Below are 231320 nucleotides of genomic sequence, written 5' to 3'. Positions count from 1 at the left end.
CTTGGTGTGGTCTTTAGTATATGTGTAATGTTGAGACAGGCTGAAGACAGGAACAGATGATGACAATGAAGAGTGATCCCAAGTGCAGAATGTATTAACAACGAGAAATCCAAAATAAGACAAAACAAACATAAACGACTTGACTTGACTTGACAATGCTACACCAAAACAATACTTGACAAAGGCAAACATAAAGACTATAAATACTCTGACATGGGTAACAAGTTAACAAGAGCACCAATGAAAATACAAGACTGATAACAATATAACAAGACAATGAAACATGAACCAATAACAAGACAAGACTAATAAACAAAGGAAATATTGAGAACAAAACACATGAAACATGGCGGGAACAGGATAATCACATGACTAACAAGGAAGTGAACAAATTTCAAAATAAAAGACCTGAAGACATTAACAAACACATTTAAATGTGACATACAGAAAATCATGCATTAACAGAAAATGAAACTGTAATATCTATAATGTCTTAGAGTCATCATTGTGTAGTTTGATCAAATACGATTGTGAATTGTGTTTAAAAATAAGTAATTAAATAATAATTGTATTTATAACCCCAGTGAGCAAGCCGAAGGCGACGGTGGTAAGGAACACAAAACTCCATAAGATATTGATTAATGGAGAAAAATAACCTTGGGAGAAACAAGGCTCACTGTGGGGGCCAGTTCCCCTCTGGCTAACATCATGAATATAATGCCAATATTACTTATGTATAGTGCAAGTCATGGTTTAAAATTATTAAACTATGTAAGTGTTAAGTGTCAGTGTTTAAACAAATATTTTGTATGAACTGTAAGATTAATGACAAATGTCTTTTGAAGTTCATCCTGGATTAACTGCAGAAGTTCATATAGATGCATTGTCCTTTATTAGTTAGCTGATGAAGGGTTTTATTGGCAATTAATTGATAGTGTATGTATTCCATTTTAAGAGTGTAGTCCATCATAAGACCAAAGTGATGTAGGCAGAGATCAGTTAGGTGCATCGCAGTTCAACCTGGCCGGTAATTTCGGTGAGGTCTATCCTAAGTCCAAGGTTCAGGCAAAGGCATATGAAGTATCCCATTTCTTATGGTTGGCATTGGCATCAGTTCATCCTCTGGAGTCCATTGTAATAGACTGAAGTGAAGTTTGGCTGGCACCGGCTGCTATTAGTCATCGTCACTCAGCGACACACAGCAGTGGAGTGCAACACGAAGCAGGAATGGAGCTGGATCCAGCCGGTTCTGGTGACCTCAGGATAGGAGTCCCGAGGTTGAGACAGGGAAACAAATAGAATAATATTAGCATAGATGCTATTCAATTTATTGCAGATTTATAGATCACGATCAATGTTTCTGGCTTCTGGTTCCGGCAGACCTAACTAAAGCAGCCTAATTGTGAGTTGAAGGATAAATTAGGTGTATGCCTGGCTAAATAGATGAGTCTTTAGTCTAGACTTAAACTGAGTGAGTGTGTCTGCATCTCGAACAGTGTTAGGGAGACTATTCCATAGTTTAGGAGCCAAATATAGAAAGGATCTACCTCATTTTGTGGATTTTGATATTCTAGGAACTATTAACAGGCCAGAATTTTGCGATCATAATGAACGTGATGGAATATAGCGTGGTAGAAGGTCACTTAAGTACTGCGGAGCTAGACCATTCAAAGCTTTGTGTGTAGTTAACAGAATTTTAAAATTAATTTGAAATTTAACAGGTAGCCAATGTAATGACGTTAAAATGGGGCTAATATAATCATATTTCTTGGTTCTAGTCAGCACTCTGGCTGCTGCATTTAGAACCAACTGAAGTTTAATTATTGATCTTGCTGGCCATCCTCCCAGTAATGCATTACAATAATCTAGTCTTGAGGTCATGAACGCATGAATTAGTTTTTTGACATCAGCGACAGAGAGCATGTGTCGTAATTTAGCAATATTTCTTAGGTGGAAGAATGCTGTTCTACAAACATTGGTAATTTGATTTTCAAAGGACAGATTGGTATCAAATATAACACCTAAGCTCTTCGCTGTTGAAGACGATGTAACAGTACATTCATCGAGAGTCAAATTATATTTTAGCGGCTTGTTTTTAGAGGTTTTTGGTCCAATAATTAGTACCTCTGTTTTGTCAGAATTGAGTAGAAGGAAATTTCTGGCCATCCATTTTTTTTCAAACTCTGCTAATTTGGAGAATTGTGAAATCTCAACAGGTTTTGAAGAAATATAAAGTTTTGTATCGTTGGCATAAAAGTGGAACTTATTCCACGATTCCTGATAATATCTCCCAGGGGAAGCATATACAAGGAGAAAAGCAGAGGCCCTAAAACTGATCCCTGTGGCACTCCGTACTTTACTTTTGTTTGGTTTGACAATTTCTCATTTACATAGACAAAGTGGTAGCGGTCTGTTAAATAGGACCTAAACCATGCTAATGCAACTCCACAAATGACAACATAATTTTCTAGCCTATTCAAGAGAGCACTAAGATCTAAAAGCACTAGAAGTGAAATACAGCCGCGATCAGATGATAAGAGCAAGTCATTTGTGACTCTGATAAGTGCAGTCTCTGTACTGTGATGAGGCCTAAATCCTGACTGAAATTGTTCATATATACTATTTCTCTGTAGAAATGAACATATGTGGGAGGATACTACCTTTTCTAGTATTTTCGACATAAATGGGAGATTTTAAATTGGTCTATAATTAGCCAGTTCTCCAGGATCAAGTTGTGGCTTCTTAATAAACGGTTTGATAACTGCCATTTTAAAGTTTCTTGGGACATGTCCTAAGGATAGCGAGGAGTTAACAATATTAAGAAGAGGTTCTGAGATTACAGGAAATACCTCTTTTAAGAGCTTGGTTAGTATTGGATCTAACATACATGTTGTGGCTTTTGATGTTTTGTTAGCTCTTCATGACCTATGACAGCGAAGGATTGAAGTTGCACGTGAGGAAAATTATGAGACACTGTTTTCTGAGGTACTGTGACAGATGATTGCATAATTCCAATTTTATTTCTGATTATTTCAATTTTATCAGTAAAGAAATTCATGAAGTCATTATTCTTGTGCTGCGACGGAATATCTGGTTCTGTTGAGGCTTTATTTTTAACCAATTTAGCCACAGTACTGAATAAACACCTAGGATTGTTGTGGTTATTTTCTATGAGTTTGCTAAAATATGCTGACCTTACATGCACCGCGAAATACCTCTTCCACTTGTGCTACATTTTCCGAGCTGCTTTCTTGAGAGCATGAGTGTGATCGTTTCTTTAATTAATTTTCTTTAATCGAAGGGGGCAACACTATCAAGAGTGCTAGAGATGACTGTATTTATATTTTCTGTTATTTCATCAAGTTCTTCTAGACTTTGGGGTTTAGTGAGTGTATGAGATAGATCAGGAAGATCATTATTGAAGCTATCTTTAGTGGTCGAAATAATAGTTCTACCTGAATGATCATGATAAAAATAGAAAGCAGATGCACGCAGAAAATGCATGCAGTTGAGTCACGATAAGAGAAAAATGTGGGGGTAACCCAATGCGTGCTGAAAAATGGCAGATGTTAAGGATTAAAAGCTGAAAACAGATAGATAAGCAATGCTAAAAAAGCTAGCAGGCTACAAACACAGACTCGAGCTAGGCGCCAGCAGCAACAGGTAAAATGACAAAGGATAAAACGACGAACATATGAGATTGAGAATAAGCAATGCTAAGCAGCCTAGCAGGCTACAAACACTCGTGCAGCATGTCGTCAGCAAACAGGAACAGGAAGTCCAGTGACGTTCACCTCTAGAAAGCACACAGCACAACCCGTGGCAATGCTGGCTCTGGGACGGACGAGGCTTGCAACGCTGGCTCGTTGGCTGTGGCAGGCATAGGCACTGGCTCGTTGGCTGTGGCAGGCATGGACGTTGGTTCGTTGGCCGTGGCAGGCGTGGGCGTTGACATGGGACCCTGGCTCGGCGACCATGATGGTGGACGGCTCTGGCTTGGCGGCCACGATGGGGGACCCTGGCTTGGTGGCCACTGTAGGAGTGCATAGTTCCTCATCAGCCTCTCCTACAGTGAAAGATGAACCACTCATCCGCAGAGCAAAGTCGATGTATTGAGCCAGACTGAAGGTACTCTGACCGCCAGGCATCAAAGAGAGCACCGGCTCATTCAAGCCTGCACGGAAGAAGTGTTTGAGGGTGATCTCATTAAACCCAACCTGGTTGGCCAAAGTGCAGAAGTCTTCTACATATTCCTCCAGGGGACGATTCCCCTGACGTAGGTCCCAGTCCAGGCCTTCTAGCTGGCCTTGAGTGACACAATCACGCTTTAAGTGATGTACGTAATTTGAAAGCGAAGAGCGCGAGATCTTGCTGACGAGTCGGCTGTCACTGCCTTTATCGCCATTGATCCTTATGGATTTAAAAATCTGAGATGTTCTGCATGATCATGCGATTTAAGAAAAGGAGGGCTGATTTTCACTTCAAGCAAATTGGTAAGTGCTTTTTGCATTGTAAATTAGGCTGCTTGAGCATTCAGTGTCGGATCAAGCTTTGAAAAGTAAACGTGTACCCTGACTAAACAAAATTTATTGCAAGCAAAATTTAAATCGCAAATATTATTAGAGAGCCTTTTCTTGGTATTAGACCTCCTTGGTTCTGGCTTTCATGCATGGACAGGCTTTTAAAATCTCAATTGGTATTATTGACTTATTCAATGTGAAGCTGTGTTTTCTTAATGGCATGAATCCCACTGAAGGCCTAGACTTAAAATGCATGGCCCGCGGCTGGTGGCATCACTGCAAAAACTGAAACTTCAGAACACCTCAAATAAACTTTGACAAAAATAGTGATTTTTCAATGTCTTTAATAATGTCTAAATATGTATCCAAATGCAGAACTTGTGATAAGATCTAAAAAAATAAATCTGTTTGCTACAACCAGGCAAATGAGAGGACCTCTGCAGCAATCTACTGGTTATAACTGTATAATTTCGTGTCAGGGTCCTGCAATTTTTGTCTTGTTTTCTTCCTGTGTGGCATGATTCTGACACTTTAGCATTTTTGTTGTGTTTTCTCTTGTTTGTCTGCAGATGGCTTTGTGTTTGTTAGCCATATGCTTCCCTATCTCCGCCCCCTCGTTCCCCCACCCCTCCTCCTCATTTAGTCCTTGTTCTGTTCTTGTTATGTCATTTGCTCTCACCTGTTTCCCTCATTACCCTCCTCATTTCCTTCCATTTATATTCTCCTGGTGTTGGTCTAGTCTTCGTCAGTTCATTATCATTTCTCCTGTGTCATGTTGATCAGCTTAGCACTATTTTCTGGTTATTCCCCCAGATTTGGTTCCAGTGCTTTCTGTTTGATTTTACCCCTTAGTTTATTCAGTTGTTTTTGATAGTGTTTTCCCTTTCATGGGTTTTTGTTTTCCCAGCCAGGTTGGGTTTAGTCTGGGTTACTGTTGTTTTTGTACCCAGCTTTTGTATTTTTGTTAATATAAGTCATTTTGTTCTATTTCTGGTCTGCGACTGGGTTCATCTGTCCATGAACATGAGAGAATGAACCGACCATATTGAACCCAGCAGACCATCAACGTTTCCACTATGGGAATTCTATTCCACACAGCTCCTACCCACCATAGATCTAATCCCCAAGACCCAAATACCTTTGTGGTCCTGAACTGTTGTCAGGAGGGTCGGCCTATTGGTATCTATGCTGAGGCCCTCTGGAAGGCTTCCCAGAGATGGTGTCTAGCAGAAGTGGTCTCGATGAGCCACGGAGGGGTCCCACGTCGCTGCAGTTCCCCTGCCGCTGCCAGTGCTCCCGGCCACGGGAGCCTTTCCCCTGCTGCTGCCAGTGCTCCCAGCCATGGAGGTAATTCCTCTGCCGCTGCCAGCACTCCCAGCCACGGAGGCTGTTCCCCTGCCACTGCCAGTGTTCCTGACCACGGAGCCATTTCCCTGTCATCTACAGTCCTGGTTAAGGAGGTCATTGACCCCTGGCCAGTGGCCATTGACCAGTCCCCAGTAGTCGCCACTCAGTCTGTCCAGTCCCCAGCGGCCGCCATCCAGTTTGTCCAGTTCCTAGCAGCTACCTCTGACCTCACACACTGTCCAGCATCCGCCACTGACCTCACCTTATGCCCCACAGATGCTTGTCTGTCTGCCCATTCCCTGCAGTTGCCACTCAGTCTGTCCCTTCACCAGCGGCCAATGTGTCTGCCCAGTTCTCAACGGCTGCCTACACTTCTGTCCTGTCTCCAGTGACCACCCCTCTGTCTGTCCAGTCTGCTGTGATCATTTTCCTGTTCACCCAGTCCCCTGCTGCCATATACCAGCCTGTCCAGTCCCCTGCGGCCATCAACCAGTCTGTCCAGTCCCCTGCAGCCTCTGCGTAGTCTGTCCAGTTTCCAGTGGCTGCTGCCCTGCCTGACCCCTGTCCAATTGCCACTGCATAATCTGATCCCACACCAGCGGCTGCCACTGCCCAATCTGACCGCTGCCCAGCGGCAGACCCTGACCTCTCCTCTGAGGTGGAGCTACCTGATCTCATTCCCTTTCTAAAGCCTCCTCCCTGGCCTCCAGACCCTGCTCCCTTCCTTGAGCCACCGGTTCTACCCTGGTCTGTTTTCTCCTTGTGTTGGTCTAGTCTTAGCACTATTTTCTGGTTATTCCCCCAGATTTGGTTCCAGTGCTTTCTGTTTGATTTTTTTCTCCTGTTAGTTAGTTTGTTCAGTTGTTTTTGTTAGTGTTTTTCCTCTTTTTTTTTTCAAACAGGTTGGCTTTAGGCTGGGTTTCTGTTTTTGTACCCAGCTTTTGTGTTTTTGTTAAAAGTCATTTTGTTCTATTCCTGGTCTGCGACTGGACTCTATCCATGAACGTGACATTTCAGGTCATTTTAATTTAAAAGTTTTTTTTCTTTTTTTTTCCAGCAGATGGAAGCAATCTGCCCCTAATGCATGACACCTTTTTTCATATTTTCTCTTCATATTTTTCATATTTTAATTCCCCTGAATTAAACTGATAAATGTAGATCTTCACTTCACTGAAGTGAATGTTACATAAAATGTTCTTATTTAATATGAAAATTAATGGTGTAGTTTAGTAATTTAGAGGTAAATAAGATTTAAAAAAAAATACCACAACCCCCCCCCCCCCCCCCCCCCTTAGAGTTTTTTTAGAGCACAACTTTAGAGTTTTTAAATTTAGTGAAGTTAGTGTTATTACACTTGTTTTTAAAAAAAAAAAACATTATTATGTTACAAAATTACACAGTTATTGAAATTTGAGCCTAGCGGCTGGAGTATGTTTTGTGGAATAACACTCCTTCAAGAAACTTTTGCATCGACGAAGGGTTGCTTTTACACTGACGTTCCCGGCCAAATTGAGAATAGATACTAAGGATGGCCGCAAAATATTTACATGCCCACAACAAGCGATGTCTTTCATAAAACCAATGGACTGAGGAAGTCATGGTGTGTTTCTCACGTGCTTCCAAGTGAACTGACTCACTGAACATACATTTGACCGTCCGAGGAAGCTGGGCGCCTTTTTTGTTTCTTTTTGCGCTGGTTCCACCTAGCGGCTGGAGTTTGTTTTGTGGAATAACACTCCTTCGGACAGTGGTGGATGAATCTGCTCGTTCTTTGTGTTTATGCCTCCTATTGGATGGAGTTTGTTTCGTGGAGTATTTTTTTCAGGACATTGGAATGATTAGGTCATCTCCTGCACTCATGAAACAGATTCATCTTTATAATTTTAGTTTTGACACACAATATATTTTTTTTAATATGTCAAAATGTCAAATGTTAATATGAGTGGATTGTCTCTCTCCATGTGGAATATGAATGGGTTGGGGCACCCCATAAAAAGAAGGAAGGTTATTTCTTTTCTTAAACGTAAGAAATATGATATAGTGTTTCTTCAAGAAACACATCTTTCCCGCAGGAAGCTGAAAAATTTGGGAAGATATGGGGTGGACATATTTTCTTTTATTGCTGGCTCAAGTAAGAGCAGGGGAGTCATTACATTAGTAAGTATCAGGAAGAGTCATTATTGTTTTAGCAGAAATTCAGGGGCAACGGTTGATTTTGACTAATATTTACGCACCTAACGCTGATGATCAGGGCTTTTTTACAGATCTTGAAGGGATGTTGCAAGCTGCTGGCACCCCTCATGATATAATATTGGGAGGAGACTTTAATCTTTTGATGGACTAGTCCTCGGTCATAGTGAAGCAAAAGTGTGCACGCCCCCCTAGAGCAACATTGATGCTTCACAGGATGTGTAAATATCTTGGTCTTACAGATATTTGGAGACTTTTGAACCCACCTGGAAGGGACTATACATTTTTTTCATCAGTCCATAAGATTTATTCTAGAATAGTTTTTTTTTTATATCCAAGTCCCTCATTTCATCTGTTGTTGATTGTTCAACTGGAAACATCTTAGTCTTAGATCACGCCCTGGTGAGTTTAGAGATGTTGTCACATATGGAGAAAAATAAATCATATTTGGCATTTTAATGTATCCCTTTTGCAAAATCCTGATTTTCAACAAATGATAAAGGCTGAAATCAGTGTTTATATGGAGACCAACTGGTCCTCAGTATTCTTTGTGGATGTGGCTTGGGAGGCACTTAAGGTGGTTCTTAGGGGTCGGATCATACAGTATGCCTCATTCATCAAAAAATCCAAAGCATGAGAACTTGTGGAGTTGGAAAGGAATATTAAAAGTGGCGAGACAGAGCTGAAGCACCGAATGTTGTCTGATGGCCTCAGAGAATTGACCCGACTGAAATACAGATATAATACTATTTTGTTGAGGAGTTTTGGCTATTCAGGGCAAGACAGTCATGCTTTGAGTCGGGGGACAAAGCAGGTACGTTTTTGGCTAGATATATAAAGCAGAGACAGTCTTTTTCTACCATTCCCTCAGTGAAATCTGCTGGTGGTGAAATTTTTACCTCAGCCATTGATATTAATAATGCTTTTAAAGAATTCTATCTTGATCTTTACAATTCCACGTCTACGTATACTGATGAAGATATTATAAATTTTGTAGAACCATCAACTCCCTAAACTGACGACTGAGCAAAAAAAATCTCTAGATTCTGAGATAACCTTGGAGGAGCTCGGCAAGGTAATTAAGGCCTTGCCTACAGGCAAGGCTTTGGGGCCAGATGGTTTTGCCGCTGAATTATTTAGATCTTATGCTACAGAACTGGCTCCACTTTTGTTAGAAGTTTATACTGAAACATTAAAGAATGGAAAGCTTCCGCCAACCATGACACAAGCCCGGATCAGTCTGATTCTTAGAAAGGACAAAGATCCAAGCGACTTTGGTCGCTGCCATCTCACTTGACACTGAAAAGGCGTTTGATATGGAAGAATGGGATTATCTTTTTAAGATTTTGGAAATATACTGGTTCGAAAATACTTTTATTGGATGGATCATGTTACTATATAGACACCTGGTAGCAGCGGTACAAACAAATGGATTAATTTCAGATTATTTTACTCTGGATAGGGGCACCCAGCAGGGTTGCTTTCTTTCCCCATTATTGTTCTGTCTTGCCCTGGAACCATTAGCAGCCGAAAGGAGGATGATTTTCCAGGGGTGGTGGTGGGTGGTGTGGCTCATAAGCTTTTGCTTTACACAGATGATATTTTATTATTTGTCTCTGACCCTAGATGTGCCTTACCTCCACAGAATTATTAATTCCTTTTCTAAGTTCTTGGGATACATAGTCAATTGGTCTAAATCCCAAACAGGGCATTAAGTATTTGGGCATTTTATTCCCTGCAAATTTGTCTGATTTATTTAAGAGTTCATTTTGACCCCTTAATAAAAAGGTTTTCGAGCGATGTGGGCAGGTGGGCTTCATTACATTTATCTATTATTGGGAAGGTTAATGTTATTAAAATGAATTGTATTCCAAAATGTAACAACCTGTTACAATCTCTCCCTGTAGATGTCCTCCTCTCTTACCTCAAGCAATTTGATAGCATAGCAAAGTCCTTCATTTGGAATGGTATGCGTCCTAGATTACATTTTAATAAGTTACATAGACTGATTGACAAAGGTGGGCTAGGCCTACCCAGAATTTTGTTTTATTATTATACATTCAGTCTCAGACATTTTGCTCACTTGTCGCTTCCACCTGAGAGACCCCCTCCCTGGTTTTGTATTGAACAGGAAGTTCTTGCCCCTATTTTGCCATTGCGAAACTAGTCGGAAAAGTTATTTTTCGCATTTGCACTCGGTATGGACAAAAGTGTCCAGAGTGTTTAATTCGGACATTTATTTAAATGTAGCCTCAAGCATATGGCAGAACCCTAAATTATGTATTAATAAGTCCTCTTTCTGCTGGTCAGAGTGGATTGGGAGGGGGGTTAATATACTCGTGACCTATATGAGAGTGGAGTGCTGAGATCTTTTGAAAATTTGGTTAATCATTTTGAGATTCCCAGATATCAGTTCTATAGGTATTTACAGCTGCGAAAGCTGCTCTGTACTGTTTTTGGGAGTGGCACACACCCCCCTAAAGTGGCAGATACTCTGGGAGAGGTGATTACGGCCTTCGGAAAAGGTCATGAGTCATCAGTGTATTGCTCCCTGCTAATTCAGAGTCTGGGGGACGGAGCTTCAAATTCTCTCAAGAGATTATGGGAGAAAGATTTAAACTTGGTATTGGAGGAGGGAGAGTGGGTTAGGATTCTAAAAAATGTCAAGTCTGCATCTAGAGATGCAGGGTGCGCCTTATGCAATTTAAGATTTGACATAGATTCAGTTGGACCCCTCTAGATTGTATAGGCTTGGTCTTAAAGGCACACCCACCTGCTGGCAATGCCAGTCAGAAGACGGAGACACAGACCATGCTTTTTGGGGGTGTGTTAAGATTCAGGAATTTTGGTTGAAAGTTCTGAGTTTTTTGTGTGACGTTTTGGGCACTCAAATTTCACTCTGCCCCAGACTTTGTATTTTGGGCAATGGGGCGGTCATACATTTTGGGGATAAACACATAAAAAACTGGGTTCTGACCAGCATTATGGTGGGCAGGCAAATTATTTTAAGGGATTTTAAGTCAGATAGTGCACCCTCATTTCCGGAGTGGTGTGTGGAGATGGGGAGAGTGGCTGCTTACGAAGGAATGTCAAGCAGAAGGCTGGGGGTTCAGAATTTATTCAACAGGAAGTGGGGTATTTACTTGGTGTTTTTGGGGAACTCTCGGGGAGGGGCTGGGGAGAGAGATGTTTTTTTTTTTAATTATATATGGTTATTATGGTTTTTTTTTATTTTTTTTTTATTTTTTTGTGTGTATCTATTTGTGACCACAGGGGTGTTCTGGGGGTTAGGGTGGGTTGGGTGATTGGGGAGGGGGAGGGGTTTTGGGGGGGTTAAATGTTGATTCAGTGTATATATGTTATGTTTTTTTTTTTTTTATATATATATTTATGAATCAATAAAAATGTTCATTGAGAAGGGATAAATTTGCCACCAGAAGTGAGCTTATTATGAAAAAACCTCCCATGGCTTTGGGGACCAGTCACTTTGTGTTTGTTGGACTTATAGGCCTGAATGTTTCCAAACCCCTCACACAGCTGTCAGCGACACTGATGGATCTGATTTGTCTTGAGTGTCAGCAGTCTGTCTCTCTTTATTTCTCTCTTTTCCCTCTGTTCTTAGTTTGATCTGCAGAAATTAAAAGAACAAGCAATCAATTATGATGAAAAAAAAACTTTTTTGTCAACACGTTTTTATCAGATTTTTTTTAATGTCCATTACAATGGACGCCACGACTGAACAAATGTAAAATGTCAAGAAGTCTTCAGGAGGAATCCTTATGCGTTTATTGCAGTATTCAAAAATGTGAATTCATCTTAAAGATTTTGAAGAGGATATAGTGATGAACAGTAACTATAGAATGTAAAAAAGTTCATAAAACTTGTTGTATGATGAGATAAAGTCTCAAAAATGTTAAAGATTTTTTTTTTTTTTAATTGCTCTGTATGTGTGTACATGTTTATATCTGTGTGTATGACTTAGTGTATATGTCTCTGCACACTTGTGAATATACTGTGTATGACTGTGTTCTGTGTGCTCTGTGTGTGTGTGTGTGTGTGTGTGTGTGCACATGTGCAGGTGTGTTTATGTGTACTTGCTGGTTGATTTTTGTTGGAGCTTCAAAGTATCACTGTGTGCATTGTACAGTATATGTTTTTCATTTTCATTTTCAATGAGCTTCCTTGAAGCAATTTCGGTGTGGTTCAAAGCACAGATGAATGTTGCACTTGTCACAGAAGATGTGTGTTTTTCCTATGCAGTGTAGCCTCTTGCACCTGGTGGCCTCTTTCTTTTCATCATAGTTCAGCATGTGGTCCACCGAACTTCAGGTAAGGGCCTTGCATCCTGAACTTGTTGTCTGTAGCCATGGACTGGCTCATGAGACATGCTGGGACTTCTGTGTTTTGCAATCTCACCAGACATTGGGCCACATTCATTTTGAAATGGAGGACATCCAAGACATCTTTTCTTGGGATCTTCGCCATCTCAGCATCCATCTTTTACTTAAACCAGCTTTTGATTACAGCGAGGTAAAGGCATGTGATGTCATTCTCAGGGTCCACTTTTTGGATTGATTTTCAGTCCTGTACAGACTGATAAGTTGATCCAGTAGGTCGACACCCCCCATTGCTTTATTGTAGAGCTTTACCACCTCTGGCCAAGTGACATTCACATACATGCTGTGCTTTTTGTCCCAGTACTGCACCTCATCCGTACGGCCAGCACCGACAAAGTTCGAAACCATGAGGACTGATCTATTGTCGAACCATTTGACCAGCACCACCCTCCCATCATGGTTCACAACTTCATCATAGTTTCCTCCGAACCTGAGTGGTGGGGTTGCAAAACGGCAGGCTCTTGCTGTCCCAGCAGCATGGTTTTGCTTCTCTGCTAGTACCTCCAACACATTGTATGTGGTGAAACAATTATGAATTATACACTGATCAGCCACAACATTAAAACCACTGACAGGTGAAGTGAATAACATTTATTATCTCATTACAATGGCACCTGTCAAGGGGTGGGATATATTAGGCAGCATGTGAGCAGTTAGTTCTTGAATTTCATGTGTTGGAAGCAGGAAAAATGGGCAAGCGTAAGGATCTGAGCGACTTTGACAAGGGCCAAATTATCTAGACGACTGGGTCAGAGCATCTCCAAAACGATAGGTCTTGTGGGGTGTTCCCGGTATGCAGTGGTTAGTACCTACCAAAAGTGTTCCAAGGAAGGACAACCGGTGAACCGGCGACAGGGTCATGGGCGCCCAAGGCTCACTGATGCACGTGGGGAGCAAAAGCTAGTCCATCAGGTCCATTCCAACAGAAGAGCTACTGTAGCACAAATTGCTGAAAAACTTGCCATGCTAATGCTGGCCATGATAGAAAGGTGTCAGAACACACAGTGCATTGCAGCTTGCTGAGTATGGGGCTGCATTGCCGCAGACTGGTCAGAGTGCCCATGCTGACTCCTGTCCACCGCCGAAAGTGCATACAATGGGCACGTGAGCGTCAGAACTGGAAGAAGGTGGCCTGGTCTGATGAATCACGTTTTCTTTTAGATCATGTGGATGGCCGGGTGTGTGTGCCTCATTTACCAGGGGAAGACATGGCAGCAGGATGCACTATGGGAAGAAGGCCTGCCGGCGGAGGCAGTGTGATGCTCTGGGCAATGTTCTGCTGGGAAACCTTGGGTCCTGGCATTCATGTGGATGTTACTTTGACACGAACCACCTATCTAAAGATTGTTGCAGACCACGTACACCCCTTCATGGCAATGGTATTCCCTGATGTCAGTGACCTCTTTCAGCAGGATAATGCCTTACCACACTGCAAAAAATTTCAGGAATGGTTTGAGGAACATGACAAAGAGTTCAAGGTGTTGACTTGGCATCCAAATTCTCCAGATCTCAATCTGATTGAGCATCTATGGGATGTGCTGGACCAAAAAGTCTGATCCATGGAGACCCTACCTCACAACTTACAGGACTTAAAGGATCTGCTGCTAACTTCTTGGTGCCAGATACCACAGGACACCTTCAGAGGTCTTGTGGAGTCCATGCCTCGATGGATCAGAACTGTTTTGGCGGCATGAAGGGGACATACATGATATTAGGCAGGTGGTTTTAATGTTGTGGCTGATTGGTGTATATTATATATAAATTATCAGTGGATAGGACTCTTCAACTGGAGGCATATCAAAAGATGTGTCGATGATGGTGGTAAATGGCCTATGATGCCATTTAATCTCCTCCTTCTTGGTAAGTGTGACATCTATCAGTTCCTCCTACTCCTGTGTCTCCTCAGTCTCTACATTGGTTTCTACCTCAACCTCATCTGCTACCTCAAGATCTTCTGTTGTGCAAGGAACTTCTCCACTGTCTCTGTCCCTCTCTAAACCAATGAAAAATAAGTACACCTTACTCACTTTTAAACTATTCTCAATTTTAATATTTAACATTAGATATTTACTGCATTGTTGAGTGTATAGCATAAAGATATCAGACAATATATTCTGCTAACTTCTAAGCTTACCATCTATCTCACTCCTTGTCTCAACATTTGCCTCATCTTCTGAATCCAAGCAGTCATTATCAAATAGTTCACAATTTACCAGAAGTTCAATGAAGTCTACCACTGTATACTCTAAAAGTACATTAATAATAATATTATCAATTTTAAACAGATGACAATAAACATATTGTATCACATTTTGGCTAAGAAATATGTCCACAAATGTCCCAACCTTGGCATACTGATACAAAATAATGAGGTGAATGAGTGTATTAAAGCAGAATTACGCGTATAGCTTGTAAAAGTAAAAACACAACATGTGTAGTCACGCATCCCATTACAGTGACCGGAGGGGAGCAGCGCGCGCGACCTTCCGTGAGATCTTTCATTCTTAACCCATAAAATTACGTGAAAGTGGAGCTAATGCTTAGCGCGTCAGAAACAGACATTCATTAATGCTCATTAGGTGATGCATAAAACACTTTTTGGCATCCCAACATTAAACGGGCAATAAAGTCTTAGTTTAGACGTGTCTGACAGCGGGATAACGTCAGCGTGGAAACTCTTTGAAAAGAATGTTTCACATCAAACCCCTTTTGTTTATGAACAGCATAAACCACAGCCAACAGCATGCAGAATAACAGAACAGTAAATTAATTACTTTTCCCTGCACAGATCTAAAAAAAAAAAACTCTTGTGAGCCTGCTCAGATAGCAAAATAGTTTTGGGCGGAATTTAGCAACATTTCGGCAGTGAGTTTGGCCCACATACCACGTGGATGCTGTCATGCCACGTCCCCAGGGCTGTTTTTAGGGTAGGCGAACTAGGGGGTCTGCACTGTCAGTGTGCGGCCCAGATTTTCTCGACATGTGGACGGTTATCATTTGTGCTCATCATCTGTGCATGCGCCTACCATTGACTGCACTAAAAATAGTCGTAGTGTGCATGTGTCGAACGCGTTTGTATTCGGTCGTGATCAACAGAGTATACTTTGAAAGGCTGTGCGCTCGAGTGTGCAAGAGGACCCTGAATGTGGAAAAAAGAAGTATATCTGAACTTTAACCTAACTTATGCAATTTTTCTTCTTTGGTAATTAAAAAAAAAGATTGTTTTAAGGATGTTTTTATGTAACATTTTTTTTCTGGAAACAAAACAAAGAAATACAAGATAACTAAAAATAGACCGTTCATAGTAGTAATAACAGACAAAGAACAGTACACGCAAAGAACAAAGAACAGTACCAGTGAGAACAGTTCATGATACCACAGACCCCCTTCTTGTTACATACACTAGTTTTTGTGTTAGCATGTAAAGGCCAAAGTATTCTTCGAGTGTGCACATTGCGGAATGCTCCGCGCACAGTATGTCTGATGCAAATTGCTTGGCTTGACCGCATGCCGCCAAGACTTTCTTGACTCATGCACACGGTCCTCGGCTGTGCGTGTTGTCTGCACATGCGCTGGCCATTGACTTGTACTTAGTAATTGATTGCTTGTTGCAAAAATAAGAGTGTCTCAAAGCAGTTGTAGTGCCCATGCGTCGAACGCGTTCCTATTCGTTTGTGGTCAGAAAAGTATACTCACACAGGCGACGTGGTCGACCAGGTGCGAGATGATCCGGAACAGCCCAAGTATACCTGGGCCTTAAGTGTTAGCATCATGAAGCAATTCATGACGAAATTCATTATTGCTTCACCTTAACTTTCATACAGTTATTTACCACTTTAGCAGCTTCAGTCTCATATTCCTCAGCAGTTTTCTACAACTGCAAAGTCGAGAGACATGTCACAATCCTTCGCATAGTGTAAAGCAGGGTATTTCAAACTGGGGTCCGGTGACCCCGAGGGGGTGATAAGGGGTACACCAAAAATTGTATTTAGAAAGGGAGTAATGAAAGTGAATGGCAACTGAGGCTAACATTCTGCCTTACATCTCCTTGTTCCACGCAGGGGCGGACTGGGAACAAAAATCGATAATGAAGAAATTAATGTCAAGTTGTCGACCAGGGGGTGGGGGGTTGGGTGTAAGTGCTAAAGCTAAGCAGGGTTGATCCTGGCTAGTACCTGGAGGGAAGATCTCTTGGGGAAAACTAAAGTTGTTGCTGGAGGAAGAGGTGTTAGGGAGGCCAGCAGGGGGTGCTCACCCAGTATAGCAGGGGTCAGCAACCTTTTTGACATGGAGTGCCATTTTTTATTTTCCTGGTTAATGGCTGTGCCGACTAACTTGCGCGATTAACTGAAAGTGAAGCACGAATGGCTTGCACGAGTCTATTGGATATACTGCAGTCTCGCCACATTTTAACTTTTTGTTTAGCCTCCCATTCAGCTGATGAAAACACGCTGCGTGATCACGAGGAAGGATTTCATCAAGATGCAAACTGGAATGCAGGTGCGGAATTTCTTTCCTCTCTCTCCCCTCCATGTGCCAAAGCTGGCACGTGTGCCATAGGTTGCAGACACCTGCAGTATAGAGTTGGGGACTGTAAAAAGGCACTGACCTTTGGAAGAGACGTTAAACCGAGCTCTGTGGTCATTAAAAATTCCTGGGCACATCCCCTTAAATGTAGGGGTGTATCTCTGGTGTCTTGGCCAAATTTACCTATTGGCCACAATCCAACATGGCTTCCTAATAATCCCCTATAGATATGAATTGGTTATATCACTGTACTCTTCTCTCCACCAATAGCTGCTGTGTGGTGGGTGTTCTTCACTGTGGCTGCTGTCACATCATCCTTATGGATGCTGCATACTGGTGGTGGTTTAGGAGATTCACCCAATACTATGTGAAGCGCTTTAAGTGCCTAGAAATGTGCTATAAAAATGTAAGAAATTATTCAAAAATCCAGCAGAAAAATTATATCAGCCAGCCCTTCTTTAGCTTGCTATTGTATGTACTATGATTTGGGACAAACTAATTCTGATCTCTCATAGTATTATAGTGTGGGAATTGGGACGGCGGGTCAAGCTTCATGTGGATGCATTAGACAGACAACACAAATTGTAATGTCTCACAGTTTAAGCTGCCATTAGTTTTGAAAACAGCATTATTTCCACTTTGAAACTAATCATCAGATATTTATTAAAAACATTCTTAAATATCAAAGTCATCTATGATCCTTTTTCCATATTTCTTCTTATACAGTAGGCCTTTATCACAATTCACAACCATGCATTCAGGATTTTTTGCACAATTTTAAGTAGGCTCTATTAAACAAGTATGTCCTGTCCAGCTAGCAACACCAGAAAAACAAATTGGCTGCTGAGTTTAAAACATGTAGTATATGCAAAATATTCATATTTTGACTATGTTGCCATCAGCTGTCAACCATTTGAGAATTAATGTCTGACTGTCAATAGATAGAGCTAAAAATCAGTTTGAGCAACATGACCATCCTGTAGTCTCAATTCATTCATTCATTACTGTGAATGCTAAATTTGTCAATATTTATAATAAATGTTTGACATGCCATTACAAATTTTATGAGGAAAGAGTAGAAGCAGGAGGTTGTGAATGTAAATGGATAACTCTGAACATGTTTACCAGATTAAGCCAAAATAATTCCTTGATACGTAACATTTTCATTTTGGTTTTTTTTTGTTTGTTTTTTTACTTCTGGAGCCTCTCCATATCACAGCAGACTGTCCGATAATACTTCTATCACAGATTTTCTATAGTTTCTTATTATAAACATCTGTGCACTCAACAGATGGTTTACATTCTCTGTGCCAGTATTTTTAGGGCTGTGTTAAAGAATAGCGAGTGCACTATAGTTTTGTGTGATGGGTTGGGTTAAAAATACTGCTTGTTTTACACATTCTCAGAATAAAATTACATCATTCATTTTGGAAAAATGCACAAAACAAATATCAGCTTTACAATACTGGGTGTCACATCAGCCTGATATCATAGGATACAATGAATGTGTGTGTGTGGTGTAATGTTGGTGCTGATTTACACCTTTGGTATGGTTCTAATGAAGGAATTGTGGATCTTTTAACTTAAACATCCCCATATTCTTTGCTTTTACACAGATCACCAGTAACAAAGTGACTTTATAAGTGAAAATGAAATCAAAATGAACTCTATCTATTTTCTTTAAAAAAGTGTCCCTTCATGTTTTCATGCTCAAATCAAATAAAATGGAAAGCAGGCCTAAAATGGAAATAAAATTAATTGTGAATGCCCTCTTATACTGGCTATGTTCAAAATGGAACACTAGCTTGCAACATACTCAGGGTTGTGAGGGTTACTTTTGAAATGTATTCCACTACAGATTACAGAATACATGCTGTAAAATGTAATTTGTAACGTATTCCGTTAGATTACTCAAGGTCAGTAATGTATTCTAAATACTTTGGATTACTTCTTCAGCACTGGTAGATTTTTCACTTGTTTTGACTATAAAAACTCTGCCAGTACAGTAAGACAAAATACACGTTAAAAATACATTCACTGAAAAACATAAATATCTTATGCAGTGTTGTTTCTAAAACAAGATTAATCTAATTGATCTTGTTTTAAGGATTTTTAGATATTTTTACAGGAAAACAATACAAAACTTATTATCAAGAATATGATTTTTGCCCTAATATCAAAGGTCTTACTAGAAAAAAAAGAAATTATAATCCAATGTGAATTTTCTTGATAAAAAAATATGATCGTGTCTGGTAACATGTGCATGTAAAATGGCTAGAAATAGAATTTTAGCTTAGCGTAAAGATGACAGTTTACACAAGGTTTATTTCTGTTTCTTCTGCTCCAAATTTGCTGCTCGTATGAATGTAACACATCATAAGAAAGTGTTTCACCGCTGTTCAAATGCACTTTGGATCGCATCATTTATATGTATAAATGTTTTCCATCTGAAAGGACTAAATATTAAATGAAACAAATGACAATAAAATGCAAAGTAATCTCTTCAGTAATCAAAATACTTTTTGAATGTAACTGTATTATAATACAGTTACTTATATTTTGTATTTTAAATACGTAATCCTGTTACATGTAATCAGTTACTCCCCAACCCTGAACATACTAACAGTAAACATTATGCACCAATAAACATTTCAAACAGTAATATTCTACTGTGCATTGTTGTCACGTGACCTCACCACATTGCATGTTTAATTCAGCAAGTGGCATTCAGTTATCTTGAAAAGAAAAACGCTTCATTTGTATTTATATGACAATTTTGTGTAAAATGTCTTAACTGTCCGTCTGATTCAAGATTGCTTCCGCTCCATTCCTCATTCAGGAAATGGAAGCTCAAATCCAGTGCATAGGTCTGAGTAAAGTGTACTCTGTTGAACAGTATACTGCACATTTTGGTCAGTGTAGTAGCTCTCTGGTATTTCATGTATACAGAAAATCTGCATACTGCACACAATATGCATACTACAGAGGCTCCGTTACTTTGCTCACTGGACCATCAAAATAACTACACACTGAACATGAGCTTTGTGTGAAATGTTCTCATTTATCTTGTCTGGTCTGAGGCGCCCCCTAATGACGAAATAAAAATAACGCGTTTCTATCATGAGCCTCTGCGGCCCCCGTCACAGATGAGTATCAGCAGAGAGTATTTGGCAGAGATGGGACACTTCTATTAAAAGGAACGCTCAACCACGGAGCTCTATTGCTCAACGGTCAACGGATGTAGAAAGGAAGTCCCGCCTTACAGTTAAAAGAGCCAATCACCTTTTAGATACAGACATTGCCTGGCAATCAACTAAACAATGCCCATGCGCATTAGCTATAAAAGCCTGGAAAGTGGCATTTTGTAACGTAATATGAGGTAAAGACTCACAATTTATGAAACCAGTATTGTAATATTTCATTGCTGATTTGAAATATGTCCTTTGATCGTAATCTTGACCAACCGTTTTTGAGATTTTAGTCCTTCTCCATTCAAGTAAATAGGAGCTGCACTGTCATGACTGGAAACAGCCTCCTGAGAGCGTTCCAAAGATGGCCGACAGTGGACTGACTTTTTAGAAAGACTTTGGTGTCAGTCAGTAGGTGAGTGAGTGACGGACATCAGAACCAGAGCAGCACCAGATCATGCACGCGTTCACGGCGTCCTGACAGCTGCACGCGGCTCGGTTCCGGTGTCAGCGGGCGACATGGACGGCGGCGAGAGGAAGGTAAGGCGATGTCACGACACACAGACGCGAGAAACACCCGCTCGCGTCATATTAGCATTAGCATTAGCTGCGCGTGCTCAATTAAAGTCCAAAAAACACAAAACGAATGATGATTATTGTCTTAAAACACTCAAATATAGGTGTTGTGTGGCTCATTGATGTGTCATGTGTGTGTTATGTGTTTGATCCAGAACTGAGGCGATACTGATGTCGACGCGTCAAAACAAGGACCCGTTATAATCATATAACTATAAACATGGCGCTATATGCAACAAAACTACAGCAGTTTTAATGATTAATCGATTATGAGTAATTTAGTCGGTTATACTTGCGCCGTGTCGTATCGGTGTAAGATTAATCTACTTACATAAATCACTATGGTAATAATATCACGGTTTCTGGACACACCATGGCAGTATCATGGTATTCCTTGAAGTACCATGTTATATGAACATGGTTATTATTCAATACCATGTTATACAAATTACCATGGTATTACGATCTGATTATACCACGGTGCAGTACTCTTGTGTATGGATATCACCATTATAAACACAGTAACATCAAATGAAACACATTTAACAGACAAAGAAAGAGCTGCTTTATGACGCTTATTGATCAGTGGATTATTGACGCATATAGAAATAATACCAGACAGACATTTTACTGCTAAACATTAATGATTGATCAGAATGGCAATCATGACGTCAGAGATGAACATTGATTTAGATAATGGTTTACTGTGTTATTACATGTTAGATGAGTTGAATTGATTGGGTTATTGCCGGTCAGTTGGTTTAGTGTGCGTATGTGTGTGTGATGCTGGTTTCTGAAAGGCAAGATCACGTCTGATCAGTCCAGTTTTTCTGCATTGATAACATTCCTCACGAGTCTCTGTGTGTTTGTGTCTGTCAGACTCGGTTCTGTCTCCGTTTCCTGCTTAAGGTGTTCATGTTTGATTCTGTCACATGAAGCGTTCTGATGTAAGTGTCATTTCCTCTGAATTGTGTTTTGTGTGTTGTTGTGTTCTCCAAATTGGTATTGTGTACAATTTTAATTTCAGCATCCAATTCTCAAATATGGTCTTCTTATATTCTTGTATGATTACTTCCTCACTCACTGTCTATCACTCGGTCTCTCTCTCTCTCTCTCTCTCTCTCTCTCTCTCTCTCTCTCTCTCTCTCTCTGTCTGTTTCTCTCTTCTGTCTTGTCTTTTTTTCAGCACAACAAACCCTTTGTTTTACAGATCGGTCTTGAAAATGCTGAAAAGACAAAAGTGCCCCTCCTCTCACTCATTAGCGTGTGTGTATCAGCCCACATTGAGCAGAACACAGTATTCTCTGTCCCTCGTTCTTACCGTCAGCCCTTATATTCAGATCCACATGGAATCTCTGCTGTAGAACACAATTGGAATGTCTGTCATTCAGAAAGTTCTACCACTATAAGTTCATTTCAACACACTCTCAACGCGAAATCGTAAGGATTCATTCGACTTTTCTAAATTTGGCTAATTCATATAAAATCGTGCGACTGCACTCGTTTGAATCCCTACGACTTTCACTACAGCCAATGACGTCACTGGACATCGTTTCCATCTAATACACGACAATTACTTGCTTCTGTCACACACAATAGTTACCTAACATGTTTACTCACTCTACTTATTGTTTAAGTTTAGATAAGGGGTTTCAGTAAGGGCATAATATTAAGTATGTCCTTAACACCTCGTGTGCAGATCTCATGCTTCCGCGTTGGACATCCGGGAATTTGCGCGTGATGAAGTCGTACGAGTTTATGTGAACAACATCGTGCGAGGCCATACGAAATAGCCAACTCGTAAATCATGTACGAATATTCATGAGATCGGGTTGGTTCATTTATTAAAGGAATATTCAAGTTATTCTGAATATTCAAGTTAATCTCAATCAACAGCATCTGTGGTGTTACAGAAACTTACTATGACTTGTCCCTCTTTTTCTTAAAAAAAAAAAAGAGAGAAAAAAATAAAGAGCAAAAATCTGGGTTGCAATGAGGCACTTACAATGGAAGTAAATGGATACAATATGTAAACGTTAAAATAATCTGTTTCAAATGTATAGACACAGGACATAAACAACGTGTGTCAACATGATTTTAGTGTGATAAAATCACTTACTAACCTTTTCTGTTTTTGGTATACATGAACAATTAGGCATATGACGGTAGAAAGTTTTACGTCACGATAATTGCTGAAGCTTTTATCACGGTATATGGTATTATTACGGTATTCAGTTACATTACAAAACGGGTTGAAAGATAAGCAAACTTTATTGTTCTTTTAATAACAAGTTTATTTACTTTTTCAATACCAAACTGGCTTTTAAATGAACAGAAAATGAAGAACTTTGAAAAGAACCCTGAACATTAAAAAAAAAAAAACTACCATCAGGGGGAACGGGTAGCTCAGCAAGTTTGAATCCAGGGCGTCCTGAGTGACTCCAGTCAGGCTTCCATAGCAACCAATTGGCCAGGTTGCTAGGGTGGGTAGAGTCACGTTGGGTTAACCTCCTTGTGGTCACTATAGTGTGGTTCGCTCTCGGTGGGGCGCGTGGTGAGTTGTGCGTGGATGCCACTGAGAATAGCGTGGGCCTCTACACGTGTTAGGTCTCCATGTTAATGCACTCAAGTCACGTGATAAGATGTGCGGATTGACTGTCTCAGATGCGGAGGCAACTGGGATTCGTCCTCCGCCACCCGGATTGAGGCAAGTCACTACGCCACCACGAGGACTTGGAGCGCATTGGGAATTGGGCATGCTGAAAAGGGGGGAAAATCCAAATAAATAAACTACCATCGACACCGTAGATGCATAGCGAAATATGACATTTAGTTGATGTCTTAATATTTAAATGGTCATTATGCCACAGGGCCACTGATCATTACAGATCAGTACAGACCTAGTTTTGTTGAGGCTAATATTAAAGGAAGGCAAGACTAATTTTATCAAGCCAGCTACTAGGCTACAACAATTATGCATGTTTATTTTTCTGGATAGCAAGAGGCTCGCTAGGCGCTAGCTACAAATTTTATATTAGAGGGCGGATAAAGGCTCGGCTGCGTTCCTCCTTAAGCCATGCTTCTAGTCCACACTGGTTTATTTACATCAGAGTGCACGCGTGTCATTTGTACCACATACACACAGTGTTGTAAATCTCAATTAGTTGATGGAATCACGAATTGTGCGATCAGAAATATCTAAACAATTAGGATAAAAGGTTATCTAGAATTATGTATGGTATTTTGCCTATGATAACAATATAGTGCATGTTATTTACAATGATATACAGTATAACCGAATAATGTCATTTGCCTGTAAATAATATGTGTTAACATATTTTAATTGAGATGAAATCACTTACTTTTTCTGTATAAAGTTCTATCCAATTTACAACTTGTTGCCATGATGAAGTAATGCTGTAAACCCTAAAACGACTGTTAAAACAACATTATAAACAACTTCACTGCTCAAATAATACAAGTTTTAACAGAAGAATTAATGTAGGCCTAAGTGCTTTTATAAATTATAAGCCTTTTTTGACCCTCCAAAAATTGACACCATTCACTTCTATTGTAAGTGCCTCACTGTAACATTGATCTTTTTTCCTTTCTTTTTATAAGAAAAGGAGTAACAAGTCAAATATTTTTTGTGGTAATCAACATTATGCCACAAATGCTGTCAATTGAGCTTAACATGTATTGGACACAGAATTAATTGTACAAAAGTTTCAAATGGTGTTCCCGCCTACCTTCACCACTTGTTTTTCTGAATAATAACATGTGAAATGATAAAGTGTACTTTAATTCAGTAAGTAAGAGTTTCTATGTAAGCTACGTGTGAGTACATATGTTTTAGCTGTAACTTTATTTTTTTTTAGTAATGCATATTGTTCATTACATTTTTTCCAAAAAGAAAAGCATAGTTTGTTGAAATGTGCTTATTTTGAAACCATTTTTGATAATGTTTGTGTATAAAACAAAATGTAAATTTCACGTTGAGTACCTCATACTTGTTATTTTTAACTTACATTTTAATTTAAGAGTAATCGATTTCTTGTTTTTTGTGGGTTGAAGAATTTAACATTACCTGAAAATGCCCATCCCTACAAGAATCCTCCTCAGTTAAGAGAACTTCTTGATTTTCTTTCTTCTGCAGAACACAAAGATTTTAAGAAGAGTATTTCAGCTCTGTATGTCCATACAATGCAAGTGAATGGTGACCAAAACTATGAAACTCCAAAAGCACATAAAGGCAGCATAAAAGTAATCCTTACAACTCCAGTGGTTTAATCCGTCTCAAAATTTTGGGACCTATTCATTTGCATTGAATGGACCAACAGAGCTGACTTTTTTTTTTTTTTTTCCTAAAAATCTTATTTCTGTTCTGCAGAAGAAAGAAAGTCATACATATCTTGAGGTCATGAGGTTGAGAAAATGATGAGAGAATTTTCATTTTGGGGTAAACTATTTCTTTTAAGGGCCTCCGTGCAACTGGGTCCTGTGCCCAGCTGCATAAAGCACCTTAAGTGAAATTTTCCCTTAAAATCGCACTAAAGTTTCCCTTAAATTTAATGGTGTTTCAGAAAACAACCCTTCAATTTTAAATATTAATGTTTTACTTAAGTATTCCCTTAAGTTTTGCATAAAGCCCCTTAACTGCCATTTTCCTAAGTAAACCTTAAGGGTAGTAAAACTTCACCTTAAGTGTTGGCTAAGAGTTACAAGGTTTCTAAAAAAGGAGAAATGGCGAAGTTTATAGAACCAGTTGAAGAGTATTGCATACCAATGCAACATTTTTGTGATGGGGCTCTTAAGACCATCTTAGCGATAATAAACAAGTGCAGGATTACTATGGGGAATCGCTAACATGATGAAAGGCAATCTAATATCACATCTAACACCTCATTCACCTCACTACTCACCATCAAAGGTGTTTTCCTGAATTGGACACACACTGGCCATAAAAGCAGAATCCTCCATTAATTGCTTCGTATGATAAAGTTTTTTTTAATTCGCACAGAAAAAAAAAAAATTCACAAAAAAAGTTTAAATCTATTAATTTTGAGGATTGTACCTGAGAAACAAATGAAAATCTGCCCGTGTAACCTCCAGAAAATGACTTTGAAAAATGTTTATGCAGTAATCTGCAGTAATCACAAACGACTGTAATTGGTGCATCCAGAACAGCGCTGAGAAAAGTAACAGGTGCCACGTGACAATGCCGTTTATGCGCCAATTCGGAAGAGGTCGGACAATAATTTACACATCAGTAATGATACTACTGAGAAACTTTATTAGTCGCTAAAATGAAAATAAAAAAACAGTAAAAAGTTAGTGTTCTTTGTGTTAAAATTGCTCAAATGTCTGTGGCTGTGTCTCGTTTGGAAGGATGCGTCCTCTGGAGATCGCATTTGTCGGCCGCATACGTCGTTTCGTTTCAGAAAATCAAGTAGGACACTTCGAATGCAGCCTTCAAATGCGGGATGCATGAGGTGTATCCTTCGTGGGCACTTACAACCCACAATTCTTTCCTTCAGCGGAAATTTCTAAAATAAATGACGCCAATTTGCCCGTAAATATGATGTTCAAACGCAAGGAATGTTAATTTCCAAGTTGAAGTACCTCAGTAGATGGGCGCAGAGTATATAATATGTATAATTATATTAATATATAATTAAAATAAAGTATTAGACTAAAAGTACACCTGTAAAATCTATTTTCTTTTCTCTTTACATCATTATAACTCTCCTTAAAATGTACCTCATGCATTCCCTTCTAAAGGGACTTTGTTACATTCTCACTCAACGCGCTCGCACTTGTTAAAGAGTGGCGTGCTGTCATAGCAACCATGTTCCATTTCTGTTTGTCCTTTAAAGGAGGACGCTCGGTACACTGCAGCCTTCAAAGGACGCATTCTACCTAGCACGCAGCCTTCCAAACGAGACACAGCTTGTATTATAGATCAGTGGTAGGGACATGACGAACGTGTCCATGGTAACAGTAGAAATATATTACGGTAAAACCTTGCTCACTGTAGTAAAACCCTTAACCCTTACCTAAGAGAAGTTTCTAAGGGATCACATGCAACTCCTTCAAGTCACTCCCTTAGGTAACTTCTGACCACATTTAAATCCATATTGTAAAGACAGTCATGGCAAAAGGGCGTTGTTTTGCATGACACAGCGAAGTAACTCCACTGAGTGCCTTATTGCTTATTTATACCTTATACCTTACTTATTTATACAACTAGAGCGCTGACCAATCAGCATCCAGAACCGCAACTGTCTGTTTTATAAATAATATTATTATAAAGTGCAAGTGAGCATTACAGTGTAAGTCATCATGGCACGTCTTTAACATTTTTGTCCATGCTGTTGAGTTGTCTTAAGTCCTAGAGTGTGTATGTGCTGTGAGGGTCATGTGGTGTATTTTAAGTGGACACTAATCTGTCCATACTTGCTGCTTATGTAATTAACTTAATGACTGTGATTGTCCTCACTTTAATCTTTCATTGGCGGCTCTATATTAACACAGCGCTTCGAGTGATTCACTATGTGAGTTTATATAGTGGTTTGTTGAGGCAATTCCTGGAGTGTGTGCTGTTGGTGATAAACATACAGGTTTTCTTGTGTTGTAACATTGGCACCCACTTTATCTGTCACATGATCTGTGGCATGTTATACAGTATAATGTAACAGTGTTTGTTAATTATGTTCTTAATGAAGTTATAAAGTGTAACTTTGGAATCTTATGATCGTGGATTCAGTTCCCAGAGAACACAAATACTGGCAAAATGTATACCTTCAATGCACTGTAATTCACTTAGGATAAAGGAGTCTGGACAGTTGACGCTTAACATGTCTATGAGCATTTTTTATAGATAAACATCAAGATTTTAGGTTATAAGTTTTATGAATGTATGAGTAAATTGTGTATTAGGTCACCATTTCTGTTTTTCAGCCATTTTAATCACCTTATTGTTTAGATCTTTGATCTGAATAATTCTTAAACTGTCTTCATACAGTTTATTTAACACACACATTTAGTGTGTTGTGAAGTGTGTGAATTCTTGTGTGTTTATGAATCTGTGTTTTAAATGAGTGTGACTGGTGAAGATATGAATTATGTTCAGAATGTCATCGCTGGATGGACAGACAATATTTTCAGTTATCTGATTGGACGAGAGGGCAGATGGTGCAGATCTGTTCAGCTGGGAGTGATATCATAATCGGAAGAGATTACAGAACGCCCACCGCATACTGCCTAACAATTGCAGCTATAGATTATAACACACACTCCATTTTCTCTCTCTCTCGCTCTCCCTCTCTCTCTCTCTCTCTCTCTCACACACACACACACATACACGCACTCAAACTTTGTTCTGGGTCTCAGCATCAGATCTGGCTTTGTTTCGAATCAGTTTTTATTTTGTGTATTTAATTGAACCTATTTACTAATTAGATATAATCATGTTGTGTTTTATTGTTAATATTATTGTTACATTTTCTTCAAAAGCTCTGGGTCATCTTTGGTCAGGGTGGTTTATATCTAGTTTAATTGACAAACTTTTATTCAGTTTTACCCACTGATACCACACCAGCATCTCTCTCTCTCTCTCACACATTGTGGTTGGTTACAGTTGCAATGCTTTTACAATGAAAGTCTATGGGTTAAGGCATTCCAGAGTGTCATTTGCTTGTATCGCACAAAAGTTACTGGCTTTACCAGCTTTGAATGGTCAAGCCACTGAAGTTGAAAGATCAGAATGCACTTTACACAGACATGGTTAGTAAGTGATTCTAACTGAATTTTAACATTTATCTTAGTGCAGTGCCTTGACCCATAGACTTTCATTAGTGCATAATTGTAAATATTATTTTTTGCTTGTTTGTACTGTACACGCTGAGGGACAAGTCAAAATTATTTTCTGTGGTAATAAACGGCACATCTCGTATGCTGTTGGTAGCTTGTTTGAACCCAGAATATTCCTTTAAATTTGTTTCTTTGCTCTAGTTACTAGGGGTGAACAGGGATACAGTAGTATTTCAGTATTCGGGTCAGGAAACAATAATGTGATTCTTTAGTGTGTTGTGATTTCAGATCTGTGATATTGCAATAGCTTACTCATTTCTCATCAGCGTCTCGTATCGTCATTGTACTTTTTTTGACAAGTAGAGCTGAACTTCCTGCTCTACTTCATTGTAGAGCCATAGAAGTAGCAAAGAGCATTGTGATGGCAGTGTAAAAAAAAAACAAAATGCGTGTAGAATGTCTAAAAACCAGAAATGTTACATATTTGCCATGTAATTTTTTTGTTGTTGTTTGGAATGCTTGTGAGCTATTCCATCAAGTCCTTTTCCCTCTCCCAATCTTTGCAGTACTTTCTCTCATTTTACCTATTCTTATTATTGTTGTTTATAACTGCTGTTTCTCAACAGATCTACATGATCTGCCACTTTTCAATGTGTACATTACCCTCCTAATGCTTATCTGGAGCCGTCCGTCTACACACTGTAGCTGCATAAATACCACAGAAACAAATACTTTGGGCTGGACCGCATAACGGAGTGAATGTTTCGTTTGCGTTGTTGTGATGTTTTTTTTTTATTGATCCTGTTGCAAAAGTTTTAGAGTAAAATAACCCAATTCAGTAATACGGCCAGCATGGGACATGGGTTTGTAACTCACAGATTTGGTGTCTCTGTGTTTTCCGATTATAAATTACGAATAAATTTAGAACTTATGATACTGTATTGTGTATTTATTCTAATTGTTTCATTGTTCTTCTATTATCATTTCTTATCTCCTTTTTCTTGCTTTTTTTGAATGGGACTTCACTTTGTTTCAGCTGCTGTTGTTTTTTTTAAATTTGCTATATATATATATATATATATATATATATATATATATATATATATATATATATATATATATATATATAAATAGATTTCACTTTGTTCCAGCATATTTATCATTGCATGTAAAGCCTTGCCGTCTGCTGTGCTAAATGGGCAGAGATCACTACAAATAAAAAAGTTATATACTTGCGTTCTGACCTCGTTCAGGGTTTGCACTTTTTATTGAAATATTCTCGAGTGTGCATTGACCTAACGGCACAGCACATTTCACCTTCTCATAGACAATCTCTGAGTGGTGGTCAATATAATTTGTTCCAAAAATGTTAATGTGAAGGTTTTAATTAAAAGTACAGAATCTTGGTGAGAACATCAATGCAGTATTGTGAAGTATATTGCAGGCATTCCACTGTCAATCAGTTGGTTGCAGATGGTTGTTGTGATGTTTGTAAACATTGCGATGGAGAAGGTGTTTCTGACCTGGCGCATGATGTTGGTGTGTGAGTTGTGTGCATTTCGTTTGTACTGCTGGATGTGTACATGCCCGGGTGTCCTGCTGCTGTTTAATCATTAACTCTTCCTGTTATTATGTAATGTGCTGATAAAACAGCAGGACTTGTTTCCACTGGTTTCACCTGAGATACTCCGGAATCTGAGTAATGCGATGACATCATGATCACATGACCAGCATTCAAGCACTCATTCAGTTATAAACTCAAAAGAGTTTTTGGTCATGTTCTCAGTTATAATCAAGTTCATTACTTATTCGTTTGTCCAAATTACAGTACACTGCCAAATAAACATGATGTTGCCATAGAATGAGATAATGAATAGCCCAAAAATGAAAATTCTGTCATAATTTACTCACCCTCATATGGTGACCTCATCTTTACAACTCGAGTGACTCTTATCGTCAGTGCAGGACAAATTAGAATGACCAGTGTTGAAGCTGTCTTCTAGTGGTTTTTAAATGTGCTCTTGACACATTAAGCTGTGGTGCTCCAGTGGCTTATGCAAGTTTGAGTCTGGCTTGCATTATTTTCTGATTCCATTCCCCTTATTTTTACTGTCCCTGTCAGTAAAAGTGGCAAAAAGGCTGTGGGTTGGGTATTTTGAGTGGAAAATGCATATGTTTTATGATATAACAAACACCACCATCTGATCTGTGTCTTAAAATCAATGAAACAATGTTCACAACCCATTTTACTTCTATAATGTAATATTAGGGGTGGGTAAAAATTAGGGCTGAAACGATCAGTCGACGCTATCGACAACGTCAACAATAAAAAATTGTTCAAAACATTTGTTGTCAAATAGTTGTTTGATCTTATTTAATGTAACATGAGATCACATTAAACTCTAATGATAGCACGCTTGAAGAGCACCGCAGCTTGATTGAGGAGAGGAAGAACACACTGCTCACAGTCTAGATGCACTCCAAACTTTCCAAACAGCTTAAGGTGATATAGATCGCAAAGTATGAGGAATTAAAATGTGCATGTCAGATCATCTTTAAAGGAAACGCCTCGGTATTATATCTTTAGTACATCCTTTATTAAAGTCCAAATAATAAGGAAGCAGGTCTTGTAATTAATTACAAACTCCGAAACTGGCTTGTCTCTGTGCGGTCAGTGCCTCTTCTGTGAGTCGTGTGAAGTGACCCGATCTAAGGGGGAGAGATTGAAACTCCACCTGGCTGATACACATTCTGGTGCGGGGACACTTGTCCCTTGCACACACTGCTCATGATGTATTGAATCATGATATATATGTGTTGCGGTGTGTATCTTCTGAAGAAAATCAGTGATACGCAGCTATATTAAGAAGAGAGAGTTTGTTTTTTGTGAGTTAAAGATGGATCAAAGTGGCGTGCTGAGTCACTCCAGTCAGGCTTTCTAAGCAACCAGTTGGCCCGGTTGCTAGGGTGGGTAGAGTCACATTGGGTTAACCTCCTTGTGGTCGTTATAATGTGGTCCACACTTGGTGGGGCGCATGGTGAGTTGTGCGTTGATGCCGCGGAGAATAGCATGAGCCTCCACACGCTACGTCTCAGCAGTAATGCGCTCAACAAGCCACATGATAAGATGGATTGATGGTCTCGACGCGAAGGCAACTGAGATTCATCCTCCGCCACTCGGATTGAGGCAAGTCACTACGCCATTACAAGGACTTAGAGGGCATTGGGAATTGGGCATTCCAAATTGGGGAGAAAAGGGAAGGGAAAAAAAATGGATCAAAGTGAACAAAAGAGAGGTCTTCGCCCATAATACAGTGCAACAAAATAATACAATTTATTTGTTGTTTTGGCTTGTTTTCCAATATAAATGTATAAAACTCCTTTAAAACAACATACATTTACTTTAGGAGCTATACTGCAGAAGAACATTTTGTTATCTGAGAATGTTGAATATAATATTACATTATAATATAAAAAACCTAGTCCTATGTAACATATTTGTGAATGAAGCTTTATTTTATCCATCAAGAATTGATTGGATGGTGTAAAGTGGTCTCTATATGATATGTGATTGAAAAATAAAAAGGCTTCATGACATCATCCAGAAAGGAATATAATTTCAGAAGCAGAGTGAGTTGTTACATTATGATGAAAGATTCAGAGGACGAAAATTTTTTTCATTGAAATAACGTTGAAATGAGCACTGATTAAATTTTTACAATAAGACAAGGAACGTGTGTATGTTTAAATACATGAATGTGTGTGTTTGTGTGTGTTGTCAGGATGTGAAGCTCTCAGCTGAAGTGGAGCCATTTATTCCTCAGAAGAAAGGTGTTGATGCATCTTTACCCATGAGTCTGTGTAGTGAGGGTGGAGCTGAGCCCACACAAATCCCCTCCTACCTGATCACATGCTACCCATTTGTACAGGAGAACCAGAACAACAGGTACACACACAGGGTTCCCACCCGTCCTGGAAAACCTGGAATTTTGCAATGCAGTTTTCCAGTCATGGAAAATGAGAAAAATACCTAAATGTCCTGGAAAATAATTATTTTGTCCTGGAAAATATTTTAGCGTAGCATAGTGATGCAGCCTTTACACATTCAATAATTCAACGATTGGTGTCCACTTATCCTGCCATTACCACCTGAAGTGCTCTATGATTTGGAAATATGGATAGTATCACTGATTCCAGTTATAAAAATGTCAGTAGGTATAAAGTGCGGAATGTCATGGAATATAACATATTTGGGATGAAAATTAATGTTTGAATGCACAATTAATTACATTCAAATCACGATATGTCCTAGTGTGATTATTAAACCGCAAAAGGCTGTGATTTAATTAAATATATAATCTTCATGTTCTGCGCACTTCAAAGTGAATGTGTGAAGCCGGCCGTTCATACATTGAAAACCCCTTATCATGAGCGCTGTGTGTGTGTGTGTGTGTGTGTGTGTGTGTGTGTGTGTGTGTGTGTGTGGCTTTTTAGGGTTTAATAATTACATTTGGCCATGTAGCAAACTGCTAATCCAGAGGTGAGATACTACTGTCAAAAACACACAGAAATTCCAAAATAAAAGCTTGATTTAAATGGGCACATGAAACGGGGAAAAGCCAACATTATATTTCTTCTGTATAGTAATGCAATATTTACTGTGATTATTATCTCGAGTGTTTTGGATTGTACTGAGGAATTTGTAAAAAAAAAAAAACAAAAAAAAAAAAACACTTAATTTGATAAATTTGTAGTTTTAATGAATGATTTCTTTTCATTAGACATCATTTTGATAATAAAATTCTCGATTACGGAATTCAGAAAAATAACCATTCAATAACCACAATATACATCGTGATGCTAAATATTACACCCGTTGGGCACATAAAATGTCCTGGAAAATTGTGTCTTGAAAAGAGTGGGAACCCTGACACACTCTGTACCCTCTGGATTCTGCCTCTTTTCCTTCCTTTTCACAGTGAATTGGAGGAAGTGCATAAATTGGGCTACTCTGTGTTTATGTGAGTTATAGAGAGGAAGGGATATTGATATGCAAATATGCTTTTTTTTAATGTATTAATGTATATTACTAAAAATATATACTATACCAACCTTTGGTACTTTAGTATTGATACATGTAGTAAGATTAAAAACAGCACAACAGTAATTATTAATTATTGTGTCACGTGTTTAGTCGGCAGCTTCCCATGTATAACGGAGACCATCGCTGGCAGCAGTTAAACCCGGGTCCCGGTGGGCCATACCTGGCGTACCCTATCCTCTCCTCACCTCAGCCCCCGGTCACCAGCGATTATGCCACATACTATCACGCCATCATGCCAACGCCCTGCCCACCTGTGATGGGTTTCTACCAGCCGTTCCCTGGGCCGTACACAGGGCCGCTGCAGGCTGGCGTGTTGAACCCCGTGTCAGACTGCGGTGAGAGAGCTCCCCCACAGGGGCAAACACAGAGAGGGAGGGGCATATCACGAGCCTCTGTCATACATAAGGTATGAGTCCACATCTGAACCCATTGAAGACCTGAGTGATCTACTACATATGTCAACATGTGCAGTATTTAACAGAGCACACTTTGTGGAATACAGTATCACACAATGCAATGCACTTGACTCAACTTTCCATTTGCAGTGTGATGGATGAACCAGTTTTGAAGACATGTTTACACAAGTGGATTTAAAATGCAAGCTAACTGTATTTCCAAGATGATATCTAGATGCCCCTCACTGAATCAGACATGCAGCACAAAGTAATTTGACAACATGGCAAAGTACTGTTTGTAACTTTTGTTGCATACTGTTTCATGCTATTTTTAAAAAGGTAGACAGATTGCAGTACTGTATATAGTATGCAATTAGCAGTATGTTATTATTCTTTTCTGAACACAGAAAGAGATTTCCAAACACAAGAACTCGAAGATACAGGCATCCGTTCAGCAGCATTTTCTAGGAAACAAGAAAACTAATTCAAATATTCTAAACAAATGCTGCTGTGTCATTTGCCTTTTGTTTACAGCAGCCTATGTCTCAACCAATGAGAGTGAAGCGCCCTGTGATGCAGAGTGTGGCGGTACAGAAAGAGGTGGGCATGGCCGGACCTGATGGGAGATCCAAGACAGTACTACTGGTGGACGCAGCACAGCAGACTGGTACAAAACTAACCCTTGACCTTTAACTCTGAACTGACCCTTGACCTTTAACCCATGCAGAGCGCCTGAAAAATAAAGAACTAAACACTCATGCTGGAATGTTGACAGTGCTTCAGGACATTGCTTTTGGTGGTGGTTGAGGGGAGTCCCCTGTTCACTGTGTAAAGCGCTTTGAGTGTAGTGTCAGAAAAGCGCTATATAAATGTAATGATCATTCATTCATTAAACCTAATCTTTACAACTCTCTTTCATTAAACATGGAAATACCACTAGATGGCCACAACTCTAGATGAACCTGAGAAAATGAACTTCATTAAACAAAACAATATCACTTAAAAGGGATGGTTCACCCAAAAATTCAAATTCTCTCATCATTTACTCACCCTTATGCCATCCTAGATGTGTATGACTTTCTTTAATCTGCTGAACTCAAATGAAGAATTTCTCAGCTCTTTTGGTCCATACAATGCAAGTGAATGGGTGCCAAAATTTTGAAGCTCCAAAGATCATATAAGTCAGCATAAAAGTAATCCATAAGACTCCAGTGGTTAAATTAACATCTTCAGAAGTGATATGATAGGTGTTGGTGAGAAACAGATCACTTTCACATTCTTCTTGTGTTTTTGGTGATTCTGATGCATACCGCCCCCTACTGGGCAGGGAGAAGAATTAAGCGAAAAATATTGATCTGTTAAATAGTGATTAGTTTCTCACCCACACCTATCATATCACTTTTGAGGATATGGATTAAAACACTGGAGTTATATGGATTACTTTTATGATGCCTTTTATTTTTATTTTTTTGGATTTTCTCCCCAATTTGGCATGCCTAATTTCCAATGCGCTCTAGGTCCTCGTGGTGGCATAGTGACTCGCCTCAATCTGGGTGGCAGAGGACAAATCTGTTGCCTCCACATCTGAGACAGTCAATCTGCGCATCTTATCACATGGCGTGTCTCCGCGTTAACGTGCTCAACCTAGCGCATGTGGAGGCTTCACGCTGTTCTCCGCGGCATCCATGCACAACTCGCCATGTGCCTCACCGAGAGCGAGAACCACATTATAGTGACCACGAGGAGGTTAACCCAACGTGACTCTATCCACCCTAGCAACCAGGCCAATTGGTTGCTTAGGAAGCCTGACTGGAGTCACTCAGCACAACCAGGATTCCAACTTGTGACTCCAGGTGTGGTAGTCAGTGTCTTTACTTGCTGAGCTACACAGGCCCCGCTTTTATGATGCCTTTATATGCTTTTTGGAGCGTCAAAATGTTGGCACCCATTCACTTGCATTGTATAGACCTACAGAGCTGAATTATTCTCCTAAAAATTATAATTTGTGTTCTGCAGAAGAAAAAAAGTCATACACATCTGGAATGGCCTGAGGGTGAATAAATGATGAGAGAATTTTCATTTTTGGATGAACTATACCTTTAACTACAAACCTCACCTTAGCAGCCCTAAAATACTAATACTAAAATAAAAATGAAATATGCTGAGAAACAAAACTAAAACAGTTTATATAAAAAATATATTATAAGGATGAATTAAAAATAAAATGGAAATAAAACTGAATTATAAACCCAAGACTGTTATAGCCCTGGTGTGTGTGTGTGTTTGTTCAGACTTCTCGGGAGAGGCGTGCAGCAGCAGATGTTCATCTGATCAGATGAGTGTTCTGCAGTGGAAGAATAAAGCTCGTCGCAGACGCACGTCACAGCAGGAGTTGTCCAGTGAGCAAGGAGCCAGCGAGGCCGACATTGACAGTGACAGCGGCTACTGCAGCCCCAAACACAACCAGACAGCCGCAAACACTTCAACCAATCAACAAACAGCAGCAACGGTACGCACAGCTCCAGTACAGCTCTGGCCAGATACACATGTCTGTTTCAGATTTGATTTACTGCAGTGTATGTAGTGTTGCTGATCTCTTGTGTGTTCTTTTGTATGTCTTCAGGCTGTGGACGCAGGCGTCATGACGGGTAAGAGATTTCACACCTGAACTCTCATGTGTGACTGTGGCATAATCATGATATATTGGCCAGAATATGCTGAAATTTGTCCATTTTGAGATCATTGGCATCAACTGATAAATGTGCTTATTACGCGGCTGTCTGTAATACTTTATTCTGATTGGTCAATGGCACCATCTAGCGGTCTGATATTTCTGAGTAACAACCGCACATCCACAGATCAAACCGGTCATCTGGGTAGTGCAAGCCATCTTTACTACCTGGATCACTGTGTGATATCTACTACTAAGCTAATCAAATAATTTCTCTCAAATCAATGTTTCTTGTGCATTTATTTATTTATTTGGCAAGTAGTCTTTTAATGAGCTGGATAATGAGTAAGTCATTAATTAAAAAACAAACACCAACAGAACTCTGACGCAAACCAGAGGTGGATTTCAGCTGTTCAGCAATTTCTTTCTCCTCAAATTACATAATTTCAACTCAATATTATATGTCCATGTATTTAATTATTTGGTTAGTAGCCGTGTAATAAGTGGGATAATGTAAAGTCAGCCAATTGTTCTTGCAAAATAAACTCCTTCAGGCTGACCTGTCCTGATGACCCTGTCAGGTTTATTTTGCGATTAAAAACCGGCTGACTGTACATTATCCTTTACTTAATTTGCAGATTATCAGAAGTGCTCAAAACTAGTGTCAGTTCCAAAATCTACAGACGGCCTTGTTATAGTGCACATATCCTGTTTTCTAATATTTTTAGTGAATTTTGAGTAAACATTGTGTAAAAAAGGTATTCATGTAAATTAACAAATTTTGTGAACATTTTCAGTAAATAAATTGTATCATATACCGGTTAACCACAATTTGAAATGTATGTGTGCAGCTGTTAGCTGGGGGAATGTTGGATCACATGTCACTCAGAAAGCGTGGACAGACAGATCTGTTGCGTACCACAGAGGTAGTAAAACACCTGAGCTGAGGAACTACTCACAGGTAACACACTTGCCATATTAAACATGTGTGACATCACTGCATTCATGTAATAAATGTGTAATTTTCTATGACATTAAATGTGTATTATATTGTTCTATATCATCTCCTGCCGTAGGAGTTCCAGATGAATTTTGGAGGACGTGGAGGAGGACCGAGGAGGTCACAGCCTGTGTCATCACAGACACCCAACACACATCTCACCCCTGAACCACTTTACTTTCAGGTACACGAACACTTATAACCTATCTATCTGTCCGTCCGTCCGTCTGTCTGTCTGTCATGTCTGTTTATCTAATAAAGAGTTTCCTGCTATGTAGGATGAGGAAGAGTTTCCTGATCTGGCCACAGGTGGCGCTGCTCAGCGAATTAAACCAGACCCAGCAGCACAGGCCAGACTGCCCAAAAACCTGGTGAGTGTTTCACAGAACAAGAGAGAAAATTAAATCAGTTCCACATACAAAGACCCCACTCTAATTCTGTGTGGTGTTAATTTCATGTGTGCGTGTGTAGCTGGATAATCTTTCAGAGAATTCTCCAATTAGTATCGTACAGACACCAATCCCCATAACCAGCTCTGTGCCAAAAAGAGCCAAGAGTCAAAGGAAGAAAGCTCTCGCTGCTGCCCTCGCCACAGCACAGGAGTATTCAGAGATCAGTATGGAGCAGAAGAAACTACAGGTACACGCACACAGAAACAAACATGCTTGTAAGATTTACAGACTCAGAGAGGTTTGTGTAAAGGTTAGATTTAGGGGATAGAAAACGTCTCCGGTTACACGTAATCTCGGTTTCCTGAGATAAAGTGAACAAGACATTTCAGTAAACGCTTTTGGAGAATTCTGTCTCCAACGACTTAGTTGAAGCCCTTGTACAATAATGCCAGTCCTGAGATTGGCAGTGGTGTTTGAGCCCCGCCCCTTTAGGCGCGCAGTTGGCATATATAAGTGGGTGCGCGAACACCGTTTCTTCAGAATTTTCTGACTGAGGGACAAGAGCGCATCGCTCAAACCTCAAACTCTGAAGTAGTAGTGCAGCTAGATTTCGCAATGTCTTGTTCCCTTCATCTCAGGGAACCAAGTTTACATGTGTAACCGGAGACGTTCCCTTTTTGATTCAGTTCACTCGACATTGCGGTAAAATCTTTTGGGGAACGGAGTCCTATCACACCGCACTACATGACATTATACCCCCTGAGGTATAAACACCTGAAAAAGAATAAGAAGTCTCAGGCCTACAGGACAGTGACTTATTAAAGTCATATCTTCAAATGTATGAATTAATGAATAACCCCACATGGTGAAAACAAGATGGAAGTTAATCTCAGCCTGGGAATCTATATGAACCATATAAATACACGCAATCTAAATTTAACCCCTTCACAACCAAAGGTTGGGAAAGGAAATGTATTCCTTTTTGGAATTGCTTGTGACTTCTAAGGGATGTAATTTCAACAACAGCCTATATACAGGTGACTGTTCCAAAAATACATACAGTTGAAGTCAAAAGTTTACATACACTTAGGTTGAAGTCATTAAAACAAATTTTTTAACCACTCCACAGATTTCATATTGGCATATAGTTTTGGCAAGTCGTTTAGGACATCTGCTTTGTGCATGACACGAGTAACTTTTCCAACAATTGTTTACAGACAGATTGTTTCACTTTTAATTGACTATATCACAATTCCAGTGGGTCAGAAGTTTACATATACTAAGGTAACTGTGCTTTTAAGCAGCTTGGAAAATTCCAGAAAATGATGTCAAGCCTTTAGACAATTAGCCAATTAGCTTCTGATAGGCTAATTGGGGTCAATTGGAGGTGTACCTGTGGATGTATTTTAAGGCCTACCTTCAAACTCAGTGCCTCTTTGCTTGACATCATGGGAAAATCAAAAGAAATCAGCCAAGACCTCAGAAAGAAAATAATTGTGGACCTCCATAAGTCTGGTTCATCTTTGAGCAATTTTCAAATGCCTGAAGGAACCACATTCATCTGTACAAACAGTAGTATGCAAGTATAAACACCATGGGACCATGCAGCCATCATGCTGCTCAGGAAGGAGATGCATTCTGTCTCCTAGAGATGAACGCAGTTTGGTGTGAAAAGTGCAAATCAATCCCAGAACAACAGCAAAGGACCTTGTGAAGATACTGAAGGAAACAGGTAGACAAGTATCTATATCCACAGTAAAAGGAGTCCTATATTGACAACCTGAAAGGCTGCTCATCAAGGAAGATGCCACTGCTCCAAAACCACCATAAAAAAGCCAGACTACAGTTTGCAAGTGTACATGGGGACAAAGATCTTACTTTTTGGAAAAATGTCCTCTGGTCTGATGAAACAAAATTGAACTGTTTGGCCATGATGACCATCATTATGTTTGGAGGAAAAAGGGTGAGGCTTACAAGCCGAAGAACACTATATTCCAACCGTGAAGCATGGGGGTGGCAGCATCATGTTATGGGGTGCTTTGCTGCAGGAGGGACTGGTGCACTTCACAAAATAGATGGCATCATGAGGAAGGAAAATATGTGGCTATACTGAAGCAACATCTCAAGACATAAGCCAGGAAGTTAAAGCTTGGTCGCAAAAGGGTCTTCCAAATGGACAATTACCCCAAGCATACGTCCAAAGTTGTGGCAAAATGGCTTAAGGACAACAAAGTCAAAGTATTGGAGTGGCTGTCACAAAGCCCTGACCTCAATCCGATAGAAAATTTGTGGGCAGAACTGAAAAAGCGTGTGCGAGCAAGGAGGCCTAAAAACCTGACTCGGTTACACCAGTTCTGTCTGGAGGAATGGGCCAAAATTCCAGCAACTTATTGTGAGTATCTTGTGGAATGCTACCCAAAATATTTGACCAAAGTTAAACAGTTTAAAGGCAATGTTACCAAATACTAACAAAGTGTATGTAAACTTCTGACCCACTGGGAATGTGATGAAAGAAATAAAAGCTGAAATAAATAATTCTCTCTACTAGTATTCTGACATTTCACATTCTTAAAATAAAGTAGTGATCCTAACTGACCTAAGACAGGGAATGTTTTCTACAAATAAATGTCAGGAATTGTGAAAAGTGAGTTTAAATGTATTTGGCTAGGGTGTATGTAAACTTCTGATTTCAACTGAATTTCCAGACGACTGAAGTGCTAGGTGCTGAAGGCTGGGCACCCGCCGCACAGTGCGCCTCAGCCTGCGCTGAACCCATCTGTGATTACCACGTTTTGCCAGAAGACCTGACCCAGCATGATGCTGTTAAAAGGTTGGAGCTGTCCAAGGTGCTAGAGCAGCCAGACAGTGGCAAGTTATGCCAATGCGTGTGCGCCCCTGGTGCTAGGCGTGCCGCCAGTGTTGGAGAGGTCTCATGTAAAAGACCTAACAGTGAGATGGCGGATGCTTTTCGCCCAGTTTGACATTGCCATTTGTACATCCTGGGCCTCAGAATAGTAAATTCCCATGCCCGCACAATAGAGCCTCTGATCAGGCTAATAATAGCCCATCATAGAGGTAGTTCAAAATGCGCAAGCCACTTAGCTTCAACGGAGCGAGGGCTGCATCGATACACTTGGAGAGTGTGGAAAGCCAAGGAAAGGACTCTGAATTAATAAGCTGTTCCCTCGAATGCAAATCTTAAAACAGACAAGGTGCAACTCGTACATGAAAGTACGCGTGCATCCTATAGATCTGTTGACGCAAATCAGCCCGAGGGCGGATGCGCGGTAAGATCTGTTTTTAAAATACTTTTTGAATGGGCACTTTGCGAGTGCACGATTCAAGCGTCTCAGATCTAAAATGGGCTGAAGCCCGCTGTCTTACTCCGGAACGGAAGACATTGGCTGCAGAACCTTTGTGTATGTTTGGAACAATATCTATCACGTTCTCTGTGAGGAGATTGTGAGTTCCTGTGCGCAACATAGGCGCATCCCGAGCCAGAACCATAGATGACCGAACGCTGTAAGCAAGATAACGGGTGCGTTGGTAAAAGTGTGAAGGGCTTCCTCGACTGTGTGCGCCTCGTGCCGTTCTCTTATGAGAACATCCTTCCATCCACATTTAAACACAACACACAGAAGCAACATTCTGTGTAATATCCCAGTCCCAAGGAACACCGGCGGGGAAGAGGAGAATGTTTGTGTGTCTCAAGGCATCACGAGCGCTTTTCACTTTTTGTAAGAATCATTCTTTATGTAGCACCTCACACGAAAACAACATTTCGTATAACATCCCGGCTAACTCTGGTGGGGAGTGAACAGCATGTGATGTCTTATGTGAGAACATTCTTATGTGAACACCACACACAGAAACATATTTGTGTATCATCTCAATGACCTGCGGCGGGGAATGTGCAGCGAATGAAAGTGTGCCTCTCAATATTTGCGACTAGCACATTTCTGATTTCTGAAAAGAAACAGCCTGCGTGAAGCCTCCCGGCGAACACCAGCAGGGAGGGGAAGAGAACAGCGTGTAAATGTGCATGTGTGTCGAGCATGTGCAGCGTGAGTAGACTAAGGGTGTAACGGTTCTTGGTAAAAAAAAAAAAAACGAACTGTACGGTTCGCCACCCACGGTTCGGGAAGCATTGGCACCGCGGTCGGTTCACCTCACGTTTAATGACTCATCTGGAGCACAAGTTTTGGTCAAGAAAACAAAGCGTCAAACAGACAGGCACAGTTACAACCTCCGCTAATGCACCTGAATGGATCTGTAAATGGATACACTCCACCTGTGTTTCACGTGGGTCAACTTGATGACATCACTGTTCTGCAAGCATTGTGTGTAGTTGAAAATGGCAAGTGGAGAAAATGAAACGCTGATAGAGAAGCCCCCTGTGTTTATCTTTTGTGGGAACATTTTCTTTTTGCAGTCAGTTACAACAGCGATAGTCAAAAGACATTTACAAAACAGGCACTGTTTGCAGACATCACTCGACACAAGTGCTGTATACTGGTAATATATGTCAATAATGCACGTGAGGGTTCGTTTAAAATGTGCACACAAGTTCTTCCCGTTTCCTCGTAGGGCTGTAATCTATCACGAGTGTCAATAATGCGCTTTGACTAATGCCATTAAGATGCCGTTATAGTAATACATTGATACATGATTAATCATTTACGCCGACATCACCCAGAGAAAGAGCCGCAAGTGAGCCGAAACTGCACACACTCCCTTCCATTTTTAAGCAGGCACTCGGTGCTAATTCGGACAGACATGAAACGATAACTAAAGTGTTTGGGGTGTTCATGTGGGATTTCAACGAATGATTAAAATACTCAAGCAGCATTATCACAACATCCCTTCTCATATGCATTCTAATAGCAAGGTTATTCCTTCTATAGTGATATACAGCTTCCGAATATTGAGAAGAGTTTGAGGTGCACTTTACGTTGATACATGTAGCGTATTAGTGCAGGTATTAAGTTAAAATTTTGATTTACTAATTAGAGGAATTTTATTTATTTATTTTTTAAGGACCCTGATGAAAATTAAACATGGTTTTACTATTGTAATATTGTAGTAACCATGACTGCTGGTTTTGATTTTGATTTTACTATATATTCTAACCATGACAGTAACCATGTTTATATTGTTGTTACTATGATTTTACTACAAATGCCATGGTTAAACTATGGTTACTGTTGTAAAACAATGATTGATATTTAAGGGCAAACCTGTTGAAGTGTTTACCAAATAGATTATTCTTTGGATTTGGCAGTAATTTGTTGTTGTTGTTGTTGTTGAACAAAGCAAATACTGAACCGTACTGAAACCGTGACCCTTAAACCGTGATACAAACCGAACCGTTACACCCCTAGAGCAGACGCAACAAGCACTTTCTCTGTGTGAGAAGATTTATGTGAAAATCATCACACAGAAATAACACGCATGCAATCTTCCAGCTAACTCTGGTGAGGAGGGGTATTGAACGGTGTGTAAATGTGCACGTGTGTCGAACATGTGCAGCGCGAGCAGACACAACGAGCGCTCTCTCTGTTGTGTTAGAAAATCACCACACAGAACAACACACATGTAATCTCCCAGCAATATCCGGCGAGGAGGGGAAGTGAACAGCATGTAAATGCCTGCTTGTCGACCATGTGCAGCATGAGCACACGCAACCAGTGCTTTGGCTATTGTGTAGAAAATCGGCACACAAAAACAACACACATGCAATCTCCCAGCAAACTCCGTCGAGGAGGGGAATTGAACAGCATGTAAATGTGTGTGCATGTCAAGCATGTGCAGCACGAGCAGATGCAACCAGCGCTTTCTTTATTGAGGTACAACATTGTTTAAGAACAAAACACACAAACACATTTGTCTGTCATCCCGGCATACCTGGCGAGGATGAGCAGCGTACGAATGTGGCGTCTCACAACGAGCCCATTTCTGTTTCTTGTGAGCACATTCTCTATTTGAACACAACACAAACTATTTGATGGCTTGGCTGACTTTGGCGGAGCCGGAACAGTGGGGGCAGGTTCTCCGCCGGGCGCTGATCTGAAATAGAGGGGTGAGTCATCGGACTGAGTCACCGGTGACTTTTTGTGACCTGCAGCACCATCTTGAGGCAACCACGAAATTTCATGTCACATCCATGACTCCATGTCACGTATCGGCTTGAGTCGACGGCTGGTTTTGAACGCGGTCCTCTGACTCTAAGGCAAACATTTAATGAGGCAAGTTAACACGCAAGCCGGATCTCCAGGAAGTGGAGTCTTTTGACGGCGGGACCACTGCAGGACCTCTCATCCAGGTGAGATATTTCCGACTCAGCTGGAGGGGGACACTGTAAACCTCAACCACCCGCGAGGGGATGCGAATCACCTCTTATCAGTGGCATGCGCACGCTCCTCACCCTCACTCGGGGAAGGGATGGCGACATCCTCCGTGGACTACTCCCTCAAATTTGATGCTGCGAGGGACATGACATCATCCCCATTGTCAGAACCACCAATGTGATAAGGCCGTGCACTCCAATAGAGGGCCGGAGTTCATCACGTGTATACTGTACTGGCGCAGATGCATCGGAAGATCGAAAGGATCCTGGGGCTTGCGCCGGCGCAGGATCTTCCTCGACTTCATCAAACTCAACCTCACGGCCCCGCAGTGCCTACCTGTGTGAACCCTCGGGATCTAACACAGAGGAGCTGGGTGGGAGGGCGCGGGAGGCAGGATCGTCCCTCAGAAAGAGGACTATCCTTGAGGGGAGCATCTGGAGACTCATGCCCTTGCAGTGAGGGCAGTCTGTCTCTATGAGAGCCACTTCGACGTGGGTGTGGCCCAGGCAGTGAACGCAGCTCTCATGTTCATCTGATGGTGGGATATGCCGCTCGCTTGCGGAACACTTGTGGAACGACATCTTGAAAAAGACATGACGCACGCAAGCGGCTCTTTATGTGATACATCAACATATTAATACGTATATATGAAAAGGATATAATATCTCCTGCCGGAACACTGCGGGAAGCAGGGGTGTCTCGCTAAAGTGCTGCATTGTTCAACGGCGAGTGTCTGAAGTGAAGAACACGTTCACAGAGAAGCATCTTCGATGTCAAGGCGGAGAGAATCTTTGCTGGAACACTGCAGGGGAGGGGTGAGTCTTCTCACTGCATGCACTGAATGGTACAGGCGATGAGTCGTTCTGTCCGCGTCTGCAGGGAAGTCCCGTCCGCTGGAGGGTGTCTGTCGACGGCGAAGAGAGGGATGTTCAAGACGAGATGATTGTCGTAGTCAAGACGAGACTATGTCGGTCTTGAAGAAAGAAATGGTGTTCGTGCACCCGCTTATATAGGCAAACTGCGCGCCTAAAGGGGCGGGGCTCAAACACCATTGCCAATCTCAGGATTGGCGTTATTGTACAAAAGCTCTTACTGCAATGTCGAGTGAACTGATTTGAAAGGTAACACAGCCCAGTATAAAAACTATAGATATCAATGGAAAGTCCCAACCATGATAGAAAAACAAATGTCTGTGTACAGTATGTGTGCTGGTTTGGCTATACTTGTGAGGGTCTAATTTTTGTCCTCATATTTGAATCATGTTGCAAAAACTGACTTGAGTGTATTTTGAAGTGCTCCTCAGTATTTGAAAAACTCATGAATCGACCAAATCATGTTTGGTTTTAAATTTAAAAATGTCAACTGGTTTGTGTGAAGATAAGGGGTAGATTTAGGATTTGAGGTTTAGCAAATATCATCACTTCATTATATAAACCATTGCTTCTATGAGATGTCCCCACTAATATATTGAAACCAACATGTGTCTGTGTGAAGGAGGCTCTCTCTAAAGCAGCAGGTAAGAAAAGCCGGATTCCAGTACAGTTGGATCTGGGTGACATGTTGGCGGCACTAGAGAAACAGCAGCAGGCCATGAGAGCTCGACAACTCAACAACACCAAACCACTGACTTATACAGGTACACATACATGCACACAAATTAAACCATTGTCTTAAGGCTAGGGATGTGCACGGTAACCGTTTTTAATATCTGTTAACCGCGATGGTTCGTGAACGGTTATTCGGTTTTTTGTCAGGTCTCTGGAATAAAGAACGTTAATTGAAATGGATATGCATCAAAATAACAGGGAATAAAGTCCACTGTGAGCCATGAGCTTAAATGGCACAATACATACATGTTAAAATGATAAAATCACTCAATAACGTCAAACAAAAATAATTAAATTGTCACTTCCTGCAACATAGTATTCTTCACAAAAGGAAATTTTGTCATTTAAGTGCAAAACCTGATGCTTTGCCCGGGCAGGTTCACATTTCCGTAAGGCAGCGAACACTAGTATTGTCAGTGGCGAAACCTCAGGGCCAGCAAAGCCTTCTCTGCTGGCCTAACATGCCTAATAAATAAATATTTTTTCATCCTTTCATTCTCATTCACCTTTTTGCCTACATATTTTCAATCACTTTCCACCCCTAATTCGTCTTCAAACGAATAGCAAAAAACGAAAAGTTTATCCAATCAGAATTTATTTCTTGATGCTTACAAGCCAAGCGTGATGGCTGTTTCACAAGTCGCATGCCTGAAGCTGAGCTCGTTAGCAGAAGCAGCGCGTGAGTCTGAGCTCCACCCCATTTGGTCTTCATAATTTCTTCATAATCCCTCAACAGTTCAGTGAATAGGCTTCTAATGTCAGCTTGTCAGATTCATCAGCCAATCAGATTGATTTATTTGTTCTTGGTGGGTGTGGTCTTTAGGATATGTCCCAGTCAAGCCCTTCTAGCTGGTTATGTGATGTATGTAATGTAATTTGAAAGCAAAGAGCATGAGATCCAGCTGACGAGTCGGCTGTCATCACTGCTACTATCGCCATTGAGAAAGAGATCCTTATGGATTTAAAAACCTAAGATGTAAACAGGAATGGATGGCTGATTTTCACTTTAAGCAAATTGGTAAGTGCTTTTTGCATTGTTATAGCAACATCAGGAGTTTTTAATTTACAAGTGTAGGCTGGCTGGAGCATTCAGTGTCTGTTCAAGTTTTAAAGTAACCATGTACACTTATGCAACAAAATATATTGTGAGCAACATTTAAATCACAAATATTATTAGATGGCTTTTTCCTGGATTAGACTTTTCTTGGTTTTGGCTTTCGTGCGTGGATGTGTTTTTAAAATGTCAATTGGTATTATTAGTTGACTGAGACATTATGTTTGATGTCCATAGGCATAGGGTGTCTTATTCATTGTGAAATGGTGTTTTCTAAATGGCATAAATTGCACAGAAGGCCTAGACTTAAAATGCACGGACCGTGCGTGGAGTCACTTTGTCCTCTTTGGGATGCTTTCATTTTTAAATGGTTAAACCAGTGTTCCCCAAAGTGTGAGGGGCACTGCAGGGGAGGTGCAGGGAGATGGTGGGATTGGAGAAGTCCATAGAAATAAATAAAAAATAGCTATATAATAATTATAATAATAATAATAATTATTATTATTAATAATAATAATAATAATAATAAGCGTAAACTTTGAAACATACTTCCAGAGTGATATATTTCAGCTGGACTGTTGAGTCTGTAGAGGACAGAGACTCTCAGTGAAGAGAGATGGCTGCCATGCCAGTTTGTTTTCTTGTTGTACATTTTTAAAGTGTTATTTAAAGCCACTGTTAGATCCTCTGCTTTTGTGAGAACAGGGTTTTTCCTGCATTGAACATTTTTCAGTGACTGACAAAGTGAAATTTCGGCCGCCGAAGCGAACTAAATGATATTCAAATTAATCTTGCTTTTGCCATTTTCATAAGCACTAAATATGCTTCTCATCAGGAACGTGATGAGCACGGGGTGCTTAAAGACTGGTTTCCCTGAGTGTTGTGTGATCCACCTAGAATCACACGTGAGACACGCTCTGCTCTATCCTACTGTATCTCTGGAGCGTGCAGGTGTACGCGCAATGTGCGTCAACCAGGCTTCCCTCGATACGTGAGCTCCGGTGACAGGATAGCGCAGAGCGGATCACATGACTGTCTCATTAAACTGGGCTTCTCTCAATATCGTGGCGCAGATGACAAAACTAATGCGACCCATTTGAACTCTTCATGAAAATTTTCTATTTTAAAAAGCTATGGAGCTATTCAACCATTTAAAATAACAGCTCTGACAAGGGAAAACACCTGGTCTTCACCAGCATCAATTACAAGACTTTTCACATCTACACATCAACATCACCCTTACTAACATTTATCACAGAAAACTAACAGAATGTTTCATTACAGCTGTGGAAGTTGTATTAAAAAAGTGGTTTGTATTTAAGCTATTATTTTTAAACAAATAAAAAGTTTATTTTTAAGAGACTAACTACCTAACTAACCACTGTAATGAAGAGCCATCCATGGTCTTTCTTGTGATTTATGGCATTACAAATGCAACTGTTAAACAATGAAAGAACTATGGTAAACAAAAGGGCATGTACAACATAGAATAAAAGTCTGTGCCTTTTATTACCAAACTCAAAACTTTAAAAACTTTTAATACATTTCCTGTTCTGATGATGTTTGAGATTAGGAAACAGACTGGTCTGGTATGGTGTCAGATATTTCTATAATCGAAATGATTCCCAAATCATTAAGTGTCTGGTAAAAGGAAAACAATATCTGTTTTGGAGTAGGAAACAAACATTTCTTCTATAGGAGCACAGTTCCCAAATTAGTAAAGTGGTTTACTCATGAATATTATAACTAGGCCTATAGAAATAAGGTGTTAAGTTCATTTGACTTCCCACAGCACTTTGCAGTACAAAAACTCTAAATTCAGAGGTTTCTAGATGCTTAGATGATCAAATAAATTATATTCATTACGAACATGAAATGCAACTACATATCTTAAATATTAATTGCAATTACGTAAAACAAACAAAAAAAACAAGTAAACTGCACGCACCACGACCGAAGACCATTTTTAACCCAGGAAAAACCCTGGAGAAGCATTTTTAATGTGCAGCACATTAACTATTTCGAAATTTAGTTATTAGTAATTAGTTACAATTACATTTGAACAAAATTACATCAACTTTAGTTTTATCTTTTGTATTCTTGTTTACAGAGACAATAAATAGATTTTTGTATGACTATGCAAAAATTACAACTCATTTTACTATGAAATGTGCATTTTACTATGACGTTTTTCGACTAGTAAAGGGGGGGGGGCTTGACTGAAAAAGTTTGGGAATGACTGGGCTAAACCTTTAACTTGTTAAATTATTGTCTGCACTCCAGAGCAAAAGGGAAAACATTGGCTTACTGTTTATTGAGCACTGAAACTTTGCCATGCGAATCATGTGTAAGAGTGTGCCAGTCACACAAAGTCATGCACCGCAACGAATTTAACACAACACAGGTGTCTTTTATAAGGAGGTGTGTTTATAAATATTGAATGTTCTTTTTAACTTGACATGGTGTCTAAAAAAACGCAATGGTAAAGGATGTCCGTCCAGCGCATTTAGATAGGAAAAACAATTGAGACGCACGCAAAGACACGTGTGAACAGCCCCTAACTTGGCCTACACTTGAAAAACTGACCTGAACCTGGCCCAACACCCGACGGTTTCTAAGATCCCTTTGGGATCGGGTCTGGTAGTAGACCTCTGTTGCATGTGTAGAATAACTGAATAGTAATTTTGGTATTCGAATATAGGCGCGATGAACGGTTAACCGATTAAGGACTATCTGTGCACATCTCTACTTAAGACCTATTCACACAAAGGCCCAAATCATCCCCTACGCAAGTAGGTTAATGCAAGCACTTCTAGATATGAAAGCTTGATTTCATGTGTCACAGTTTTCTAAAATGTGTCAGAATTAATTACGCGTAACGCAAGAACACTTTGTATTCTCACTGTTGCCACAAGGGTGCGCTAAAGCAGGCATTAGCGTCTTTTGAGGTCAGTTTTCTCTTTGAGTTAAAGTACATGGTGGAGAAACAGTTTGAAGAGAATCTTGAGCAAGTTAGTTGAAGTTAAACATGTCATGTTTATTACTTTCTACCTTAATAAGAACATCTGGTTTAATGACACAGACATTTGAAGGAAACACTATCGCCCCCTTGAGTAATGAGGTTTGTTACAGCCACTGTAACAAGAATGCATGTTAAGTATGCACAACAAGACTGCACGCTTGCAATGTGTTGGCCAAACATTCATGTCTGCGTAACATAGAGGTTGTTTCTGGCCTTAAAATGACACGACAAAGCAATTCAAAAAGTATTTTTCCGCACCAATATAATTTATATTCAATTAAAATTTGTCTTGTTGCAGTGAAAATTTGTGCTCGATGTGAATAGAGCTTAGAGGTACACACAGTAAAATGTATATACTGTATGTAATGAGATTTTCATGATGTGTGTGTGTGTGTGTGTGTGTGTGTGTGTGTGTGTTGGTCAGTTGGAACAATGGGCGCTCTACACAGTAAAGACAGTACTAGCAGCAGCAGTCGAGTGTCATACACCCCCCCACACAACATCCTGGACTCCAGCGCTCCCCGCATCAAGAGAGGAAAAGAACGAGAGATTCCCAGAGTCAAGAAGACCACCGCTATGAAGAAGGTACTCAAGAACACAAGACCATGACAGGATATGACATCACACAACACAACACTGAGCATGACAGGATATGATATCGCACAACATTAACATGCTTTTTGTTTGTAGATCATTCTGCAGGAGCGTGAGGTGAAGAAAGGCAAGGGTTCTGCTGATGTCACTGCATCTGGAGCTGATGAGCAGAGAGACAGTCTGAACTTCACCGACACACTCACACAAGAGCAAGATGGTACACTCACAAACACATACACACAAATCTATAAAAGACAGTTCCAGCTGCAAAAGTGAAGAGAGCGGCAGCTCTTATCTCTTCTGTGTTTGTGTTGTAGAGAACGGTCTTAGCGTTCCCAGTGATGCGTCTCTCTCTCCAGCGAGTCAGAATTCTCCATACAGCATCACGCCCATCTCTCAGGGGTCTCCGGCGAGCTCAGGAATCGGGAGTCCCATGGCTGCATCTGCCATCACCAAAATACACAGCCGCAGATTCAGAGAGTGAGTACACACACTTGGTTTCACTAAATTAGTGAGAGCATCAATTTAATTCAGCTGAGCCTAGTAGAAAGAAAAAGTTCTGCTTGGCAAAAATGAACAAAATTGAGGAAAAATTTCTTGTAGGGGTCAGAGATCATGGAGTTCACAGCTATAAAGAAAAAACTCCTGCTCACATTCTGTTTGTCACATCTGAGATGAGTCTTTGTGTCGCTCTTTCTAGAGTCTCTGGGTAGGTTTGACCTACCGTTCTACCATGTCCAGTAGGTTTGAAACAGTACAAAGCTCTGTTCTCATCAATGGAGTGTTTGCATGCTGTGACAACATGCTATAGGGGAATTTATATTGTACATCCTATTATGCATTTGTTTTTACGCAAAGCAGTTTTATGTTCAGTGAAGTGCCTGTATCCTGAAGTCCTGTCTCTGTCAGGTACTGTAATCAGGTGTTGAGTAAGGAGATCGATGAAAGCGTGACGCTGCTCCTGCAGGAGTTGGTGCGCTTCCAAGAGCGAGTGTATCAGAAGGAGCCGAGCAAAGCCAAAGCCAAACGCAGACTGGTGATGGGCCTCAGAGAGGTCACCAAACACATGAAACTACACAACATCAAGTGCGTCATCATCTCACCCAACTGTGAGAAGATCCAGGCCAAAGGTCAGGGAGAAACATACTGTACAAACTCAGTCCTTATACAACAACAATTAAGATGTGTAATTCTCTTCTACACGCAAAGTAACTCTGTTAAATCATACACTGTAGGCCAAAGGTTTGTGGACACCTGAACAGCAACATTCATATGTGCTTGTTGAACATTTAATTTAAAACCCACAGGGATTAATCTCACTCTGTGCTGCTGTAACTTCCACTCTTCTGGAAAGTCTTTCCATTTGATTTTAGAAATGGGAAATGGGATTTGCTCCCATTTAGAGACAAGAGGATCAGTGAGATTGATGTTGGGTGATGGACCCTGGCTAGCAGTCACGTCCAATTCATCCCAAAAGTGTTTAGTGGGGTTCAGGTCTGGGCTTTGTGCTGGCCAGTCAAGTCTTTCCACACCATACTCAGTACTAGTGCTGTCAACATGGCTGAGAAACTAAATTCTATTTTTTTTCACTGAAATATTTCCAATATTCCAATTATATTCAAATTTTAATGATATTATTTCAGGTAGTGGTAAAAATCTACAAGACATCTGATTTGATGTCCACAAGAAGGCACAACAAATCAAAGTTAACCACTCAGCACAGTTTTAGAGTGAATTATTTAATTTTTTTTATGCAAAGAACATATCTGGCTGTTAACAGATGTGTGTAAAATGATAGTCAAAGGATTTAGGCAGTTTATTTTGTCAAATATTAAGTAAAAAAATAAAAAGGGGAAAGAAGCCCTTCAAAATACGGTTCTATGTTAACTTAGTGTTACATATAAACCTATGTCGGTGCTCTAGTACTACCACGGACTCGAGCTTCATAATACCGGCGGTGCCACAGTGTTTTTCATTAAATATAGTTGTATGTACCTATTGCTTATGCAGCAAGATGCTGATAAGAAATCAAGGCATAGTCGAGACCGCCAAAGACCTCCAACTCTCGGGGCCCTTCACACCGAATTCGTCGGTCTATTTTATATGTAAGCATGCGCTAGATGGACATCTTTGACCCTTGTGCCATGTGTCACACTTTTTTCAGTGTCTCATGCAGTAATGATGCATTTATTTTCCAGACACTGTCAATTTAAAAGGAAATTCAACCTATAAAACACATCTTGAGATACCAGCTTTCTGTTTTATTCGTTGCACTGCGCCTGTTTAACCCCAATAATTTAAAGGAATATTCCGGGTTCAGTACAAGTTAAGCTCAATCGACAGCATTTGTGGCATAATGTTTATTATCACAAAAGTTATTTTTGACTCGTCTGTCCTTTTTAATTAAAAAGAAGCAAAAATCGAGCTGACAGTGAGGCACTTACAATGGAAGTCAATGGGGTTATTTTTTGGAGGGATTAAAGGCTGAAATGTGAAGCTTAAAATGTTATAAAAGCATTTACATTCATTCTTCTGTTAAAACTAATGTATTATTTGAGCTGTAAAGTTGTTTTAATTGTAATTTTTGTAGTTTTCTTAGGGTTTAAGGGTTTGTTAACATTTAGATCGTCAGCCAATGAAGTTTTAAAAACTTTACAAAGAAAAGGTTAGTTAGTGATTTTATCACATTAAAATCATGTTTACACACATATTGTTTGTCTTTTGACTAAACTTTTGAAACGGGGATTATTTTAACATTAACGGGTTGGACCCCATTCACTACTATTGTAAGTGTCTCACTGTAACCCAGTTTTTTTGTTTTTTTTTTGTGATAATCAGTATTATGCCACAAATGCTGTCGATTGAGCTTAACTTTTATTGAACCCGGAATATCCTTTAAGTTTTAATCAGTGCTTGGGACACATCCAAAATTAGAATGCGCACTTTAGCATTCAAATGTGCATTTTTATCTTAAATTCGGTGAATTCGGATTTTAATTTGACAGCCTTAGTCAGTACATTATATCTTTATGGACCTCGTTGTGTTATGGAATAGCCAAACAAGCTGGCCGACTACAAACGTTCTGATCAGAGCATGACGTCTTGACAGTTCTTCAGTAAATGAACCTCATTTGTCACTTGAGATGTCCACAAGCCCAGCAACTGAACAATTTTTTTCTGTACAAAAGCTTCAGCGTACTTTATAAAGGGTGAAGCGAATCATGTTGAACTCTTTCTCTCTGTGTGTGTGTGCGCGCACGCAGGTGGACTGGATGAGGCTCTATATAACGTGATAGCCATGGCGAGGGAACAGGAGATCCCGTTTGTGTTTGCTCTGGGCCGTAAAGCTCTGGGCCGCTGTGTGAATAAACTCGTTCCTGTGAGCGTAGTGGGGATATTTAACTACTCTGGAGCAGAGGTACACATACACATTCTCACACTATTACACATGCACACACTCTCGCACACCCCTGTATTTACACATTTACCAATTTGTATTTGTGGTGTATGTTTAGGGTCTGTTTAATAAGCTCATATCTCTGACGGAAGAGGCGCGGAGGGCTTATAAGGACATGGTAAATGCTCTGGAGCAGGAGCAGGCTGAGGAGGCCCTGAAGAATGTCAAGAAAGTCACACATCACATGGGCCACTCCAGAAACCCTTCTGCTGCCAGCGCCATCTCCTTCTGCAGCGTCATATCAGAACCCATATCAGAGGTCAACGAGAAGGAATACGGTAAAATGTGCACTTCAAAAACACTTAAGGGCCTGTTCAAACGTGGTTTTGCATCCGTCTGTTGCACCACATCTCGTTTTTTTAGCATCTCTTGAAGGAGCGCCATGTTTTTCAGAAGCCATGTCAAGTTAAAGGGTTAGTTCACCCCAAAATAAAAATTCAGTCATTGTTTACTCACCCATGTGTTGTTATAACCCCATTTGACTTTGAGAAATTTAAAAAAAAATGTTCTCACTGATGTCATGCAGTGGCAGTTTATCTCTACCTCAAGCTTCAAAAGGACACAAAAGTTTAATTCAGAAGTCTAATAAAGTGTTCCATGAGACTCAATTGTTATGAAAGCATACGATGAGGTTTGGTGAGAAACAAATAGAAATTCAATGTATTATTTAGTGAAATTGTTGACCGACCGTTGATCTCTGTGCTTTCGTGAGACTGCACGAGAGCCATCTGCCACGAGATGGGGCATTCAATTGAAAACTCATTTTTTTATCTTAAAAAGGTCTGCCACAGCGATATTAACAACAGAACACAACACAGCTGCACACAAACCAGAGAACCAAACTTAATAAAATGTTAAAAGAGTTTGTAGTCAGAGAATAGATGCATTTCTATGTGCAGCCTCATTTGTTTGAAACAGAGTTCTCAATCAAACAGAGAGAGATAGTCAGAGGAGGCTGAAGGCAGCTACAGTCACAACGTGTCCTAACCTGATGGCAAACGACACACAATAAAAGGTTTATTTTCTATGTTAATCAGAGTTTTTGTCCTAACCAGTCGTGACGAGTGACGTGCCATTCTGTCGATCGCTTGGTTTCTGTTTTCGGCATTGTGCTGGGAAACCCCATCCACTATGAACTGCCGCCAGTCCAGAAACTTTCTCATACAAGTATATTGAAGCCAGCATCTTACTAGCCAGTTAAAAACAACTTGATTTTGGCCCAAAATGTTTTGCTTCAAACAAATGAGGCTGGGCATAGAAATGCATCTTTTCTCCAACTACATACTCATCAGACATATTTAGTAAGTTCGGTTCTCTGGTTTGTGTGCAGCTGTGTTGTGTTCTGTTGTTTCTGTTGCTGTTGCTGTGCCAGTCCTGTTTTTAGATTGAATGCCCCATTTCACAAGCGGGGGCTACTTGAACTTGCTCTTGTGCAGTCTTATGAACGCGCAGAGGAGAGCAACGGTCGGTCAACAGTTACACTAAATAAAACATAAAATTTCGGATTGTTTCTCACCAAACCTCATTGTATGCTTTCAGAACAACCATGAGTGTCATTGAATAATTTATTAGACTTATGAATTATACTTTGGCGTCCTATTGAAGGTTGAAGAGGTGGTCACCATAAACTGCCATTGTATGACATCACTGAGCACAAAACTTTTTTGCAATTTCTCCCTTTGTGTTAAGAAAAAGAAAGACAAATGGGGTTATAACAACACAGGGGTGAGTAAACAATGACTGAATTTTCATTTTTGGGGGAAGTAACCCTTCAAAAAGAACTTTTTTTTTTTTTTTTTTTTTTTTTCTTTTTTTAATGCTTATTGGAACCACTTCATTTTGCTGTGCTGCATCCAGCTTTTTTTTTTTTTTTCACAAGAGCACGAACGGTCTGAAGGACTCCTTACACTGCAGTAAAAGCAGCTGGCATATTCAGTATACTGTTTTGCATATTGCTGTACAATATGGACGACAAAAAAAAAAATCATATAGCAAATGTTTTTTATTTTATAGATATTGTGATTTGCAATTTTTCTTTTTTTTTGCGATTTTGGCAGGTGTTTTTCCTTATTTATTTTTTTTACATTTTAATGCTAAATCTTTATTTTTTATCTTTATTTTTATATTAACCTTCCTGATTTCTGTTTTGTTTTTTTTGCTGGTACATTTTTTGCATTTTGCATTCTGATCAGTGACTTTTTGTCAGTGTAAAAAAAAAAAAAAAAAAGATTCTATGAATAAATATTAATTTTCTTTTTATAGTAATTACATCTAGTAATTTTTTTTAATTTTATTTTTTATTATTATTTCAGAATTGTATGAAACTATCAAATCTGTGGTTTACTCTCATTTCGGTTGACTTTCATTATAAAGAGTTTTCCTGAAATAAAGTGACAGCTCTTTTAAAAAACAAAAAACAAAAATGGTTTAAGTTTTCATCAGGTCTTGATCTAGCCATGAGTGAGTGACTGATGTGTTTTATGTGCTTTGTGCAGAGACCAACTGGAGGACAATGGTGGAGAACACAGACGCACCAGAACCGCTGGAATCTGAACCCAGCAGAGTGACCATTAAAGAGACAGAGGTCACGTCATCCCCTCCACAGCCAGCACCCAACCAGAACCCAAGCTCGAACACGAACCCTGCGGCCACTCGAGCTCCAGAGAAGGAGGAGTCTCGCACAGATGATCGTCTGGAGTGGGCGTCGCAGCAGAGCACCGAGACCGGCTCTCTAGACGGCAGCTGCCGAGACCTGCTCAACTCCTCCATCACCAGCACCACCAGCACACTGGTGCCCGGCATGCTGGAGGAGGAGGACGAGGATGAGGAGGAGGAAGAGGACTATACCCCCGAGCCCCTTTCAGTGCAGGTGCCCCCACTCAGCTGTAGGATTGAGTCGTGGGTCTCCAAAACACTGGAGAATCTGCAACTGCACAGACCGAGCGATGGCAGCACTGAAGATGAGGAAGATGAAGATGAGGAGGGGCATCTGAGCGATGAGGAAGAGCTCGAATCGTCTGATCTCGCTGAGCCAGCGGCGGATGACAAACAAACCCCCGAACCATCCACACATGCAGGCTGAGCGACCATACGCACCTCATTACCCAAAGTTTCAGTGTCACAAAACACAAACATTGACTCAGGAAATTGAAATGGACAGACCAACACACACACACACAGACACTCTGTAGCCGCACAGCTGTAAAGGAATACTTCACCCAAAATGAAAATTCATCATTTATTCACCTTCATGTTGTTTCAAACCTGTATGACTTACCTTCTTCTGTGGAACACAAGAGATGTTTATTCTGTTCATGCTGCTGTTTTCCATACAATAAAAGCATACAGTTAACAGGGACTGCCAAATAGGACAAAAAATGCTGTTCAAGAACCATAAAAGTTTGATTAAGCAGTCCATATGAATCATGTGCTATATTCCAAGTCATCTGAAATCCTACAATAGCTTTGTGTGAGGAACAGACCTAAATTTAAATTGTAATTCCCTGAAAATCTTCCCCTTTCCAGGAGCTCTCTAAACATCTTTTGTGTTCCACTGAAGAAAGAAAAGTCATACTGGTTTGGAACAAAACTCCTCATCCATTCCTCCACACACACACTTCTCTTTCTGCAGATTGCTGACGTGTCTGGACACATGGATGTGTGTTTTCTCACAGTCTCTTGTCTGAGTGTGTGTTTGCTTTAACAGCCAGCAAGAATCCAGTACATGCGACCTAAACAAATATAAACAATTAACAAAACCTGCGGACAAAAACACATCAGACAAGATGTGTGAGTGATTCGTGCAGAACTAATTTTATGAACATATGAACGAATCCTTGTTGTAAATAACATGTTTAAATGTTTCTAATACTCAGTCTTGTTCGCTTGTATTTATCGTGCTTGAATTAAATCAGATCAGCTGGTTTTGAGGGTGTTTCTTTGGTTTTATTTTTGTCTATCATTTATGTCGGAGTCTTTCAGGTGGATTTATTTTCTCCTGGTACTAGTTTTACTGGTTAGATCATTTTGTGCAGGTAGTTTATATTGGTAAATTGCTGTACTGTATACTGGTGCTTTTGGTTTGGGTGGCAGCAGTTTTGGGTCTGTATCAGCTGGTAAACTGATTTGGTTCAGCTGGACATAAGAACCATCAGTCACAGCTGCTGCAGCGACCCGTCCAATCAGAAATTGAACATCTGAACCTGAGTGAGTCTATTGAAAACATGGCAAGGTCACATTTCACTCCAAAAATACTTTAGGACCATTGAGATTTTTTGCATTGTAACATTTTCATGACAATTTAACATTTTCCTCCAAATTTGTATTATTCTCAAAGGTGATTCTTATTATATTCAGTACTGCAATATAATACTGTAAAATACAGTATGATAACTAATACATATGATTTTATTTAAATCAGCAGCAAAAATGATGTATAAATATTAATATAAAAAATATAATTATAGTACAGTAGCATTTCAGTAATGAGAGTTTTTTGGGAGTGTGTTTGTGATGCAATGTCACAATAAAAAGTTTTAATTGTTCTAAAAATAGGCCTCATTTTCCTTATGCAAAATAGAATTTCTTATTGTTTGATTTTTGGGGTAAAATATGAGCCATACATGTTCTCAACCGATTTCATGAGATTCCCCCCTGACTTCCACTGTGCGCATGTGTTATTCACTCTGATTTCCACTGGTTTTTCTCCTTCATCTTTAGTATTAACAGGTCTGAGTGTTTTTGAGGAAAGAATCATAAACCACTTTAAACTCCAAATGAAGGTTATCTGACAATATAATGGTGTTATCTCGGCAAATGTTTGTCATAATGTACATTCACGAAAATGATTTCATGGTAAAGGTATATATGAAAGGCTTAATAACTAATGTTAGGGTGAATTGAATGTTTTAAAGCTGTCAGATCCAATGAAATGCAACAGTAGTGACTGTTTTTCTCATGTAAACTGTTGAAATGTTCTGGAGCAACATCTCCGTGCAATAAGCTTCTTGTAGCAGAATTCTGACTCTGTTTGGGTCGGTGTGGAGCTAATGGATCTGTCTCTCTCTCTCTCTCTCTCTCTCTCTCTCTCTCTCTCTCGCTCTCTCTCTCTTTCTGTGTTTGGAGTGATTTTCATTGCCGTGTCTTTTGCACTATGTACATAATCGTGAACATGCTTTGGTAACTAATGTGAATCTAGCACTCATCTCTGATGTGTCATTTTTAGCATTTATTATGAAGTCACAGCGTCTTTTCATCTGTACATGCAGTAACTGTTGACTGATCGTTAATACAATTAAACTGTTTCCAGTAAACTACCTCCTCTACGATGTGTTTGACTCATTAAGTGTGTGAGTCATGTGAACTTGCAGGACGAAAGTGTGTTTGGAGGCTTAAAGGTGAAGAGTGTGTTTGGATGTTGAAATCCTATCCAAGTCAACATGAAACTGCTTTCGCCACACATTTTACTTCCATAATGTGATGCACTACCAAGTGAAACAGGAAATGCAATGAGAAACTGCTTTCGCCACACATTTTACTTCCATAAATGTGATGCAATTCCAAGTGAAACAGGAAATACAACGAGAAAGAAAATGTAAGGAGTGGCTTGGTTTTTATCCATCATGGGTTGATTGGATGGAGTCAGAGTTGAAAGTGAGTTTGCAGTGGATTGTGGAGGACTACTGCCCTCCTGAAAAGCCACCGCAATCCACTTTTGAGGAGGCTTTTTGACCCTCCAGAGCAGGGGTCGGCAACCTATGGCACGTGTGCCAGCATTGGCGTGCGGAGGGGTAATCACTAGCATGCCAGCAATGGCGAGAGAGGAGTAGACCATTTTATTTATATAAATTCTGCACCTGCATTCCAATCTACATCTTGTTGTCATTGTGGCAGACAAGCCACTTGTTCATCGGGAAAGGAGGAAGCAGGAACCAGGTTATCAACCAAAAAGACTTTAATTACAACTCAAACACTGATGCACGCACACACACAGCGGCTGCGTGTGTCTCTCTCTCGAACTGGTGTCCCCAGCTCCTCTTTATCCCTCTCCCGGCTGATGCAGCACCGGGCGTCCATCCTTATGGCCCGGCCATGCCCTCCTCGTGGTCACAGTAATCCTTTCTCATGATCACGTAGTGTGTTTTCATGAGCTGAATGGGAGGCTAAACGGAAAGTTCAAATGTGAGGAGACTCCAGTATACCCAACAGACTCGTGCAGCACGTGTAAGCCATTCGCACATCATGAGCCAGCAGCGCTTCACCTTCGGTTAATCGCGTGAGTAAACGTACCTGCTTTGCATCAGTCAGGTTGCGCGTCTATATTCCGTTTCATTCGTTTCTTTTTGCTTTCAGAACAACACGTGATGTAATAAGGAAAACACCACTATTAATCCTTGAGATTACCAATGTACCATTCAGGTACACCCTCCTTAAATCATCGTCACATTCAAAATTACATGAAACGATTAAAAAAGAAAACATAAACTCACATCATGGGGTTCAAAAATCAGTCTATTCCAAATATAAATTAAACCTGGAAATAAAGTTTCAGTATTTTAACATTTCTTTATAGTAACATGCACTGATGAATTGTGTTCAAAAAGTCCAACTTTTGGCACAACCAATGGCAAGAGTTTTGTGTGGGATTCAAAGGCATAGGTTTGATCTGAAAGTTGGTAGGGACATGTGGCAAGCTTTTTTTTAAATCTATTAGTTTATAGGGGTGTACCTAAAATACAAATGGAAATCCACCTGTGTAATCTCTGAGAACAATTAAAAAGTGCTTGTCTAGTAATCATAATCTACTGTGACTGGTGCATCCTTCCTGAACAGCTCAGAGAAAAGTAACAGGTGCCTTGTGACAAAGCCTTTTCTGCACTGATTCAGAAGACGTTGGACAATAATTTACACATTAATAATGATACTGAGAATTTTTAATTAATTTTTTTTTTTTTTTTTTTTTTTTTTTTTAAAAAGTTAAAATATTTTACAAGTGTTAAAATTGCCCAAATGTTGGATGGGACATTTTCAATTTTCTGAAAGTTGGTAGGGACATGTCCCTATCATCCCTATCTAAATCTGCGCCTATGGTGGGACTATCTTTAATAAACTGTTTAGCAGGAAATTGGCTAGTTTGTCCAAACAATGTCAAGTGGAGGAAGAGGTAGAAGTTAAGGATGGTTGGATCAATCCTTTAGTATTGATACTTCTGAGACTCATGTTGTATCAAGAGGAATGATCCTCACATAAAAATATCAATACTAAAGGTTATAACTAAACTAGTGATTTTATTATTTACCATGAAACTGATTGTGTTTCATAAGATTCAAAGCAACAAATAATAATACACAAATGGTTGTATATGAATGGCTCTATTACTCATTCCGCTCATCTAAATTAATGCACAGAAAAGCTGAGAGACACAAGTAGTCACAGAGAGCACTTAATCAGTGCTCGTTTGGTATAAATGTATTAAAGTTTAAAATAAATTTTCATTTAAAAGATTGAAGGATTAAAAAAAGTTCTGTTGTTGTTAATAAATAAATGATAGATTAAACAAAAATAGATGTCTAATGATTTGCAATTTAGGCCTGTAAATTAAAAAATGAAAAATGCTTTTAAATACAATGTTAAAAGGAATATTCCAGGTTCAATACAAGTTAAGCGCAATCGACAGCATTTGTGGCATAATATTGATTAACACAAAAATATATTTTGACTTGCCCTCCTTTTCTTTATTAAAAATATCTGGGTTATACTGAGGCATTTACAATGGAAGTGAATGGTGGCCAATTTTTGAACATTAAAATACACACTTTTTCAAAAGCATAGCCACAAGATGTAAACAATATGTCTTAACATGATTTTAGTGTGATAAAACTGCCTACTAACCTTTTCTGTTTAAAGTTATAGCCAATTTTACAAATTTGTTGTCATGACGATGTAATGTCAACAAACCCTAAAATGACTGTCACAACTTTACAGCTCAAATAATACAGGAGGGACGAGTCTAAATTATTTGTTGTGGATATCAACATTATGCCACAAATGCTGTCAATTGAGCTTAACTTGAAATGAAGAAGGAATATTCCTTTAAATGGATTAGATTACCCATTTTTGTCCTGAGAAATTGCACACAAAATCAATTTTCACGAGGTAGTGTATCGATATCAGCATTATTGGCTTTGACTACTTACGTGAGCGACTCGACATGAGAGGCGAAGGTAGAATCCAAATGCAGGAAGTTTATTCGGGAGAGGGCTCCCTCTGGCGGTCGGCTGAAGGGATACTAGCCTCATTCGTTACAACTTGGATCGTGGTATTATTGCCCATCCCTAGTAGAAGTGTTTTGGAAACCTGTTTGAAAAAGGTCATTATTTTTATAATCAGCTTTGGTGCCCATAGTGGTACAGAAATGTCACAAATCACCTTTAAATATATGAATAGAATAATAATCATATACTCCCCCTCTTGATGAGGATCATCTAAAGCAAGTTTTTTTTTGCCTTATTAGACAGATTACAGGAAACAGTAGGGGAGAAGAGAGGGAATGGGATCAGGAAAGGACTTCATAAGCTGGGAATCAAACTCAGGTCACCCACAAAGCATCCACATCACATGTGACAAGTGCAGACCGCTAGGCTATGACTATCTTAAGCATGTTTAAACATCAGCCCTGTCTGGCTAATATGCCAGTGTTTCAAATTATGAATGGGAATGTACTATCAGTCCTCTGTTTAGTTTTGGGTCATTAGGTTTTAGTTCTGATCACATTTGCTGAAAGATGTTAAAGTATTTTGTGCCTCTTTTAAAGAGTATATAATCGACGCGACGCCATACGAGGTTCGGACGTGTGAACGGCGAGCTCTGCGTACTTTGCAAGTTTTAATACTTTTTGTGTCGTAAACCGGTGAGATTCGATACACCCTGATCCTTAACTGTTCTAGGAAGACAATATGTAAAAAAATTCAAAATCCTCGGGCTCTGGAGACATTAAAAGATACGTGCTCAAGCTGACACCCCTGAGCAATAGGCTACAAGCCCGGGAGCCGATATGGCTGGAGAAGTGAGGGAAATTTGGCGAGAATTGTTGAACGTGTCGGCAATGCTGACGAAGGTCGTTGCTGACTTGGAGGATCTTGCTGTAATACGTTGATCGATCGCTGCCATGGAGACGAAATTCACTGAGGTGATTACAAGAGTGGGGGATGTCGTGAATCGGATTGATTATCTAGAGTCATCGGAGAGGGAATTATCTGCTAATCCGCTAGCGACCAATGTGGATTTGGAGCATGTCTGGGAGAAGATGGAGGACTTGGAGAACTGTAATCGGTGGAATAATGTCAGAATTGTTGGAATTCCTGAGGACGAAGAAGGTCGGAATATGGTGAAATTCCTGGACGGGCTCTTCCCGAGTCTGCTCGACATAACAGGCCATAAGCTGGAAATTGAGCGAGCTCACAGGGTTCCGGCTCGGCGATCCACTGAGGGAGACAGGCCCGATCAATTCAGGCCAAATTTCTGAGATCATCCGATAAAGATCTTGTGTTACGCGAGGCGAGGAGTAAAGGAAGGCTTTCTTGGAAGAAAAACAGAATCTTCTTGTTCCCAGACTTTGTGAATTCGACAAGAGAGAAACATGTTCGATTCAAGGAATGCAAGAAACTCTTACATCAACAGAAGGTCACTTTTGCACTGATGTTCCTGGCCAAATCGAGAATAGATACTAAGGATGGCCGCAAAATATATACATGTCCCCAGCAAGCGATGTCTTTCATAAAGTCAATGGACTGAGTAAGTTATTTTTTGGTACTCACATTGCAGCCAAGTGGACCGACTCACTGAACATTCACTTGATCATCCAAGGAAACTGGGTGCCTTTTTTGTTTCTTTCTGTGCTGGTTCCGCATAGCGGTTGGAGTTGTTTTGTGTAGTAGCACTCTTCGGGACAGTGTTGTGGATGAATGTGCACGTTCTTTGTGCTTATGCCTCCTATTGTTTGGAGTTTGTTTTGTGGAGTATTTCTTGCAGAACACTGGAGTGATTGGGTCATTTGTTGCACTCAGGTAACAGTCGAATGGGCCGGCTCACTGAACATTCATTTGACTGCCCGAGGAAACTGAACGGCCTTCTTTTTTTTTTTTTTTTTTTTGTTTTTGTGATGGTTCCGCTAGTGACTGGAGCTTGTTTTGTGGAGGAACACACCTTTGGGACAGTTATGTGGATGAATCTACATGTTCTTTGTGTTTATTCTGCCTATTGACTGGAGTTTGTTTTATAGATTATTTTCTGTTATGTAATTCTGTCTCACAAAATTTGTATAGAAACACCGGACTTGAGCAATCTGGGAAATGGGGCAGTTATTTGGCATTTTTGGGGGACTCTCGGGGAGGGGCTGTGGAGAGAGAAGCATAGTTTTAAATGTGTATGATTATTATTATTTTGTGTGTGTGTGTGTGTGTGTGTGTGTGTGTGTGTGTGTGTGTGTGTGTGTGTGTGTGTGTGTGTGTGTGTGTGTGTGCGTGTGCGTACTTATATGTGACCACAGGGATGTTTGTTGAGGGTCAAGGTGGGGTTGGTGATTGGGAGGGGGAGGGTTAATAGTGGGGATTAAATGTTGATTCAATGTATATATGTTTTGTTTTTCTTTGTTATCTGTATGAATCAATAAAAAATGTTAATCGGAAAAGAGTAAATAATCACAGCTGGCGGTGTCTAACTCTAGCAGCCATGAGATGGCACTCTTGTCTCAATGCAGTATAATAACCAGAGGAGAACAAAGCTGGCACAGATGTGAACTCAGAAAAAAAAAGTGCTGAGAGCAGAATTCAGCTGTTTCTAACAGATCTGTGGAGTATGACCTGAAATCACTTCCTTAAAGTTGGACAAAAGCTGCTTTGAAACAAAACCACTGCCATGACAGTAGAAATCTTTCCTTCTTGCTCAACACAAGTTAAATATCTTCTCGGCTGATGTCAGAGTTTGGGTGGAGGGCCTCTGCAGCTTCACTGTGCAGACACACATTAAACACACCTCACGTGAATCTCTCTCTCTCCCTCTCTGCTCTCAGGGCAGGTCTCGGCTGCGCTGGCGTGGTCGCTCCGCTGGCAGTGCTCACATGAAGGGGCTTTCCAGAATTCCTCAGCTGAAGACTGTCAGATTCAAACCAACTCTGTGTGCTGGACAGACCAGAACAAGAGACATAAAGAGTGAAAACAGAGTGAGGGTGACCTGCAGAAGTCACTGCCGAATGTTCTGGTGATTCTAGGTGGTTGTTTACTGGCTCAGGTCAAAGCAGTCAACCCCTAAGTCTCTATGATATTCTAAACCCATTTGCAAGAAACACTTTAGTTAAGAAAACCCTTTGTGATATTTGTAAGGCTGTTGTCACTAAGAGTTTTCTAGTAACTGGCTATGGTCCCTTCTTCAATGTAAGTCTATGGGATCTATTTTATCTGTCTTATCATCGCTCAGGTGAAAATCGTAAGTCTGATAACAAGCTGCATGATTTAAGGCAGTAGTCTTCAACCTTTAAGGCCAAGGACCCCTTTGTGGAAAGAAAATGGGGCAACGACCTGCTCTTACATATGGTGTAAAAATGAGCATTGCTTTTAAGTCTGAGCTATAACATGTATATAGTAGGAAGCTAAATATTTAAATTTGGCAAATTTGGACCATTGAGATTTTGTAGTGGGCCTGACTACCCATTGCAAAATGTCCTGTTGCTCATTGCTTGTCACATTCGTGACTTGTTGGGACAATAACTCATCACCGTAAAAGAGAGCGTTTATTGCTTGCCTTGTTAGGACAAAATTATAGGACGAATGGTTTGTTCAGATCACCATCAGCAATAGTAATAGTGATGCTTAACTTGACAAACACCATTAATAAACACTTTGATTAATGCAGAAGTGGACTGCACAGGTTTCTGGGGAAGTGTTTGAGTGAGTCAGACCAATCTTTCATACTAAGAGCATCCAAGAGAAACAGGCAGCTCACAGTCGACAGTATGATGAAAGGCTCTCCGTTTAGTCACACAGCGCAGAATTAAAACTGCGTTTGAAAACGTTACAGCTCATTTATTACAAATACACTGGAATGTCACCGCCCCAATTCCAGCGCAGACGCTTGGCTCAATTTGCTGCAGTGTTTTTCAAATCAAATATGTTTCCCAATCTGTGTCAAAGACCTGGTGAGCTTGGAGACTCTTGAAATGTTTAAGTTTTACTTGAATGCGTCAGAAGCTTCTTAAATAATGCAGCATGACCAAAATTTAAGAGGTTCCAGCACATTCAAGATGCTTAGAAGAGCTGTTATTTCCCCAGCATGCACTGCCTGAGGGCGGTAACGGTTTTGGAGTTCATGGTTTTGATTATCAGAGCTGACGCATGTCTGTGGTTTTTACCATGAGTTTTACCATCATCTGCTTTATACAGAATCCATAATCTGCTCACTTTTAAGCATTGAGTAACATTTTTATTAGTGTTTTTATTATTATTTATCTGGCTGGGAGTCTATGGCAGCCCTTAGAACTGTGTGAAGGAAAGTTTAAAATCTGATAGACCTGGTCAGGGCTCTGAAATGTCCCCTGACCAAGTTTAGAGTGTGTCACTCTATAGCGCCACCAACAGCTCAAAGTTTGACTTTTCTACTCATGACCTATGGATCCCTTTCATACTTTTCCTGCTGATGACGTGTTTTCCCCTTGTTGAGCTTCGTAAATCTAGCAAACTTTTTTATATTTTCAGTTGTTTAATAATTTAATGTAAATGTGTGAAATTATTATTTGTGTATTATTACCAGGAGATAATATTTCCTGCAGTCTACCACTCAATGCTATAGAAGTTTATCACGCAATATTTTAAGGCAGAGGCTATTTGCACTAAGTGTAAATAGCAACCAAAAGCATCTTCTTTGCACTAAGTGCAAATAGATTTAGATACTGTTTGCACCCTTAATTCAATACTAACCTACAGTATAGGGGCATCACTACAGCATGTTTATTGTGTTTATTTAGAGTCCCATAGATACACTTCACCAACCCCTAAACCTAACTCTAACCTTCCCTTACAAAAATTAACCATGGTTTTACTACAGTAACCATAGTATCACCATGGTATTTTGTAGTAAAATCATAGTTACCACAAAATTAAACATTGTTACTTCTGTATATTAACACCAAATTACTGTAGTAACACCATGGTTAATTGCATTAAAACTATGGCTTCCACCAAAAAACATGGTTACTACAATATTACTATAGTAAAACCATGGGTAATTTTACCCAGATCAAAATTTTCTCTAAACTCACAGACTTTCACAGTGACCAAATAACTGCAAGAAAACCAGCCTTTATATTATTTTTATTTATTATTATAAGTAGTATTGTGTGTAGTGGAGTATAGTGGAGTCAGGAAACAGGATGGGAAAAACTGGGGCAAAAGGAGAAATCGAATCCGGTACGTCAGTGCAAGAAAAACACATCCACAGCGTCTTTCACACCACGCCATTGAAGCGACACTTAGGGGTACAGTTTGTTTCCACCAGAATGTTTGAGTGCAAATAGCAGCACTGTATGACTGGTGCTATTTTTACTCCTTGTACAAATAGTCACTCTGATCATTTTAATTCCACGTTTCAAACCCGGAAATGTACAACAGACCCACTCATTTCAAGCCTAAATTGGCATTTGTTTCAACCCATGTTGAATTTTGAAAAATTATCTCCTCAAACATATTTTAGAGTCAGATTATCTTCAGACCATGATGGGCAAAAGTAATTAAAATCTTTTTGATATACCAAACTGTTCTTTTGTAGAGAAACAACGAATTTGATGACAAAATGTCAGAAAGGCTCCCAGGCTCTGTCTCGGCAATTCTTTGATATATTTAGTCATTTTGTTGACAGTATCACTTGTTGATCAATCATAAGCAATTGTATAATGTTTTAAGTAGTTCTTATGGATTTTGAACTTTGTTCAAAATCATCATGGTAATGCTATATTCAATCAACTTTTTTGCCATTTGGTTGGCCCAGTAATTGGTGCATAGGTGTAATCGGGTTTAACGGGTCATTGCTGTGTAGGACCAGTACTAGGATGCAGGTTCACACTGTCCCTCTTGGTCGTTTCGCTGTCCGACTGGGGTGGGGGTCACTAGAAAAATCTAGGCAATGGCCCCCCAGCCCCCCATTAGACCTGGCAATGTTGCTGTGACAGCTGTCGGGCTCCAGTGGTCCATTTAATGCTGTCAGTCCAACAGCAGGGAAAAAAGTGCATGTGATACATATATAAATGCAGCCAAAAGTGACACAGGTCAAGAAATATGCTGCCCGTGGCTTTTGTGAATGTTTACTGTGTTTGGCGGGGTGGTGGGGCATCATTCTTCATCACTGAGGGGCTTTTGTCAGGGCCATTACAGATGACAGAACAACAATATTTTTGCACCTGTACAACATTTTCTGTCTGTTATGTAAAATCTTTCAAGAGTGTGTGTGTATGTGTGTGTGTGTTTGACTGGGTGACATCAACTTGTGGTGGTTGTTTGTGTTGGGTAATGTGTGATGGATGTGTTAATGTGAGTCACTGAGTTCTAGACCTGTGATGTCATGAAGAGTGCTGTCAGTTAATCACCTGTAATGAATGTAGTACCTCCAGGAAACACAGGCATTAAATTACTGCATTAACTATTGACAGGATTTTAGAAATTACAGAGAACAGTAGCCTAAAACTACGCCTACATGGCTGTTTGGCTATTAGTCAGTATTAACCAGTAGCCTGTGCAGCATAGGTGATATCAGACATTTCAGAGGCGGAGCAAGTTATTGCGTTTTGATAAAAGGAATGACATATATTTATGAATCATGCAAAATAAGACCAGGAACATGTATTAAGAAAATAAATACATTTAAAAGTCAATTTTGATTTCATGTTGACTTTAATGTATTGTCCTGTAAGAGTTTGCTGTGTCCATTGGGGAAATCTTTGAGCAATGTTTGACTCACACATCCATTAGTGTCTTGTGTAAGAGTGCATGTAAATGCATGTATGCATGTTTATGTGTGTGTGCTGGACACAGCACTTTGGGTCGACCCACAACAGACTGTTTTCCAAGCCGTAGATGGTCAAAAATGTGAGGGGATGTTGTCAGTATTTTCTTGCAAGCTGTTCTGCTGTGTCAAAATGAAAGAGCTCAGGACCTCAGGGACCTAAACAGCCACATTGTCATACACAACAAGACCAGCACATTGAAATATCATGGATGTTTTCTTTAACACAAAACAGCAAAAGGCAATTTCATCTCATTTTGGTTTGTTTGCAGATATTTGTCTCTGACACTGATAATCCACAGCAAAAAGAGCGCCAAAGAATTCACAAGGACACAAAATGGCTTGTTTTATTTTTGTGTGCATTGACACTACAGTTATGCAGTATCCAACATTCATGTGAAAGGGTATAAAGGGATATTAAAATCAACCAACTGATTAAAGCCAGTCGTGTACAATTTCGACATTGCTTATTTTGACCCTTGCAAAGATTTAACAAGCACAATTTCCTGTGATCAAAAGAAAGTTCTAACAAGAAAAAACGTATTCATATCTATCTATATCAATCATTCTGAAAAAGGTTACAAAGGCATTTCCAAGATCCTGGAACGGTACGGACCAACAGCGAGAGGCGTCTAAATGAGGAACACTTGGAACAGTGGTGAACCTCCCCAGCAGTGTCTAACCCGCCAAGGTTTCTCCTAGAGCGCACCATAAAATAATCCAGGCCATTGCGAAGAATCCTGAAAACACATCGAGAGAACTGCAGGGTGCTCTCACCTTGGCTCAGGTCAAGCATTTGGGGTTGTACATTCAGAAAGAGACTGAGCAGAACTGTGCTTCATAGAAGAATTGCAAGACGGAAACCATCCCCAACTGAGAAAAGCATAAACGCTTGTTTCTCTAATGCCAAAAAGCACCCGCTGATTCCAAGTGTTTTAAGAGAATGTTCTACAGACAGATGAACCAAAAGTGGATCATTCTGGATGAGGTGGGTTTTATTATACCTGGCTTAAACCAAGCACACAATTCTACAGTTGAAATGTTGAAGGTGAACATGCAGTCATGCATATATCCATGAGGCATGAGCTGCAGACGTGGCAAGTTGGACAATGCATAATACCAAAGCAAGTCCACATGAAAATGCAAAGTTCAGTCATGACAACTCTAGGAAATATTTAGCATGTTCATGTGGGTATAACATACTGATAGGACATTGGTCTTGGCAGACTAGATCTGCTATGTTGCTGCTGGAGCAGAGCAAGTGCTGAGAACTCCTACTGTTAGAAAACACACAGACATACAGTTTTAAGCATGTGGACATGTTGCTGCTGCACAATTAGACAAAATGCAAGACATGCTGCATCGAACATGTATGACATGCTGCGGCACAAACAGACATTACAAACAATCCAAATGTAGCAGATCTTGACATGTGGAGGTGGGTTTCAGAGAAAAAAACTTTTGCAGCGCACTGCAGTGAAACCGGCCTATCTGCAAAAATGAGCAATTTAAATGTGTTCAAAGAGAGATTACTCACGTTGATTGGCTTCCCGATTACATGTCAAAGGACCAATCAGCTTACACCATGTGACATGTCACATGTGATCGAGCCAACAGGCTAACAGATAACAATTTCAAAGAACCTATCAGCTTGTGCCATGTACTGTATAGTTGCATAGCTGAACTTTGCTCATTTTAGATTTGACACAAACTCAGTAGATATGTTGGATTTAAAGCAGTGTTAAAATAGGTTTATAATGTGGTCCTAGAAAGTTACAGCTAATTGTTTGTGTAACTGGTCCTGCTCAACCCGCTCTGAGTGGGATTTGAACCAGGGTCTCTGGCATGGGAGGCGGGCACGCTAACAAAGAGTCAAAAGCCTACAGCCTCTAGTGTTAGTTGCTAGTGTACCTCTTGAGGCCAGGGGAGTGAGGTTTACACACTGCAAAGCTATCACGTACAAGCTGGCTCCCGTTACATTTGCAACAGACAACCATTCATAAACTAATGCTTGCCTCATTAAAGGTGAAGAGTGTAACACTAGTTGCACCGAACAGAATTGCAAAAATAAACATTGTTTTCAAACAGCCTTCTGAATACACCCCCATCTGCTACTGATCAAACAGACAGTCCTGCCCTCAACTCACGCCATTGGTTAAGTCAATGTTGTTGTGTCGGGCTCGACGGGTTGCTCATACATTTTGTAGTGCCAGAGAGACGCTGTGTTTACAGTTTTCCAGAAGCTTAACCAACAAATGGCTTACTTATGGTTGTCTCTGCATTTAAAGCTGGGATAAGAAAATAATTTTGACATGAAAATGTTACACACTTCAGCTTTAAATATTCGTGCGCTTTGTAGTTGTAGAAACTTTCATGAATTGTGTTTAGTTTCCGAGGGAATCAATTAAAAATGTTGTACAGATGGACAAGCAGTTATCAAAAGCCCATATTTCTGAGGGGGCCTGGGTAGCTCAGCGAGTATTGACACCACCCCTGGATTTGTGAGTTCTAATCCAGGGTATGCTTAGTGACTCCAGCCAGGTCTCCTAAGCAACCAAATTGGCCCGGTTGCTAGGGAGGATAGAGTCACATGGGGTAACCTCCTTGTGGTCGTGATTAGTGGTTCTCGCTCTCAATGGGGCACGTGGTAATTTGTGCGCGAATCGCAGAGGGTAGCATGGGGCTCCACATGCGGAGTCTCTGCGGTGTCATGCACAATGGGCCACGTGATAAAAATGCATGGATTGACGGTCTCAGAAGCCGAGGCAACTGAGACTTGTCCTCCGCCACCCGGACTGAGGTGAGTAACCGCGCCACCACAAGAACCTAGTAAGTAGTAGGAATTGGGCATTCCAAATAGGGAGAAAAGGGGATAAATATAAAAATAAAAAAAGCTCATATTTGTCCAATCATTGTTATTGACATCATAAATATGCAAATAACAATGTTAATCCAGGGTTTACAAATACAGTGTGAAAACTGACAACCCAGGGTTACGCAAGAAATGACACGGGTTTAACAGTTTCAAGTGCAAGTCTTTGGTGGCAGAACTGGCCTGAATATTCAGTGATATCAAAGGAACCTGAAGGTGATTAATAATGATTCATCTGTGGCATGTCAGATGCCCCCACGCTCTCCTCCACGAGTGTCTAATAGTCGAACCACTCAAGTCCTGCGGTCCAGGGGAAATGAAAGGAGACACACTGACACCAGAGCCAATGAAAATAAACAGTGTGAGAAAGTTTGAGTAAGAACCTTTGGCACACGCTCACCCCCCTCATCCGTCTGCGATCCACACGAGGCCGGGAACAGGAACAGCAATGGGACGCCATCCTTGGGTCACATGCAGCAAGAGAGAGAGAAAGAAAAGCGAATTCCTCTGGAAAGTAGGTCAGTATATTGAAGCATCTGTTTTAGCCATAGTGCACAGGCAGCCTTTGAAAAAGTAAACACACAGAAGAATGAGCAGAAATACTGTAAGCATTTATCAACCTCGAACCTGACGTGCTACAGGACCCTGAGGCGAATCACTGGCCACCTGTACACCTGCTAAAAGAATGATGTTAAGACACCTGTCACACTACAGCACACCTCTACAGCCCCTGCCAAATGGTGGCTTGCTGGTTTAGCTGGTCTCTCAGCCTGGTCAAGTTGGTGTTAAACTAGTTTAGCTAGTCAGCCAGCTGGTATTTCAGCCTGGAAAAACTAGTTCGGCTCATCTATTTTGATGGTTTGAAAGAGGTTTTAAGCACTTGATGGCTAGTTATGTTGGGAGACCTACTGGCCAACCAGTTAAACACCAATGTGACCATATTAAACCAGCTAAGCTTGTCAAGCTGGTTTTTAACTGGTTTAGCTAGTCGTCCAGCTGGTTTCCCAACCTTGCAAAACTGGTTCGGCTCATCTGTTTTGATGGTTTTAAAGTGGTTTTGAGACTTTGTCAGCTGATCAGTTAGGGAGACTTTCTGGTCAACCAGCTAAACCCCAACTTGACCATCTTAAACCAGCTTAAGACCCTGTGGCGGAATGACCCGCCCATCCCTCCCGTCATCATCGCCCCACCTCTGAGGGCCGTCCTTCAGCAAGGCTCATGACGGGAAAGGCCAGGAGAGAGAAGAGGCGCATAATTAATAAGCCTCGTTTGGGCAGCGGGTTGGAACGAGGCACAACTGATGTGTGTTTGGCCTTGTCACTGCTGCAAAATAAACAAATAAATCCGGCTTCTATTCTTCTTGTGTGCACACATTGACGTCCTCACAGATCCAGGAGCAGAGCTGGGAGGGTTCTGGCCGAATTAGGTGCGTGCCGGACCTGCACCCCCGGGACTGAAGCACGCGTCGTGGCCGACGAGTACGGATGCCTGGACGCTTTCCCCTCACATCATGTTCTTCTTTGGTGTTTATTGGCGGTTGGCAAACCAGCCTATAGGTGCATTACTGCCACCGACTGGACTGGAGTGTGGTACAGGATTATGCAGGAGAAGAAAAAAAAAACTATATTCTTTTAACTAATTCAGTTTCTTTTATAAACTTAATAATGTCATCATATATCTTGCCAGCTGTTTTCCCTAAGAGACCTGATAATGAAAAATCATGTTTTGCCTTATTGTCTGAATGAAATAGTACATGATCGACTGTTTCTGGTTGGCTACAGTATGTGCATTTCCCAGTTGGGTGCTTGCCTATTTTATACAATGTATTATTAAGTCCAGTATGACCTATTATCAGACGAGTTCCCCTCACATCTGCCACAGGCCTGGGAAGACAGGCCGCCAAGTATGTCGCCGCCCCAAGCGCCACGGACCAATGAAAGAAGCGCCGCCCCCTTTCAACGTGAGGATGCCGGATTCCCCTTTATTTTGGACACTTTCCCCCTCGACACTGTTTCCCCCATTTATGAACATTTTATGTTTATTATTATTTTCAATAAATGCCTCTCCAAGGCGTGACGCCACACCCACTGTGTCTGTCTCTTGCTCACCCCGCAACAGACCCACAAACCCCTTCAGGCTGGTCCAAGCTGTCTTTCAAGCAGAGTGAGTCCAGATAGAGTTGGGTTGGTCTCATAGTCATGTTTTGCATGGTCTGTTTCTCCATCCTCTGACCTGCATCAGTCTTAGTGTGACACTGGGGGGATGCAGACCATGTGGAACAGTTCACCCAAAAATGAGAACTCAGGTTATTTGATCCCCCTCATGCCATCCCAGATGTATGACTTTCTTTCTTCTGCTGAACACAAATAAAGCTTTTTTTTCCTTTTTTAATATCTCAGCTTTGTTGGTCAATGCAAGTGAATAGTGGCCAGAAATGTTAAGCTCCAAAAAGCACATAAAGGCAGCATAAAAGTAATCCATAATACCCCAGTGGTTAAATCCATGTCTTCAGAAGTGATATGATAGGTGTGGGTGAAAAACATCAATAGTTAAGTCCCTTTTTTTACCATACATTTTACTCCCTGCCCAGTAGGTGGCAATATGCATGAAGAATGTAAATCGCCAAAAACAAAAGAAGAATGTGGAACTGAACATGAAAGTGGAGATTTATAGGAAAAAAAGGACTTACACCCTCCAAAATATTGATCTGTTTCTCACCCACACCTATCATATCGCATCTGAAGACATGGGTTAGACCACTGGAGTATGGATTACTTTTATGTGCCTTTATGTGCTTTCTGGAGATTCAGAGTTTTGGCCACCATTCACTTGAATTGTATGGTCCAACAGAGTTGAGATACTCTTCTAAAAATCTTTATGTTCAGCAGAATACAAAGTCATACACATTTGGGATGGCATAAGAGTGAGTTAATGATGAGAGCATTTTCATTTTTGGGTGAACAATTCCTTGCTTTAAAATTGGCTGTGGGACAGTCCATCCCTCTGTCCTCAACTCTATACTCTGGAAGGGCAGTAGGTTATTTAATATGCATCCAGTCGACACTGCAAGCAAACACCATGTTACCGACAAGTAATACCATGGTACTGAACTACTATCATTGTAATATACTGCAGTATTTACATGGTATTACCATGGTACATGCCCAAAAACATCGTATTATCATGGCACATGTTCAAAAAAATAAAATAAAAAATTGTAATTCTCCATTTTGAAAGTAAAATCCATGCTCCTTTCCCCTCAAAAGCAGCGCTTGAATATGCGGGTTAAATGGTTTATTGTGGAGCATGTTTGGAGGGGAAAAATCATAAATAGTTTCTCAATGCCCCCTCTCTCATTGTGCATTGTTCGTGTTCTCTCATTACATGAGTCAAGGTGCTGCCAGCATGCGCGCTCCCGTGCCAAATGTGACTGGGAACGCGGACAAGAGATGATGCTGTCTGGCGCGCATCAAAAGTGAGGCGCGTGCTCCAGGTTCAGACAGACTGTTATGAAGTTCAAACAGTTGAAAAACGCTTCCTGACTGAGGTAATTGATTCCAAAAACCTTCCCAGTGCTAGTACTGTGATGAATCATTGTGAAAGTAGGCCAAGCCAAAGTGTAATTTTCCAGCTGTTGCAGTATAGTTTCTTTACTTTCAATGAAGCCAAATAAGCTAAATATCAATTCCCTGTTAACAGTTACTCTTACATCTCTCTAACTGGGACAGGCTATAATAGGGTACAATGGGGCTAAAGGCACCCAGGAAAAAAGGCACATTTTATTTTTTTCTCCCGAACCACTAAATAGCAACAAAAACACCCACAGCACTTTCCTAAACACTTGTTTGACACTATACACTGAATTTTCCCCCCGATCCATGAGATCCATGTGATCATTGCGTGTAATGTCTAAAGGTTGATTGTGAGGCAATTTGATCCATTATTTAATATTTTTTTACAATGTTGCAAATTTATGTAGCTAATGAAAATCCCTAAAATTATCACATTTTTAATGAAACAAAATACTTATGTAATTTTCAGTTTTATTTAAAGTGATTAAATCAAAAAATTTTCAATAACTGTCTAATTATTGAAAGGATAGGATTTGGGGTAAAAGCCCTGCTGCCCATAAAACACATAGTTTTTCTAAAGTGTTGGGAGCATATTTGCTATGAAAAGTGTTCGAAGTGGATCTCCATTCAATCATGATGGAGATTAAAGGACTAGTTCACCCAAAAATGAAAATTCTTTCATTATTTACTCACCTTCATGCCATCTCAGATGTGTCTGATTTTCTTCCTTCTGCTGAACACAAATAAAGATTTTAGAAGAATATCTCAGCACTGTTGGGCCTCACAATGCAAGTGAATTGTGACCGATATTTTGAAGCTCTAAAATCACATAAAGGCAGCATAAAAGTAATCTATAAGACTCCAGTGGTTTAATCCATGTCTTCAGAAGTGATATGATAAGTGTGGGTGAGAAATTGTGGTAAGTTTGTGTCCATTTTTAATATAAATTTCCACTTTCACTTTCTTCTTCTTTTGTTTACTAATGAGCAGGGAGGAGAATTTGTAGGGAAAAAGGACATAAATATTTATCTGTTTTTCACCCACACCCAGGGGCGCATTAACACACGGGCTTATACGGGCTGAAGCCCAGAGGCCTACAACACGTTTAAACGCTTTCAGAGGGAGACGCGCATGTTGACATTGTGACAGTGCGCAATCGTTAAAGGCATCCGTGTAGTACTTGTTCAATGCAAAGCAGATCCGAGCCTCAGTGGACCAGTGAGCCCATAGGCCCAGAGGTACCTTAAAGCACCCCTGCTCACATCATATTGCTTCTGAGGATATAGCTTTAACCACTGGAGTCTTACAGTTCACTTTTATGCTGCCTTTATGTCCTTTTTGGAGCTTCAAATTTTTGGTACCCATTCACTTGCATTGTATGGACCTACAGAGCTGAGATATTCTTCTAAAAATCTTCATTTGTGTTCTGCAGAAGAAAGAAAGTCAGACACAGCTGGGATGCCATGAGGGTGAGAAATGGTGAGACAATTTTCATTTTTAGATGAACCAAACCTTTATTTGTTTATAGAATGCTTGAGATGTAATGAAATGCCAAATTTTATTGAAATTAACAGTGAAAATAACACCCTTAGAATAAGCATTATCTTCATTTGTTACACAAAAAGCATCTTGCTGTCTCAAAATGTTTTGCTCTATAACTATTGCCGCTGTATCTACACGATATCACTATAAAGTTTTAACATTGAAACGCAGCAGCTACTGTATATTATTGTACGAACGATTACCATATTTTTGTTCATATTTTGTCTTTTGTACCAAGGTACTTCAAATTACTACCATGTCCAAAATACTGTTGTGTTTTTTTGTTTGTGCAGTTAAACTCCAAAGAAAGGCAAATATTGCATGCCACCGTTAAAAATGAATTAGCCCCCCCACCCCACTGAATCAAAACCCTTATAGGCAACAATATACTTTATTACAATAACATTTCTGTACTAGCTTTAAACTTTATATAGCAGCACTTTCGTTATTATGCCTGACTTATAAATCTCTTTGGATTCGGGTGTTTTGAAATGAAAGGCTCTATGTGATTAGCGAACCGGCCGCAGTTGATTCCCGCAGTGTCTCGCGAGATCAGAGGAGAGCGAGCGTTAGCAGTTGTGGCTGGACGAGATTTGAGAAGTAGCAGCAGAATGAGCGCAGATCTTCGCTGATGCAGTAACGCAGTCGCATACTGCAGCCTGCAGTGCTCTGTGTTGCAGCTCTGCACTTTCTTTACTCTATTTTCATCTTGACAACTTTTATCCGGCACTGCAAAGACTTTATTTTTGCACAATTATTGGAGAAACATCATCATCTTCTTCAACATCTTCATCTTCTGGAGGTTTAGAAACTTTGCCTCAGTTTTATTTTATTCTCTGCGTTTAAAGTTTCTCTGGTTTGTGAGTCTTCTTCATATTCCACATAAACACACTTAACTAACATGCATAAACACATATAGAAGTCATCTTTGTTATGTATGTTTAATACGTTTCTTTTAAGTTTTGTTATTAATGTGAGTTGTTGGTTGTGCAGCGGGAGCGCGCGCAGAATGAGGCGGCTGCTCGTGCTCGCGGCGGGATTTTCAGCGCTCGTGTCGCTGTTTGTGTCTGCGCAGACGCTGGACGCAGGCACAGACAGAGCTGCGCAGACGCTCGACGTGAGCGCAGACAAACCCGCTGAGCAGCAGAGATCAGACAGATCGAAGCGTCGGGGCGGCGGGCAGGACGTGCTGAAGGGGTAATTAATCACATCAGTCACTCCACCACAGCCAATTAACCACTATTTACTCTAAACACAGCTGTAAAGCTGTTTTTGCGAACACTTTAAATGACACTGATCATGTTGCAATTTGACATTAATTTATACGCTAGTCTGTGTAATTTCGCACTAATTTCAGCAATGTTAGTAAAGTAATAATTTTTGTGAGGTTGATTGAATTATGTTTTAAGTTTACTCTCCAGACTGCAGACCAGTTCCCTGTTCATACAATTTCTATGTATTCAGAGTTCCCCTAGTCATGGAAAACCTGGGAATATCAGACATTTGTTTGGATTTGTCATTTCCAGGCCTGGAGAAATCATGAAAATTAATAAAATCTTAAAAAGTCATGGAAAGTCAAATACCTTTCTATTTTCTGTAGTGCATAAAATTGTTTCATGTTATACTCAGCTCTAAAATATTTATTTAGCTAGAAATTGCTCTTTGTGAACCTTTTAAAAATCTTTGTCCAATAATCATGAACAGGTGTGAAAGTCGTGGAAATTCATTGATCAAAAGGTGTGGAAACCCTGTTTACTGCACACAAGCTTACAGTAACTTAATAACATGATTTTTCTCTTTTTGAATATTGCAGTGACCTGCAGGAAGTGCTGTTGCCATATTTTTGTTGGATGTTTGTTTGTTTGAAACCTCTTAAATCTGTGTTTGAAAAGATGACACACACATATATGTGGGGCTTTACACACTGCTGATCCCAATAAAACATTTAATAATTGTATGACCTAGATTTAAATATCAAGCATTCTGATTTACTGGAAGGACAACTCCATCCTGTCACTGAACTGAACCCAAGATTTTTTCAAGATGTTTTCGAAGAGATTTCGAAGTGTTTATATTGTCATTTTAAATACTTTTTGCGGGGTAACGTGTGAAACTATTACTCTGGGCCCAAAAGTAATTTAACCGAACTCTTTTCCCGTTGGTAATTTTCTAAAGGTTCTCATTTTGTGAACTGAAGTGTAACATCCTCTTTCCTGCAGGCCGAATGTGTGTGGATCACGTCACCAAGCGTACTGCTGTCCCGGGTGGAAGACCTTGACCGGGGGGAACCAGTGCATCGTTCGTAAGTCCTCATTCACTTCCTGTTTGATGTGTGGTGGTCCAGCAGAAGTAAACTGCTTTACACACGCTATCAGCAGAAATGTGCAGAGCTTCAGAGAGGAATGAAAACACACATGGCCCTGAGCGACTGTTACTCAATGGTTTACAGTAGATGGAGGATGATGGGGCGTTCTGCGAGCTTGGGTTTCAGTCATACACTATCTGCAGTGTCGGCACCAGGATGAATTGCATAGGGGGGCATTTGAAATTTCAAAGGAAGCAAACAATCACTTTACCCTGACTGTACTGTGACGCGACTAAAATACGTGCTTGTGTTATCGTCACCGTCTGAAAGACAAAACAACCTACATTACCCTAAAAACACAAAATATCCTAACCATTATTTATACCTTTTTACCCTGATAGAAAATTAAACCAAATTAAGTAAAATTATTGTTTAATTCCATGAAGGAATTTTCCGGTGGAAGCTGATGTGTAAATATTGATCAAGCCAATAAAATATTGCAGGTTTTATTATATCTTTTTTGCTGATAATTTTGCTCCTATACACAGATGAGCTCTTTCTGATATCTTAAAATAGTTTTGATAGTTAACTGTGTGTTTTAATCTTTCCAATCACCAACCAACCCAACACTTGTCAATATAGCAGAATTGATCAACTCAATCCCGCAGTGCCATCTACAGACTGACCAATTAATAAATGAATGAAGGGCCCCATTCCAGCTAACATTAACTCACCATGTTAAGAGCAACTCCATTCTTCACTTCTTCTTTGAACAGAATAAATGTCCCTCAGTCTTTCACTTTTGAGATCCTTCAATAGTTTGGATTTCACTGATATTTTGCTAAATGTCACTTTCTTCACACCTGTCGCCTTAACCACATCCATGCTTGATGATGCTCTAACATGATATTGAAAGCTGATTGGCTCGAAAGGTTACCTCAGATAATTATTGATGATTAATGCAGGAGGCAAAAAATCAATTTTGATCCAAAATCCAAATCCATTGATTGGTCAGTTTACTCAGTAGAGCCTTTTCTCAAGTCTCAAGTTCAAATTCCAAAGGAGCATTCTCCAATAAACCAAGTAAAATAGCAAATTTACAGTCATGGATATATATTAGGCACTGGGTGCATTTTATTTTGTGATTTGATTAACTCGACCTGTATTGTACAGCGCTATTTTCACCCCTGTCACCATGTTTGGCTTTCAGCAGGAAAATACTTTTTCCGTGGGCAGACTGCTTATCCTATTTCTGTGAGGTAAACAGATAGCAGCCGAAGTGAGTTTGGGCGGTGAAATAAAGCAAATGGAGCCGCACAAAAAAGTTATTCACAAGTCCACAATTCATTTTAAATGAGGGCCGAGCACAACAGAGAACTAAACTGTCCCAAATATGCTGCATGTGTCTCATGTCAGCAGAGGGAGTGCCCTGCCGACTCAGAGAACACTGCCCTGTGAGACTGCCTGTATCGCATATGCCAGCTTGAAGAAAATAGTTTCAGTTAGTTAATTCAAGTAAAGTTTTTAAATTCATTCATCGTAAACAGTAATAGATTTACATGTTGAGTCTGTTAAGCAGAATAAAACACATGTGAAAGATGTAACAGTTTAGTCAAATATAATAGTTTGGCTGGGGGGGCACAGTGGTCTGGCACAGCGCCGACCTTGTCTTTCTGTGCAGCTGTATTTTTTTCATCCTCTAAATGAATAGAATGGCAGTGCTTAGGAAAGCTCTTGTGCATGTTGGGTTTTGTGATTTTGGCTGTCTGCCGTCTCCAGCAGGGAGGGTGGGTGGGATGATATTGTTTACATGTGAAGGTCAGTCACAATAACGGATCTCAGTGGTGCCAGTTGAGTCACAATGGCCCAAAGTATGACCTCTCAATGACCATGTTTACATGCTCAGGAACATTTTGATACTAATCCGAGTTTGGTCATATTCTGATTATATGCACGTCATGTAAGCGTGTTGACCTGATCAAATAACTTTGTGAACTTTGTGAACCAGAACTTTGTGAATGACTGCTGTTTCACTTCTGTGGAAATCTGTGGAGCTTTCTGTGTGGTTCTGCATGCATAGTTCGTGTAGGGAGGAACCAACTTATTCAGAATGACCACTGTAACTGAATATTTATCCACATATTTTGAAACTACACGACTTCAGGGTGCAGCAATCAATTAATGCGACCAATTATTGTATTTCATTGCTTGTTCCCATTATCAGCGATTTGCCGCAGCTCCTGTGGGGATGGGTTCTGCTCCAGACCCAATATGTGCACCTGCCCTACCGGTCAGATCGCGCCCACCTGCGGATCCAAATCAGGTACCAGAGTTCTGTCTGTCTGTCTCTCTGTCTGTGTGCCTGTCTCCACTGGTTTGTCCTGTCGCTTGATTAATCCAGTGTCGTCGTGTATATTTAGGGTCTGTTCCATTCAGAAGTGATCCTCCCTATAACCTATTCCCTTCCAAGACTTTACCGACAAATGTGAGAGCTTTAGAGGGCTGATATGTGTGATTTGTAACTCATTTTTCAAGTTTCTCAAATTTTAAGAATACCAATTTTTTATTTGTTTTATTTTTGTTTTTGTTAGGAACAACCCTACAACTGGGCTACTATGATTGTTCTCCATTTAAAGTGCCCTGCGAAGGCATCGTTTATGCCGTTTGGAACACAGTGGTAATCAGAGGAAAAGTGAGGAGGGGCACATTATCAATCTCATCCCCTCCAAAACTGAGCTAATTTTTACAAAACCTGTCATTTTCAATTAGAAAAACAATTCATACATAGGGCCCTATTTTAAGAGCATCATAAGTCATAAGTGCAAAGTCAGTGGGCATGGTCATGAAGTTTTTGTATTTTCATCCAAGCATGTGCTAAGTCTAGGCGAAAGTGGGTTTGGCTAAATTGCGCGCACAGTATGCTAATGGGCTGGGACAAGTGCAATTTAATTCGGAGGTTCTTCTCCGTTACTGCACAGTCTGCATCCTATTATTGTCCATTCATGTCAAGCACCAGCAAAATAAAATGAGACAGCACATTCATAAGAAGTTGGTAGTTTAAATGGACTGTATGCAATGATTTAGAAGAATAGAAATATGGACACATTCATATATGTTTTTAAAATGTTATTCTCTATCTATTACCTATTCTCGACAACTGTGATCATCAGGGACTTTCAAGAGTTTGGACATGGACTTTATTACCACCTGCTGGTGGAATCTCCAAATTACAAATGCAGGAACTGAGTTTGGACTTTGCACTGAAAACAGACATGCTTTTGAAATGTCTTAGTGCCATTACTTATTTCTCAAGAAAATAGGAAACTGCCCTTTCGCCACTTCATTAACATACAATATACACCCACAGTTTGCGTGGATACACCCACAGTTAGCGCAAACATTCCCACCCACCCCCACTCACTAAAATATTTCCCATTAAGTAATATCATTTTTTATTCAAAAAATGCTAAAAGATTTATTTTAGGGTTAGGGTTAGGATTTGGGTATAGGTTAGGCTGTAGTCATCACAGTTAGCTAAGTAAACATATGTGTTGTTGTATAAGTGGTGTATATAATGTACAGTACTGTATGTGTAATGTTTTATTTCAGTCCAGAACTGTAACATTCGCTGTATGAATGGTGGCACGTGTGCAGAGGATCAGTGTTTGTGTCAGAAGGGATACTCTGGAGCTCACTGCGGCCAACGTAAGACATCCCATAATACTACAACACATAAATATCATCCATTCTGATGGGAATACTGTATATCAGTGTCATATCATTAAACATGTCATCTTCTCTGTCTCTCTCTCTCTCTCTCTCTCTCTAGCGGTGTGTGAATCCGGCTGTCTGAACGGCGGTCGGTGTGTCGCTCCAAACCGTTGTCTGTGTAATTACGGCTTCACTGGTGCTCAGTGCGAAAGAGGTGAGACAACACATATACACAACTTTCTACATTTTAAAAGGCCGTTACTCTCTGAGTTTTGCTGAGCTGTTTCCTCTCAGTAAAAAGTCGTTGAGGAGTGTGTGTATGTCTCTTGAAAACCTGCTCTCTGGACTCATTGTATTGTGGATTTTATTAGCTGCAGATGTGCTGGAATTGTGTTTTTGTGAAGGGACAGAGCATTCTGTGTGTTTGATACCGGCCTTTTCTCATTTGAATACAAATTTATGTACAAACAACAAGTGGAAACATTTATGACACATGCTCACCCTGAGAGCAAACATGCAGTTCCCTGCTGCAGCCTGACAGAAACAGAACCAAAAATAAATAAATGCTTTTAAGAAGGAAAATAGATGTAAAAGCTGATGATGCTTAAGCACAATTTAAATTTGTAAGTATGTAATTTCTTTTTTTTTTGTCATTAACAATTTTGATTGATTCCACACTCAAATCAACACAAACAGCACATGAAAACACGGAATCAACTTTCAACAAATATTCCCCCCTCCCTCCCTCCCTCCCTCCCCTCTCCTCCCTCCCTCCCCTCTCCTCCACCCAACACACATCCCAGTAGTCAGACACCGAATAATAACAGACACACATACAAGCAGACAGTCCAGAGAAAATACTCAAACATAAAAAAAAATAAAATAAAAAATTGCCCAACAAAAAAGAAAAAGAAAAAGGGTTCCACACATCAATTAATTACATACACACCATTTATACTGTCCCTCTCCACTGTTCCTCCCTGGCAATCCTCCAAGAAGGCCAAATAAGTGCCCCACTTCTTCTCAAAGGCACCCAAGCTGCCCAGCCGTCTATGCAACATCTTTTCAAAGGCCGCCACTCGGCCCAATTCGGTGCACCACTCAAGAAATGAGGGCGCACCAGCCGACTTCCATCCCCCAAGGATCACTTTCGTGCCGATCATCACACTGGTAAGGACCCAGTTTTTAATGTATGTATTCCCTAAGTTAACCCCTGCCCCATCACCCAAAATACAAAGTCTGGGGCAGAATGAAATCTGAGTGCTCAGGATCTCACAGACATAACTCTGAACCCTCGACCAAAACTCTTGAATCTTAATACAGTACCAAAAAACCCATCCTCTGATTGGCATCGCCAACAGGTGGGTGTATCTTTAAGACCAAGCCTATGTAATCTAGAGGGAGTCCAATACAAATTATGCAGAATCTTAAATTGAACGAGGTGCATCCTTGCATCCCTAGACATAGACTTGACATTTTTAAAAATCCTACCCCATTCTTCATCCTCCAGTACTAAATTCAAGTCTTCCTCCCATAACTTCTAGAGAGATGTCAAAACCCCATCCCCTAGACTCTGAATTAGCCAGGAATAGTACGCTGAAGCCTCGTGACCCTTTCCAAAAGCCGCTAGTACCATCTCAAGAGTGTCTGCAGCTCTAGGGGGCTGCGTACTACACCCAAAGATGGCACAAAGTAGATGGCGCAGCTGTAAGTACCTGAAGAATTGAGATCTGGGAATCCAAAACCGCTGTGTAATATTTTCAAAGGATCTCAATGCTCCATTTTCATACTGGTCACCCAGCGTAGCAACACCCTTCTGAATCCATTCTGTCCAGCAGAAAGGGGACTTGTTAATACACAATTTAGGGTTTAACCTAATACTTGCGGCAATGTTCAGGTAAATGTCCGAATTGAACACGTGGGAAACCTTTGTCCACACTAACTGCATGTGTGAGATAATGGGATGTGTCTTTACTTCTCTGGGCAGCTTGGTAGAAAGACATAGCATTGGCAAGATAGGGGCAAGGACCTCCTGTTTGATAAAAAGCCAGGGAGGAGCTCTTTCAGGCGGAAGTGACCAATGTGCCAAATGTCTGAAACCAAAAGCATAATAGTAAAACAATATTTTGGGGAGACCTAACCCACCTTTGTCAATTGGCCTGTGTAACTTGTCAGAATGCATTCGAGGACGTTTACCATTCCAGGTAAAAGATTTAGCAATACTATCAAATTGTTTAAAATAAAAGATGGGAACTTCAATGGGGAGAGACTGTAATAGGTTGTTAAATTTTGGAATACAATTCATTTTTATAACATTAACCTTCCCAATCATAGATAATTGTAATGAAGTCCACCTTTCTACATCACTCAAACTTTTTTATTAAAGGGTCAAAATTAACTCTGACTAAGTCACATAAATTTGCTGGGATTAAAATACCCAAATACTTAATGCCCTGTTTGGGCCACTGAAAGACGCCTGGCTGAAAAGCCGTTACCGAGCAGAAAGATGTCAGAGCCAAAGCTTCGGATTTAGACCAATTAACTCTGTATCCCGAAAATTTAGAGAAGGAATCGATCATTCTATGGAGGCAAGACATAGATCTAGTGGGGTCGGAGATGAATAATAAAATATAATCTGCATAAAGCAGAAGCTTATGCGCCACACCTCCCGCCATCACCCCTGGAAAATCATCCTCCTTTCTTATCGCGGCTGCTAATGGTTCCAGAGCAAGACAGAACAATAATGGGGAAAGAGTGCAGCCCCCTAATCTGAAATTAATCCATTCGTTTGTACTGCCGCTACAGGCTGTCTATAAAGTAACTTAATCCAACCAATAAATTTACTCCTGAACCCATACATTTCCAAAATCAAGATATTTCCATTCTACCATATCAAATGCCTTATCGGCGTCAAGTGAGATGGCAGCGACCGCAGACTGATCATTCGCTACTGACCGCATGATATTAATGAAACGCCTAATGTTATCAGAAGAACTACGGCCCCGAATAAACCCCACCTGATCTATATGTATAAGAGATGTCATAACTTAATCGGTTAGCCACATTTTTTAACAACATTTTTACATCTAGCTGGATCAGGGAAATTGGATGGTAACTTTTACACTCACTTGGATTTTTGTCCTTTTTAAGAATCAGACTGATCCGGGCTTGTGTCATGGTTGGCAGAAGCTTTCCATTCTTTAATGATTCTGTATAAACTTCTAACAAAAGTGGAGCCAATTCTGTTGCATAAGATCTACAAAATTCAGAGGCAAAGCTGTCTGGCCCCGGAGCCTTGCCAGTAGCAAGGACTTAATAACCTCGTCAAGATCCTCCAAGGTTATCTCAGAATCAAGAGAGTTTTTTTGCTCAGTCCTCAGTTTAGGAAGATCTAATCGTTCCACAAAATGTCTAATATCTTCATCAGTAGACAAAGACGTGGAGATATAAAGATCAATATAGAATTCTTTAAAAGCATTATTAATATCAATGGCCGAGGTAAACATGTCACCACCAGCAGATTTCACTGAGGGAATGGTAGAAAAAGATTCTCTCTGTTTTATATATCTAGCCAAAAGCTTCCCTGCTTTGTCCCCTGACTCAAAGTATGACTGTCTTGCCCTGAATAACCAAAACTCCACTTTCCACGACAAAATAATATTATATCTATATTTCAATCGGGTCAATTCTCTGAGGCCATCAGATGACATTTGGCGCTTCAGCTCTGCCTCAGCATTTTTAATATTCCCTTCTAATTCCATGAGTTCTCGTGCTTTGGATCTTTTGGTGAATGAGGCGTAATGTATGATCCGACCCCTAAGAACCGCCTTAAGTGCCTCCCAAGCCACGCCCACAGAGCATACTGAGGACCAGTTGGTCTCCATATAAACATTGATTTCAGTCTTTAACATTTGTTGGAAATCAGGATTTTGCAAAAGGGATACATTAAAGTGCCAACTATATGATTTCATTTTCTCTGTGTGTGGCAACATCTCAAAACTCACCAGGGTGTGATCTGAGACTAAGATATTTCCAATTGAGCAATCAACAACAGATGAAATGAGAGACTTAGATATATAAAAAAAATCCATTCTAGAATAAATCTTATGAACTGATGAAAAAAATTTATAGTCCCTACCAGATGGGTTCAAAAGTCGCCAAATATCTACAAGACCAAGATTTTTACACATCCTGTGAAGCGTCAGTGTTGCTCTAGGGGGCTTACACACTTTTGCTTCACTATGATCAAGGACTGAATCCATCAAAAGATTGAAGTCTCGTCCCAATATTATATCATGAGGGGTGCCAGCGGCTTGCAACATCCCCTTAAGATCTATAAAAAGCCCTGATCATCAGTGTTAGGTGTGTAAATATTAGCCAAAATCAGCCTTTGCCCCTGAATGTCTGCTAAAACAATAATGACTCTTCCTACTTTATCTTTAATCTGTTTGAGAAATTTGTATTGTAGATGCTTGCTTATCAGTGTAATGACCTTCCTGCTCTTACTTGTACCAGCACTAAAGAAAACATGTCCACCCCATATCTTCCCAAATGTTTCAGCTTCCTGCAGGGAAAGATGTGTTTCTTGAAGAAACACTATATCATATTTCTTATGCTTAAGAAAATATTTTTTTATGGGGTGCCCCAACCCATTCACATTCTATGTGGAGAGTGATAATCCACTCATATTAACATTTGACATATTGATATAATGAAAAAAATACACTGTATGTCAAAAGCAAGATTATACAGACCACATTCCCCATTAATGCAACAATCAAACAAAACAAACAGAAAAAAGAAAAAACGTGCGCATTAACCCCGCACACGACAGCGCCAACCGGCGTCAATCCCTCTAAACTCAAAGAGTCCATGTACGCATGCGAGAACCCCTGTGACAACTTTGCCATCGGATTGCTGGAGTCCGGTGCTTGTGTACAAATTTTGTGAGGCAAAATTACATAACAGAGAATACTTTGTAAACATACCCCAGCCAACAGGCAAAATAAACACAAAAAACATGTAGATTCATTCACAGAACTGTCTCGAAGGTGTGTTCCTCCACAAAATAAACTCCAGCTGATATAAAGCCATTCAGTTTCCTCGGGGCAGACAAACAAGTGTTTCAAGTGTTCAGTGAGCCGGCTGTTATGAGTGCAGCAGATGACGTAATCATTCCAATGTCCTGTAAAAATACTCCACATAACAAACTCCAGCTAACAGGAGGCGTAAGCACAAAGAGCAAACAGATTCATCCACAACTGACCCGAAGGAGTGTTATTCAACAAAACAAGCTTCAGCCGATAGGCGGAACCAGCAAAAAAAAAGAAAAAGAAAACAGGCATCCCGGTTCCTCGGTTGATCAAGAGTCAAATTCACTCGGAGGTCGCTCAAAAACAAAATACACCTTGACTTACTCAGTCCGTCAACTTTATAAAAGATGTCCTTTATGTGAGCATGTAGATATTTTGATGTCATCCATAGTGTCCATTCTCAATCTGGCCTGGAACTTCAGTGTAAAAGCGATCTTCTGTCAATGCAAAAGTTTCTTGGAGTCATGCCACAAAACAAACTCCAGCCGGAGCCAACGCAAAAAGAAACACAAATGGTGCCCAGCTTTCTTAGACAGTCGAGACACTGAACAGCGAGTCAGTCCACTCACATAAGAAACGCCCAATGGTTTACTCACCCATAGTTTGTATGAAGGCCAGTGCCTTTTTGGGGCATAAAAATACTTTGCTGCCATCCTTGGTGTCTGTTCTCTGTTTTGCCAGAAACATCATTGCAAAAGCAATCTTCCATTGATGTAAGAGTTTCTTACATTCCTTGAACTGATCACGTTTCTCTCTTGTCGAATTCGCAAAATCCGGGAACAAGAAAATATTGTGATTCTTCCAAGAGAGCTTTCCTTTGATCCTCGCCTGTCGCAACACGAGATCTATGTTGGATGATTTCAGAAATTTGGCCAGAATTGATCAGGGCCTGTCTCCCTCAGCAGATCCGCGAGCCGGGACACTGTAAGCTCACTCAATTTCCAGTTTATGGCCTGTTATGTCGAGCAGACTCGGGAAGAGCTTGTCAAGGAATTTCACCATATCTCTGCTCTCTTCATGCTCAGGAATTCCAACAATCCGTATGTTATTCCTTCGGCTCATATTTTCAAAATATTCAAGTTTTTCCAAAATAGATTCCAAGTCTGTTTTGGACGCGGACGGATAAGCGGATAATTCCCTTTCCGATGATTCCAAATAATCGATCCGTTTCTCAACTCCTGTCACTCTTGTGACCAACTCCGAGAATTTTGTTTCCATCGCCATAATCAATCGACGTATTACAGCGAGATCTTCCAAGTCAGCAACAACCTTCGTCAGTATCACCGAGATGTTGGACAGTTGACGTTGGATTTCATCTCCCGACGTGCCGTCCAAATCGAGTCCCTGGCTCGCAGTCCCGTCAGAGGCCTCAGCTTGAAAAGGTAAGTGTCTTTTAATGTCTCCAGAGTCTGAGGATTTTGACTTCTTTGCCATGTTTATCTCAAAGAGCAAATATGTAACTGAGTGTATCGAATCTCACCGGATTATGACATGAAAATAATTAAAAAACTAGCAAAGTGCGCAGAGCTAGTCGCTCACACGTCTGCTTCTCGCATGGCATCACGTCACTCTCCAAGTATGTAATTTCTGCGGCACTAGCGCCACGACACGGAACTGCAAAAGTAAACTTTGTTTTCAAAACAGAACTGAATATGGCCCCCATCTGCTGTTGGTCAAACAAAGAGATAATCCCGCCCCCAACTCACGCCATTGGTTGAGTAACGTTGTTGAGCGGGTCTAAGCGGGTGGCTCAAAACAAACAAGAGCAATTTTCAAAGCGCCACAGAAGACAGTGCTTACAGTTTTTGAGAAAATTAACTTATGAATGGCTTACTAATAGTTGTCTCTGCATATTAAGCTGGGATAGGAGAAAGTATTTTAACACAGATAAAGTTACATACTTCAGCTTTAAAGTAAACTTGTGAAGACATTCAGTGACCCCAAAAAGTGTTTAGACAATTACAAATATGTGAATGTGATAACATTAGAAATCAAAGCAGGTGGTATCTGATAACAAATGCTGCAAGAGCTTTTCTCAGAAGCCTTTTCTTGAATGACATTTAAAATAAGGAATAGTTCACCCAATAACGATAATTCCCTCATCATTTACTCACTCTTATGCTGTCTCAAACTTATGTAACTTTCCTTCCACTGCGGAAACAAAGATATTTTGATTAAGGATGCACTGGCTCGATACCTGGATCAATATCGGCTCCGATACTGATGGTTTTAACTGGATCAAGTATCGGTTCGATGAGCCCAATCCATATCTGAAAAATAACATAAAAGCACCATTAAAATAGTTCATGTGACTCATGCATTTTATTCGAAGTCTCTTGAATTGAATTGCTAAGGACTGTGTTTAAAAATAAATATAAAGTCTGCATGCGCAGCACGCTTCACCAAATAAGCGCTGATGTGCTCGTGTTGTGTTGCTATATTTAGCTTTCAGAGCAGCATGCAAATATAAGCACTAGTCACGAACTCCATCTCAGATGTAGATGCTCGATAGTTCAGTTTGCTTGTAACACCGAGATACGGAGAGTTCAGGTATCGGAATCAGATTGGGTGAGAAAAAAAATGGGATCGGTGCATCCCATATTTTGCTGGAGATATGATGTGAATGTATCCATATAATGCAAGTCAATCGGGTTGAAACTTTCAAGCACCAAAAAGGACATAAAGGCAGAGTGTACAGTGCATGCACATGCATCAAACGCGAGGAAGTGTAATCGAGCTTAAAATCATGATCACACCAAGGAGACTGCAAATGTTAAGATTTGAAATGAAAAGGAGTTAAATTTTGGTCTGTTCTCACCTAAAACTGACACATCATTTCTAAAGACATGGATTAAACCACTGGAGTCTTATGGATTACCTTATGCTGCCATGATGTCCTTTTTGGACCTTGAATGTTTGGATCCCATTGTCTTGCATTGTATGGATATATTCACATCATATCTCCATCAGAATATCTTCGTTTGTGTTCTGCAGAAGAAAGAAAGTCATACGAGTTTGAGACGGCATAAGGATGAGTAAATGATGAGAGAATTAACATTTTTGGGTGAACTAATCCTTTAAGCAATGGTGTCATGGTGATTTTAGTAATGTCTATGGATTAACTATGGACATGTTTCACTACATTTTGATAACCACAAAGTGTCACAATACTTCTTCTTTTTCAACACGGTATCTATTGTTATATTATTTTATATCCAACAAACTTATTTTGTCAAATGTTTTGTTTGAAAAGTGTGGTTGTGTTTTTGTGTATGAGTTCGTTGAGGGTTAATGAATTAAAGCGTGTGTGTCTGGGCTCTGAATGAGCTCTGTCTGTGCTCAAGTCACATTTCTATAAATTATTATTAAATTGGATTTGTGCGGGAATCAGGCACGCAGAGAGAGAAGTGAACACACTGACATTCCGAGAGATTCCCAGAGATTTATCCAGCTGATGAACTGCAGGAGATCATGAATTCCATAATGAATCAACCATGAGTAGTACTGCCTGCCTGAGAGTGTGTGTATGTGTCTGTGTTTGTGTGTACATGCTTTATCGCTCCCAGATGTTGAGCAGTGCAGGGAGTGTCCCCTTCGGACATACACACACATGACATCACATTACACACAAGTGCAGGGTGTTGTCCTGTTCACATGATGCCACTTTGAGTTGATCACTGGAAAAACATTACCTCTGTGAGACATAGAGACAACTGTTGACATACAGTAAGAGTATAAAACTATCAAATGAATGTGGATAGTATAGCTCAGAACATTTGATCTGAAGTTAAAGCTGAAGTTGGCAAACATAAATTACTTAAAGAACTAAACTCAGCAAAAAAAGAAATGTCCTCTCACTTTCAACTGCTTTTATTTTCAGCAAATTTAACATGTGTAAATATTTGTATGAACATAAAAAGATTCAACAACTAAGACATAAACTGAACAAGTTTCAAAGACATGTGACTAACAGAAATGGAATAATGTGTCCCTGAACAAAGGGGGTGGGGGGGTCAAAATCAAAAGTAACAGTCAGTATCTGGTGTGGCCACCAGCTGCATTAATTACTGCAGTGCATCTCCTCCTCATGGACTGCACCAGATTTGCCAGTTCTTGCTGTGAGGTGTTACCCCACTCTTCCACCAAGGCACTTGCAAGTTCCCGGACATTTCAGGGGGGAATGGCCCTAGCCCTCACCCTCCAATCCAACAGGTCCCAGACGTGCTCAATTGGATTGAGATGCGGGCTCTTTGCTGGCCATGGCAGAACACTGACATTCCTGTCTTGCAGGAAATCACACACAGAACGAGCAGTATGGCTGGTGGCATTGTCATGCTGGAGGGTCATGTCAGGATGAGCCTGTAGGAAGGGTACCACATGAGGGAGGAGGATGTCTTCCCTGTAACACAGTGTTGAGACTGCCTGCAGTGACAGCAAGCTCAGTCCGATGATGCTATGACACACTGCCCCAGACCATGACGGACCCTCCACCTCCAAATTGATCCCGCTCCAGAGTACAGGCCTCAGTGTAATGCTCATTCCTTCGACGATAAACGCGAGTCCGACCATCACCCCTGGAGAGACAAAACCACGACTCGTCAGTGAAGAGCACTTTTTGCCAGTCCTGTCTGGTCCAGCGAAGGTGGGTTTGTGCCCATAGGTGATGTTGTTGCTGGTGATGTCTGGTAAGGACCTGCCTTAAAACAGGCCTACAAGCCCTCAGTCCAGCCTCTCTCAGCCTATTGCGGACAGTCTGAGCACTGATGGAGGGATTGTGCGTTCCTGGTGTAACTCGGGCAGTTGTTGTTGCCATCCTGTACCTGTCCCGCAGGTGTGATATTCAGATATACCGATCCTGTGCAGGTGTTGTTGCACGTGGTCTGCCACTGCGAGGATGATCAGCTGTCCTTCCTGTCTCCCTGTAGCACTGTCTTAGGCGTCTCACTGTACCGACATTGCAATTTATTGCCCTGGCCACATCTGCAGTCCTCATGCCTCCATGCAGCATGCCTAAGGCACATTCACGCAGACGAGCAGGGACCCTGGGCATTTTTCTTTTGGTGTTTTTCAGAGTCAGTAGAAAGGTCTCTTTAGTGTCCTAAGTTTTTATAACTGTGACCTTAATTGCCTACCATCTGTAAGCTGTTAGTGTCTTAATGACCGTTCCACAGGTGCATGTTCATTAATTGTTTATGGTTCATTGAACAAGCATGGAAAATATTGTTTAAACCCTACAATGAAGATCTGTAAAGTTATTTGGATTTGTACAAAATTTTCTTTAAAATATCAGTGTCCTGAAAAAGGGACGTTTCTTTTTTGCTGAGTTTATATTACTTGATGGACAAATTGATTATTTTGATTGTAAACTACGCAACTATTTATTGAACATTGGTGTCTGTTGTCATATTGATTTTGCCTCAGTTTTTATAAAAGTAATAAGCCACTTGAGGCTTTGCGTTACTGGTTAATGGAGGTTTCAGTCACTTTGCTCACTTTGCTTATCTTTACTCATAGTAAAATCACTGTAACGCACATTCTCACATGGCTTATGGTTGTATCAGAGTTTGCGCACAAATAATCGTTTCACATCACTTTTTGTTTATTTAAAAAGTGACATTGATATCACAAGAACTTCTGTGGCAAGGGCTCTTTTGGTCTAACCAAGCACCGTGTTGTGATTTCTTGGCTTTTTCTATTTATTCTGCTCTTCCAATGTGAAAAAGACACTGCAGTCTTGTGATCTAGTCTCACAATTTATATCCTATGAATTATTCCACTGGACTTCATTTGGAATCTCTTGTTTCTGTCTCCAAATTCTCATCTCTCACATCTGTCTATTTTTGTGGGGGTGTTTAAAACCTTTTTTTTTTTTCTCACCATTTCTTCACCTTTAATCTAATCCCTATTAGCATCCTTTACTGTGGGAATGTCTCTAAAGAGAAACAAAAATGCAATAGATCAGATACCTTATTTTTGTATCTGTCAAAATGAAGGAAAGCATGTTGATGACAATTTTAATATTTGCTACATGAGGAAAACTTTTTTAGTTAATGCAACCTCTAGACAGAATGAGTTCATATTTGTGTTTAAAACAGCCAAATGATGATTGTCATTAGATCATACTGCAGTTGTTCATTCATACACAATGCAGCGTGAATAAACTCTTTGTTTCCTGAGTGTCTTTCTCAACACATGAGCTGCCTGCAACTCACTAATATCAGACAAAATGCATGCTGCATTATTACACACTGCAGAACGACTTTTCAGGCGCTGTGATCAATAGTAGAGCAGGTCTTTTTGTGATTATAGACCATTGTGTCTCTGTTTTCATTTGGAATAGGACTTTAGTGTGTTTAGACGGGTTTGCCATGATCAAATTTCCTGTAAATGTGAAATTCAAACAAAGCTTTGTGCGTTAGATGTTAAATGTGGTTCTTTAGTCTGGTTCCTTTGAAGTCTTCTAAAGCAACAGTATCCCTGTTTTAAAATTCTCACACACAGCCTTTTTCAGATCACCCTCAGCTAAACATGATTTAAATATTTCCCAGACAATGCTCAGTGTCTGGTGTACTGTGCTGTCTTCTTGGATTGCAAAAAATAATTTTCTTACTCAATATGTTTGTCTTTTTAGAGTAGCCTTAACAAACTAAATTAAGTGAGGTTTATACTTAAACCAAAAAGAGGAAGAAGAAAAAATGTCAACAGGGAAAACAAGATTATTTTTCTTTTCCCATTGGCAAAGACTTTTTATCTTGTTTTAAACAAACATCACAAAATTTTGTTTAATTTCTTTGAAACCAAAACCTAATATCTTTTGTCATTTTGCTTCTCAAATAAATGTCTTTTTTAAGGATGTTCAGATATTTTAACTGGAAAAATAAGACAAAAAATACTAATAAAGAAAAATATTTTTGCAGCGTGACTGTAATATGTTCTGTTTGTGTTTTATAGATTACAGAACTGGGCCCTGTTTTGCATCTGTCAGTAATCAGATGTGTCAGGGGCAGCTTACGGGAATCGTGTGCACCAAGACATTGTGTTGTGCGACAGTCGGTCGCGCCTGGGGTCACCCATGTGAGCAGTGTCCCGCACAGCCACACCCCTGCCGCCGGGGGTTCATCCCTAATCATCGCTCAGGAGCCTGCCAGGGTGAGCATAAAACACATACACAGGTCAGCTCTAATTGAGTCAGATTGGGTTTGGTTCTAATGGAATGCTAGCAGTCATGCAAACAAGGATGGACACACTGTCAGAACACATTGCCATATGCCTCAACGACCCAGACAATACTACATCACTCACTGCAGAAACACAGACACAGTGCTCACTTAGTAAAGCTCTTAAAAAAACAATCACTCTACACAGTCTACACATACAGATCAACTTTCATTAGAAGTTCCTTCAAGACAAGATAATACAGTCAAAGGTTTACACACACACACAAAACAATTACTGGTAGATTGATCGCTGTAAAAGAATCACTCAGATGGTCCACCAAATGAGCTGTGCTGGGGTATAATGTGCTGTGCTAGTGTGATCTGTGCTGCTGGTGTGAGCTGTGCTGTGTGTTGTTATGATATAAGCTGTTATGGTGTGACATGTTCTGGCATGAGCTGTGCTGATATGAGCTTTGCTGGTGTGTGAGCTGTGCTGGTATGAGATGTGCTGTGTTGGGGTATGATGGGTGTGTGAGCTGTGCTGGCCTGTGCTGGTGTGAGTTAGTCTATGGTGGAACGATCTGTGTTTGAGTGTGCTAGGATGGGTTGTACTGGAATGAGTTGGGCAGGGGTGTGATGAGCTGTGTTGGTGTGAGCTAGGGATGGGCATTTGGGACTCGTCGAGTACTCGAGGGGCAATGACATGTACGTAACTGTATACTGTATATAATAACATGCCTCACAAACATCTTTGGCTGCTGTATTTCGTCTTGTTGTTCCAGTGTATCATCTATTCATTATTATAGGCTGTTATAAAATAATCTTTTACAAAATGTACAAAAGATTGCATAATCAAAATATAATGCATCATATTGTGTCATTATGTGAAAATTCACTGCCCAACTCAATGAAAGAATGTGCACAACGCGTGTCTGTCTGTTCTTCCTTTACTTTACCGTAGTAATCTTAGTAAGCGCGCACCAGTTTTTTTAGTGTGTCTGAACCGTCTATTTTCAAATCACGGTTGGCTTAACAGGAGACGCCATAACCATTGCGTTTTTATTATGTGTGTTAAGTTGAAGTTCAGTTTTGAAGACGCTGTATTCTGTTCCATTTAGCTGCGTTCTGTCTAGCTGTTTGAAACACTCGCAGCACGTTGAGTCCACTGCCACACTCCTGGTGTGTGTGTCCCCAAGTGTTCGCTCCTGTGGGGAAAGATGCAATGCTCCGTATTGTAGTTGCTGTGATGATTCATGAAGCATTCCATTCAACTAGGAGAGTCGGAATTTCCACCTTTCAACTGGGGAAAGTGCAACAGAATGACACTTTATCAGACTTCTAACTTGGAAACTTTTGCGCAAATCTTCAACTCCCATTTTGTCGAGATGCAGGTGTGAGTTACGTCATGCAGGGCTGGGAGGTTTACAGTCAGTGACAAACATTCACTTTTATGAAATACTATCCATTAACGAGTCAAAGTTCTTACATTAAATGATAATAAAACGTGTTTTGCAGGCGTTTTGCAGAGACAGGTGTTCAAAACATGGTTAATTACACTCTCTTTTGATGATCGTAACGATAGGATTGCAGCATCGTATATCAGTTTGGTTGCTATGAGACGTCTCTGACAATCAATGTACCCCTCAAAATCACAACGTAATCAATCTCAAAATTAAAAATTAACTCGCTATTTGACACGTTTGTGTTTAGTTGTCAGGTAATTGTCACTGAATTTCGAATTAAGTGAGAAGTCTCTTAATGCATGATCACCATCGATCATCGTTTTCATGATCGATCATTGCTGCCACGCCCGAGTACCCGAGTACTCGTGCCCATCCCTAGTGTGAGCTGTGCTGGTGTGAACTGTGCTGATGTGAGCTGTGCTAATTAGGAATGCACCGATCCGATACCTGGATCGGTATCGGCTCTGATACTGAAGCTTTTAAACGGATTGGGTATCGGTCTGACGAGCCCGATCCAAATCCGATACTGTGTGTTAGTCATGTTCGTTAGTGTCAAGCTCCAAAAATGACATAAAAGAACCATAAAAACACCATTAAAGTAGTTCATATGACTCTTGAAGACGTGCGATAGCTCTGTGAATCACAAAAGGCTGTTTATTAAGTAAATATATAGTATGCGCAGCACCAGCATGTTAGTGAGTGGTGCTGCTCTGTTGACACAAACTCATGCACAGGCTGGTGATGCACTCGCGGCTATTTTTAGCCTTCACAGCGGTGTGCAATATTTGAGCGATACTCAAGAACAGATGCAGATGCTCAATAGTTCGGTTCACTTATAATATGCATTTAGAATGGCACTGGAGGTGCATTTTACCAGAATTTGAATAAGAAGCGAATTAAACTACTGTGAATTTGTCTACAAACAGACACATACAGGACTTCCTGGAGAGTTTAGAATGTCAAAATAAAAGCATGAGGGTTTAAAAAGTGCACGATTTAAATATATTACTGTTGTATTTAAAATTAAAATTAAAAGTCAATAATAATATTATTAATGACAGTTTGTTATTATTATTATTATTGTCATCATTAGTATTTGTTTACAATTTATAACAATATTTAAGTTGAATGGGTTCCAAAAAAATAACTGTGTGAATGAAAAATGGACTGATGTCTTACAACTAAATTGAACAAAAAAGAGATCTGAATCCTTTAAAGTCCAGATACAAGTTGAAACATTTAAAAAAAAAAAAAAAACCCTGGTTTCTTTTCTACTTTAGACTTGAAGACTGGAATTACTGTTAATTTTGCTGCTATATTATCCAGTATACTAGTTAATAATAAAGTGTTTCTTAATAAGCTATACATTAATATTGAAATAATGTGTAGTTAGAGGTTTGTGTTTCTTTACATTTTAAAGAGTATTCCCAATTAGTTCCACACAATAATGTAAAGATATTCTAAACTGATTATGCAAAAAAACAACACTGCTATCGGCTTGGGATCGGTATCGGCCGATACTGAGATTTCCGATATCGGAATCGGATCGGAAGAGAAAAAGTGGTATCGGTGCATCCCTAGTGCTAATGTGACCGGTGCTTGTGTGAACTGTGCTGTGTTGGGGTGTGATGGGGTTGGGTGTAATGTGCTGGTGTGAGTTAGGCTATGGTAGAGTGATCTGTGTTCAAATGAGCTGGGATGGGTTGTACTAGAATGTGTTGGGCAAGGGTGTGATGAGCTGTGTTGATGTGAGCTGTGCTGCTGTGAGCTGTGCTGGTGTGAGCAGTTCTGATGTGAGCTGTGCTGGTGTGAGTTCTGCTGGTGTGAGCAGTTCTGATGTGAGCTGTGTTGGTGTGAGTTCTGCTGGTGTGAGCAGTTCTGATGTGAGCTGTGTTGGTGTGAGTTCTGCTGGTGTGAGCAGTTCTGATGTGAGCTGTGTTGGTGTGAGTTCTGCTGGTGTGAGCAGTTCTGATGTGAGCTGTGTTGATGTGAGCAGTTCTGATGTGAGCTGTGTTGGTATGAGCAGTTCTGATGTGAGCTGTGTTGGTATGAGCAGTTCTGATGTGAGCTGTGCTGGTGTGAGTTCTGCTGGTGTGAGCAGTTCTGATGTGAGCTGTGTTGATGTGAGCAGTTCTGATGTGAGCTGTGTTGGTATGAGCAGTTCTGATGTGAGCTGTGTTGGTATGAGCAGTTCTGATGTGAGCTGTGTTGGTGTGAGCAGTTCTGATGTGAGCTGTGCTGGTGTGAGTTCTGCTGTTGTGAGCAATTCTGATGTGAGCTGTGTTGGTATGAGCAGTTCTGATGTGAGCTGTGCTGGTGTGAGTTCTGCTGGTGTGAGCAGTTCTGATGTGAGCTGTGTTGGTATGAGCAGTTCTGATGTGAGCTGTGCTGGTGTGAGCAGTTCTGATGTGAGCTTTGCTGGTATGAGCAGTTCTGATGTGAGCTGTGTTGGTATGAGCAGTTCTGATGTGAGCTGTGTTGGTGTGAGCAGTTCTGATGTGAGCTGTGCTGGTGTGAGTTCTGCTGGTGTGAGCAGTTCTGATGTGAGCTGTGTTGGTATGAGCAGTTCTGATGTGAGCTGTGTTGGTATGAGCAGTTCTGATGTGAGCTGTGTTGGTGTGAGCAGTTCTGATGTGAGCTGTGCTGGTGTGAGTTCTGCTGGTGTGAGCAATTCTGATGTGAGCTGTGTTGGTATGAGCAGTTCTGATGTGAGCTGTGCTGGTGTGAGTTCTGCTGGTGTGAGCAGTTCTGATGTGAGCTGTGTTGGTATGAGCAGTTCTGATGTGAGCTGTGCTGGTGTGAGCAGTTCTGATGTGAGCTTTGCTGGTGTGAGCAGTTCTGATGTGAGCTGTGTTGGTGTGAGCAGTTCTGATGTGAGCTGTGCTGGTGTGAGTTCTGCTGGTGTGAGCAGTTCTGATGTGAGCTGTGCTGGTGTGAGTTCTGCTGGTGTGAGCAGTTCTGATGTGAGCTGTGTTGGTATGAGCAGTTCTGATGTGAGCTGTGTTGGTATGAGCAGTTCTGATGTGAGCTGTGTTGGTGTGAGCAGTTCTGATGTGAGCTGTGCTGGTGTGAGTTCTGCTGGTGTGAGCAATTCTGATGTGAGCTGTGTTGGTATGAGCAGTTCTGATGTGAGCTGTGCTGGTGTGAGCAGTTCTGATGTGAGCTGTGTTGGTATGAGCAGTTCTGATGTGAGCTGTGCTGGTGTGAGCAGTTCTGATGTGAGCTGTGCTGGTGTGAGCAGTTCTGATGTGAGCTGTGTTGGTGTGAGCAGTTCTGATGTGAGCTGTGCTGGTGTGAGTTCTGCTGGTGTGAGCAGTTCTGATGTGAGCTGTGCTGGTGTGAGTTCTGCTGGTGTGAGCAGTTCTGATGTGAGCTGTGCTGGTGTGAGCTGGTCTGATGTGATCTATGCTCATGTTAGCTGTGCTGGTGTGGGCTGTGCAGGTGTGAACTATGCTGATGTGAGCTGTGCAAATATGTGATGTTCTAATGTGAGCTGTGCAAGTGTTAACTATGCTTTGTTGGGGTATGATGAGTTTGGGTGTACTGTGCTGGCCTGTGTTGGTGTTAGTTGGGCTATGATGGAATGATCTGGTTTTGTGTGTGCCAGGATGGGTTGTACTGGAATTAGTTGGGCAGGGGTGTGATGGGCTGTGTTGGTGTGAGCTATGCTGGTGTGAGATGTGCTGGTGTTAACTGTGCTGTTTTGGGGTATAATGGGTGTGTGTGAGCTGTGATGGCCTATGCTGGTGTGAGTTAGGCTATGGTGGATTGGCTGCGTTGGTGTGAGATCTGTTGGTGTGAGCAGTTCTGATGTGATCTATGCTTATGTGAGATGTGCTAATGTGAGCTGTGTGGTGTTGGGGTATGATGGGTTTGAGTGTACTGTGTTGGCATGTGCTTGTGTGAGTAGGGCCATGGTGGAGTGATCTGGGTTTGAGTGTGCTGGGATGGGTTGTACTTGAATGAGTTGGTCAAGGGTGTGATGGGCTGTGTTGGTGTGCACTGTGCCAAGCTAATGTGAGCTATGCTGGGGTAAGATGGCCTAAGGTGAGCTGTGCTGGGGTGAATTACTAGAGTGAGCTGTGCTGATTTGAGCTGTAATGATGTGTTCAGTGTTAAAGAAATAGGCTCAGCACTGTTGTGAGCTGTGCTGGGCTGACGCGAGCTGTGCTGACGCGAGCTGTGCTGATGCGAGCTGTGGTAAGAAAGGTTGGCATGAGCTGTGCTGTGTTGATGGTTGCTGGGCTGCAGTAAAAAGGATGGTGTGAGCTGTGCTGGGCGGATGTAAGCTTGTCTAGGCTGTGGTAACAAAGGCTGGTGTGAGCTGGGGTAAACTGTGTTCACGTAAGCTGCACTGGGCTGATGCGAGCTGTGCTGTGGTGAGAGGGGTTTCAGGCTCAGAAGTTTTTCAGAGAATGGCTGCAGTATGTTTGGGGAAGTGTCTCTAATTCTCTTTGGCTCTATTTAAGTGTGTGTGTGACTATAATTCCTCCAGCTGGGTAAATTCTTTTATCGTCTGGCTGTCTGAGCCGCACTGGGGAGGGTGAGCTTGGCCTTTTCTAGCTTTTGTCTCTAGTGTCTCTCTCTCTCTCTCTCTCTCTCTCTCTCTCTCTCTCTCTCTCTCTCTCTCTCTCTCTTTTCTGTCTCAAACTTTCTCTTAAGATCAATCTGTTTATCTTGACTTTAGATATGTCTTTCATGCCCAGTCACTCTCTCTCTCTCTTGGATACAGTACAATCTCTCTAATGTCTCTGTCTGTTCTTCACGCCTGTCTCCTAGTGTGTGTGCACATGTGACTCAGTGCTACATTCTTGTGTGTGCGTGCATTGGAATCTCACACTCTCGTGTATCTCGAATGTATGTATGAGTGTGTGTATGTATCTCACAGTGAATATATAATATAAGATCATGATGATCTTATATTGGTCTTTCAAACACAATACATTACATACACACACTCATGCTGCTGGTGCTGAAATGCTAATATTTATTTTTTTGGCATCGTTATTCTGTTTTGGATTATGCACACTGATTTCAATACATCTGTTGTGTTGTGTGTTTTAGTTAAAGCATTTCCTCTTTCTCTCTCTCTCTCTCTCTCTCTCTCTCTCTCTCTCTGTGTTTGTAGATGTGGATGAGTGCCAGGCCATTCCTGGGCTCTGTCAGGGGGGAAACTGTGTTAATACTGTAGGCTCATTTGAGTGCAAATGCCCCGCTGGACACAAGTTCAACGAAATCTCACAGAAATGTGAAGGTGAGAACACACACACACACACACACACACACACACGCGCGTGCACGCACACACTAACAATCAGAAGACACAGAATGTTCACCTCTGCAAAATCCAACTGAAGTTTGTCATCTGTTTCCTTTAGGAAAGAACAGTGACAAATAAGATCTCTTTAATATCTCAGTAGATCTTCCTAGACAGCAGTGAGATTTAATGGAGAGCAAATTGAGACTTTTGCTTAAGTCTCCTGCTTCTCAGATGTTTCTCCTGAGAAAATGAACCCAGCAATCTCAAATGTCTCCTCTAGAGTATCATAAGAGATCTCAAGAATGTCTCAAGCTGTGCTCAGATTTGCCAAGATACCAAAGACTGCAATCAAAAGTAAGAGATCTCAGTATGAACTCAAACAATCAAAGTGAATGGCAACTGAAGCTAGCATTCTGATTAACATCTTGTCGAGTTTGATCACTGTGGTCAAGCACAGATCACAGAATGAACTGTTTATGGGAGCTTGTGTCCTAACCAGTGTGACCAGTGTTCCCTCTAACTTTTGTTCTTGCTTAGCAAATCCTATTTCTGTTGGGCAAAACCTTTGGCCTCTTGAGCAGAATATTATTAATATTGGGTCTGATACCGCGTTCATGTACTGATATTCGTACTCGTAAAAATGCTCCGATACCAAAAACCGATACCATCTGACGTACAAATGTCATTACGTAAACATTCAGCCCACAAATTAAAATCACGTTATGTCCTAGTGAGATTATTTAACTGCAAAAGCTGCGATTTAATGAGATGAATATATAGTTTGCATGTAATTTAAATGTGAGAGCTTGTGAATGTGTGGAGACAGTGTTGTGCTGACACCGGCTGCTCGTACCTTTTAAAGCTCCTCCAAGGCTCATACAGGGAAAACACCGTCATGAGCATCAAGCGCACTGTATGCAGCAGATGACAGTAAACAGAGTGCAAATTCACATTGTATTGTGAGGCACACACAGAGTACATACTTATTTAAATAAATAGCAGCCTTTTGTGGTTTAATAATCACTTTGAGTCACATAGCGACCGGCTTTTCGAGAGTGGGAATCTTCCATCAAAACGTCAGAGCTCCTTGGTCAAAACAACAAAGAAACACTTTAAAATAAAAGCTCAGTCAAAGTTAAAGGTAAATTTATAGGAAAAAAGTACAACAGAAATATAATCACTACTGTAAAGTAATTTAATATTCATTGTAATACTACTACTAATAATAACAATAATAATAAATCAGTAGTAATTGTGTGATATCTAACATCTGTGATGCTCTGTTATGCAGCACTTTATTTGACAAAATATAAAGTAACTCCAATGTTGTATTTTGGATTGTGCTGTGAGGTTCTGTATATAAGCACTTCATTTGATAAACCAATATTATGTTGAAAATTAATTTTTATATTTTCATTTGATTAAAGTTTCAATGAATTAAATTATTTAAACACCATTTTAATGATAAAATTGAAATAAACTGAAATAAACTGATTTGGTATCAGCTAGGGTGACCATATTCTGGTTTTCCAAAAAGAGGACACCTTTTTTTTTTTCGTGGGGGGGGGGGGTAATGGGGTTCAAAACAGTGTTATTATGAATGCTAACTTTAATACAGTGAAAAAGACACTCTATTAGCATAACATAAATATATATAAATAAATTTGTTTTTCCAACATTCTTTTGAATGTCCATGTACTAAAATAAAATATTTGATGCCAGGAGTGTACCGTCATGGTTACTTGTGTAACCTCCATTCCCTGATGGAGGGAATGAAACATTGTGTCAATGTAGTGACACTAGGGGACACTTGGGAGCCCGAGACACCTCTGGTCTTTGATAAAAGGCCAATGAAAATTGGCGAGTGGTATTTGCATGCCACTCCCCCGGACATACGGGTATAAAAGGAGCTGGTATGCAACCACGCATTCAGGTTTTATGCTGAGGAGCCGATATAAGGTCCGGCCATTTCAGCGGGTAGTTCAGCGTTGTGGCAGGAGGGACACAACGTCTCGTTCCTTCCATCAGGGAACGGAGGTTACACAAGTAACCATGACGTTCCCTATCTGTCACTCACTCGATGTTGTGTCGATGTAGTGACACTAGGGGTCCCTATATGAAACGCCACAATTGGCTGAACTGTGTTACGTGAACTGGCGGTGTGCGGTGGGCAGACTACTGTGTGCCTCATAGCCAGCACACCAGATCAACACGTAACCTCCCCCAACATAGTTATGATTGTCGAACGGCCCTTTGGGGACAAGTCGACTACCCAAGAGAGGCTTAACCCAGTCGTGGCCTCTTTTCCCCTTCTCTTTTTTCCACTCCCTAAAAAAGAAGGGGGATTATCCGACTGGGCTGCCAGGTCTAGTCGAGGGTTGTCCCTCCCAAGGGGAAGACACCGCGGAGACCACACCTCGCCCAAAGAGAGGGGGGGATATTTAAGTGGAAGAATACGTCACATGATCTTTCCAACCATGTGGAGAGTCTTCAAGGTAGATCCTACCCAATGGGGGAGGAGTTACTACAAACATGGAGACTGGGGCAGAGGGGCTCTGCCCAAGGAAGACGCAGTTTGCCATCAGGGAAATGAATTAGCGGAAGATATATATCGCATGGGGTTAGCCTTACAGGGAACCGCCACATGCGGAGCACCTACTCCAGAACAGGACTCTTAGTTAGCACGTGTACTGGGCCAGCAGCGAGTCTCTCCGAAATCTCGACTGCCACAGGGCTCGGAGGAAGTCAACCAGGGAACAAAACTTGTGAACACTACTGGGAATTAATGGCGCACGTCTTCAGCTCAAAAGGAGGTGGAAGGCGCTATGTGCAAGCGATACACCCGGCCAGCTATCCAGGGCTTATCCGCTTGTATTGCGTGCCACTACCTGGGACGAAACTGGTTACACCCGGAGGTTGTAGAACCTTGCAAAGGTGTTGAGTGTTGCCTAGCCTGCTGCTCTACAAATGTCTTTTAGAGAGGCACCCCTGGCCAGGGCCCAGGAAGCCGCTACTCCCCTGGTAGAATGGGCTCGTAGCCTTACCGGGGCGGCATGTCCTGGGCGTGATATGCCATAGTTATTGCGTCAATGAGCCAGTGGGCGATCCTCTGCTTGGAGACAGCGCTTCCTTTCTGCTGTGCACCAAAGCAGACAAAGAACTGCTCAGAGATTCTAAAGCTCTACGTGCGATCCAAATAGATGCGTAAAGCGTGCACCGGACACAGCAGCGACAGGGCTGGGTCTGCCTCCTCCTGGGGCAGCGCTTGCAGGTTCACCACCTGGTCCCTAAAAGGGATGGTGGGAACCTTGGACACATAGCCCGGTCAGGGTCTCAGGATCACGTGAGAGTAACCTGGACCGAACTCCAGGCACGTTTTGCTGACAGAGAATGCTTGCAGGTCTCCTACCCTCTTGATGGAAGTGAGCGCAGTCAGGAGGGCAGTCTTCAAGGAGAGTGCCTTAAGTTCGGCTGACTGCAAAGGGGGCTCTCTGTAGACCCTGAAGAACTACAGAGAGGTCCCATGAGGGAATGAGGTGTGGTCTGGAGGGATTCAGCCTCCTGGCGCCTCTTAGGAACCTGATGATCAGGTCGTGCTTCCCTACTTACCTACTTAGGACTTACTGTCGACTGCATCGTGGTGTGCTGCTATGGCAGCAATGTACACCTTCAAGATGGAAGGGGACAGCCTCCCTTCCAACCTCTCCTGCAGGAAGGAAAGCACTGATCCGACTGCACATCTCTGGGGGTCTTTCCGTCGGGAAGAACACCACTTAGCGAACAGACGCCACTTAAAGGCATACAGGCGCCTCGTAGAGGGATCCCTAGCCTGAATGACCTGCGGTGGTAGACCGCTTAGGTCTTCTGCGTCCCGTCCAGGGGCCAGACATGGAGATTCCAGAGGTCTGGTCGCGGGTGCCAGAGGGTACCCCGTCCCTGAGAAAGAAGGTCCTTCCTCAGGGGAATTCGCTGGGGGGGGGGGGCTGTTGCGAGGAGCGTGAGGTCCGAGAACCACATCTGAGTGGGCCAGTAGGGTGCTACCAGGATGACCTGCTCCTCGTCCTCCCTGACCTTGCACAGGGTCTGTGCAAGTAGGCTCACTGGGGGAAAGGCAGTGGGAGGATTCTTGGGAGGCGAACAGGTCCACCTGTACCTGTCCGAATCGACTCCAAATCAGCTGGACCACCTGAGGGTGGAGTCTCCACTCTCCCCTGAGGGTAACCTGCCGTGACAGCGCGTCCGCTGTAGTGTTGAGGTTGCCCGGGATGTGAGAGGCTCGCAGCGACTTGAAATGCTGCTGACTCCAGAGGAGGAGACGGCGGGCAAGTTGTGACATACAACGAGAGCACAGATCGCTTTGGCGGTTGACATATGCTACCATTGCCGTGTTGTCTGTCTGAACTAACATGTGCTTGCCCTGGATCAACGGCCGAAACCTCCACAGGGCGAGCAGAATTGCCAACAACTTGAGGCAGTTGATGTGCCAATGCAGTCGCGGGCCCTTTCACAGGCTGGCGGCTGCGTGCCCGTTGCAAACAGCACCCCAGTCCATTTTGGAGGCGTCTGTCGTGACCATGATGCACCTGGAGACCAGTTCTAGAGGAACACCTGCCCGTAGAAACGAGAGGTCGGTCCAAGGGCTGAAAAGACGGTGACAGACCGGCGTGATGACCATGCGATGTGTCCCGTAGTGCCATGCCCATCTCGGGACTCGAGTCTGGAGCCAGTGCTGAAGCGGCCTCATATGCATCAACCCGAGCGGGGTGGCCACCGCATATGCCATATGCCCCAGGAGCCTCTGAAAAATTTCAGTGGAACCACTGTTTTCTGTTTGAATGCCTTCAAACAGGCCCGCACCAACTGGGCGCGCTCGTTCGTAAGGTGCGCCATCAAAGAGACTGAGTCCAACTCCAAACTGAGAAAAGAGATGCTCTGAACCGGGAGGAGCTTGCTCTTTTCCCAGTCGACCTGAAGCCCTAGTCGGCTGAGGTGTGAGAGCACCAGGTCCCTGTGTGCGCACAACATGTCTCGAGAGTGAGCTAGGATTAGCCAGTCATCGAGATAGTTGAGAATGCGAATGCCCACCTCCCTTAATGGGGCAAGGGCAGCCTCTGCGACCTTCGTGAAGACGCGAGGAGACAGGGACAGGCCGAAAGGGAGGACTTTGTACTGATTCGCCTGACCATCGAATGCAAACCACAGGAAGGGTCTGTGTCGAGGAAGGATCGAGACGTGGAAGTACACGCGTCCTTCAGGTCTACCGCCGCGAACCAATCTTGATGCCGGACACTCGCCAGAATGTGTTTTTGCGTCAGCATCTTGAATGGGAGTCTGTGTAAGGCCCGGTTCAGTACTCGCAGGTCCAAGATTGGCCGCAACCCACTGCCTTTTTTCGGTACGATGAAGTAGGGGCTGTAAAACCCCTTCTTCATCTCGGCTGGAGGGACAGGTTCTATCGCGCCCTACCGTAGGAGGGTAACAATCTCCGCGCGCAAGGTAGCAGCGTTTGCGTTCTTGACCAAGGTGATGTGAATACCACTGAGCGCCTTATCCACCGGGGGAATTGCCGTATAGCCCCTGGCCGCCCCGCCATTGAGGGTAGTGAGAGCGGGGGAACTGTGGAATCGGGGCCGGGCAGTAAAAGGTGCCTCCCACGATTTCATCAGCTCCTCGTGCACTTCTGGGAAGAATGGCACTGGAGCGGGACGTGGCTGCTTTGAGTGGCGCCGCGAGCCCAGGAACCAAACATCAAGCTGCGAGGGTTCAGGGAAGAGCGGAGGGTTCCACTCTAATCCGACGCTCGCGGCCGCCCGGGAAAGCATGTCCGTCATTTCGGCATCGGCCTGTGACTGGGCAATCGTCCCCGAGGGGGGAAGCCCAGCTGAGGCTTCTACGTCCGACTGGACAAGCCCGCTTTCCGATGTGGCGCTCGAGAGCTCATCATCTTCGCGGGCTCCGAACAAGAAGCCAGACTCGCCGTGAGATGAGCCGGCGAATTCATCTGGAAGCCCGATTGGGGCAGACGAGCGTGCTGGGGAATGGGAGGTCCGCGGGGGGATGCCCGGCGGAGGCGATCCCATTGGGGTCCCCAAATCGCCCCCAGTGCTAGCCGCGCTGGCCTCATACCCGTAGGTAGAAGGACCGAGGCGGGGAGCCGCTGGGGTGGCTTGCTTTCTTACGAAAGCAAGCCGCGACCGCAACGTTGCCATGCGTCACGCATCTCACAATGAGCACATGAACCATCCACAAACGCTGCCTCAGTGTGGGTCACGCCCAGACACGAAAGACAGCAATCATGACCATCAGAAGATAACGACCGCAACCAGGAATAACACACAGTCGGAAAGGCATCTTTAAAAAGACACGTCTTTAAAAAGACGTTCCATGTGTGCCACTCTTTTAGAGAAATATATACTCTTTTAGAGGAAAAAAGCTCTTTCAGAAAATATACTCTCTTGTTTTCTGCCGAAGTGCCCAGGGGCGTTCTCTGCAGTGCACCAGTGCAGAGGAGGGAGAAGCCGCTGAAATGCGATGTCAGATCCAGCAGAGGTGAATGAACAGTAGAATTCAGCTCAATGAGCATGACCGTTCGGCTCCGAAGAGAAAATCTGAATGAGTGGTTGCATACCAGCTCCTTTTATACCCGTATGTCTGGGGGAGTGGCATGCAAATACCATTCACCAATTTTCATTGGCCTTTTATCAAAGACCAATGGTGTCTCGGGCTCCCAAGAGTGACCCCTAGTGTCACTACATCGACACAACGTCGAGTGAGTGACAGATATGGAACTTCATTTACTATTACTATTATTTTGAATGGCCATGGAAAATGAAGAACAAGAAACCAGACTCGCCGTGAGACGAGCCGGCAAATTCATCCGGAAGACCGATTGGGGCAGACGAGCATGCTGGGGAATGGGAGGTCCGCGGGGGGATGCCCGGCGTAGGCGATCCCATTGGGGTCCCCAAATCGCCCCCAGTGCTAGCCGCGCTGGCCTCATACCCGTAGGTAGAAGGACCGAGGCGGGAAGCCGCTTTTCTTACGAAAGCAAGCCGCGACCACAACGTTTGTGAATGTGATAACAATTTTACTTGGTCGCAAAAAGTAGTCCGTTAATTTACCTGATGAACTTTCACCTTTTGCTGACCCTTTATGCTTCGCAGAGCTGATGTGTGCTTCTAAATCACTTGCACACCTTTATTAGCAACTGACACATAAGTGCCAGCTTTACATGTCATACATTCTGTTTCCCACGGATCTCAACCTGGATGAAAGCATGGGAATTTCTGAAAATCTTCTGTAAATTTGCACTTTTGTTTGGACACTGTTTCCACTCAGCTGTCATTTGCTGCAGCTGTCAAGAAACTCTTTGATGCTGAACACAACAGCGCTTTGCGCGTTCATGGAGAGATTGACAGGCAGGAATTTGGCCAATAGTTGCTGCAAGCCTCTTATAATCGACCAATTGGTGTGCGAGAAGGCGGCACTTACAAAGTGGGGTTAAAGCAATGCAAATATGCGCGCGCACACAATTAAGTATTAGACCAGATGCACATCATAATGCAACTAAAGCCGAATCCCGGACATTTTCGCAAATGTAGAAATCCCGGCCGGACGCTTTTTTAAGGTCCGACAAAGAGGACATGTCCGGGAAAAAGAGGACGTATGGTCACCCTAGTATCGGTGAGTACCAAAAATGAAGTAATGGTATGCGTCACATCCCTAATAAATACAGGTGCATCTCAATAAATTAGAATGTCGTGGAAAAGTTCATTTATTTCAGTAATTCAACTCAAACTGTGAAACTCGTGTATTAAATAAATTCAATGCACACAGACTGAAGTAGTTTAAGTCTTTGGTTCTTTTAATTGTGATGATTTTGGCTTACATTTAACAAAAACCCACCAATTCACTATCTCATAAAATTAGAATATGGTGACATGCCAATCAGCTAATCAACTCAAAACACCTGCAAAGGTTTCCTGAGCCTTCAAAATGGTCTCTCAGTTTGGTTCACTAGGCTACACAATCATGGGGAAGACTGCTGATCTGACAGTTGTCCAGAAGACAATCATTGACACCCTTCACAAGGAGGGTAAGCCACAAACATTCATTGCCAAAGAAGCTGGCTGTTCACAGAGTGCTGTATCCAAGCATGTTAACAGAAAGTTGAGTGGAAGGAAAAAGTGTGGAAGAAAAAGATGCACAACCAACCGAGAGAACCGCAGCCTTATGAGGATTGTCAAGCAAAATCGATTCAAGAATTTGGGTGAACTTCACAAGGAATGGACTGAGGCTGGGGTCAAGGCATCAAGAGCCACCACACACAGACGTGTCAAGGAATTTGGCTACAGTTGTCGTATTCCTCTTGTTAAGCCACTCCTGAACCACAGACAACGTCAGAGGCGTCTTACCTGGGCTAAGGAGAAGAAGAACTGGACTGTTGCCCAGTGGTCCAAAGTCCTCTTTTCAGATGAGAGCAAGTTTTGTATTTCATTTGGAAACCAAGGTCCTAGAGTCTGGAGGAAGGGTGGAGAAGCTCATAGCCCAAGTTGCTTGAAGTCCAGTGTTAAGTTTCCACAGTCTGTGATGATTTGGGGTGCAATGTCATCTGCTGGTGTTGGTCCATTGTGTTTTTTGAAAACCAAAGTCACTGCATCCGTTTAAGGAGCCCCTACCAAGTATTGAGTACATATACAGTAAATGAACATACTTTCCAGAAGGCCAACAATTCACTAAAAATGTTTTTTTTATTGGTCTTATGATGCATTCAAATTTTTTGAGATAGTGAATTGGTGGGTTTTTGTTAAATGTGAGCCAAAATCATCACAATTAAAAGAACCAAAGACTTAAACTACTTCAGTCTGTGTGCATTGAATTTATTTAATACACGAGTTTCACAATTTGAGTTGAATTACTGAAATAAATGAACTTTTCCACGACATTCTAATTTATTGAGATGCACCTGTATATGTGTGTATATATATATATATATATATATATATATATATATATATATATATATATATACAGTATATAAATACCCACATTTTAGTTGGTACAAATAACAGTGAAATTTCACAATTCTTGATACTTGAAATTCAGTACCACATTAAAAATGGATAATATGCTTTTATGCTATTGAACACATATTATACAGGTATTAAGAACAAAGTAGGCAAATAAACAATAAATAAAGAGCAGTCAGTGACTTTCTTTTCAATATTGATGTTTGATTAATATTAGCAACCTATTAGACAGTGGCAGATCTATTAGGCTTCATTAAAGTCTTATGCACAGATCTGATATTTTGACACATACCTGATTTGTTGCACCTGTTTGCATACACGTAAGACATAAGCAACTTTTGATGTTAATCAAAAGCGGGACAGGCATTAACCATGAAGCACATTTAACTGTTTGGACACGCAGCCGCATTTCCGCATTCACTTCGTGCCTCATGGTAAATGTGTTGTGTTGTTTCATGACTCAGTAATGAATATTTCCATCTTATTTCCACAAGATTTCCCTCAAAAGCTTCAAATGACACACTATACTGTACACTAGTATGCACTTACAATATACACCATGCACTCAGTCGTGTAGTGTATGAATTTTCAATGTGTAATATCGTCCCAATGGAACACTTAAATTTTTTTGCTACACGGAAGCGTTCAACCTTTAACAGCTGACAGAAGTGATGTTTCAAACACATGCAATGTGTTGTCGCTAGCTTTAGCACATTAGCCAACCTCAGTTCAACACTTGTATCGCAAACAATGTACGTATTCATACAGCATGAGTTGATGGTAAATGTACAATTGTTTTGTCAGACCAGCAGCACAGCCAGGTAACTCCGCCCCTTCTGTTACGCACGGCAAGCCACGAGCGCTGAATGCATAAAGTGTCCAATATTCGTGACGTGATAAAAGTATACAAAGTGATATATCCCATTTCTAGTTTCTAATCTGTGGCACTGTGCTTGGTAGCTCTGCTCACAGTGAAATCTCATTGGTTCAAATCCCACTCCACATATTTTTATTAAACATCAATTATCTTTAAACTGGCTGTATTTTGTTGCTTTGTGCAGCATTTTGCATTCATTGATTACCAAAAAATTACTTTAAGCTGGAGACTTGTCACATAGCGCCTAGTTAGAACATATGGGTCTGATGTTTGGTCTCTTGTGAGTGACCCCTGACCCCTGGTCTTAGCTAAAACCGAGATAAGCTCAGATTCAGCTCAGACTCTGCAGGTACTCCAACATGTTTAGACTCTGGGTTCCTCCATGGCTTCTCTGCAGTCCAGTGCTGTCATTTTACCGTCGATCCTGTGTCTTCAGCAGAGAAAAACCATCAGACTGTCCAGATGTCAGTTAGACAGTAACATGTGTGTGAGTTTGTTTAGACAGTGTGTCTGAGTCTCATTTAGTTTAGCTGCAGGGCTGCCATTAGCTCAGAGTTGGCAAAGAGATGTGGCGATTTCAAACATGTTTAAAGAACAGAGGGGATAAAGACAGAGGGAGATAATTTAAGTTTTATTTTTAGTTGTGTTCGATTAGATGGGTTGCTAGGTTGAGTGAGACAGTTAAAGCAAAAGTGTGTGATCAGACCCACAGTTTTGTATGTGAAGATTGGTTCTGTATCAGCTCCAGGCTCAGAAGGAACGGCCATTTGGAAAGCACCCGACCGAGAGCCAAACTGCAGACTGCTGTCAGTTATTTGTGAAATCATATTTTGGCTGCAGAGATGCTCCGGTCACTCGACAATAATTTTGAATTTCAGGACATCTGAGAGTCTTTAATATTCCACGGTAATTAATTTCACACAAAATATCCTTCAAACACAGCTTAGCCTTTAAAACTGGCTAAGTTTAAATTATGACCAGTTTTGTGTAGTTTTTATTAGTTTTAGTGCAAAATGATTGGTTGGAAGTGTTTGGATGCTGTTTCTTAACTAACTTAAAGGGACGATTCATCCCAAACTGAAAATTTTGTCATCATATGTTGTTCCAAACCTACATGACTTTCTTCTGTGGTACACAAAAGCAGATGTTTAGCAGAATGTTCACGCTACTCTTTTTTATTCAATGAAAGTAGCTGGTGATTTATATGGTCAGGGTCTAAAAAGTGAAGAATACACCACAAAAGTATCATTAAAGTAGTCAATACGACTACACAAAAAATGCTTTGAATTTACACAATTTAAATATGTACATCAGTTCAACATAAATCAGTCAAGTTACATCAAAATATTATTTCCTCTTGATTTAGTTAATTAATTCTTTGTCAGAAAATATTATTTGTTTACAGAATTTCAACTTAAAGGAATAAAGTTGTTTTTAAATTACTCAATTAAGTAGCGACATAGTGATTTTATATGTGTCCATAACATGATTCATTTAATCAGTTTTACATAATATTTTTGTCACATTACTGATTTATGTTATAAGGTAATGCTTGTTAGCTAACTTTTATCTAGCAATAGCATACATTAGCATGCTAAATGCTAAATAATAATTCTTGAGCAAAGCAACTTTGTGTACCCTTCCTCAACCTAAGCAAAAGCTCCATTCTTCACCACAATGGTAACCCTGCATAACAGAATCAGTTCTAAATCCCAAAACAACTGAACATTAAACAATATCAAGTCTTCCCCTTTAATCATCTTATTCAAAAATACATAAATTAACACTTAATTTCAAAAATATATAAATTAACACTTAATTTCAACATTTTTACTCTTCGCATCAAGTCCCATGCAAAGCATGCTGGGAGCTACAAATCCCCTGCCCAGTTTAAGTTATGTTAACAAAAAGTATTCATGTAGTCCAAACACAAATGGATTAAGTCAATTTAAATTTAATAAAAATGATGTAGATTGAAAGCAATGAAATTAAGTTGTGAAATTTTTTTCAAGCATTTTGATGCATTACTAGATTTTAATTAAGTAAAAATATTTTTGTGTTGTTGTTGAGCATACTTGATTGGTTCACATTCACCCTACATAATTTAATCTAGTAGAATGAACATTTTAGAGAATTACATTAATTGAAAGCAAAAAAAAAAAAAAATATAAGATAAGAAACAAGTTTAGAAGAGGAACACAATTTTTATGTGTAGATCACAAATATAATGTAGTAAATCGGGCAACCTGCATTGTTCCGTTTTTTCAGTGTAGTGTGCTATAATAAAGTATCCTAAGGCCATACAATAGTGCTGCTTGAGGAACAGAACACATCGAAGTTGTTATTCAGAAAAATACTCAAATGGGTTTCAAAAAACCTAAAGGTGATTAGATGTTGACAGAATTTTCATTATTGGCTGAACTATCCCTTTAAAAGGATAGTTCACCTAAAAATTAAAATTCTCTCATTATTTACTCACTCTCATGATTAGGGCTGAAACTATTAGTCGACGTTATTGACAACATCGATAATAAAAAATTGTTGACAAACATTTTCGTTGTCGAATAGTCGTTTGATGTCATTTAACGTAACATGAGATCATATGAAACTCTGATGGCACGCGAGAGCAGCACTGCAGCTAGCGCCTGATTGAGGAGAGGAAGAAAACACAGCTCACAGTCCAGATGTACTCTAAACTTTCACAGCTTCAGGTGATGTGTATCGCAAAGTATGAGGAATTATACAAAAATACAAAATAAGTGCATACAGAAGCACTCTCGTTGGGAAATAAAGCAGAGCCGGAGCTGCCGCTCTGCTGAAGCAAAACTCGCATGTCAGAACATTAAAGGAAAAACCCAGACGTTATATCTTTAATGCATCCTTTATTAAATCCAAATAATAAGGAAGCAGGTCTTGTAATTAATTACAAACTCCAAAACTGTCTTTTCTCTGTGCAGTCAGAGTCTCGTGAAGTTTTCCGATCTAAAGTGGAGAGATTGAAACACTTCACCAGAACACATTTGAAGATATGCAAGGTTTCTTGTGGTTAAGCTGATGTTGTTTGATGTTTTCTTCTCTCTCAGACATTGATGAGTGCTCTCTTATCCGGGGAATCTGTAACGGAGGTCAGTGTTCCAACACTATTGGCAGCTACTATTGCAGGTGTCCTGTTGGGTTTGACACATCGCCTGACGGATCGCACTGCATTGGTAAGTGTGGATTTTATTTTCAACAACTCAGACTGTCTGACTGTCATAATCAAATCACCAAAGCGTGAGTTCTTATATCAGTTTAACTAGCTGTAACCTCTCAATACATCCTTTTCCAAACTGTTTCCTGTCTCACAGAAACTCTCGTCCTGTATGTTTTCTGTTGTAGAGGACGTGTTTCCTCTTTGGTGTGTGTTTGACTTTCCTCTCTGTGTGGAAATGAGTGTGAGACAGCTGCGTGTTACTCTGAGCAGAGTGAAAGATTTATGTAAAAAAAATACTCTTATTTTACTTTTTAGCATTCACAGTTAAGTCAACGTGAAATAAAAATTGACCCTAAGTACCCTCTTAAAACACGTTCCTGGATTATTGTGAATGATTAATCTGTACACTTTATTCCAAAGGAGAAAAATGTTTGTCTTTGTGATCTTTCTGAATTTTATTCAGAATTTAAGTTATTTTCCAAAATAAATGCATTACAGTTGGGTTACATCAGTGGTTCCCAAAGTGTGAGGTGTGCCCCCAAACTCATGTGTACTATTTTAATTTGAAAACTTTTTGATTAGTAAAGGGGGGCTTGACTGAAAAGATTTGGGAACCACTGGGTTACATGGTGGAGATGATTTGGAGGGTGAACTTGACCTTCTGCCTCCACGTCCTGTTTTAAAAGTCCTTCACAAATGTGGTTGCTGGTGGGGTTTCAAGAGGGGAGTAGTCCTCCACTATCCACTGCAGACTCACATTCAGCTCTGACTCCATTCTGGTACGAAACACCCACTTTTTTACCATTCAGTCCATTCCTGATGAATAAAATCAAGTCCTGTCCTACATTTTTTTTTTTCATTGAATATCCTGTTTCACTCAGAAATATTTCACATTATGGAAGTGAAATGGGTTGTGAATGCCTTTTCATGTTAAATTTAAGCAACTCCATACATTTGTAAAGTTGTTTGCCATACCAATAAAACTGATGAAACTGAGAAAATAAAATGAATAGATCTGCTTTCTCATGCCTTTAGAGAAGGAAGCACTCTCTCTCTGTCAGTCTGTCTATGAAAAGTGGGTCAGTGGTCTTCAGCTGATGTCTCTTGGCTTTAGTCAGTGCTTTAGGAGAGTGTTTTTATGGAAGGAATGAGTGCTATGACTCTATCCACTCCAAACTGTTCCTGAGCCAAACATCCTCCTCATTGCTCAGCCCTCTCTCTCTCTCTCACGTTTCCAGAGACTGTAGAGGCATCATCATCATAAGTTACTGAGTTGTAAGACAATGGGTGTGTGTGTTTCATATCTACTGTAGATGCCCGAACGGGGTTCTGCTATGCCAACATCGTCAATGGACGCTGTGCCAACCTGCTGTCCCAGCGCATGTCTAAGAATCAGTGTTGCTGTGAAAACAGAGGCTGTTGGTCCAGTAATACAGTCCCAGAGATGTGTCCGATCCGCGGAACAGGTATCACTACACAACCAACTTTACCGTCCTGTAGAGACACTGTTGGTGTAAAAAGCTTTAAAAGGTTTTCCTCGATCTTTTGAGAAATTAAGAAAGTGTTCATTATGATATAAAAACTTACTAGAAGTTTCAGAACTCAGAATTTCCTCTGCAGTCCACCAAGAGCATTTATTGAAACTAAATCTCAGAAATGATACCGTTCCTTTGTATGAATATCGTGGTGTGGCATCATGCCTGGTGTGGACAGACAGATTGCTTGTCACTGGAATTTTATTGCATTGCGTCTGGTCAGGATAAGGTGTTAAGCCGGTGCTACACTAGCAGACTCCAAACAACTCGATTTTGGCCGAGGGTGTTAGGATGTGATTCATCAAGTAACTTTACCTTGTGAAAGTGTGTGATCGTGTATTTATCCCTTCGAGGCTTGTTGTAGAAGTGTATGTCCATATGCAACGTTCAGTGAGTAAAGAAATTACATTCAATTGACCCTTCGATAAGCCCCAACTTAAAAGCGCTTCTGACCAATCCTGTCTTAGCAACTGTTGCCCTGCCGCCATTACTCTGACACGCGTTTGCTATTTTCCAATCACAGCCTATAAGTAATGTGTTTTTGAATACTTTTAAATGGAATTTTATAAAAAAAATAAATAAAAAAAAAGTAAAACACGTTGTTGCCAGTTTGTAATGCATTTGTAATAGTGACATAAATTATCCAGAGAGGATACCCGCAGTGTTTTTCTTTCTTTTTTTAAATAAATTTGGAGAAGACCATGTTATGAATTAAACTGTGTCAGCCCTCATTACCAAATGAACATATAACATCTGCAACAACACCTACATTTACTCCAAGGTAAATTAAAGCTAACAACTGAACGTTAATTAATTTATGCATTGATTCAAATCATAGTAAATCGACAGTAAATAAACAGTTCGCAGCATCAAAATGAGTGTGTTATGAGACGTTATTTACTTGCGCAGATGTTATCAGGTGTGTAATTGCTATTAAATGACGTTTTTCTCTTTTCAAGTGACTGTAATAATCGTTTGCCTTGATTCTGATTCACAGTCTCCAGAGTTTTTAATAAAATTACTGTGTAATTTAAATTAAAAAAATATTAAAAAAAACTTCAGATTAATATGCATTACAATGCATCTTCATACCAGCCCACGTAAAAAATATTATCCATTCTGTTTATTTTGCCGAAAACAGCGTAGTTCACGGCAATCTCCCATTCATTCCAGTGGGGAGTTCTGCAGAGCGAGCAACCGTAACCAAGGTGGGTGGAGCTTAGCGAAGGGTCAGTTAAAACAGACTGTTGTGTCTCTGCTTTCTGATTTCATTTTAGTGTAGGACAAAAATGCAGGAAAAACGCTTGGTGTCAGAATCACTATGGATTGCAATCAGTGTTTGTGATAAAAGAGGCTGTGAGTGTGATTGCAGATGAAAACCTTCAGATCAGCTTGACGTCTTAACGGTTCTTTAGTAAAGCACAATCTTATTGGTCACTTGATGAGAACACAAGACCCCGCCTCGGCGAAAGAACGATATTATAAAGCAAGCTCGATGTGCTTTTTCAGTTTTTGAAGCCATTAACTCAGCAGGGAGTTCCAAGGTTCAAGGGATTCACGACCTCCCGCTGGCAGACACTAATGCACGCTTCTTTTCTCAATGAAGATCACACCTGAAAATGGCCAGAAAATTCAGCTAGTCTGGCGCTGGCTTTACTGATGTCAGACAGATTTGGACATGACCGTTCATATTTACACGTCGTTACACCTAGTGGTTGATCAGAAACTTGGATTGTGAAGTCACAGTGAGGTATTAAGGTGGATACTATTATTGCTAAACACCAAAAGAACTAATGATAAAATGTGTAAAATGCGGTAAAGTCAAACCTTGTGCTGTTCCTAGTTGTGTGTAGCACCTGCCGCTATGCGTATCCTTTTGAAGAATTCAGACTGGTCTCATGAACATTACGTGGCAACATTTATGCAAAACAAAATTACATGCATTAATATACCTTTGCCTGCAGTTTCCCAGTAAAGTATTCAGCGGGGGGCAACAGAAGCGAGTGAAATAGTGTCATAATCAGACATGGTTTTTAAGGTGAATATTAGATGGATGTTTTAATGAAACTTTAAAACTAAAACTTTAACCTAAACCTAACCAATACTGTCCTAAAATCAAATAAGAGGTAGACACAAAACAGACATCCTTACCCTTAACCAATGCCTAAACCTTACCGATAGTGTCCAAAAACAAAATGAGAAATGAAAAGCACATTTTCTGAAGCAACCATGTCTCCTCGTGTGCTTCTATGACACTTTCATCCCAAGTGTCAACTTGTCTGGTCTTGAACTCTGTACTTCAGAGTCCAAAGTCCAACACTCTATGAGGTGAGCTACTGGGGAATCTAATCACATTGGAATAAGTGGGTTAATGTAGGTGAGTGTGTAATACAAGCGTTAAAAAGTACAGTTTTTACCATTATAGTAAAAGTATTTCGATATCATAACATAGCTGTGTTAGTGTTAGTGAAAGAGAAAAAAAATAAGTGTTTATGATGTCATAATCAGCCACTGTAGTAGTGATTTGTGTGAAAGTGAATAAAATGCACAGTTGTTGTAGCGCCTATAGTGTTAATTACACCAGGAAACTGTGAAGAAACAGAATTCGGCAAGTAAGAGGCAGTCTGCAAACAAATTCTGTTATAGTAACGTTCATTCTATGAGACAAGTTTGGAAGAATTCTAACCTTAGAAACAAGCAGCTGAAGTATTTTTAACAAGATCCCTGATCATTCTAGTCTGATCTTCATAGTTTGAACAGCACATTTTAGCACTGATTGTTTGTGTGTGAGCATAGCAAAATGCTGTTTCTCATTTCACATTTGAAGAGAGTGTTTACATAAAAGTACAGCACAAAAAATGTCCAGTTTAATTCTGAGGGTCAGAGAGAGGGTGAAAAACTTTTTTTTTTGTTTGTTTTTTTCTCCCAATTTGGAATGCCCAATTCCCAATGTGCTTTTTAAGTCCTCGTGGTCGCGTAGTGATTCGCCTCAGTCCGGGTGGCGGAGGACAAATCCCAGTTGCCTCTGCGTCTGAGACCATCAACCTGCACATCTTATCACGTGGCTTGTTGAGCACATTGCCACGGAGACATAGCGCGTGTGGAGGCTTCACGCCATCCACCACGGCAACCATGCTCAACTCACCACGCGCCCCACTGAGAGCGAACCACATTATAGCGACCACGAGGAGTTTACCCCATGTGACTCTACCCTCACTAGCAACCGGGCCAATTTGGTTACTTAGGAGACCTGGCTGGAGTCACTCAGCACACCCTGGGAATCGAACTAGTGAACTCCAGGGGTGGTAGCCAGGATCTTTTACCACTGAGCTACCCAGGCCCCCAAGGGTGAACAATTCTTATAAAAAACCTTTACTAACATTATAAGTGGACCTCAAAGTGTGACATGACCCTTTAAAGTATAAGAGCATCAGTCCTGCTTATGATAAAGGTTGTTTTTTCCATAAATGAAGAGTATTGAGTGATGTCAGCACTATTCTTTCTCTTTATAGAGGAGTATCAAAGACTCTGTCTGATTGGTCACACGGTGCCTGATCCAGATCGTTCAGGTCCAGGTTCAGGCCCAAGTTCTCCAGAAGACCCACGTGAGCCGTACCCGCGAGAGCCGTACCCTCGTGAGCCATATCCACGTGAACCATACCCACGAGACCCTGGACCACCCACACCTGTGGGCCTGCCAACAATCACCTTCAGGCCTAGTAATACACATACACCTACACCTACGCAAATACACTGTCACTCTACTGAAAAATGTAGTTAAATTAGTAGTGTCACTACTTCTAGTTAGTTACTTAGAGGCTGCCATAGGTTCTTTTACTCATTTTAATACACTCTTTCACTTTCTCTCTCTCTCTCTCTCTCTCTCTCTCTCGCTCTCTGTCAGTCATCTTGCCTCAGAACGTGTCTGTCATAAATATGTGCGAGGCATTTCATAATCTGTGTATTAATGGCCGCTGTGTGCCTACACCGGGAAGTTACCGCTGCGAGTGTAACATGGGCTTCAAACTGGATAGCCGCAGGGAGTGCATCGGTCAGTGTGTCATTATATCACAGTCATGTCAAACTGATGTGTGTGTTTCGGCATAAGACGTTAATATGTGTTCTATGTGTATTCAGATGATAACGAGTGTGAACGCAGCCCGTGTGTGAACGGAGAGTGTGTGAACACACACGGCTCCTATTACTGCCAGTGTCCCGCTGGATTCCAGAGCACTGCAACCAGAACCGAGTGTAGAGGTAACAAAACTTAACTACATTTACATTTCCTGAAGGTAATTGCAGTGCTTGTTAGGCAGCAGTAGTGTAAGTGTTTTAGATAAGTTTAGGTCTTGTTTTCTGTCAGCTGCATGGAAGAATCAACACATAATCACTGTGTAGTTTAAAGACAGATATAAATGGTTAAATATATGCAAGGAAGACGAGACTAATCACAACTCAATATGCAAATAGGTGTTCTGTATGAAAGTAGACCAGCGCTAATGTTGCAATGACATTTTCACTGTCGGATACATTTTAAATGCACGTTCTATCTGTGTACTGTAAGTCAATGGAAGATTGTCAAAACTTCAATCTTACATTTTTTTTAATGTAAAGTTTATACAGTAAATCAAATAGAGATAGATTTGGATTTAGATAGATTTCGTTTAAATGGAGTCTCAATTTTAGAACAAACCTAAACAAGAATGTTTGAAGAATCCTCAGGTCTTCTGTGCATTGTCTTTAGATCTGGATGAATGTGTGGCCAACGGTCGCATCTGTAACAATGGCAGGTGTGTGAATACAGAAGGCAGTTTCCACTGTGTATGTAACGCTGGCTTTGAGATCTCTCCTGATGGCAGAAACTGCAAAGGTGAGACATGCAGCACACAACGCACTTCAGTTAAATTGATTCAAATATGAGAAACATTTCCACCAATAGATGAACAGACATGAAAGATTGGTTGGAACAAGAATCAGAAATGATCATTATATTCTGTTCTAGGTCTGTTCGACTATAAATATACCCTCATAATGTTAGAAATACCCTAAAAAGTGGATTCCGGGGACAAATGTTACCCCCTTAAAAAGTTGAAACTGGGTTGATTGCAAGGGCAGAGTCTTAGTGGAAAGAGAGGAAATGTTTTAAATGTGTTGGTTTGTTGTATGTGTGTGTTTCAGACACTGATGAGTGTTTGATTAGGAACATATGTTTGAATGGGATGTGTATTAATGAAGACGGCAGCTTCAAATGCATCTGTAAACCAGGATACTTACTGGACGGTACTGAACGATTCTGTGTGGGTGAGTGAGGTTACACACACACACCCTACACACTACACACACACACACACACACACTAACTCTTCTTGATTCACTGAAATCATGCGTATGATGTATTTGCTCATTAGTGATTTGTATAGTCTCAAGAGAAATTAGTCTAGAACACAGGAAACCATTCACACACTCTGTTAGGAGTTGATCACACTGATAACACTTGAGCTCTGGGAAGGAAAGAGAACATTTTTGTCTGAGACCAGATGGATTATGGATAATATTTTGGATCTTATGGTAAAGGAATGGTTCACCCAAAAATGAAAATTCTGTCACCATTTACTTACCTTCATTTCAAACTTATACTTAGACTTTCTTTCTTCTGTGGAACACAAAAGGAGATATTTAGTAGAGTGTTCACGCTGCTCTTTTCAATACAATGAGCATACAGTGACCAGGGGCTTTTGTGTTCCACAGAGGAAAGAAAGTCTAAGTATAAGTTTGAAACGAAGGTAAGTAAATGGTGACAGAATTGTCATTTTGGGTGAACTATTTCTTTAAGTTGTTTGTTAGTGATTTTTTTAAGGTTTTCCATTTCAAGTGACAAATGTTTTTGTGTGTGTATGTGTGTGCATCAGATGTGGATGAGTGTGAGGTTCCTGGTATGTGTATGAATGGTCACTGTGTGAACACGGAGGGCTCGTTCAGGTGTGAGTGTATGCCGGGACTGGCTGTTGGGCTGGACGGACGCGTCTGTGTAGGTGAGTGTGACGCACACATGTTTCAGTACATACAACAGACTTTGACTGTTTTTATACACAGCTGATTAGAATGACTTTAGACTAACACAAACCATAACTTTAAAAAACTTTCTGCTGTTGCATTTTTAGAATTTAAAAAAGCATAATTTACATTTTTATAAATGAGGACCTCCCAAATGTCTCTAAAGTGAAATTCTGTCAGATTTAGCTCACCTATGGGGACAAATTAGTCCTCAAACTATGCTTAAATACATGTACTTTATTGGTTATAGTCTCTGTATTAAGTTCCTCTGCACATTCTCTTCATTCAGATTCTTTACGATCTTACTTTTGTTTATTGTTTTGAGTGTTGAAATGTTGCTCTGCACTCGTTCAATTGCTGTTTATTACAACAAATTCATTTAATTTAGCTCGACTGTTGTTGTTGTTGACTGTGATGGCGAGGAAGTTTTTCTGTGTTTTGTGGGTTTTTGTCTCTGGCAGACACACACATGCGCAGCACATGTTACGGAGGTTATAAACGGGGTCAGTGTGTGCGACCATTCTTCGGGGCTGTCACCAAATCAGAATGCTGCTGTGCCAACGTGGAGTACGCATTTGGAGAACCATGCCAACCGTGCCCTCCCCTGAACTCAGGTACACACACCCCACACCTAAAAATGTCTTTATATTAGATAATACAATTTCAGATTAATGCTCCGTTCACACTGTCATTGTCGCTTGATGTCGCTAGTCCTTGCACTGTACAGTATGTCGCTTGTGGGTGTTCCTTCTGATGTTGCTCTAACATTATTGGTGGACTGCACAACTAGCCATACCTTTTGAAATTCTGATTAAAGATGACATGTACTGCTGTTAAAACTAAGATGTTCTAATTTGATAAGGAATCAGTTCTCTTGCCTCTAAAAATGAAAAATTTGCAGGGGAGAGTGCTTTTATATAACCTGCAGCAGTGCTTGATGCATCATGTCATGAACAAGATTAAAGGGATAATTCACCCAAAATTAAAATTCTTTCATCATTTACTCACCCTCATGCCATCCTAGATGTGTACGACTTTCTTTCTGCTGCTGAACACAAATAAAGATTTTTAGAAGAATATCTCAGCTCTATAGGTCCATACAATGCAAGTGAATGGTGATCAGACCTTTGTAGCTCCAAAAATCACATAAGGAAACATAGAAGTAATCCATACGACTCCTGTGGTTAAATCAAATTTGTTTTACTCTAAATCTCCACTTTCACTTTTACATCTGAACGTCACATGTGTTGCCAGTTTAGTTTCACTTTCACATCTGAAAGTGAAAGTTAAAGTGGAGATTTAGAGTAAAAAAGGGCTTAAATATTGAACTGTTTCTCAGCCACACCTATTATATTACTTCTGAAGACATGGATTTAACCACTGGAGTAGTATGGATTACTTTTAAGCTGCCTTTATGTGATTTTTGGAGCTTTAAATGTCTGATCACCATTCACTTGCATTGTACGGAGCAACTGAGCTGAAATATTCTTCTAAAAATGAAAGAAAGTCCTACACATCTGGGATGGCATGAGGGTGAGTAAATGATGAGAGAATTTTAATTTGTGGGTGAACTATGTGTCTCTTTGTCACTGCATGCCACTGCAGGTGTGAATGAGGCATAAGTGTGATTTATTTAAAAGAAAGTTAGCATGCACACTTTTCAAGCAAAACATTTGAGAAAACTGTGTATATGTATGTGTGTCCATGTTTTCCAGCTGAATTCTCAGCTCTGTGCAGCCACGGCCTTGGAACTACAACCGGTGGCAGAGGTACAGGCACAGGCACATCGTGTCTACAGTCATACATTCACTAGGGCTAAGCAATAAGAAGATGTAATCATATATCGAAGATGTCTGACAAGTACTCCGATGCCGATTGTGACCATTATTGACTGATCATAATCGACAGTGTCGGGAAATGACAAACCATGGAGCTGGGAAGTTACCAAATATAATAGCAGCCCAATATTATAAGCATTTACATTTATTTTATTTTTTTGCAGCGTTTTACATACTAATCCAATTATTAAAAAGATGATTGCATTACAGAGTTAAGAGGCCAGTTGTGTCTATTTTCACTTTGGACATGTTTTCTGAATAACATGAAACACTTCCCATAGCATTTATATCCTATACTTTAGACATGAATTGCAACAAATACACTGTGGCTTAGCTACTAGATAAAAAAAAAAACAAAGAAATACAATATGTTGGGAAAAGATGATATTATGAAATGTTGTTCAGGCAAAATGTATGATAATGCTTAGAAAATAATTAGAGTTAAACTCAAACCCTATCGCTATCTTGTGACAGCAACTCAGTGTCAGTCATAGTTTTACTCTTTTGACGAAAATGTCCTTTTAATTTAGTCAGTATTTTGTCATGTGTTATTCATTCATTTTAGTGAATTTTGAAATGGTATATAATTTTAATGAACAAATTTTTTTGTTGACAATGTGCAAAATTACATATCAAAGCATTAAACAAATATCTGAAAAATTAATAAAACCTTTTTTCACATTTAAACGTATAAAATTATAAAATGTTCATATAATATACATTATTAAAATGTTATAATAAAAGGTATGTAATTAATACAAATATATAAATATAAGCATTTATAATAAAATATATAAATTTATATCTATTATAATTTGCCTAAAGAAAATGTTTTTGTCTAAAGTTTGTTTTTGTACCATAAAGAATTTTTTGCATTATCACAATTTGCATTTTACATTTCTTATGAGTTAAATGTGAAATGCACATTCACACAGGTATTGTTTATATATTTGTATAATATCCATCTGGCTCAGTGCTGAAATGTCTCTCACTCTCTCTCTCTCTGTCAGATATAAACGAGTGTGCACTGGATCCCGAAATCTGTCAGAACGGTGTTTGTGAGAACATGTTGAGAACATACAAATGTAACTGTAATCTTGGCTTTGAAGTGGACATCACCGGCAAAACCTGCATTGGTCAGTGAATTTGTATCTTGAATCTGTAGATATTATTATTTAAGACAGGAGATGATGAGTTCCCTATCTGTCACTCACTCGACGTTGTGTCAGTTGAGTGACACTAGGGGTTCGCTCTTGAGAGCCCCAATCACCTCTGATTTATTCAGAAAAGGCCAATGAGAATTGGCGAGTGGAATTTGTTGCCACTCTCTGCCCTGGACATACGGGTATAAAAGGAGATAGCGTGCACCACTCATTCATACTTGTTCTTCAGAGCCGAATGCACGCATTGTGTTCGTCCCTTCACCTCACTTCACGTGCTGCTGGATTTAAGGCGCACATCAGCGGTCTCACTCTCGCACGGTCGAGTGTAGTTCACAGGTGTAAAAGATTAATTTCTTAAAAGAGTAATTTCCTCTTAAAGAGCTCGCATAAACAATCTTTTTAAAGATGTCCTTTCGCCTTTGTGCTACTGGGTGGAGCTGTTATCTCTCTCCGTTGGACGGCCACGAAATCTGTCTCGAGTGCTTGGGTCGCCAGCACGCCGAGACAGCATTTGTGGATGGGACATGTTCTCACTGCGAGAATATGCCCATGAGAACGTTGCGGTCACGGCTCTCTTCTTTCTTTGTGAAGCAGAGAGCCACCCTGGCTGCTCTCCAACCTGGTCCGTCCTGTGTTGAAGCACAGGCGGCAGGGGCGGCGAGCACCGTGGGCGATTTGGGGGCGGCTATGGGAGTCTATCCGCCGGCTCAGTCCCCGTGGACCCCCCATCCCCCAGCACGCTCATTCTGAGTTCACAAGCGAGCCAGGCGGTCTGCCTCAGGGCGGATTTAATGTCTTGTTCGGGGCTTGCGATGACGATGAGTTATCGATCACAGCATCGGAGGGTGGGCTGCTGCTTTCAGAAGCGGACAAGTCTACTGAGCTCCCGCTCTCGGGCGGTAGAGCTCAGAACGAAGCGGACGCTGAGTTAGCAGCCGTGCTTGCCCAGGCAGCTGCGAACATCTGGCTTGAGCGGAACCCTCCGCCCTGCCCTGGGCGTTCACGGCTGGACGATTGGTTTCTGGGCTTGGAGCGCGACTCACGGCCACACCCTGCCCCGGTGCCTTTCTTCCTGGAATTGCACGAGGAGCTCACGAAGTCGTGGAAGGCGCCTTTCTCCGCCCGTACATGTTTTGTGTGCTTGTCCATCCTGACTACCCTCGACGGCGGGGTGGCCAAGGGATATGTCTAGCTTAACCATGTAGAGCGCGCTGTGGCGGTGCACCTATGCCCGCAAAGCACAGCCACCTGGAGGAACTGACCAAGGCTCCCCTTCCAAGGCTTGTAAGTTTACTTCGTTATTAATGGCGAAGGCTTACAATGTTGCGGGCCAGGCTGCCTCCACCCTGCACGCCATGGCCATCCTGCAGGTCCACCGGGCGCTTAAAAATCTGCACGAGGGTAGGACCGACCCGGGGCTGATGCAGGAACTGCGCACCGTGACCGACCTCGCTCTACGTGTGATGAAAGTCACGGCGTGCGCCCTGGGTCGAACGAAGTCCACCTTGGTGGTCCAAGAGCGACACCTGTGGCTCAACCTTGCGGAGATGCATGACGCCGAGAAGGCTCACTTTCTTGATGTGCCCGTCTCCCAAGGGGGGCTTTTTCGGTGACACTGTCGAGGACTTTTCCCATCAGTTCTCGACGGTGAAAAAGCAGACAGAGGTCATCAAAAATATCCTGTCATGGCATGGCTCGGCCACCTACAGGCCTCCGGAGTCCCCCACCATCGGAGCCTGCACGCCTGCCTCAGAAAAGAAGATCCTCCCGCAGGAGGACGCCACCGCCTGCCCGTCAGCCGGCCGCTAAGAACCCCGGACTGGCTTTGAAGCGGCCCTGAGACAGGCGACACAGGGATGAGGTTGCTGACACCGACCAGCCTGACCCAAGTGAGTGCACAAGCTCCACTCCTGCCCCTGGGCCAGCACATGGCGAGCACGCCTCCACCTGTAACATCGGTGGGTGCCCACTGGGCCCCGGCACCCAATTCGTTGGTAAAAGAGCAGTTTCCTCACTCCCTGGGTCATTCTCTTGTGCTCAGCCCTCTCGGCCCTTGCTTTCGCGACAGCCAGGCGCTGAAAATATTCTCGGTTAGCGAGTGGGACGCAAGCACCTCGTGTCCCCTTGTTTTCCGTCAGAGGGAAGCCAGCAAACAGGTAAGTTCGGCAGTTCTCGGGGCAGCTCGCCCGCCCCAACCGCCGCCCACCATTGCAGGCCGGCAGAGCAGCATTCCACCCCCGGACGGTCTTCCCGGTGGGGCGTCGGCTCTGCCTCGCCACGAACCACCCACCCCGGGCATGATAAAACCGATCGTTCCTCTGGTGCCATTAGCGCAGAGGCTGGGAGCCTGGTTAGTGCTCTCCGGCCCATCGTGATGGCTTATCAGGATGATCCGTCTTGGCTACGTGATCCAGTTCGCCAGACGCCCGCCCAGGTTTAGTGGCATCCTCTTCACCTCGGTCCGTTCAAGATGCTAACGCAGAAGCGCATCCTGGCGTTAGTGCGATATCAGGATTGTTTCATGGCCATCGACCTGAAGGACGCGTACTTCCATGTGACGATCCTTCCTCGACTGTTTCTTCGGTTTGCCTTCAAGGGGCGAGAGTACAAGATCCTCCCCTTCGGTCTGTCCCTGTCCCCTCGCGTCTTTACCAAAGTTGCAGCGGCAGCCCTGGCCCGCTAAGGGACTCTGCTTCAGCCACTGTGGCTGTGTACCCTCTCCTTAGATAGGGTCCTCCCCAGGGGTTTCGTTCCCTATGCGAACTTCCCGGTCAGTAAGTCCATATGAGGTATTCTCCACATGTAAACCTCCCTCCAGGAGAGGGAAGAGCACTTTCCCAGCGCTATTCTATCAGGTGCTCGGTGGGAAATTGCTTAATACAGAAATCAGGAAAGGCCAACGCCTGTAGCCTCCTCTGGTAAGTGCTCTCCTCCCACCCTTAACAGGACCAGGGAAGTGCCTTACCTGACACGCTGGAAGGTCACAACGTGGTCGAGTGCTCGCTACGAGGCACGCAGCAGCTTGCCCGTGTCCACTCCGCCGTACCTCGTGACACAGTTCAGCGCCTGTGGCGTTTAGTATAGGGACCCCTAGTGTCACTACATCGACACAACGTCGAGTGAGTGACAGATAGGGAACGTCTTGGTTACTGATGCTGAACCGACTGCTGATATGGCCAGGACTCTCTCTGCTCCTCAGCACAAATCTGAATGAGTGGTGCACGCTATCTCCTTTTATACCCGTACAAACAGCATGCAAATTCCACTCGCCAATTCTCATTGGCCTTTTCTGAATAAATCAGAGGTGACTGGGGCTCTCAAGAGCGAACCCCTAGTGTCACAACATCGACACAACATTTCGTTCCCTCCATCAGGGAACGGAGGTTACATCAATAACCAAGACGTTTTTTCCCTGATGACAGTGTACTGTATGTGTGTGTTTCAGATGTGGACGAGTGTATGATGAACAGACATCTGTGTGAAAATGGTTTGTGTAGGAACACACCAGGCAGTTTCACATGTCACTGTCCCATGGGCTACGCCTTTCAGCCTGAAACAGAGGTGTGTGAAGGTGGGTCACGTTACAAACACACAACAGTAAAGTTTATATGGTCTACTGTAAGAAATTAATGATATACATTACAGTCAGCCAGCAATAAACCCTGACAGGGTGAATAAGGCAATAAACCCTGACATGGTGAATATGACCCAGCTACTTACCAAATAAATTAATAGACATGTAATATTGATTTGAGTGTAAATTATTTTATTATGTGAGAAGAAAGAGTGTGTGGAGTGATACGACATGAAGCCAGTACAGCTATGCAGGAAATCACTTGCCTGGCACAACAGTCGATTATACAGTTTAGCATCATTATACAAATATTTGACTGATCACAATCAGAGAGAATCTTTCTGTCACTCCTGCTGTTCTGTTTGTGTGTGTTTGTGTTTAGACATTGATGAGTGTTTGACCAATCCATGTGTTAACGCCGAGTGCAAGAACAGTCCAGGGTCGTTTGTATGTTTGTGTTCTACTGGAAGCTCATTGGACAGCTCAGGAACTTTGTGTGTAGGTGAGTAATGCTCAACCGTTCTCTCTTTCTTTCTGTCACACAGCATATTCATCTTTCTATATGATAATATGTCATAATAATAAAGTTTAGTTTTGATTCTTAGCACATGAAAATCTGCGTGTTATACAGATCATACAGGTGTTTGTGATTGGATGTACTTTATATGTGTTGTATGTGTGATTTCAGAGACCACTAAGGGCATGTGTTGGTTGAAGGTGGTAAATGGACAGTGTGAAATCAATATTAATGGAGCGACGCTGAAGTCTCACTGTTGTGCATCAATGGGGGCAGCGTGGGGATCTCCATGTGCCAAGTGTGAACCAGGTGAGATGAACAAAAGGAACTCTCTGCACATTAGGGTTGTTAATGATTAATAATTGTTGATTGCTTGCTATTAATAATTTAGTCGATAGAATAGAATGTTTATCAAGATCTACACATTGTGTCACATTATATTTGGTCTCTTTTTAATCTGGAGCATCTGCTCTGTGTGACTGGCAGATTTCACAAAGTATCAAAATGTTACTGCAGTTACCGCAGACCGCGTAAACACCCTTAACCCCTAACCAGTGATTTGGATTGTGTTGCTATGATGCTGAGACAGTGTTTGTGATCTGGAAATAAAACTGCACTCAGCGTTTTTGATGATCTGAAGTGTAAATATGTGATTTCAGATGCGTTCTGCTCTAAAGGATATGCAAGGACCAAAGGAACAATCTGTGAGGGTAAGAGCTCATGCAAAACTATATTCTGTCTTCACTTACTTTTATGAATCAGTTTGAGCTCTCAGTAAAACACAGAATATTTTTATTTTTTATGTGTGTGTGTTTGTGTGCAGATGTGAATGAGTGTGAAGTGTTCCCTGGTGTGTGTATTAATGGAAAGTGTGTGAACACGGATGGCTCGTTTGTGTGTCAGTGTCCCAGCGGCATGACTGTTGACGCGTCTGGAAGAACCTGTGTCGGTACGTAGACCAGAGAGAATATCATACCAGCTGCTTCTGTTTGATTGTCTTAATTTCTAAGGAAGTATTAGTGAATTGTAGGGTGTGTGTGTGTACTGTAATTGATGTGTGTGTTCATGTTGCAGATCTGCGCACTGAGCTGTGTTACCTTACACACATTGACGAGCGCTGTGCTGCTCCGATTCCCGGAAGGCACCGCGTGGATGCGTGTTGCTGTTCGGTGGGCGTGGCTTGGGGCCCGGAATGTGACGAGTGTCCGGACAAAGGAACGCCAGAATACGCTCAGCTCTGCCCACGGGGTCCTGGATTCTCCCACCGTGGAGACTTGATCAATGGAAAACCCTTCCTCAAAGGTACAAGAGGCAGAGTTAGTTGCTTAAATTATTGTTCTGTGCGTGTATGGAATCCAAGGGCCATACTCAAGAAAATCTTAATATTTTTTTTTTGAAAATTCATAGGATAAATTATATGAAGTGAAATTAACTAAGAACATTCATAAGAATGTTCTGAAGAAGTCTTTTCAGGAATACCAACATATTCATTACTTTTTCTCAAAGGGGTCATGGCATGCATTTTTTAATTATTTAAATCTATTCCTTGAGGTTCACTTATAATATCAGTTTAATTAAGTTTTTGCACAAAATAACAGTCATATATTTGTAAAACATGATAATTTTCCACCCCCATTCTGACCCGCTGTCAGAAATGCTTGGTTTTGCTGCTGCTTATCCTTTAAGACTTGACAGTAAACAGCCACTGTTATGATTGGCTCTGTGCTCTTGACTGACCTGCCCTGCATCCCAATCCAGATCCTATCCGCCCTAAACAGTATCCAAAATTAGAATTAGGGTGTCCTAAATCATAGTATGTGGAAATTAATGTCTCAAAGTATCCCCGATGGTGTACTATTTCCAGTAGATTTTCGAAGTGTGGATCTGTTAGCTGTTGACCGTTATCTTCAGAACTACAATTGTCATACATGAAAAACTACAAACATGGTGATGAGACTGATGGCACATCTTCACTTCATCATGTTTTTACAACATAAAACAACATTAAACGTAACTTGAGTTTGGTTGAACGCTGTGAAGAGAAACCACTTTGTTCTTGCTGTCAATCGAAGATGCTGATCGGCTCATTAAATTGCGAACGATCAAGCGTTTCCATTTACAGTGATCAGAAATGGGTATGTGTGATTAATAATCCCCATCTTACCATCATGGATTCTTTTATGTCCATCTACTGTATTTGTACTGCTGCTTATTTTGGATGCTGTGTGATCTTTAGGGCTTCTTAGAAAGAATAATTTTTTTTTATTATTATTTCTTTTTTTTTTTTTTTATCCCCTTTTCTCCCAATTTGGAATGCCCAATTCCCACTACTTAGTAGGTCCTCATGGTGGCGCGGTTACTCACCTCAATCCAGATGGTGGAGGACAAGTCTCAGTTGCCTCTGCTTCTGAGACAGTCAATCCGCGCATCTTATCACGTGGCTCGTTGTGCATGATACCGCGGAGACTCACAGCATGTGGAGGCTCATGCTACTCTCCGCGATCCACGCGCAACTTACCACGCGACCCATTGAGAGCGAGAACCCCTAATCGAGACCACGAGGAGGTTACCCCATGTGACTCTACCATCGTTGCTTAGGAGACCTGGCTGGAGTCACCCTGGATTCAACTCGCGACTCCAGGGGTGGTAGTCAGTGTCAATACTCGCTGAGCTACCCAGGCCCCCATTCAGAAGTAATCTTTAAGGAAAATTGTCAGCACCATGTCAATTAAAAATGGGAATATCACAAACAGAAAATGAACCAAATTAACACAATTGTCCTCATTTTTTGTCATTTATTGTATCATTGAAATATAGCAGAGGTCAGATTCGCTTTCAAGGGACTGTTGTAATGATGTAAACAGTATGTGATGCTGCCAAAGGAAAAAATAAATAAATAAAGTGATCCAGCACATTGTCATTCAAGTGTTTTGTCTTTCCAACTTGGTATAACATTAAATATAAGTAGATTAATTCTTTAGTTGATGATGAATCTTAAGATCACATTTTTTACTTTAAATATAACTGTTATCCTTGTTATATTTAATCTGCAACACATTGTAAACATCACACATTGAAAACAGATAACGATAGGAAAGAGATAAGTTTGGTTTGCATTAACTACACATCACTACATGCATCTTTATATGAAAACATCGGCGGCTCTCTACACAAAACACCCCGCGACAGATCTTCAACAATGCACTGTTTCTTCTCCAATATGGTAGGAGGCATTATAGGGTATCGTAAATGAAATGCAGTGAAGAATAATGAATGAATAATAGTAAAAATTAAATGAGGAACATGCATGATAACTGTAACAGGATGATTGACAGGTTGTGTACGGTAACAGGATGCACGTAACAATGCGACTAAGAGGTCTTTGATTTTAAGACTCGATTTTATGCTGTGATAGTATGTCCCAAAACTTTCACTCTTTTTTGCTATACACTAAAGAGTAGACACTTTCCATCACAAAAAGTGTGCACACTTTAAGGGCATAGTATAAGTAGGCGAATTGGAAAGCAGCTCTGCTCTCTATTTGCCATCTCACTGCTCACCACTACTGGCCGAGGTGATGAAGTAAACTAGGCATTGATGTGTTTTTGTGGAGGCGATCAGATGCAAATGTCTACCACAGTGTGACATCACAAGGAAGGAAGTAGAGAACGAGTCGTTTTGGCAGCTTAGTTTCAACAAATGCTCTTTTTACAGCGAGGAGGAAGTTTTGAGTTTTGAAACTTACAGTATGTTTTTATAGTACAGTGAACTCTTACATGTGAAAAGATCAAGGTAAATTTTATATCTCATGTCATAACCCCTTTAAGATATAAAAACAAAAATAGTAGCAAAATAGTAGTTAATAAGAATTTTATTCTTAAGAATGTTTTGTGAATCCGACCCCAGGAATTACTCCTACTACCCTATACTCGCAATGGTTAACATAGTGATAATAACCATAGCAGTATTTTAATGCCTCACAACTATAAATCTATTAGAGGCTGACAAAATTTCCAAATCTGTAAATTAGTCAAATGTATTAACACTTACTTATTTGGTTCTATACACACTAGACAGATTTTATGTAAATTCAGTTGCCATTACCTGACATTTTTAATAGCGAATTGGGTTGTAGTATGTTGTTGTCACACCTAAAATGAACTGAGCTCTGTAAACAGAATGATTTAACACTCAGAAGAGGAGTGATAACAGTATACACTGCTCATGCACTCACTCACTCACTCACTCACTCACTCATTCATTCATGTTGACTCATCAATAATCTATGTTTCTCTGCAGATATAAACGAGTGTAAAATGATTCACAGTTTGTGCACCAATGGTCGGTGCAGGAACACCATTGGAAGCTTTCGCTGCAGGTGTGACAGTGGCTTCGCTCTGGATTTTGATGAGAGAAACTGCACAGGTGAGTTTACACTCAGTCTAGATCTCTTTACAGTGATTAAATCAGCACAGATTTTACAGGCGATTCTATGTTCACTTATTCTAAGAACTTGTCCCACAGCAGTATTCAGTCACAGCGAAGTGTGCGTTTAGTTTTTTACATGTGTGTGCAGATATCGATGAGTGTCGTATCTCTCCTGACCTGTGTGGTCACGGCACGTGTGTAAATACGGCAGGTGATTTTCAGTGTGAGTGTTTCACTGGATACGAAAGCGGCTTCATGATGATGAAGAACTGCATGGGTGAGACTCACACACTCTACACAAACATCTACAGTACAACCTGTATTGTAAAGAAATGAGTTTAGTGTTGGTGTGTTTGTGTTTCAGACATTGACGAATGTGAACGCAACCCTCTGTTGTGTAGAGGTGGTGAATGCATCAACACAGAGGGCAGCTTTCAGTGTATGTGTCCAAATGGCCATGAGATCGCTCCGGACGGATCCGCGTGTTTAGGTCAGTGTGTTAAAGGTGTCTGGAACGATGTCTTAGATTCTAGCTCTTTTCTAGACCCTAGCTGTCTGCTGTCTTTATAGACAGTTACCTTCTAGGGAGCAGTTCACTCAGAACACATTCTTGCATTAAAAAAAAGCTAGACACAGCGCAACAGAATGAAACTGAATGCAGGTGTCTCAAGTCACATTTTAAAAATTAGATGTGTTTTTAAATTCTCTAATGGCCTGAGACACAGCAAAAGCCGCAAGACATGTCACTAAGTCAGAAACATCCCTCTTGCATTGTGTTAATGGTGCTAGTAAACGTTAATGTTGTTTATATGTTTCTTTTGCAGATATTAATGAGTGTGAACTGAGTGACAGACTATGTAAGAACGGTCAGTGTGTAAACATGATCGGACGCTATCAGTGCTCCTGTAATACCGGTTACAAATCAACTGAAGACAGACTCTCTTGTGTGGGTAAGACAAAAGACAAAATGATCTGAGCTATACTGTCCACATCAGTTTTATTGCTCTAAACTCAACTATCGATTTATGTCTATTTTCATTACTGCTTAGGAATTTTTGGAGAAACATAACTCTATTAATCTATTTATTCTTCTGAGCTATGAAAGAGCAATCTTTGATGATGTGTTATATAGTATTCCCATAACTGATTTGACTGAACATAGTGACGTCAGTGTGTGTGTGTTTCAGATATTGATGAGTGCACTATTGAGAACGGCGGCTGTGAGACTTTCTGCACAAACTCAGAGGGCAGTTACGAGTGCAGCTGTCGCCGCGGTTACGCCCTCATGCCTGACCTTAGGAGCTGCACAGGTGAGAAACATACACACAGATGTACTACTATATGCAACTACACACAACACTGACACAGACACTACCAGTGTCAGGAAATCTACAAAATACTCAAAAAAAAAAAAAAAACACTAGCAAAATGAGCTAATCTACATGAAAGCTACTATTATCATTTAGAGCAGGAGTTCTCTGTATTAAGGTTCGCAACCCATTTTTTATGTTCCAAAATCTTGAATCTGTAAATCCTGCTTCACACAAATACTGTAAGTGCATGCAGACGGTGGCAGCAGTTTCAGGACACCCAGTGACACTTCTGCATAGTGTGTTACACTTTTGCATACAGGTCGCCTTTATGTACGTTGAAGCCTACAATTTACATATTTTAAATGCAAAGAGGCTGCATATTCAATTTATAGGTAGAGCATTCTGCTACAAAAAATTAGGAACCACTGATTTAGTGAAACGTAGCATGCCATATTGCAAAAGTGGTGTGTGATATTGAAGCTTTTTTATTAAAAACAGTAATACATGTTAATTTGAAATCAGAGAACCTTCATTACTCACGCTTAAATCCGTTTCACCCAATTCATTGATAAGCAATGTCTCAAAAGAGCGTTTTGTTTGCGAATCAGACAACGCTAGTTCAAATTATGGACAGAATGACTTGATTTTTAAAGTATTGTTGAGAAAATTAAACATTGTGGCATTTGACAACACACCTCCACTACCTAACCTACAGTAGAAAACAGTGATCCTGCCATCTCCCTACTGAATTAAAATAATAGATATGTGATTTGTAGTGACACTACTGCCCAACACCAGCTACTACACAAACACACAACTAAACTCACGAATGCTGTGTGTATTTGTGTGCAGATATCGATGAGTGTGAAGACAGTTCTGATATTTGTGAAGGTGGCCAGTGCACAAACATCCCGGGAGAATTTCAGTGTCTATGTTTTGATGGCTTTATGTCTTCTGAGGATATGAAATCTTGTCTGGGTAAATATGAACACATTTATTTGTTTACACGCTCGCTTAGTTAAGCTGTTAATGAGACGTAGACACAGCAGATGAGAAACTCTAATCATGTTATGTGTAACAAAACCATTATTTGGGGACCCAGATTACCTTTGTAGTAGTGCCATGTAAGAATCATGGTACATGAATATAGTAATCATTCAGTGCCATGGTATACAGTATATCAAAGTAGCGTCTGATAGCTTCAGTGTGCCATTGTACCACCGCAGTACTTTTAAATAAGTAAACATCAAGCAGGAAAGAATTCTGTCTTGAAAATGCTGATGAAGTCTTTAATCTCTCTGTCTCTCTCTCTGTGTCAGATGTGAATGAGTGCGAGTTGAATCCAAACATCTGTCGCAGTGGGAAATGTGAGAACACAAAGGGTTCGTTCATCTGTCACTGTGACCTGGGATTCTCTGTTAAGAAAGGGACCACCGGCTGTTCAGGTGAGATACATGCACGCGCACACACACACACACACACACACACACTTATGTATGTCTCATATCTGTATGTCGTCAGGCAATTTGTTGTAAGGTATTTGTGATACCTGAGCTCAGCTCAGATACTGAACTTCAGAGCTGTGACTGACTAAAACTTGTAAAAAGCAAGTTAAAAGTAAGTAAACCTTTATTTATAGCACCTTTTAAAACAGTTTACAGAGTGCTTTACAGAAAACATATAAAAGCATATACTGTAAATTTCACATACATAATAAACAGTAAAAATTAAATAGGAGAATAATATAGAATGAAAAGAAATAGAAAATAAAATGCATAAAACACAGAATAGTAATAAGAACCAATTAGGGAGAAAAGATAATTAAATTGTTGGAGGAAGGGCCCCAGTGTACAAGTGTGCTTTTGAGATACTAATTGATACAAATAAGCACAGGGTGACGCCTAAACACACTCAAGCACACTGAACATCAGAGCCGTGAATGACTCACACTAACCGACTCCAACACTGATGAGAGTTTACAGAGCGCTGTCAGACGCAGCTGCTAGTGGATCACATTATAACATTATAATCACTGAAGAGAGTCAATACACACCCTTTACCAGATGGTACTGTATGGAAGTGTGTAGGTGTACATGTCCATCGTCAGTTTATTCTGAAATTGTTAGTGTTAGACTAGAATTTTCCTGAAGATTGTGAATAGTTGTGTTTGCCCTTGCATAAACTCACCCCACAATGCTGTGGTGTTTGAGGTGTGTTTTTGTGCATTGCTGGGTGGTTGCTTACCAGTCCAAGTCAAAAGAGTCCATCCCCTAGTCTCTATAGGCCTTTCCCACTGCAGTAACTGATGCCTGTTTTTAGGTACTTTTCCTCAGAAATACTACTTTTTGTCGCCTTCGCACATGAGGAACTATATTTCCTCTTAGCCGTCTAGAGGGACTTTAGAGAGACTTTTTAGCTCCTATTTTTGGTGTGGGTACTTTGGGAGAAGAGGGACTGAAGACTTGTGTTTCTTCAGAACAAAAATGGGCGTTTTCCAATCAGTGGGCGTTTTCAAATCGGGATGGGCGTATTTCAACCGCTTTACATGATTTGCCTACTACATTGAGATTTCATACTATCACTAGATAGTTCAGAAACGCACATCCCGGTTTGAAAATGCCCACAGATTGGGAAATGCCCATTATTCTTCTGCAGAGACCTGTACTTCGGGGACTGTGGGAGGTGCTGCAACCTGATCAGTCAAACGGTAATTTAAGTGGATGGTAATTGAAATCTATTATAAACTTATCTGTCATGAAATCTAAACCTTATGAGGAAAGTGTTGCGTGCCTGTTTCTGCATGGTTAAACTGCATCAAGACGTCTTATTTTAAGTCAGTTGTTGAGCACTTCAGTACAGTATTTTATGTTGAGTCATAAAAGACTTTATTGTAATAGATTGTGTTGATAAATAGGTTTTTAGACACAATAGGTGTGCTGCGTGGTTAAAATACGCTGAGCGCCTCATCTTTCCTCTCACTGTGGCTTCAGGGACACAGAACCGCACACACAGTTCACACGCCCAGTGTAAAGACTGCAACCTAACGACTTTGTCGACAGTTTGTGTAAAACAGCCTTAACAAAAATAGCTCAGATCCTGGCATCCTCCATCGGTGTTGTTGCTGTTGAATGGCACATGCAAACAACGTCAGAAGATAAATGGTTGACACTACATGATGTCACTACGGGGGTTCTTTCTGTGCATGCAAATGCAAGAGGGAAAAGTCTCCTCATGTGTGCCATCCCTCTTAAGAGTTCTCATGTAGAAAGTTACTAAGGGGAAAGTACCAGGATTGTATGTGGAAACGGGGCTTATAATATTCTGGTCTCCAGATATGGCTTGGGTCCCTGCTTAAGTCTATGGGGTTTTTTAACCTGGGATTTTTTTCATGAAACAGCAGACCTCTCCTCAAAAGCACTGCATGATTTAATGTATCATTAATGTCCGTATTACAAACCGTGCAGGACGAGTTACATGCTGAAGTTTAAAATCTGGTATTAGGGGTTTGTTCAAATCACTGTGAGCAGTGGGACCTGGGTAGCTCAGCGAGTATTGACGCTGACTACCACCCCTGGAGTCGCGAGTTCGAATTCAGGGCGTGCTGAGTGACTCCAGCCAGGTCTAGTAAGCAACCATATTGGCCTGGTTGCTAGGGAGGGTAGAGTCACATGTGGTAACCTCCTTGTGGTCACGATTAGGGGTTCTCGCTCTCAATGGGGCACGTGGTAAGTTGTGTGTGGATCATGGAGAATAGCATGAGCCTCCCGTGCTGTGAGTCTCTGCGGTGTCATGCACAGCGAGCCATGTGATAAGATGCACGGATTGACTGTCTCAGAAGCGGAGGCTTGTCCTCCGCCACCCGGACTGAGGTGAGTAACCACGCCACCACGAGGACTTACTAAGTAGTGGGAATTGGGCATTTCGAATTGGGAGAAAAGGGGATAAAAAAATCACTATGAGCAATAGTAATAATGGGATGCTTGGCTTAGCAAAAACTAGCTGCAACACAGAGACAGAGCGAGAGATTGAGAAAAGAGGAGAGATGATTTTGACTGGACACACCTGACTGCAGTGAGGCAGGTGACACTCGTGTCCACACACAATAAAACCCATCTGACTCGTGCTCGTGCTGACGGACGGACCGACCCCTCGCAGTTTTCATTCACAGGAGGTGTGTTTTCCTGAAGGATAGAACAGTGTCTGAAGTGAGTCACAGCTCTGGAATTCTGCTGCTGAGAGAAAGACGCCACATGTTCTCTGGACGCTTCCAGCTCAGGATATATGCACGTGAGAGAGAGCTTTCCCAGCTCAGTTTAACGCTGGAAGATTTCCTCTCCAGATTCCTGAATGCTGATCAATCGCTAATGAATCTCAGCCCCCCAGTGAAATCACACAGGCAGCAGCAGTTTCTCTGAATCTGTTTCTTAAGCTTAAGTTTTTTTATTTTTTATTATTATTCATTTTTGCCTCATGATATCAAGACCAAATGCTTTGGCTTGTTTCCGGCTCAATCCATTATGCAGTATTCTGCAGAGAGCTGCAGTCTGGAGGAGCGGTGCATCACGTCTGCATCACTCATCTTTGCGTGTCTCGCACATGACGTGTGCATGTTCCCTTGACATGGATTCCATATGAATTCACAGATATTACAATTCTCCTTTTTTCCTTTCTTCTTGGTTTCCATTTTATTCACAATTCCATCACAAACATTTAAATGTATTTTTAAGCGCCACTAAAAAAATACATTTTAAACTTAATTATTAAACTTTAGCTTTTAACTCATCCCGCAGCGTTTATGCTATGGACATGAATCATACCTTAAATCATGTGGCTTGTTGAGGAGAGGTGTGCTTTTCAAAGTGATCAGACTTACAATTTTCACTTGTCAGATGATAAATTGGGCGAAATAATGCCATAGACTTACACTGAAGGAGGGTCCTGAGCCATATCTATAGCAATGCCCTGGCAACACCCTAACATTGTGGCGGTGAGTTATGTACTGTACATCTGAATTATGTTCTCAGCATTTATTTCTTGGTTGTTTTATTAGTGACTTTTGTGTATACATATATACACTGGCGGCCAAAAGTTTGCACTAATGTACAGATTTTGCTGTTTCGGAAGGAAATTGGTACTTTAATTCACCAAAGTGGCATTCAGCTGATCACAAAGTATAGTCAGGACATTACTGATGTAAAAAACAGCACCATCACTATTTGAAAAAAGTCATTTTTGATCGAATCTAGACAGGCCCCATTTCCAGCAGCCATCACTCCAACACCTTATCCTTGAGTAATCATGCTAAATTGCTAATTTGGTACTAGAAAATCACTTGCCATTATATCAAACACAGTTGAAAGCTATTTGGTTCGTTAAATGAAGCTTAACATTGTCTTTGTGTTTGTTTTTGAGTTGCCACAGTATGCAATAGACTGGCATGTCTTAAGGTCAATATTAGGTCAAAAATGGCAAAAAAGAAACAGCTTTCTCTAGAAACTCATCAGTCAATCATCATTTTGAGGAATTAAGGCTATACAATGCTTGAAATTGCCAAAAAACTGAAGATTTCATACAAAGGTGTACACTACAGTCTTTAAAGACAAAGGACAACTGGTTCTAACAAGGACAGAAAGAGATGTGGAAGGCCAGATGTACAACTAAACAAGAGGATAAGTACATCAGTGTCTCTAGTTTGAGAAATAGACACCTCACATGTCCTCAGCAGACAGCTTCATTGAATTCTACCCGCTCAACACCAGTTTCATGTACAACAGTAAAGAGAAGACTCAGGGGTACAGGCCTTCTGGGAAGAATTGCAAAGAAAAAGCCACTTTTGAAACAGAAAAACAAAAAGAAAAGGTTAGAGGGGGCAAAGAAACACAGACATTGGACAACAGATAATTGGAAAAGAGTGTTATGGATCTTAACCCCATTGATCTTTTGTGGGATCAGCTAGACTATAAGGTGCGTGAGAAGTGCCCGACAAGACAGCCACATCTATGGCAAGTGCTACAGGAAGCGTTGGGTGAAATGTCACCTGAGTATCTGGACAAACTGACAGCTAGAATGTCAAGGATCTGCAAAGCTGTCATTGCTGCACATGGAGGATTTTTTGATGAGAACTCTCTGAAGTAGTTTAAGTTTTTTTTTCAAACTGTAATAGTCATTTTTCACGTTATTAGTGTCCTGACTATACATTGCGATCAGTTGAATGCCACTTTGGTGAATAAAAGTACCAATTTCTTCCCATAAGAGCAAAATCTGTACATTATTCCAAACTTTTGGCCACCAGTGTGTGTGTGTGTATATATATATATATATATATATATATATATATATATATATATATATATATATATATATATCCTGCTGTGATTTAGACATTAATTTTAAGAGTTTAGTAATATGTAGATGGTGTAGTTTTCTTAGAGTGATTAAAGTTTCATCCTAATGAACTGAAGATTGTTTATTTTAAGTTCTGTTCGTTTTAGTGTTGGATTCTGGGATGATTAATCTGGCAGAAGTACAGTCAGTGATTAACGACTGTTTGTAACAAAAACTCACCCGAGTGTGTGTTTGTAAAGGTCGTCCATGTTCAGTATCAGTTGTGTTTTAATAGGCCCATGATAGCACTTGTAAATAAGAGTGACATCACATCTATGCTCTCTTATAGTTTTAGCAGCTGAGGTCAGGCGTCGTGTAAGCACAAACACCAACATACACTCACTCAGTGAACATACAACCTTTTCTTTCATTTGGACATTGTCTTCTATAGCACATCCTTCAGTTTATATCCTGAACTGTCTTTCTTTTAAAATAGTGTTATTTTGTGTTATTTGTGTGTGATCACGCAAATGATGTAATCGATGAGTTTGTTTATTGTAGATAAATTCCTATCAGGCCAATTAAATCTGAAACAGTTATTTCCACTCTTTTTATCACATTGATTTATTGTCAGTTCGACATGTGTTTGTGCATTTTTTGTGGATTAGATTTGTTCTAATAAACATGCAGTACACTAAATAGTGAAAGAGAGAGTGAAACAGAGAACGAGAGGTCGCTCTGCTGTGGGTAATTTGAGGACAGACAGTCTGTCTGTCTTTTCTAATGAGACTCACTGATGACAGGAACAGAATGTGAAGATCTCACAGCTGAACTGCACTTTATCAACACAGACCAATGGCACAGTCATTAAACACAGTCAGTAAACTCACACTCATTAGATGGATAGACAGAGAGTAACACTGACCAGTTCATAGCATCTTGTTTTTTTTTTTGTTTTTTGGGGGGATTTTTCCCCTTTTTCACCCAATTTGGAATGCCCAATTCCCAGTGCGCTTTTAAGTCCTCATGGTCACGTAGTGATTCGTCTCAATCCAGGTGGCGGAGGATGAATCCCAGTTGCCTCCGCGTCTAAGACCATCAACCCACGCATCTTATCACGTGGCTTGTTGAGCGCGTTGCCATGGAGACATAGCATGTGTGGAGGCTTTACGCCATCCACCGCGGCATCCGCGCTCAACTCACCACGCGCCCACCGAGAACGAACCACATTATAGCAACCACAAGGAGGTTACCCCATGTGACTCTACCCTCCCTAGCAACCGGGCCAATTTGGTTGCTTAGGAGACCTGGCTGGAGTCACTCAGCACGCCCTGGGATTCGAACTAGCGAACTCCAGGGGTGGTAGCCATCGTCTTTTACCACTGAGCTACCCAGGCCCCCTTCATAGCATATTGTTTTTAAAGGCATAGTTCACCCACAAATGAAAATGACACAAAATGAAAATACAATGTATGTGAACCGGTACAGATACTGTTCAGCTTCAAAAATGACAATAGAAAGCACCATAAAAGTACCATTAAAGTAGTCCATTTGACTCATGCACTATATTCCAAGTCTTCTGAATTCATATGATAGCTTTGTGTGAGGAACAGACCAAAACATATGTCATTATTCATTGAAAAATCCCTCCTACACAGTTCTAAAAGCTCTGAAATTCTGACCTTTTCATCACGTGTGTATGTGTATTTTAGACATTAACGAGTGTGAGATTGGTGCTCATAACTGTGACCGTCACGCGGCCTGTACGAACACGCCCGGCAGCTTCAAATGCAGCTGCGCTCCAGGCTGGATCGGGAATGGAATCAAATGCACAGGTACATACAAACACAGAAACAACACTGCCTTGAGCTGTTCATGTTTATCTGATTTTAAATGTGCTGGTTTATGGTTTTTTATGTAATATGCTGAATAGCTGATAAAGTTAGTGAGTGTTTGATGGTGTGTATCCTGTTTCAGATCTTGATGAATGTTCTAACGGAACACACATGTGCAGTCCCAGTGCAGACTGTATGAACACCATGGGCTCCTACCGCTGCCTCTGCAAAGAGGGTTTTACTGGAGACGGCTTCTACTGCACAGGTACACACACACACAATAGTGGTCGACCAGTTTTTTTAATGGTTGATGATACTAGTTATGTCAAAAGTACCGGTACTTTGGTACCACATCGGTACTGAAATAAAGATGTCATGATATCAGTGTATCTGCATTACCGGTATTACTGAGCACCAACTTAATTCCATACTTGCATATAGTCTGACTGACACACAGATGCTTCCAAATGCTCACACACAAATTCGACATATTTAGGGGGAAAATAAGCATACAATTAATCAAATAAAAATCGTGACATGTCCTAATGTGATTATTAAACCGCGAAAGACTGCAATCTTAGTCTGCATGAGCTTCATGCTTTAAAGTGACTGGGCTTCATTCATGAAAATTTCATAAAAATATGAAAATATTGGGAGTAATTTGCACATAAAATGGAGCTTCCTGAAAACTTTACGCCAGATCCACGAATGCTTCGTGTTCCCCAGATTTGTTGGTAAAGCATGTGTATGTTAGTGAATTCCAATCGCTGGTAAATAGAGCACGTTCATTCACAATTATCATAAACCACGCCCATGATCATATAAGGAAGGCTTCAGACTCGCTAGTATATGGGTTATTTTTAACATCTATGAGAACAGTTTATATATATATATATATATATATATATACAGTACTATGCAAAAGTCTTAGACACATAAGATGTTTCACAAAAACATTTGTCTTAAGATGGTTATTTATATCTTCAGCTTTAGTGTGTAAATAAGAAATATAAATGTTAGACTCCCAAACATTACTTTTGCAAATAGAAAAGATTAGAATAGAAGAACAGGGAGCCCTGCAACAGATGGCATGGTCCCCACAAAGCCCCCCACTGAACATTGTGTCAGTCTGAGATTACATATAGAGACAGAAGCAATTGAGACTAAGACTAAATATATAGAAGAACTGTGGCGAATTCTCCAAGAAGCTTGGAACATCCTATCTGCCAACAACCAAGAAAAACTGTGTCCAGGTGTACCTAGGAGAATTGGTGCTGTATTAAATGCAAAGGTGGTCACACCGAATATTGATTTAGCTTTTTTATGTTTACTGGACTTTATATGACATTAAGTGATAAATGAAAACTATTTATGTCATTATTTTTGAATACAGCCTCACTATGCAACATTTTTCACAAGTGCCTAAAATGTTTGCACATTACTGTGTATATATAAATATATATATATATATATATATATATATATATATATATATATATATTTTTTTTTTTTTTTTTTTTTTTTATGGAGTGCATTCACATCGTAAAATATTGATTTAGTAAGCACTCACATGTTCGTTCTAAAAGGTAAGAGAGGAACTTACAGTCATCGCATGTTTTTACTGTCATCAGAGGTTCTTTTGTGAATTAAAAAGTCCAAGAGGTCAATACAAATGGTTTGACATTAAGCTTTAGTGTAAAACATTTTCAGTTTGGATGTCCACTACCATTAACCTTCTCTGGTTCAGTTGAGCGCATCGCCAGCGTCATTGGTGAAACATCTTGGGTAAATCCAAGAATGGACAGTGATTGATATACTTAATTTGAAACAGGAAAGTTTTTTGCGAGAAAATCAAACGCAACCTGTGCCTTTCCATGAACCTTTCACAACATGTCAAGATTTTCTGCAGGAAAAAATAAGTAGAGTTGGAAAAAAACGATAAGTAGAGTTGAAAAAAAAACAATAAGTAGAGTTGGAAAACAAACTGTACTTTAAAAAAATAAAAGCAAGCAGCAAAGAAACTTTTCTAAATAAGCTTTTTTCTTTCTTTTTTTAAGGTTAAATCACTCATTTAATTATTAGTTAACTTTTTTATTACCTATTTAATTATCAAAATTTAGTTGGCAGTTTGTCTGAAAGCAAAACACAACACGTTTGGATGTCTTACACACGATTTACACATGATCGGGAGCAGGTGTAAATTTTGTTAGTACCTTCTAACGTTTTGAAAATACGAAAACTTTAATGAATCCGAAAATTTATGTCAGACCAGCTTTACGAACGATTTACACAAATCGTTATAACTGCTCGTGTTTCATGAATGAGGCCCAATGTGTAAAGAAGACTGCTCATAATTCCAAACTCCACAAAATCTCATGCGCTATGTTATATGAGATGACAGAGCAGAGCAGTCATCCACTGTTAAGCACACAGCATATGCAGACTATATATTTAATATAATTTAATCACAGCATTTATGCTTTAATGATCACACTGGGCCATGTAGCAAACTGTTTATCTGGAGAAGTGAAGCTTCCATCAAAAACACACGTCAAAATAAAAACTCACGTCAAAATAAAAAGAAAGCTTGATGGCTGAAATTGAAGAAATGAGACACATACTGTATATTACAACTCTATAGTAAAATGTATTATTTACTGTAGTAATAATAATAACAAGATTGCTGTTGTACTGAATAAAATTTTGGTTAAAAAAATGCAAAAGACAGCGTTGACGACTTATGTTAATCAAAAGTAATAAACTGGTCTATCACTTACAAACAGTGACACACTTCATACTGACTTGTTCACACACACAACATGATGCCACTGTATATGTGTGTGTGTTCTGCAGACACTGATGAGTGTGCTGATAATGTGAATCTGTGTGAGAGTGGACACTGTCTGAATAGTGCTGGTGGATATCGCTGTGAATGTGACATGGGCTTCATTCCCACTGCAGACGGCAAAGCTTGTGAAGGTGAGACCACCCTTCTCTCTCTCTCTGTCTGTTTTCATAATGAAATGTAATAATTTTCTCAACCTCAGAACTTTTCTTCTGACATTCTGACATAAAAGTCGTGTGGGTGGAAAACTTAACATTAACCAGTTTCTAATTTTTATGGTCCAATCAAATCCCGTTCGATGATCCCATTATAGTTCCACTAGATATTTGACATGACATACTATACTTCACTTAAAACTATTTGAGACAATATTTATATTTGCATTTTTAAAAATTGTGAAGAATTTCAAAGAAATGGTGACCAGTAATGTCATCAAAAATCACACTTCCCCTTATTCCAGGGGTCCCCAAACTTTTTGCTGCCAGGGTCAGGTCACTCTGCTTTGTTTTCAAGGCGAGCTAGAGTGAGCCTACGGTATTTTTGTATGTATACATTTCTTAGCAACTTGCTTTAAGGTAAGCCTACTTTGTTATTGTATACATGCTATCTCTGTTCACTGACGTGTACATGTCAAGACATGGGGGGGGGGGGGTTTGGAAGGTCCAGTCATTTCAACAGAACTTTCATTACGTTTTTCTATTGTAGGCTAACAAGAAAAACTTAAAATCTCTGTGAAACGTTACATTTTAGCCTACTTCATCTTACATCAGTGGATCCATCCATTGGCTACATTCATCATTCTGTTTCACTTGGAAATATGCCACATTCTGAAAGTTAAATACATTGCAAATGCAATTTCATGTTGTCTTTAAGTAATTTTCTGCTAATGGTATGTGGACAGTAAACTGTTGTAATGCCTTTATGATCCAGTTGAGCTGTTTTCCTCCGCACATTTGCATGCTGTGTGAGTGTGTCTGTATATGCCGTGTGTGTGTGTGTGTGTGTGTGTGTGTGTGTGTGTGTGTGTGTGTGAGAGTTAGATTTGTGTGTGTTTGTGCCTCAGTGCTGTGAGGTCGCTGTTGTCTTGACACTTCCTGTGAGTCCAGTTCCTCCTCCATCTAGAGACATAATCTGTTATAGCTGCTCTCTATTCAGTTCAATTCAAAATGGCTTTTTAAAGAAATGGCTATACAATATTGTCAAAGCTGAGAATGTATGTAAAAATAGAACATCATATTAATAGATAATGACACTTAAGTTCTGCCATGACAACTCTCAGAAAGATTTATCATGTTAATGTGAGTATGACATATTGATAGGATATTGGTCTTTGCGGACTAGTTCTGCTATGTTGCTGCAGAGCAAATACAGAGACTTGCTACTGCTAAAACAAACACAGATACACTGAGTTAAGAATGTGAACTTGTTGCTGCTGCTGAACAATTAGGCCAAACACATTTGCTGCACAAATACAAATGTAAACAATCCCCATGTAGCAGATCTAGACATATACCAGCTTATACTGCAAAAATGAACAATTAAAATTTTTAACAAAGAGAGAGTATGCAAGTTGATTGGCTAACCATTTACATGACAAAGGACCGATCAGCTTACACCATGTGACGTGTTACATGTGAGCGAGCCAATTGGCTAACAGATAACAAGTTCAAAGTACCTATCAGCTTGTGTCACATAGAGTTTTATGGCTGAACTTTGGTCATTTAAACACAAATCTGGCTGAATACCACACTGAAGACCATTAACATTAAATTAACTATCTGCCTGCATACACACACACACACACACACACACACCTACTGAGGGTCACTGTGGTATAGAAAACACACTGGGATAATACAGAAAATGCACGTTGTTTATCCTTTGTTAGAACATACAGTATCTAGCAGTCATTGCTGCTCTATGTCCCTCTCCAAGGGTCATTTTCATTTTTTCACGTTCTGTCATGGTTGTTTATGATGTGTTTAAATTTGTCCACATGTATGTCCCTTGATGCTTTCTCTCTCTGTCTGTTTCTCTCTGTCTCTCACTGTCTGCCTCTCTCCTCACAGACATAGATGAGTGCACGTTTGCTGATATCTGTGTGAACGGTCGGTGTCGGAATATTCCAGGGCTCTTCAGGTGCGTCTGTAACCCTGGTTATGAGCTGGACCAAAGTGGAGGAAACTGCACAGGTATCAGAACCTCTGACCATCTCAGTGACATGTGTACCTGCTGAGCCCTTCTCTCTTCTCATCCCTCTCTTCTCTCTCTCCATTCTGAGTCAGACGTGAACGAGTGTGCCGACCCCACCACCTGCATTAGTGGATTGTGTGTCAACACACCCGGCAGCTACATCTGCAGCTGTCCACCAGACTTTGAGCTCAACCCCACTGGAGTCGGCTGTGTGGGTGAGACAATCTAAAAAACAAAACCATCAACACCCCTTGTAACACAACTTGTAAATGGGTAAATTATGTGATGCTCAGTTTTTGTCAAGACCTATGTTTTTAAGTTATTTAAAAATACATTCAAAATGCATTTCACACAAAACAATTACTTGAATACACCTCTACTATGATGAACAAGTTTTCATTTTTTTGTGAGGTCAAAGCCATTTTGATAATTTTTTCTGGTGCTTCAAGTCAAAAATGGCTAAGCGGTGTAACCGTTAACTGAGACAGGAAAAAAAAGTGAAAATTCGTAAATTCTTCTTCGTAAAAGGAAATGCTGGCATGTGTAGTTTGGGAAAATCTTTTACTAATACCTTAAGAAAATAACAAGTGAAACAATTTTATTTTCAAATATTATTCATTTTTGAAAAACATTTGTCAACCAAATCAACATCAGGTGGTTTAACCAACATGCAGGTAGCCATTCTGTTGTCATGTGACAAAAAAAAAAAAAAAAAAGTGGGGAAAATCACTATTTACCGAGATGGTGGCTGATATAGTTAATTTTTGAGCTGGAATGAAAACAGACCTTTTCTATGTGGATTGTGCACTAATTTTGCACCGATATGACTATGCAAAGGTACTTGGAAGGCTGCTTTCTTAAACAGATATTTTTATCAAAGAATATTTGACATTATTATCATACATTGTCAACAAATTCTAGAAATTAACCCTGAGAAATTAAAGAATAAATAAAAATACAATAAATAGCTAAATAAACATCAGTACTGTATGTTCAGAATCAGTCAATGGCTGATCATTTAAGTAAAGAATAAATAAAAATACAATAAATAGCTAAAACATCAGTACTGTATGTTCAGTATCAGTCAGTTGCTGACCATTTATATAAAGAATAAATTAAAAATATAGCTAAATAAAAATCAGTACTGTATGTTTAGTATCAGTCAATGGCTGATCATTTAAGTAAAGAATAAATTCAAATAAAATAAATACCTAAATAAACATCAGTACTGTATGTTTAGTATCAGTCAGTTGCTGAACATTTAAATAAAGAATAAATTCAAATAAAATAAATAGCTAAATAAAAATCAGTACTGTATGTTTAGTATCAGTCAAATGCTGACTATTTTAATACTGCCAGTCAATTAGGGGCAGGTTGTAATACAAGCATTTACACCTGCCAAGTCAAGAGATAAACAGCAGCAGCGGTGTTCCACCGTATTCTGCTATACAAGTTCAGGGGAAACTTTCAACGGTGGAAAACCAGACTTTTAAATATTACATTCTGTAAGTGCAACGGCTGGAAATGTTCGGTTGAAGGAGGTACCAAACTGCGAATCCTGAACAAAACAGTTTGGTGAATAAATGTTTACACATTAGCTTCCACTCAGCTGACAAAGTATGAAAGTAGCTACATTGTTAGCTAGTTAGTCATAAGCTCGTTGTCACGGAGAGTAAAAGATGGACATTGTTTATTTTCTTTCCAGCATTGTGTCTCACCAACTAGGTAACAACATAGCATGCAATCAACACTCAACAGACACAATCCATCACCGTACCATTGTCTGCTGAGCTGCAAAAAGATGCTCTGATGTTTACCTTTCAATCTGCTACATTACTGACTGCGCTGACAAACTATAGCTGGCTAACACTGCAAACAATAGCAAAGATAAACATGAGTGACATGGTTAATGTTATATTAGTTATACTGAAAAAGGAAAATGATGGGGTCATTGTTTATTAACTTTCCAGTATGTATTTCACAAACTAGTTAGCAACTTACCGTGTAGACACCGCTTAACTCCGCACTGTCTGCTGAACCACTGTCAGCTCAGTTCTGTAAATAGTGGAGTCGGAGCGTACTCTGCTGGACAAACTACATTATGACACCAATTCTAAATCATCCCAAGCATTGTTTTTTGCATTATATGTTCTGAAAAAAAAGTTTTCATATCTGCGCATATCGGAAAACATATACGGCGATACCGATATATCTGTGAAAGGCTAATATCGGCACTAATATATATGTATATATATATATATATATATATATATATATATATATATATATATATATATATATATATATATACACACTACCGGTCAAAAGTTTTGAAACACTTGACTGAAATGTTTCACATGATCTTAAAAATCTTTTGATCTGAAGGCGTATGCTTAAATGTTTGAAATTAGTTTTGTAGACAAAAATATAATTGTGCCACCATATTAATTTATTTCATTATAAAACTAACATTTTATAAAAAATAAAAAAGTTTTTGAAATTGATGACTTGCACCAAATAATAAAGAAAAGCAGCCAGTAAGTGCCCAGCATGGATGTGAACTCCTTCTATACTGTTTAAAAAGCATCCCAGGGTGATACCTCAAGAAGTTGGTTGAGAAAATGTCAAGAGTACATGTCTGCAAATTCTAGGCAAAGGGTGACTACTTTGAAGATGCTAAAATATAACACAGTTTTGATTTATTTTGGATTTTGTTTAGTCACAACATAATTCCCATAGTTCCATTTATGTTATTCCATAGTTTTGATGACTTTACTATTATTTTAAATATGAAAAGATTATAATAAAGAATGAGTTTCAAAACTTTTGACCGGTAGTGTGTGTATGTGTATTTATATATATATATATATATATATATATATATATACAGTTGAAGTCAGAAGTTTACATACACCTTAGCCAAAAACATTTAAACTCAGTTTTTCACAATTCCTGACATTTAATCAGAAAACATTCCCTGTCTACTTTATTTTAAGAATGTGAAATGTCAGAATAATAGAAGAGAGAATGATTTATTTCAGCTTTTATTTCTTTCATCACATTCCCAGTGGGTCAGAAGTTCACACTTTGTTAGTATTTGGTAGCATTGCATTTAAATTGTTTAACTTGGGTCAAACATTTTGGGTAGCCTTCCACAAGCTTCTCACAAAAAGTTGCTGGAATTTTGACCCATTCCTCCAGACAGAACTGGTGTAACTGAGTCAGGTTTGTAGCCTCCTTGCTCGCACACGCTTTTTCAGTTCTGCCCACAAATGTTCTATCGGATTGAGGTCAGGGCTTTGTGATGGCCACTCCAATACCTTGACTTTGTTGTCCTTAAGCCATTTTGCCACAACTTTGGAGGTATGCTTGGGGTCATTGTCCATTTGGAAGACCCATTTGCGACCGAGCTTTAACTTCCTGGCTGATGTCTTGAGATGTTGCTTCAATATATCCACATAAATTTCCTTTCTTATGATGCCATTTATTTTGTGAAGTGCACCAGTCCCTCCTGCAGCAAAACACCCCCACAACATGATGCTGCCGCCCCCATGCTTCACGGTTGGGATGGTGTTCTTCGGCTTGCAAGCCTCACCCTTTTTCCTCCAAACATAACAATGGTCATTATGGCCAAACAGTACAATTTTTGTTTCATTAGACCAGAGGACAGTTCTCCAAAAAGTAAGATCTTTGTCCCCATGTGCACTTGCAAACTGTAGTCTGGCTTTTTTATGGCAGTTTTGGAGCAGTGGCTTCTTCCTTGCTGAGCAGCCTTTCAGGTTATGTCGATATAGGACTCATTTTACTGTGGATATAGATACTTGTCTACCTGTTTCCTCCAGCATCTTCACAAGGTCCTTTGCTGTTGTTCTGGGATTGATTTGCACTTTTCGCACCAAAGTTCATCTCTAGGAGACAGAATGCGTCTCCTTCCTGAGTGGTATGATGGCTTTGTGGTCCCATGGTGTTTATACTTGCGTACTATTTTTTGTACAGATGAACGTGGTACCTTCAGGCATTTGGAAATTGCTCCCAAGGATGAACTAATCTTGTGGATGTCCACAATTTTTTTTCTGAGGTCTTGGCTGATTTCTTTTGATTTTCCCATGATGTCAAGCAAAGAGGCACTGAGTTTGAAGGTAGGCTTTAAAATACATCCACAGGTACACCTCTAATTCAGTACACCTCCTATCAGAAGCTAATTGTCTTGACATAATTTTCTGGACTTGCCAAAACTATAGTTTGCTAAGATGAAATCTGTGGAGTGGTTAAAAAAAATACATTTTAATGACTTCAACCTAAGTGTATGTAAACTTCTGACTTCAACTGTGTGTGTGTGTGTGTGTGTGTGTGTGTGTGTGTATATATATATATATATATATTACCTTTTTTTACCTAGGTTCTAAAACTTTTTTTTAAATTAACAATTAAGTTAAGTGCACTCTGTTCAAGGTTCAAGAAAAGTATTTTAATATCTTTTACTTGATGATTATACCACTTGACCTTTATAAAGTCATCAAATTATTTTTTTATTTTTATAAAATGCTTTGAATGTTTTTTAAAAGTAAATGAAACCAACATGGACACAAAGTTTACATATCTGCAGACTTGAAACATATTTTAAACAAACATTTTTTAAAGATTTGTTATTTTTATCACCTTGGGCAAACTTATTTGTCAATGACACATATACACCTTTAGCCAACAACTGTAAACAGCCTTTAGCCATGCAACCATGAACACCTTTACCCAACAATCGTAATCACACTTTTTCAGACAATGATTGTAAACACACAAGTGAAAACACACAAGTTTTTTTTTTAACGATGTTTAGATATTTCTAATGGAAAACAAGATGAATGAATATGATTTTTTGCAGCCAAATGCCATTGCTCTGTGTGCATCCTGGTTATCTTTCAGATACTCGCTCTGGAAACTGCTACCGGGATGTTCGTTACCGTGGTGACTTTTCTGATAGTCTGGACTGCTCTAATGAGATTGGTGTAGGGGTCTCCAAAGCGTCCTGCTGTTGTTCTGAGGGTCTTGCGTGGGGGTCACCCTGTGAGGCCTGCCCATCCCGCAACTCCAGTGAGTCATTCATGCACAACTGACCAGTTGTGGAGTGAAGGGTTATTATAGTTTTGAAAATTTCAAAACTATTTTTTGTAGTTTTTTCTTGGTTTTCAGTTTCACTCTAGTTTTAGTTAGTTTTAATTGTTTCAGCAATGTTTTAGTATTCAACCATTGTAACATAACACCACAAAATATTATCTGCCTCTGATGACACTTTATCAGAAGCTATACTCGTGCTGAAAATAATACCAAGATTATGTTAAAAAATAGATTTGTCAAATTCACAACACCACAGCATACTGCAGCACTTGCTGACAAAGAAATGCACTATAAATGTGCCATTACCGATACTTGCACTACTCACTCTGACATCTCCGGGGCGTTTGCGAAGTTCATGGCACAAAGTATATTCAGGAGTTTTATTTAAAGGGATAGTTCATCCAAAAATGAGAGTTCTCTCATCATTTACTCACTCTCATGCCATCCCAGTTGTGTTTGACTTTCTTCTGCAGAACAGAAACAAAGATTTTTAGTTTAGATTTTTTTAAGTTCTTCTAAATAATTTTTTTTAGAAATATTTCAGCTCTGTAGGTCCGTACAATGCAAATGAATGGTGGCCAGATCTTTGAAGCTCAGAAAAAAGCACTTAAATGCAGCATAAAAGTAATCCATAACACTCCAATGGTTAAATTGATGTCTTCTGAATTGATCCAATCGTTTTTGGGTGAGAACAGTGAGAATAACAAAATGTAATTCCTTTTTCACTATAATCTTGACAGTCTCCTTGGCGATCATTATTTCAAACTCGATTACACTTCCTATAGCGCCAGCTAGAGCTCTGCGCATGCGTCAAGTGCTAGGAAGTGTAATCGAGCTAGAAATCATGATTGTGCCTAGAGACTGCAATGGCAAGATGTACAGTGAAACAGGAATTATATTTTGGTCAGTTCTCACCCAAAAACATCAGAAGACATGGATTAAACCACTGGAGTCGTATGGATTACATTTATGATACCTTTATGTGCTTTTTGGAGCTTCAAATTTTTGGTCACCATTAATTTGCATTGTATGGACCTACAGAGCTGAAATATTCTTCTAAAAACCTTCGTTTATGTTCTACAGAAGAAAGAAAGTCACACACATCTGGGATGGCATGAGGATGAGTAAATGATGAGAGAATTTGCATTTTTGGGTGAACTATTCCTTTCAGGTTATTTAGGTCAACTAAGCAAGACCCTAATTGCTTTTGTGTTGTCTTCTTGATGTTTCACGGAGATGGCAGTGCCATTACTGCATGCTGGATTATTATTTTGTTGTCGTACAGAGCCTCTCCCTTAGATTAACGTGCCCACAAACTGTGGTTAATTGTTTCTCGTCAATCAGACGGCAGCAAAGGCATACACCAATAGTCAGAAATAAGGCTTGGGAGATTCATTAAATCATATCATCCAACACTGGTTGAAAATACAAATAAAACTAAAGTAATTTCCTATATGATTCTATTTAGTTTTTGTTTGTATTTTATTGCACATTTATAGTTTTAGTTAACTACATTTTGTATTTTTATTTTAGTTAGCAAAAATATTTTTTCACTGCTAGTTTTCCTCTTTGCAATCATTTTTATAAGTGATAATAAACTTAGTACACTGACCACACAGACAAGTAAACAGAACACTGAGCTCACATATCTTTTGTTTCATTAACTGGTTTGTTGATTGTTTTTACTGCAGCGGAATACCGGATTCTGTGTCCTGGTGGAGAAGGATTCCGACCTAATCCAATCACAGTGATACTGGAGGGTAGATGAACACACACTCACACATTAAAATATACTCCTTATGTTACATATCCAGCCTCCACATGCTGAGGAACATTTTGTAAAATGTCATCTTTTCGCTGTGACACAGATATCAATGAGTGTCAGGAGCTGCCGGGTTTGTGTCAGGGTGGAGACTGCATCAACACATTTGGCAGTTTTCATTGTGAATGTCCAAAAGGTTTTGCTCTCAATGAAGGTACCAGAATCTGTGAAGGTCAGTCAAACATCCTTCTCACACACACACACAGACACACACACTGTATTACACCGTGGGAATTTAGCATGAAGAGACAAAAATGACAGCCAATCAGAACATATTTGTTGCTTAATATTTAGCTATGTGGAGCAGAATTTTTGGAACTACCCAGCACAGCACCACAGAAATAGAGGACAAGTGACTGACAAAATGTCATGTCTGGTCTGGCAACACAATGTTGCTAAGATGTATTGTTCCCTATTATTAACAAATTAAGTCAAGTCACTAAAACTAGACCATTTACATTTGCATTTATTCATTTGGTGACGCTTTTATCCAAAGTCATATCCATAGACCAGATAACAATAGTCGAAAGATGACATGTAACTAAAACATAAATGCCTTTTAATCAGAATATGACTCATTTTGTGTGTGTGTTTTCAGATGTAAACGAGTGTGAGAGGCCAGGTATCTGCGGTCCAGGTCAGTGTTATAACACCATTGGAAACTACACTTGCATCTGCCCACCTGAGTACATGCAGATTAATGGAGGAAACAACTGCATGGGTGAGTACACACACACTCATGCATACACACACTACGTATATACAGAGCACACAACGCTTTTCGTAATGTTGATTAATTCAGATTGTAACGTGTGTTGTGTGTTTTGTGTGTGTTCAGACATGCGGAAGAGTTTGTGTTACCGGAATTATAACTCAGATAACGCCACATGTGACGGAGAACTCAACTTCAACGTGACCAAGAAATTCTGCTGCTGCTCCTACAACATCGGTCGCGCCTGGAACAAACCCTGTGAACAGTGTCCCGTACCCAGCACCAGTGAGAGACACACAAACATCTAAATGAAGACAAACATCTATGTAACATATATCATGGATATATTCTATTTTCTATCAACCTAATAATACGCACTGCAGACTAACGCTAACCCTAAAATAAAACTTACTGCATTTTTCGGGACATCCCCAAATGTCAAAGGAGGTTTTGTCGGATTTTGCTCAGTTCTGGATTTTTTTGTCCCTGTAGTATGGCTATGCAAACCCATTCACACACACAAAAACCTACTCACATTCAGTCATGTGAGTAACAGTTGTTCTCTGTTGTAGATGAGTTTGCTGTGCTGTGTGGAAGTGAGAGACCTGGATATTTCATTGACATCTACACCGGACAAGTTGTTGGTAACACACACAAAGATAAACAAGAATAAACAAACACACACACACAAAATTCTATCTGTAGATTTCTCTCTGACTTCAGTTCCGTGTGTGTGTGTGATCCACAGACATCGACGAGTGCCGGGAGATTCCAGGTATGTGTGAAAACGGTGTGTGTATCAACATGATTGGCAGTTTCCGGTGTGAATGTCCCATGGGTTTCGTCTATAATGACAAGCTGCTCATCTGCGAGGGTAAGAGCTTGTGTGTGTGTGTGTGTGTGTGTGTGTGTTAAAGTGTAAAAAGGTTCACACTGAAGCTCGTTCCATTTGCCACTCCTCTACCCAGTGTTTAATCTCATACTCTTCACACAGAATTCATTTATCTACAGGAGTGACTCTGCATTATACTACACAATTCAGTCTTAGAAAAATCAGGTAGTTATAACCGTATTTACGGGTTCAATACAAGTTCAGCTCAATCGACAGCATTTGTAGCATAATATTGATTACCACAAAAATTTATTTCGACTCATCCCTCCACGAGTCGAATTTTTTTTTGTTGTGGTAATCAACATTATGCCACAAATGCTGTCGACTGAGCTGAACTTGTGTTGAACCTGGAAGATTCCTTTAAACCTGTGAAGTGTGTGTAGAACCGTACTGAACAATTAGTCATTAATGAACTGGCGTAATTGAAAGCGTCACACTTAAGATGGTTTCTCTCCATCAGCCATGTGGTTTCGGGGTAACACATACCAGAGAGAGCATGCTAAAAACAACAGTTTAAAGAACAAACAAAACAGTGCATTTGTCGATGGCAGCGTACAAAAAAATAGCTCTAAAAGTAAAAAAGATTTTTTATTTCTAATAAGTAAAATACAGTATTATTTTTGGTCAAAAAGAGTGGGTTAAACTGTTGGCATTCATGTTTCTAGTTAATAGACGCTAAACCGATGCTATGGTTTTTATCACTCTTATACCATTGCGGTTTCAGGAGTTTATTTTGTACACACATTAAATGATAATTTAGGTTGCTTCACTCCTGCAAATACATTCAGTTGTCTTCCAGTGTGTACACGCCCTCTGTTTACCATGTAATGTTTGTGTGTGTAGATATTGATGAGTGTCAGAACGGACCGGTGTGTCAGCAGAACGCTGTCTGTTTGAATGTTCCTGGAAGTTACCGCTGTGAGTGTAAACCTGGGTACCGGCAGACACCCACACAACAGTGTGTAGGTGAGTGTGTGTGTCACATAACATCAGTGTGTGGATGATGATGATGATGATGCTAATGATGATGTTTCTTGTACTGTTCCACTCTCAGATCGTAATGAGTGTGCTGAGAATCCAAACATCTGCAGTCCGGGTCAGTGTATTGACATGGTTGGCAGTTATCGTTGTTACTGCCCCAATGGTTTCAAATCCACTCCAGACCTGTGCATCGGTGATAGATCAACACACACACAACTGTCTCTCTTTGTTATATTAGTTCTGTCAGACATGATGTTGACTGTACAGTATATTCTCTCTTGTGTTCAGATGTGGATGAGTGTGAACGGCAGCCGTGTGGTAATGGAACTTGTAAGAACACTGTTGGCTCCTACAACTGCCTATGTTACCCAGGATTCCAGCTGTCACACAACAATGACTGCATCGGTACAAGCCACACACGCACACACTTCTAATGTCTACACATATTGTTGTTTTATGATTGATACAGTTCTCAGGTGTGGTTTCTACTGTAGACAGTTGTGTATGGTAATGTGGTTTCCTTTCAGTGTTTGTGTGCATTTTAAATACTTTGTTTTGTGTGTGTTGTTCAGACACAGACGAGTGTTTGTCTCTTGGGGGCTTGTGTAGAAACGGCAACTGCTTCAACACTGTGGGTTCATTTGTGTGTGTGTGTCTGGATGGTTATAATCTCTCTCCTGAAGGCAGGACATGTGTAGGTGAGACACAGACCTTATTTACATCATCTCACTCTATTATCTGTGTTTCGATTTACTTACATACTTACTGAAGAATTTTATTACTCATAAATGTATATCATTACTTTCATGTTTACATACTGTGTTTGCGCAATTGTTTGTTCTTTCTAAGCATTTAAGTGCTCGAAAAACTCTGTGTAAGGTGTGCAAATGACAGATAAACCAACTTGACTTGAATTGCTTTGAAGAAAACTCTCGTTTCCTCCTTCCGTACAGACATCAACGAGTGTTTGGTCAATCCTGGCACATGTGACCCTGGAACATGTAAGAATCTAGACGGTTCTTACAGTTGCATCTGTCCTCCTGGATATTATCTCCAAAACGAGAGGTGTGAAGGTCAGTGATGCTTTGAAATGATTATCGGTAGGTTTTATTGGTGTCTAATGTATTAAATAATCATATACATTACAGTAATTGTATAAAGCTTGAACAGGATATAGAGTCAGAGATGAGTCTCAGCGTCAGAAAGCCACACTGACAATCAGTTCACTGTCTGATATTACGCACAACACTGGAAAGCACTTCTGAAACTGTTTGTGGAGACTGCTGCACCATTATTTGAATTAGTTTTTTTCCCTGGTGGCCTATTTTTTGTAGTATTATCTGTTTGAGAGAAATTTGCCCCTAAATGGCACATGCAGAAAAGCAAACTGTGGTTGATCATTCTAAATACCAGTCAGACATCTCTTCCTGTCTAAGTGGGCGATTATTGGCCAGAATAAGCTGCAAAGCAGACCAGAGTTAATGCTAGTTAAAAGTCTGACTACATGAAACATGAGCAAACCTGACCAGGCCAAAAAAAACACTGCAATCTCTCTCTGTTTGTGCTCAGATATTGATGAATGCAGTCAGACTCCAGAGATCTGTATCTTTGGGAAATGTGTGAACACGCTGGGCAGCTTCAGGTGCGATTGTCCAGAGGGATTCCAGCTCTCTTCATCGGGAAAGAGATGTGTGGGTGAGTTTTCCCAGACAGCTTTCTGTCACTGTTTGCGTACAATAGAGTCTTCATTACAGAGGCCCGTACACACCAGTAAAATAGCATTTTACGTGGCTTGAAATATTAAAAGCATTGTGAAGAGCATCAGTCATGAAGCTCGTCATATTTAAGTTCAGTAGTTCACATGTTAATGTAATCCTTGAATAGAGGTAAAGGTAAACAGATTTTGTCCGGCTCACTGTCCATAGTGGAGGGCTCGATCTCAAGACTTGATCTGAGTTCTGAACACCCCCATGGACTTCACTTAAGTTTAGTTATGAATAGACAGAAGGTTGAGTTGGGGTGGAGGAGGGATGCCGGAAAAATTGTCACAGCAGTGAGGTAAGCAGCCGTTTATATATGCTTACTCTGGTGTTGTAATTGGTCGGATTAAATGAACATGCTCCTCCCAAACTTTGTTTGTAAACTCCTTTAAGAAATAACTGATGACGGACCATTGAATTATTGAAAAATAATGCAAACACCAAGGTGGTAATACATGTTACACCTCGGGTGTGCATTATTTTTCAATAATTCAACAGACTGGAGTCAATTATTCTGCTTATATTACAGTAACCACACCTTAAGATGTCGTTCAAGGTTTTATATCAAGACAGTTTCTGGTTTTCGTCCCTAAAACACTCTTGTGAGTGGAACTACTTTCTTCTGCCATGGAATCAGCCTGTTTTTTTTTTTTATATATTGCCCAAGGCTTCGAAAACTATCAACGGAGGCTTGCGAGGCTTGTGCTGCTTTATTGCAGCACTTACTGGAATAACGAGGCAGTGTGTTTGTGCGTGTGTGTGTGCATGAGCGATAGCAAGAGAAAGAAGGAAAAGCAGACAGAAAGAAAGATAGAAAGACCCTATAAAGTGTTGCATTAATGCTGAATGTTTATTACTCTATTTATTTCTTTATACTTATTTCTGATTTCATTTTCTAGTCCTTGTTCAATTCTTGTTCGGTTTTTCTGTGTAATTGCTTTGGCAATACAAAATGTTTGTCATGCCGATAAATCACTTTGAATTTAATTTAATTGAGAGAGAGAGAGGGAGGTGGGACGTGAGGGTGAGGGTGCTTTCCACAGATATTTAAAGTTATTTAGGATTATATAGAAACTGTTGTGTTGATCAAGTCATGACTCGAGTTTCTATGTGTGTGAGTTTATGTGTGTCAGCGTGTGTGAGTGTGGGTGAGACAATTGCTAAAAAGAGAGAGAGAGACGTAGCACAAGGTCGCATTTGAACTGAAATTGAAATACATTTTGGATATTATATATATTGTTTGTCGTTCTTATCCAATGTTTTTTACCAATATCTTTGTATTAATTGGTTATTTTACTGTGGTAGCCTGTACGGCTCTTTTAAATAACTGAAATAATTTGGCGAAGTGATATGGAACTGTTATGCGGTCAAGACCTGGAACTACTTCATAGCTGTGCGTTTGCTGGAAAGTAACTGTACACCTTAGAATGACCGTCAACATATCAGAATCAAGCATTCAACAGACCTGTGGTATAAGTGAATAATGTGTCCCTCCTTACATAAATGAGCAAAATAATAATTGCAGCTCAAATTTGTTTGCAGCCCCAGAAAGTGAGAACAAAGAGCTGCTCGTTTCGTTTATTCTTTTACTGTCTCACACTTTCCATTAGTCACTCTGTCTCTCTGGCCTGAAGGACAGAACAGAGTGTTTCTCTGCAGTTTGTGCATGTGCAAAAGGGTGGAAAGGCTTCTGCGAATGAAAAACAGGCTTTTGGAAATAAGAGCAACAGAGCCACCCAATTGTTTCTCAATAGCTCACACACGCACATACACATGTTGGTTTCGCTATCCTTATGAGGACTCTCCATAGACATAATGATTTTTATACTGTACGAACTATAGATTATATCCCCTAACCCTACCCCTGAACCTAACCCTCACTGAAACCTTTTTGCATTTTTACATTTTCAAAAAAACATCATTTAATATGCCATTTCCCTTGTGGGGACCGCTGGCTGGTCCCCACAGTGTAGGTGATCTCAGGTTTTACTATCCTTGTGGGGACATTTGGTCCCCACAACGGAGGTTAAACCTGTACACACACACACACACGTTTTAACATCATAGAAACACACATCATTGAAACTAAGGGTGGGTGATATAAGCAAAAATCATCATTATTTCATGTGAGAGATCAACATAATAAATTCTCTTAGCTTCAAACATTATGTTTTTTGAAATATATTTGTAAGCTATATGACAGTGAGTGGAACTTTTGTGTATTTTTGCCATTGTATTGACTGTAAGCACCATGAAAATTGCAATACGTTTTTATAGTGAAATTATTCAAAAAAACACTAGTAGGAAAGTATGTTAGCATCACCAACAATAACTAAGGGAGGGCGGGGCCTAGCATATGTCACTTTCACACCATAAAATATGCATATTCCTTATTTTTTTCTCTGAATGTAAAGAACACACATTCCTTACCATGCTGGGGTGTTTTGCACAATAAAAACAATTTCTTATTTTAACCGATATTTCACCCACCCCTAATAGAAACGCAATTAATTATGTATGATTCTCTCTTTCCCTCAGATATTCGTGTAAATTATTGCTACACTAAGTTTGAGAACGGACGCTGTCTGGTGCCGAAGCCTCTGAACACGACTAAAGGAATTTGTTGCTGCAGTGCCATGCCAGGTCAGGGCTGGGGTGACCCCTGCGAAATCTGCCCCAGCAAAGATGAAGGTGAATGTTTGACACAAAAACACACACACAGTGGGGTTATTTTGACATGCCAGTGTTTTCCATGAGTGTGTTTTTGTGTGTTTCAGAGGCATACACAGCGTTATGTTTTGCTCCTGGTAATGGTATCACTATAGACGACACTGCAGTGGGTGAGTGATGCTGTACAGTGCTGAAATCAAAGAGTCTGTGTGTGTGTTTGTGTATTCATTCATACAAATTGATGAATTGTGCGTTTCAGATATCGACGAATGTGCGGAGAATCCTGGTATCTGTAAAAATGGACAATGCATCAACACAGACGGAACATTCCGCTGCGAGTGTCCATTTGGCTACAGACTCGATTTTACTGGAATAAACTGTGAAGGTCAGGGTGCATTTTTAACATTTAGGCTGATCCATCAAATGTGAGTGTATTTTGTCAAACTACTCCAATGTGAAGTGTCTATGAAATCATTTTTATTCTCCCAATTTGGAATGCCCAATTCCCACTGCTTAGTAGGTCCTCGTGGTGGCGTGGTTACCCATCTCAATCCGGGTGGCGGAGGACAAGTCTCAGTTGCCTCCACTTCTGAGACAGTCAATCCGTGCATCTTATCACGTGGCTCGCTGTGCATGACACCACGGAGACTCCGCATGTGGAGACTCATGCTACTCTCCGCGATCCATGCACAACTTACCACGTGCCCCACTGAGAGCGAGAACCACTAATCGCGACCACGAGGAGGTTACCCCATGTGACTCTACCCTCCCTAGCAACCGGGCCAATTTGGTTGCTTAGGAGACCTGGCTTGAGTCACTCAGCATACCCTGGATTCGAACTCGCGACACCAGGGGTGGTAGTAAGCGTCAGTACTCGCTGAGCTACCCGGGTCCCCGTGTCTATGAAATAATTTTTACTAGGGATGTCCCTATAGCAATACTGGTATCGGATCAGATACTGCGCTCATGTACTGGTACTCTTACTCGTAAAAATGCTCTGACACCAAAAACCGATACCATCTGACGTATGAATGTCATTACGTGAACATTCAGCTAACAAATTAAAATCACGTTATGTCCTAGTGAGATTATTTAACCGCAAAAGTTGTGATTTACTGAGATAAATATATAGTTTGCATGTAATTTAAATGTGAGAGCTTGTGAATGTGTGGAGACAGTGTTGTGCTGACACCGGCTGCTCATACCTTTTAAAGCTCCTCCAAGGCTCATACAGGGAAAACACCGTCATGAGCATCACGCACACTCTTTGTAGCAGATGACAGTTAACAGAGTGCAAATTCACATTGTATTGTGAGGCACATAAAGAGTATGTATTTAAATAAACAGCAGCCTTTTGTGGTTTAATAATCACTTTGAGTCACATAGCGACCGGCTTTTCCAGAGTGGGAAGCTGCCGTCATAACGTCAGAGCTCCGTGGTCAAAACAACAAAGAAACACTTCAAAATAAAAGCTCAGTCAAAATAAAAGCTAAATTTATAGGAAAAAAGTACAACAGAAATATAATCACTACTTTAAAGTTATGTAATATTCACTGTAATACTACTTCAAATAATAATAATAAATCAGTAGTAATTGTGTGATATCTAACATCTGTGATGCTCTGTTATGCAGCACTTTATCTGACAAAATATAAAGTAACTCCAATGTTGTATTTTGGATTGTGCTGTGAGGTTCTGTATATAAGCACTTCATTTGATAAACCAATATTATGTTGAAAATTAATTTTTATATTTTCATTTGATTAAAGTTTTTATGAATTTATTTATTTAAACACCATTTAGATGATAAAATTGAAATAAACTGTTGGAAAAAAAACAGGTATCGGTAGCGGCGAGTAACAAAAAGTATCGTACTCATTCTCAAAAAATATTTATTGGGACATCCAATCCTATTAGTTTATAAAATGATCAGCGGTGATGTCACTGGGATTATTTTGAATCGGCAGAAGGAGTGTTAATGCTGACTGGAAGTTTTGAAGACACTGCACATTGTCAACAGTGTTTGTGTGTAATGAAGCTGTGGTTACTGGACTCTCTCTTCAGACACAAACGAGTGTGAGCTGGGTAACCCGTGTGGTAACGGCACCTGCACAAACGTGGAGGGAGCATTTGAATGCAGCTGTGATGATGGATTTGAGCCCGGACCCATGATGACCTGTGAAGGTGCAGAAGTTATTGTTCGAGTCAATAATGTTCTGCTTTACATTTACATTTTACTACCAAAACTTTACGTGCTCAGAACAGATAAATTACACACCTATTGCTAATCATCCACATGAACCATACCTTACATCACAGTTGTCAAGCAGACGCGAGTGCATTTTGCTCTTGCACACTTTAGTTTGAAAACAGCTTTCAGATCAATCAAACAAACTCAGAACTCTGACATCAAAAGCTGTAGTGTAAATTGCATTTATTGGTTTGAGTGCATTTGAGTTTAATGAAACACATGACGATGTGTCTGCAGACGTGAATGAGTGCTCCCAGAATCCTCTGCTTTGTGCGTTCCGTTGTGTCAACACGGTGGGATCGTATGAATGCAAATGTCCAGCAGGATATGTGCTGAGAGAAGACCACAGAATGTGCAAAGGTATAAACACACACGAGAGAGAGATAGAGAGAGAGAGACATCTGTAACTGTTTACATCACAGCCATAAACACACCATCAAGTTTGAGTGACTGCACACGCATGTGATGTTTGTGTTTCTCAGATCAGAATGAATGTGAGGAAGGTTTGGATGACTGTGCGTCCAGAGGAATGACCTGTAAGAATCTGATTGGCACTTACATGTGCATCTGCTCACCGGGATACATGAGGCAGCCCAACGGAGAAAGCTGCATGGGTCAGAAGCGTCCTGATGTTTATCAAAAATACTTCAGATCCAGAGCCAGAAACTGAGTCATAACACGTGTGCGTGTGTATTTGCGCACAGATCTGAATGAATGCACGGCGAAACCGGGCATCTGTGAGAACGGCCGCTGTGAGAACACTGTTGGCAGCTACCGCTGTATCTGTGATCAAGGGTTCAGCTCCAGCCCCAGCAGAACAGAGTGTATTGGTAAGAGTGTTGGTGTGTTATCACAAATGGATGTGTTCTTTTCAAACAGAGACGGACTCACAGCGTCTTGTCAGATTTGCTGTATTATCTCACCTCACATACAAACAACACAGAGACACATTCATACCAATGAACTCAAAGCAAACTTATGGGGACAAAGGATGCTCTTTCGTAGCTCGGGATACTTAATAGAGATATCAGTTCTCCTCAAGTGAAACATTTGAGAAACAGAAGTCTACATTTGCCCTCCATTTAGTCTCATTGCTTTCTTGGAGAAATAATTGAGATATTAATGGGAAAATGAAAATTCTCTCATCATTTACTCACCCTCATACCATCCTAGATGTATATGACTTTCTTACTTCTGCAGAACACAAATGAAGATTTTTAGAAGAGTATCTCAGCTCTGTAAGTTCATACAATGCAAGTGAATGATGACCAAATATCACATCAAGTCGGTATAAAAATAATCCATAAGACTCCAGTGGTTTAATGACTTCTGAAGTGATTCAGTCGGTTTTGGGTGAGACCAAACCAAAATGTAACTCCTTTTTTTCAGTGTACATCTTGATAGCAGTCTCCTTGGCAATTGTGATTTTAAGACCGATAACACTTCCTATAGCACTGTCTAGCACTCTGCGCATGCGTCAAGCATCGAGCTTGAAATCATGATCGTGCCTAGAGACTGCAATGGCGAGTTATACAGTGAAAAAAGGGTTACATTTTGTTTTTTTCTCACCCAAAACTGATTGGATTACTTCAGAAGTCAGTTCAGAATTGATTAAACCACTGGAATCTTACAAATTACTTATACAGTATGCTGACTTGATGTGATATTTCGACCTTCAAATTTCTGGTCAACATTCACTTGTATTTTATGGACCAACAGATATGAAATATTCTTCTAAAAATCTTCATTTGAGTTTAGCAGATGAAAGAAAATCTGGGATGACATGAGGGTGAGTAAATTAATTTTCCTTTTTGAGTGATATATTCCTTTAAAGACATCTCTTTTGTTTTATTTTCATATGGGAGTGTATGCATTTGTTTTTATATATATATATATATTTGGTATCTCCACTGAACAAACCTACAAGTATGTCAATGTTGTTTGACTAACAAAATCTTAACACCAACATCCAAAACACACCATAAGCTGCCAGAGCATGCTCACAAGCGGATAACCTGTGTGTGTGTGTTTCCCAGATAATCGTCAGGGCTTCTGTTTCCTGGAGGTTCTTCAGACGATGTGTCAGATGAGTTCTAGCAGTCGTGTGAGCGTCAGGAAGTCAGAATGCTGTTGCGACAGAGGCCGCGGCTGGGGGTCGAACTGTGAGCTGTGCCCGCTGCCCGGGACCACCCAATACAAGAAAATGTGCCCGCTCGGACCGGGATACACCACTGACGGCCAGGGTACACACACCACACCAATATATGTATGAGTGTGTGTTTGTGTACATTTTAATGATTGTGTGTTGTGTACGTTGCAGATGAGTATCTCAATTAGGGAATCTTTGTTAATATATATGTTTGTTTATATGTGTAGATATTGATGAGTGTAAGGTGATGGGGAATCTGTGCAAGAACGGTCAGTGTTTGAACTCGTTGGGCTCGTTCAGCTGCATCTGCAAACCAGGATACACGACTGACATCTCTGTGACCGTATGCGTTGGTGAGTCTCACATATAATGATAGTTTAAAGAAATATTCTGGGTTCAGTATAGGTAAGCTATCAGATTGGTGACATGTTTTCGATTATCACACACAATAATTGAAACTTTTTATCAAAATAAATACAAATTGTGTTTACAGTAATGCACTTACAATGGAAGTCTATAGGGCATGTGCACAGAACAGCAAATAGCCATTTGAAAATATGCTTATTTTCACTTAATATCTGCGCAAGCACACCAGAAAAGGATGTGACATCAGGTAAATATCGGTAAAGCACTTTTTACATGGAGCAAACTACGTCAGTAATACATCAACAAGTTCATCCACCTGGAAAAGTAGTACCACCTAAAAAACAAACAAACAAAAAACAATCAAGACAACTTTAGAGCTCAAATAAAAAACATATTTGTACATGAGAAAAAATATAAGTGCTTTAACAAAATTACAATTCACATTTCTGCTTTGAAACCCCATGGTACTCTTGCACCATAGACTTCTATTATAAGTGCATTACTGTAAAATATTTTTTTAGTTTTCCTTGTTTATACATACTAAGGAACTGCATTAGACAGCCCACCCCCCAAAGCCTACATTTTTTTCCGTGGTATTCGACGGCATGTCACACATGCTATACAAAGTGCTTAAGTATCCAGACTGTTCCTTTAACATCAATGTGAACTGAACCCTTGTGTGGTCTGTAGATGTGGACGAGTGTGTTCAGGCTCCCAAACCCTGTAACTTCATCTGTAAGAATACAGAAGGGGGGTATCTGTGCTCATGCCCGCGAGGATACGTGCTGCAGGACGATGCCAAGAGCTGCAGGGGTAAAACAATCACAAATACACACACAGCGGTTAGTGAGTCTAGTCTAAACTTCCTTTAGCCCCAGATAAGAGTTTAACACACACAAACGCTAGCCTGATTAAATACACACATTATATTAATGACATTAAACTCTAAACACACGGCTCATTATTTACACCAGTTTAATGCTACGCTCGAGTTTCACAGGTCAGGTTCACTGGCAGGGAAGGGCAGAGTGTGTATGTGCCCTGTTGTTCAGTCTAACACTGTGTCTCTGTCTCAGATCTGGATGAATGCTCCACTAAACAGCACAACTGTCAGTTCCTGTGTGTGAACACAATCGGTGGATTCACCTGCAAATGCCCTCCTGGATTTACACAACACCACACTGCCTGTATCGGTAAGTACACACACACTCGCACACTCACCTTCCTTTCAGTCCCTGGACTCTGGTTGTGTTTAAAATAGCCTACCGGTACTACTAGACTACTCATACTATTTCTGCAGTGTGTGCACTGTACATGTACAGTGCACTGTACGCATGTAATTTGACCTTTCGTTTCTAGTCTGGTGACTTGTTATTTGATTAGACTGACAAATCTAAGACAATTTTACACAAAACTGGATGCAAAATGCAAAATAAAAAAATTTCTGAGATGATAACTGGACGCTACTCACTAAATTATATGTAATGAGATGATGTGACCACAAAGAGGCATTATATTGGTTATCATTGTTTACTGCATCTTGTTTTTGACACTTAATCCATTAGGTATCATCAACTAAACATGAACAATGATTTTTACAAAATGTATTAAGCTTGGTTAATGTTAATTAAACAAATAATGTTCCGGGTTCAATACAAGTTCAGTTCAATCGACAGCATTTGTGGCATAATGTTGATTACCACAAATAATGATTTTGACTTATTCCTCCTTTTCTTAAAAAAATCAAGGTTATGGCCTGGGTAGCTCAGTGGTAAAATACGCTAGCTACCACCCCTGGAGTTCGCTAGTTCAAATCCCAGGGCGTGCTGAGTGACTCCAGCCAGGTCTCCTAAGCAACCAAATTGGCCCGGTTGCAAGGGAGGGTAGAGTCACATGGGGTAACCTCCTCATGGTCGCTGTAATGTGGTTCGTTCTCGATGGGGCGCGTGGTGAGTTGAGCGTGGTTGCCGCGGTGGGTGGCGTGAAGCCTCCACATGCGCTATGTCTCTGTGGCAACGCGCTCAACAAGCCACGTGATAAGATGCATGGGTTGACTGTCTCAGATGCGGAGGCAACTGGGATTCGTCCTCTGCCACCCGGACTGAGGCGAATCACTACACCACCACGAGGAATTGGGCATTGGGCATTCCAAATTGGGAGAAAAAATCAAGGTTACATTGAGGCATTTACAATGGAAGTGAATGGGGCCAATTTTTGTAGGGTTTAAACACAGAAATTTTAAAGGTGCAGTATGTGACAATTTTCATGAAATATTCACCTTTTTTTTTGCCAATGTATGAACAGCTTGTAATGCAACTTAAAAAATGAGCCCTTCCCGGACTTCCTAGGTTGCCTATTAAAGCCTGTAGACTGATTTTCATGCAAAGGGAGCGAGTCGCTTTTGCCGGGAAAATCCAAAGGATGTGACGTTTATGCGCGCTCCCGAGAGCCTTGCCTCAGACAGTAGCTTCTCTTCCGCTATTCAACAGCGTCAACAAACTGCAACACTAGGTAACATTATCTTAGAGACGGAATCCAGCAAACACCCGGCTCCCAGCACAACACCGACTCCTACACAAACTCAGAGTAAGCCAAAAAATAAATAAAAAATAAAAAATATTTACTGAAGTGTGAACGTGACCGTGGTCGAGCAAAATCTAGAGTGAACATCGGTAGGGCATTTGATTCCTGGAGGGAACTTTGTTCAGTTTTGGGGATCAAAACCGACCCTGAATTGGCATTCTTCTTATTGGACAGGTAAGTTTACATAACTGCAAAGCATGTGAAATATAGTGCCATAAGGATTGATATGTGTAATTTTAGCTAACTTGATCTTGCATGCTAACGCTGATGAATTGCAAGCTACCTTGCTTTGTAACTTTCAAATAATTTCAACGATCTTCTCTTTATACTAAAAGCCAGGTATACAGGATGAATTTAAGCAAATACGCTGGTTTCTTGATCGTAGTACAACATACGACATACAAAACATACAATAGTGCAACATAACAGTGCAGTGCAACAGTAAACTGTCTGGTAAATTTCGGTAGTATATAGCTCTATGTGTGTATCAGTATGTTATGTTAGCTGATAAGTAGTTTTAGTTTAGTCTCAAAGTTTGTAGGTAAAACAATCATAACTGTAATTTTAATTACGCTACCTCATCTGTCAGCATGATGCCGGTGAATCACATTCAGTCTCTTTGTACGTTACGTTATTGTTTTGGATGTTCATTCGCGTCCCTATGGAGTGTGTGCACGAGCATGGTCAACCGGCAGCTGGCTACAGTTCACTTAACGGCCACAGGTGTCATTAATAACAAGGATTTCTGAATCTTACATACACATCTTTAAGCTTATAATTTTTTAAAGCACTTGCATTAATTCTTCTGTAAAAACTTGTGTATTATCTGAGCAGTAAAGTTGATTAAACCATTTTAACAGTCCTTTTAGGGTTTGTTGACATTACATCATCATGGTAACGAAGTTGTGAAATTGGCTATAGCTTTACACAGAAAAGGTTAGTAAGTGATTTTATCACACTAAAATCATGTGAACACACATATTGTTTATGTCTTGTGGCTAAACTTTTGAAACAGTATTTTAACATTAAAAAATTGGCCCCATTCACTTCCATTGTAAGTGTCTCACTGTAACCCAGATTTTTGCTTTTTTTAAAGAAAAGGAATTTTCCATTTTTGTGGTGATCAATATTATACCACAAACGCTGTCGACGTTGTATTGAACTCAGAACATCCCTTTAATATTGAATATACTAATGTTAAAATAATCAGCTTTTAATGTAAATATGTATATGTAGAAATTAACATTAACCAAGATTAATAAATGCTCTAAAAGTATTGTTCATTGTTAGTTCATGTTAACTAATGTATCAACTAATGTTAATGAATACATCCTTATAAATTCGGCAGTGTATACATGGTTTTTCCTGGTATTTGTGGTGGCTGACATACACGCCGATGTAAAGTTGGTTTATTACATACTTGCAATAATAAATATTTGACATAATTATGTAGTTGCTTATTATATATACAGTAGATTGGATATACAGTACAAGTTATTTTTGATCATCTAAGCATCTGGAACATTTTTAATTCAACAGTTTTTGTTTTACTTAAGATGCTATGGACAATCTAACTAAACGAAAATAATTGTATTATCACCTTATTTCTATAAGGCTGCTTATCTTCTGACTGTTCATGAACACAGCACCATACTAAGGTGGGATTGTGCTTTAGTGAAAATGTTGTTTCTACTACTTAACAAATATTTATCCTTTCCATGAGGCTCTTAATTATTTAAGTAATCTCTATAGGGAATATATGAATATCTAAAGGCAAACATGGCAGGTTTGTATCCTAATATCCAACATCATTCGAACAGAACAGAGGATATATTATATATATTATATTAGAAAATACTATTACAGTTTACTATGACAAATTTATGAAAGGGTGATGATGTGTAGTAAGGCTGTTAGGATTATAAAATTTAGCTGTTGATTAATTGTGAAACAAATAATTGCGATTATGATAATTAATTTTCTGTTTTAGGGCTTTCGCGATTAATTGTCAAACAAATTGTCATATTTCTAAAGGCGTATGTGTGCTTCATACACCTTTAGTGATCATTTGTACATATTTGACAAATATGTAAATCAAATAATAAAATGGGAATATAAGATTTCCTTTGAAGGCTTTAAAAACGTATGAATGACATGAAAAATAATGTTTTAAATATCAAAATATTTCAAAATACATAAAATATGTTATGGTAAACTTTACATTTACACTGTGTTTTTGGAACCCAGCCAACTTGCAAAGCAATTATATTGTATTGTGTTGTGTTATTTTAATTATGCAATAGTAAAATATTTCGCTTGAGAAGCGCTTCACGTGCTCTTCTGTGCAGGAGCTGCTCTGGTTGAGATCCACGGTGCGGCTCAGTGATGTTCAACTGAATGACACACAAACGCTTCGTTCATGGCATTTATAAATTCACTTAAAATCCCTGTATTTGGACATTAAAATGTGATTAGAATTTGAAGTCCACAATAATCGCGGTTAGATCAACTAACTGCAATCAGACGATTATTTAATAATCACGACAGGCCTGATGTGTAGTTTAAAAACCCTTTATTTTGGTGCATGACACAGTGTTGTGCCACCTTATCAGTGGTGGTTATCACGTCGGGCTGTCTAGTCGTTGAAGATGTTTGACTTCTTCATTGTGCTTTAAAGTAAAAAACATCTCAGTAGAATTCAAATGGATCACGTAAATTTTGTGGTTTGTGCCGCAATATCGAGAGAAGCCGGATTGAGTAGCATGAGTGAATGATCCCGCACTGTGCTGTCCTGTCTCTGAAGCACAAATATCGGGAAACCTGCTGAACTGCACACGAGAAGCACATTTCGCGCATATGAAGTGCTGAACGCAAGATGAATAGCATTGAATCAGGCGGCCACTGAAAAATTTTCAATGCAGGAAAAACCCTAGTATACTGTGCAGTATGCAGTAAGCCGTACACTAGTAGTCCATGCAGAACAAAGTCTCTGACTTATGTTTTGTCATGGTGACCCTGCTATGTGTGTGCTGTAGCGGTTTGTAGCACAGTTCTGTAGCCATGGATACAGCAGTCAGTGTTTAGATTTGGTGGGTGTTTCACCATCAACTCAAGTAAACTAGTAAAACACAAACCCATGAAAAATATAAAAAGAAAACTGTTCTTTCCTCAACTGTATTTCCTGTCACTGGCAAGAAATAATCAAACCATGGTGATTCACTCTCTCTATGACAGATAACAATGAGTGCGCCACTGAACCAGGTCTGTGCGGACCAAACGGAGTGTGTCAGAACAGTCCTGGAAGCTTCAACTGTGAATGTCAGCGGGGCTTCACCCTTGACCCCAACGGACAACAATGTGAAGGTCAGCTCACACACACACAAAAGATAAACTCTGAGACCGCCCACAGTCTGTTCACTGACTGTCTGATGCCTATTACACACAAGGCAAGAGCTGGCTTAAAATCACCAGTTCCAATATCATTGGCTGTCGACACAACTTCCAGGAGTCTGGGTGCTCAGGTTTATATTAGTCCACTTGAAAATGGAAGCCTATGCAATAGTTCTGCCAGATGACTTGTTGTAAACTTTACATCATTCACTCATTCAATTCAGGCATCTCATCCAATCATGATCAAGCCCTTTGCCTTATAAGATCAGCACAGCTGTCCCTCATCTCTCATTATGCCGCAATGCTTTACCCACCGCCTCCCCATCACCACCAGTTTAGGTCCCATTCTGCCATAACGGGTAAGCTTCTTTCCCCTGTCATCATTTCCTTCCGGCAGGATCTGACAGTTCGAGCGAGAATCCTATCGCTGAACTGTAAGTAAGGGCTTGCGCCAAAGAGAACTCTTCTTTCTCTAAACTCATGTTATCTTATACTCTCTCTGAGAGAAATAAAGTTGTGTTTACAAGGTACTTCAGAATGATGCAATTAGCCCCTTTTGAGGAGGAACCATTCACTGGATTTGACAGTTTTCAGATGGTCCTCGCTGAAATAATCTGCAAAGTGGATCAGACTTTATACCTTTAGTTAAACATCTGGCTTATTGAGACTACATAAAACATAATTGGCTTGTGGTGAAAAGTCTGATATGTCTGTGTGTGTGTGTCAGATATGGACGAGTGTGTGGGGAACCATCGCTGTCAGCATGGCTGTCAGAATCTAGTGGGCGGGTACAGATGTAGCTGCCCACAAGGATACCTGCAGCACTACCAGTGGAACCAGTGCATTGGTAAGACACATTTAAAGGGATAGTTCACCCAAAAATGAAAATTCTGTCATCATTTACTCACCTTCATGTTTTTCCAAACCCACACAAGACTGTGGAACACAAAAGGAGATGTTACAGGGTGGTTACATTACACTTCGTGCTCCATTCACCAGAAGAGACCAGAAACACAAGCTCATGCAAAGAAATTTCGTTCTACGTTGCATACCAAAGTTCAAGTTTGGTGAACTCTGAACCGCGAATCCGTTGGACGAGAGAACGCATGACCAATAAAAGAGCGAAACATCACACTCTGACCTCTTTTTTCAATTCAAAGAATACATATGTTAAAGCTGCAATGTTTTATTGTTGCAGGAAAGTGAGTAAATTTATATTTAAAATGTATATATGTTATTTGTAATGTTTTATTTACTTGATCCAGAAGTCCACCCACGTGACATATCCTGGTCCGTTGCAGTGTCCGAAAAAAATGTGCATGCTCAAAGCCTTGTGTGATCGCCCCTTTAGGCTGAATACTAGTCAGGTCACCATTCACTTTCATTGTATGGAAAAAGGATGCAATGAATGTGAATGGTGACTGAGACTAACAAACTGCCTAACATTTCCTTTTTTGTTCCACAGAAGACAGTCTTGCAGTCTTAACAGTCTCAACTTCCTGTTTGTGGAAGCACGGCCCTTCCTGTGCTGATAAAAATATTGTGACCTTCAAAATGAATTCCCGCTTATCCTTATGTGGTCAGTCGCACAGTCTGCCTACGGAGAGATTGTGAAACCTTGGCAGCAGTTCTGGCCTCTAGCGTGGGTCAATGACCCAGCGCTGTGGGAACCTGCCTGACCTTTGACTCTGTGTGTGTGTGTGTGTGTGTGTGTGTGTGTGTGTGTGTGTGTGTGTGTGTGTGTGTGTGTGTGTGTCCAGATGAGAATGAGTGTCAGAACAGCCAGATCTGCGGCGGGGCGTCATGTCACAACACTCTGGGCAGTTTCCACTGTCTGTGTCCGACGGGCTTCAGCTACGAGCAGCATACAGGTGGCTGTCAGGACGTGAATGAGTGCAGCTCATCGCAGAACCCCTGCTCATACGGCTGCTCCAACACTGACGGAGGTTACCTGTGTGGCTGCCCATCGGGATACCTCAGAGCAGGACAGGGGTGAGACACTTACACACAGAAAGTAGCTCAAAGGCCCAAAGCATACTCTACACAAGTATGTGAAGCTCAATTTCACATCTTGCTGGATTCCAAAAAAGTGTTCCACAACTCATAATGCAATGCAAGTACAGATTGCATTATTACTGTTGGCACAAGAGCCACTATAGCTGGCATTGGTGTAAACTACAATCAGCTTTCTCATTCAGACCAACTACTGTCATGGCAGAGCAGCAGTCTGAAGAGAATCATCTGAGCAAGTTTGTTAAAATTAGTTAAACTAGTATTTATTGTGTGTTTTGAAGGCACTGTGTATCTGGTGTTGGTTTGGGCAGTGGTAGTTCTCCTCTGAAACAAGATGAGAATGCGCTCTCTCCTGAAGCGTGTTATGAGTGCAAGATAAACGGATACCCAAAGAAGGGCAGAAAACAAAGGAGTGTTAACGGAACAGATGAACACCTGCAGCATATTCAGGTAAATCCATCTGTATTCACAGACCTTAGGTAAGGTAGACACAATATTTAATATGACGTGAATAGAATGTACAGTCTTTTTTTTAATGGGTTGTATTGTTGTGTGAATGATGGTCTTACTGTGATAACAGGCATAATGTGGAGTGGATTTTTTACCAGTAGTTAGAAACATTCTGCAGTTATATATATTAGGCTAATATTAGGCTTAATAATCAGAGTAGACAATTCCTCCATCAAGTAAAATAATTCAATATTCCAGCTGCAGGCCAGTTTTCACGTTAGAGAAGCGTATACTGTATGTATAATTTTGTATTTAGCAATATACTATATACTGTATATGTGTGAGTGTATGTGTGTGTGTGTGTATATATATATATATATATACAGTTGTGCTCAAAAGTTTGCATACACTCGGAGAATTGGTAATAATGTACCATTATTAAAGAAAACATGAGTGAGCAGGCAAAACACATTTCTTTTATTTCTTATGGGATTCATATTCAACTGTAGGTTATTACAGAATGGCACAATCATAATACAAAACATGGCAACAAGGAAATAAATTAAATCACCTCTGTTCAAAAGTCTGCATACCCTTAGTTCTTAATATTGTATATCCCCCTTTAGCATCAATGACAGCGTGCAGTCTTTTGTAATAGTTATCTATGAGGCCCCAAATTCTTGCAGGTGGTATAGCTGCCCATTCGTCTTGGCAAAATGCCTCCAGGTCATGCAAAGTCTTTGGTCGTCTTGCATGAACCGCACATTTGAGATCTCCCCAGAGTGGCTCGATGATATTAAGGTCAGGAGACTGTGATGGCCACTCCAGAACCTTCACCTTTTTCTGCTGTAACCACTGGAGGGTCAACTTGGCCTTGTGTTTAGGGTCATTGTCGTGCTGGAATGTCCAAGAGGGTCACATGCGCAGCTTTCATGCAGAAGAATGCAAATTGTCTGCCAGTATTTTCTGATAACATGCTGCATTCAGCTTGCCATCAATTTTCACAAGATTCCCCATGCCTTTAGAGCTCACACACCCCCAAAACATCAGTGAGCCACCACCATGCTTCACAGTGGGGATGGTATTCTTTTCACTATAGGCCTTGTTGACCCCTCTCCAAACATAGCGCTTGTGATTGTGACCATAAAGCTCTATTTGGTCTCGTCACTCCAAATTACATTGTGCCAGAAGCTGTGAGGCGTATTGTAACCGGCTTTTTTGTGGCATTGGCGCAGTAAAGGCTTCTTTCTGGCAACTCGACCATGCAGCTCATTTTTGTTCAGGTATCGTCGTATTGTGCTCCTTGAAACAACCACACCGTCTTTTTCCAGAGCAGCCTGTATTTATCCTGAGGTTACCTGTGGGTTTTTCTTTGTATCCTGAACAATTCTTCTGGCAGTTGTGGCTGAAATCTTTCTTGGTCTACCTGACCTTGGCTTGATATCAAGAGATCCCTGAATTTTCCACTTCTTAATAAGTGATTGAACAGTACTGACTGGCATATTCAAGGCTTTGGATATATTTTTATATCCTTTTCCATCTTTATAAAGTTCCATTACCTTGTTACGCAGGTCTTTTGACAGTTCTTTTCTGCTCCCCATGGCTCAGTATCTAGCCTGCTCAGTGCATCCACGTGAGAGCAAACAAACTCATTGACTATTTATACAGACACTAATTGCAATTTAAAAAGCCACAGGTGTGGGAAATTAACCTTTAATTGCCATTTAAACCTGTGTGTGTCACCTTGTGTGTCTGTAACAAGACCAAACATTCAAGGGTATGTAAACTTTTGATCAGGGCCATTTGGGTGATTTCTGTTATCATTATGATTTAAAAAGGAGCCAAACAACTATGTGATAATAAATGGCTTCATATGATCACTATCCTTCAATAAAATACAGTTTGTTTTTTTTGCATGATCAGTCATATTTTCAAAATCAATGCCAAAATTTCACAATTTCTGCCAGGGTATGCAAACTTTTGAGCACAACTGTATATATATTATATATATATATACACACTTGTGGCCAAAAGTTTGGAATAATGTACAAATTTTGCTGTTTCGGAAGGAAATTGGTACTTTAATTCACCAAAGTGGCAATCGACTGTTCACAAAGTATAGTCAGGACATTACTGATGTAAAAAACAGCATCATCACTATTTGAAAAAAGTCATTTTTGATGAAATCTAGACAGGTCCCATTTCCAGCAGCCATCACTCCAACAACTTATCCTTGAGTAATCATGCTAAATGCTAATTTGGTACTAGAAAAATCACTTGCCATTATATCAAACATAGCTGAAAGCTATTTGGTTCATTAAATGAAGCTTAACATTGTCTTTGTGTTTGTTTTTGAGTTGCCAAAGTATGCCATAGACTGGCATGTCTTAAGGTCAATATTAGGTCAAAAATGGCAAAAAAGAAACAGCTTTCTCTAGAAACTCGTCAGTCAATCATTGTTTTGAGGAATGAATTTGTGAAATTGCCAAAAAACTGAAGATTTCATACAAAAGTGTACACTACAGTCTTCAAAGACAAAGGACAACTGGCTCTAACAAGGACAGAAAGAGATGTGGAAGGCCAGATGTACAACTCTAAAAGAGGATAAGTACATCAGAGTCTCTAGTTTGAGAAATAGACACCTCACATGTCCTCAGCTGACAGCTTCATTGAATTCTACCCGCTCAACACCAGTTTCATGTACAACAGTAAAGAGAAGACTCAGGGGTGCAGGCCTTATGGGAAGAATTGCAAAGAAAAAGCCACTTTTGAAACAGAAAAACAAAAAGAAAAGGTTAGAGGGGGCAAAGAAACACAGACAATGGACAACAGATAATTGGAAAAGAGTGTTTTGGATCTTAAACCCATTGATCTTTTGTGGGATCAGTTAGACTGTAAGGTGTGTGAGAAGTGCTTGACAAGACAGCCACATCTATGGCAAGTGCTACAGGAAGTGTGGGGTGAAATGTCACCTGAGTATCTGGACAAACTGACAGCTAGAATGCCAAGGATTTGCAAAGCTGTCATTGCTGCACATGGAGGATTTTTTGATGAGAACACTTTGAAATAGTTTAAGAAGTTCTGACATTTTTTTGTAAATTGTAATAGTCATTTTTCACGTTATTAATGTCCTGACTATACATTGTGATCAGATGAATGCTACTTTGGTGAATAAAAGTGCCAGTTACTTTCCATAAGAGTTTAGAAACACTTGACTGAAATGTTTCTCATGATCTTAAAAATCTTTTGATCTGAAGGCGTATGCTTAAATGTTTGAAATTAGTTTTGTAGACAAAAATATAATTGTGCCACCATATTAATTTATTTCATTATAAAATTTAAATTTAATAAAAATAAAAAAAGTTTTTGAAATTGATGACTTGGACCAAATAATAAAGAAAAGCAGCCAAAAATTATAATAAAGAATGAGTAAGTGTTTCAAAACTTTTGACTGGTTGTGTATATAATATATATATATATATATATATATATATATATATATATATATATATATATATATATATATATATACACACACACACACACACACACAATAAATACTAGTTTAACTAATTTTATATATGTCACATATATATATATATATATATATACACTGTGTAAACTTTTAAAGAAATAGTAATAGTAGAATAATATTTGGAAAAATATGTCTAACTTAATACTGAAAAATACAGTTATATCAGCCTTAGAGAAACAGCTACTTTATTATACATAAGTGCTGGGCACACATTCATGAGTAAAGATCATATGACCAGCTGAATATAACTCACTTTATCTCAATAATTCCCTGTAATTAGGTATGGGTGATATGACTACAAAAATTATATTTCAATAATTTTAAAGCTATTGACAATATTCAATATACTGTATATCTCAATAATTATGTACAGTATTTACGTGAGGTAATGATGAGAGAATTTTAATTTTGGGGTGAACTATTCCTTTAAAGCCAAGTTTATTCAAAATGTTAAATGCATCAAGTAAAATACTGTTACAAATAATGAAGTCATGTTTTCCACAGTTTTTCACTGTAAATAAAAACAAGTAAACATTATATTTAATCGTTTTCATTTGTATGTGCCCATATACAATGATACATAGTAGTCTAATCAAAAGCACTGACCTACATATATTTCTACTACAACATTTTGAAGAATAAATAGGGTGTGCAAAAACTACAACTTCACTTACTTATGTTTTTTGGATCCCAGTAGAATATTATATAATGCTGAATTATATTTGTGGGACCCATACAAGCTGATAGTTCTAATATAATTGATATAAATAGGATTACATTTGTTTTATACAATAGAATTATATTTCTTTCATATTTATTTCACCTGGAGCTTTTATTATGGCAGAACACTGAAAGTGCACTGCAGTGCCAGCATGTGTTTGACCGTTTACAGTTCCTCATTACAGATCCTCATTACTACAGTTCCTCATCTACAAACGCTGTTGTTTCCTCCATTTCTGTGATCCTGTGTATCATTTTCAGATTTGTATAAAAACGTACAGCTGATACAAATGTTTGGAATTGTGCAAATATGTGAACATGCAGCACTTATTTTCACAGTGCACTTGAACCACTCTGAGAGCGCAGCGCACATTTTGTGGTTTAATAATCACATATGACCATATCGCAACTCTGATGTTATCTTGATTAAGTGTGCAACCTTGAAGGACAGTGAAATTAGTCTAATGATGTGCTCTGTAGGAAACAAAGTAGCCAAATAAAAAGTGCATTAAGCATGTTATTTAGAATATTGCTTAATTTTATATTGCCAGCCAAATCATGAGGATTATATTGTGAATATTCAATATCTCGCCCGCCCTACCTGTAATTGGACACTTTCACTTGCCTAATAAATTAATCGTGGCTGACTGCGAATAGCGCATTTTTACAATGGCATTGGTAACTGAGTACTTCTGTCAGTGTCAGTGCAACATAAACACAAATTTACTGAGCGCAGATTTAATAGAATTCAACTGACATGTAGTCCCAGATGTGTGTATAGCAACTATTTTACACCAGTCAGTACTGTCCATTTTAGAATAAAGAATTAATCACCACATTATTCCACTCAAAGTGCTAAGATGTTCAGTGTTTCCTAAAGACACCAACTGTACTTGTGGTTTAACCATATATTTTGCTATGTGTTTTGACAGAATGATCTGAACTCGATCAGCCTGGACAGTGTCGATATTGACAACACTCTTCAGTTCAGCCTGAACATCAGCACACTAAAGAGTAAAGATCACATCATCGACTTCATCCCGGCACTGTCCACACTCACTAACCATGTCTGCTACACCATCGAATATGGCAACGATGACGGCCTGTTTAAAATCAACCAGAGAGATGGCATCAGCTACTTGCACATATCCAGGAAGAAAGCTCTGCAGCCCGGAGCATATTATTTAAAAATCCGCAGTGTGCCCGTATACGGTCGGAAAGAAGTGACGGCGCTGGACGAGCAGCAGGATAGAGACTACCTCAGCGAGCAGCGAGGAGACGCTCTACACATGAACGTACAGATTCTCCTACACTGACTGCACTCGCTGACAGCACACACAAAGACAGCAACAGCTAAGCCCAAAGACAAGCACATATCACACTTACACGCTTAGAGTCCAACGTACACTCAATGCTTTCAAGCTCCGAAAATATAACAGAAAATTCCCACTGAAAGCAACCTCTGTGTAAGAACGGACGGAAAACAGCTTGTGTTTTGAAGAGGGTTCTTGTCTGTGATACGGTTAGGGTTGTTGCACTCTCTAGAACAAGACAACACAAAAGCAAGGACTCGCAATCGCTTTAGCGAAGGATGAGCTTTTAGCAGGATTCCCTCACACACCTTTGACCAAAGAATTTTTGAAAACCGTTTCATACTGATTGCACTTACAAACAGCTATTTCTAGCTGATTAAATAATTTAGTGCGGAGCATATCTAGAACAATTTAGATTCACTATAGAAATGTCCTTGACTTTAAAGATTTTATAAATTTCCCTGATATTTCCAGGTTTTCTGTACCTGTGGGAATCCTGTTTTAGTGTCAGTTTGGATGGATGGTCAGCTCTCTCCAGCTCAGTTTGCCATATTTTACTGGTGCAAGTTATATGACAGCGTAGAGTAATGCACTGTAATAATAATCATACGCAGGAGCTGCAATACTGCTCTTGTACCGCCTCCCAGCTGACTGACGTTAGCACGCAATACTTTCTGTTCTCTCCTGCAGCTATACTACATGTAATTTAAGTGTCTATACTGTAACCGTGTCACTTTTTTACTCTCCAAAAGCATTTTTAAACTAAAGGAACCCTGGAACGGATGGGTTTGTAATGGTGCTCATTATAATGACCAACTACTTTAAACTGTGTTTGTACATCGTTCTGTGATTTGAAATCTATGCACTGAGGTCTTACGGCCACACACACACATACACACACACTTACCTGCGTCATCAGTCGTGTGGCCTTTGAAAACACCTTTACCATCTTTCAGTACAACGTTCTTTGCTCACACCTGTGAGGGGTTTAGATGTAAATTCACAATAAAAACATTTTTTGGGGGTTTTACAGGGACTCGGACGTTTCCAATCTTTTCAAAACGAGATCAGGAATGACATTTACTCTGGTTTCTCACAGTTGTTCCAGAATGTTGATTGATCAATTTCTTCCTGGATCAGATTTACTGTAGACAGTGAGAGACAGCCAGTGGTCTTTAGGTGTGACTCTATCCATTAAATGAACTCTTAATCCAAGAGTTTAAAACTGAGCAGCTGTATTTAGAGGAGAGTTTATAATGATCCAGATCACTCTTTTGCAAGTTGTTTGTATTGGGCATGGTTCCCATGTTTTTTGGACATGTATTGGCAATACCATGGTACATGATTAAAATTATAATATTTATGTAGTAATTATTCAGTGCTATGGTGTATATCAAAGTATTACCATCTGATACCATTGTACCGCCACTGTACAATGAGCAAAATATCTTAATTTGATGTAACTTTTTTGCCCTTTGGTCTTTAAATTCACTAAACCAGTGGTGTCACATTTATGACTGTCTTACTGACATGCATTTGTAGCATAACTCAAATCCTGCAGTACAACTTCATAATGATGACAAAAATGACAAAGAATCTGCTGTTTACTTAAATATTACTGCTTTCATTGTTTCTAGTCTATAAAGTTACTAATACACTTAAAGCCATAGGTTTGGACACACATACTCATTCTTTATTACTACTTTCCACATTTTAGACTAGTAGTTAAGTCATCAAAATTATGAAATAACATAAGTGGAAGTATGGAAATGATGTAGTTACCAAGCATTGTTAAACATTAAACCATCCTGGGATGCACTTTATACAATATTGAAAGAGTTCCCATATACAGTATGCTGGACACTTTGTTGACTGCTTTTCCTTCACTGTTCCAAGTTCCAACTCGTTAATGTCAAATATACATTATATTTGTAAAGACATTCATATGTAGGCACAATGTACAGTTGTGCTCAAAAGTTTGCATACCCTGGCAGAAATTGTGAAATTTTGGCATTGATTTTGAAAATATGACTGATCATGCAAAAAAACTGTCTTTTATTGAAGGATAGTGATCATATGAAGCCATTTATTATCACATAGTTGTTTGGCTCCTTTTTAAATCATAATGATAACAGAAATCACCCAAATAGCCCTGATCAAAAGTTTACATACCCTTGAATGTTTGGCCTTGATACAGACACACAAGGTGACACACATAGGTTTAAATGGCAATTAAAGGTTACATTTTTAAATTGCAATTAGTGTCTGTGTATAAATAGTCAATGAGTTTGTTAGCTCTCACGTGGATTCAATGAGCAGGCTAGATACTGAGCCATGGGGAGCAGAAAAGAACTGTCAAAAGACCTGCGTAACAAGGTAATGGAACTTTATAAAGATGGAAAAGGAAATAAAAAGATATCCAAAGCCTTGGAAATGCCAGTCAGTACTGTTCAATCACTTATTAAGAAGTGGAAAATTCGGGGATCTCTTGATACCAAGCCAAGGTCAGGTAGACCAAGAAAGATTTCAGCCACAACTGCCAGAAGAATTGTTCAGGTTACAAAGAAAAACCCACAGGTAACCTCAGGATAAATACAGGCTGCTCTGGAAAAAGACGGTGTGGTTGTTTCAAGGAGCACAATACGATGATACCTGAACAAAAATGAGCTGCGTGGTCGAGTTGCGAGAAAGAAGCCTTTACTGCACCAATGCCACAAAAAAGCCTGGTTACAATACGCCTCACAGCTTCTGGCACACTGTAATTTGGAGTGACGAAACCAAAATAGAGCTTTATGGTCACAACTATAAGCGCTATGTTTGGAGAGGGGTCAACAAGTATTGTGCTCCTTGAAACAACCACACCATCTTTTTTCCATTACCTTGTTACGCAGGTCTTCTGACAGTTCTTTTCTGCTCCCCATGGCTCAGTATCTAGCCTGCTCAGTGCATCCACATGAGAGCTAACAAACTCATTGACTATTTATACACAGACACTAATTGCAATTTAAAAAGCCACAGGTGTGGGAAATTAACCTTTAATTGCCATTTAAACCTGTGTGTGTCACCTTGTGTGTCTGTAACAAGGCCAAACATTCAAGGGTATGTAAACTTTTGATCAGGGCTATTTGGGTGATTTCTGTTATTATTTTGATTTAAAAAGGAGCCAAACAACTATGTGATAATAAATGGCTTCATATAATCACTATCCTTAAATAAAACTTTTGCATGATCAGTCATATTTTCAAAATCAATGCCACAATTTCTGCTAGGGTATGCAAACTTTTGAGCACAACTGTATATTTGTCTACAAACCAATTTCAAGCATTTAAGCATAAACCTTTAGACCTTTAATTACACATTTAAACAACATTGTATATACAAACATGCTCACACACACTGAGTGCAAGTGGCACTCAGTCCAAAAATACACACATCATATTATATCTGTAATTTAGTGCACTTGTACTCTGACACAACAAATATACATATATACACCTTTTGCATTTGTGAATACTTTTTCATATTCATCGACTGTCGTCCTTGAGCGCAGCACAATACTATATATTAAATGTGAGGTAAAACTTTTATGGGCTGTTGCTGTGAAGTAGGATTCTTGGTCATCAGTCAAAAAATCATTGAACTATGCATTGGCATGCAGTAGACTAAAAAACTTGTCCTATTGTAGGAGTAACATCATTTGACAAGCATGATGCGGTTTCTCTGGACATCACGTGATATAATTTTGCTGATGTTACTGCTCTCACCACCTCCCTCAATGGCTATAAATTGTGAACTGGTGAGAGAACTGAACTTTAATGCCTTGGAAGACTTTCATTTGGAGGAAAGCAAAAAAAGAAGCAAATCAGTTGAAGCAGTGGATCCCGAACTTCCCATTGTACCCCTGGAAAATCCTTATTAGTGTAATTAAACATGCATTTCTGATGTTCAAATCAAAGTACATTTGGGCTTTATTGTGGATTATTACACGTCTCCGTAGAATACTTAATTGTGATTGGTCCATGGCTGCATTGTGTGGTCAAACATTTGTGTATAATGGCACTAAACTGTTATTGTGGGCAAGGCACAGTGATTTCCTATATAGCTGTGCTGGTTTCAGGTCTGTCGTACTACTCCACACTCTTATTTTCCACATATTAAAATAATTTGACCTCATGTCCATTTACTTTTTGAAGGAAAAAAAAAAAAAAGTTATTCCACTTTGTTTTGGGGTCCTGATCACCCTGTGGTCTTTTATTTTGTGGCCAACAAACATTATCTCATTATACTTAAACTGTTTGGATAAGATACATTTTATACATTTTACGATAATGCACATGTAGTTTCAGGTTTATATGACTTTTTGTACATTTGCCCAGAACTAGTTCGATCATATGAATCAAATATTTTTGAAAGGTGTCTTGTTGGCATCACCCAGTAATTAACAGTTAAAATGGCCAATACAGGAAACACAAACATGGAATAGTGAAAATCATTCTACTGAACACTATTTAAAGAAAAACCTTTATTATATACTTTTAATACACAAGCAACAGTTATAAATTGTAACAGCAGTGTCAATTAGTCCCAGTAGAGCCAAATCCACCTGCACCTCGCTCAGTCTCATCCAGTGTCTGAAATGAGAATACAGAAACAAATTCTATTGAAATAAACACTTGTTACACTTACAGTCACTGGCAGATGCTAAACTAAAGTGACAAGCAAACAGATGAACTGCACAGACGTTTAATGCATCAGGGAGATTACCTGCAACTCCAGCAGATCAGGGTAACAGATTCTCTCACAGATGAGTTGAGCGATGCGGTCGCCTTTCTTCACTGAAAAGAGAGAGACTGTCACTAGATTCATCTATGCTCTTTCTCTGCCCTCTCATGCGTTCTGTGTTTTGCAGTTCTTAGTTTGTGCCACTGAGAGTATATTATCTAATTTTGATGAGAGAACAGTTATTTCCTGTGGTAATGGACACTATGCCACAAATGCTGTCAAAAGAGCTTCATTTGTTTTGAACCCAGAACACTCCTTTAAGCTGTGGCTCTGAATTCTCACCTTCAAATGTTTCTTTGCCAAAGTTAAACAGGACAACTCCCAGATTCCCCCTGTAGTCTTCATCAACCACACCAGCTATGACACATGAAATGACACTTGATATTAGAATAACACCTTTAACTCATTCTCATTTCAGTTAAGAGTTATTCACAAGTCACTTACCACCCACATCGATGAAGTTCTTCACAGCAAGACCAGAGCGAGGAGCTGAAAAACAAACCAGATTGGAAAATGTTACTTAAATGAATGTTTGCAGTTAATTGTACTTATGTATTGAGACACATTTCTAAATGAAACAGGAAATTCAATTGGGGGGGCAGGTGATTGGATGGGAGGTCTTAATTTTATCAGTCCACGTTATTTCAACTTCATTGTTTAAAAAACGTGTTTAATAGCTGAGTTTCGGTGAACAACTACACTACCCATAGTCCAGTAGAGAAAGCTTCACCAATCAGAGAACCACAGCCAACACAGCCCACAAAACGAGCCCAAGATCGACCACCCACTCCAATAACGCACTGTGAGTAACGCAACCAAGTCGATCTCATTTTACCCTTAAATTTACTCACTCTCATGCCATCCCAGATGTGTATGACTTTTTCTTTGAACACAAATGAAGATTTAGTAACACTTTATTTTACAGTGTCGGTTACAGTGTAATTACCCAAGTAAAGAGTACAAAATTTAATATCATGAAACATGTACTTAAAATGTAATTGTTATGTAACAGCATGTACTTACACATCTTAATTATGTATAACAGACAAGTATCATTACAAATGTGTAACAGAATATTTAAGTAATTTTTTTATTGAAATTCACACTTTCTCATTCAAGTTGGAGATTTATAATAAAAAAGGACATAAATATTGATCTGTTTCTCACCCACACCAATCATATTGGTTCTGAAGATATGGATTAAAACACTGGAGTCTTATGGATTGATTTTATGCTGTCTTTGTCCTTTTTGGACCTTCTCAGCTCTGGTCACCATTCACTTGCATTGTGTGGACCTACAGGGCTGAAATATTCTTCTAAAAATCTTTGTGTTCAGATGAGAGAATATTCACTTTTGGGTGAACTCTCTCTTTAAACTAGGCATGTGTTGGTATTCGGTAATACGGTCCATCACGGTAATTAACATGCACAATATTGTTATTGTAGGCACTTTCAAAATACCGTAGATAAACTTTTAGTCAAAGTGTTTAGATTTTTCTGATCGCACAGTACAACCCCAATTCCGAAAAAGTTGGGACAGTATGAAAAATGCTAATAAAAACAAAAAGGAGTGATTTGTAAATTATATTCAACCTTTGCTATATTGAAAGCACTACAACTACACATTATGATGTTTTTCGTTGTGAATTTCATTTTTCTTGAAAATGTACAGTAATTTCAAATCAGATGATTGCAATACCCTGCAAGATGATTGCAACACACTCAACAAAAAATGTTGAGATGGGCAATTTAAGACTAAAAACAATTTGACGAGCTGCAATAAGGCAGTGTGAAACAGGAGATGTTAAACAGGTGAGGCAATCATGTCATAGTATATAAGGAGCCTCCAAAAACAGCCTAGTCCTTCTAGAGCAAGGATAGTTCAAGACTTGTCAATTTGCCAACAGATGCTTCACCAAATAATCCAGCACTTTGAGAACAATGTTTCCCAAAGACAAACTGGTAGGATTTTGGGCATTTCACCCTCTACAGTGCACAATATAGTTAAAAGGTTCAAGGAATCTGGTCCAATCTCAGTCCGTAAAGGGCAAGACGAAAACCACTTCTGAATGCACGTGATCTCTGATCCCTCAGATGTCACTGTCTTAAAAATCAGCATTCATCTGTTATGGATATCATGAACATGGGCTTGGGATAACTTTTAGTAAACCTTTGTTAGTCAACACCACTCACCGCTGCATCCACAGATGCAAGTAAAAACTTTACTATGCAAAGCAGAAGCCATACATCAACACTGTCCAGAAGCCTGCCGACCTCTCTGGCCTCGGTCTCATCTTAGATGGAAAGTAGAACAGTGGAAATGTTTTGTGGTCTGAAGAGACATTTCAAAAAGCTTTTGAAAAACAAAGCCATTGAGTTATCCGGGCCAAAGAGGAAAAGGGCCATCCAAGTTGTTATTAGCGTCAGGTCCAAAAGCCAGTGTCTGTATGGGCCAGGGGTGTGTCAGTGCCCATAGCATGGGAACACACATCTGTGAGGGCACCATTAATGAAGACAGATATGTAAAAATTTGAGCAACATATACTGCCATCCAGCACGGTCTTTTCCAGGGCCATCCCTGCATTTTCCAGCAGGACAACTTCAACAACATACTGCCCAGATTACAAGTGCATGGCTGAGTCGGAAGTGGTGGAGCAGAGGGATTGTTGGTCGAAGATGGTTTCGACGGCTGCAGCTAGTTTGAGCACAGGTACTGACCACCCAAACAGTACTGAGCCTGCACCTGAAAATGCTAAGTCATCGCCTACTTTTTCATCATCTTCCCTGTCAACTACAGATAAAGTCTGGTCTGTTTAGCTTGATGTCCATTCTGATTCAAGCAGTCAAACCGAGCAAGCTGCAGATCATGAGGAACCAGGGGTATCATCAAGAATGCCACCTTCCATCATCACCTCCACAGCTTCTTCCACAAGCCACCACCAGGTCTGAAATGCCGACAGCTCCGTTTCGTTTGGCATGGAACAAGATGACAGTAGTAAGGCGCCAGCCGGTGTCCCCGCATTATCCACTTCAATGTAGTTTGGACCCAGCAGACTGGGTCAAAGTTAATGAACAAATGCAGACATATTGTGTAAAATTGGGCCTGGAATCATGCCAAAACAAAAATGCAAGTTTCATGGCATCAGAAAGACAACACACACATCAAAAAAAGGTACTTTTCAAAATCTCTCTTCCAAAGAAAACCTGCCAATAAGAGTTTGTCTCAAGGGAATGGCTGTTATACTCTCAAAAGGAACCACGTATTGTTTTGCATTCAAGTTACTTGGGAATAGCGACAACCAGTCCGCACTGACAGTAGGTTTTAGTGACTGAAAAAATGTGACCGTAAGCTTGTGTGAACATGACGGGTCGGAAAGCCACAAGAAGGCAATGACTGGTTATGTTTACAGTAATGCTGAAAAGGGTCAAATCGATTTCAAAATGAGTTTGAATATTGGACTAATGTTTTGAAAAGTGCTGTAGATGTGGTTAAATTACTAGCAGGGTGAGGGCTACCATTAAGGGGACAGACTGAAATCTTTGGGTGCACTGACAATGGAAATATGGATTTTTGCATCAAAATCGCCTACCAAATAAAAATCGAAGGATAGAGAGTTGAAAAGTCTGTCTGACACCAGATGGTATGCTCTCGCTCAAACAAGCCACTAAAGATTTTAGCCAATGACGCTAAAAAGAATAACCGCTCGTGTACAACATACTCCACCAAATTCGGGGAACAAGCACTACTCTTCAGGCAGATGATTTGGATTTATGTAAAGCTGTTGATTTGGTTGGTTCTTTGAGGGATTATGTGGCAAGCCTACATGAATCTTTTGACAGCTTTGAGAGTAAGGCAAAAAATATTTCTCCAACAGTGTCGCAACAGTACACGATAGACACACAGAGACAAAGAGAAAAAAAAAAAAAACATGCAGATAAATCTACAAAATCTGAGTGTGGACAGTCAGCTCAGAACAAATTTAGAACAGCTGTATTCATCGCCGTGATTGACTGACTTGTTGCTGAAATAGATTGGAAATAGACTCTTCAAGAGACTACTGGGTTTTTAAATAACATCCTGTCCATCTCCCAGTGCGATCTGTGTGCATTTGCATCTAATCTGCATGAGAAGAATGCAGGTGATCTGGTGAAATATTGTGAAAGTATGCCAGTTTAAACACTTTATACACAGGAAGTAGAACAAATTGCCAAGGGCACTACTGGAGCTACTGAGGAAGGATTCACTCCATACAATTTTTCCCCAATGTGGATATTGCCCCGAGACTGTTTTTAACTTTGCCGTTCACCGATGCCAGCAAGGAGTGCTCTTTTTCTAAGCTGCCGATAGTCATGAACAGGTTAAGATCAACAACGGGCCAACAGAGATTGAATCACCTCAACTGAATGTCCACGGAGTGTGATATTCATCGTCAGATAGATTTCAGCAGCACAATCAAGAAATTCTCCGCTAGGACAGCAAGAAAGAAAAGCTTCTAAAAGGTAGCATACTTATTTTATTTTTTTGTGCCCCATCCATCTCCACATGGAACAGTGATTCTGACAATTAGGTTATGTCACAATGTACGCGAGGCTCTTCTTTTTATAGTTTGACTGATACAATTGTTTACAGTTACTATACTACTGTGTGGGGCTGCTGTTGCTTGCTTGTGTTATTTTTTTTCCAGATTAACCATTTTTATTGATTCACATACTTGAACATAGAAAAACAAAACATGTATACACAGAATCAACATTAACCCCCATTACTACCCCTACCCCTTCCAATCCCACCCTGGCCCCCAACAACATCCCAGTGGTCGTACATGATATAGAAACACAAAAATAAAAATAAATAAAAAAGAAAAATAAATAATAAATCACACATCCATAAATAACAGATATCCGCCCCATTTCTCCACGAACAAGTTAAACTCCCCCAGTCTTCTAAATTACCCTTATTCAAAGGCCGCCACCCTTCCCATCTCCAAGCACCTCTCCTGAAACTAGGGCAGCTTGCTTGTGTTACTGAAGGAGCAATGGGTTTAATCGGACGGGATTGCATTTTTGGTTGTGCAAGTTTTTATTATGTAGCCATGCAATAGGCCTAGTAAGTTGACAGGTCGAATATAAATGTATTTTTGTTGACATAACGCGTTGTTTGGTGGTCTCTGCTGCACTGCTTTCTTGTGATATTTCATATAAGTGGTCTAAAGTGTGCATAATATTACCAGTAGTAGGTGTAGGGGAACCTCTGGAAACCTCCAAGCCTGGGGCCTGTGTCAGCCTTAATCTGCCCCTTGTTACCATACAGTGTAAATTAATTTGCGGTTATGAAATTTGTAGCTAGTGCCTAAATATAAATGAGCAACTGGCTTGCTATAAAAATAAAAAAAAGTGCATACTATTGTTGTAGCTAATTAGTTGTTCAATTCCTTTTTTTAAATGTTCAGGATTCTTTTCAAAGTTCTTTGTTATCTGTTCATTTAAAGTCCAGTTTGGTACTTAAAGTAATTAAACTTGTTTTAAGAGAACAACAATAAAGTTTATCTTTCAACCTGTTTTTGTAATGTAATTCAATGTGATAATACTGTGATAAAAGCTTCAGCAATTATAGTGATTTGAAAATTTGATACGGTCACATGCCTACTTTACGTATTTATTTGTATATATCTGAATATTTTGCAATGAATGTAAAATATATTGTTTCTATACTTATAACCAACAACCTAAAATCAATAGTTTAATATATTTTCATTGTATTATTTCATTCGCAATGCTTCATGGGATTGTAGTTTGTGCCCTCTTGAAAGACAGTCTTGTACCTTTAGGCCCCTTCCCACTGTGGGATTTAAAGCCTGTTTTAGGTACTTCTACCCGGAAATAGTACTTTTTTGTTTTTGCACAGGAAGCCGTTATGAGGGACTTTAGACAGACTTTTTAGCTCCTACTCTGGGGTAGGTACTTGGGAGAAGAGGGACTGTGGGAGGTGCTGCAACCTGTGATTGGCCAAACACGTATGACACACAAAGCAATGAGAAACGTGAAGTCGGAAGCCACAATGAGTAAACAAACTTGTAGCCGCTAGCCTGCTATTTAGAAGTCTGCGCTAATTTTCCAATTTCCTTAACAGAAATAACAAAACCAGTGAAGTATTCAAAGAGTATCGCCGGTTTCCCATTTTATGTGTGTGAGGGGTGAGCAGAGCTGCTGCGTAACTTCAACAGGAGACCAGTTTTTAGTTTTCATTGCAGCTGTACTGTGTGACAATACAGAAAATAGTGATTTCTGGATTACTCAATTACATTTTTTCCTGGGACAACAGACATAAGATGTTTATTGAGAGTGGGTAACTGAAATCTATTATAAACTTAACAGTCATGAAATCGGGGGCCTGTGTAGCTCAGCGAGTTCTGACGCTGACTACCACCCCTGGAGTCGCGAGTTCCAATCCAGGGTGTGCTGAGTGACTCCAGCCAGGTCTCCTAAGCAACCAAATTGGTCCAGTTGCTAGGGAGGGCACAGTCACATGGGGTAACCTCCTCGTGGTCGTGATTAGTGGTTCTCGCTCTCAATGGGGCGCGTGGTAAGTTGTGCATGGATCGCGGAGAACAGTCTTGAAATCTAAAAAAAATCTTGAAATCTAAACCTTGAGAAAAGTGTTGCGTGCCTGTTACTGCATGGTTAAATTGCATCAAGACATCTTTTTAAGTAAATGGGTGAGCAGTTCAGTCCAGTATTTTACGTTGAGTCATAAAAGCCCTTATTGTAAAAGATTGTGTTGACAAATAGGTTTTTTTGCAACGGTGCAGTTGCAACGTGTTTTCCGCCGAGTTCAGTGTGTGCTGCATGGTTAAAACAGGCACCTCATCTCTCCTCTCACTCCGCCTTCACAGACGCAGCACTGTCACACAGGTTGCATACGAAAACTGGAAAATGCTGCCTTTGGAGGCTGAATAAGGAGGTAGGATGAAAAGGTGCTTTATAAACTGTTCAGAGACCAGTTTCATTAAAGGAATAGTTCACCCAAAAATGAAAGTTCTGTCATAATTTACTCACTCTCATGACATCCCAGATGTGTATGACTTTCTTACATCTGCAGAACACAAATGAAGATTTTTAGAAGAATATTTCAGCTCTGTAGGTCAGTACAATACAAGTGAATGGATGCCAAAATTTTTACACTCCAAAAAACACACAAGTCAGCATAAAAGTAATTCATATGACTCCAGTGGTTGAATCCATATCTTCTGGAGTGATATGATAGGTGTGGGTGAGAAACAGATCAATATTTAAGTCAGTTTTTGCTAGAAATTCTTCACCCTGTCCAGTAGGGGGCGATGTGCATGAAGAATGTGAATCACCAAAAACACAAGAATGTGAAATTGAAAGTTAAAGTGGAAATTGACTGAGCAGGGAGGAGAATTTATAAACTGACTTAAATATTGATCCGTTTCTCACCCACACCTATCAAACCACTTCTGGAGACATCGATTCAACCACTGGAGTATTATGGATTACTTTTATGCTGACTTGTGTGATTTTTGGAGCTTCAAAATTTTGGCACCCATTCACTTGTATTGTATGGACCAAAAGAGCTGAAAAATTCTTCTAAAAATCTTAATTTTTGTTCTGCATAAGAAAGTCATACACATCTGCAATGGCATGATGGGGGAGTAAATGATGAGAGAAATTTCATTTTTGGGTGAACTGTTCCTTTAAGAGTTGCATTCATTCAAAAACGCTTTAAGCAAATAACTGATTAGTAGTGAATCTTGTCGAAAAAACCTCACATTTCACATTGTAGCAATGTATTGGAGCTAGATACGTTTTGGGGAAAAACATGTGATCTGTGACATCTGAAGCTTCATTCGGGTGCAAACCACATGACTGCTTCGGCATGTGGTTCAAAAGAAATGCAAATCCCAGTACAAGTTTGAACCCAATACAGTCAGTCACATAAGCACATTTCACTCCCCTGTTAATAGTCAAAAAACAAAGTGCCACCACAAACCTGATAAATACTACGAGCAGGTGCATAGGAAAAATTAAGAGAATAACCAAAGGAATGAATTCCGCCGCACACTGCTGTTGCTTGCAATCCGTGTATAAATGTATTAATGCAACGTTTCAGTTATGCTACCTTCATCAGGTAAATGATGCCAGATGAAGGCGCATGACCAAAACGTTGCATAAATAAAATTATACATGGACTGCAAGCAACAGCAATGTGTGGGATTCATTCCTTTGATTACTCCCATTGATAAAGATTTTACTGCCCAGGCCACAAGCATATTTATTTTCCAATATACACATTAAAAATGAGTTACTAATTTACTCTCATACATTGTTTATTTTTAACATAATGCAGTAACTTCTTAACTCACATATGGAGCCCTTGAGGCTTGAGCTTTCACTTGGTTATTATTTATTTTATAAACACTTTAGTGAACAAAACACCACCAGATGGCAGTAATTTGAACAGTGTACAGAAGCTTCACTTAATCATCACTACTAATTATGCAGCAAGGCAGTTGCCCTTTTTTTTCAGATGAAGCCAGTTTGTGTAAAACAGGCTCAACCCTAACAAAAGTGTAACTCCGATCCTGGCGTCCTCCGTTGGTGTTGTTTTTGCAATTAAAGGATGTAATTTAAATACATTACTGAATTTCTGAATACTAGGGATGTGCACGGTTACTGTTTTGGGAATAAAGAATATTTATTGTGTTGGAATTTCCTCAAACACTAAAAATAGCAGCAAATAAAGTGCACAGTGAACTATGAGCCTAAACAGCAAAATACATAGATATTCAAATGATAAAATCTCACATTAAACTTAAAAATAATCAAATTGTCACTGCATGTAGTATGCGCTCTGCCCAGGTGGGCTGACATTTCCGTGAGGCAGTGAATGAAAGTACTGTCATGTGCGTGCTGCGGTTAAATAGCCTCTTCGGGGTGCTTTGATATTGAAATGGTTTAAAATAAAATGGCATTAAACTTGTCTAACTATTATACGTAAATATGGACATTAGAGCAAAAGGAAAACACTGTCTTATCATTCATAGAGCGCTGAAAATCAATCTGGAATCATGATTAATGGTGTGTCACATGAAGTACTCTTTGCAACCTGAACTTTTTCAGAAAGCAGCACAGTGTAATGAATAAAACGACGCAGGTGTTTCATGATGCGTTTAAAAAAAAATCTTTTTAACTTTACTTGGTGTCTAAAAATGTGCCGTTCCTGCACAAGATGCTGAAAGAGAAAACAGTGAGATTCAGCGCAACAGTCAAAGCCCCTCCAGTGCGTGTTAACAGTACATAGAAAAACAGCGCAGACGCACAGCACGCATGTTTAAACAAGCCACTAACTCACCCCATACATAAAAACTGACCCAAACCCAACAGTTTGTGAGACCTCTATTGCACATGTAAAATAACCAAATAGTGATTTTGGTATTTGAATAGTGGCGAGTCGTGCGGTTAACCAAATGTCAACTATCCGTGCACATCCCTACTGAATACACCCCTCGTATGCTGTTGTTAGAATCGTCAGATAGTCCCACCCCCAACTCACGCAATTGGTTTCGTAACATTGTTGAGGTGGGTCTAAGTGGGTCGCTCGAAACAAACACAGGAATTTTAGTGCACAGAGACAAGGCATTCACAGATTTCAAGAAAATGAACCTCTAAATGACTTGTAGTTGTCTCTGCATATTAAGCTGGGATAGAAGGAATTATTTTAAAACTTTAAGTTACATACTTCAGCTTTAAATCGCACGTCAAAGAATGTCAAAAGAAAAATGGTCAACTCTCTGAATGCAAGAAGGAAAAGTCTCATCAGATGTGCCATTCCTCTCTAGAGATCTCATCTAGAAAGTTACTAAGATAAAAGTACCAGTACTATGTGTGGGAAAGCGGCTTTTGTCTTTTTGACTGATTTTCAAATACTTTTTTTGCTTCAAGTTTATGACATTGTGATTCACCTCGGAGCTGGTCGGTTTGGATCATGGCTTACAACTCTTTATGGAGGATTGTAGTGGGCAGGTACTGTTGTACTTCGTTACCGCACTTTGATTAAAGACAAAGAAAAAAAACAAACATATTTTCTTCAGAATAGACCCCATTCTGTAAGAATATTGTGCACTTATAAATCGTGCAAAATAAGACCAGGAATGTATCCTAAATAAAGTTGTAAAATTTCATGTGGACTATACAAATCTGGAAACTCAGTTAAGTTCTGAGATTTTGTGATGGGCATGAACTCAGGTTGTGATTCTGTGGGTTCAGCAGTTCTTGCTCACCTACTCTGCCGTAGTATCCCTGAGGAATCGCAATCTGGATGTCAGTCTTCACCAGAGCTTTGTCCATCGGCCTGATGCTGTAATCATACGCACTGCAACACACACACACACACACACACACACACACACACCTCAGTCCAAAGCACAGCTGAGTGCCGACATTAATCTTGGTTGGACACACTAGATTGTATGAAATAAGACTTTATCACATGCATAACAGTACAGCATATAGCAGCAGTGATTGCTACCAATTAAATGTTATTTCTGCAGCTTCAGCAAGTTGGTCCTATGAGTTTTTACCTAACATTTACAGGGAAACGCTTGAGTTGCAAAAACAATGCATTTACAAATGTAAAATGTATAGTGCAGAAAGTCATGTGCAATAAAATGGGAGGCCACCTGTGCAAGTGTTTTCATTCAACACTACCAGCTTCAGAACTTGTGTTTCTGTGTCTTACCTGTACAGGTCGAAGCCCGCGGCTCGGTTCGATCCTCGGCTCGGTGTCGTGGCGTGCTCGCTGAGTTTGGCGAATTTTAACACCATATGCGCTTCACGTCCGTTCACTGCATCACTCTTGCTTCTCTTCTGCGGAGAAACCCCTTCTGTAACTTCAGAGCAGGGCATTTTCACAAACCCAAAATGGGCAAAAAGCACTACAGTTGTAAAAAAATAAGTGCACAATTAGATAACTTTTCTAAAGGGGCAAATATCTGCAAGCGTGCCTCTCCCCAAGTCTCGCGCCCACTGAATTGGCGGTTCAATATTTGGCGCCTACTGACTTGCGTTTGCGCACTCCCATGCATTTGTTTTTTTTTTATCCACAAAATTTTCTTCTTCGTTTTATGGCCAAGGTACATACCGCCACCTACTATATTGAAGTGCGCATGATCATGGCTATTAGTTGTTAAATACATTTGTACTTCATATTCTTTACGGTTATCCTTAAGTTCAGTGTACGTAAATGGTCTACAGGTTTTGTGTACCTGCTCGAGCGCAGCGTCCGCTCACAATCCTGTTTAAACCGCAAAAGCCGACTAGAGACACACAACGATTCAACATCTTTAACATTCACACAACAACACGTTCATTTTGATTTCGCCTGTACAGTCCCTTCCTCCTTCACCAGCCATTTATATTATTGTAGTTGCATTCTGGGATGTGTAGTTGATTTTTCCCACTGAACACCGAGCAGCCAGAGATCTTTTATACGACCTTTTTCCTGAACGCGGAATTGTTCCACAATTCGACGGTTTTCAGTTTCCGGTATCCAGTGTTTTCATTCGCATCAGCGTATATCTTAGCAGATAATGCAATGTTTAAGGTATTACATTTAAAAGAATAATAATATTAATAATAATATAAATAATTCCCAAAAAACATGCAGATACTTCACAAAGTACAGATGACCGTTTTTGCCTCACCTGTGTGTGTCGATGACATGAAGCAATGGTCAGAGATAAGTTACATTGATATCATTTTTCCAATTAACATTTTTTATTGATTAAAAAATACACAAGAGAAAAACACAACACATATATATTGAATCAACATTTAACCCCCACTAATATCCCTCCTCAATCACCAACCCCACCCTGACCCCCAATGAACACCTGTGGTCACATAATAACACACACACACAAATATATAATAAACATACATAATTATTTTTTTTTCTCCTTAATTTGGAATGCCCAATTCCCAATGTGCTTTTAAGTCCTCGTGGTCGTGTAGTGATTCGCCTCAATCCGGGTGGCAGAGGACGAATCCCAGTTGCCTCCGCGTCTGAGACCGTCAACCCGTGCATCTTATCACATGGCTTGTTGAGCATGCTGCCACGGAGACATAGCTCGTGTGGAGGCTTCACGCCATCCACCGCGGCATCCACGCTCAACCGAGAGTGAGAGCCACATTATAGCAACCACGAGGAGGAACTAGCGAGCTAGCGAACTCCAGGGGTGGTAGCCAGCGTCTTTTACAACTGAGCTACCCAGGCCCCATAAACATACATAATTAAACTAAACTTCTCTATCCCCATCCCCTCCCCAAGAGTCCCCCAAAAATACCCCATTTCCAAACAAACATGTCACCAAACCCCAGCCTTCTACTTGCCACCTCCTCGAAAGCTGCCACCCTCCCCATCTCCGCACACCACTCCGGAAATTATGGCGCTCCAGCCGACTTCCAAACCCTTAAAATAATTTGTCTGCCAATCATGATACTGGTCAGAATCCAATTTTTTTTATATGTTTATCCCCCAAATTTATGACTGCCCCATCACCCAAAATACAGAGTCTGGGGCAAAGTAAAATTTGAGTGCCCAAAATGTCACACATAAAACTCTGAATTTTTGGATCTTAACACACCCCCAAAAGACATGGGTTGTGTCTCCATCTTCTGATTGGCATCGCAAGCAGGTGGGTGTGTTTTAAGACCAAGCCTATACAATCTAGAGGGGATCCAATAGAATTGATGTAAAATCTTAAATTGCATAAGACACACCCCTGCATCTCTAGATGCAGACTTTACCTTTTTTTAGAATCCTAGCCCACTCTCCCTCCTCCAATACCAAATGTAAATAATTCTCCCATAATCTCTTGAGAAGTTGAAGCTCCGTCCCCCAGACTCTGAATTAGCAGGGAGCAATACACAGATGCCTCATGACCTTTTCCAAAAGCAGTAAACAGGTTGGGGGGGGGGGGGGGGCCTGTATGCTACTCCCAAAACAATACAGAGCAGGTGGCGCAGCTGTAAATACCTATAGAACTGAGATCTGGGAATCCCAAAATGTTGAACCAAATTTACAAGTTACGTTGATATCATTAATTATTCTGAGTTGTTATGAAAGCCAACAACTGCACAAGTTGAGCCTGAACGCAGACGCGAGCGCTTCGCCAACGCGTGGCCAATGCGTGGTCCCGTTGTACATGCATTACATGCGCACTTGCGTTGTTTTGGCAGTTACAAATCTTGGACCACACAGGGGCAAAAGAGTTTAGGCACCACAAAACCAGATGTGGTCGAGTCATCATGTTGACAGTTGAGGAGTGTGCTTTTGTATTTGTTAAAAAGAGGACAGAAAAAATATGTTTGTATAATCCAACTTGTTCGGCAAGACTCTCCTTAAATTGCTGCTCCGCAAAGAAAATCTGCCGTAGCGCCCCTTGCGGCAATGCTGAGAATACAGTGCGTACTTGCATTAGGTTATGAATTGCGCTGACACATATCACAACGCATCGACACGTGAAATCGAGCTTGTGTAGCAAGATGCATCTGCGTTCACGTACTTACGTAGAGTATGTTTGGGCTTTTAAGCATCAACTAGCGTGTTACGACAATAAGTCACCGTTTGCGGATACCATACAAAAAATGGGGAGAGCTGTAAACTGACAAAAACCTGTCACAAAAGTAAACTCCACACAAAAGCTGTGTCCAAAATCGCTCAATTGTTCACTCATTCACTATTTCCTATATAGTGGATGTCTGTGAGTGCCCTATATCAGGCAAGGAGTGAACGAAATGAGTGAGTGAATTCTGATGCTCATGTAAACACAGAGCATCGGATAGAGTGGGAAAGAGTGCTGGAGATGACGCAGAAACAACATCACATATGAACATTTATCTTACATGTAGTATAAAAATAACAACAACAATAATACTTGTTATTCTTATCAAATGGTATACACAATAAATCGTAATTCTGTTTGTCATATTTAACCCATTAACATTATATATTTACATAATGCTTAAAATATTAATATTTCTAAAAACTAGGGGGTGAGTATTGACGCTGACTACCATCCCTGGAGTCACGAGTTTGAATCCAGGGTGTGCTGAGTGAATCCAGCCAGGTCTCCTAAGCAACTAAATTGGCCCGGTTGCTAGGGAGGGTAAAGTCACATGGGGTAAACTCCTCGTGGTTACGATTAGTGGTTCTCGCTCTCAGTGGGGTGCATGGTAAGTTCTGCGTGGATCGCGGAGAGTAGCACGAGTCTCCACATGCTGGGAGTCTCTGCGGTGTCATGCACAACGAGCCACGTGATAAGATGCACGGATTGACAGTCTAGGAAGCAAGTGAGACTTGTCCTCCGCCACCCGCACTGAGGTGAGTAACTGCGCCACCACGAGAACCTACTAAGTAGTGGGAATTGGGCATTCCAAATTGGTGAGAAAAGATCAGTCATTTTATAATCATTTTGAAACTTGTATTAGTTCTGTTAGGAATTATGTAGTGTAAATTTATAACATTATACTTAGTATATTACTCTGTAATTAGTAAAAAAAATAAAAATAAAAGTTACCACAGCTGCGATGTTTCTAATACAGCTGCGGAGGGAGTAACAAAACAATTGGCCTCATTCTCTCTTCTGACTGCTGTAATCCACCACTCTTTTTTTTTCCTTCTTCTTCTTCTTTTGGAAAGCTTTGAAAGTATAATATTGCCATCTTTGATTTTTGATGGGAATGAAAATGAGGCAGTGAGGGATAGACCCACAATGTCTTCAATGTGCTGCATTGCAGTTTCAAGTGTTTTTGGATTGTTCCGCAGACAAAATATTGAAAAATATGTTTCCAAGAACAGGAAAGATATTCAAAAACTCCAGCCAACAAGTTGTGGAGAATTAGATGTAATACAGTTTTATACCATATGTGCCATTGAAGAGATTGTTTATCCCTCACAGTCTCATTTCAAAAGTGCATAACTGTGCATAAGGTCTCCAGTGGGTATTTTCTTTTAGCTTACTGTTGGAGCAAACGTGTAAGCAAAATGATATCTGCTGTGGTTTCCCATTCACCGCTAGAAAAGTTTACCCTGCTATCATTTACTTCCGCAATCCAAACCCGGATATGTGAAAGGGTCCGATGCGAATTCCAACTGATTTCCGCAAAAAGTTTCCTTAAGTGTTTCTTGATAGTGGCTGTGTCTCGTTTGGAAGGATACGTCCTCCGGAGGTCGCATTTGTCAGCCGCATACGTCATCGAGGCTGTCTCGTTTCAGAAAAGCGAGTAGGACACTTTGAATGCAGCCTTCGAATGCGACCTTCTTTCACGGGAATTCGGAGGATGCATTAGGTGTATCCTTCGGGGGCACTCACAACCCACAATACTTTGCTTCAGTGGAAATGTCTAAAAAAAATGACGCCAATTTGCCCGTAAATGTGATGTTCAAACGCAAGGAATGTTAATTCCCAAGTTGAAGTACCTCAGTAGATGGATGCAGAGTATATAATATGTATAATTATATTAATATATAACTAAAATAAAGTATTAGACTAAAAGTACACCTGTAAAATCTATTTTCTTTTCTCTTTACATCATTATAACTCTCCTAAAATGTACCTCATACATTCCCTTCCAGAGGGACTTTGTTCCCTTCTCACTCAAAGCGCTCGCGCTTATTAAAGAGTGGCGTGCTGTCATAGCAACCATGTTACTTTCCGTTTCCCCTACGAAGGCCGTCTTGTTTAAATGAGGACACTCGGTATACTGCAGCCTTCGAGGGACGCGACCTCCGGAGGACGCATCCTTCCAAACGAGACACAGCCAATTTCAAATCACTCGACTCATTACGAGTCCTAAAGAGAGCGGTGTTCAAAATGTTATATATCATACTACTATATTTGCTATTCCTTACGTAGATACAATTATCTGTTTAAAAAGGATAATTTTTTCAATTCGGACATAAACAATAGTTTATGAACCCGAAACGAACCGTTTACAGGTTCATTAAAAAGATCCGGCTTAAATGAACGATTCTATTACTATTTATTTTTTCTTATAGCAACACCAACCGTTTACACTCACCTTCCATTGTGTGTTTGTGGCTTCGATGCAGTTTTCAGTTCATCGTTATCTTTGTCGTCTGAGGGGCCGTTTTCAACTAAAAACGTTTTTTTTTTTTTTTTTTTTTTTTTGCGTTTTGGCTGTTCGTTTACACGACAACGGCGTTTTGGGGCCTGAAAACGCAAACTTTTGAAAAAGGGTTTCAAAGTGCAAGTTTTTGAAAATGATGCCGTTATCGTCTCCATGTAAACATACAAAAAAGCGAATTTGTGAAAACGATGACGTCATGCGCACGCGTAGTACGTGTTATATAAAGCATGATGGATTGATATCAGTTTGAGATGAATAATCATCAATATGAATACTGGTGTCTGTGCAAATAACAACAATCAACAATTTATTCGTTTGGAGTGTTTTGTATGGAGTGTAAACATTGTACAGTAGGCAGAACCTGCAATTTGAAAATCTTGAAATTAATGTATGGATTCAGATGGGGAAAATGTATTTGTATTGTAAATGTTATTTATTTACTTAATTTTATTTGATGTACCTTTACCCTGCAATTCATTCACCCACCGCCTATGTATATAGCCTATAGACAGAGATATGATGCCATGTACAGTATTCAATGATATGCTTAGAATATGAAAACATGAGGCAGTGAAAATGCATGTTTATATCCAGTGTACACAAGACTTCTCTCTCTGTCAGAAGATGTCCATATATCAGAGTTCTGTCTGATATCCAAAACCAGTCAACATCAACAGCTTATGTTAACTTACTCTCCTATCAGCCCAAGAGTCAGCAGGGGGAATACAGAAGAAGGCAGGAGACGAAGTGATGGTAAAAATGAGCAGAGTTTATTGAATCATCTTGAGAGTTCAGTCTATAGGCATGCGCGCGCGATTAATTCAAAACTACAATGGCGGACTACAGGACTGTTTGTGCTGCTCAAGATTTTGAGTTTATTGACGCTTCTCCAGCAAAGTAGTTGCAATAATTATGCAACCTCATCGTCCGTCCAGACAAATTTCGCCATCTTCTTTCTTTGTATTCACAGCTCTGTGGAAGAATGCTTATGTGCGCAGGCGCGTAGTGTTTCTTTACAAAGTGGCATCGCCAACTACTGGCATGGCATACATAATACAGCGTTTTTAGTCGTTTTCGCTGATCCGTCTGTACGCGAAACTTTTCAAAAACGCAAAGGTAAAACTTGTCCGTTTTTAATACATCGTTGTCGTGTAAACGTACCCTGAGTGCATATTGCCATCTACAAGCAAGAAGGATAGTTCATAGTAAAAAAGTACTGAAATATTAATCTGTTTCTCAACCACACCTATCTCATAACTTATGAAGATATAGATTTAACCACTGGAGTCTTGTAGATCACTTTTATGCTGCCTTTATGTGCTTTTTGGAGCTTCAAAGTCTTGGTTACTATTCACATGCATTCTATGGACCTACAGAGCTGAGATTTTCTTCTAAAATATTTTGTGTTCAGCAGAAGAATGTAAATAATGAAAGAATTTTAAATGTCTAGTGTTGAACATTTTCAGTAACGTATTTTTTGACAGTGGAGATACAAATTTACCACAGTTTCATAAGTACTATACAAAATACGATGGATTGTTATGGGATACGACAATTACTATGGTAACATTTTTTGTAAGTGTGAATTAAGTAGGAAATGATGGTCCATTTTAATTCTCTTCATACGGTTAATGCACACTTTACTGTAAAAGAAAATGATTTCTTGAGCTGTGTTTTTCTAAATGTATTTATTATTTATCAAGAACACAAAGTCTTTCCCAGTACCGCATAAGTATAAATAGGATTGGCAAGATAATATCATAATGGACCGTTAGTGAATATATGTACAAAAGAATGGCTATATACTGTATCTGACAAAAATATATATTCATTGATAGTTTGGAATAATTTGCCTCGATAGTGCGTTTATGTGTACCCATATCTATTTCAACTTTAGCTATAACTATATTTTCAATAGAGGGGGTAATTACGTTCTATTGTGTATGCTTAGTGTTGATTATTGCTGTTCAGAATGGAATTCTAGAGTACTTATTATTTCGCAGTATACACTGCACATTGTGTACTATTTTTGGCAAATAGTATGTGAAACAGTATGCAACAATAAATATTTCAAACAGCAGTGTTACATTGTCACATGACCTCATTATGTTGCATGTTTTAATTTAGCAAGTGACATCCAGTAATCATCTCAGAAATACAAATGATTATTTTATATCTTTATCCAATTTTGTGTGAAAATGTCTTAAGGAGATTCGATGAAATAAAAAGTCAAGAAAAAGATGTAAAAAATTACTGCAGATATTTAGTTCATATTCAGCCAATTCATTCCTCACATACTGCACACAATAAACATACTGTAGCTACTGCAGAAATAGTATGAGTAGTTTGGTATTTTGCTGTTCTGAACATAGAAAGTGTGTTCTGTGTGTGTGTGTGTGTGTGTGTTGGCAGTGTCTGTGCATTGAGAGAAGGTGTTTATTAAAGTGTGTTGGGTTTGTGTGCAGCTCAGGAATAGAAGGTCAGCACACTCTTGTGGTTTCCTCGTATCAGGACAGTCGGCGGTAGATTCTTCGTGAGCGCGTCCAGCCAGGCCATATACAGATGATCAGAGACGGAGCCTTTACGAGCGATGGGCATACTCCTACAACACACACATGCACATACAGTGTTACATACATGATCAGTGTACTTACACATGTGAACAGCAGGCTGCTGTAAAGAGGTTGTAACTTACACCAAGACGAGTTTAGCTGCTCGAGAGCTCTCCTGGAGAAGCTCGTTTAAACGCACCTGCAGGTTTGTCTGAAGAGACAGATGCAGGAAAAGTGATCAGATAGACTCATTCACTCATTAGATTGTTTTTAATCTGTAGGGCTACATCTTAATTTGCATACTTATACATAACGCTACAAGTATGCTGTGGGAAAATATTAGGCAATAAAGCATGCAGGAATACACACTTTGAAGGCACCAGTGGCATACTACTTTCAACATACTATGATTTAGGACACATTAATCCTAATCTTGGATACTATTTAAGGTGGATAGTATGCAAATTGTGATGCAGCCATACTCTTCTCTTGGCTTCTACCTTTTCTTCAAAGGCATCAAGTTCAGCATCAGTGATCTTCCAGGGATGTTCTTTTTTCAGAGCTTCGGCTTGAGTCGTTTCCTTTGATCCCTCATGCAAACGGAACGGCTCGATCATGTCCTTAAAAGCTTTCCAGCTGACACACAGACACACACACACACACACACACAGTGAGGAAGTGCATTCACAATCACAGCACGAAGAGTGTCAATTAATTGAATGAGGATTAATTGGTGTGTGTTTTTTATTCATACCTCTCAGCGCTTGGCCTGGCATTGATGTCTGCAATAACTTTGATGTCATCACACTTGATCCTGAATTTCTTCAGAAGGGACTGCATTCTGACAGAGTTGCAGTTAAATTATATTGGTTAGTTGTTAGCTGTTTTAATAGAAGCAGCTGTACGAGACAAGAGTTTAGCTGTAGTTCTGTCAAATCAGTGTCTTCATGGGCATGATCACACTGCAGTTAAATACAGCAGTCATTCCTCTTTTACTGTTTAATAGAATTGTACCCACAGGTTTTAATTATTTAATTAAAGAGTGACAACCAATACAGTCCCGAAAACCAAATTTCCATGAAATCCACAGTTATGTACTATATGGAGCCGAACTGAACAACTAGTTGTTAATTCAGTGACGTCACTCTCTTTTGGACACTAATAGCTCATCTGAGGTGCTAGTAAATCACACAAACAGAGGTATGTGTTTGGACTCATTCACATTATCTCTCTTCACCATAGTTTCCCCATCAGCCCATCAGCTAATGGATACATTACGTCCTAGAGAACATGCCAGAACAAACAACTGCCAGGATGCCAAAAACTTTCACTCTCAAACCATCAAAATTTTTCAGAGTATTCTGAACACACTTGGAAGGATTCACATTTAAATGTGGTTGTCACTCCCAAAAGTTTGAACTGAGTACGTGGCCTGTGTGTTTGTTTGTGTTATGTTAGCATACTCTTCTTTGTCCTGCTCGATTCGTTCAGGTTGCCCAGCGATGAAGATACGCAGTCTACAGTCCTTCCATTTCTTGCGTGTGGTTAGAATATGAGGCAGCAACAGCGTTAGACCTAAACAATAACAGCATGACGCTTTGAACATTATACAGCATCAAATATATCCAAATCTGCACTGCAAATTAATCTTGTTTTCCAGTAAAACAAATTCAGAATACCCTTAAAATGTTAGTTCACCCCAAAATGAAAATTCATTATTTACTCACCCTTATGCCATCCCAGATGTGTATGACTTTCTGTCTTCTGCAGACCACAAACAAAGGTTTTTAGAAGAATATTTCAGCTCTGTAGGTCCATACAATGCAAATGAATTGTGGCCAGAACTTTGAATCTCCAAAAAGCATATAAAGTCAGCATAAAAGTAATCTATAAGACTCCAGTGGTTTAATCCATATCTTCTGAAGCGATCTGATAGATGTGGGTGAGAAACCGATACAGTTTAAATCTTTTTTTACCATAAATCTCCACTTTCATTTTCACTCTCAGTACATATAGCCACCTACTGGTCAGGGCTGGTCAAATAAAATATTTCACTTCAGAGAATATTGATTAAACCACTGGAGTCTTATGGATTACTTTTATGCTGCCTTTATGTGATTTTTGAAGATTCAAATTTCTGGCCACCATTCACTTGTACTGTATGGACCTACAGAGCTGAGATTTTCTTCTAAAAACCTTATTTTGTGTCCTGCAGAACAAAGAAAGTCACATACATCAGGGATGGCATGAGGGTGAGTAAATGATGACAGAAGTTTTTAAAACAACATACCTTTACAAGTAGAACTGTGTAAGATATAATAAGACTTGTTTTCAGAGAATATATCTTGAATTAAGTTTATTTTTCTTACGCCATTGGCCAATTATTTGCACCTTTTGTTGATTTAATTATACATGTAAACCTCCTGTTAGATTTATGTTAAAATCAAGAAATACATTTTTGCAATGGGGTACTTAGACAATTCAAGACATTCTCTGAAAGCAAGTCTTATTATTTTACACAATTTTGTAAATTTCTCCTGTATTGAGGATGTTTATATATATATTTTTTTTTACTAGAAAACACACAAAAAATGCAGATTTTATTGCAGTGTGACTGTGGCGTCAGCATGACTTTGCTAAATTTTACCTCCGTCGTCGAACAGCCACCACACGTCAATCGTCCCTTTGCCCTGTTTCTTCTTAAACTGGCTGCTGGCCTCCACCAAACGCTGGTTCATTTTAGCCAGATTTGATGCTTGGGGAATATCCAGAGAAACTAATGAGAGGAAGTGAATAAACAAAGGGAGAATATTAAACATACAGTGATAAGAATAATGGTTGTGAGATTGATTAAGTACTGTGGCGTGAGCAAAAGACAGACACAGTGGGAGTGGGGTCAGGCCTCAGAGAGGCATTTATTTTAAACAATAAACAACAGAAAAATGTTAAAAATGGGGAAAATAGTGTCCATGGGGAATGTGTCCCAAATAATACAGGATCTGGCACCCTCACTGTGAATCGGGGCTCTGTGTAGGAAGGGGAAGTGTCCATGAGAATGTCCAGGACGTGGGCGGTCCTACGGCCGCACATGCTCCCCTCGAGGGGCGGCGGCTTCTGTGGCGGCCTGTCTTCCCTGGGGCCGTGGCGAATGTGAGGGGAAGACAAACCATATGTAGGTCGATTCCCCCGAACAATCCCGACCTGCCCAACATGGCAACAACTGGCTCAACCAATAGTGTAAGTTTGGGGAGGGACTACCTGACTGTCCAGCCAATGGAAGATAGGGGGAGGGTTTAGGAAACCTGTTGGCACAGAAATTACACACTGCAGCTTTAACTACAGGAATATTGATATGAATCAAAATATGGCATTATGTGTTTGTCAACTGCAGTTGTAACTGTCTTAAGCTTTTGCTCATGAGAGATGTTAATTTGCACAATGCACGCACTATATTCATGTACTCATAAGTGGTTTATTAGACTGCCGTGTTGGTAGTTTAGTGATTACAGACATCAGCACAAAAGCTCTGACCCCAGTCACAGCAGATTTCTCTAGTAGGCCTGCAATTAGTGGTCAATGAGTCATTTGAAATGAGAGCGTCTGCTTAATAACATGTAACCAAGCCGAATTATTGAATCTCTCTTTCAGGAGAGGCAATAAAGATAAAATTCTTCTTAAGTGAAGATAATGATACATTTAAAGAGACCTGAGTCTGCAGTGTTTGAAGCCATTAAGATCGTTCTGTCCTACTAAAACATTCACGTACGAGTGTGTATCGTGAAACAGACTCGAGACAGAGTGAGTTTAGAGTTCAGAACACTGTGCTCAGTGAGATCATAGAGACTATTAAATTATAGCAGCACAGACGGTTTTACAAAGAAGCATTTGATCAGGTTTTACTACAGCAGACAACTTCCTTTGTGAGGGATACGCTTACAAAACCTATTCAAGATCTCAAGATTACAGTGCATCCACAAGTAGGGTTCATTTTTAGGGCCAAAAACACTGAAAAGACTTTTCCAGAATCAGAGTGAAAGAGATAAGACTAGGGGTTAAACTGGGCCAGAACGGTCTGGAGTGGCTTTCAAAAAAAAAACCTCTGATTAAAAAAAGAACAAATATTGTCAGTTTGTTCGTCACATCATTCTGTTTCCTGCAGACAGGCTCCAGTTCTTTTTTATGCATTCCCTCTCGATTTAGTGAGTGGGGGCAAAGACTGTTTACCAGAGATGGAGCACTTCTATTTAAATTAATGGGAGAAATTGGAACGGCCAATGGATGTAGAAAAGGAAGTTCTGCCTTAGGTGAAAGAGCCATTCAGCTTTTAGATACAGACATCGCCTGTCAATCAACATGAGAATGCGCATCCGTATTAGCTAGACAAGCTGGGAAAATTGAGTTTTTTTAATGTGATCTGAGCTAATGACGCAAAATGTATGATACCAGTGTTGTCAGATTTAACTGCTGATTTGAACTGCTACTTTGATTGTAATCTTGACCACCCATTTTGGAGATTTCGGTCTTTCCCCATTCAAGTAGATGCACAGTTATGCGGAGCATTCAAAAGATGGCCGCAGAGTGGACTGACTTGCCTTGAAAGGGACTTTGGTGGAAGTCTAGGCCTTGGTCTAGGTCTAGATCTGGGTGTCAGCTTTATGTTTCTTTACATCAAAATGGACAACCTGGTTCATGGACTGACATGTCTTGGGTCTCTATGGGTCTAGTCTTGGTCTGGTATTGACCCCAACTCTGGATCTGGGTCTCAGCTTATGTCTGATTTTAGAGTTAAAATTAGGGTTGTGTTTAGTATTAGGACTATGTTTATTTGACAGGAACATTTTCCAAGACCAACAAAAGAAGTAGATCCAAGAACTTGTTCTACTTGGCAAAATCACGGTGACCCTGGCTTTTAGGACTGATCTGACTCTAGTTCTTGGAAACACCTGGTCTTGACACCATAGCAAAATTCTGTATCAAAATATACATTTACGGTCAGACTGAGAGAAGGGCAGTACCTCTGCTGGTCAGCTCTTTTTTGGAGGATTTTTTGGGCCTCCTGAAGAACCCTTTCACTCCCTGCATCTGAAAGTCGTCCTCCTCCATCTCCAGTGCCTGCTGCTCCAAGATCAAGCGCTCCATTTCCTCTGACAATCACACAACAGCGCACATTCATCGGTGTAATGTAAACTTTGAAATCTTTCAGTCTGTTTTTTAAAATGTTATCATGAACATGATATCAGATTCGTGTGCAGATAATCAGTCTTCTGAAGACTAATGGATTGCTGTTATCAGAGAAGCTGAACAGAGGTTCATAGTTGTCTTGTTATCAGCTGTGATTTACTAATGTAATGAACAATTAATCCAGTTGCTATAAGGAAATTATGACTTTCTTCTTGAGCATACAACATACTTGTGTATAGTATGGCCTTAGACTGTCAACTGGCACGTTGATGTTGTTGTATCCATTTACCTTCTGCTTTGAGTATTTGTGAGATGTCCATCCCCTGACTGATCCTTAGTATCACTGTCCCCTGCTCGAAATCAAATGCATCACTGCGTGGGGAACACAAACAGTGTGTTTGAGGAGAGACAGACAGTGGTGAATGTGTGTGGAGAGACAGTTTGATGACTCACTGTAGAATTCCCACATAGCTCTGAACGTCCTGTGGTTTGGCTGTTCTCCAGTCACGCTTAAATCCCACCATCACTGTGTTAGGCTTCATTCTGCCGAGACCTGACGCCTACACTCACATGCACACACATATATTTACTTAAATCTATCTAAATGAGGACATTCTGTTTCTTAGACTTCTATTGTTTTTATATAAAATTAATTATGGGTGTATGTCCAGGTCATTTCATCCCAAAATCAAATAAATTATATTTTGGATAAAGAAAATGGACGGACCTGCAGCAGCGTTTCTGCTCCGTCTCGCAGATTGTCACTGGCGACGGCTGTATAGAATGCTTTCCGCTTGTGTTTATTCAGCCACAGCTGATTCTGTTCAACAGCAGCACTGATTTCTTGCAGATTCTTATCACGCTGACCCTAAAACCCACATAAACACATGCACGCACACACACACACACACACACACACACAGTTAGGTCATATCAGCAGGCAGCAGTTTGCAGGCACTTGATGATATCACAATCAGATTAATATTAATATCACCCTACAGTGGCATTAGATTGGTGTGTTAGAAGAACATGCTAGATATGTCTGGTTGTTAGATACAGAATGTGTGTGTGTGTGTGTGTGTGTGTGAGTGTGTGTGTGTGTGTGTGTGTGTGTGTGTGTGTGTGTCAAATATGAGAATTTATCAAAAAAGAGAGAGGAAGAATCTAATGGAACCTGTCAACAACATTTTTGTTTCAACTTTCACCCCAAAATTAAAAGGAAGAAATAAGAAATTCTATTTTGCATGAAGAAAATGATAATGAACATGTTTGGCATTGACATTATTTTCATGACAATTATACATATTTCCACCCAAAATCACATTACTGTAATGCAAAAAATAAATAAATAAGAAATGCTGTTTTATTTGATTTATATGTTTTTTTTTGTTTGTTTTTTTTTTTGTTTGTTTGTTTTTTTTTTTATTTTTTATTTTTATTTTTTGTATTACAGTAATTACAATTGGGGCAAAAAAAAAAAAAAATCTTAATGGTCCTAAAACAGGCTTCATTTCCTTTAAGCAAAATATAATTTCTTTTTTTTTTCTTCTTTTGATTTTTGGGTAAAATATGACCTGGATGTGTTTTCGAGATATTCACTCAGATATGCATCTTAGTTTGACAGTAATGAATCTTCTAAAGTTTCATGATAACATCCACCCACCACAAACACCTCACAGGTTAGACACAGCCCATAATTCTTCGTGAATGAATGTGCGATGTCCAGCAGCGCTGGTCTGGTTCTTGGAGATCCTGTCAGCACCAGACACTGCGGTCTACATCAGGACAGAAAGAGCAAAAGCAGAATATCATTTACATTTCAAAACACTCGTTGTTATGTAATGTAATTAGTCAAACGACAAAATCGTTGTTTGATTTGTCTTGTGCTCACCTGAAGTTCTTGATGTGATTGTCTACACCTGATAAAGTCAAAGCATTGTTCACCGCGTTTATGAACGTCACCGCTTGAGTGGACGAACCCCAGTTGACATCTGAGACACACACAGAAGAACACTTCTTTTCAATTAAGTCTGTCCAACTTAATTACCTTTTAATAACTGCGATTTCAATTTTGCTCATATATTCGTTTTATTTATGTTTGTCTGTAATATGGCGTTTTGACCCTGTTTGAAGTCTGAATGATGGCTTGTGTGTCTTTGCTTTCTTACCTGGTTTCTTTACAGTTACATAGATATAGAGGAAGAACTCAATGCCGTAAGTGAGCAGAGCCGCCCACCAGTTTATCACAAACATCACACCACAGCAAAGCACAGCACCGAAGAGAGATAGCCACATGTTATAGTATTTATACGCTGGCCTCCAACCTACTCACAAAAACACACATTATCATCATATATGACACATACCTTTAACATTTTCAAGTCCCTCACCAAATGTTGTGAGCTGTCTTCCGAGACAGCATTTTAAGGCATCATGTAGAGAAGGCAATCCCGAATTGCATTGCAACAAACTTAGTGAAAAAATTCATTGACAAGTCAAGAGAAATTTATAATTTATACTTTATATTTCATTATATCTTGAAAAGTATTCATAAAAAGTAGTTGAATCTATTTAAAATGGACTATTTCACCTAATATTTGTGTTTATTTTTATGCTTATAGTACCGTGTCAATAGCTTAACTCTTTTGAAATCAATTGAGCGTTGAGTCTCTTGTGTGCGTAACGTGTGTAGTGCACAAAATTGCTCTCTTTGTAGAGCATTTCAAATGAGGTTCCATTTCAGTAAGGATGCTGCTTTAAAAGGTTGCTTCCTATGTAGAGAGCAAAACAATACACTGGGTTTTGGATCAGAGACTGTGTGTGTGTGTACCTGGTGATTTAGCATATGATGCGTGGAAGCAGGAGAAGTTGATGAGTGCATATGAGGCCAGGAAGAAGTTGGAGATGATTGGAGCAATAGTGTTGAGCTCAGCTGAGATGAATAAAAACAGCTCCGCCAGTTAATGTTTAAAGAGACATCATCAGTTCTTTTATTTAAAAACTTTATGTGAAATCATATAATCACTGTTATACCTACCGATGAGAATGAATGCCACTGCGATGATGAAGGTCAGGACATAGCCTCTGATTGGCTCGTTGTTTTTCCCATGACCTTTAGCAAAGAACTGCAGACCTTTGTAGATGTTGTCTTTACACAGAGCCTATGAGTCAAATAAAAGATTTGCAAGTAAAATTCAGATCATGCAGGTAAAATCCAGTAAAAGAGACTTTTAGGAGCTTCTTTACAATGTCCTCATAATATTCCTCGTATGACTCAATGTTTAATCTTTTATTGCTTATTGTATTTTAGATCATATTGTATTTTAACAGTGTCCTACAAACGTCGATAGCTGATCAGGTATTTATTAGGTTTTTAAGACTGACTGTCTTTGCAAGCAGTAAAGTATAACAAAAAGAATGTTCTGCGTTCAATACAACTTGAGCCCTCACGACAGCATTTGTGGCATAATGTTGATAACCACAAAATGATTTCAACTCTGTTTGTGTAAACAAAAAAAATGTAAATTACAGCGGAAGTCTGGGGGGCAGGGCCTTGCACTAAGATAAATGTTAAAATACACAATGTTTGAAAGTATAGCCACAAGACTCAAACATTATACGTGTCAAGCTGGAGCTACACGAGACGATTTTTCCAGTTATTTTCAGGTGTGAGCTTCATTAACATAATTGCCAGCCAGGTGGAGGAAGACGAAACATGCATTAGTGTCTGTCAGCAGGAGTTTGATAATCAATTGACCGCCGAAACTCCCTGCTGCGTTAATGGCTTCAAAATTGAAAAAGTACATCAAGCTTACATGAAAAAAAACGTTCTGTCGCTGGGGCGGTCTCTTGTGTTCTCGTCAAGTGACCAATGAGCTTCTTCTTTTACTGAAGAACTGACCAGACGTCAAGCTGATCTGAACATTTTTGTCACACTCGGCTGCATATCATCACGAACACTGATTGTAATCCAAAGTGATTCTGTCACCAAGCGTTTTTCCAGCCTGTTTCTACACTAAAATGACACTAAATCAGAAAGCGGAGCCACAACAGTCTGTTTTTATTGAACGTAATTTCTTTACTCACTGGAAGCTGCATATTGACATTCGCATTCTACAACAAGCCTCGAGGGGATAAATACACAGTCACACAATTTCACAAGGTATGTTACTCCAAGAATCACATCCTAAGGGCATTTCTTTTTTACACCTGGCTCGTTTCGAGCATTTATTTCAGAACCTGGTGTGTTTTCTCCCTTGGTTCGGTTTGTATAGGCATATAAGAACACAACAATCGCACTCAGATCCACACCAAAACAATCGGCCCAAGACCACTTGGATGGAGAAGAAATGTGTAGGTCAGCTCGTCACTGTAACTCATCATCTAAACATGGATATAGCCTTTTGTCGGCTATATTATATGGGTCGATCTTCACAATTGCTTCTCTCTTTTGGATAGTGACAGAACAGGCACAGGTGGGATGGCATCAGCTTTTTTTGACAAATAAAAATGTGGCTTCACTCTTTCTGTGTGAATGTGTGTGTGCAAGTGTGTATGTTTGTGTGTGGGCGTGAGAGGGAGAGAGAGAGAGAGAGAGAGAGAGAGAGAGAGAGCTCCGTGACCATGAGAACAGATGCTTTTCATGCATAATTAATGCAAAAGCTAAACTAATGAGGGATAAAAATAACTCTTTTTGGTCTGTTTTAAAATATAACTTTGTGAAAGTGAACTGAACCATAAAGAAAATACAACACTGGAACTATTTATTCCCTGTTTCGGAACAAATCAGGCAAGCTACAGGTCTGAAAATGCCCTAAATCAATCTATTGCAATTGTTTATGTTCACACGGTACTCCTGTTGTTATTTTGACTAGCTCCACGTGACAGGGAATAAGAGAGGAGTTGTGGCGAGTTGGTATGTTTGTCATCACTCTACCATTCTTCATCAGCGAGTGTGTCATATCTCTGACTGAAGGGAGCTAGATCTCAGCATAATAGTCTGCATGTGTGACACCCTCGGCCAAAATCAAGCAAGTGTGGCGCCGGCTTTTACAAGACTACTGTGACTAGACTAGCCCTGCTTACAAACCTTGTCTATATTAAGTTATCCAATAATTATTTTCATTTCCATGTAAAGTTGATATACCCAGTAACTTTCGTACAATACGCACAAGAATATGCTGTTCAGATGGAGCAAACTCCGCCTAGAGGAATTAAACCAAACCGAAGTGAGGTTGTAATCAGACAAGGTTTTTAAGGTGAATTTTAGATGGAGATTTTAATAAGAAAAATGTACCTCCCTTACCATTTACCCTAAACCTAACCAACAGCATCCGAAAAGAAGAATTAGAGTTTAACAAAAGAGACATCCTTACCCTTAACCAACATCTAACCCTAACCATGTTTTAAAATACAAATTCGAAATAAAAGAAAACACACATTATCTAAAGCAACCGCGTAATTTTACGTCACTTCTATGCCACTTTTACGTTTGTGCATCTTTGGCTGGGCTTGAACCACGGTCATTGTCCAACGTGCTATTGGGTGAGCTACCAAGCAACCTAATGACACAGGAATAAGTGTGTATTTGTAGGTGGGTCTGTAATACAAGTGTTAAAATGATTGGTTTTTCAAATCATGCATTAAAGTAGAAGTGTTTTGATATCATAACATAGCGGGGGTGAGTAATAGAGTGAAAATACGTTTTTATCAAATCAGCAATTGTACTCGTGATTTGTGTGACAATGATTAAACCACACAGTTGTTGTAGCGCCTCTAGTGTTCATTTCACCAGGAAACTGCAGTGAAACGTAGAAAGCGGCATGTACAAGTCAGTTTGCAAAAATTTGTATAGAGTAGCGTTCATTCTATGAGACCAGGTTGCTTCCATCATAAGTGCATTACTGTAAACATGATTTTTGCTTGGATTTTAACAACCGAGGGAGGATAATAATAGTAATAAATATTATGCTTAAAGATGTTTTACCTGAAAGACTTTGGGCGCACTCACGAGAGATGCAAGAGCTGAGGAGAGAGTGGCAGAAAATGTTCCTGCTGTGATGAGAGGACCGAATCCAGACACCAGAGTCATGACCTATACAAACGCACACACACACACTTTTACTTTATTGCTGATTTAGTCTTGTAGATTTATGTACTGTATGTTTGAGGCTCCCACCTGAAAGTTGTTCATCAGGCCGTAGTTGCATTTGGTGGTCTGACAGATAGAGAAGTCGTAGCCAAAGTCACAGGCTGAGGAGAAGTTACAACTCGCTCCTGGTGTAATCGTGTGGTTACGGTTTCCAGTTGCATCTCGAACGACTGTGACAGCTGCACAGAGAATCAGTAAAAAACATTGTGATACTGTCTGTATCGTTTTCGGTCTTTTTCTGTGAAACACGTCCAGACTATGACAGGAGTGAATGCTTACTGTATACTGATTGATCTGATGTAGAACTCTGAACAGCTCTTGGAAAGTTTCTTAAAGTGTATTTCTTTCAAATAAAGTGCTGAAGGGACTGTGTTTAATGGCATTTTCCAAGACTAGAATAAACTGATGCTTGTGCATTGAGGACTCACAAACACACAGTGCGATGCCCAGATACGTAATTCCTGTTATAAAGATAGCGAGCAGAGTGCCTTTGGGAAGGGCGTCTTGAGGGTCCTAAACAATCAGGGCCACAAATTTAAACAGTGTTTCATTTTATATGTGTAGTCAGTTTAAAAAGAAAATAAACCAGGCAGTCGCTCTTACCTCCAGATCTCCGGAAATGTTTGCTCCAGCCAGAATCCCAGTGGCTGCTGGGAAAAATATGGCAAAAACAGAGAAGAAAGTTTCTCCATCACGGAAGTCCGGAATAAAGTTTTCCTTTGCGATGGATTCTGTCGCAGAAAGAGATAAGAAATGTGTGATGCAGTCCACAGCAGAATTTTTCCTTGCTTTATTTTGAGTCAGTATGCCAGGATCTGTACCTTTTGTCCCATGTTTTTGCCCATAAATGGGATGAAATCTTTTCAACCTGATCTCATGAAAAATGTTTGACTTTTAGACCAAGCAGTGACAAGTGCTTCCCTTTTGTTGTTGTAAACGCAGATATTTCCATTGTTCTGTGTTACTGAAAATGTATTTGAGGCAAACCTAAGAATAAACAGTAACACCACACCCACACCCGAAGGATCAAAAAAGCCCTGTTTTGCAGCACAGAAGAAAGAGAAACATCCGTGTTTTGAACGTACGTCCATGAGATACTGCTGGGTTTTGAATGTTTGGTTGTGAGCATTTTGACTTACTTTAGGCCTTAACCCCATACCTAAACCTAACCATAAAGGGAACCATTTCCATGTTTTAAATTGGAAAATTAGTTTTATGTACCGCAGAAGAAGGAAAAATGAGGGTTAGAAGGAGACGGGGGAACAATGTGTGATTAATTGGTATGAAAGTCGTATGTTTTGTATAAACTGTCATGAGACCATGTAAAATAATTTACTTCTTTAGTAACCACATATTTAGGATCCTATCTCTGCTGAAAAAAACCTCCAGCTAAAATCAGCCTAAAGTGGGTATCTGGTCTTAGCTGGTTTCTTCGGAATCGGGCTGGTCAGTTGGCTGGATTTAGAGGGGTTTTGGCCACTTTTCAGGTAGTCAGGCTGTGAGACCACTTCAAACCAAGACCATCTTAAATTAACTGGTATGGTGGTTTCTAAGTGTCTAAGGCACACATGGGCAAATTACAGCCCGCGGGCCGGATCCGGCCCTCCACATGGTTTAATCTGGCCCGTGGCTCATTTAATCCTAAAAGCGTTTTTTTCATTGGATAATTCAGATATCTTGCATTGGGACCTAACGCGCATCCACAAGCATTTAACATGCTCAGGTTTGCCAGATAAGAGATCTGTAATTTTGGAATATTTATTTGGTGCAGTCTGGCAACCATACATGCGAGTGCGCTCTTTCTAGCTCTCGCTTTCCCCTTTGAACAAACTTAGCGACATGTCCATTCTCGAGGCTGCTTGTGCTGTTTGGTGCTACTAAGTTTGCGAGCAAACCTTCTCAGTGATGAACTTTAATAAAATAATAAAGATCTCGGCATCAGACACGTGGAGGGTTAATCACTGACTCGTGAGCAAAATCAAGAGACGGACGAATATGTATTTTTTATTTGTGTAATTTATGTTAAAGTCCCTCGCCCCTGTATGTTAATCTAACTCTTGCAGTAATAATTTATCATAGTCATGAAGCCTGTTTTATTCAGTTGTGTGCTGAATGGAAAGCCAAACCATTAATGAGACCCGCATCATGACCATTTTAGCACGTAAACGGGTAATGTTTTGAGAATAAAAATAAGTAAACTGGCCCGCATTGTAACAAACATTAAAGTGCTATAATTTTTTTTTTTTTTTTTTTTAAACTGACCCCTGATGTAGAGAGTGTTAAATTGTGTAATAAATTACCAGGGAAGTAAAGATGGTAAAATAAATAATTTATAATTATGCTCAACCTTTATTTTATTTTTTTTAGTGCCTGATAGAAAATGATCTACCTTTGTAGAGCAATACAATACTTTAGACAATTGCAAAATAGTCACATCCGTCACATATACACTTCAGAAAATGAAGTATACGACTATTTCTGGGCTTAAAAGTTACAAGAACCAAATCAATGTGGAACTTTCTCTCTCAAAAGTAGTACAATGTGGCCCCCTATGTATTACTTAAAGCCCGATGTGGCCCCTGTACCAAAATAATTGCCCACCACTGGCCTAAAGTTCTGGCACTTTAGGGTGGGAAAATATAATTTCTTGAAAGTTCAGCAAAAGGTTTGGGAATCTAAAAACAATTCTTGTTCTGAACCAGTTCCTTTTACAATATGTATATATATATATATATATATATATATATATATATATATATATATATATATATATATATATATATATATATATATATAATCCCGTTACATGTAATCCGTTACTCCACAACACTGTGTGTGTGTATATATATATATATACACACACACAGTGTTGTGGAGTAACGGATTACATGTAACTGGATTACGTATTTAAAATACAAAATATAAGTAACTGTATTCCACTACAGTTACATTTTAAATCATTGGTAATTAGAATACAGTTACATTCAAAAAGTATTTTGATTACTGAAGAGATTACTTTGCATTTTATTGTCATTTGTTTCATTTAATATTTAGTCCTTTCAGATGAAAAACATTTATACATATAAATGATGCAATTCAAAGTGCATTTGAACAGCGGTGAAACACTTTCTTATGATGTGTTACATTCATACGAGCAGACAGAGAAGTACGTTTGAAGTAAGTTTGGAGCAGAAGAAATAGAAATAAACCTTGTGTAAATTGTCAACTTTACGCTAAGCTAAAATGCTATTTCTAGCCATTTTACATGCACGTTACCAGGCACGATCATATTTTTTTATCAAGAAAATTCACGTTAGATCATAATTTCTTTTTTTCTAGTAAGACCTTTGATATTAGGGCAATAATCGTATTGTTGATAATAATTTGTTTATTGTTTTCCTGTAAAAATATCTAAAAATCCTCAAAACAAGATCAATTAGATTAATCTTGTTTTAGAAACAACACTGCATAAGATATTTAGGTTTTTCAGAGAATGAATTTTTAACATGTGTATTTTGTCTTACTGTACTGGCAGAGTTTTTATAGTCAAAACAAGTGAAAAAATCTACCAGTGCTGAAGAAGTAATCCAAAGTATTTAGAATATGTTACTGACCTTGAGTAATCTAATGGAATATGTTACAAATTACATTTGACAGCATGTATTCTGTAATCTGTAGTGTAATACATTTCAAAAGTAACCCTCACAACCCTGTGTATATATATATATATATATATATATGCTGGAACCAAATTATTTTCGTAATGATCGGTTCTGTCAACGGCTTTTCTCACCTTGATAGTTGAAAAAGCCTTTGGAACGTTTGTCTTGTGTAGATGGAATCACGGTTCCCACAAACACATTGCCAATGGCCACCAGCAAGATTACCAACAAAATGATCTGAGCCTATAAAGAGAGAGAGAAGGTTAAAGGACACTCATGATGTGAAACTGCTAACATTGCTATCAGACTCCAGAATGCCTCAATGCCTGTTTTCACCTTTGCCTCCCATTCCATTCCTGCAGCTGTGATGCCCAGCAGCAGAACTACAGTAATACAGCCGATAATTCTGATGTCACTCACTGGATCTACGATGATGGCATTATTTTCCTGCAAAGACCAGACAGAATATTTCACATATACAGAAATGAATATTATACCTGGCTTTCCTGCTCAAAAGAGTGGCGGAAAATTGTAAGTTGGTCCAGGCTAGTTTGTGCTGCTTTGATGTTTGTCTGACTGTCATTAGCAAAAAATGCGATCAACCAGCATGGTCTCTCTTGTGAAGTTGGCTGACTAGTAAAGTATCTTGGTGGGTCATCAGTAGGATTGGGATCTTGAAAATGGTTCTTGTTCAGAACTGGTTACGTATTTTTATTTTTTTAAAATACATGAACAGTATGATTTTCATTACTTTCGGTTCCGTTAACGGTTCCCGAATGTGCAATTTTCAGGCCAGTGCTGTCGGAAAACCGTACTAAAATACTCAAACAGTGTTTCCTGTAGTGCTTTCCAGCGGCAGCACTGCCCTGCTACTAATTCTATAGCGGGAAACATGCAACGCTACTAGTGTAGGAGCGAATGACTCTATTGAACTGGTTCTTTTGAATCTACAGCAGGGTTAGAAGGTCTGATTTATTTCAGCAAATCTGTTCATTCAGTTGGCTCATTTCATTAAACTGGTTTAAAGAACTCTTCACAACTGAAGTCTCACTTAAACATTTTCTCTGCAGTCCCTGCACACCATTTTACGCTAAATTTTTGTAGTAAAATTGCTTTTTACATATTTTCACTATTAGGTTATATAGATTCCGTTAAATGTTTATTGTTCCTACCTTTTGGTTTATAACATTAAGGACATTAGCCTACTAACAATTTTGAAATTAATGTTGAATTTTATTAATAGTAATTATTTCCATTTTGTGAATGGCATTGTTCCAGTTGTACAATTTGACTCCTAAACAGTCTTCTCTTACAGCTGGATGATTTTCCAAAGCTTTGCAAATCAGTTAGATTGAGTCATTAAAGAAGAATCTGTTCAAACGAAAGATTTGTTTGCAAATCTGACCGCTAATCTACAGAGCTTTCAGTGTAGTCTGTTTCCCAAACGCATCTTGTGAGTTAAACTGTCTCTTGTTAGTGAAACAAAAACACTTGTCAGAGAGGTTACTGAATCTAACTGATGCACCGTTGGCAAACTACCGCTTGAAACAATAATCATGTTTGTGGTTTTGACTTGAGTTCAGTAGAGCATCAAACAGTTATCTGAGTTGGTGATGTCACATGGCTTGTCATACCTTGAGCAGCTCCACCACTGTTTCAGCAAAGCCCACCACATACATAGCCACAGCCACAGCGTTAGCGAACGCAAAGATCAGACCGATGGAGCCGCCAAACTCCGGGCCCAGACTGCGGGATATGAGGTAATACGCTCCACCTAAAGCACATACAAACACTTACATGAGTGCAGTGTCAGGACTTGTGTGTGTAGCTACTATTGTTACCTATTAAACCTGTTTGTTTTTACCTCCTCGTACTACACCGTTGGTACATATAGCTGACATTGACAGACAGGTGACACTGGTGACCACCACACTCAATAGGACAACTACTATCCCCAAACCTAAAGCATGGACACACACAAAGACAACCTTCAGGAAAAGAACCGCACAAATACAGTTACAGAGACAGCATGTAAAGCTGCTTTGAAACAATATAGGGGAGACTAGGGCTAGTTGTCACACTTGTCACTCCAGTGAACATTTCTCAGGGTAGGTTAATTTTTGAAAGTGACTTTCTGCATAGCTACATACAGTTGTGCTCAAAAGTTTGCATACCCTGGCAGAAATTGTGAAATTGTGGCATTGATTTTGAAAATATGACTGATCATGCAAAAAAAATGTATTTTATTGAAGGATAGTGATCATATGAAGCCATTTATTATCACATAGTTGTTTGGCTCCTTTTTAAATCATAATGATAACAGAAATCACCCAAATGGCCCTGATCAAAAGTTTACATACCCTGGAATGTTTGGCCTTGTTACAGACACACAAGGTGACACACATAGGTTTAAATGGCAATTAAAGGTTAATTTCCCACACCTGTGGATTTTTAAATTGCAATTAGTGTCTGTATAAATAGTCAATGAGTTTGTTAGCTCTCACGTGGATGCACTGAGCAGGCTAGATACTGAGCCATGGGGAGCAGAAAAGAACTGTCAAAAGACCTGCGTAACAAGGTAATGGAACTTTATAAAGATGGAAAAGGATATAAAAAGATATCCAAAGCCTTGAAAATGCCAGTCAGTACTTTTCAATCACTTATTAAGAAGTGGAAAATTCAATACCAAGCCAAGGTCAGGTAGACCAAGAGAGATTTAATTCACAGCTGCCAGAAGAATTGTTCAGGATACAAAGAAAAACCCACAGGTAACCTCAGGAGAAATACAGGTTGCTCTGGAAAAAGATGGTGTGGTTGTTTCAAGGAGCACAATACGACGATACTTGAACAAAAATGAGCTGCATGGTCGAGTTGCCAGAAAGAAGCCTTTACTGCGCCAATGCCACAAAAAAGCCCAGTTACAATATGCCTGACAACACCTTGACATGCCTCACAGCTTCTGGCACACTGTAATTTGGAGTGACGAGACCAAAATAGAGCTTTATGGTCACAACCACAAGCGCTATGTTTGGAGAGGGGTCAACAAGGCCTATAGTGAAAAGAATACCATCCCCACTGTGAAGCATGGTGGTGGCTCACTGATGTTTTGGGGGTGTGTGAGCTGTAAAGGCATGGGGAATCTTGTGAAAATTGATGGCAAGATGAATGCAGCATGTTATCAGAAAATACTGGCAGACAATTTGCATTCTTCTGCATGAAAACTGCGCATGGGACGCTCTTGGACTTTCCAGCATGACAATGACCCTAAACACAAGGCCAAGTTGACCCTCCAGTGGTCACAGCAGAAAAAGGTGAAGGTACTGGAGTGGCCATCACAGTCTCCTGACCTTAATATCATCAAGCCACTCTGGGGAGATCTCAAACGTGCGGTTCATGCAAGACGACCAAAGACTTTGCATGACCTGGAGACATTTTACCAAGACGAATGGGCAGCTATACCACCTGCAAGAATTTGGGGCCTCATAGACAACTATTACAAAAGACTGCACGCTGTTATTGATGCTAAAGGGGGCAATACATAGTATTAAGAACTAAGGATATGCAGACTTTTGAACAGGGGTGATTTAATTTTTTTCTTTGTTGCCATGTTTTGTTTTATGATTGTGCCATTCTGTAATAACCTACAGTTGAATATGAATCCCATAGAAATAAAAGAAATGTGTTTTGCCTGCTCACTCATGTTTTCTTTAAAAATGGTACATATATTACCAATTCTTCAAGGGTATGCAAACTTTTGAGCACAACTGTACCTTGAAGTCTTGGCTACAGAAAAGCAATTAAACATTTTTCACAGTTTTTGCCCATGGGAAAAGATACAGGTTATTGAACACACATTTACCTTTTGTGACAACATGTCCGAAATTCAGGTACACATCCCCCTGTCACCCCACCACAACCACCAAAAATCTCTATAAACTGCATCAATCAGCCATTTTTCATTAAATTCATTAAACAACAAAAATGGAAAAGGAAACATACAAAAATATAAAAGTATTGTTTTTTAAATAATAAATTATATATATATATATATATATATATATATATATATATATATATATATATATATATATATATATATATATATTTTTTTTTTTTTTTTTTTTTTTTTTGCCCTGATAAGAATGTGACAACATGCCCCAATCTGACTTTCATGAAAAATACCTTTTGTCCTACGAACACATTTAAACATTTTGGTAAAAATCTGCCTTCATACTATAGTTGACCATTGCCATTGTGGTTTCATAATGTTTCATAAACTTCCCTGTGTGACAATTAGCCCCAGTCTCGCCTATATTGTGAAGCTTTGCATAAATTAAAGTGGAGCCACTCTTTTCAAGTACAGATAGGTACACTACAAGGCACGAACAAAAAATTGCTAACTACATTAAAGGTAATAAAGAGGGCAATCTCTTTTTACATTTCTATAAATCTATTTTTTTTTTTACATTTTTTTTTTTTTTTTTTTTTTACAATCAGAGCAGTATATCTCTGGCACAAAAAAGTATTTCAATTAGGGTGACAGCATTAAAGAAATAGTTCACCCAAAAATTAAAATTTTCTCATCATTTACTCACCCTCATGCCGTCCCAGATGTGTATGAATTTCTTTCTTCTCAGAACACAAATGAATATTTTTAGAAGAATATTTCAGTTCTGTAGCTCCATACAATGCAAGTGAATGGGTGCCAACATTTTGAATCTCCAAAATGCACATAAACAGTATAAAAGTAATCCATATGACTCCAGTGGTTTAATCCATGTCTTCAGAAGCAATATGATAAGTGTGGGTGAGAAACAGATCAATATTTAAGTCCTTTTTTGCTAGAAATTCTTCTCCCTGCCTAGTAGAGGGCGATATGCATGAAGAATGTCAATCACCAAAAACACAACAAGAAGAATGTGACAGTAAAAGTTAAAGTGGAGATTGACTGAGCAGGGAGGAGAATTTATCGTAAAAAAAAAAAATAACTTAAATATTGATCTACTGTATTTCTCACCCACATCTATCATATCACTTCTGAAGACATGGATTTAACTGCTGGAGTCTTATGGAAGACTTTTATGCTGACTTATGTGATTTTTGGAGCTTAAAAATTTTGGTCACCATTTACTTGCATTGTGAGGACCAACAGAGCTGAAATATTCTTCTAAAAATCTTCATTTGTGTTCTGCAGAAGAAAGAAAGTCATACACATCTGGGATGGCATGAGGGTGAGTAAATCATGAGAGAATTTTCACTTTTGCGTAAACTTTTCCTTTGACCTTGAACAAATGTAGACTAGTTCATCCAAACTCATTTTGCTGGAAACTCATATGACTTTCTTTCCTCCGTGGAACACAAAAAGAGATGTTAGAATATTAGGCACTTACAGCCTCTGTCACCTTTCACTTTCATTGCATCCTTCATTCTGTAAAATTTAAGTGAATGGTGACTGAGGCTGTAAGTCCCTAATATTCTAACATCTCTTTTTGTGTTCCATGGAAGAAAGTCGTCTGAGTTTTCAACAACATGCGGGTGAGAATATGATGACAGAAATAAAAAATTTTGAGTGAACTATTCCTTTAAGGTAACTTACTTTTTCACTCTTTACATTGCATGAATGCACCCACACTCAATATGACAACCGTCAGCTGAATGTCATGCTCACCCTGACATTTAACAGTACAATAAAACATACACACTCAAATCTCAGCACACTATAGATATAGCCAACATTCTTTATTGACTCACTTAATTAGCTAGTTATATTGTGTGGTGTCAGTGTGTGTGTGTGCTGTAGCTGCTGTGTTTGTTCAGTGTTATAATGAGATCGTTGTGGAATAAAAGCTCTTATCGCCTGCGGTCACTCACACACCTCATAAAATGCAACAGTGTGTCTCTGATGGCCTGTAATGTGTTCTGCCTCCAGCTCAAGTAGTCTGAATGGCACTGAACTTCATGGAACCTCAGAAACTTTCACAGAAACTTAAACATCTGATGCGTCTATTAGTTACACACTATAATCACATCACCAATAACCTTCAGAGCGTTCCACGATGCCAGAGACCAAACACAACTAACCGAGAGCTACGTTAGCCATAACTTAATCTCCTGAGAAAAAGATCCCAGTTATCTCAAATGTCTCACCAATATCTCAAAACTGCACAGATTTGCCAAGATACAAAAGCATGCAATCAAAAGTCAGAGATTGTCATGAGAATTCAAACATTTCTCATCAACTTCTTCCAAGACCAAACTAGATTTTTACATTCTCTGAAGAAAAGGAGTGGTGTTTGCCCATGTAAAACTCCCCACTTTGATGCTAGGGTGTTCTGGATGGTTGCTAAAAGATTGCTGTGGTGTTCTGAGCTATGAACCAGCAACCTGTGAGTATAGCATAACTGTGTGAAAATCTGAACTGGGCTGGGATCAAATTGTGTGTTTGTGCTCATACCCCTGTATGAGGGAATTCAGCTTAATGTGTTGAATGTAGATATGTTTGTGTTTGTGTGTGTATATGCACTGGAAGTTTATGAAGGGCACGGGGTGAACGTCTCACCTATTCCTGCTTGACCAAACACCCATGAGAGGCGTATGAAGAGCATGACACCCCAGATATTCAGCATGCATCTGACCTGCAAACACACAGCAGGCAAACCACACTTGTAAGCATGTTGTAAAAGCATGTTGAAATCTTCACACTAGACATGTTGCTTATCAACTTTCTGATTGGCGGTTGTATGTTTTCTCTGCATATGTGGACTAACTCACCAGAACTCCTTTGATCCAACCGAATTTAACCACCCCTCCTTCATCCTTGCCCTCCAGTGGGATAACAGACTGCACATCGCCCAGCGTCGAGGAGTTGCCCGCTTCTCTCTCCTCAACTGTGTTCTGAAGGCCTCCGCTCTGATGATAAATAAGTAATTGACATTAAATAGTTGTTCATGCTTTACTCCATTAAAAACTATTTTAAAGAGCATTTTACTCATTTTTATAATTATGCATGCAGCTTCCATGAGCTCATATCATTTGAAAGGCTAGATGCAATATTTGTGCTTTTAGAAGTACAAAAAGCAGAAGTAGTGAAAGCAAAAATGTGATAAAAAACTGTGAAAAAAACTTCAAAGAACTGGTGACCCAAAATATTGCCTACACATTCCCTTATAAATTCATGTACATTTTTACCTTAAATCTTGATGTTGATGACATTATGCATCAACTATGCAACTAGAAATGTATGAAACATCTCATGTAGGAAAATATAGAATGTTTTGATTAGTTCTGAAGTTAATACACATTTGAAACTTGCATTCTGTGCTGTTGTTAGAGCATTTTGCAAGAAGGCAATCTCACCGTTTTTTGTTAGTCCTATTAATTCTAGCTGTAGAAATTGTGAACTAATAGACTGGACACATTCTCCAAAATAGTTTCTCCCACATCATTGCACTAGGAATGCGTGCTTTCTGGATCAGCGCAAACTTTTTAGCCCTTGTTTGCATTAATTACCCCGTTTATGGCCAGCAGATCGATGCATTTGCCGCAAAAGATCGTTACTCATAAACCAAGTGCTTCTTTCTCTGGCTTTCTCATTAGGTTGCATATTGATCTTTGCTTGTGCTGGGTCACAGCTGGGCCACCGATACGACACCCACCTCTGCAATTAGTTGAAATCACTTTAAAGAAACCGCTATCCTGAGACATGACTCATGCATTTGATTTCGTTTTCATAAAATACTACATCTGTTGAGGTCAATTAGACTTGCAGAATAAAACTTTATGAGTAAAAATGTAAATCATGTTTTTACTTTGTAGTGCAATAGATGTTTCTGAAAAAAAAAAAGATTTAAAAAGTGTATACACTACTAGTCAAGTTTGGAATACCTACTCATTCTTAATTGTTACTATTTGTCACATTTTAGACTAATAGTGAAATAACACAAATGGAAGACTAGGAATTAGGAAGCATGTTTAACATATCACAACTAGCTTATATTTGAGCATGTTTGTCCAGATTACAGGTTTGCATGCTCTGCGCATTCTCTCAACCAACTTCATGGTTGGATGCTTTTTCAAACAGTATTGAAGTTCCCATGCATGCTGGGCATGCACTGGCTGTTTTTCGCTATTCATTCCAACTCATCCAATAAAAAATACAAAATAAAATAATAATGTTAGGTTTGTAAAGATATTCCAAAGTAGGCACTTATTAGGCAATTAATATTGGTCTCCAGAACATATTTAAATATACTGTATATGCACAAGTCTTTAGATCAAAGGTTTCTAACATCATAAGAAATATAAATTCAGTCAAGTGTGTCCAAACTTTTGACTGATAGTGTATTTTATAAATTGTAAATATGCTTTGATTGTTTTATTTTTCTTGATACATCATAGTACAATGATTACTGTTTTATGTGGTTAAACATGAATAATTTGAAAGGCCTCGCTGCAGTTAAATGCCTGAATGCAAGTGAGAATGTTTTAATTTCCCTGTCTTGGGTTTGTATCTCACTGTATTTTCAGTAACAGAGATTTCTTCACATTATTTTATAAGTCCGTCACTCACCTTCTGAAAAACATTGTGCAGCTGTTGTAACGAGGGTCTCACTGCTCGGTGTCCACTGATACTCGCAGCGTTACGATAGAAGTCGATATTAGGAACGCGGTCTAGAGTGTTGTGCCCAAAAGCACTGACTACAGACAGCCGGACGTCATGATGCTCCCCATTTTTGAAACCGTTGCTGCTGAAAGACGTCTCCTCGTACTGTGGAGGATCATCTTTAGATTTCTCAAACCCTGGGTTCTCCATCAGGAACTTTTACTCACTCTGAGTGGATTTGAGCCACTTCCAGATTGATTCTGTCTTTCTTTAGATCACAGATAGACCTGGTACTGTAGATTCAGACCTAGAGTAAACACTGCGTTTAGTTTATGTGTTTATGTGACACTTTATATAGCTGCTGCACCTGTGTGGAGTTCACAGGTGGAAGCCCATTGGCTATGGATGCACCTAAATACACCTGTGGTGTTGTTGTGATGGGGGTAAAATTGTCCTTGCTCCATCAAAGGTGACGCCAAAGTGTTTAAAAATTAACAGCCGATAAAACCAATAGCAGGCAAAGAAACTGACGACTCCTGGGAGGTTATGATTATTAATAATACAGATGCATTTACAGGAAGAGCACATGTTGTTCAGATTTGGCTGGTGTTATGATTGTTGATGTTTATTATTTCATGATGGACTGAACATACTTTTCTTAATCAGTATTTTTGTCTTGTTTTTTAGTAAAAAAATACCTCAACATCCTCAAACAAGATACATTCACTTGAGAAACAATATAAGGTAATAAGACCTGCTTTCAGAGAATAATGTATATCTTGTTTTAAGTTTATTTTTCTTTTCTAACTGGTAAATAGTACTTTTTTTTATTTTATTTTTTTTTAAAGCATTAACCTCACTAAATTTAGTGAGATTAATGCTTAATATAAGAAAAAGTCAATGAGGTTCGAAAAAATGGTAACACTTTACAGTAAGGTTCGATTCGTTCACATTAGTTAACACATTAGGTGTCATGAAGAAACAATGAACAATATATTTTTACTTCAATTATTAATCTTTTTTAATGTTAGTTAATAAAAATAAAATTATTACATTGTTAGTTCATGTTAGTTCATTGTGTATTAACTAAAGTTAACATATACAACTTTTGATTTTAAAAATGTATTATTATATGTTTAAATTAACTAACCAAGATTAATAAGTGCTGTAAAAGTATTTTGCATTGTTTTTCATGTTAACTTATGGTAACAAATGGAACCTCATCGTAAAGTGTAACACAGTGGCGTGCACAGACATCAGCAGGGACAGGAGCGAAAGGATAAAAAAGGGTACTGATTAAAATGTATTTATTTATTTATTTTTAAAGAGTAGCACTTATATATACTTAATTTATTCTTTGCTTTTTGAGTATTTAAGCATTTTTCTTGTATTATAAACATATTTTTTTTCCCATTATTTCCTTTTTGACAAATAACAGCCTATTCTGTTATATTCCTAACAAAAAGCACCATATTTTAAACTTTTTTTTTTCATAAATGGTCTGTGATAATACCATGTTTTTGATGTGTCATAGTAATCCATGGTATTTTTGAAGTATCTTGGAGTACTATGACAGTATCATGAAATGTGAATATAATCATTCAGTACCATGGTATTACCCTGGTAACGACACATTGTCTTTTTTTTTTTTTTTTGTTATATGGCTCTAATCTTTTTCTTGTCTCATCACTCTTTTCACTTCTCTCATCTCTGCACCCTCACTTTATCTTTTTTTCTCTGCTGCTTCCATTCTGACCTCGTCATGGTTTTGAATGGGTAGCCTACATGTCCAAAAATGGTAATACCATGGTATTTTTCTGAAAGTGATTAGTCTTCTAGTTTAAACAAAAACCAAACTGGGTTTGCCTGAATCAGACAGCTCCTTTAGTTAATGGAAGTATTCTATGACAGACGTATTACATTTCTATTACTGAAAATGATGCGACTGCTCCCATTATAATTAATAAAGCTGTCTACACTGCAGGTGTGTGCCATGTGATGTCGGAAAACCGATAGCAATCGAGTATTAATCTGTTGATGAACTTACAACACAATACATAGACTGGACATTTGAACTGACCTGTGTTGGTTTGCATTTATAGTTCTGCGTTGGTGTGTCTGCATCATTCTGTGAGTACACAGACAAAATGCGAACTATATGTTTCATAAATAAACAAAAGCAATGCAAGCAAAGTCATTTTGGATTCTAAAGTATTTATTAAATTATTGAAGCATCAAAAATGAGTTCAAAGTATGTTTAGTTACACATTAATTATTACTCATGTTGCCTGCATTGCAGGCAGAAAATAAATGAGGAAATTACTGTATGCTTGCTCTTGAGTCACTTATATAATAATACATAAAAATGTTGTGGTGATGGGGGCGTGGCCAAGCAAGGATTTCAGAGAGCGAGGCCGGGAGAGACGGAACGGTAAGGATTGACACCTGTGGGAAATCACCTCTAGCAGCCGTTTGAGGTGATTTCCCACAGGTGTCAATCCTTACCATTCCATCTCTCCCAGCCTCGCTCTCTGCAAACGTAACTTGGCCGCACCCCCATC

The 231320-nt window shown here is 39.9% G+C and overlaps 4 protein-coding genes across 11 annotated transcripts; 2 read left to right on the top strand and 2 right to left on the bottom strand.

Annotated features, from left to right (window-relative positions):
- Positions 1-20276: 20276 nt before the first annotated feature.
- Positions 20277-59514, top strand: LOC127417197 (selenocysteine insertion sequence-binding protein 2-like). Of its 4 annotated transcripts, XM_051657034.1 has the most exons (19): positions 20281-20360; positions 20479-20709; positions 32340-32503; positions 33752-34067; positions 34591-34723; positions 36348-36565; positions 36680-36704; positions 37579-37688; positions 37804-37911; positions 38006-38098; positions 38199-38366; positions 45961-46102; positions 50574-50734; positions 50840-50960; positions 51061-51223; positions 51653-51873; positions 54006-54160; positions 54258-54477; positions 56695-59514. In XM_051657034.1, exons 2-19 carry the CDS (start codon positions 20689-20691, stop codon positions 57279-57281), a joined length of 3126 nt encoding a protein of 1041 aa, XP_051512994.1. In that variant the 5' UTR covers positions 20281-20360; positions 20479-20688; the 3' UTR covers positions 57282-59514. The 4 variants fall into 4 exon arrangements, with proteins under 4 accessions (XP_051512995.1, XP_051512994.1, XP_051512996.1 ...); XM_051657035.1 differs by having other exon boundaries at positions 20277-20709; positions 34594-34723; XM_051657036.1 differs by lacking the exons at positions 20281-20360; positions 20479-20709 and adding an exon at positions 29852-31744.
- Positions 59515-77854: 18340 nt separating this feature from the next.
- LOC127417196 (fibrillin-1-like) lies at positions 77855-183484 on the top strand. 4 transcript variants are annotated; one of them, XM_051657031.1, is made up of 66 exons: positions 77855-78086; positions 78224-78427; positions 79450-79532; positions 81760-81858; positions 83145-83240; positions 83365-83460; positions 95291-95488; positions 102088-102213; positions 115209-115334; positions 116632-116784; positions 120366-120572; positions 120758-120904; positions 120991-121110; positions 121598-121723; positions 122032-122154; positions 122763-122885; positions 123369-123521; positions 124623-124676; positions 125756-125881; positions 129354-129479; positions 129865-129984; positions 130171-130308; positions 130659-130709; positions 130823-130948; positions 131074-131301; positions 134299-134424; positions 134576-134704; positions 134792-134917; positions 135252-135377; positions 135615-135737; positions 136593-136718; positions 137060-137185; positions 143777-143899; positions 144042-144164; positions 146753-146878; positions 148814-148936; positions 149030-149152; positions 153858-154025; positions 155741-155809; positions 155918-156043; positions 156470-156592; positions 156710-156868; positions 157156-157227; positions 157332-157457; positions 158319-158441; positions 158530-158649; positions 158745-158861; positions 159029-159154; positions 159410-159529; positions 160026-160151; positions 162755-162907; positions 162994-163056; positions 163146-163271; positions 164951-165070; positions 165375-165497; positions 165620-165751; positions 165842-165967; positions 167174-167380; positions 167514-167639; positions 168343-168465; positions 168729-168845; positions 173470-173598; positions 174353-174472; positions 175386-175617; positions 175920-176088; positions 181276-183484. In XM_051657031.1, exons 2-66 carry the CDS (start codon positions 78240-78242, stop codon positions 181657-181659), a joined length of 8658 nt encoding a protein of 2885 aa, XP_051512991.1. In that variant the 5' UTR covers positions 77855-78086; positions 78224-78239; the 3' UTR covers positions 181660-183484. The 4 variants fall into 4 exon arrangements, 3 of the variants coding, with proteins under 3 accessions (XP_051512991.1, XP_051512990.1, XP_051512992.1); XM_051657030.1 differs by having other exon boundaries at positions 77855-78090; XM_051657032.1 differs by lacking the exons at positions 102088-102213; positions 115209-115334; positions 116632-116784; ... (3 more) ...; positions 121598-121723; positions 122032-122154 and having other exon boundaries at positions 77858-78090.
- A 2675-nt stretch (positions 183485-186159) lies between these two features.
- Positions 186160-197888, bottom strand: LOC127417213 (deoxyuridine 5'-triphosphate nucleotidohydrolase-like). The gene is made up of 7 exons (XM_051657066.1): positions 197724-197888; positions 197198-197348; positions 196740-196831; positions 186883-186927; positions 186721-186795; positions 186421-186491; positions 186160-186287 (listed from the first exon to the last, which is right to left on the bottom strand). Exons 1-7 carry the CDS (start codon positions 197806-197808, stop codon positions 186231-186233), a joined length of 576 nt encoding a protein of 191 aa, XP_051513026.1. The 5' UTR covers positions 197809-197888; the 3' UTR covers positions 186160-186230.
- A 6394-nt stretch (positions 197889-204282) lies between these two features.
- Positions 204283-229388, bottom strand: slc12a1 (solute carrier family 12 member 1). Of its 2 annotated transcripts, XM_051657038.1 has the most exons (26): positions 228727-229380; positions 226929-227066; positions 226717-226792; positions 222022-222117; positions 221792-221931; positions 220494-220604; positions 220289-220400; positions 217099-217226; positions 216924-217008; positions 216523-216674; positions 216331-216438; positions 213382-213505; positions 213175-213276; positions 212513-212668; positions 212236-212335; positions 212008-212119; positions 211072-211212; positions 210798-210904; positions 210634-210716; positions 210179-210307; positions 207811-207939; positions 206627-206738; positions 205918-206004; positions 205664-205799; positions 205307-205374; positions 204283-205213 (listed from the first exon to the last, which is right to left on the bottom strand). In XM_051657038.1, exons 1-26 carry the CDS (start codon positions 228967-228969, stop codon positions 205078-205080), a joined length of 3111 nt encoding a protein of 1036 aa, XP_051512998.1. In that variant the 5' UTR covers positions 228970-229380; the 3' UTR covers positions 204283-205077. The 2 variants fall into 2 exon arrangements, with proteins under 2 accessions (XP_051512998.1, XP_051512999.1); XM_051657039.1 differs by lacking the exons at positions 204283-205213; positions 205307-205374; positions 205664-205799; ... (1 more) ...; positions 206627-206738; positions 207811-207939 and adding an exon at positions 207955-208465 and having other exon boundaries at positions 228727-229388.
- Positions 229389-231320: the final 1932 nt, after the last annotated feature.

The sequence above is a fragment of the Myxocyprinus asiaticus genome, chromosome 26 (genome assembly GCF_019703515.2).
Source record: "Myxocyprinus asiaticus isolate MX2 ecotype Aquarium Trade chromosome 26, UBuf_Myxa_2, whole genome shotgun sequence".
Taxonomy (NCBI): Eukaryota; Metazoa; Chordata; class Actinopteri; order Cypriniformes; family Catostomidae; genus Myxocyprinus; species Myxocyprinus asiaticus.
This window is presented reverse-complemented; position numbering and strand designations above follow the sequence as displayed.

Bases quoted from the DNA above. Each gene is read 5' to 3' on its own strand.
- LOC127417197 (XM_051657034.1), top strand. From the start codon at position 20,689: ATGGACGGCGGCGAGAGGAAG. The intron at 34,068-34,590 runs GTATGAGTCCAC...TTTTGTTTACAG, and splicing joins GAGCCTCTGTCATACATAAG to CAGCCTATGTCTCAACCAAT. The intron at 46,103-50,573 runs GTACACATACAT...TGTGTTGGTCAG, and splicing joins CAAACCACTGACTTATACAG to TTGGAACAATGGGCGCTCTA.
- LOC127417196 (XM_051657031.1), top strand. From the start codon at position 78,240: ATGAGGCGGCTGCTCGTGCTCGCGGCGGGATTTTCAGCGCTCGTGTCG. The intron at 137,186-143,776 runs GTGAGATACATG...TGTGTATTTTAG, and splicing joins AGGGACCACCGGCTGTTCAG to ACATTAACGAGTGTGAGATT. The intron at 168,846-173,469 runs GTAAGTACACAC...TCTCTATGACAG, and splicing joins ACACCACACTGCCTGTATCG to ATAACAATGAGTGCGCCACT.
- LOC127417213 (XM_051657066.1), bottom strand. From the start codon at position 197,808: ATGTTAAAGATGTTGAATCGTTGTGTGTCTCTAGTCGGCTTTTGCGGT. The intron at 197,349-197,723 runs GTACACAAAACC...CCTGCTCTGAAG, and splicing joins CGGACGCTGCGCTCGAGCAG to TTACAGAAGGGGTTTCTCCG. The intron at 186,492-186,720 runs GTGAGAATTCAG...CTCTCTTTTCAG, and splicing joins TGGCAAAGAAACATTTGAAG to TGAAGAAAGGCGACCGCATC.
- slc12a1 (XM_051657038.1), bottom strand. From the start codon at position 228,969: ATGGAGAACCCAGGGTTTGAGAAATCTAAAGATGATCCTCCACAGTAC. The intron at 222,118-226,716 runs GTGAGACGTTCA...TCCATGCTTTAG, and splicing joins GTTTGGTCAAGCAGGAATAG to GTTTGGGGATAGTAGTTGTC. The intron at 216,439-216,522 runs GTGGGAGCCTCA...GCGTTTGTATAG, and splicing joins GCCTGATGAACAACTTTCAG to GTCATGACTCTGGTGTCTGG.